Consider the following 273,680-nt stretch of genomic DNA (forward strand, 5'->3'; position numbering starts at 1 on the left):
AATAAATATGTACACACTATATACATATATACAGGTGCTGTGGGGAAGGGGACTTGAAAGGTAAATCTTAGTTATTAATTATTTTTATTTCTTAGGCTAATAAAGACTTTTTATACATTATAAGAATATTGGCATTAGATCCGCAGAAGTACCCCACTTCCTTCTGCGTCACCCCGACTTGCTCCCTTTGTTCTTCCCCACTCCCAGCCCCATAGCACTTAGGTACATATCAGTAATTTATTTATTTGTATTGATTCATTCATTCATTCATTCAATCGTATTTATTGAGTGCTTTGAGTGCTTACTGTGTGCAGAGCACTGTACTAAGCGCTTGGGAAGTACAAGCCTGCAACATATAGAGACGGTCCCTACCCAACAGCAGGCTCAAAGTCTAAAAGAGCAGGCTCATAGTCTAGAAGATGTCTGTCTCTCCCCCCAATATCCAAAGTGGAAGAGGCTATGTAGAGGTTTTTTCTGTCACACTGGCATCCACAAATAACAATCATCAACAATAACATCATCTTTGATCACAAGCCCTGCTATATATTAATAATAATAATAATGATGGCATTTATTAAGCGCTTACTATGTCCAAAGCACTGTTCTAAGCGCTGGGGAGGTTACAAGGTGATCAGGTTGTCCCACGGGGGGCTCACAGTCTTAATCCCCATTTTACAGATGAAGTAACTGAGGCCCAGAGAAGTTAAGTGACTTGCCCAAAGTCACACAGCTGACAATTGCCGGAGCTGGGATTTGAACCCATGACCTCTGACTCCAAAGCCCGGGCTCTTTCCATTGAGCCACGCTGCTTCTATATTGTGTTGATGAAGTAAAATGGATCTGACATTTTCAGAATCTCACATTCTGTGAGTGCCTTGTGCGACAGGGAGTGTACCTGATCTCATTATCTGGTGTGTACCACAGCCCTTAGCACAGCACTTGATGCCTAGTAAACAGTTAAGAAACAGTAGTACTTGTTGTAGTAGTAGTAATGATAAGTTCTATCTTCTGACATGAGAAGAGAGCGTGTTTGGTTAATGCTTACAAAATCACCCCACCCCCTCAAAATAGTCATTGATTAGACATTATTTTAAGTTACTCTCCAAATTTGCTTCCAAAGTTCCCTCCATGTGGGAGGCAGGGGACAGAGGTGGAAGGGGTAGCAATCGGGAGAAGCAGCTGCTTTATCCATCCAACTTTTGCTAGGGGCAGGCATTGAAGCGGGAGTAGCGGCTCATGGTGCTGGAAGCCCCATTTGGGAGTATTTAAGGGACCCCTCTTTACCCCAGGCCTCCAGTCCCTTGAAGCGACTAGTACTTCCCAAGCGCTTAGTACAGTGCTCTGCACACAGTAAGCGCTCAATAAATACGATTGATGATGATGAAGCCTTGCGTTAATCCAGTCCTCTGGGCTCCGGACTGTGGCTCACCTATCAGACTCCATCGTAATCACTTACCTTCTCTCTATATATTCTTGGAAACGGTAATATTAATAAGCTCTGCTGTTTTGAACAAGGTTGTTGGTGGAATATCTGACTGGTTGGCCAGAATTTGTTGATCTATAATCACAACTTCGTTCCCCAGATAGAAACTGTTTTTTAACACATTAAATATACTGGTAACCTCTTCCCCACCTTCAAATTAAGTGTGAACTGTTGCTCCAAATGTCGATGAAAGGAAGTATAGTTGTATATTTTATCCCTATTAAATATTTTTCTGAGTTAGAAACTGCAGGTTTTTTCCCATTCTTTTTCCCTTCTTTCCTTTTTTTTTTAAATCAGCCTAGTATTCCTGGAATCTACATAGTTTCTACTATGCAAGTAAATAAATAAAATTAATATACTACCGGTCATTTGGACAGCACAATGTTCAACGGTGCCCTAATTCACAAACTAGACAGCAGAAACAAAAAGGTTAGCATGTCCTTTGGGAGTTGACATCAAACTCTGGACGAAACTGAAAATCTCCAGAGGAGACAAGATGGTAGCCAACTTTGGATTGTGAGTCCCGGGCCCGCCACGCAGACTGTATCCAGTTTCTTGAGAAATTTCATCAACTTCTCTCATGAGACAAACTTAGAATCAAATACCAGGAGAAGATCTCCAATAATGAGCTCCTGAAACATGACCAGTTGAACAAATTTGGAGTGATACTTGTCCCAACACGACTCTCCTGAGTGGAGCATGTCTGAAGAATGAATCAGAGCAGAAAATCCAGGCTAGGATGAACTGAAGTAGAGCTACTATAAATAGGAAGAAATGTTCTGAAGGCCCCGTGAAGCTAAGGCTGAGATCATGAAGCCTAGATGTGAATAGCTGCCAAACAACAGCAAGGAACCAAAGTTGTTTTAAGGGGGTAGTGGTGCTGTTGATACCACCAAGATCTATCAGAGTGCAGGAGGAGGGATGTAGACATCCTGCTGCTGCAAGATGAATGTACTTGTGCAGTGTAAACAGGAGTAAAAGATTTAACCATCGTCATCAGCACTATTGTGCTGATCAAATCAGCACTATTTTATTTAGTTAGTATGTTTGGTTTTGTTCTCTGTCTCCCCCTTTTAGACTGTGAGCCCACTGTTGGGTAGGGACTGTCTCTATATGTTGCCACCTTGTACTTCCCAAGTGCTTAGTACAGTGCTCTGCACACAGTAAGTGCTCAATAAATACGATTAATGATGATGATGAATAAATACGATTGATGATGATGATGATATTGTGTTCATTGCTTGGCTAGGAGTGGCCGGGATTGGGGTAATAACTGTGGTATTTGTTGAGCATTTTTCTACGTGCCAAAACCTGGGATAGGTACAATATAATTACATCAGATTTAGTCCTTGTCCCTCATGGGGTTTAACAGACTTTGTAGGAAGGTGAACAGGTACTTAATCCCCATTTTACAGATGAGGAAACTGAGGCCCAGAACAGTTAAGTGGCTCGCCTAAGGTTGCAAAGCAGGCAGACTGTCTCTGAGCTCTTAAGCCTTTGCTCTTTCCACTAGATCACAGTGCTTCTGACCTGGAAGTTCAGCTCATTAGTGGATGACCTCAAGGGCAGTGGGAGCTAGAAGGGCTCTGTTCCAGTTAGCCATATAGCGGGGAAGAAAAGCAGTGAATGCAGAGGGAGTTTTTGGAGGGGGATTGAGGGATGGATGCCACAATGGCTAGATTAACCAGGAGGGTGAATCATCAAGAATCGGTGGGTTTTTTTGAACAAAGACTTTGAGCAGTTGGAGGGCATTTAAGACGCTATGTTCCCAAAAAGCCCCAGTGCTGGGAACAGTAGCTTAGCTATAGCTCAGGAGCGAACCCAAGGACAATCAATCAATCAATTGTATCTATTGAGCGCTTACTGTGTGCAGAGCACTGTACTAAGTGCTTGGGAAGTACAAGTAGGCAACATATAGAGACAGTCCCTACCCAACAGTGGGCTCACAGTCTAAAAGGGGGAGACAGACAACAAAAGCAAACATACTAACAAAATAAAATAAATAGAATAGATAAGTACAAGTAAAATAAATAGAGTAATAAATATGTACAAACATATATACATATATACAGGTGCTGTAGGGAAGGGAAGGAGGTAAGATGAGGGGGATGGAGAGGGGGATGAGGGGGGGAGGAAGGAAGGGGCTCAGTCTGGGAAGGCCTCCGGGAGGAGGTGAGCTCTCAGTAGGGCCTTGAAGGGAGGAAGAGAGCTAGCTTGGCGGATGGGCAGGGGGAGGGCATTCCAGGACAAGCTTTTCAGGGCTGAAGTTTGGAAGAGGCAATCTTTCAACTTGACCCCTGAATCCAGATATTTATCAGGGTCACTTGCATCATCTTGAAATACAGAGGATAACCCTCCCCCCCACCCCACAACACACACACACTTACATATACCCTGGGCCCAGGCTGATGGATTACACGAAAGGCTGGGTTAAGAGGCTTACTAAAGTTTACTCAAGTCTTCTGGCCTGAAGCCCAGAATTCCATTTCATTAGATTGTTTTCCCTGTGGGGCAACTCGGAGGAATAGAAAAAGGGCCACAGAAGCAGTCACATTCAGGATAGAAGAGCAGTAGATCATTTCTCAAAGAGGACAGAGTGACAATTTTCTCTAGCATAAGTAGGCAACATCAGTACATGCATATCCTACTTTCCACTTACAGCCAAGATGCCCTACCCGTGAGAGTGGAAGACGAGGAAGTGTACACTAGAGAAAGTCAATCAATCAATGGTATTTATTGAGCGCTGTTTGCCAAACACAGGTCTCCATCCCCAGCAACCCCCAAACTCCAATCAATCAATAATATTTACCAAGTATTTATTGTGTGCAGAGCTCTCTACTAAGCACTCTCTTGCATGATTTCAACTTTTGGCAACATTGGCAGTTAAAATTTATTGACTACTAGGGCTCAGTTAAACAACAGCTTTAACAGTTATAGGCCATGTTTCACTTCCATCCTTTTCCTCCTGCCTTATCTTTTGACCAGAATGGGTGCCTTTTGGTTTTTAGTTAGTGAGGGGGATGAAAAGACTTCTCTTTCATGAAGAAGCATGGCCTAGTAGAAAGAGGATGGGCCCAGGAGTCAGAGTACCTGGGTTCTAATCCTGGCTCTGCCTCTTGTCTGCTGTGTGACCTTGGGCAAAACACTTAACTTCTCTGTGCCTCAGTTACCTCATCTGTAAAGTGCAGACTAAGACTGAGTCCTTCATGGAATATGGACTATGTCCAACCCGATTAGCCTGTGTTTAGGCTGTAAGCTAAGCTGTGGCCAGGGAACGGGTCTACAAACTTTGTTATGTAGTACTCTCCCAAGCACTTAGTGCAGTGCTCTACACATTGATTGATCTATTCCAGCACTTAGTTCAAAGAATGGCACCAAGTTACACGCTTAACAAATAACATTTAAAAAAAGGCACTGTCCCTAACTAGTTGTCATGGCAGCAGATTGGTTTATTTTCCAATTGAGAACACAAAGGTTAATGGGGGGATGAGGAGGGTGGGGAAGGGAAAGAAGAGATGGGAGGAGAGGAAGGATGCTTGTGAAATTCAAGCGGGGAAAATGTGTGGGTGTTAGCCTCTGATGTTCCTTGTCTCCAAAATATGTGGGTGTCAACAATCGGTGCTCCTTGCCTGCAACCTCCAAAGTGTGTGGGGATGAGCCATTGGTGCTTCCCTCCCCCAAAATTTGTGGGTGTCAATCACTGGTGCTGCCTGCCTCAAAATGTCTCCCAAGGCAGGGACCTCTTAGGGACCCACAGCTGTTGAATCTTGGAGCAGATCAATGGCAGTGATGCCCACAAGGGAGTTGCTTGTAAGAAAAACTGTTGGAGCTGTGTAACATCTTGCGGTTCATGTCTGGAAAGGTTTTCACTGACTAAAGCTTAGCTTTTCCATCTTGACATTATCCAGTCAGGTGGTGGGAAAAGCCGGTCTAGGAAAACTGTGGCTTGGAATCAACACTGACTTTGAAAAAGCCTGGGATCCAAGTTGCCTGAAATTGATCAGGCCCCTTCTTCCTCTGGGGCTCTGTGAAATGAGGAGGAGGAAGAGGTCATGAAGGAAGAGTGAAAACTTGCCTGGGGAAAGACGGCCACTCAGCTTCCCGCAAGGATGTCCTTGTGACTCTCCTCATTGTGTAAGACCTCTGATTTCATCCTGTCTTCAGGCCAGGAGCTCCGCTTTTTCAGTGAGTTCTGGAATATTTTCCTGGGGACTCTTATTTAATAAAAATGGTATTTATTAAGCGCTTACTATGTGCAAAGCGCTGTTCTAAGCGCAGGGGAGGTTACAAGGTGATCAGGTTGTCCCACGGGGGGCTCACAGTCTTAATCTCCATTTTACAGATGAGGTAACTGAGGCCCAGAGAAGTTAAGTCACACAGCTGACAATTGGTGGAGCCGGCATTTGAACCCATGACCTCTGACTCCGAAGCCCATGCTCTTCCCACTGAGCCATGCTGCTTATTTGTGGGGAGGGGTGGAGGTTAAAGGGAGGGCAGGGGCCCTGAAAAATCAAGTGATCACCAGTATGGAGAATGGAGAGGGGAGGCAATAATAGGTAAGGCGGGGAGTTGGAAAGAGTTTTTCTGCCTATAGGAGTGGGTGATTGAAATAGATCTCAAAAAGGATCAAAGGAGCACAGGGAGGGGGCAGAGGGGGCAGCCTAGGCTCTGGCTGTCGGGTGACATATTGCACCCAATGGGGGAATCCCTGTGTCTCTCTGTTTGGATTTACAAACATGCCAACAGACAATGACACCCAGCTGGAACGAAAATGGTCACTGGCTTTGGTCTTCATTGTTTTTCATTCCTCCTACCCAATCCCAGCAGTTGCTTCATCCTGAAAGCACAAGCCTAAGTTTGGGGCTGGCAACTGCACATTATCTAAATGCATTCTGGTTTGTTAAAAATCCGGATTTGATCTTGGGAAAACTGCAGAGTCCGTAAAAATTCCTGCGCCTCAGTGCCGGACGCCTCGGGCCCTCCTGTTTTTACCACGGCACTTCTGTGCCTCATCTCTGCCCCAACGGCTGACACCACGGCCAGACCCACCGGCTCCTTGGCCCTGCCATCTACAACCTCAGTGAGCGTGGCAGAGGTGGGGCAGAACTATGCTGGGTTGTTGAATTTTGCAGGGTATTTGGAGATTTGACCCCTCCTTTCAAACAGTGTATAATCTGAAGCAGAGGAGCCTTCAATCTCCCAATCCACCAGAAAGTGGAGTAGTGTCACCAGAAACACACACTGCCCTCCCCTCACCTACAGAGTCATCCCAGGACCTTGATTCCAGCCAGCCTGGCTCCATCTTGGCAGGAGGCCCAGGATGTAGACAGAGAGGAAGCCACCGCTGAGGTGATTACCGTGGCTGTGGTGTTGAATATTATTCTGAGCCATGAGGAGCCTGAAACTCTGCTCTGTTAGCCCCAGTATCTCATGGCTTTGATTTTATTTTGTATTCACGGTCCTTGTCTGATGTTAATTCTGTGTTTTTCCTTTTTTCCCTTTATGTGCCTATTGCTAGTCCCCTTTATTTTGAGATTGTCAACCCCCCTAGGGCCAGGACCATGTCTAATTCTCACCCATGTATTCTTTCCCAATGCACCGTATGTACTTAATAAATACTATTACTCCTTCTTCTACTATGACCACCACCCCTAAAAGCAACGAAAGGCTCCCTAGGAAGCCCTGCACTTGGGCCCCTAAACCCTCCCTACCCACCCCGCCCAGATGGGCCAAGGTTTCCCAAAGATGAGTGAGACTGGGAGCAGCAATGTGGCCCACTAGCCTGCATGCCCAAATGCTGGGCCTCTTTTGGGGCTCCCTAGCCTCCCTTTGGGGTGAAGGCTGACCTGGGGGGACCTGGTCCCTCCAGAACCCTCTCTAAGCACTTAGAACAGACATTGTCACCCAAGGCTTGGTCTTGTCCTGCCCTCCATTGCTCACCCCAGGGTGAGAGTTCATCCACCTTGGGGACCCCTCTGAAGCTCTGGGGAGTGAAGGGTCAGCTCCAGATTTCAGGATGCCCAATCCACCTCACGCTGGCTCATGCTTCAGGGAAACAGTAAATTCAGTGCCTCAGGGGACAGCAAAATGCCATTCCCCATCCAAGATGAAACAGCACAGTACTGAGAAGAACTTTGAGGAGGAATTTCCAAGAGAAAGGGCTGCAGGTTTGGTAATGCGAATAGAAGAATGCTTTGCCAGCAAAGGCTACAACTTTGGCAGCTGTGTTTTAACTCTGGGTCCAAACTGTGTCCAATCTGAATTTCCTGAATCTGCATCAACTCTTAGCCCAGGACTTGACATGTAATAAACATCTTAAATAACAGCAGGACAACAGGCGTAGAAGTCCAAATGTGCTTGGAGTCATTACACGGCAGGCTACCCAGACAACTGTCTTACAGTGAGCTGAAATGGGGCAACCATAAACCGGGGAAGGAGAATAAAAGCACAATGAGGCAAAATTGCAGTGGACCCTGGGGAGCAGGAACAGAAGCAGAGCCACAATGGACTTATTGTCTTTGTGCAGAAATTCTGAAAAGACCATCACATCAAGAGGGAGAAATGAAAACAGTGCCTGGCCCTGCGGAAAATAGTGTCTCAAGGAGCAAGCTTTACATGTACCCAGGGGGGAAGAGATGACCAATCATACCATGTATGGGATGAAAAACCCCAACATCAAATGCATCAACTTGGAACCTAAAAAGACAGGTCTTCAGTCTAGGACGTAGACAGAATACAGTGGGAGTTGGTGGGGATTATAAGCGTTCAGAGAATTGACAAAGATGAATGGGCATAGGAGTGAGAAGATAGGTACAGAGATGAAACACCTGACTGAGGGAGGATCTATTTTCATTCATTCAGTAGTATTTAATGAGAAGCCGTGTTGCCTAGTGGAAAGAGCCCAGACCTGTCACTTGCCTGCTGCGTAGTTTCAAGTCTCTTAACTATTCTGTGCCTCAGTTTCCTTATCTGTAAAAATGGGGATAGGATGCCCAATATATATAATATGTGTGTTTGTGTGTGTTACTTCTCTGCCCTGGCCTTTGGATAATGCAGGGCTATTTATCTGGCCCTTGGAGAGACTCCCCAAAGTGCATATGTAGCACCTTTGCCCAGGGAGTAGAAGAACTACATTTTGCTCTGCTGTTTTTCTCCATAGATCTGTGTCACTGACCTGGCCATACAGATTCTCTAGAATAGCAGCTGGAACACTAAATTAAACACCTGTTACTCTGCTATAAGGCCCCCAAGTCCAGTTAATTGAGTTTTCCAGATATGGAGTTTTAATGTGCACTGAATTAGGAACCATAGATGTTTCTTGAGTGTTCTGGGTCCAGCCATGAAATTGTTGGGAAAGACTTTTTCAAAAAGATGTTTTTGGGAGTGGAGAGACTTGCTCCTCTGAAATAGCTCTTGACTTTCCAGCCATTCTTGCATGATTGAAGTGACTTCACTGCCAAAAACAGCATTCCCCACCTGAGACTCGACATCTCTTAAAACTCACTTCATTTTTTGCTTTCTGGAAGGACATGTAATTGCTGAGTGGAGTCTGGGTCCATCGGTACAAAACATTTCACAACATTCTCTTAAAGAGCCCATAGCAAAGGAGAGGAAACCCTGTTCTTCCATGGAAGAGCCACCAGAAAGCACTAAAGACTATAAAGGCAATTTGATTTTCAACGATTCTGCATCATCTAGATTGTAAACTTGCTAGGGGCAGGGAATGTGACTGCTAATTTTCATGTATTAATACTCATAGTAAGCACTCAGTAAATACCTGTGATTGATCATCAGTTTATCACCCTCCTTGGTGCTCCTGCAACATGGGCCAAGATCTACATCTCCCCACTTTGAAAGTGATGATATTTATTTAGCACTGTGCTAAATCCTAGCACTGTGCTATGTACTGGGCTGTATACAGGATCATCCAATCAGACACAGACCCTGTCCCACATAGGGTTCCCATTCTAAGAGGGAGGGACAATAGACATTTTATCCTCATTTTACAGATGAGAAAACTGAGGTACAAGGAAGTTAAATTATTTGCCTCAGCCTCACAGCAGGCAAATGGCAGAGCCAGGACTAGAGCCCAGGTCCTCTGACTGCCAGTCACATTCATTCAGTCATTCAATCGTATTTACTGAGCGCTTACTGTGTGCAGAGCACTGTACTAAGCACTTGGGAAGTACAAGTTGGCAACATGTAGTGACGGTCCCTACCCAACAGTGGGCTCACAGTCTAGAAGTCACATGCTTTCCCCACTAGGCCACATTACCTTCCTTTTAAGATATTGAAACTAAGGTACTGGGGCAAAAAGTGTCTTGCCTAAGAAGGGAAACTGAAATCTCCTGGGCCTGAAATATATCAGATTCCTCGCCATCCCTATTCACCAGATGACAGGTTGCTGCAAAGCATCAAAGAACTTATGTACATACCTATAAATTATATACTACAAATTATTTCTATTAATGTCTGTTTCCCCTTCTAGACTGTAAATTCATTGCAAACAGGGAATAGGGTCTACCAACTCCGTTGTATTGTACTCTCCCAGGCAATTAGTAGTGCTCTGCACACAGTAAGCACTCAAATGCCAGTGATTGATTGAAAACCTCAGGGCTGGAGTCTCAGAAGTCTGAGCAGATGGGCACTGTGATGTCTTGTAGAGAGAAAAGACAGAGATTAACAGGTTAAGAATCCAATCAGTCACGAGGGAGGAAGGGGACATTTCTCAAGCATCTAATCCTCGAGTAGGTAAAGGGCTCATTCCACCTTGGGACCGTCCAAGTCCAATGTAGGGACAGGAGACAGGGGAAAGGCCAGGATCTCTTAGACGCTGGGTCCAGAAAGTAGGCTGCAGTTCTGTGCAGCTTGGAATAGCCAATGTCCCTCAGATCCTCCTCTTCCAAGGAAGACCCCTTCTTGGGGCTAAAAAGCAGGGATTTTGGAGTGCTCCTGACACCCCACAGCCCCTTCTAGTCCTGGAAAAATGCCCTTGACACAGTCTCGACCACACGCAGGGTTGGGAAATGACAGAACGGCCTGTTGGCCCAGGGGCCTGAACAGTTCTTGTTCTTGCTGTTTGGGGAGATTATATCCTCCCAGAGCCCCTGGGTACTAGCTGAGTCAGATTGGGTGTAGCTCTGCCTGACTCAGTCTGGAGTCGGATATCCTGGGACCCGGTGGTTCCCTCTCTTATGGAGGCCAGCAGGGACCTCCAACAAGGCCAATCTTTTTTTATTAAGAGTGACTCGGTGGACCAAGAGGGTGGTGGGGGTTGCAGAGCCCTCGTTACACAGGGATATTTAATTTAAACAGGCCCCAGCTAATGTAACACAGCTTGAAAAAAAAACCCCACACAGACCCTTTCTGTAAGTTATTTACTTTGTCCTGCTTTCTAAATCTAGTCATTCTGCCTCAGGACAGGGTGAGGGGCATGACACAGGTCAGAGGAGGTGAGCTGGATCGGGGGCAGAATGTGTGCGATGAGGAAGGGTGAGGAAGCTTTTAAGGTGGACCTTAAGGTAGAGCTTTGACACCCCCAATTTGGAGGGGGAGGACTAACTTGACCTGGCACAGATTTGGGACCAGCCTGCTAGAACCCTGAAATTAAAAATATTTTCCTGAGGTAAACTGGAGTAAACTGGAGTAACATCTTTAAATGTTATTCCGGGCTTTTGCCTGCCTCAACCACCCAGGTGGGAGGACCTAAGAAATAATGTGCAGTTAACCCATTTACCCCCTCTCCCTATCCTTAGGAGACAGGCAGAAGTGGAGGAAAAAGCAGAGGAGGGTTGTGTCGGGCGGGGGCGAAACGACTGTCCTAGCCTGGCCTGAATCTACTGAGGCAGATGGAGTGTCTGCCCGTCCAACGTGGCTCCTAGGTTTGAGTCACTGGGATCTGCAGCCAGGGCCACACTCACCTCTGACTTTGCCCCAGAAAGAACTTGGGAGGGAGGGAGAGTGTGAGGCCTGGGGACATTCCCTGGCCCCTAGAGGGGCTCTCTCCTGAAAGCGGGACAAGTCACGGCCTCACCTTCGGCTTCCTCCTCAATAACACGAAGCTGAGGATCTCTGCTCCTCCCCTCCACCAGAGAGGGTGCACGGGAATAAGATCTTTTAAATGTTTCACACTTTGAGATACTGGGAAGAAAAGGGCTTGGTTAGTTGAGCTGAGGTTATCCTCTGCCTTCTAGTTTAGGAAATAGAAAAGATGGAGGAATAGGTGCACTGTAGGTCTCTCTGTGGGCAGGGTTGTTGGTGCCTAGTAAACCCGGTTTCATGGAACCACGATAGTGGAGAAGTAGACAGACTAACTTCAGAATCTCAACCTTCACCCTAACCAGGTTCCCTTCCCTTAACCTAAGCCTCATCCAGTCCCAAACTCAAACCTAACCTCTAACCCTAATCCAAAGCTACCTGTTACCCTCACTCTTACCATAAATTTTCCTTCCCATGACTCTTGTGGCTGGCATTCCTCAACGCTTGAACCAAGGCCCCTGAGTGAACTTGTCATATGGGCAGCCAGAATCAGAGACATGGAGACAGATATGAGCACGGAGGGAGAGATGGAAGAATCAATAAGGAGAGTCAGAGAGAGGAACAGAGAAGATACAGAGAAGACCAGAAGGTGGAAGCTGGAACCAGTGAAGGAGTTGAAGACTATATAGTCCAGGGTAGGGAGATATGGAGATACAGACAGACATGGAGGCCCAGCAGGTGTGAGGGAGAGGTGGGGGACAGTGAAGTGAGACCGGGATGAAAGTAGAGACAAAGTCAAGGCAGAGAAAAGTCCTGCCTTTGGACGGCTGGCCTCGACAATGTACGATCACATTTGAAGATCAATCTGATCCTTTGAAGTATTGATCCTTGACCATTTGCCTTTCCCCCTACTTTGTACCGCACTGCTGAAATATCATCCACTTGGATTTGGAGTTTGCTCTCAAATTTGAAGATCACTTAATGATGAATAATAACAATAAGGTACTTGTTAAATACTTAGATTGTACTATATCTGCGCTTAGTTGAGATCATCAGTTTGGACACGAGGGACATGGAGTCAAAGAGAGACAACGGATATTTCATCCCCATTTTACAGATAAAGAAACCGAGGCACAGAGAAGTGGAGTAACTTGCCCAAGGTCGAACAGCAGGCAAGTGACAGAGTTGGAGTGAGAACCCAGGTCTTCTGACTCCCAGCCCTATGCTCTTTCCACTAGGCCATGCTGCTTTCTCCCATCGGATCAGGTAGGAGGATTCTGCCAGGCTTATGATTTATTGAAAAACATTTTCTTCCTGTTTCAGGTTCCAAGAATAGAGAATAGAGATGTTTATTTGGTTTGGCAGACCCTGCGCTTTGCTCCATCCGTCACCTTCCAAATAATCTCAGGGAGAACAATTTGCTCTCTCCTCCCCTCTCACAGTGGAAAAAAAGAAAGGAAGAAAAACCAGCTAATAAGCCCCAGAGGGAAGCTTGGATGGAGCACGAGAAGGAGGAACAAGGGACATGTCCAATTTACCTCCAGCAAACACATTGCCATGAGCCCCTTTGCCTCAGACCCGGCCCTGCCAGAGGTGGCTGTTCTGCTCCATTCTCACACGTGGAATGCTTCCCACAGAGTTTGGCCTTGGCCATGGTGCGTGTGGGTCTGTGGCCACTCAGATGTTGGAAGTGTACCATGCCAGCTCTTTGCTAAGTGGTTTTGGCCGGGTCTGCACTAGCATTTAATCATAGGGAGAAGGTCCCAAGGATCCTATTAGCTGTTCACAGAATTACACAGGAATTAGGCTAGGTTGGATGAAGCCCAGAGCAGCTGGGCTTCTCTGCAAGTGTGAAAGGATTGCCCAGAGACAGCACCACACGAGGTATTCAGGTGCAGTCGCTGCCGGGCTGGGCTTCTCCGTCTCTTCCTGCTAGGGGTTTGGCAGCAGGGTTCACCTGTGGCTGGGAGGAGGTGGAGAGCTGGGGGAAGGGGAAGCGGCCTGTCCCTCTCCCTCCAATCCTGGCTGACCACCTTGGAGTGCTTACTACGATTTTCTGCTCATAGTAAGCACTCAATAAATAGTATTGATTGATTGAAAAGAACCCCTATGCCCAGCTGGTCGGCAGTCTCCTCAGGGGCGAGGAGGGGGTACTGAATTGGGAATAGTAGCCTTCTCACCTCAAGGCCCCCCTCCCCTCCCCTTCCTCCTCCTGCCTACTTGCTCCACAGAGGTGGGGGTGGAGGGGCCCTTTTCTCTCCCCCCTTCAGAAACATGGCACCTGGGCAAGTGCCACCATTCCTATACACTTGGGCAGACCTGCCCAGTGACACATCATTATGAGAGAAAGCCATCTCAAGGAACTTGCTGTTGAAGGACACAATTGTCCTTTTCTATTTATCACTTTGATGGAACATTAATTGGGCAAAAACATTCTCTTGGTTTCTGGATTTGCACACAATCCAACTATCTGGGCCCATAAAGGGCCAAACCAATTTGGGCTTGAGAAAACACTCCAGGTAGCACAAAAATTTGATGCCTCTGTGCCATCCCAAGACAGGGAGGATTCCCAATGGCAGTATTTTCTGTATCTGGGACAAATTGGTGGAAATCTGGAATAGCTCTTGTTTTGTGAACTTGTATCCTTGAGCGTGGGGGCCCTCCCCCTGTAGTCCAGGGGGCCAGTTCAGCCCTGCTTCCGATTTGTTAATCAGCATGGCATAGTGGCTAGAGCCCGGGCGTCAGAAGGTCATGGGTTTTAATTCCGGCTCTGCCGTTTATTTTCTGTGTGACCTTGGGCAAGTCACTTAACTTCTCTGTTCCTCAGTTACCCCATCTGTAAAATGGAGATCAAGACTCTGAGCCGCAGATGGGACAGGGACTGTGTCCAATGCAATTTGCTTGTATTCTCCCCAGCGCTTAGTACAGTGCCTGGCACACAGTAAGCACTTAATACCATAATTATTATTATTCTGATTGGCTCAGGAGTCTGACTGAGAGGAGATGGCTAAGTGTGCTGGCCCACCCCATAGAGTGCCGTGAATTCATTCAGTCATATTTATTGAGCACTTACTGAGTGAAAAGCACTGTACTAAGCACTTGAATAGGGTAGTCAAAGTCTACATTCAGTGTAAGATGGAGTTTTTTGAATCATAAATAATAATAATAATGGCATTTATTAAACGCTTACTATGTGCTAAGCACTGTTCTAAGCGCTGGGGAGGTTTCAAGGTGATCAGGTTGTCCCATGGGGCGCTGACAGTCTTAATCCCCATTTTACAGATGAGGTAACTGAGGCACAGAGAAGTTAAGTGACTTGCCCAAAGTCACACAGCAGACATATGGAGGAGCCGGGACTTGAACCCATGACCTCTGACTCCAAAGCCCAGGCTTTTTCCACTGAGCCACGCTGCTTCTCCCCAGTAAATGTGGATGAGTGTGTCATTTGTGCTTTCCTTTGCTAAGAATTTGTAATTTAAGGATTTTAGAAGTCTTGGAACAGAATATGAGGTCAAGTGTAAAAACTTTAAGTGCTGCCTGTCATATGGGCCCAGTACTAGCCCCAGGATTCCAAAATTTAACCCATCTGCCTGACAGTGGAAAGGGCTTCCAAAATGTTATCTTCACCTGCCCCGGCACCCTCTCTACAAACTGATTTGTCCCATACAGAGATTAGTAACAGTTGTTATTGTTGGCAGAAAAAAACAAATCCACTTACAATACAGTCAATCTGTCCGGGAAAATTAACCTTCCCAAAACAATCTCATTATTTAGATAAAGTTGAGCAACATTGTTAAAACAAACTGATCCCAACTGTAGCTTGCCATTTGTACTGGCGCTGAGATGAAGCAATTCAGCTCACACTTCTGGATGACTTGGCTACATTCTGTTGGCCATCATTAACTGAACTGATTTATTTCTTTATGCAATGAGGCATTTATTAGACCTCATAGAACTTTTCCTCCTAGGATCTCCAGTCTAGAAATGCCATTTTTCTTTTTCCAAATAAGTTTGTTTTTGTTTTTTTTTTAAACCATAAACTGCATGGCTCAGTGGAAAAAGCATGGGCTTTGGAGTCAGAGGTCATGGGTTGAAACCCCAGCTCTGCCAATTGTCAGCTGTGTGACTTTGGGCAGGTCACATAACTTCTCTGTGCCTCAGTTCCCTCATCTGTAAAATGGGGATTAATACTGTGAGCCCCCTTTGGGACAACCTGATCACCTTGTAACCTCCCCAGTGCTTAAAACGGTGCTTTGCACATAGTAAGCACTTAATAAATGCCATTATTATTATTATTAAATGCATGGCTTTGGAAATTGAGGGACTGGAGAAGGTGGAGGAGAATAGGTATGGAAAAGAACTACACTGGCAGACCATCATAATCCTGGTCTGAAGAGAAACATCAGACCATGTGGATTCACTTTGAGTTGTGTGGGGACTGGAATGCCCTCCCTCTGCCCATCCGCCAAGCTAGCTCTCTTCCTCCCTTCAAGGCCCTGCTGAGAGCTCACCTCCTCCAGGAGGCCTTCCCAGACTGAGCCCCTTCCTTCCTCTCCCTCCCCCCATCTTACCTCCTTCCCTTCCCCACAGCACCTGTATATATGTATATATGGTTGTACATATTTATTACTCTATTTATTTATTTTACTTGTACATTTCTATCCTATTTATTTTATTTTGTTGGTATGTTTGGTTCTGTTCTCTGTCTCCCCCTTTTAGACTGTGAGCCCACTGTTGGGTAGGGACTATCTCTATATGTTGCCAATTTGTACTTCCCAAGCGCTTAGTACAGTGCTCTGCACATAGTAAGCGCTCAATAAATACGATTGATTGATTGACTTGGGGAAACCAAGGCAAAAACTGGAGATTATCAGGACCCTGGAGGTGCCAAGGTACTATGGCAACATCATAATACAGAGTGCAAGAACACCTGGCAAGGATGGATGTCATACTGATGATATCATGACCCCCAGGTGGGCTAGCAGGGCTACTAGTCTGCATGCCTCCAACAACTGGTAGAGCCCAGCAGATAGACCATCCACTGTGCACTGTTGCTTGCTCATGGAGTGTGAGCAGGCAAAGTGACTTAAAATTCATTTTTTAGGTTTTATTTCCATGAATGTTTGCATACCAGAAACAAACAGATGATGGGAACGAGATAATCAGCTGAGTGTAGTTAGCGCTTCAAAAAAACAATCTGTAACCTGGTTTCAGCAGGTTATAAAGTGCTCCCTGACACCCCCAACATGCCCCTGGATAACTGCTTAAACATTCAGGGTGCTGTAATAGTCTCATGTCATGCAAACACACAGTTTTACTTATTGTTTAGACTGAACTCCTTATGGACAGGGAACATGTTTACCAACTCTACTGTACTCTCCCAAATGCTGTGCACACAAGTGCTTAGTAAATACCATTGATAGGTAGTATCCAGAATTCCACTGGGTAGACTTCCCTCCATACCACCTACTTCATCAACAACCACAGCAGCAGGGAGGAAAAGGTAATCCCAAAGTGACTTAAAATTCATTTTTTAGGTTTTATTTCCATGAATATTTGCATAACAAAAACAAACATGACGGGAATGAGATAACCAGCCGATTGTAGTTAGAGATTCAAAGAAACAATCAGTCCAGCCTAAATGGTATCTGGAAGAGTTACATTCTGGAACAGGAAAAAAAAAAACCACTACTCTGTCCCTTTATTTGCCATGTTTTGCATTCTTTGTGGAGAAGTCTCCTTTTGACATTCTTTTCAGTTTACATTTATTCTACCTCAAATATCAAACAGCTTCCCCACTATTCCAGACAATTCAAGTGCAAGTAAAGGTTTAAATGCTAAGGAATAGAGATGGGTATGTGGAGGTAAGGGGGCAGACCAGGCTGGAGAGGTGAATTAAAGGGCAAGTCAAGAATAAAAATGCAAGTAGACCTATGATGAAAGGGCACTAAAATATTTGTTTCATAAGAAGGTTGTGGAAGAAGCTCAGAGGCAGCATATGACCAAGCAAACTTTAACTGCTGTAATATATTCCAGAGGCATAGATTCGATAATGGAATTCTCCTTAAGTGAAATTCCCATTGATAATAAAAGGCCTGTATAATTTGGCTTTCTCTTGGGATTAAATTACTTTGTCACAAACAGATTGACCAACACTGATTTTTCTTAGGGCTTAAATCACCTAGTGCTGCTGTTAGGTCTTTTCATACCTCGAGGCAGTTCAGATATATTTTCCTCCTTTACAAACTGCTTAGGTTTCAACATTTCATTCACTCATTAAAATCCTTCAAATCCACAACATCTTCCCAGCTCTTCTTACACTTACCAATGCACCACCGGCAAGAAAGGCCCATAACCTGAGAAATAGTACAGCACCTCTGCTCTAGGTCAGATTTTCAAGGAACAAAGATTGATACTGAGAGCTTAATTACTTTTAAGATTAGCTAAATTTCTTTCAGGCCCTAGACTGGTGGGCCCATTCTAATATGCAAGATTGCTTTAAGGTGTGGAAAAAGAGGACTTTTTGGGAGGATGTTCAGATGCTTTTGATTTGCATTTGATTTCCCTTAAAGTAGCACCTAAAGGCAATTTGGGGCTTTCTTTGGGGACTTGCTCTGAGACCTTCCCGAAGAGGACGCTTGTAATTGCTAAATGGCTACCTCTCCCAGAGGAGTCATTTGTTATATAGTCTGAGCAGTACTATTAAATGGGTAGTATTCATTCATTCAATCATAGTATGAATTGTGCCCATACCTATCTTTCTTACACACACACACAAACACACACTTACTTTGCCTGAATCAGCAGAATTTGTGAATTCATGAGTGCTATGAAGTCGACTCTTTGTTCCTCCAAGTGGACTTGCACATTGGGAATTGTTACTGTCCTTGGGCCAGGTCTACCTAATCTGCCTGGTAACAAGCTGAGGTTGGCTAGGATTGCCTTATACCTGAACACTACAGTTTTTGGAGTCATTCAGCCTGGCCATTTGATTAAAAGATAACATTACAGTGTATCCTCAGACCTGACCCCTCTGCCACTCTGAGGAGCCTCAGAGTAGTCCCCAGTGTACAGATTGGATGGTGGAGGTTCAGGGAGAGGAGAACCTGGGCTGTCAGAACCTAAGACAGCTGCTGTCAATCAAGAAGCCCACAGAGGAGGGCAATCAAGAGCCTAGTCTTACATACAAAAAAATCCCATTTTCACTACTCAGCCCAGTATTTTTTAGTCCTTCTATACTAAATTGTTCCAAAATACATAACTAATCATTGTTAAAGAGCTGATTTCACTAGTCATCAAGCGACATTTGGAGTCTACCAATATTTCCAAACCAATGTTAAGTTTGCCTGGTGCCAAGCTCCATCCCAAGATGCCCTGTTTGCTTTACTTTTTGCTGCACATTTGCTTTCTGTTCCAAGACAGCTAGTCAGGCTTGTTGTGAGATCCAGGGTCTCATCTTGCTTCCTCCTTCACCAAACCTCCTTCCTTCATTTCTGTGAAGCCACATCATGCTTTGCATTCTGATCCCCAGTGTCATTTTCACCCTTATTTGCGGTAACACAAATATAGGGGAATGAGCAGGAGAAGATGAGGGGTGATGGTGGAGGCAGCGTGGGAAACACATTAGAGAAAGTTGCCCAGGACCATTAAAGGGAACCATTCTGGGAAGTCAGGGGAATTTGCCAACAAGCAATTGCCCTTGAGAGCAGCAAGAGCCAGAGTCAAATGGTCAGAGGGACCGTGAGCTAACAGTTATGCCCAAGTGAAGAGGCCACCCAAGGAGTCATGAGAAGATACGGGTGGACCAGAGTGGACAAGCCGCACAGTTCCGGGCCAGCAGATCACTGGGTCCTATTTCCAAGGTTTGGGGTTTGCAGAGCATGGACTGGTCCACTCATTAGATAAACTTGAGGTCTGCTTCAGAAAAAAAAACCCAGGACACGTAAACAGGGCTTCTAGAGTTACTGGTGGGGGCTTTGAGGGTGCTGCCTCTCTCCTTATTCCACCACCTGTTCCCACTTTCCTACCAGCTTCTTTCCACTGCGTCACTGACCAGCGGAAGGACACATCCAGCACCATAATTAAGTAGAGCTATGCTCTTCCCTTATAAAAAACATCTTGCTTTTGTCAGAGACAGATACCTGCATTTAGCCTAGGAAGGAAAACCCAGATGAGATGTTGAGACAGATGAACTTTTAATCAAGTGCATCTGTTTGGTTTTCATTAACTAGTGGAATGCACATTCCCCAGCTAACAGCTTCCCCCAGTGACCTGCTTCTCACCCTATCTCCAGTGATGTCACTGCATCTTCAACTTTTCATCTGTTTTCCTAGATTGGTCATTTACATTTCCACTGTAACTTTGTGTTAGAATGTTCTTGCCCTGGGCCTGAGGACTTCATTAGTCACTAAAATGAAGACTCATGCTCCCTGAAAAGCATCTCCAAATGGTCTCTGGTTCTGCCGGAAATGCTCCGGCTGTTGTTGAAACCACTGAGTTGCTTAAGTCTCTGAGCCATTTGGTGGCAGACACAGGGCAGGGCAAGATGGATCCTGGGAAGTGAAACCCAGTTTGTCATTCCTGAGAGGGCCAGATGAGCGAGGCTCCCTTGCTGTGGCTGAACAAGCCTGGCCCAAGGGTCCTTGTAGAAATATCCAAATCCCTGCCAACTGGAGTTAAGCCAACTGAGCATGTGCGTGTCCACGGAGGTACTGCTCTGCTCAGTTTGCCGGCGTCTTTGAGTCAGGCCTCTGCAAACCGCTCCCATGCCCGGTGGAAATTGGCCCAAAAAACCCCAGATCCATGGCAAATCCAAACCCATCTGGAACAAATCCTTATGAGGGAGACCTTTCCTCGGAGAGTGGCTAAGTCAATCCAGATGTTTTGAGAAGCAAGCAGGTAGGATTCAAACCCTCACAGGGACTGCTTCAGAATCTCAACTGTAAATCCAGTCTAGAAATCCCAGTTCTGTCTGGACACATCCATATTTCTACCCGGTGTTTTCATGTTGATCACATGGAGAAGCAGCCTGGCTCAGAGGAAAGAGCCCGGGCTTGGGAGTCAGAGGTCACGGGATCTAATCCTGGCTCTGCCACTTGTCAGCTGTGTGACTTTGGGCAAGTCACTTAACTTCTCTGTGCCTCAGTTCCCTCATCTGGAAAATAAGGATTAAGACTGTGAGCCCCACGTGGGACAACCTGATTACCTTGTATCCTCCCCAGCACCTAGAACAATGCTTGGCACATAGTAAGCACTTAATAAATGCCATCATTATTATTATTATTATTAAGTAGCAAACAAGGTGGCTCTTTCCATCCCTAACTGTTCCTAGTATCTTATTAGTTTATCATCTTATTTCTCCACTGACTATGCCAATCCTTGCAGCATTCACTTGACACAGTAGGAGTGTTCAAAAAGCTTCTTTAATTTTTTTCTCTCTCTCCCCTAACCTTTCCCTGGAATTTTCTGTCTCCCTCCCCCATTTGGGTGAAATCTGCAATAGGTTCCCTTACATCAACCAGAGTAAGTGTCTGAGGTTGAAGAGTTAAAGCATGCCTGAGAGGGAAAGACTCTGCCTTGGGTTCTTCTCCACTGCCTGTATCACTGCTGATGCTGCTTGTATCACTGTTGCTACTGCTTGTATCACTGCAACAGCTGCTGCTTCTGGAAAAGGTGGCACTAATGAGGAGCCACTGCTCCCTCCCTTCGTCTCATCGCCCAAGCACGTGTGTATCCTCTTACTTACCCTCTCCCTCTTGCTCACCCCATCATCCTGCTTCTTTCACCTCCAGCAGCGTTCATTGTGGTCACTGTTTCATAAAGGGTTAGGGCCAGGGCCAACATCTGGACTGCAAACAGATGCCGCAGCCTCCAAGGGAGCAAGGAGCTGGGCTGACAGTGCTGTCTTTGGGCGCGCTGGTCACCACAACACTCGATTTCTGCTGGCTGCTTCTCCCTGCAATCTAGGGAGCTCAAGATTCCCTAGCTCTCCAATCCCTCTGGCTGCCTGCTGGCCAACTGGAGAGCCATTCCCCTGGGCAAAAGGAGTCCTGTCCTGGCCAAAATCTACTAGCCAGATGTCCCGGGAAGAGTCAAAAAAAGCCATAGAAGGCCATAGTTTACCTGTGCCTATCTCTGTCCCACCTGAGGGCTTTGGTGAAGTGAGAGCGGGAAATGAACTGAAAGTGGAAAGGATTGCTGAGCATTTTGACCTGAAATCGATAATACAAAAATGATGGGAAAACACTAATCAAACAGCTTCAGTTGTATTAACTCCAACAGCTTAGGCATTTTTGTGACATTACAGCAGCTCTGAACCTCAGAATTCCCTTAGTCCCTTCCCCTTCCTCCAGGCAGACTGAGGCTCACCAGTCACCCGATTCACATTCAGACACTCAGCCCAGCAAGGAGGTGGGAACCATCTGCCCAATTCCCTACTGACAAAAGGCCCTAGCCTCACTTAAGACCCAGGCCCTATCAAGGAATCTCAGGAAGAATGAGCCTCTTATTCAGACGATCACACCTGGGGCCAGCTCTAACCAGTGTGTCTCTAACTAAGAGCCCCAGTTGTCTTGCCTGGATGCTTTCCTTACGTTCCTGGGCCTGCTGGGAATAGCTGGAACATTTTATCTGCCCAGCAAGATATCTGAGAAAGTAGCTTGGAGCTAGCTTGTTTGCTGAACTCCACAAGGCAGGACGGGCTGAGGACCAGAGGGCATGGTCTCACACTCAGAGGGGTGCAGCCTTGGCTTCTGGAGTGAGCTGCATGGGTTCATTGGTTACTGCTTGAGGCTGGGCCATGCTTATTCTCTCCAAAGCAGAAAACAACGTGCAGGGCCCAGCAGTGGTATTTTGGACAAGACAGGATTGCAGTAATCTCTCAGCTACTGGGGAGCTACTAATGAGTTGTGAAAATTCCTCAGGGCCATTGCTTTCCTCCCTTCCTCCTGCAGGCCACCTCTGGGCCATTTTATTCCTCATGAGCATCTCCACCAGTGTCCAAGAGCCAAGAAGAGATGAAATTTAAACCAATCAACTTAACCACTTACTATATTATTAGCTCTGCATATGGTATATGAGTCTGGGGGGGCACACAGAAGTGAGAGTTGAAGCTATTGGCATAAAATGAGTTTTTGGGTTACCTGTGGATTTCAATTGTCCGTGCTACTTCGGTTTCCCCCATTGATGCTAAGTTTCAGGAGTTGGTTATAAAATTTCATATCATCAGCCTCTGGAATCAGAAATTGGAGGGGGTGGGGGTGAAGAGAGAGAGGGAATGAGAGAGAGAGAGAGAGAGATGAGAGACAGAAAAAGAGGGGGAAAACAAGATATGTATTCTAGCACTGGTTAAAAGTACCTAGTTAGGAAGGTGAGACCAATGATTCAGGGCCCTCTGCATCAACGGGGAACACGGAAGGCAGGAGGTTTTCAGTAGATCCTAGAGACCCAGTCTCAAGCGGATGCCTAGCGGGAAAGTGATGGCCCATTGGCAGCGTGAGGGGTTGGGAGGACAGTGCAGGGACTGGTGACACTCAGCAAGCTTGGTCAGTATCTCACCAGGCTCAGGGCCTGAACCCCACAACACCAGCAACAAAAACCAGGGGAGGAGGCTATACTGCTTTGTTGGGCATCTTGTGTTCATGTCAGCAGGCCCTGACCCCAGCTCAGTGCCTGTTACACGTCACCCCGGCGTCCTCTGCGTGCCCGCAGTTCGTCTTGCCCCAGCTGGAGAAACTGCACTGGAGGATGGTATCTTCCGTTCCCTTGCAGGCGACATCATCCATCCAAATCCTCCCAGTGCCTGGGGAAACACATCAACGAGGCCCTTAGTAGCGCTTGGCTGGTGAGCTGGCAATGGGAAGGGGGGCTGAGGGAGAGGAAGTTGTTGGGGAGCCTCTGCCTCCCCAGGATATTAGAGGCTTGCCTTGCCCCATCTCCAGCCTTGTCCTCCTCTTGCCTCCCGACCCTCGTGCCTCAAGACCACTCTTGTAAATAGTTGTGTGTTTGTCTCAATCAATCAATCAATCAATCAATCGTATTTATTGAGCGCTTACTGTGTGCAGAGCACTGTACTAAGTGCTTGGGAAGTACAAGTTGGCAACATATAGAGACAGTCCCTACCCAACAGTGGGCTCACAGTCTAAAAGGGGGGAGACAGAGAACAAAACCAAACATACTAACAAAATAAAATAAATAGAATAGATATGTACAAGTAAAATAAATAAATAGAGTAATAAATATTGACAAACATATATACAGGTGCTGTGGGGAAGGGAAGGAGGTAAGATGGGGGGATGGAAAGGGGGACAAGGGGGAGAGGAAGGAAGGGGCTCAGTCTGGGAAGGCCTCCTGGAGGAGGTGAGCTCTCAGTCCCTGAGAGCCCTACTGTTAGCGGACAGTGGGTCACTTTTGTAATCTGTATTTCCCAAGCACTTAGCACCGTGCATTGCTCCAAGTGAATGCTCAATAACTACTACTACTACTATTAGGGTTAAACTGTATTAAAGGAAGCAAAGTGGCCTAGTGGATAAAGCCCGAGCCTGGGAGTCCGAAGGACCTAGGTTCTAGTCTCTGCTGTGCCACTTGTCTGCTGTGTGACCTTGGGTAAGTCATTTAACTCCTCTGTTCCTCAGTTATCTCATCTGTACAATGGGGATTCAAACTGTGAGACCCATGTGGGACAGGGACTGTGCACAACTCATTTATCTTGTATCTTGTACCCTAGTGCTTAGTACAGTGCCTGGCACATAGTAAGCACTTAACAAATACCATTAATAAGTGGGATCCTGGGTGGGTCCCAGGTTCCTCTATGGTCTAGACCTGCCCTGGGGGCCCTGGATGTGGACTTTCCCAATGGGGAGAACCTCTGCAAGGCCAATTTGGGGGTCACCTCAGGGCTCAGGATTTGGGGGGCACTGGTTGTCCCAGAATTTGTGGGTCTAGAAAGAGACCCCAAAAGGCCTATGCACTCAAGAAGGCTGCATGCTTGCATGCTTAAGGGCAGAGTAGTCCATCCGACTTGGACAAAGCAGACTGTGAGCCCACTGTTGGGTAGGGACTGTCTCTATATGTTGCCAATTTGTACTTCCCAAGCGCTTAGTACAGTGCTCTGTACACAGTAAGCGCACAATAAATACGATTGATGATGATGATCCCCTAAATGCATCTACCAGCCGGGGCCCAGGGTCCTCCCTTTGTGGGCAGCACTTCTCAGGCTAAGCAGCGCGAGAAGCAGCATAGCCTGCTGGATAGAGCATGGGCTTGGGAATCAGAAGGACCTGGGTTCTAATCCTGGCTCTGCCACTTGTCTGCTGTGTGACCTTGGACAGGTCATTTAACTTCTCCGGGCCTCAGTTAAATCATCTGTAAAATGGAGATTAAGACTGTAAATCCATATGGGACTATGTCCAATCTGATTAGTTTGTATCCACCCCAGTGCTTAGTACAGTGCATGGAACATAGTAAGTGCTTAAAAATACCATTAAAAAAGGCTAAGGAAGCCTTAGACTTGAAGGGTAGCCACACCCTGACTATAGAAGAGATAGCTTTTCGAGCTTGAGATAGAGTCAGAGAAAGATGGAAAGCCTCGTTTTGAGCTGTGGTTATTCTCGTTCTCCAACTCTAAGCCAGGATCTCCTGAAAGAAGGATGGAGGCCAGGCTGCGGAGGGGTTGGAGTTGGGAGAGGGGGAGGGTGGGGACACTACTCCTAAGCTCTGGTTTAATAGAGTTAGGGGACCAGTAACATCCAGCAAGATGGCCAGCAGGCCTGGGCTCCCTAGCTCTGTGCCACCACCCCTGTCCCGCACTCATCAGCCTTGTCTTCAGCATCTGGTGGGTGTCATGGGCTTTGCGGACAAGCTGGGGGGAAGATGGAAGGACCCGTAAAGCAGTCAAAGTATTGGAGAGCCACATCTGTGCACATGGGATGTAGGAGAGTGTGCAGCTGACCTCTCATCTTCTTGCTTGGTGGAAGCGGGGTGAGGACGGTTAGGGGATTCATTCATTCAATCGTATTTATTGAGTGCTTAGCGTGTGCAGAGCACTGTACTAAGCACTTGGGAAGTACAAGTCAGCAACATATAGAGATGGTCCCTACCCAACAACAGGCGATGCTTCTCCCTGTTTGCCTAGGTACACATTTTCTACCTAGCTTTATCTTCCACTCCAGAGAGACACAGCTAAATCCCAGGCAGGCATTCCTCTAATAGGAAGTTAGCCCATTTCCCTGGAACAAAGAGGACTCCGCCCCAGGTCTCCTGATCCAGCCCCATTGTCTGTGGGAGGGAAGGTGCCAGACCAGTGGCTGCCTGTGCTCTTCAAGAAGCTCTTCCCTGCCTCCCTTGGCAACCTGTTTCAGCTTTTAAACTGAGGCTCATCGCTAGTGGCATGGCCCTAATCATGCAGCCTTGGCAGTTCTTTCTGGGCTTTGTGCCCCTGAAGAAGTGTCAAAAACCAGGGGAGAGTAAGGATTATTATGATCAGAGCCTGGATGGTCCACAGGCCAGTTTGAGCTTTGTCTATTCACTTGTGCACGCGTGCGCGCACACACACACACACACGGAATGAGTTGAGGAGGATGAGGGGCAAGTTGGACAAGCTGTGTTGCTTGGTGAACAGTAGTAATGTTAATATGTTTTGTTTTGTTGTCTGTCTCCCCCTTCTAGACTGTGAGACCATTGTTGGGTAGGGACCGTCTCTATATGCTGCCAACTTGTACTTCCCAAGTGCTTAGTACAGTGCTCTGCACACAGTAAGCGCTCAATAAATACGATTGAATGGATGAATGAATAAATAATAATAATAACTATGGTATTTGTTAAGCTCTTACTATGTGCCAAAAACTGCTTTTAGCAATGCGGTAGATATAAATTAATCAGGTTGGACACAGTCCCTGTCCCACATGGGGCTCACACTCTTAATCCCCATTTTACAGATGAGGACTGAGGTCCAGAGAAGATAAGTGATTTGCCCAAGATCCCACAGCAGACATGTGGCAGAGCTGGGATTAGGACCCAGGTCCTACTGACTCCTAAGCCCGTGCTCTGTCCACTAAGACACGCTGCTTCTCAGACATACTGAACACTTCTTATAGGGGCTGGACCCTGAGTAAAGAGGACAGACATGTGGAGTGGTGAACTGGAGTAGGGAGGCTGGGCAAAGATTCAAAGCTAGAAGTGGATGGTGGTTTAGAGAAGCAGCGTGGCTCAGTGGAAAGAGCCCGGGCTTTGGAGTTGGAGGTCATGGGTTCAAATCCCAGCTCCGCCAATTGTCAGCTGTGTGACTTGGGGCAAGTCACTTAACTTCTCTGGGCCTCAGTTCCCTCATCTGTAAAATGGGGATTGAGACTGTGAGCCCCCTGTGGGACAACCTGATCACCTTGTAACCTCCCCAACGCTTAGAACGGTGCTTTGCACATAAGTGCTTAATAAATGCCATTATTATTATTATTATTATTATTATTATGAGCTTGGCTGCAGTGGGGGAAGAGGAAGGAGCAGGCAGAGAGCTTGAATACTGCAGTTAGAAATTTGGGTTTGACTGTAAGGCAATGAAGAGATCCTGGAGGGCTAGGGGTAGTGGAGTAGTAGGGTTGATGTGTGGTGGGTGCGGAGATTGGAAAGGCTGGGAAATTGTAAGATGATTTGGAATAGGAAGAGGTGGGAAGCTGGAAGGCCAACAGGGAAGAGGAATTTGGTGGTGGGGAATTGCTTTTTTAATGGGTGCATTCCTCTTGGTTAAAACGAAGCCCTTGTGGTGAATGAAATCAGAGCAGTGAAAACTGACAGTGTGTGGGCTTGACTGTCTTTGGGAAAGGCCATCCCACAGCCTTCTGGGGACTCTGCCTAGATGCTGCCAGCCTCTTCCAGCTCATCTCACCAAACTGTCATCTCTAATGAATGTCAGAGAGAGCCAAGGGGAAGGGCCACAGCACAGACTGTGCGGCAGCGGCCGGCAAGGGAGAGGGAAGGTCAGCCTGTGGTCCTAGCCCTACAATCCGCTCCCTGACCCTCTCCTGCCAGCGGATCTTAGCCTTTCCCAGGCTTCTCTTTAGCCTGGAGGAGGAGGCCCTAGGCTGGTGGCTGCACGGGAAGGGGAGAGTACGACTGGACACACCGCTGGTCTCAAAGTCTAATGGGGAGGGAATCAGGTATTGAATCCCTGTTTTACAGAGGAGGAAACTGAGGCAAAGAAAAGTGACTTGCCGAGTGTCACACAGCCAGGATTAGGATCCAGGCCTTCTGACTCCCCATCCTGGGGTCTTCCCACTAGGCCACGGTTCTGTGGTCTCACTAGGAGGGTGGGAACAGGGTCTCAGGCTTTAGGTTGTCTGACCACCGACTCCTGGAAGAGTCTGGCAAAGGAAATCTCGAGGGTGACCTTTGGCTGGCCGGTAGCCGAGACAGACAGGGCTGGGGAGGGGGAGGAGGGGGTTTTCTTGTACCGGATGCCAGCCCTTAGTCCTATCCTAACCCCCATCACCTTGGCCCCGTGCCACCTTACCTTGTCCGAACTTGGCGGTCCTGTACACCTCCTCCACCCCGCGGTAGCCCAGCATCCGGCAGACCACATCCCCGTCCTTCTTGTCCCAGCCGTCATCACACACCGTCCCCCAGCGCCGATCATGCAGAACCTCCACGCGCCCTTCGTGGGGCCCGGAGCCGTTCACCAGTCGGACCTCCACTTCCGCCATCCCAGCTGCTAGGAAGAGACAACACAGCCGTGAGTCTTTGAGCGTAGCTAGCCCAGCCCAGCCCACAACCTCCATGGCCTGGGAGGATGGCATGTCCCAATCCCACCGTCAGAGGCCAGGGACTCCATCTCAGCCTCCAGGGTCTGTGCGAATTCAGCCCAAGCGGACAGTGAACCAGCCAGGCAATGGACGGGAAATAGTGACTAAAATCTCTTCTGGATCATGGGGAGACCAGCTAGCCTCGAGTTGGATTACCTGAGCCTGTACTCCCTTTCTTCATGCCCACCTACACTGGGCCCATCTCTGCTCCTCTCCATGCCCCTCCTGGAGAGGACCCCTAAAGGGGAGAGGGTTCACTGATCCTGGGACTTGACAGTAGAGGCAACTAGGAGATGGAACTGAAACCAGTGGCAAAGGGAAGCTTGGTGCTTTCTGTTGAATGGAGAGCTGTCTGAATCTCTCTCCCCTGCAGGGTCAGGAATATGTCTGTTGTTATATTGTACTCTCCCAAGCGCTCAGTACAGTGGTTTGCACACAGTAAGCGCTCAATAAATATAACTGAATGAATGAAGTAAGACTGCTCCGTTCCTGGGATGCTGGTGGGGTGGCCTTCCCTCCTTCAAGCGTATTTATTGAGCGCTTACTGTGTGCAGGGCACTGTACTAAGTGCTTGGAAAGTACAGTTCAGCAACATAGAGAGACAGTCCTTACCCAACCATGGGCTCACAGTCTAAGCAGCATGGCTGAGAATCAGCGTGGCTCAGTGGAAAGAGCCCGGGCTTTGGAGTAGGAGGTCATGGGTTCAAATCCCGGCTCTGCCAATTGTCAGCTGTGTGACTTTGGGCAAGTCACTTGACTTCTCTGTGCCTCAGTTACTTCATCTGTAAAATGGGGATTAAGATTGTGAGCCCCCCACCCCGTGGGACAACTTGATCACCTTGTAACCTCCCCAGCACTTAGAACAGTGCTTTGCACATAGTAAGCACTTAATAAATGCCATTACTATTATTATTATTATTATTGTTAGAAGGGGGAGACAGACTGAATGAACGAGGTCACAGGGCCCTGGTTTTTGTTTCGGTTTTGGGGGAGCCTGCCTTGAAGAGCTGCAGCCTCTGCTCAGACCCCAGCAGTGACCTGACCTCCCTGCTTCCTACAACTTCACCTACAAGGACCACAGCTGTAAGCATCCTCGCCTTGAAGCTGTCTGCCTCACCCTCTCCCAGAGCCGGGCCTAGCTCATTCCCCCAATGGCTGCCTCCCTCATCCCACTGTGAAGCCACTCCTGTGGTTTGCTGAAGGAGAATGGAGAACCGCAGGCAGCCCGGGGAATCGTGAAGGAAATCCCCAGCCCTACTACAGGCCAGATCGTGAGAGGCAGAAGGGGAAGAAAGCACCAAGATGGAAGGTAAGGCCCCACCCTGGGGGAGCCCAGCTTAGGATGGGTCAGTCTTAGTTGGACTCCAAGAGAGAGCTAGCCCAGGGGAGGAGGGCAAGAGCCCATTTTGCTAGCCCCTGCATTAGAACACCACCCCCACCCCATCTTCTAAAAACACATCCCCTCCTCCCAACAGGCTCTGGGGCATTTTTAACTCCAGCTGGGGAGGTGGAGGAAGTGGGGCCGGTCTGGTCTGGACTCCAATCTGACAGGGCCATGTGGCTGTGTGATCTTGGGTAAGTCACTTCATTTCTCTGTGCCTCAGTTCCTTCACCTGTAAAATGGGGATTAAGGCTGTGAGCTCCATGTGGGACATGGACTGTGTTCAACCTGATGAGCTTGTATCTAGCCCCAGCACTTAGTACAGTGCCTGGCACATAGTAAGTGCCTAACAAACACTATTCAAAAACAAAACACAAAACAAACGCAAAAACAGCTGGGGAAATACACATGGGCTCAAACAGGATTCTCTCTATGGTCTGGGAAGACCTCAGGTTTCTTTGGGTAGAAGGTTTACGTCGGGTTTTTCCTAGCAGTTCCTATTCCAAAGCCTAGTTTTACCAGGGCACAGACAGAATCCTGTTTGAGCTCTGTCTCCCTAGACCCCCTCGAGTTCCAGAGCATCTCTTCCAGGGACCACCCTCATGGCAGGAGGTGGAGTGGGTTGGTCACAGAAACACCTCCACCCTGGAAATGTTAGACCTGACCATCGAGTGGGCTTCAGGCCCCTTAAGGACCCGAATACAGCCCTGGATTTGAGCTATTTTGCTCATGCCCATGATGAATGTTTGCAAAGAACCTGGGTCTCAAATCCACCCTGGCTCCTGCGCAACCATTGCCCCATGCAGCCTTACAACAGGGGCTGGTTTGGATGAGCCTATAGTTAGTGAGGGCATAGAGAAATGTCTCATTTAAATTCCTCCTTGCACATGAGAAGCAGTGGGGTCTGAAACAGGCAATAGCATGTTCCTCTGTTGTCATGTGGCCTGGGGGCAGGGTGAGTGTGCGGAGTGGGTACTGGGATGAGGGAGAGCAGGCTGCAGAGGCCCAGGCTCCAAAAATCTCCAATGCTTCACCCCGGCTCAAGATACTCTGGCAGATAGTGTCACCTGGGGAGGGGACCGTCTCTAGCTGCCGCCGAATTGGACTTATCCAAGCGCCTAGTACAGTGCTCTGCGCATGGTGGGCGCTCAATAAATACGATGGATTGAATGAATGAATGAATGAGTGAAGAGATGGGGCCTGGAGGCAGGCACGGAACCGTCAGCCCCTGGGTGGGCAGGGACCCAACCTAAGGGGCTTGCTTTTTCTTCAACCTCCTTGACCTCAGAAATCTTCCGGTCTTTGGTCTCACATTTCCCATCAGTGAATGGGCAGAAATATGGTGAACACTGCTCTTTTAACCCTGCTCTAGCCTCCATCCATAAGAGGTACTTTACTGTTATTTTCCAATTCTCACGATCGGGGGTGGGAAGAAGGTCAACCTTTCATTGTGGGTGCCAGGGTGCAGAGGAGACAGGGATTTTAGAGAGGGGCCAGGCTTTACCAAGCTAATAGGCCAGAGACCCACCATTTGGGGATTTTTCAGCCTGGATAGGAAACTCTCAGGTCCGGTCAGAGTCCTAGCAAGTCTGGACATCTGGCTCACCCATCTGGGGGGTGGTGGCGTGGCCCCTTGTGGAGTGGGCATCAGTGCTCACGACACATCACGATCCAGGGAAACCGCTGGAGGAAATCCAGCTAGGATTGGACCAGATCCATCGTTCCTAGGCTGCAGAGGCCACTGCTCACCTTTCCGCTCCCACTCTGCTCACATCTGTCTGTGTCTGCCCTGGCTTCATGCTGGGGGACCCATTGATGGCCTGGGGCAGCAGTGCTGGACTTCAGAGCAGGTGCAGGGATGTCAGCCCCAGAATCACCCCAGAAACGTGGCCACTGGTTTGGCAGGCTCCCCCTCACCCCCCTCACCACTCACTCCGCTCATTCACCCTGCCCCCAGGCCACATGACAACAGAGGAACATGCTGTTGTCCGCTTCAGACCCCACTGCCTCTCATGTGCAAGGAGGAATTTAAATAAGGCATTTCCATATGTTCTCACTATAGGCTCATCCGTACCAGCCCCATGGGGCAATGGTTGCACAGGAGCCAGGGAGACGTCGAGACCCAGGTTCTAGGCCCAGGTCTGTCACTGGCCTGTTGTGACCTTGGACAAGTCTCTTTACCTCTCTGGGCCTGTTTCCTCATCTGTACAGTGGGGATAAAATAGTTGTGAGCTTTATATGGGCCAGGGATGGTGTCTGGTCTATTAACCTTAGATCTACCCCATTACTTAGAACACAGTAAGTGCTTAATACATGCCATTATTAGTTATAATAATAATAATAATAATGGCATGTATTAAGCACTTACTATGTGCAAAGCACTGTTCTAAGCACTGGGGAGGTTACAAGGTGATCAGATTGTCCCACAGAGGGCTCACAGTCAATCCCCATTTTACAGATGAGGTAACTGAGGTGCAGAGAATTTAAGTGACTTGCCCAAAGTCACACAGCTTGACTATTGGTGGAGTGGGATTTGAACCCATGACCATTGACTCCAAAGCCCGGGCTCTTTCCACTGACTCACGCTGCTTCTCTTCTCTATTATTATAAAGCATTTGGTTTTTCTTTGCTGGGGTAGAAGTACTCAGCAGAAGCTTTCATACTGTTGGCTTTCATACCTTGGCTTTCATACTGTTCTGGGTGGCAACTGGGTCCTGGACTCCCCAAGACAGACAGACACACATACATACACCCCTCCCTCTACCTCATTTGCCCCTGACCCACTCCCTTCAACTGGCCCATATCAATAGCCTAGTGAGAACCAAAGGCCACAGTAAGGAGGAACTGGCTTTGGGGTCTCTGTGTATCTGTTTATCTTGGAAACCCTCACCCATCCATTTCCTCTGTCCAGAGAGCTTTGCTTCAAGACCAAAAGGAACACCAACCACTCCTTGCCTACAGCTGATTTCTTCGTGTTTACTCTTCCTGCCTCAAACCCCCCACAAACTAAACCAAACCAAACCAAAACAAGAGGAGGAGATGGGGAGGTGCAGAACAGAAATAAACACACGTGGTGGGAAAACAAGGGAATGATTTTCTGCAGCTGCAGTCAGTACAGACAGCCCGGGGACTGGGGTGGGGAGGAATCTGGCCCATCTGCCCATTAAGGAAGTTGACCTTTTCTCCTCTCATGAAGGACTCCCTCCAGCCTTGGACTGTCGACAGTGGAAAGGTTTCTGTGGCAGGATGGCCCAGGACTGCTGGGAGCCTTGTCTGACTTGCAGCCACGTTGCTTCTCTTTCCCTGGCTACCCAGTAACGATAATAATCATGATGATGGATGACAATAATGATAATTGGGGTATGTGTTAAGCTGTGCTAAATGCTGGGGTAGATACAGTACAATTAGATTACAGCCCCTGCCATACATGGGGCTCACAGTTTAAGGGGGAGGGAGAACAGGTGTTTAATACTCATTTTACAGTGAGGGATAGAGAAGTTAAATGATTGGCCCAAGGTCACACATAGCAGGCAAATTGCAGAATTGGGATAAGAACCCAGGTCCCTTGCCTCTCAGGCCTATGCTCTTTCGATCATGTCAACTCAGAGAAGCCAGGCGTTATGTGGGCTGGGCCAAAGGGAGAGAGGAGTTTCAAGGCAATGAATGAACTAGCCATTTTCTGGTCTCTGCTCAGGGTCTTTGAAGAGCCACTGGCCTAGCTCTGGCCTGTGGAGGACAGGTCCCAGCTAATCCCTCTGGGGTCCTGGAGTCTGGCCGGAGGTCGGAAATGCTCCAGAGAAAGTCAAAGATATGCAGAGAGAATCAGTGGTGACAGCAAGTCGGAACTCCCGGTCTTCACGTTTACTGCTGCTGACATCAGTTAATCAATTGATGGTATTTACAGAGCACTTACTGTGAGCAGAGCACTGTACTAAGCATTTGGGAAAGTCCAATACAGCAATAGAGTTGATAGATTTGATCCCGACAGCTGAACATGCCAGACTCCTCCTCTCCCTGACTTAGCCTCCTTCTCCCTCCCCACATTCTCCACCCCATGGAATTGAAAGAAAAGACTCCCAATCCCCATTTCTTTCCTGACCTGCATGAGGTTTTCCTCCTTGTATTCTGCCCAGACATGCCAGCTGCCCACCCTGCCCACGCCTGATGGGATATAAATCTCCAGGGAGAAGTCCCCACCTTTGCCATGGCACTGGGCTCCTTTATATACCCTTGCCCTCCCTGCTCATGGGAGAAGTGTGCCCACAGATCTTTCCACAGGAAAACAGCTCTGTTGCTCCCTTTAGGACCCAGGCACACCTTAAGTTCTTGGGAGGTTGTCTGGGCTGCAGCACTTCTGGCAGTCTCTCTCTTCCAGGACCTCAGAGCCCTCCGTGAAGCACCACTCTCATCCTCACACCTTTGCAATCAGGAGGGGAGGGATAGGGATTCTTATACCCACGTAGATAGGGGAAACTGAGGCACAGAGCAGATACATGGCTTGTTCCAGTTCTCCCAGTGAGTTGGGGGCAGAGCCACAAAAAAGATACAAGTCTGCTAACTCCAGACCTCCATGCCAGTCTCACCAGGCCTCCCCTCCCCACCCCTAACCCCTGGGGGGCACAGTCTATTCTCCCCAACTTTCATCTACTCTTTCTTTGATCTGTATTCTAGGCAGCCACTCAAAGAGGGCAGATACCAAGCTCTGGACAAAGACCCAGTCCAGTAAATAAGGGTTTAGCCACATCCCACCACAGCCTGAAACCCAGCACCACTGTTCATCCGTGCCTCTGTGGCAAACTGGGGCAAGTCTTCCTATGCCAGTCAGGCTGGCGGCAGCACCTGTGGACACCCTGGAGGTTGGGAGTCTAGGAAACATAATTACTGTGCCCTAAACCCTCTCTCTTCTTTCTCACTGTCAGCCTCTTGCTTACACCCTTCCTGCTACCTTCAACTCCCTCCCGCTTCCTCTCCAACAGACCAGACCATTGTTTTCCCCATCTCCAAAGTCCTTCTGAAATCACATCTCCTTTTTTTATGGTATTTGTTAAGCAGTTACTATTTGCCAGGTACTGTTCTAAGTGCTGGGGTAGATAGAAGATAATCAGATTGGCCACAATCCATGTCCTACATGGGGCTCAGTCTTAATCAATCAATCAATCAATCATATTTATTGAGCGCTTACTATGTGCAGAGCACTGTACTAAGCACTTGGGAAATACAAATTGGCAACATGTGGAGACAGTCCCTACCCAACATTGGGCTCACAGTCTAAAAGGGGGAGACAGAGAAAAAACAAACAAACATACTAACAAAATAAAATAAATAGAATAGATATGTACAAGTAAAATAAATAAATAAATAAATAGAGTAATAAATATGTACAAACATATATACATATATACAGGTGCTGTGGGGAAGGGAAGGAGGTAAGATGGGGGGGGATGGAGAGGGGGACGAGGGGGAGAGGAAGGAAGGGGCTCAGTCTGGGAAGGCCTCCTGGAGGAGGTGAGCTCTCAGCAGGGCCTTGAAGGGAGGAAGAGAGCTAGCTTGGCGGATGGGCAGAGGGAGGGCATTCCAGGCCCGGGGGAATCTTAATCCCCAATAATTGATCTCTTCAATCAATAATTGATTGTTAGCCCCATGCATGATCTGATTACCTCATATCTTCTAGACTGTGTTGGGTAGGGACCGTCTTTATACGTTGCCAACTAGTACTTCCCAAGCGCTTAGTACAGTGCTCTGCACACAGTAAGTGCTCAATAAATACGACTGATTAATTGATTGATCTACATTATCTCCCATCTACCCCAGTGCTTAGTGCAGTGTTTGGCACACAGTAAGCACTTAACAAATACCACAATTGTTATTAATGCTATTATAAAGAAAAACTGCTCTCCTGTTGCCTTGCCTTTTTGGCTGCCTTTCAGTCGGTTAACCAGAAGGGGCTGCTAAAGAACAGGACACGGCCTTTTCCCTTCCCGCTTCCCTCTGGATGTGTGTATGTGGGGGAAATCTTCCTCCTTTCTGGAATAATTCTTCATCCTTGCGTTTTCTTACACAACATCTGTTTCCTTATTCACACCAACTACCTTTCAAATGCCAGGTTCCTTTCCCTGGCTTTTCTACTGCTCGTATATGAGGCCCAGAAGGTTAGGCCGCACCAACCTCCTCTTCCTTCCCGATGCCTAATACACGTGAAAGGCAAATTCCAGAGTTTTGACTCCTTCTTTTCTCCAAATCTGAGCAAGGGTTGCATCCTAAAAGAGGGAGGAGGGAGATATGAAGGAGCAACTCTGTACAGATGAGAAAAAACAGGAAGAGGAGAAAAGGGAGAAGGAAGTCCCCAGACATCTACTAGGGTATACATCCACCAGACACACAGATATCACCCCATAGGGATCTCTGAGGCCCAATGACTCCCTCCTCCTAGGCCAGATCATTAGTGCAACCTCTATCTTGAGGTGCCTCTCTCCTCCAAGAATCAGTATCTCAGGGTTTACTCTCCACTTTGGAAACCCCAGTTTGGTCCAGGGCTTCCATCTCTTGGGATCTCACATGATTCCAGTGGTGACCTGCCTCTTAGAGAATCTGTTGATCTGACCACAATTCCCTGAAGCCTCCATGTGTTGGGCAGCCTGCTGACACCCACAAGTTTCCCACTGCACATGTTGGTCCTGAGACTCTGAGAGTCTTTCCCCCTCCCCAGGTCAGGTTGGGTCCAGTGGGTCAAAAGCAAAATGAGGGCAAGATCTGGGCCCTGCTTTCATCAAGCTTGGAATTTTAGGTTAGTGCCACTGTCCACCCTGGCCAGTGTTGGCCCTGGCATTCTCCTCAACCAAGTGTAACAATCACTTCAGATCACTGGGAAAACTCAAACCCAACACGTCAGAAGAGCTGAAGCCACTCACTCCTAGGACTGCCTCCTTCCACTCCTGTTGTGGAGTGGAAAAGCACGGAGCCACTGAGAAGCTTGGAGAAGCAGCACGGCTCAGTGGAAAGATCACGGGCTTTGGAGTCAGAGGTCCTGGTTTCAAATCCCGGCTCCGCTCTCAGTTGTGTGACTTTGGGCAAGTCACTTCACTTCTCTGTGCCTCAGTTACCTCATCTGTAAAATGGGATTAAAACTGTTACCCCCCCGGGGGACAACCTGATCACCTTCTAACCTCCCCAGTGTTTAGAACAATGCTTCGCACATAGTAAGCGCTTAACAAATACCATCATTATTATTATTGTGTTTGGGGCAGTGCTTTGCACACAGCCAGCATTTAATAAATACTATTACTCCTGCTCCTACTATCTAATGCAAGTCAGGGTCAGCAGATAAAGGGCTGTCTGGTAGCTTTGATACTCTTGAGGACTCCCGCCCTACTCTCCCACCTTCTGCCCTAATGAAAGCCAGAGCTGGACTGTGCTCTGCAGCAGGGCTGGCTGGCTGAGAGAGTGGAGCTACAGTGCTTTGCACACAGTAAGTGCTCAATAAATATGACTGAATGAACAAATAAATGGAGTGGGAGGAACTGCTAGTCCCAGCCAAGGGAAGACTGGGGTGGGTGAAAAGTTGGAAGTGTACCGTTTGGAGGGACAAGAAAAACATAAACATCTTAAACGATGAGGGGAATCACTGGACTCCTTTGGATAGAAATTCTAAACTGAAACAAAAATACTGTATAGGACTGTCCTATAAACCACTAGTTAGGATGAGGAAAGTTAGCAGGAAATATGAAATGATAATCGGGAAGCTGTAAAAGCAGGATAGAGAATAATAGCGGGAGTCTTCAATCACCTTCAGACATGTTGGCTGAATACCTCTGGAGGAAGAGAAGTGGAGGCTAGGTTTCTGAATGGGATGAATTGGTTCTTTGGGAACAGCTAGACCTAGAACCCACAAGAAAAATAGTAGGCTGGATTTAATTGTCAGTAATGGACAGGACCTGGTGCGGGAGGTACATGTGGGAGATCCACTGCGTAACAGTGACCACAACTTGATAAATCTAAAATTTCTGGGAGAGGGATTGGAGAGGAGGTTGAAAAAAGAAGGCAGGAGGAAAAGACGGCCAAAATAATCCCAACACATGAGTATTTAATTTTAGAAAAGGAAACTGGAAAAATGCAGTCCTTATGAAAAATTTGAGAACAAAAAAAAGTGACCTACTCTTAGTTTGGAGTTTGCTAAAATAATAACCGTGGTATTTGTTAAGCAATTACTGTACTAAGCACTGGGGTGGATACAAGCAAATCGGGTTGGACAAAGTCCCTGTACCACATGGGGCTCACATTCTTAATCCCCATTTTACAGACGGGGGAAGTAAGGCATAAAGAAGTGAAGTGACTTGCCTAAGATCTCCCAAAAGACAAGTGGCAGAGCCAGGATTAGAACCCAGGTCGCTCTGATTCCCCCTAGTGCTCTGATCCCTAGGCAACACTGCTTCTCTCTGGAGACCTCAGAATAAAATGTGTGCCTAAAAATCAAAGTATTGGGCAACTAGACAGAAACCCTGCAGGGTTAACTTGCAGAATCAAAGAGGTTATCAGAGGGAACCAGTCATCTTTGAAATAATGAAAAGCTCAGCCTGGTAGGGAGAACGAGAAGGCCCCTAAAGCAGATGCAAAATATGAAAGCCTGGACTTTTAATGAAAGTCGTGGAGCTCCAGGCCAGAAGTGGATCTAATCCTTGTGGTCTGCAGGTATTAGGAAGTCTTCAGCCACTGAGACTCCTGCCCCAGACCTTCTCTTGGTCTTTCCTTCCCCTCCCCCAGGCTGCCCTACTCACTGCTTTTAGCCCATTCATCTCTCTCTCATCTCCAAGCACCTTACACCTGGGATTTACTTCTTCCAACCTGTTGGGCTTTCTACCTGAGAAGTAAGGTCTCAGTTCTCTCCTGGCCTCTTTGCCTTGACCACCTCAGCTGAGTGTCTGAAAATCCAACTCCCCACCACGTAGAATGCACTTGTCACAATACCTAAACTCAGTGTGAGCATTTAATCCATTCAATTCAGTCTTGATGTCCAGTCATCGGACAGAAAATTGTAGGGAGCATATGTGTGTGCGTGTGTGTGTGCGTGTGTGTGTGTCTCTTTGTCTGGTTTCAGATTGGGTTAACTCTATTCCCAAATCATCCTGCTCTTGGTTTTGTCAGGATTCCTCCTGGAGCAGGAGAGGGGAGGTCTCGATAATCCTGGAAGACTAGGAAGACGGTCAGTTTTGGCCTTGTTTTTCTTGAAAGTTTGGTTCTGATCATGGATCTGAAGGGCCAGCTCAGTTTGAGACCCCTTGGACCCTCCCATAGTCAGAGCTCACAGAACAGCCAGCTGCCTGCTCCCAGAGCAGCCCAAGGGGGCTGGAGGAAGAGCCAGGGATTGACACGTCTTCAGATCTGGGGATGATCTGGGACTGGTTAAGATGCACAAAAGAACTGTCTTGCTGCCTGCAGTAGCTGACAGGAAATGACAGGCATTACAGCAGGACCACATGATCGGTGCTGCATCTCTGGAGCTGGGGATTGGGAAATGAGCTGTGGAGGGGCCTTCGGGCTGAGTGTACTGCTCTAACACCTCCCCAGCTGGCCCCTTCAGCAAACTTCTCAGCTCCTACTGCACACGACCAGCCTCGTCCTTGGCTCTCATCCATCAGCCCCATGTGAGCCACACATGTCCCCTGTGGTGTCACTAACAACCAGGCCGTTAGGCCCACCAGCCTTTCCTGGAGAAAAGGGGGTGGGCCCCAAAGGAGGCAGGGTTCCACCTCTGGGCTGCGGTCCACCAACCCATCTGGGTGGAAAGCTCACTTGTCCCAGTCCCCACGACCTCATCTGCCCAGCTGGCATTCTGGGAAGAAGGGTTCTCTTCCCGAGAACCCACCAATCCTCTCGGATGAGCAGGGCCTAGAGAAAAGAGCTTGGCCCTGGGGGCCAGAGGACCTGGCTTCTAATCTCAGCTCTGCCCCTTGCCTGCTGTGTGAACTTGGGCAAGTAAGTCGTTTAACATCTCTGGGTCTCAGTTTCCTCACCTGTAAAATGGGGCATCAATATCTATTCTCCCTCCCACTAAGACAGTAAGTCCCATGTGGGACAGGGACTGTGACCTGATTATCTTGTGCCTGCTCCAGCATACAGTAAGCACTTAACACATAACATTATTAACCTGCCTGGCCTGGAGACCACCCTCTGGCAGAGGGGCATCGCTTGTGAGCCCTTGGGTTCGACTCACTTCAGTGGGCCAGTCCCCCGGGGGAGGCTTCAGGAAACTGACCACACCCCTGATATGCCCAAGCTTTCCAAATGGAAAAGGGCAACTTTGATTCCTACAGACTCGAGGTGCCCCAGCTCTACAGGCCAAATTCCACAGGAGAACTGGCATTGGCAGGTCTCCACACATGTTTTCCATTTGGAGCTGCCATGACTACACACTCCGGCAGAGCCCACTGCTCATGGCGGCTGAGCCTCAAAGAGCCCCTAGAAGACTCAGCTTCACCTGGGAAGTCACAGACGTCTCCTTTTCCTCAGAGACCACCCAGCCAAAGAGGGAAGACCACTCTGCTGACATTTCTTCCGCATCCTGTATCTCAGAGGGTGCTTGTGTATTGAACAATCGCACAACCCAGAGACTCAACCAACCAGCGTCAGTCACGCCTGGGTCCAAGCAGGCACTTGGGTGAGTGCTGCAGTCGTGAAGCAGACTCCCGCACCTCCTCTCAGAGGCTGGTCAGAGCCTGAGGTTCAGAGGGAGCACGCTCAACCCATCAAGGACAGCACTACATCTCCGGAACACCATGTCCGCTTTTGATTGCATCCATCTTTATCTGCCAGCAAAGAGATTGCACAGCCAAGGCAATTGTGACTCAGTCTTCCCTTAGTCCTGCAACCCCACCTAGCCATAATGGAGTCCCTTCCGTGTAGCCCCAGGCTCCCATTTCAGCTCTGATTCGCCGCCCAGTTTGCTACACCAGAAATGGCCCTGCCACTCAGGGTGGGGGACTGCAATGCTGAGGGCCCTTTATCCCCTTCCTGCCACACTGGGCCTCGGCCTGGTGTGCCCAGGTTCCGTTGGCAGGGCTGGATGACCCGACCCCATAACACATTGGTTAGAACCCTTCCCCCTCAACCGTCGCCAACTCGCCCTGCCCCCAGCCTCGCCCAGATACTTTTATCCCCCAATCTGACAGCACAGTGTCTGGTAAACATTTTCTGTCCTTTTCTGACATGTGACTCCCTTTCCTGGGCTCTCCTTCAAAACTCATCTTTCAGATTTCCCCTCTCCTCCTGCCCCCTCAGACAATGGTTTATTTCCTTCCCAGACCTATAAACTGTCCCTCACTGAGTTCAGCCAGCTTGGCGGCTTGTTTCTCCATCACTAGACACCCCTCACCCACCCTATTCTGAGGAGCATCTGAGAATGGAGAAAGGAATGACTTTCCTTCTCACTCATTTAGCCCCAGGCCCCAGCCCCCATCCCACATGTGGGAGATTAAGACTGTGAGCCCCATGTGGGACAGGGACTGCATCCAACCCAATTTACTTGTATCTACCCCACCCACTCAGTACAGTGCCTGGCACATAGTAAGTGCTTAACAAATGCCATCATCGTCAAATACCACAATTATAATTATATTATCCCAGTGAGGGTCCACCTCCCTATCGGTGTCCAGGGCCTATATCCTTGCATTACCCTGCAATTCTCTAGGGATGGTGGAAAACTGATTTTCAGGGGTCCAGTCTCTCCCTGGAGCAATGGATACCCTGGTGCCTAGAAGAGTTTAGTTTAGTGTTCTCTGGAGAAATTATCCGAAGATAATGAGAAGTTACTCAACGCTCCCTAACTACCTTTCCCACAAAATGGCTAACATCCACAGGGGTTGGTTCAGTCGTGCTCTTACCTGTGTCAGCAGCTTTCTCACCCTTCTCTCCTTTCTCTCCTTTCAACCCCCGGTCACCTGAGAAAAGGAGGAACATTGACCTTAATGTGATTAAATACCTTTACCGAGACACTGAAGTAACAGACCCTAAGCAAACATCTTGGGCAAAAATCAACCAGAAAATGGCAGATAGCTAGGTGACCTAGACTAGTGACTGTTTCTCAAACCAGGGACAGAGGACCACAAGGGATGTCGTTACCATGTGCCTGGAGCCCGGCATAGACTTGCCAACAATGGCTCAACCCACGGTGGAATTACAGGAACTTCCCCTCTGGGCAGCTCAGAACACCATGGTACCACCCCTGAGGCTGCTCACAGGTCTGTTCACCATTCTAATCCCGCCTCTGCCACTTGTCTGCTGTGTGACCTTGGGCAAGTCACTTAACTTCTCTGTGCCTCAGTTACCTCATCTGTAACATGGGGATTAAAAGTGTGAGCCCCACATGGGACAACCTGATTACCTTGTATCTATCCCAATGCTTAGAACAGTGCTTAGCACATAGTAAGCGCTTAACAAATACCATAATTATTTTTTTTTTTTCAAAGCGCTCATCCACTCTGTCTTTGGAGCAGAGCTCATCATACCTCTCCAGGTCTAACCAAGGATCCCCAGGTTTCAAAGCCTGCTCCTCCCAACTCAATACAGCTTTTACCATTTTGCTCAACTCAACCTGCTCTGGGCCAGGCTGGCTTTCAGTTCAGAGACCCCGATGACAGTACCAATGGGCTTGGGGGGTTCCCAGAGGCAACCGGGCCTGCCTGAATGAGCCCAGAACTCGTCTGCACCTGAGTGATGTGATCAATCCCAGGTGACTGCATGCTGGAACAGATCTCCTAGGGCTCCTGGTCCAATCTCAGCCACAGAGACGGTGTTGTCTACGGCCACTCTGGGGTATGGCCCCGGCTCATCCAGTGACCACATTTCACCCACTGGGTCACCCGCTGGATATTGGCTAATCAAAGACAAACCAATGGTGACCCTCCAGAAGAACCCACTCTTGACAAGGCAATCAAAGCCCTTGCTTCGACTGGGGTAGGTGAAAGGAAAGGGAGTAAGTGAGAATTTCATGTTTAGGCTGCTAATGATCACTGATCAGCTACAGGGGAAAGAATTACACAAGGGATCTGACATTTATTTGGATCTTGGCATCCTGAGTCAGGTTTCAAGTCTCCAAAAGTTTGTGTTGGCTAGTTGATATGATTTCCCAATCTTTGTTATTATACAATTAGGAGATGAAAAAGAAATCAGCTCACTTCACTGCTGTCTGCATCAAATTAGTGGAAATCAAATTCTACCCACAAAAGCTCTAGCCACAGGATTGAAACTCCAGCCCTAGAGACCTGGGTCCCAGAAAATTCAAAGAAAAAGGGCCAATTTCTGGTCCTTCCTGTAGCACCATTTGGTGTTTCTAATTCAATTCTTTTAATTTTTATTATTAGCAGTATAATTCTTAATAATAATAGATTTATATAGCCCCTTCATTTCTAGAGTGCTTTTCCATTGATGATCTCATCTGACCTCACAAATTCCCCCCGAGTCAAGCATTATTATTCTCACTGTAGAGATGAGAACCTGTAGAAATGGGTTAAAAGATCAAGATTTCCCACCAATCTCTCGACTTGGCCCTTTGGCTGAGTGAACTGACCCCTTGACTAGTCGATCAGAGGGAGGAGAGAGCGGGCAGGTTGGGTAGAATGTCACACAGCATGATGGAGGCAGTAGGCTCCAGGCTACAGCAGAAACTTATGGGAATTTCCATTCCAGGAAGGGGCTTTCCCTGTCCTGGAGGGAGCAGAGTTGCCGGGATGGGTTTGCTGACGAAGAGCAGACAGCAGTGAAGGAGAGCAGCGCAGGTCCGCCGTTACCTATTCTGCTTGGAGGTTGTGGTGGATCAAACCTCCAAAGACAAGGGGATTGTATCCATCCACCAATCAAATGTATATTTTGAGTGCTTATTGTGTGGAGAGAACTGTACTAAGTGCTTGGAAGAGTACCATATATCAGAATTGGCATCAGGAATCCGATCTGATCTTTGAGAGTAGAAGACTCTAGTCTTTGTTGGGCGGAGGGGTTGGGCATTTTGTTTATCTCCACCATGGCCAGAAAAGAGAGGTTGCTGGGAGAACTCAGGAAGTCTGAGATTATGGGAAACTGAGAGACCTCAAAAGAAGACAGAGCAGAGAGGCTTACATGAGCATCTAAGTTTTGTGTGGATAAGTAACCATTCTATTTGGAGCTCGGGGTGAGGCAAGACGTTAACTCAGTAACTCGTTTCTTTTTGGCACTGCGCCAGCCATTCAATTCACATCTTCAGACCCATGAAGCCGAGTCTTCATCTGAATAACTGGGAATGTCCTGCACATGGGACAGTCCCATCTATGAAATGAGGAGGATAGGGTAACTTGTTTCCAGGGTTTGGGGAGTTGAGAATGGAATGCTCTGAGGCAGGAGAACGATGAAGGAAATGCCAATTGTTAGTGCACTGTTAGTGTTTGAAGTGTGTTCAGGCTTCTCTAGTGGTTTTTTCTTTTAAATAGTTCAAGGGATTTCCAGTCCAAGACCTGAATTCTGTGTTGGGTTGGGGGAGCATCCTGCTGGTCCTTTGAATCACTCTGTTTACAGCTCTGACTCTTGTTTACAGTCTTCTGTGCCCTGGCTAGCCCCTTAATCAGTGTTGACAATCTAATGGTGGGGGGAAATGTCCATTTTCATGTTAACAATTTTTTTCTCTGTCTCTCTGCTGGCAGCCAGGCCAAAGAATGACTAAGAGAGGGTGTATATAGGAGACTGATAGGGTCCATATAGGTTGAAGGATACCAGGATAGATCATCCAATTAGGCAAAATAGGGGTTAGAAGCACTTCATGTAGAGTCATAGTCTCACTAATCAGCAATATTAACCTCTGATAACAAGGCATAGAAAGTATCACCTCTTCCCTAGAGTCCGGATGAGGGTGTGATGGTGTTACACACATGTGCCTAACCTGGAGGCATGGGGAGGGGGGCCTATGTACCATGGTGGTGCTTGGCCTTCATCGGTATTCTCCTCCCTGGTACCTATTGGACCTTTTTTGGTGACCCCAGGATGGATAGGTGGGCTGAGGCATGGGGTAGTATGGGAGCAGAGGTGCAGGGGCCAAGTTGTGGGCATTTGTTTGGAGAAAGGAGGGAGCTGCCCATAAAAGGGAGGAGTGACTGCCGAGTCAGTTGGGAGCCCAAGACTTATAGCTCTCTATTCTCTCCTCCTGACTCCTTTCACTCTTTCACACCATTCCCCTCATCTGGTCATCCTAAGCCTAGGGTCTAGTGGGGAAAGATGCCAAGGAAGTAGTGAGGGGTTAATTAATGGAGTTGACACCTACCCACCACTATTCCTCAACCTCCTTCCCGGCACCTGGCACTTAGTACAGTACCTGGAACATAGTAAGTGCTTAATAAATACCATTACAAAAAAAAAAAGAAAAAGAAAGATCCTGGCAGCAGCACAATTAAGAGTAACGACCATCCAACTTAACAGCACTGAGCCTCAGAAAGATAGAGATGGGCATCAAAGGGGCTCCCAAAGACAGAAGGTTACAGTGCTAAAATCCTGCAGGAAACCAGACCAGCTACTAAAATGGGGTCTGCAATGAGGAATATCGGGGAGGGAGGATCTTCCCTTAAGAACCTGGATGGGGGAAAACAAACACTCACTTGAGAAGCCTTCCTCTTTTTAAAATATCAGAGACGAGAGATTGACATTCTAGCTGGAAAGTGTAGACTACTGACCATCTCTTGGTGAGGGCGGAAGGTAAGAGAGTTAATATCCTGCTCCATAAGGAAGAGAGTAAAAAAGCCCCATTGCACTCAACAGAAGACTGGTTCTTGCTCCACACAGAAGGGTGATAGAGTGGGGAAAAGCCAAAAGTCTAAAGAGGCATCATGAAAAAGATCGGCCTTTAAAAACAAGCCAGGGCCAAAAAGTTATTTGATAAAAATAGAGAGGGTAAGTCAGTTTGAAAAAAAAAACTACTGACAAAAATATGGAAAGAAAGGAAAGGGAATCGAGTTTCTCAGATCAAATGATGTTGACACTAGTAATTCACTTTGAAACGTCAAGAAAGTTCAGGGAGGAAAGCTCAGGAAAAGTAATTTTTGTTTGGAGCACGAAGAAGCTGAAGGAGTGATAAAACAAAAATTAAGGAGCATGAAGTTCTGACTACTCCCCTTTAGGATGCTCAGAAATGGTGGAAGGTGCAGTAAAAATGCACAAAGGCAGTAATAAAGATATGTGTGTGTATGCGTGTGTGTGTGTGTGTGTGTGTGTGTGTGTGTGTGTGTGTGTGAAGGCTTCATATTTCCTGAGTGTGCCATGTGTGGGGTGTAATTTATAAGGAATGTCTCAACCACTCCAAATCCTGAGAATACCAAGACTCTATATCTATCCCTGACTGCAAAAACCTACCTCACATCATATATAACTATAATCTATATATACAAACTCATATGCTACATAAATAGATAAAATCTAAATATATGTATATATACACACACTCATATTATGTGTATATAGATGGGGGAGAGAGAGAGGTGGGTGGAGGGAAAGAGGACTTGCAAAGAAATGGAAAATAATTTAAGGATACAATCAGAAAGCATCATTTTGAAACTAGAAGACATCTTCAGGAAAATACTGATAGAAGTATTGGGAAGAAAGGGAAATTACACAGAAAAGAGGAGTTAAAGAACAAATGAGAGAAGTATGTATAAGAAAGATAGGGCACTATTAGCAGAAAAGGGAAGGTATGCAAGGAATAACACTTTCCATGAATGTAACCCTGAACGCTGCAGGAACCGAGGAAAGAAAAGGTTGCCATGGAGGGAAGGACAAACACAGGCAAGTTAGGACAAGATCATAGAGAAGGAAAAAACAATGGAAGATTTTTTGTTCCGTTTTGTTTTTCTTTTTATGGTATTTGTTGAACACTTACTTTATGCCAGGCATTGTACTAAGGGCTGGGGTAGGTACAAGCCAATCAAGTTGAACCCAGTCCATGTCCTCTGTGGGGTTCACAGTCTTATTCCCATTTTACCAACGAGGTAACTGAGGCACAAAAAAATAAGTGACTTGCCCCAGGTCACAGAGCAGACAAGTGGCAGAGTGAGGATTAGAATTTAAATCCTTCTGACTCCTAGGTCTGTGATCTATCCACTAGGCGATGCTGCATTTTTTTCCCTTCAGATTTATTCAGAGAAAAAGAAGGAGGGCAAAAGAAGGGACCTGTTCTCCCTCCTATTTTGACTGGAGCCTCATGTGCAACAGGGACTGTGTCTGACCCAATTACCTTGAATCTATCCCAGTGCTTAGTACCACGTTTGGCACATATTCAGCACTTAACAAACACCAAAATTACTATTGTTATTATCATTAGTAGTATGGAAGTACAAAAGGGGAAAGACGAGTAGAGTCAGCTCCCATATGATGTGGTAGGTGCGTTCTTGAAGGAGAGAAAAATAGATGCAATAGAAAATTATGGGAAAATTGCATTATAGAAATCATGCTTGGACCACTCCTATTGTCCTATCCAAAGTGTATAATGAAACAGACATTATGGAAGAACTGACTTGATTGAGTAATTATGATGACCCTCTCTTGAAAATAATTTACTGACTGCGGAGTACACTCTAACAGGACTTTTCAGAGCACTTTTGGAAAAGAGGAAGAAGCGGATTTATGTCACTGGAGCTCCCCCAGTACTACTAAATTCTTTTTCAGATTATGAAGTATTTGTAGTAATTCTCTTGCCAGGATTTCTCATGCACTGGTTCAACACCATGTACTCTCAGGAGAAGAGAGAGGTTTGGAGCCTGTTTGGTCCTGCCCATTTCAGAGAGCCAAGGAATGGATTGCTGCTAAGGCACTGGTACCTTTGAAACCACGTATGCCCATGATCCCTGGGGCTCCGAGCTCCCCTTCATCCCCCTTCAGACCAGGTGGTCCTGGAGTTCCTCTCTCACCGGGCAAACCTGCAGGAAGGAGAAAGAGATTAAGTGTTACTGCCGCTGCTTTTTGATCACTCCAGGTGTATTTATTGCTAGGTGGCAAAAGCCAAGTGAAAACAGCAGTTTGCACCACTGCACGGGTCCAAGTGCTAAAGGTCTCAGTGACTTAAAAAAAAGAATTGTTACATGCTTCCTATGTGCCAAGCACTGTAATGAGCATTGGGGTAGATACAAGATAATCAGGTTGAATGAATGCTGTCCATGTCTTATGTGGAGCTCAAAGTCTTAATCCCCATTTTACAGATATTGTAACTGAGGCACAGAGAAGTTATTTGCCCAAAGTCACAGAGCAGACAAGTAGCGGGGTAAGGTTTAGAACCCAGGTGCTCTATCTTCTAGATCTGTGCTGTTTCCACTAGAACATGCTACTTCTTGTACTCACATCGGCCACAATGCACTTTCCCCCAAAATGAGCTTTCTAGGAACCCTTTGGAGGCCTGATGGTGGCAAGAGGGGCATCAACCTTGAAGGGTGGCTTGGGAAACTCCCTCGTCTGGAAGGAGGTAAAGATCCACTCATGGGGGAGAAGACAGACTGAAGGGGCTCAGGAGATGGGGAGCCATGGTCCCTGAGAATGACCTGCGGGGAGGGTTTTCCTTTAGCAGATCTGAGGAAGACAAGGGGGTGCTAAATTGTTAGCAGTGAATTCATTCATTCATTCAATCATATTTATTGAGCGCTTACTGTGTGCAGAGCACTGTACTAAGTTCTTGGGAAGTACAAGTTGGCAACATATAGAGAAGGTCCCTACCCAACAGTGGGCTCACAGTCTAGAAGGGGGAGACAGACAACAAAACAAAACATATTAACAAAATAAAATAAAACAGTAAATGTGTACAAGTAAAATAAATAGAGTAATAAATCTGTACAAATATATATACAGGTGCTGTGGGGAGGGGAAGGAGGCAGGGCAGGGGGATGGAGAGGGGGAGAGGAAGGATTGTGATGAGGTAGAGGGAAAATGGAAAACGTCTTCCCTTTTCCATATGGGAAACAACCTAGAGGCAGGGGGTCTAAGTAGAAAGAGCCCTGGATGGGGAGTCAGAAGATCCAGGTTCTAATTTCAGCTCTGCCACTTACTTACTTTGTGGCTTTGGCCAAGTCACACAGCCTCTCTGGGCGTCATTTTCCTCATCTGTAAAATTGGGAAATTGATACCTCTTCTTCCTCCCTCTTAGGCTGTGAGCCCTGTGAAGGACAGGGACTGTGTCCAATCTGTGTATTGACCCCAGGACTTAGCAAAGAGTAAGCACTTAATAAATACATTATTTTACTCCCAGCTAATTAATTTGTCTCTTCATCCTCTCTGGCCCTGGTTTACCTCTCCAGGAGTCTAGGGGGCAAGATGTGGTTGCTACTACTCTCTTACCTTGAACATCTTCAAAGCCCTACTGAAATCACATCCAAGAAGCCCTCCCTGACTAACCTCTCATCTCCCCACCCTATTTTCCCTCTCTATTAGGTCACCTATGCACTTGAGTCTGTGCCCACCAACAGTACCTGTGTCCATATTTTAACGTCTGTCTCCCCAGCTAGATGGCAAGCTCCTCAAGGGGAAGGATCACGTCTGCTTACTCTATCATACTCGCCCAGGTGCTCAGTACTGTGTTTTACATACAGTAAGTACTCAGTAAATGCCACTGATGATAATCATTGCTGAGGCTGCCGTTCACTCCTTCGCCAGAAGTTCTTCCCTGCCCGCCCCACCCAGCTCCACTGTCTCCCATCCCATCAACAGCATCCAAGATCAATTAGCTGACAACAGGGGCCAAGCTGGGAGCTGGATGACCAGCACCGTGCCCCACTCCGGGCCCTGTTCCCCTTCACACCCACTCATTGGCACAGAATCATCCCCTTCTATGTGGTTTGATCCTTAGAAACTGGCAAGATGCACATTCCCAGAGAGCTATTCCTGTAAGTGGGGCCTGCAAGGCAGAGGGCCAGGAATGAACTGAACTGAGATTAAAGTTTGGAATAATAATAAACCTACCAATATATGAACTTCTGAGCAAACAAGGGAGAGGAATGCAGCCTCCACTGAGGATCCCAGACTTAACTATTAAACACACTGACTAAGCAGGAGTTAGCAAATTAACTTGATTAAATGAATTTACCTGCATAAAGGTTTTTCACCTCCTCCATCCCCACCCCCAAAATGGCTGAGTTCTTCAGAAGGCCACAAGTGGCCAGTTTTCTAAACTCAATCAGTGAGTCAATCAATCATATTTATTGAGCACTTGCTGTGTGCTGAGCACTGTACATCACTTGGGAGAGTACAACATAACAATATAAGAGTTGGTGGACGTGTTCCCTGCCAACAACAAGCTTACAGTCTAGAGTTTCAACATCCCTTGCTAAGCTGTGCTTAAAACCCAATTTTCTGTATCAGTCCCAGTTAATAAACTAATAAGACTTCAAAAATTATTTGACAGGAATGTAAGAAATAAATTCAATGTCACCAGGCCACCCTGGTCCTCACTTCCATTTGCTGAAAAGAAGAGTGCCTTAGTGGTTAGATCCTGGGCCTGAGAGTCAGAAGGACTTGGGTTCTAATCCCTGCACTGCCACTTGTCTGCTGTGGGACCGTGGGCAAGTCACTTCACTTTTCTGTGCCTCAGTTACTTCACCTGTAAAGTGGGGATTAAGACTGTGAGCCCTACATGGGACAAGGACTGTGTCCCAACCCAATTTGCTGGTATCCACCCCAGCGCTTTATACAGTGCCTGGCACATAGTAAGTGCTTAACAAATACCACAGTTATATTATTGGCAGGGCATCTCCCCAGAAGGAAGCAGACTCTCCTGGGTCCCTCCACCTTTTATCCTGCTATATCAGACTCCAAAAGAGTCTCAAACTTGAAGCCACAGTTTGACTGAGCAATCCATCCATCATTCAATCAGTGGCATTTATTGAGCACTTACTGTGTGCCAAGCACTATACTAAGTGCTTCGGAGAGTACACTACAACAGAGTTAGTAAAACACATTCCCAGCCCACAGTGAGCTTACGGTTTGAAGAGCCAGTCTTTGGCAATAATGGTTTTATTACAAACAGGTTTATAGCAGCAGTGGGAAAAGAGGAGCAGAATTCAGGCCATGGGGTAGGTTTATTTATAGGGTGCTTACTGTGCTCAAAGCACTGTACTAAGCACTTGGGAGAGTACAATACAACAACAGATACAGTCCCTGCCCATAAGGAGCTCATGCATATAGACTCATTTTATAAAATTACTATTAGTGAAATTAATCCTTTTAATCATTGTATATACTCAAATTGTTAAATGAGAGTGTTTTTTATGCTGTGGAACAAAGGTGAGACCTGTGGAAGTGGGAAAACATCACTTAAGAAATCTCTTTGTTCACTTTCAAGTAATTGATGTGGGTCTGGGTATCCCTCTGGGACCGGGGAGTGGGGAAGATGTTGCTAGTGTTGAATTAGGAGTAAAAGACAATACCATCTCAGTGCCTTTTGATGGAAAAGAGATTTTGGTTCAGAAAGGATCCACTGCCTTTCTCCTCACTGCTTTGGGAGGCTCTGAGGCCTCTAGAATATCATCCACTATAAACACTCTCTGTTTGCTACTGATCCTATCCTGATGGGTAATGAAGGCGGGAGCCATCGGCTAGGAGCTGCTGCCGCTGTGAGAGGGGATTTTTCATTCTCCTGGTGGTCTTTGGAGGAAGATAGGAATAACTTTGAAGAAGGAATTTTTATTGCTTCCAGAGCCCTGGCTCCCAGGGAGCTGGAGGAACATCATTTATTAAAATGGCAAAGCCTAGAATTGAAGTGAAGCCAAAGGTCTCTCTCATCATCTCAATGCAAAGGCTTGAATAGATCCGGTTACAGTATAATAAGCTTACGCCATTAGTAGTAGTTGCATTAGTAATGCTAAGAGTAGCAATGGTAATAGCAGTAGTAGAAGTAGTAATAGCAGTATTAATAGTAATAATAATAATAATGGCATTTATCAAGTGCTTACTATGTGCAAAGCACTGTTCTAAGCACTGGGGAGGTTACAAGGTGATCAGGTTGTCCCACGGGGGGCTCACAGTCTTCATCCCCATTTTACAAATGAGGTAACTGAGGCATAGAGAAGTTCAGTGACTTGCCCAAAGTCACACAGCTGACAATTGGCGGAGCCGGGATTTGAACCCATGACCTCTGACTCCAAAGCCCATAATAGTAGTAGTAGTAGTAGTAGTAGTAGTAGTAAAGTGATTGTTGAGCACCCTTTGGATGCAATGCACTGTACTAAGAGCTCAGAAAGTACTCAACAAAGAAGTGACCCATTCCCTGCCTGGGAAGCAGAGTGAAGTATGGTCTGGAGAAGGGAGAGAGAGGAGATAGGGAGGTCAGCAAGGAAGCTGATGCAATAGTCAAGGAGGAACCAATTAAATTTTAGCCCCTCTCTTTCCTCCCACCACCGCTTAAAATCTCCCTGGTGCCCAACCATCACCTGTTAGGCCAGGCAACCCAGGGACACCAGGCTCGCCTTCCATCCCCTCATGCCCCTGATCGCCTTTCGGTCCGGGGGGTCCTGAAATAAAAACACAGAGCACACGAGTTAGACAATGGCTTCCTCAAGCAGGATCTAACCAATCCTATCTGAAAGCCAAAGAGAAGCCCCCGCAGCTGGCTCTCAAGGGGCAGGGTCACCCCCTCCTCCCTCCACCCCCCAGGCACACTCAGACCTGCCTTCGACAGCAACAAGACAGCTACCCGCTAATCAATCAATCGTATTTATTGAGCACTTACTGTGTGTAGAGCACTGTACTAAGTGCTTGGGAAGTACAAGTTGGCAACATATAGAGACGGTCCCTACCCAACAGTGGGCTCACAGTCTAGAAGAGGGGAGTACCTGGAAGCAGTAAGCAGAATGTAAGGATAACTTCTCTTATGAAAGTTTGGTCTCTTGGGGTGCTGGGGGGTTTCCCTCTGCTTGATTCTGGCCTACACTCTCTCACATTGGAGGAATTCCAGGGAAGTTCATCAGATTGGGTGGTCCCTGAGAAGTGGCATGGCATAGTGAATACAGCACAGGCCTGAGAGTCAGAAGGTCATGGGTTCTAGTCCTGGCTCTGCCACTTTTCTGCTGTGTGACCTTGGGCAAGTGACTTCGCTTTTTTGTGTCTCAGTTACCTCATCTGTAAAATGGGGATTGAGACTGTGAGCCCCACCAGGGATAGGGACCCAATTTACTTGTATCCACCCCGATGCTTAGTACAGTGCCTGGCACATATAACAAATAGCACAATTATTATTATTATTATCTTTTCTGAACCCTACTTAGTGATCACGTGCCCTGACGCGAAAGGACAGTGAGATTTTCTGCTGTCCTACAAGCTGGCTGGCTTCCCAGGAGGCACAGTATGGCTCTGCCCAGGCAAAGACTGTAGTTATTAGTAATAATAATAGTAATATTCGTTAAGTACTTACTATATGCCAAGCACTGTACTAAACACTGGGGTAGATACAAGATAAGCAGATCGGACACAGTCCCTTACCCATACAGGGCTGAGGTTAAGGGAGAGTATTTTATCGCCATTATTACAGATGAGGAACTGAGGCAAAGAAACGTTAAGTGATTTGCCTAGGGTCACACAGCAGGCCAGTGGTAGAGCCAGGATTAAGGCCCAGGTCTCCTGACACCCAGGCCACATCTTTTCCACTTCTCGGCACCTGCTCTACTGGACTGGATCAGACTGGGGAACCACTGTCCCCTCCTTTCTCCTTATCTTTGGTAAGTGGAATCCACACCCTTCTCTGAATCAGAAATGCCAAACTGCTAACAGCTTCCCCAGGGTTTTGCTTCCTGCAGTGACTCCTTCAATGATTTCATCCCAGTTCAGGCATTTAAAAGTATCATGATTTACGCCGATAAGCATTAGACTTGTAAGCATTTGTCCATCAAGCTATGCTTCAGCCTGGTTTTGATATTCTTTAATGAAGAAAGGCTTCTCTTGGGGAAGAAAACAATAGAAAAAGTAGTTTAAGTCATATGAACACTGTCTTTAGCACTGCTATAAAGTTTATCATACTTTAACATTGGACGGTTACAAGTATATTACACATAGATTTATGTTTGTGGTTATTTAGTATGGCACAGGCCTCCAGCCTTTGCTGTTCCTTTGTTCATTCTGTCCCTTTCCTTAGCAAAATCTCTGAGCCAGCCTTAGAGGTCCCGAATTTCCACTTTGATTCCCACCAACCTTTGCCGGTTTATTAGGTCCCAAAAGTTTCTCAGAGCTAATCAGGCATAGTAGAATTTATGGGACTAAATTTTCTGTGCTCAGGACAGGCAAAAGCTGCACCCAGATGGAAATGTGTTTGAAACCACTTTCAAGAGTTAGACATTGTTAGATATTGATTCGGGATTTTTCATTCATGTCACAAATTGGTCGCTTATATTTTCCCCATTCAAATCTTTCTCAAACTGCATATATTCTTCACATGAGGTTCACTCCTAAGACACTAATGTCCTTGGCAATAAATGTTTCCTGTCCAGAAAATACACAGGCCCTCTCAAAATTTTTCTAAAATGCCTTTAACGCTCATTGAAATATTTCAATTATTTCTGATGTCATTCTCAGGGTCTGTAATATCTCCCTTGCAACTTGTCTGCAGACACTTTGAATGTGGTATAAATTGATCTGAGATTATAGAATCTGAGGCATAGTATAGTCCAATTTGCAGAGTGACTGTTTAGTGTCCAAATCTTACATCTCAAATCTAATCCAGAATTCTCTTTGCAGAAACACATTATGCTCAAAGTTTCAATGCTTTCCGCAGATGTAGACTTAGATGATTGATTCTGTGAAACACCCAAGTTGTTGTCTCGAAGCCAACTCTTTAAGCTATCACTCTGTTCCCCATGGAGAGTACGTCTGCGTTTTTCACACCAATATTTCATTCTGGTATTTGACTCTCTTCAAAATTGTGGCCCAAGAATTTATAAGCCCGTAGAGTGAATTCATCTCTTCTGACGTTCCATTACGTCTTCTGGAATCAGATTTGAAACGTATTTCTCGGGTTTTTTGAAAGAGAAAAAGAGATGTTCCCAATATGGCAGTGTCCTAGGTAAGAAATCTTCTTGTTAACAATGTAGACATTTTTTAATGTTTTCAAAAAGAAAGGTAGACCTAATAAAGAGATTACGCCCTCTGGCTTGAGATTTAAGGATTTATTCTAATTTCCAATTCTTCCTGCCTCTACTTGCCTATCTGCCCGCCCCGCAGGCCTAGCCTGCCTGAACATGGTAGCTCCTGCTTACTCTCCCTCCTCTCTCTCGCCAAGCTCTGGCAGGGCTTCACCTTGCCCTGACCTCACCCCTAGACCTGACCCTGTGCTGACAACCCTCCCGTGCTTGAGGCCTCCTCCACCACCCTCCTCAGCCTCTACGATTCCCATATCTTCTCATATCCTCTCCTCACCAGGGTCACACTTCCAAAATTGGGCTCCTAAGATTCTGCCTACCAACCCTGGACACTTCAGCTCCATACTCCTTCCCAACAACCATGGGACCCACCAGCCCCCATTAAGATCCAGTTCTCTAGGACATGGTTGGCTCACTCCCCTCACCTGCTCTTTGAACCGCCTTCTTGATCACCTATTAAACGTCAATGGGTGACCTTGGATAAGTCGTTCACTTTTCTGTGCCTCAGTTACCTCATCCATAAGAGGGGGATTAAGACTGTGAGCCCCTTGTGGGACTGCGTCCAGCCTGATTAGCTTGTATCTACACTAGTGCTTAGAATACTCCTGGCACATGATAAGTGCTTAACAAATACCATAAAAATGGGTATATTCTTATAAGCAATAATAATAATAGTGGAATTTGTTAAGCTCTTAGTATGTGCCAAGGGTTGGGGTAGATCTATCCAACAAGATCAGGCACAGTCCCTGTTCCCCCTGGGGCTCACAGTCTGAGGGAGAGGGAAAACAAGTATCTAATCCCTGTTTTTTCTACAGTTGAGGAAACGGGCACAGAGAAATTAAACAACTTGTCTCAGGCTACACAGCAGGCAAGTGGAAGAGCCAGGATTAGAACCCAGGTCACCTGACTTGCAAATCCACACTCTTCCACTGTCTCTCCATGAATCAGTTAATAGTATTTATTGAGATCTGTTTACCACTGTACTAAGGCTAGTATGTACATATATTACTGTTAATATGTGTTCATTCATCTTGTCTCCTGCTCCATTGTAAACTCCTTTACGGAGGGACCTGACTTGTCCATACTTTGTATAATTCTGGTAGCCTCTAGTTCAGTGCTGTATACTCTGAGGAGGTTCCAGATATGCTAGTTGCTGTTCATTCATTCATTCATTCATTCAGTCGCATTTATTGAGCACTTACTGTGTGCACAGCACTGTACTAAGCGCTTGGGAAGTCCAAGTTAGCAACATATAGAGATGGTCCCTACCCAACAGTGGGCTCACAGTCTAGAAGGGGGAGACAGACAACAAAACAAAACACATAAACCAAATAAAATAAATAGAATAAATATGAACAAGTAAAATAGAGTAATGAATATATACAAACATATATACATATATACAGGTGCTGTGGGGAGGGGAAGGAGGTAAGGCAGGGGGATGGGGAGGAGGGGGGAGGAGGGGGCTCAGTCTGGGAGTCTCTATGCTCAGTCTCTATGCTCTGATGTGCACAGAGCTATAATTCTATTTATTCTGACGGCTTTGACACCTGTCTACATGTTCTGTTTCATTGGCTGTCTCCCCCTTCTAGACTGTGAGCCTGTTGTTGGGTAGGGACCATCTCTAGATGTTGCCGACTTGGACTTCCTGAGCGCTTAGTCCAGTGCTCTGCACACAGAAAGCGCTCAATAAATATGATTGCATGAATGAATGAATGGAGAGAAGAAAGAAGTGGGGGTGTGACCAGCTCCATTTCTCTCAGAGAGGATAGCTATCCAAGTAATAATAATAATGGTGACATTTGTCAAGCGCTTACTATGTGCCAAGCACTGTTGCTGCCAGGAGCAGTAGTCACTGATTAATTCATTCAGAAAGCCAACACGGGCCTTGATCTCTGGTAGACCTGACTGATGTCCAATCATTTCATTGGCCCCCATGTAGGAGAAAGAAGGATAATAAATGAAATGAATCTTCTTTACAGAGCCCAAGCAGTTTTCTGTGTTTTTTTGGGAGAGGGGTTGGTATTTGTTAAAGTGACTACTGTTCTTATCACTGGGGTAGATACAATGATACAGTTAATCAGGTTGGATACAGCCCCTGTCCCTCGTGGGACTCACAGTCTAAGTAGGAGGGAGAACAGGCACTGAATCCCCATTTTACAGTTGAGGATACCTAGGCACAGAGAAGTTAAGCGACTTGCCCAAGGTCACACGGCAAGCAATTGACAGATCTGGAATTAGAACCCAGGTCCTCTGACTCCTAGGCCTGGCTCTTTCTACCAGGCCACACTGCTTCCCATTACAAGTATTATCCAATTTACCTTGAAAGCATTCTGGCTAGTAAAAGAGGAGTGAGAGTTAGAGAACGCATAGATCTGGAAGGGATCTTGAGGTCCCGTCCTCTGCTTCTAAACAGCGGGAAATAATTAAGCCACCAAGGACAAATATGTCTATTCTTAAATTAGTTTTGTGGGAAGCAGAGTGGCTAAGTGGAAAAAGCACTGGACTGGAGTAAGGAGACCTGAGTTTAAATCCCATCTCAGCTACTTGTCTGATGTGTAAATTTGGGCAAGTCACTTAAGCTCTTTAGGCCTCAGTTTCCTCATCTATAAAAAGGGGATAAGATACTTGCTCTGCCTTCCTCCAAGACTGTGAACACCGAAAAGGATGTGCACTTCTTTTCTCCCCCTCTAGACTGAGCTCGTTGTGGGCAGGGAATGTGTCTCTTCGTTGTTGTAGTGTACTCTCCCAAGTGCTTAGTAAAGTGCTTTGCACACAGTAAGCGCTCAATAAATATAATGAAGGAATGAATGACTATGCCTGAGCTGATTATCTTAGATCTACCCCAGGATTTAGCATTGTGCTATAGTAAGTGCTTAATAATTAGCATCATTATTACTATCTCCAGGGTTGGAGATTATCTGGGAACTGTGGCTCCTTAGTATCCCCAGTTAACTGGCAGAGACCCTGCAGCTCAGCATGTTCTGAATGCCTTGCCCAGGGTCACAGACAAGACAGAGGCAGAGCTGAGAAAGAGCCCAAATCTCCTAACTTCAGGCCCCAGGGGATCTATCCAACGGATTGAGTTGCATCTCCACAGTGGGAAACTCACAGAGTTTCCTGTGCCCCACCAGTCAGGACAATTCTTCCAAGCCACCAACCCACCAGTGATCCTCCCTGAGCTGAAAAGCTCACTGGAATCGGGGCCAGCAAGAAAATTTGGGCAGAACAAAAGTTGCTTTTGGAAGTGCTGGTCGGAGCTTTGAAATTCCTAGGCCATGAAGACTCTGTCACCCCTCCTGTGTCTTTCCCATGGCCTGAGAAAGCCTGAGCCCCGTCCAGCTTCACCTCCTTCCACCGCCCCAGCCCAGCCTCAGTTTCAAACGTTCTCTCTGTTTCTGAGAAACTGCAGCTGGAAGCATCTTCTGAGGAGAACTGTGATCACATGACTGAGGGCTTGGTAGGGGCACTGCCTTGGCCTCGCACGGGACAACAGGGTGAGAAAGAAAGAACATCATTCATCAGCGGACTGTGAATGAGAGCAAGAGGGGCTAACAGGGAGGATAAGACCGAGCTGGGATCAGAAGAGGGGAGTGCCAAAAACATGTGATCAATGCAGCCAATGGGCCAGGGAGTGGGCTGAACCCAGGACCGAGGATTCACCATGAATAAAACAACCCCTTCCAGAATGCACATGAGTCTCCAGCTGCTGAGTGATGGAGAGTGCTCTCCATTGGTGAACTCAGGCACAGCTAACTGAGGGACCCTGCTTTCACTTCAGAGTTGAGTGGAGGAGGAAGGGATCCAGCAGGGTTGAACTCCTCCTCTGAGCATTCAGGTGAATACTGAGAGGCCTGGGAAGAGAGAGAGAGAACCTCCACAACTTCCAGGCTGTGCTGCTACCCACATTACCTTACTGACTGAGCCTAGAGCTGAGCCTCCTGGGTCAACCAGGGTCACCCAGGAGCACTGACTAGGCAACCCTCATTTTTTATGGTATTTGTTAAGCCCTTACTATATGTCAAACACTGTTCTAAGCTCTGGGGTAGGTACACATTAATTAGGTTGGATGCCCACATGGGGCTTACCGTCTAAGTAGTAGGGAGGACAGATATTTAATCCCCATTTTACAGTTAAGGAAATGAGGACCAGAGAAATGAAATGATTTGTCCAAGGTCACGCAGCAAACAACTGGCAGAGCAATTGGCAGAGCTGGGATTAAAACCTATGTCTTCTTATTCCCAGGCCTGTGCTCTTTGCATTGGGCTATGCTGTTTCCTGGCTTTGTAGGGTTCTAAGAGCTTCTAGTCAATCAATCGGTGGTATTTACTCAAAGTTTACTATGTGCAGAGCATTGTTCTAAGCGCTTGGGAGAGTACAATACGGCCCAGAGATCCCAGGCAGTACTGCAACATGCCCACACTCTCCTGAGATAGTTGGCTTCCCTGGTTAGGTGGGGAGGAGAGACAAAGATGCACAGGTCTTGGGAACTTCTTGGAGTCAGAGGTCCAGACCAAACCTCCTTCCCTGTGTAGCCAGCGCAGGGAGGCAGGGAGACAGGCTGGCAGATCTCCAACTTGAATAATAATGATGGTATTTGTTAAGGGCGTACTATGTGCCAAACACTGTTCTAAGTGCTGGAGTAGATACAAGGCAATCAGGTTGTCCCACTTGGGGCTCACAGTCTTAATCCCCACTTTACAGATGAGGTAACTGAGGTACAGAGTGGTTAAGTGGTTTGCCCAAGGTCACAAAGCAGACAAGTGGCGGAGCCGGTATTAGAACCCGTGTCCTCTGACTCCCAAGCCCGGGTTCTTTCCACTAAGCCACGCTGCTTCAGCACTAGACTTGAACCACTAGAACCTGGGTACTGCCCCCAACTCTTTGCTCAAGTGAGTGCTTTGAAAGTTTCTATGAGCTGAGAGTGGCCAAACCCAGCTGCAGGTGAGAGCTGTACAGGGACTGGGGCCAGACAGTGGCAGGAGAAGACAAGATGTGCATAGGCGGGGCTGGGAAAGTCCATGGTGGGGCTGGAGGGAGCTAAGAAAATGGGCTTCAGAGGGGGTCTGGAGCAGGGGAAGGAGCCTAGAGGCCAAAGAAAGAGAAGGCTCTGGAGTCCAGGAGGCAGGGCAATCTGGAAAACTCTTGGAACACGGTGGGTGGGGGCGGGTGCAGGGTGTGTGGATGAGGGGCTTCCACTACTGCTTACTGCTCCCCACCTCCCCTGCCCCCCGAGCAATGAGGCATGGTTCCGTCACACCACCACTATCTCCAGAGTCTGGTGCGGCTTGGGTCTGGGGATAAAACGGGGCCGTATCCCACCTGGAATGATCAGTTATCATCACCAAAGTATTGCTGAAGCACCCAAAGACCACGGGGCCGTACAAATCACTGGAAATCACACTCTTCTAGACTGTGAGCCCACTGTTGGGTAGGGACTGTCTCTCTATGTTACCAACTTGTACTTCCCAAGCACTTAGTACAGTGCTCTGCACACAGTAAGTGCTCAATAAATATGATTGATTGATTGGAAACGGACAAGGCCCCAGCCTTCTGGCAGATTACAATCTCTTCCAGGTAACATTGATATGGACATACACAAGGAAGTACAAATTCCATAAAGAAGCCTACCACATCCAAAAAAGAGGGAAAATACATGGAGCCAAGCCTGAGAATAAAATAAGCAGATAGTTATATTATCTAGAAGCACGAGTTGATGGATCATGTGCTGGGGAGGGTGAATCAGAAAAGTGGTGGGGTGAAAATCCTCATTTCAATTCCACTTAGGAAAGGTTTTTGAGGAAGAAATGGATTTTAATTGTTTCAAGGTCTGGGGTGGGGTGAGGTGGAGTGCAGTGAGGGAATAGGGTGGGTGGAGCTGATGGGAAAAGGCTGTAGCCTCTGTTTTTTTGGAAAGAGAGAGAGAGAGAGAGAGAGAAAGAGAGAGAGAGAGAGAGAAAAGCAGACAGATGGAGGGCCAGGTATCTGTTTTAGGTAAGCCCGTGGCCCCAGGGACAGAGATGGGGAGGCAGGATGGGCAGGGGTTAGTGGGCAGCCAAGCCGTACCTCTCATGAGAGTAATGTTCCTCAGGGCTACGGAGTGCTCCCAGTCTTTGAGCCGCAGCTCCTCCGTCACATTATTGAGCACGGCCAGCTCGAACTTCAGCTGCTGCTCCATGCTAATGTGCACCAGCCGCATGCGCCGGGCATCCTCACTGGCATTACTGACTAACATCTGCAGGTCCTGGAGGCGAGTGCGGTGGATGCCCACGTCATAGGACAGGGTCCGGTTCAGGCCCACAAGGGCCCCATTCACATTAGCCAGCTGGTCTCCCAGAGCACCCACCCGGCTGGACAGCCCAGCCAACAGCCCCACATGGTGCCGCAGCAGCAGCTGGCTGCCATTGCTCTCCACCTGCAGCCGGTAGAGCTCCAGCTGGGTGGCATCGTTCAGCTGGCTGGTGCTATCGCGCAGGAGGGAGACGGCCTGCTCGGTCTGGCCTGCCTGAGTCTGCAGGCTCCACAGCGCGTTCTCCAGACGCTGCAGGGAGCCGGTCAGCAGCAGCAGGGAGTCCGAGTGGTTCTGCAGCAGATCCTGCAGCTTCCAGATGTGCTCCATCGTGTCCCCATGGAACGGAAGCTGCAGCATCTTCAGCTGCAGGTCCCGGAAGCTCTCGTTCAATCCATTTACATTCCAGGTCAGTGTCTTCAGGTCATCCGGGGAGCTCTGAGGCCTGGAGACTGCAACAGAGATGAAGAATAGGTGGCAGTTAAAGCTCCATAAAGACAAATGGGGAAGGGAGAAACCCTCCTCTCCCCATCCTCTCTGGGGAGAGTGTGAAAGGGAGCAAGAAAAGAGCCAAGGGGGTTTTAAAATCTCACAGCTAAAAATAGCTTTCTCCCACAGTAGAGCCTGAGAGAGGAAAAGGAAATGACGCTGGACAACCTGCGTAAAAAAAGACCCATTCTCTGGAAAATGGGAGAAGATGATCCTTATTGAGAAATCAAAACCTGTGGGAGAGGAGAGCCGTGGAACGAAGCCAGTTGGAATAATCAGAATAATTTGTCTTCTGAGGAGCAAAAAGAATTTGGTTAGCCAGGGAGAGGGAGATGGAAGGGAAGAGGGACTGGGATGAGGTAAGAATGGGAAAGACGATCAGCCCTGAACGTACACAGGGGAGGGAAAGTTAATATCTTTTGATGAGCACATAGGAAAACAGAGTACTAATGATTTGGGTGGAGCAGAAAGAGAGGGAGAAGGTGGTTTGGCAAAGGAGCACCCCTCTATTACCATTTAAGAGAGTTGGAGAGTTCTTCGAAAACACATGTGGGACAGCACCAGCCAACGTAACAGCTGGGTCTTTAGGGAGCAAAGGTATATTTGAGAAGACTTTGTCAAGTGAAATTTTCATTTTTGGTCTAAATCTATGTAAGCCAAATCTAACATTGTGGTTTACGCCAACACTTGTGGGATTAAGACTGCTGAATAGGCAAGGGAAATGTTTATAGAGCCACATCCCATCTCTAGAATCCAACCTCCCATTCCCAGGAACCTTGGCATCAGCATGTCTGCCTAATTGGCAGACAGCACTTCTGGCCACATCTTGGCCAGAAGGGTCCAAGACCTGGCTTACTGGATCTCCACCTTCAGCTGAAGAGCTAGCAAGGAGGTGGCTACCTTCTCCTTTAACTTCTCTGCCAACCAGACTTGGTCGGTTCTACTCAGAGATCCCTGGATAGTTATTCACTCCACACCGCTGCTCAGCCTGGGGAGGGGGAGGAGAATAATGCCAGGGGACTGGATGCACTGCAAGATGAGATTGGAAGTCATCAGGGTTTAGGTATATCTCCCTGACAGTGGTAGAATCAGTCCAGAAAGTGTTAGAGGAAGTCCTGGGGATTCTGGTGGGGGGAGAGATCTCTCTCTCTCTCTCTCTCTCTCTCTCTCTCTATCTCTCTCTCCTCCACCCCCCACCACTGCCCAAGGATAACATTTTCCACATTACATGATATCACTCACCATGTAGGGGCCTTGCAAATTTAATTATACCCAGGCCCCAGTGGGGGTTGACCTGGCCCTAGCTATCAGATATATAAAATCGTGCACACACGCTACTGTGTGACTTCATACATTTATACACACATCAGTTTGTCCAATTTGCCAAGGACTGTGCCTGACTATAGATCTGAGCTGCACCAGATGGGTACAAGATGCTGCACCCAGAATGTGAGGCTCTGGTTCGGTAAGACACATCTGTAATGGAAAGAGAGCCTTATAGGGGGCTAGATGTCTTGCTCATTCTGAGATTCTCCCTGGAAGTAGGGTCCAGTGGATTTCTAGAGTCATAAAAATTATTGAAATCCAAGCTCAGTTTCAGCAACCTGAATCTCTTACAGCTGGATGGTGGAACATACAAGATTTCTATCCCTTCCCATCCAGAATTCTGGGACAACACTAAATTCACTAGAGTACACAAAATGGACACAGATCTTGAAAGTACGGGTAAAAGCCAGGACTTAATCTAAAATCTAGAACCAGTAAAGGAGGGCAGAAGACTCCAGGTGCCTTTGAAGGACTTGCTGCCCGGATTATCTTTGTCCAGAAACGCTCTGGACATATCACTCCCCTCCTCAAAAACCTCCAATGGCCACCGATCAATCTGCGCATCAGGCAGAAACTCCTCACCCTGGGCTTCAAGGCTCTCCATCACCTCGCCCCCTCCTACCTCACCTCCCTTCTCTCCTTCTACTGCCCAGCCCGCACCCTCCGCTCCTCCACCACTAATCTCCTCACTGTACCTCGCTCTCGCCTGTCCCGCCATCGACCCCTGGCCCACGTCATCCCCCGGGCCTGGAATGCCCTCCCTCTGACCATCCGCCAAGCTAGCTCTCTTCCTCCCTTCAAGGCCCTGCTGAGAGCTCACCTCCTCCAGGAGGCCTTCCCAGACTGAGCCCCTTCTTTCCTCTCCCCCCGTCCCCCTCTCCATCCCCGTCTTACCTCCTTCCCTTCCCCACAGCACCTGTATATATGTATATATGGTTGTACATATTTATTACTCTGTTTATTTATTTATTTATTTATTTTACTTGTACATTTCTATCCTACTTATTTTATTTTGTTGGTATGTTTGGTTCTGTTCTCTGTCTCCCCCTTTTAGACTGTGAGCCCACTATCGGGTAGGGACTGTCTCTATGTGATGCCAATTTGTACTTCCCAAGCGCTTAGTACAGTGCTCTGCACATAGTAAGCGCTCAATAAATACGATTGATTGATTGATTGATTGATTTAAAAACAGGATCCTCAGGACAAATGCTTACAGTGAAGACGTGCAGTCCACCTAAACTGGAGGTGGGAGAAAAGACTAGCAGAAAGAAGGAGGAATTCTTTCTTTTTTTAAAATGGTATTTGCTAAGCACTTACTATGCGCCAGGCAAATCAAATCAAGTCAATCAGATTTATTGAGCACTTACTGTGCAGTGCACTGTACTAAGCGATCGGGAGAGTACAATATAACACCCCCTGACCACAATGAGCTTACAGTCTAGAGGGAGAGAGAGAGAGACATTAATATGATATAGTCCATGTCCCACATGGAACTCACACTCTTAATCCCCATTTTACAGATGAGATGCCTGAGGCACAGAGAAGTGGCTTTTCCAAGGTCACAGAGCAGACAAATGTCAGAGCTGGGATTAGAACGAAAGTCCTCTGACTCCTAGGCCTGTGGTCTTTCCACTAGGCCAAGCCACCAGTTAGAGTCTTCTCTCCTCCCTTCCTGACTCCTTCTGTGAGTACATGGAGGGTGCCTGGTGGGGGAATAGGGAGAAAGTCTCTCATCTCATCTCTCTGACAAGACCTGAGTCTCTGAACAGCCTTTAACGGAAATTGTCCCACAAAGCTCAGTTCTGGACTCTCATCTCGCTTTACATTCGCTCTCTTAGGGAGTTCATCCAAACACATGGTTTCAACCACCACCTCTTAAATGCAGATGATTCTTAAATCTACTTAACCAGGCCTGAGCTTCCATCTGCTCAGCAACCTTGTCTTTCCGATTGTCTTCAGGATAGCTCCGTCTGCATAGTCATCAGCACTTTAAACTTCATCTCCCCTTCATCATTTTCTTATCATGGTCCACACACCTGATTTTTTTAATGGTATTTGTTAAGTGCTTACTATATACCAGGCACTGCACTAAAAGTGCAGGGGTAGATAAAAGATAATGAGATTGGACACAGTCCCTGTCCCTCATGGGGGCTCATAGTCTAAGTAGGATGAAGGATGGGTATTTAATCCCCATTTTACAGATAAGGAAACATAACTTACTGTTTCCTTATCTGTAAAGTAAGTTATGTGACTTGCCCAAGGTCACACAAGCAGGCGGGTGGCAGAGTCAGTTTTAGAAACAGATGCTCTGATTTCCAGGTTTGTGCTCTTTCCACTAGGCACATTGCTTCTACTTACTCCTCCCATACAAAACTCCTAACTGTCCCTCACTCTTGGTTCTCTTTCCACAGTGCCTTCCCTCCTCATCTCTGCAGAATCATGCCCCTCCCCTCTTGCAAAGCTCTCTAAAAAGTGAACACCTCCAGGAGGCATTCTCTGAATAATCTCCCTAACTTCCTGGTCATGCCACCCCATCTCCTCAGCATTCATTGTCCTCCTCTTCAATGTTTACTGAGTACTTTCTGTTCACAGAGCACTGTTCTAGGCCCTGGGAGCATATGATAATAGTAAAAGACATGGTGCCTGCCCTCCAGGAGCTTTCAATCAAGTTATTCATGTTATTATCTGATTATTTATTTAATCACTTGGGTCTGTTTATATTTATTTCCTCATTCTGTAGTATGGCATGTTTATCAATTAATGTCTACTATCTCTTACTTTCTCCCCCATTAAAGAATCACTTCAGGGGCCAGGATAGCATTTCCCCCAAGCAGCAAGTACAGTGTTCTACCCAGAATAGATGCTCAACAAATACCACCAAAATGAAAAGTCACTAAATTTGGCCGAGTGATTATTGAAGCTTGATTAGAGGGAGGAATAATGGAGTCGTTTCCTTGGGCCGATGAGAACGGTATGTGTGCAAAATATGTCATTGCAAAAAGTGTAACCATACCTAGGGCAAGCCAACTGTGGCTTCTTCCTCCCTCCTCTGAGTTCCTGAAATGTCAGGAGCAAACCAAGCCAACCAAATTATGGTCCAGAGTGATGCTGGGGTCTGTTTTCCTGAGCTCAATGAGACAGGGCCTCCGTCAGTTCTGGTCTAGTATTTCTTCAGTCTGGGAGCTGGGGCCATACAGGAAAGTTTGCCTTTTAGGTTAAATATGGTGTTTGCATGCACTCTGGGCAGTTTTTGAAAACAAGCTGAGAGCAAATTATTTTCAATGATCCTAATAAAGTGGTAAGCCTTTCTGAATTTATTTACACCCTTCTTTGTACTCATGTATATATGTCTGATCAAATAGTTTATTTTGACCTTGTAAATGTTTTTTGTTTCTCTCCGCTGTTAGAGGGAATGCTGCTGTTACTACTACTACTACTGCTGTTGCTAATAGTGCTACAAGAAGGGGTGGAGGGAGGGAATGTGCTTGATTCCATGTATTATGACTCATTCTTGTGAGTTGTTAACACAATTAACACTTCTTTAAAGAGCAAAATGGGAGTTTTGTACTTAAATGAGAAACACATATAAAAACCTTACTGTAAGGAAATACAGCTTCCTATGAACAATTATGATTTACTATATTTAAATGAAAATTGTGCATATAATAATAATTATGGTATTTGCTAAGCACTTACTATGTGCCAGGCTTTGTTCTAAATGCGGGGGTATATACAAAATAGTCAGGTCGGACACAGTCCCTGTCCCATGGATGAGAAGCAGCATGGTCTAGTGGATAGAGCACAGGTCCGGGAGACAGAAGGACCTGGGTTCTAATCCCGGCTCTGCTACATGTCCTGTTGCGTGATCTTGGAGAAGTCACCTCACTTATGCCTCATTTATCTCATCTGTAAATTGGGGATTAAGACTATGGGTCCCATGTGGGACAGGGACCGTGTCCCACCCGATTTGCTTGTATTCACTCAATCGCTTAGTACAGTACCTGGCATATAGTAAGCGCTTAACAAAGACCACAATTATTATTACATTTCTTATAAGGAAACTGAGGCCCAGAGAAATGAGGTGACTTGTCCAAGGTCACACAGCAGGCAAGTCGCAGAGCCAGGGTTAGAATCCAGGTCCCCTGACTCTCAGGCTAATTTATTTTAATGTCTGCTCCCTGCCCACCCCACTAGATTGTAAACTTCTTGAGGTCAGGGACCATAGTACCGTGGGAAGCAGGGATAATCAGGAAATCCGGGGGCTGTCCTGGGAGATGGGAGAGATCTGAGAACAAGGGAAAGGGTGGAGCTGGTCTGCTGGCAAATGGTTGTCTGGGAAATGGAAAGACCCAAATGTCATTCCTGAGAGATGGGTAAAGCCAGAGTGGGGATTCTGGCTTTTGGAATTCATTTGGGTCAGGGAGGGGGAGGGAATATTTTTTCCCTATGAAACCGCTGCCCTGCCAGCCCTCCTCCCTACTGTTAATGATGTGCATCTAGTTTTAATTCTGTTTATTCTGATGACACCTGTCCACATGTTTTGTCTTGTTGTCTGTCTCCCCCTTCTAGACTGTGAGCCCATTGTTGGGTAGGGACCGTCTCTATTATGTTGCCAACTTGTACTTCCCAAGCGCTTAGTACAGTGCTCTGCCGACAGTAAGCGCTCAATAAATACGATTGAATGAATGAATGTTACCACCTGGCTAGTTTCCAAGGCTCTCTCCCCAAACAAACCTTGGAGGGCTATGATCCCTGCCAGGGGCCCTCTGTCTCTTGAAGAGACAGCCTAGCATGGGGTTATCCAAATTCTTCATATCCACACCCAATTCTCCAGGAAATACAATGAGCCTCCCTCGCTCCAATTGGCCTTCATTTTATATGGTAGATTCAGCTACTTCCGTGCCTCACTCTTCAAAGGCTGCTTTCCTTTGTCGCCTCCCAACTCCAGCCAAGTCCTTTCCCGTGGCCCAGCAATGGGGACACTTGGACCCGCTTTTCTTCTGAGAAGGTAGCCTGATGCAACACCACCGCTTTGGGTCTGGCAGAGCACAGCATGAAGTCATGAGCCTGAAATGAAGCTGAGAGGCTGAGCATTTTTTCCCTGTTATTGTCTTTTTGGACAATTTGTTCCATAACACTTGCTTTCAAAATCCTAGCATTGCTCCCCAAGGATTTCCACACTGCGCTTTCTTCTGCCCAGTTCTCCCCGTTGTTTGTCTGATTGCCTTGGGCCCATCTTTCCTCTCTCAGAAACAATCTATCAAGAGGTATCTGGAGGGGAATGCAAGGCCACAGATGCTTTGAGGAATCTGGGTGCATTATTTGGGGTTTTATCTTGGTATGTGAAGCTTGGGACCTAAAGCCTCAGCGTCTTCTGGTCTCCTCCCAACCCTGTTCTACTGAAACGTAGTCAGTCTCCGAGCACCGAAGCTAAGTTCAAGTTAACACGGCTACCCTGAGTGGGAGACAATAGGAGATGAGCAGAATTCCCACACACCTGCTCTATGGAGAGCTGGAATTGAGAAAGTGAAAGCAAAGAGGACAAAGGAAACATTTTAAGACATAGTAAAACAATGCCTTAGATACCACTGCATCACAGCTGAACACTGGGGATCAATTGCTGAGAAGCAGCATGGCCTTGTGGATAGATTACTGAACTCACCTTTTCCTCTCAAATCCTCTCCGCCACCTATCTTTCCCAAAACAGTTAACACTACCACCTGACCATCTCTAAAATCAGCAGCAACCTCTCAATTGCCTTTGACTTCTCGCTCTGTTTCAACCCTTATGTTAAGTCTGTTGCTCAGTCCTGTCGGGCTCTTCTCCACAATATTTCCAGGATCTTCCCTTACCTCTACATACAAATGGATACCATACTTGTCCAGCCTCCTGTCATACCCCAACTTAATTACTGCATTAACCTCTTCACTGATCTCTCTTCCCATCTCTAATCAATCAATGGTATTTAAACCCTTATTTTGTGCAGAGCACTGTCGCACTTGAGACCGTACAATGCAATACAGTACAGTACAATACAATAGAGAATACAATCCCTGTCCTCAAGGACTTTACAATCTAGCTGGGGAAATGGAAATTAAAATAAATTCAGCAAGGAAAGTGAATATAAGGATACACTTCAGTCTGCTGCTTGGATTATTTTTCTAAATTGTTGTTAATAGTAATAATAATGGCATTTATTAAGCACTTACTATGTGCAAAGCACTGTTCTAAGCACTGGGGGGTTACAAGGTGATCAGGTTGTCCCACGGGGTCTCACAGTCTTAATCCCCATTTTACAGATGAGGTAACTGAGGCACAGAGAAGTTAAGTGACTTGTCCAAAGTCACACAGCTGACAATTGGTGGAGCTGGAATTTGAACCCACGACCCCTGACTCCAAAGCCCATGTTCTTTCCACTGAGCCAAGCTGCTTCTCTGTTGTCCTGCACACATCTCCGCAGTACCAAAAATTTACATAGTTTACCCATTCAGTCCTATTTATTGAACACTTACTGTTTGCAGAGCACTTGGGAGAGTACAATATAACAATAAACACACATTCCCTGCCACGAGGGGCTTACAGTCTAGAAGAGGAGACAGACATTAATATACATAAATAAATTACAGATATGTACGTAAGTGCTGTGGGGCTGGGAGGGAGGAATGAATGAAGGGAGGAAATCAGGGTGACGCAGAAGGGAGAGGGAGAAGGGGAAAAGAGGGCTTAGTCAGGGAAAGCCTCTTGGAGATGTGCCTTCAATAAGGCTATGAAGGGGGAGAGAATAAGAGGGAAAAGGACTTCAGACCTGCTCCTGCACTCTCTTCCTCTGCCTGCCCTCCCTCCTGCATCCCACCCAGTTCCAGCCTGGCTTTGTAATCCAGGTCAGTGAACCACCTTCACTCTGGAGCCACCCCCTCCCATCCACTCTATAGCATCCACTCTGCCCATCTTCCTACCAGTACGGGTCCAAGCTACCAAACCCGGGTATGGAACCAAGTGCAGCTCCAGTGAGAAAAGGACCAACCGAGGCAAGCACCTGCTTGTGCAGCTGCAGTTCTGCAGGCTCATCCTGACACATTCAGCCACAAAACTGGGGGCGGACCCAGAGCAACTCCCTTTCCAGGGCCTCTCGTTGGATAAGACCAACCATTTTGGTCTTCACATTATGTTAAAGATTCACAGTTGGAGAATAAAGTGTAGGTACAGTGGCATAAAACTAGCAAATCAGATAAATTGCCATGGTCTCTTTCCCTCTGGCTGTGTCTCCTGCTGTGTCTTCCTTCTGCTCTAGGGGCTTTTGCTTCCTGTTCGACTTTTAGTTCCCAAAATCATGGTCACCTTAATTCAGAGCCAAAACAGAGATTTTTCCAGAAAAGGAAAAAGAAAACAAACTTTTTTTTAAAAAAAAAGAACACGTCCCATGGTGATGTGAATTTCAGACCCTGATCTTCCCAGCTCAAGAGACACACATGGGAGCTGAGATTCTGGTAAAATCACAAATAAAGATCACCATCCAGTGTATCGCCTGACGTTCTATTTTTTAATAGTATTTGCTATGCCCTTACTATGTGCCGGGCATTGTACTAATTACTGGGATAGATATAAGCTTATCAGGTTGGACACAGTCCCTGTGCCACATAGGGCTCTCTCACCCTTTCAGTTTGGGTGACCTCCCACAAGGGAAGGAACCCACAAGAATATGTCTGCCATCATAGGCTCTTTGGTCGCTTAAAGAAATGAAACTCCAATGTGGGGTTAAGGTGGCTAGGCTGGTGCAAAGGAGGATTTCAAAGTGGCAAGTGTATCTGAAGCCCTTCGTGATGGAAGAGTGCTTAGTACAGTGCTCTGCACATAGTAAGCGCTCAATACAATTGATTGATTGAAGAGGGAGTAGTAGTATTTATTAAGCATTCATTTGGTGCAGAGTTTGGTAAAGAATAACCAAGTGATACTTCCCTGATCACTAGGAGCTTTCATACTAATGGGAGAGATAAACATAAAAAATGCTACTAGAGAAGTCAAATTAAATAATAGGGCACACACATATACATAAATACTAAGGAGCATGTAAATGAGTTCTGAAGTGCTAGGGAGCCCAGGGAGAGGGTCTTGCTCAATGTAGGCGAGGTTTCCAAGCATCCTTCAGAATCTTGATCAGATTTCCAAGGGAAGAGGAGGTGAAAGAAGAGGTGGGAGTGGAGAAAGGAGAGAAATAAGAGGAGGACAAAAAGTAGGCTGAAAAGGAGCTCTGCCCAAGCCCAGGAGATATATTGACAGCTGAGGATTCAAACACCCAGCCTGAGACCTGGGGGCTCAGATTTCACTCTTGGCATTTCAGACCTGAACTGGGGCCTAGGGATTAAAAACTTTTTTTTTCCAAATGAATAATTGTAAAAAGCTTTTCTCTTTCTCCCTCCCTTCCTTCCTTCCCCCCACCTTTTTCTTCCCACCCCTCATCACACAAGCCCCGGGCCTCCACCTGCCTCTGGGGAGGTATGAATGGGAGCCATGTGACAGCCTGTAGAGGTGGGGGCTCTGAGGTCACCTTCTTACAGTGGGGATCCTCCTGTAACGTTCCCAAGCCTCCCTCAGGAAAGAAAACAAACAGCTGAGAAAGAGGCAGCTCTGCCTGCGGGCAGCTTTCCAAGATTGTCAGTAAAAAAATTCACCCCCGCCCTATAAACCCAGTTACAGCCAGAATCGAGGAAGGCGGGAGGGGAGTTGGGACCTCTCCTGAGCTCCCCTAGTTTTGCTCAAGGATATTTGGAATATCTGACAGCTGGTGTATTTTGTTTTACATTCCCCAACATGTTAACAAAGACCCCATGTCCACCTGCACAGATGACATATACTGAAAACTTGAGACATCTTGAAAATAAAATTCTCATCCTAGGGATGCACTGGGAGTGGACTGGTTACTGGCCATCCTGGGTGTGCTGGATGGTTCCTGATCCTTGGGGAAATCATTGTTCCTCTGGGTACCTCAGTTTCTCCAGAGGCAGATCTCCAAGCACTCAGATCTGGCTCCTCCCAACTAGAGTGGGGTGAGAGATCCCTGGGACTCCCTGAGAGGTCTCCGGTTAGGATGCTTTGCCCTGCACTGCTGGGGGGGCAGGCATGACCTTCGAAGTTCAAATGTGTATAGAGAGAAAGATTATGGGCCATTGAGATAGTGCCACTGAAAGAAGTTAAACCTGGAGGTCCAAAGAAACTCCTGAGCATGAGAGTTGGCACAATCAATCAGTGTATCTATTGAGTGCTAACTATGTGCAGAGTACTGCACTAAGTGCTTGGGAGGGTACAATACAACTGAGTTTGCACACATACTCCCTGCCCATGATAAGTTTACCAGTCTAGAGGGGGAGAAGTACAGTTACCCTGGCAGACCTCAAGTCTTACTGGCCTATTAGAAGCAACTGGTGGCTTTTCTGTACAGTTGTTTTGGTGCAGTGTGGAGCCTGTCTGAAGTATGACAATCCTGGGCTTGTCTGGAGACCCATGAAGACCCAGAATCAGGTGTCCAGGCGACTAAGACACTCACCAACATTTTCGGGAGGAGCTTGGATGGACAGGAATCCCGGTACCAAGGCTGAACAAGGTTTACTGATAGCTTTGTCAGCCATCTTAGCAAAGAGAGCCAACTTTCCCCCCTTCCCTGGGAGGAGTGTTCACTGGCCAGCTGGATGTAATCAGATAAGGGAGGAGAACACCCAAGGGAGAGCAGTTGTACGGGAAGGGAATAAGGGGGTCAGTCCAAGTGTCCCTCTTTCTGCATTCAAATGAGCACCACTGCCCAGGGCTCCAGACTGTCAGGTCCCACCCGCCCCAGGGGGCCATAGGCAGAGGGAGGAGTAGGGTTGCCTGCTAGCCCTGCCTGACCTCAGAAGCTCTATTCTCTAGCCATCAGCTGGGAGAGCTGTTTGTTCCTGGCCTGTTTCCTGGCATGGCGAGGCAGGGATAATCTGCCAGGGGAACTGAGTCAGCTGGGGCTGCCTGGAGGTTGATAGGGAAGTGACAATATGATTGAAGGCTTCGGTTTGAAGTGCCCGCTCTCTGGGCTTGTCAATGAGTGACTGAAACTAATCAATCAGTTAATCGTATTTATTGAGCGCTTACTGTGTGCAGAGCACTGTACTAAGCACTTGGGAGAGTATAATATAAATGAGTTGGTAGATACGTTCCCTGCCCACAACAAGCATACATTCTAGAGGGCATCCATCCCAAATTCTTCAACGATAGCTCTGATGAAGGGAAAGTAAAGGAAGTTATGGAAAGGTCAGGCCCAGGTCCCCCATCCACATGCCAAACCCAAACAGGTAAATATATACATCATCATCAATCGTATTTATTGAGCGCTTACTGTGTGCAGAGCACTGTACTAAGCGCTTGGGAAGTACAAATTGGCAACATATAGAGACAGTCCCTACCCAACAGTGGGCTCACAGTCTACAGGAACATGTCGGCTAATTCTGTTGTACTGTAGTCTCCCAAGTGCTTAGTACAGCACTCTGCACATAGTAAACGTGCAGTAAATACCACTGATTGACTGATGGATTGAACAAAGGATCCTTAAATGAGTCTTGTTTGTTTGTTATGGTATTTGTTAAGCACTTACTCTGTGTCAACCCAGTGGGCCAGAAACCATTTCTGAACTAGCATCCTTCCACCTTTCCCCTGATCTCAACACAGCGCTCGATAAATATTGGCTTTCAGTAAATATTGATAATAGGAGCTCAATAAATATTAGCCTTTGGTAAATAACGATAATAGGCACTCAAATATTGATGAATGAATAAATGATCAGGCCTCTCATATTTTCAATCAACCATGAAAGAAGTCACAGTGCATCTGAAGTGATGCTTCCTGATGGACATCCTCTTTCTTATTCCTGGTGATTCTCACGTTTTTTCTCCACTATTGAGGCCTATTACTCTTCTAATTCTAATTTGAACAGTTTTTTTATGTTTGTCTTGCACTTGGATTGTGAGGGAAAGAGACTCGAAGTCAGAAACTGAACTGGGACTTACATGTTTCTTGAAGGTGCTCAGTGCTTTCTGCTCAGTTGTTTAGCGTGGGAGCTTAAGCAACATTGTGATAGATGATGGTGGTGAAAAAGGTGGACAAACACATCTTTTCCCCCATTACTTCACCTCTTTGACATGCCCACTGAACATCGGCATACCGTGAACAGGTCTCCAGAAAGGGGAATTAGTTCTGCAGTGTAGCTTCCATGTTGTCTTGAGTAACTTTCAAATGTTTTGGCGATTTGTTTTGGATATGGCAGCCAAGCCTATAAAAAGCAGAACCTCTGTTTGGAACTGGGCAGTTCTATGACTTGTTTAAATCATCCTCCACCCAGCGTGGCTTGACTCCACATCTATATCCCTGGACACCATCCCTTGGAATGAGGGATTGAGTCATGAGGCTGGGCCTCTATTAACATTGGACCCACACCAGGTTGATGGGTGGTGGCATAAACACAACATCATGGAGCACGAAGTGTTTTACGATGTGTATGCGTGTGCGTGTGTGTGTGTGTAACCTCAGCGGTGGCACAGCATCCAGGTGAGGAGATCCTACTTCCTTCCTGCTGTCTGTCTCCCCGTCTAGACTGTAAGCTCACTGTGGGAAGGGAATGTGTCTACCAACTCTGTTGTATTGTACTCTCCCCAGCACTAAGTAGGCAATGAATAAATACCATTGACTGATTGATTACCACCCCCAGCACTTGGGCAGGAAATGTGTCGTGCCATTTTTCTGTACTTGCCAAGTGCCTAATACAGTACACTGCACAAAGTGGACACAATAAATACTACTACTTAGGGACAGGAAGGACTAGACCTAATGAATTTTATGAATCTTATTCACCATTTCAGGCACAATCTGCTCTGTCTCTTTTTTTTGCCTGCCTGCCCTCCTGCCTACTTGTTGCAAATGCCATAGTAGTAGTAACATAGTAGTAATTATTGAGCACAACACACTGAACTTGGGAAAATACAATATATGCAAAAGATTCATGCCCTGCCCAGAAGGCACCTTACAAATGGTGAAGACACAGTCAAAACATTTAAAGTAGTGAAAAAAATAGGAAGAAGAATCAGATAAGGAGTGCCATGACTATACCAGGCATATTCACTTCCTCTCACAATGGAACTTGCTTTTTCTCCACACTAGAGATAACCAGTCCCCCAGGAAAGAGAACTGAGAGAACTGACAGACTGGAAAATAGGTCATTGGGCCAAGCACATCAAGACCAATTCCCTTCCACAGGTTCTGACCTCAGAACATGCGATTTGGACCAACGTATCTCAAGACCCACAAAGAGACACATTTATGTATTTGAGAAACATTCTGATTGCTGTCTGGGGCTCTGGATCATGTGACAGTCCACCCAGTGGTCCTGAGAATAACAGTGATGGTATTAAGATAACACTTACTATGTGCCAAGCAAGGGGGCAGATACAAGATAATTAGTCTGGACATAGTCCTTATCCCACGTGGGACTCACAGAACTAAGAAGGAGGGAGAACTTGTGTTTTATCCCATTTTACAGATGAGGAAACTGAGGCCCAGAGAGTGAAATGACTTGTCCAAAGTCATTCGGCACCTAATTGGTGGAACCTGGATTGAAACCCTCCTTCCTGACACCCAACTCTGGGCTCTTTCCATGGAGGAAGGATATGGAGAGAAGCATCCTCCTCTGGGCTGGGTCACCGTGGGAGGAGTACCTGGGCCCTCCAGTCAAGGGACAAAGAGTTCTGTCCTTCTGTCCTTGTTTTTGACAGGGGCGGACATTTAAGAGGAGGAAGACTGAGTTTCCCTTATTGGAGGATCAGCTCCTGGTAGGATAGATTCCCTCGCCTTGGAACCAAAAGAGTTACTGGGGAGATGTTCCAATCAGGAAGACAAAGGAATACCTTCTTTGGTGATACTCCTGGCTGGTGATGAACATTATCAGGTGCTAGCTGCTTCCCCACCCAGTCACCCCTCCAAAGGATTCTCAGAAACCTCAATCAGAATGGCTTGTTCTCCCCTTCTTACCGGCCAAGATGAAAACACCCACGAGAATCAGGAAGACAAGCAAGTACAGCCCAACCACAGCAAACTTCAGAGCTGCTAGGGAACCCATCTGGCCACAACGCCCCCCTGGCCGCCTCCGGTGTCCAGGACCTGGGGCAAGAGAAAGGATCGGGAGGAAAAAAAAGATTAGAAAGGGAGCGATTCTTTTCCTCCTATTTTTTTAAAAACAATGATATTTGTTAAGGACTCATTATGTGCCAGGAACTGCATTAAATGCTGGGGTAGATACAAGATAATCAGGTCCCACATGGAGCTCACAGTTTAAATAGGAGGGAGAACAGGTATGAAATCCCTATTTTGTGGATGAGGGAACTGAGGCACTGAGCAGTTAAGTGACTTGCCCAAAGTCACACAACAGGTATGTGGCAGAGCCGGGATTAGAACCCAGACCCATGTCCACTCGGTCATACTGCTTCACAATTCTTTTGTAGCGCTGGAGTTGAAATCAGTAGTCGCTTTTTTCCCCACAAGCATCTGGGCCAAGAGAGGCCAAGGCTCCAGGCATGCTGCAGGGGTCGGGGGTCAATGACACTGTGTCACTCATGAAAGCTAGAACCTGGAGGGAGGTTGGGGGACACTGATAGCTCTATGACAGGAGCTTGGATATTGGAGAGGGGTTAATCCTGCTCTCCCATTGGGAGTTTCCCTCTCCTTCACGAAGTGTTCTGGTTTTATGGGGGGGTGGGTGGAGAAACGTGAGGAAAGAGCCAAGAGGATGAAAACAAATCATAATTTGCACGCCGGCAAGCAACAAAGCCATTTCCCAATCTTCCATGGAAAGTGTGTTTTTTCTGGTCCCCTGGCACCCGCCAGAGACCTAGTCTCTGGCTAGCACATCGAGGCCTCACTCTTAGTGACTCCAGCCTGTTTGTGCAAACACTGGGGCCACTGGCAACTGTGAGCGAGGAGGCGGGTGCGTTGTGCTAGAGGCCTCCCACCCCTGCAGCCGCAACACGTACAAAAACGATCCTGGAAGTCTTCCCCTCAACGAACAGAGATGTGTCAAACAGACGAGCAGTTTAGAGAAAGAGGTGAGGAGCAGGGTGGAGCTGCAAGGGAAGGTGGGAGTTATCCAGCTTTTATGAATTTAGTAAATAGAGAATTGCCAGGAGAGGGGAAAACCAGCCCCAAGAAAGGTCAAGTTCCCCTTGGGGTGTTGGCCCAGGAACTAGCCCAGGATAGGGCGGTCTCCCAGTATGGTAATTACTGTTTATTAACCCTGCGGTGCGGTAGGTCCTAGCTTTAGCTGTCTCATCCCAAACTGGAGGGCCTAATCTTGTTCTCTGACACCCCACTACACCACTACTGCCTAGGCACACCATTCACCCGTTTGGTTGTTGCCTTCACTCCCTTTTGCCTTGCTGAAAGATGGGGCTAGAAAATCCCTCCCACCAGATGCAGCATGACACATCCCTCTCCCCACAGATCTCTCCTCTTCAGGAGACTGCTGAAGATTTGGTTTTGGAAAGTAAAAAATTGCCAAAGCAAGACTAGTGAAATGTTCATCTGGGATGATGACCTTAATTTTTATCTTGTCTCCAGTAAAAGCAAGTTGTATAAACTTTAAGAGCTGTCCAGGACTTAGAGATAACAGTACTGTACTGAAAGTTAGTGTTTTCTGTTTGCGTAAATGTGGCTGATGAAGTCAGTTCACTGCCAATAACTGTGTGCTTTGCGCACAATACGGACTTAATAAATATCATCGATTGAATTGACTGAATAGACAAACCCTGGCCATACTGTTGCATCAGTCACGTCCTATCTCTCCCCATTCCAGGCTGTATTTCATTCTGCTGCCCGGACTATTTTTCTACAAAACTGTTTGGTACACGGTCCTTTCGATGACCTGAGTGGCTTTTCATGCTTCTTCTCCCTCCCCCTGCTTTGCCCTGTGGTTTATTCTCCAAAATAATGATAATAATTATTATGGTATTCGTTAGAAACTCCTCACCCTGGGCTTCAAGGCTCTCCATCACCTCGCCCCCTCCTACCTCACCTCCCTTCTCTCCTTCTACTGCCCAGCCCGCACCCTCCGCTCCTCCACCACTAATCTCCTCACTGTACCTCGCTCTCGCCTGTCCCGCCATCGACCCCCGGCCCACGTCATCCCCCGGGCCTGGAATGCCCTCCCTCTGCCCATCCGCCAAGCTAGCTCTCTTCCTCCCTTCAAGGCCCTCCTGAGAGCTCACCTCCTCCAGGAGGCCTTCCCAGATTGAGCCCCTTCTTTCCTCTCCCCCTCGTCCCCCTCTCCATCCCCCCGCCTTACCGCCTTCCCCTCCCCACAGCACCTGTATATATGTATATATGGTTGTACATATTTATTACTCTGTTTATTTATTTATTTATTTATTTTACTTGTACATTTCTATCCTACTTATTTTATTTTGTTGGTATGTTTGGTTCTGTTCTCTGTCTCCCCCTTTTAGACTGTGAGCCCACTATCGGGTAGGGACTGTCTCTATGTGATGCCAATTTGTACTTCCCAAGCGCTTAGTACAGTGCTCTGCACATAGTAAGCGCTCAATAAATACGATTGATTGATTGATTGATTATAGCGCTTACTATATGTGAGGCACTGTACTAAGTGCTGGAGTGGATATAAGCAGATAGGATTGGTCCCACATGGGACTCAAAGTTCTCACTCCCCATTTTGCGGATGAGGCCCAGGGAAGTAACTGAGGCCTAGTAGAAACAGCACGGGCTTGGGAGTCAGAAGAACCTGGGTTCTAATCTCGCCTCTGTCATTTGTCTGCTATGTGATTTTGGGCAAATCACTTCACTTCTCTGGGCCTCAGTTACCTCATCTGTAAATGGAGATTAAGACGGTGAGACCCATGTGGGATAGGGACTGTGTCCAACCTGATTAGCTTATATCTACCCCAGCACTTGACATACATTAAGCACTTAAAGACCATCATTATCATTATTATTATTACTGAAAAGGGTGGCAGGCAGTCCCCTGTCCCCAAGTGAGAGTGACGCCCTGATGATTGGACGTGCTGTGTATTCTCTCCCAGCATTTAGTACAGTGCTCAACACATGGCAAATGCTTAAACATTATCGCTACTACTACAAACATTGCTCAACAAATACGATTGAATGAATGAATTGCCCCCTCTAAAACCGCGTAAACGGCGAACACCCCTTTGTGCTCACTATCAGCTCCATGGCCTCTCCCAATGGTGGAATACACAAGATTGCGCCCGGGGACAGAGAGCTAAGGGCCCCGCGGTGAGAAACACCGGTGATTAGTACTTATCTGTGTTAATCACTAAGTCCCTCAGGGGGACTAGGTGAAGCGAATGGTTTTTTGAAGATGCTCTTCCCTTATGATGTTCCGTCCCCTTCTATTTAAAAAGCAACGTCCCCTTTTTAAAATGCAGGCCTGCCGCCACGGGTTGCTATGATTTAGCCACGTTAAGAACTCCCATTTTCGCAATGCCCCAATTAGCGGCAATCTTATTTTTCATTTTGGGTGGGCGAAGAAATCTGCGGAACCCCTGCGAAATGTCCAGTCCTGCCATTCACACACATAATAATAATAATGGCATTTGTTAAACGCTTACTATGTGCCAAGCACTGTTCTAAGCGCTGGGGTAGATACAAGGTAATCAGGTTGCCCCACAGGGGGCTCACAATCTTAATCCCCATTTCACAGATGAGGTAACTGAGGCACAGAGAAGTTAAGTGATTTACCCAAAGTCACATAGCTGATAAATTGCGGAGCCCATAACCTCTGGCTCCAAAACCCGTGCTCTTACCACTAAGCCACGCTGAAGATTACTCAACCCTGAGATATTTACCCGAAGAACCGTCCTCAATGTAACCTCGGCCAAAGGTATATCAAGAAAATAATAATAATGGTGTATCGAGCTCTTACTGTGGGCCAGGCACTGTACTAAGCGCTGGGATAGATACAAGATAATCAGGTTGGATACAGTCCAAGTTCCACGTGGGGCTCAATCTTAATCTCCATTTTTAGATGAGGTAACAGAAACGGAGAAATTAGGTGGCTTGCCCAAGGTCATACAGCAGACAAGTGGCAGAATCGGGATTAGAACCCAGACTAATGCTCTAGCTGCAAGGCCACGTTGCTTCTCAACTGTCCCTAAATTTTGTTCCCGCAGGCCATGACTACTAGCAGGGAAACAGCGTGGTTTAGTGGAAAGAGCTCGGGTTTGGGAGTCAGAAATCGTGGGTTCTAATCCCGACTCCGCCACATCAGCTGTGTGACTTCGGGCAAGTCATTTAACTTTCTGTGCCTCGGTTCCCTCATCTGTAAAATGGAAATTAATAATAATAATTATTATTGTATTTGTTACACTGTTCTAAGCGCTGGATTATAATGATGGTATTTGTTAAACGCATACTATGGGCCAAGCACTGTTCTAATTACTGGGGTAGATGCACGGTAATAAGGTTGTCCCACGTGGGGCTCACAGTCTTAATACCCCTTCTACAGGTGAGGTAACTGAGGTACGGAGAAGTTAAATGACGTGCCCAAAGTCACACAGCTGCCGAGTGGCAGAGTGGGGTTTAGAAGCCCGTGCTTTTTCCAGTAAGCCACACTGCTCCTCCGTGAACCCCACGTGGGACAACCTGATAACTTTGTATCTACCCCAGCGCTTAGAACAGTGATGGGCGCATAGTAAGTACTTAAATACCATTAATAAATAATAATAATGATGACATTTATTAAGCGCTTACTATGTGCAAAGCACTGTTCTAAGCGCTGGGGAAGTTACAAGGTTGTCCCACGGGGGGCTCACAGTCTTAATCCCCATTGTACTTCCCAAGCGCTTAGTACAGTGATCTGCACACAGTAAACGCTCAATAAATACGATTGAATGAATGAATGAATTTTACAGATGAGGTAACAGGCACAGAGAAGTTAAGTGACTTGCCCAAAGTCACACAGCTGACAATTGGCGGAACTGGGATTTGAACCCATGACCTCTGACTCCAAAGCCCGTGCTCTTTCCTCTGAGCCACAATGCTCCTCTATATATTATTATATATTGTTATTATATAATATTATTATATATTGTTATTATATAACATTATTATATATTGTTATCATATAACATTATTATATATTGTTATCATATAACATTATTATATATTGTTATCATATAATATTATTATATATTGTTATCATATAATATTATTATATATTGTTATTATATAATATTATTGTATATTGTTATTATATAATATTATTGTATATTGTTATTATATAATATTATTATATATTGTTATTATATAATATTATTATATATTGTTATTATATAATATTATTATATATTGTTATTATATAATATTATTATATATTGTTATTATATAATATTATTATATAATGTTATTATATATTGTTATTATATAATATTATATATTGTTATATATAATCTCATTATTAGAAGCGCTTCGTACAGTGCTCTGCACACAGTAAGCGCTCAATAAAGACGATTGAATGAATGAATTCCTAACCCACTTCCTATAACAGGTGCAGGTGGAACAATTAAAGTGTTAGGGGCCCAGTATAAGGAGAGGGGCAGGAGAATATTGTTATCCCCGACACTTTGGCTCTACCTTGACCCGCCCCGGCTGAAAAAATCCCTGTCCTAGGGACTATTGGAATCTGGGCCGGGATTTGTGCCCAGTCGGCAGGAATTACTTGGTGGGGGCCCCACCTGCTGACGCCTGATTCACGTTTTCCACGTGCAGGAGCTGCTTCGGTTTCCTTATCTTTGTGCTGAAGAAGACGTGAGAGGTGGTGAGTATTTCCGTGTTATATTAATAATAACAGTGGTATTTGTGAAACGCTTGCTATGTGCCAAACACTGTTCGAAGCGCTGGGGTAGATACAGGGTAATCAAGTTGTCCCACGTGGGGCTCACACTTTTAATCGCCATTTTACAGATGAGGTAACTGAGGCATAGAAAAGTAAAGTGACTTGTCCAAGGTTATACAGCAGAGAAGTGGCGGAGCGGAATTAGAACCCAGGTCCTCTGACTCCCAAACCCATGCTCTTTCCACTGCTTCTCTGTTGTTAGTAGTCAACTAATGTATGTTTGTGTGCTCCCCGGTTCGTCGCCCCATCCCCCCCGCGTTACTTCCTTCCCCTCCCCACAGCACCTGTATATATGTTTGTACATATTTATTACTCTATTTGTACATATTTATTCTATTTATTTTATTTTGTTAATATGTTTTGTTGTCTGTCCCCCCCTTCTAGACTGTGAGCCCGCTGTTGGGTAGGGACCGTCTCTATATGTTGCCAACTTGTTCTTCCCAAGCGCTTAGTACAGTGCTCTGCACACAGTAAGCGCTCAATAAATACTATTGAATGAATGAATGTGGGAGGGAGGGCAAGCCTTGGTATTTCTGATAGATTAGGTGTAAAGGCCAAGCCACGGAGGTGACTCCTATAACAAAAACTTCAAAGTTCGAATAGGGAAAGGTTTCTCCTCGCTTTGTGAATGCTAGAGGGTAATTAGAGAAGCAGCTTGGCTCAGTGGAAAGATCACGGGCTTTGGAGTCGGAGGTCATGGGTTCAAATCCCGGCTCTGCCAATTGTCAGCTGTGTGACTTTGGGCAAGTCACTTAACTGCTCTGTGCCTCAGTTACCTCATCTGTAAAATGGGGATGAAGACTGTGAGCCCCCCGTGGGACAACCTGATCACCTTGTAACCTCCCCAGCGCTTAGAACAGTGCTTTGCACATAGTAATCACTTAATAAATGTCATCATTATTATTGGCCTGGAATGCCCTCAGGTCTGCCAAACTAGCACACTTTCCCCCTTCAAAGCCCTATTGAAGGCTCACCTCCTCCAGGAGGCCTTCCCAGACTAAGCCCCCCTTTTCCTCTGCTCCCTTTGCTCTACCCCCTCCCACCCCACAGCACTTGTGTATAGATGTACATATTTATAATTCTATTTATTTTTATTAATGTGTATCTATAATTCTGTTTATAATGATGCTACTGATACCTGTTTCGTTATTTTGATGCCTGTTTCCCCCCTTAGACTGTGAGCGTGCTGTGAGCAGGGATTGTCTCTGTTGCTGAACTGTACTTCCCAAGTGCTTAGTACAATGCTGTGCACACAGTAAGCGCTCAATAAATACGATGAATGAATGATTAGATAAACTAAATTCGTGGTGGGCAGGGATTATACTCTCCCAAGTGCTCAGTATAGTACTCTGCACGCAGTAAGCGCCCAGTAAATACAATTGACTAATTGAGAAACCCCTCCCTGTTGGATTAAAGGCACTCAGTCAGTTTTCTCCCCTTTAATTACTCTTGCTTCTCTTCCATTCCAGCCCAGACACTTTGCTCTACTAATTCCAACCTATTTTCACCATTCCTCACTCATCCCACCCTTTGTCGGCCCCCCCCCCCCTCCCCAGCCCCCGTGCCGGAATTCCCTCCCTCTTCATATCTGCATTATCCCCATCATATCTCCTTCAGGAAGCCTTCCTTCATTCATTCATTCAATCGTATTTATTAAGTGCTTACCGTGTGCAGAGCACTGTATTAAACGTTTGGGAAAGTACACTACAATAATAAACAGTGACATTCCCTGCCCCCAGTGAGCTCACAGTGTAGCAGGTATGGGGAAACAGACATCAGTACAAATAAATAAAATTACAAAAGTGCTGTGGGGCTGGATTGCGGGGGGAGAGCAAAGGGAGCAATTCAGGGCAACGCAGAAGGGAGTGGAAGATGAGGAAAAATTGGGCTTCGTCTGGGAAGGCCTCTTGGGGGAGATGTGCCTTCCTAATTAATCAATCCCCCCCAACCCTATTTTCCCTCTCACTCATGCACTTAGTCCTATCCCTTATATTGTTATATTATACTCTCCCAAGCACTTAGTGCAGTGCTTTGCATACAGTAAGCGCTTAATAGATATGATTGAATGAATTCCTTAAGTACTCAACCCACTTATGTATATATCCGTATACTGGATTGCTTCCTTTCCCTGTAATTTATTGTAATGTTTGTCTTTCCCACTAGTATGTAAATTCCTTGACAGTAGGGATCATGTCTGTCAGCTGTACTGTACTCTTCCAAGCGCTCAGTACAGTGCTGTGAGCTCACTGTGGGCAAGAAAGCTGTCTACCGACTCTGTTTTATTGTACTCTCCCAAGAGCTGTACACTCATTATGGGCAGAGGACGCTAATTCTGTTGCACTGTACTTTACCAAGAGCTTAGTACATGCTGCTTTCCATTTCAGGAAGCTGCATGGCCTAGTGACAAGAGCACAGGCCTGAGACACCTTGCTAGACTTCCTTGTGCATCTGGCCTCAAGTTAGGTCCCTAATAATAATAATAATGGCATTTGTTAAGTGCTTACTATATGTTCTAAGCACTGGGGTAGACACAAGGTAATCAGGTTGTCCTATGTGGGGCTCACAGTCTTAATCCCCATTTTAAAGATAAGGTAAGTGAGGCACAGAGAAGTTAAGTGACTTGCCCAAAGTCGCACAGCTAATAAATAGCAGAGCCGGGATTAGAATCTATGAGCTTTGAATCCCAAGCCCGTGGTCTTTCCACTGAGCCACGTGGCTTCTTCAAAGAAATCCACTTGGTCAGCTGCATGGCACAAGAAGGGGAAAAGCAGCCATTAAACTGTTTACCGGATTTCTTTCTGGGCTCACTAAACCAGCGGGATGTAGGTGAATGCACCCTTAGGGGGTCAGAGCTATATGGTCACTGAGAGTAGAGGTCAGCGGTCAGAGCCCTGGATGGATTTGGGATTAATCAATCAATCAGTCGTATTTATTGAGTGCTTACTGTGTGCAGAGCACTGTACTAAGCGCTTGGGAAGTACAAGTTGGCAACATATAGAGACAGTCCCTACCCAACAGTGGGCTTACCAAGCTACTGCCAGGTCATCATCAATCATCAATCGTATTTATTGAGCGCTTACTATGTGCAGAGCACTGTAGGTCCCGGCTCCTCCCCTACTTCCTGCAGTGAGCTGTGGACCTGAAAGGGTTAAAGCCGAGCCCACTCTTCCTGCTCATGGAGATTCCTGGCATTTTGTGTGTCCCCAGGCAGTCAACCCCAGAGAACAGACAGTTTCAGCCTCCTGTGGGCCCACGAGCAGCAATCCTGCTGGTTTGGTGGATTGGATGGATGATGAAGGAGCCCAGCCCCAACCAGGTGAGTCTTTCTAGAATCAGTGCTTTCTCTGACGAGAAAATTGTTTGGTACAGGGAGTGCAGCCCCCAAATTTGGGACCCCGTCTCCTCCCAGTCGGCCGGCCGGGGGTGTCTGCGTTCATGTGCAAGTCATTACAGCCACAAGGTTCCCATTTGCAGTCCTGAGCAGTGTGATGTCACGAGCTCAGGGGCTTGGGCTGGGGCTAGGGCAGTGGAGTCAGCACTACTGCAATATTTTTCTGACACCAACACTTCTCTCTGGCCCTTGAAGAGCATGGGGACAGGGAGTGGGGCTGGCCAGAGCGCCACCCACACCCGAGTCTGGTCCTTCTCCTGGCGCCAGACGGGAAGGGCTTGCAGCTGTGCAAGCAGGAAAACAACGGGGAGGGGGAGCCGTGGAGAAGAGGAGGGGAAGAGAGTGAGGAGGGGAAGAGAGTGAGGACCAGAGAGTCAGTCCTGTTGATGCCTTGGGTTGTTTTCAGTAGCAGCTTAAGGTGAGATGCTGATACCTCTCTGCAAAATGTGGAGGTTAGCACCTGTGGGGGCTCTGGGACCCTGTTGCTTAGAGGGGCTGAAATAAAAATAATAATAATTGGGGTATTTGTTATGCACTTATTGTGTGCCAAGTGCCGTACTAAGTGCTAGAGTAGATACAAGATCATCAGGGCCCAGGTGGAGCTCACAGGTCTAAGAAGGAAGAAGAACAGGCATTGAGTTCCCATTTTGCAGATGAGGGAACTGAGGCATAGAGAAGTTGCCCAGGGCCACCCACCCAATTGGCAGAGCAATGATTTGAACCCAGCTTCTCTGACTCCTAGGCCCTTGCTCTTTCGACCAGGCCACATTGCTTCTAATGATATCACTGGGGTCCATTACCATCACTAATTCCTTACTGCTTAGTCCGTTCACCCAGTCTCTCTGATTTCCCTCTCCAGAGACTATTCTCCCTGTATCAGTTGATGTAAAACTCCAGCCCCTGCTTTTCTTTCTGCAGGTCTCATATTCCTGCTTGGACAGAAACTTCCCAGGTGTTCCTACCATCCCCTGGGCCCTGGTTCCTGAAACCCATTGATGGCCCCAGGAATTGAGCTTCGCTGGAGCCCAACCAAGAGTTTCCCCAAGCACCTTGCTCAATTTGGCCTCCGTCCTCTCCGTGCCTCCTCATCCGCGAGCCATCTCCTTCCCCAGATTCTGCAACGCAAAAGGTAGGAATGGGAAGGGGGTTCTTCCCAGGAAAAGCTGGGTTGATTTAGTAGCCTCTCAAGGGTGGCTGAATGCTGGACTGGAAATGAGGAAGCTGAGGTTGTACTAGCTAAGCCCTGCAATGATGATGGTAATGATGGAGCCTCCCTTTGGAAATGACAGAGGAGCCTCGGTCCTGAGACTTCAGGTCCGAGAACCTGCAAGAAGGAATCGTTGATAGTAGTTGTCTTTTGCAGTGCGCCATTTGCCCTCTTTTCTCTGCCAGACGTGTTCCCCCCCACCCCGGCCCCTGGGGCCTTGAGTGCACATGCAAGTAGGGAAACAGAGATGAGGCATATTACCAACTACTTCCCAAGGTTTTTTATGAGCGGGATCCATTTTTCAACCACAGTGACCACAGCATAGTGCCAAAGCCGTGCAAGAGCCTTATACCCCAGTGCATGGTTGTCCTGGAAGCCACGGCGGGTTTTGCCCATATTCGGCAGCTGTTTATCAGGATTCCTGCTGGCCCTGTCCACCTTGAGGTGGCTCTTCAGTCAAAAACCTTGGCCACCTTAACCCAGGTCTCCTGATTTTTGCAGTGCTTTCTCTCTAGGGCCAACAGCACGGCTTTCTAGGATAGGCGTCTTAAGTTTCCCTTACACAAAAGATCTTTGGAGAATGATAAAAGGTGGCCTAACTCACCCAAGTAGACAATTTTTCTGTAAGGGTGACAATATGCTCATTTCAGACAAATCTCATAGTGATTAGTGTTCAGAGTGTTTAAATTGATTTAGCAAAGGAAGGGGTAATTCCTGCATGTACTTTAAAAATAACACTTTCATATAAATAGTAATGCACTAATGAGAAGACAGTGTATCAGCAATATACTGGAACAGACATTCCAAACTGTTGGGATTCTAGATGTCATATTAAATGAGGCTCTAATTTGAACATTCAACATGAGAAGCAGCATAGCCTAGTGGATAGAGCACCAGCCTGGGAGTCAGAAGGTCATGGGTTCTAATTACGGCTTCGCCATTTGTCTACTGTGTGACCTGCGGCAAGTCACTTAAGTTTTCTGGGCCTCAGTTCCCTCATCTGTAAAAATGCAGATTAAGACTGTGAGCCCTACGTGGGACAGGGACTTTGTCCAACCCGATCATCTTGTATCTATTCCAGCATTTAGAACAGTGCCCGGCACATAGTAAGCACTTAACAAATACCATAATTATTATTATCTGAGTTTTGGACAAAACCATTTCCGCATTTTTTACCATGAAAACTCTATGGATACACTACCAGAACGATTGCAGATGGAGGTGGAATTATTCTGGGAGAGATGTGTCCATGGTGTCGCTATGGGTCGGATATAACTCGACAGCATAAGACCAGACAAGACATGGCTAGGTGGTTTTTCTGTCCTATTTTTGCCAGCCACTGTAGAGTTAAAGATCCTTGGCAGTTTTATTCTTCCTGAACAAGGAGAGTTTCCCTAATTTGGACCCCAGGATCCCTTCTTGCTTCCCCATTTTACAGTCTAGTGCTTTGACTTCTCTGTCCTTCATCTCTTTTACGCCATAAGGTCATGGCCATCAATCAGAAAACTCCCTGGGAAAAAGGTGTGAGGTCATTTCCTAAGGTTTTACTGAACCACATTCCCAGTGCTTTTGCAACTGAGGTCCAGATCTGACTCTAGCTTGGGGCAGTAATATTCGTCAAATAACTCGGACACCCCCGGGGTGGTGGCCAGGATAGGGTGATTCTTTAAATCTCTTCTATTTGCTTCTCTTTTCCTGGCCTCAAGGTTTGCCTTCCTGCTGTTTGTTGTTATTTTTTATAATAATAATAATGATATTATTTTAGTGCCATACTAAGCAGGGGGGTAGATGCAACCAGATAACCTGATCCATATGAGGCTCACAGCCTAAAAGGGAGGGTGAACAGATATTTAATCCCCATTTTATAGATGAGGAAATAGAGGCCCAAGGTCACAAAACAGGCCAGTGGTGGTGCTGGGATTAGAACCCTGGTCCCCTGACTGGGCTTTTTCCACTTAAGCACACTGCTTCTGTAGACATTTTTTGAGCACCTGCTAAAAGTCCACGACCTTCTTGTTAACAAAAGCACCTGAAATTAGTTCCCCCATAAAATAACCCTTCCCTTTGAGAAATGCCATTCCTGGATCAGACCAATGGTTCATCCAGCCCATTCTGTGACAGTGGCAACAGAACGCTTGTATAACAAGTGACGGTGGCCCCCTTTGGCATCGATCCTATCAAATGAATGTAAGTACTCCTACTGTATGCAAGCTGGAGTCATCCAAATTCTTCCTGCTGGCAGAGTCTGCCCCCGGGTTGTGGGGGGCGATGTCAGGAGGCTGAGTGGAAGGAGTACATTTTCCTGAGGGACTTTCAGAAGGCGAAGTGACTCCCCAGTGGAGGAACCACTGGAAGGAAAGAGTGAGTGGGGAAGGACTCTCCCATGTGGTTTCAAGCCCAACTCCCTCATCTTGGAAAAGGAAACTGAAGCTCAGAGCGGGGATTGTAATCCTCCCTAGGGCCTTGCAGCTTTTCAGTGGCAGAGCCAGAATTAGGGTTCACAGCTCTGGAGCTCCCAGATCACGGCTGAACTCTCAGCTGCCACAGAGCTCCCAGCGTGGCTTCGTGAGATGCAGTGTGGCTTATAGAGCATGGGTCTGGAAGCCAGAAGGTCATGGGTTCTAATTCTGGCTCCACCACATGTCTGCTGTGTGACCTTGGACAAGTTACTTCTCTGGTCTCAGCAACCTCTTCTATAAAAAGGGGATTGAGTGTGAGCCCCATGTGGGACAGGGACTCTGTCCAACCTGATTAACTTGTATCTACCCCAGCACTTAGAACAGTGCTTGGCACACAGTGAGTGTTTAACTAGTACCATAATTAGAATAATATTTCCTGGCCCCACGGATCACCAGAAGCAGCGTGGCTCAGTGGAAAGACACCGGGCTTGGGAGTCAGAGGTCATGGGTTGGAATCCCGGCTCCACCACTTGTCAGCTGTGTGACTTTGGGCAAGTCACTTAACTTCTCTGTGCCTGTTACCTCATCTGTAAAATGGGGATTAAGACTGTGAGCCCCACGTGGGACAACCTGATCACCTTGTATCCCCCCAGCACTTAGAACAGTGCTTTGCAAATAACGCTTAAAAAATGCCATCATCATTATTACTATTATCACCCAAGTCTGAGACAAGGAACTCACCGTCCTCACAGAGGTTCAGCTTGGACAGGTTTCTTCCCTCAAAAGGCTCCTCGAAGATGGAGCCGTTCTCCCGGTCGCCGAATGTGTGCAGGTACATGGCTTTGTTCTCCATTGGCCCCGCTGTGGGACGAGGGAGCGGGAAGGAGTCTCTGTGAAAATACAAGTGGTAGGTGAGGAGACCTTGGAAAAGGAAACTGAGGCTCAGAGCGGGGGATTGTAACCCTCCCTAGGGCCTTGCGGCGATTGTGACGGAGCCAGAATTAGGGCTCACGGATTAATTCTGATCTCTCTGTGGGAGATGGGCTGGGGGGCTCATTGCATCCAGGGTTCAGGATCTGCTGGAAACTCGGGGCAGAACTCTTTTTGCCGGGGACTTCAGGGAGGACTTTATTGCTGAACTGTACTTTCCAAGCGCTTAATACAGTGCTCTGCACACAGTAAACGCTCTATAAATATGATGGAATGAATGAATGAATGACTGGCAAGGTTTGGGAACAGACACAGTGCAGGGTGGTGGTTTCAGGCCCAGGGCAGAGGTGACCGAAGGGAGTAAATATCTACCTCTCTACCAGGATCCTATTGCAGAAAGCTTGCCTTCTGTGCTGTGTCAGGAGATTAGTTCCCGCAAGAAGAGGGAAGAATCTTAATTGTCATCACTTCCCATCCAATGGCGATCCAACCCAGGGGAGCCCTTGTGGCTTGTTTAAAAAGCAATTAAAATCCAGAGAGGGATCTGGCATCTTCTGACTGGCTGAGTCAACATTTAATATCAGTTACTCTTCCTTGGAATGGTCTAATATCAAGCATTAAGTAGCGCTCTGGGAACAGAGCGCTCTCCAGCCTGGGATCCACATGGAATGTATTGTCTGTTCCTACAGCTTCAACTTCTCCTCCAATTTTTTACTTGACCTCTTCCAGTCTGGCTCCTGGCCAGGGCCGGGTTCTTCTACGTTTACTCTCAACCAGCCCTTCTGCTGTCACGGTTTCCTCCATCACCTGTTCATAAATGATTCCCAGATCTCTCCACGCCTGGCCATTTCCACATATCCAGGCCTGGGTTTCTCCCTGTATTTGGGACTGCTCTAATTGTCTTAGACTTCTGTAATTAAAGTCCTCTAGACTGTAAGCTTGTTGTGGTCAGGGAACCGGTCTAACAACTGTTATATTGTACTCTCTCAAGTGCTTAGTACAGTGCTGTGCACACAGTAAGCACTCAAATACAATTGATTGATTAGATACTTTGTGACCCTCTCAAACTTGGTCCTGTACAGAGTAAACTGTTTTCCCCCATGAGCTTTTTGCTGCCTAACCTCTCTGGCCCTGAAGGTCACACAACCTACCCTTTAAATACCAACCTCAGAGTAATCTTCGGTACTTCTGTCTTTTGCTCTCTACAGCTTGTCAGTCACTGTGTCCAGCCATCTCCTCCTCTGGTGTTTCGTTTGGTTCTTCCTATTCCTCTCAGTCCCCTCCCCTGAATCCCTCATCCAGTTTCTGGTTGCCTAATAATAATTATTATTATATTGCTTGCTTTCTTACAATGTACCATGCACTGTATTAAGCACCGGGGTGGATATAAGCAAATCGGGTTGGGCACAGTCCCTGTCCCACACGGGGCTCACAGTCTCAATCCCCATTTTACAGATGAGGTAGCTGAGGCACAGAGAAGTGAAGTGACTTGCCCAAGGTCACACAGCAGACACGTGGCAGATGCGGGATTAGAACCCATGACCTTCTGACTCCCGGGCCCATGCTGTCTTCACTACACCCTGCTGCTTCCCCTTTGCTGGTCTATTAGATTGTTCTATCCTACTCTCTCAAACACTTAGTATAGTGCTGTGCACACAGTAAGTGCTCAGTAAATACAGTTGACTGGTTGACTGGTCTCAAAGCCTCCAACTTCCCCCACTGCCAGCTTCCACACACAACTCTTCGAGCGGATCAGACTCTAGGCTTTAAACTCACTGTGGACAGGGAATGTGTCTACCAACTCTGTTGTGTTCTGCTCTCCCAAGTGCTCAGAACAGTGCTCTGCACACAGTAAGCGCTCAATAAATACCATCGATTGATTGCTACTCAATCCTCCAGTGACTTCCTATTCCTTCCGGATCCAATCAGAGCTCCTGATGGGCCTTTCCAACTCTCCACCTGTTAGGTCACAGCCTAAATGTTCCACCCTAGCTCACCCCTCACAAAATAGCCTCAGTCTCCAGCCTCTGAGCCTTCTCCTAAGCTGTCCCTTATACATCAATCAATGGTATTTATCGAGCGCTTTCGGCAGGCAGAACACTGCACTAGATGCTTGGGAGAGTACAATACAAGATCTTGTAGGCATGTTGCCTGCCCACGAGCTGCAGGGAACAATTTCCACGCTTCTGCTTACCGTACCACCTCCCTTCCCTTTCTTTTTTTAAATTGCAGCTCATGGCCAGAAAGCTTCCCCTTCAGCCTCCTTCAGCACCCCACTTTCAGAGCCCCCGGCTTGTCCGAATCACAAGCCCTGTGGTTTGGTGCTTGCAAGTGGTCATTTTCTTGACTTCCATCCTTCCAAATCTTCAGTGGGGTGGGTCTCTCTGGGTCCTATGTATCTGCAAGATTTTCCAGCTGGAAGAGGTCTCCTCCCTCACTTCCTCAGCACACTAGCACCCCTCCCTCCTGGCCCCGCAACACACTTAAGGCCCAAAGCGGGAAGCGTGTTTCTCTAATGCAACTCTGGCCACCCTCCCTGCCAAGAACAACAGCCTGCGACACATGGAGCCCAGGCAGAGCCGCGGAGCGGGGGCATATCCCTGCTGCTCCTCCACAGACGTCCATCCCTTGGCTTGCCTAGCTGGTGCTGGGTTTGGTTATTTTTTCATTCTGAAAATGTACAGACCCTCCTGTGCCATCTCTTCCCCGCCTCCCCATTTCCCTTTTTCTCCCCGTCACTGCTTGTGCTGAAGCTGGAATGTGAATGTGTGCCTTGTTATCTGGCATCTGTCTCTGAGGCCTCCCCGGGCCCGGGGCCACCGCTGCTGCTGTGGGGCAAGAGACCATCTGAGCCCCCCGAACCCGGCAGCCCAAGGGGGCCCCCGGGCCGTGCGGAGCAGAGGGCCAGATGTGAGCGAGATGAGTTTGGCGGGCTCAGCCAATTCCACTCACCCGGTGGTGGGTTGTAACTTGAAAGTCAGATGTAAGAATGTTCGGTCTGACACAGGTCTTTAACTCTTAGGTAGCTGGCTTTTTCCACCTGCCCATCCAAAAGTTGGCTCTGGGGGATGGGTGTATCAGCCAGGGCTGGGGGGCCGGGGGAGAGGCCAGTCCCATCCTCTCTGCTGTGGAAGCTGCAGGCTCGCCCGCATTATGAAGCAGCTTGGCTCAGTGGAAAGAGCCCGGGCTTGGGAGTCAGAGGTCGTGGGTTCTAATCCCGGCTCTGCCACTTGTCTGCTGTGTGACCTTGGGCTAGTCACTTCACTTCTCTGTGCCTCAGTTCCCTCATTGGGAAAATGGGGATTAAGACTGAGAGCCCCATGGGGGACAACCTGATTACCTTGTATCTACCTCAGCGCTTAGTAAGCACTTAACAAATGCCACCATTATCATCATGTCCTTCCTTTATTACTCTCCTCTAGACAGTAAGCTTGTTATGGGCAGGGAACGTGAACACTAATTCTGTTGTATAGTGCTCTCCCAAGAGCTTAGTACAATGCTCTGCACATAATAAGCACTCACTAAATACAATTGATTGCTTGATCCTCTGTGCTGGGTGGCTCAGACAGGGCCCTCGGTGAACTCTGAATCATGCCTGGTGGTTTCGGGATCATTTGCCTATCACTTTGGATGGGAACCTGGAGTGCTGGGACAAGTGGCAGGGTGGGATTTGGGGATTCCTTACTACCCTGGTGTCTCTTCCTGCAGAATCCATCTCCTCTCTGGGATTGGGAGCATCCCCTGGGATTACCCCCTGCACACACTGAGGTGATCTGATCCCTGCTGGCATGCTCACGACTACCTCTGGGACTCCACCCTAGTGGAGCCCAGACAAGCACTTTCCCCATGGTGGGTGGGTCCACTGTGAGAGGCTGAAAGGAGCTGGATTTCAGAGCATTAGATGGCAATCCTTCTAAACATGTTTATCCAGTGCTTACCTCTAATACCGTTGGTATTTATCAAATGCTTACTATGTGCCAAGTATTGTGCTAAACCTTGAGGTACATTAGGGAAACGAAGCATGGGATTTGCAGAGGTGTATTGGGGCTGGATGAATTTAAGTTGATTTAAGTTGTAGATGGTCACTACAGTGTGTGCTAAGGGCTTGCTGTAGAAAGAGCACTATATGAGTGCTTGGGGAATATGCAAAAGACATAAAAGTCTCAATCTCTGACCTCAAGGAATTTACAGTGTAGAATAACATGCACATCCGCACACATGTAGCATTTTTACAACAAGGGGGCTGGAAATTGGACTGCCGCCCTGGTTTGTGGAGCCAGCCCCTGTTCTAGCATTAGTTTTACTTCACACCCAGAAATTTTTGCCAAGGAAAGAGAACAGGGAGAGTGGATGCTCCCAGATTTAGAAAATCTCTTTTTGAGTCTCGCCTCGGCCTGCGCCTCAACCACCCAACCCATTCTCCTTCCCCCATTTGGTAAGGAGGATGTCCAAGGCACGTGTTATCACCCCATTATAGAGGGGAAACTGAGGGCGGCATTTCCTGCACTCCATCAGTGGCAGCTGAGACCAGCACCCCTTCAAATTTACTCCTCCTTAGACGACAAGCGAGAGAAACCTGAGGCTAACTGAAGGCCAGAAACATTGCCATTTCCCAACAGATTTCCCTGCTACAGACCTCTCAGGTGAGCTCTTGCCTGACTCCCCCCCAACCACCTTTAAACTCTTCCAAACCAAGAAGAATCTTGTAAAGGAGTCCTTTTTTTCCGACCTCCGTCAGTAAAAGGCATTGTGGAAGTATCCCGATATTCCCTTTCCCCAAAGAAACAGACTCACTGAACCTCAAGGCTTGCCTTACATCTTCACTGAACAGGTCTTGAAATCCAGACCAAAGGTGGGAGAGTTTCCTTTGCATTGAAAGATGCTTGTTGAATTCCCTTGTCGGGATGATGCCCCTTCTTGCTCCAGCCCCTATCGCAAACCAGCAGCGGACCCTCCCCCCAACCTGGCGTGCGTGTACACATACATACACCCACCCCTTCCTCTATTAGGCAACTGTTCCCCTGGAGAGCTGTCACCTGTGCCTTAAGAAGGGATGAGGGAAAACCTCTTTACTTTTTTAGCTTACCTCTTTAGGTGGATTCAGTGGTCAGCATCAATAGCTAGGCTTTCAGCTGCTCCCGACGCCTGAAATAGAATAGATTTCTTCTCTCAGTAGTGCTTGGGACATAGTGCATGCTTAACAAATGCCATATTTATTATTCAGTGGTATTTATTGAGCACCTACTGTCTGCAGAACACTGTACTAAGGAAACGGGAGAGGACAGCACAACAGAGTTGGTAGCCACCCTCCCTAACGTCACCCCCCTCCCTCCCCATCCCATCCCAGGCTCACCTGCATGCCCCAGGCTGCAGCCCGGAGACCTCTGCTTAGTTCCTAGGGGGACATGATGGAGACAGCGCTTGCGACTTCAGCGGTTTGGGGGAGGACCAGAGACCGGGAGCGCTACTTAGGGTCAGTTTCCATTTTCGGCAGAGTGAGACTGGAGCCACATAAAGTTCCCCTTGGGCCGCAGGACCCTGACAAGCGGTTACCAGGACCTTCTGGCTTTCTCTGGGCCTTCCCTGGGCCCAGCAAAGCCGAGTCACCGAGGAGCTCCTTCCACCCTCTGCGAGCTCCGACGAGGCCGGGGGCAAGCTCGGGTCCTGCAGCGGCTTCGGGGAAGCCAGGAGCCCCACTGCAAGGATGCTTTGTGGAGTCTCCAGGCAGCTCCAGCTGGAGCTGTGAACTGCAGCTCCTCTGGCTGGGAGCTTTAGTGAAAAGGTGGGTTGATGCTCCACAGCTCGGGCTCAGCCCGCCCCCTGGTGGCCGAACTGGCCCAGCGCAGCCGCCCTCTGGCGGCGGCTTCCTCCCTCCTCCTCCTCCCTCCTCCTCCTCCCTCCTCCTCCTCCTCCCTCCTCCTCCTCCCTCCCCCCTCCTCCTCCTCCCTCCCCCTCCCCCTCCTCCCTCCCTCCCTCCCTCCCCCTACCTCCCTCCCTCCCTTCTTCCCCCTACCTCCCTCCCTCCCTTCTTCCCCCTACCTCCCTCCCTCCCTTCCTCCTCCTCCCTCCCTCCCTTCCTCCTCCTCCCTCCCTCCCTTCCTCCCTTCCTCCTCCTCCCTCCCTCCCTTCCTCCCTTCCTTCTCCTCCCTCCCTTCCTCCTCCCTCCCTCCCTCCCTCCTCCCCCTCCCTCCCTCCCCCCTCCCTCCCTTCCCCCTCCCCCCCCTTCCCCCTCCCCCCTCCCTCCCTCCTCCCCCTCCCTCCCTCCCTCCCTCCCTTCCTCCTCTTCCTCCCTCCCTTCCTCCTCCTCCCTCCCTTCCTCCTCCTCCCTCCCTTCCTCCTCCTCCCTCCCTTCCTCCCTCCCTCCCTCTTCCTCCCTCCCTCCCTCTTCCTCCCTCCCTTCCTCCCTCCCTCTTCCTCCCTCCCTTCCTCCTCCTTCCTCTTCTTCCTCCCTCCCTATCTCTTCCTCCCTCCCTCCTCCTTCCTCTTCCTCCTCCTCCTCTCCGTTGTGCCTTCGCCCACTCCACCCGGGTTGGCCCCATCGTTTCCTAATCATTCCCCAGTGACGTTCAGCATCTCCACTTTACAAAGGGGAAAATGCTGCCCTGTGGCAGCTTCCCCCCAGATTGTAAACTCCGTGAAGGCAGGGTTCATGTCCACTAGCTCTATCTGTACTCTATCCGGGGCTTGGGATAGTGCATTGCACGGTCAGCACCCAAATAATGATAATAATGATGGCATTTATTAAGCGCTTACTATGTGCAAGGCACTGTTCTAAGCGCTGGGTAGGTGACAAGGTGATCAGGTTGTCCCACGGGGGGGCTAACAGTCTTAATCCCCATTTTACAGATGAGGTAACTGAGGCACAGTGAAGTGACTTGCCCAAAGTCACACAGCTGACAATTGGCGGAGCTGGGATTTGAACCCATGACCCCTGACTCCAAAGCCTGTGCTCTTTCCACTGAGCCACGCTGCTTCCCCTTGGAAGAAAACACCATTGATTGTGGCAGAGTGTGGGAGGGTTTTGAGTGAGTGTGCATTTGTCCCTTACTAATGATAATAATAATTATGGCATCTGTTAAGCGCTTACTATGTACCAGGCACTGTTCTAAGCACTGGGGTAGATACAAGATAATTGGGTTGGACATAATCCCTATCCCACATAGGGCTCACAGGCTTAATCCCCATTTTGCAGATGAGGGAACAGGTTCAGAGAAGTTAAGCGACTTGCCCCAGGTCACACAGCAAACAAGTAGCAGAAACAGGATTAGAACCCATGACTGTCTGACTCCCAGGCTCGTGCTCTAACCACTAGGCAATGCTGCTTCTCATTGTATTGAGAAGCAGTCTGACAGTGAAAAGAATACGGAGCTGGGAGCCAGAGGATTTGGGTTCTAATTCCAGTCGCATCACTCGTCTGCTGTGCGACCTTGGCCGAGGCACTTACCTTATCATGTGCCTTAGTTTCCTCATCTACAAAGTGGAGGTTCGGTGCCTTTTCTCCCTCCTACTTAGACTGTGAGCTCCAAGGGGGACAGGGACAGTATTTGATCTGATTGCACTGAATCTAACCCAGAACTTAGTACAGAGCTTGGCAAATAATAAGCGACTAATACATACCACAATGATTATTATATGCATCTTTGTCCTGTATGTGCATCTGTTTCTCTTGGTCGTGTGTGTGTGTGTGTGTTTTTCCCCGAACCAGGATTATGATCAAATTCCTTCCCCCGATTCTGCCTCTTAGAAGGGGGAGCAGGTGCCCAATATGGAAAATGCTTTTTCCCCAGATGCAGAGCATCTCACGCCTGACAGCAAACTGACCCATGACCCTGGTTAAACATGTGGCCGGTAGTGCACATAGCGAGGGGTCTTCTCTGTTGTATGGACTGTGTTCCTTTTTGCTCACAGTTTCTTCACGCTTACACGTCACCCTTCACATTTTATGAAGGGGGCTTCTGAATGCAAAGTATTCCTAAAAAAGCCCCTTCTTCCTTTTCTGTAACCCACGGTGAGGATTTTTTTTTTTTTACTTACTGGTTATGATTTCAAAATTGATTCTCTTTAGAAAAATCCCACGTGTTTTCTTCTGCTATTTCTACAGAATGTGTTATGAAAACAGTTTCATTATGCTACATTAATGATTAACAGAGCTGGAAAGTATAAACTGAGATTATTTGACATGGAGTGCAGGAGGCTTGAAATTAATAATGGGCTTTGAGTTTATGAAGGATTCTTCTCCATCTTCTGAACAAGAATGAATATGGGTTTGAATCCCAGTTCCCCCATATACCTGTTGTGTGAGCTTGGGCTAGTCAAATAACCTCTCTGTACATCAGGTTCTTCATCTATAAAATGGGAAAGTTACCTGTTCTCTCTCCCACTTAGACTGTGAGTCCCATGTGGGATAAGAACCATCTGATCTGATTGTATTGTATCTATCGCAGCGTGCAGTAGTGCCTGGCGCTATTGCCTAACCAATACCGTCGTTAATATTGCCTGAAGAAAAGTATTAGCAATAATTGGGATAATCTCAGCTGTTGGGGATGATTTAAGGGGGAACTGCCTGAAGGTAGGGGGATTCTAATCTTAAATGTGTTGAGCTACTAGTGGTAGTAGTGTTTAGGGCTAATTTCCTATTCCAATCCAGATCACTCATTTCACTCCTCTATCGCCAACCTACTCACTGTACTTCGATCTTGTCTATCTCATTACTGACCCCTCAACCAGGCCCTGCCGCTGGCTTGGAACTCCCTCTCCCTTCATATTTGAAAGACCATCACTCTTTCCACCTTCAAAGCCTTGTTAAGGTTGAGTTGTTATTATTTTTCTGGTATCCTGTTTCCTTTGCCTTATTTCCCACCCCCCACCGTAGCAGACAGACACTGTGAGTACCCTTCCAGTCTTCCCCTGGAGTTGCATTGCCAGGAATTTGATTCCCTCCATTTCCACTTTCCCTCAGAATCCCAGCCTTCCCTGCTGTGAATTCCAGACTTTGCCCAAAGCAAGGGCTACCCTACTGATTAGACTGGGTACACCGTGGGTACTGGTTACAATTTGCAGAAAATGAACTTGGGCACCCCTATCTGATCTAGTTAAAGGGGTTGACTGATGAGTCACTAATAAGCCTTATCCCCTCTGATTGACATCTGCCAGTCCTATGATGCAGCCTGGCATGGACAATGTCTCTCCATGCTGACCCAGTGCCCACTCCTGGAGCAGAATGCGGCTTCCAGGTGGGGACTGCCTGCGGGCACCACCCAGGGCCATGGTATTTTCCTTTGCTCTGCTCAAAAAGAATTTCAGGGGTGAGGGGGATTGTGTATGTGTGCGCACACACAATGTATTCAGGGAAGAATGTGGAGAAAAAAAAGAAGGGGCAAAAGGATGGAACCACAGGGGACTCCAGTGGAGAGAGGAGAGGTGGAAAAGAAAGACTGAAAGAATAAGGGGATCCCAGAGGAGTTAACAGTTGGACGGATACCAAATTCTGTCATGAAATGATCAGGCTAGATTCTCCATTGCAAGACTGAGAAAGTTCACTGCAGCTTGAAATTATGATGCAAAAACAAAAATTCTTGTGGCTCACTGTTGGAGTGTGGCATCTTGATCTTTTTTTCCATCCATAAAAAAGTTAACTTGGGTAAATTCAGAAAATCCTCTCTTCTAATTGATCTGGAAGTGGAACCTCTCTTCCCCATCCCCCAACACACACCATCCCCCATACACATCTTGAAGTTCTCTCAAACTCTTGAGTGGCCCCAAGCCTGACACTCCCAATCTGGGAATGTTGGGGACTTCCTTCCAAAATAAAGACCTCACCACAGAGCCTTCTAGTATTCCCACTGTCCATCTATTTTCACAGCAATGCCATAGAAAGGACAGACCATGCACAAAACTTGCCCAGTCTTCTCCACCAATTCTCTTAGCCTGGGCCCTGGGGGGAAAAGAAATATTCCGGGTTAAAGAACTAAGACTGGGACGCTCAGCGCTTCATCATCCATGCACAGTGCATGTACCTGAGGGCTGAGGAGGAGGAGAAGCAGGGCAGATCGGTAGGGCCAGGCTGAGAAGAAGTATCAAGGAACAGCACAGGTTCTTCACAAACCAGGAGTGGGAAGAAAAGTGCCAAGGAAAGGTGGCAGAGTCTGAAATCAAGCTGGTAGGTTGCTGGAGTCACAGGGCCTGACGTGGAATTTGCTTAGTAGACTGAGAATTGAGGCACACAGTTTCTTAGCCTATAGGAAAAAGCCTTGGTGTCCTCCTCACACTTGGCAGAGTGTTTTGCGAGATTTTCCTTCAGGAAGAGGAAAGACTGTAAGAAATAGAGAGGCTCAGGAGGAGGTATGCTGGTTTGGTCCTCGTCAGCCTCTGGCATCTGCTATCACTCCTCTTCCCGGTGCCCCACTGCCCCCGGGCAGTGGGGGCTGAGAAGGGGACAGGCGCAAGGCAGAGGGGGAAATCGGGGCTTGGAGAGCAGATTGCCACTTGCTAGTGCACCCTCCTAACCCTGCATCAGCCGGGCTGAGACCCCGCTGAGGAGTGAGCTAACAAGAGGCGTGTTGGGGGTGAACAATCATATTTATTGAGTGCTTACTGTATGCAGTATAGTGTCCTGCAGGACACTGTCCTCAGTGCTTGGGAGAGTACACTGCAACAGTATAACAGACACATTCCCTGCCCACAACAAGCTTACAGTTTGGAATTGGGGTAACATCCAGCAGCTCCAAACTTCCAGGTCTCACTCCATCGGAATGCCACTTCAAGAGTCTTTTTTGGAATTCAAACAAATGATTGCATCCATGATCCAAATGCCCCAACTGGGTGCCTTTCTAGAGGTAAGGGAGCCCAGGGGTGGTTCTGCTGGGACTTTCCTGCTGGGGTTTTCCGGGGCATGTTAGGATTTTGCGGGGCCAACTTTGCTGGGTGACATTCTGATGAGAAAATCCTGCAACCCCTTCCTCAGCACCGCATTCTCCGCAATCTCTCTTAGGCTCTTGTATAACTTTTCCATTTCTTTGTATTCGGTCTTGACATCTGCAGATGGACAAAGATGCATTTGAGGTTAACAGCTTTTTTGGGAAGGGAGGATGCAAAGGAGTGTGTCAGCGGGAAGAATCACCATTCCTAAATCTCTGCCGAGTGTGAGGGGAATCTTGGCCGACCAGGAGTTACCCAGCGGCCGGTGTACTTACTGCGTGTCTGTGGCGGGACCACTGTGGGTAAAACCCTAGGCCTGGGCAGTTGGTTCTCTTCGGTCACAGGACTTTGGGGTCTGGACCAGGTCTGAAGATCCCATGGGGGTCTTTCTCTCTCCTCCCAACAAGAGCTGGAGGGTCACTCTGTGGTGGGCCAGCTCAGGCTGTGAGCCCTCTACTTTGGGATGGTATGAATTCTTGGGGGTGCCCCAAACTGACTTGAGCAGTCCAGGGTGGCCTGAGAGCCATCTGGACCCTAACCCAAAGGGTTCACCAGGAACTATACTGGTCTTGGGCATGTGTCAGGGTTAGGGATGAAGAAAGCTTGTGCAGAGCAGAGCTGCACTGCAGGTAATGAGAGAATGCTGGGGTTAGAGGCCCTACTCTATTCTCCCCTGCTCCTACAGGAAGGGAAGCCAGCTGGGAACAGGAGGGCCACTGGACGAGGGGTAGCTACTAGGCCTCAGAACTGATAAGAGTCTGCCAAGCTCACACCAACCCAAGGGAAGAATTGCCTGACACCCCTCCTTTCCAGGGGAATGAACGCAGGAAGGGAAGCCAGCTGGGAACCGGAGGGCCACTGGACGAGGGGTAGCTACTAGGCCTCAGAACTTATAAGAGTCTGCCAAGCTCACACCAACCCAAGGGAAGAATTGCCTGACACCCCTCTTTTCCAGGGGAATGAACTTGATTTATGGGAAGAATTGAAGATCTGTCATATGTATATATGGTTGTACATATTTATTACTCTATTTATTTATTTATTTTACTTGTACATTTCTATCCTATTTATTTTATTTTGTTGGTATGTTTGGTTCTGTTCTCTGTCTCCCCCTTTTAGACTGTGAGCCCACTGTTGGGTAGGGACTGTCTCTATGTGTTGCCAATTTGTACTTCCCAAGCGCTTAGTACAGTGCTCTGCACATAGTAAGCGCTCAATAAATACGATTGGTTGATTGATTGATTGATTGTCAGAGTAGATCAGTTTCTAGGTGGGTATGGGTTTCTCAGTGTTTATGGGGGAGCTTTCTCAAACTAAAGACATAAGGTGGCCAAGTTTAAGTTTAAGTTTGAGAAGCAGCGTGGCTCACTGGAAAGAGCCTGGGCTTTGGAGTCAGAGTTCATGGGTTCAAATCCCGGCTCTGCCAATTGTCAGCTGTGTGACTTTGGGCAAGTCACTTCACTTCTCTGGGCCTCAGTTCCCTCATCTGTAAAATGGGGATTAAGACTGTGAGCCCCCCATGGGACAACCTGATCACCTTGTAAACTCCCCAGCGCTTAGAACAGTGCTTTGCACATAGTAAGCGCTTAATAAATGCCATTATTATTATTATTAAGAAGTCCCCAGTGTAATATGATGACGAGTAGCAGTGTGGCCTGGTGGAAAGAGCATGAGCCTGGGAGTCATAGCACCTGGGTTCTAATCCCAGTTCTACCACTTGTCTGCTGTATGACCCTGGGCAAGTCATTTAACTCTCTGTGCCCCACTTTCCTCATCTGTAAAATGGGGATTCAATACTTATTATGTGAACCTTGGCTGGGGCAGGGACTGTGTCTGAACTGAATTTTTTTAATGGTACTTGCTAATTGCTTACTATGTGCCAGGCACTGTTCTAAGCGCTGGGATAGATATGAGGAAATTGGGTAGGACACAGTCCATGTCCCACATAGTGCTCACGGTCTTAATTTCCACTTTACAGGTGAGGTTATTGAGGCAGATAGAAGCTGAGTGACTTGCCCAAGGTCACATAGCAGACAAGTGGCAGAACCTTATATTTACCCCTGTGTTTACTACAGTGCTCGGCACATAGTAAATGCTTAACAAATATAATTACTATTAGATTCTTCTGAAGCCCTTCCTGTAGACTGAGTTCTTAGAGGTAGGTTTGACCGAGAAACAGGATACTACCAGGGTAAAGGGGAAAGGAAGCAAATTTTGTCCTTGAACATTCATAAAGGTGAGGTGTTGTGGGGTGGGGATAAATGCAGCATCACAATAGTAGAAAGGACTATGCTATTGGATGAAAACATTTTAGATTCTACAGCAGGATGGATAGAAACAATTCATGTGTTAAAAGTAGTTGGATGGGGCTAGAGTCATAGAACATCAGAGATCCAGGTAACCTGTGTGCTCTAACCCCACTCTCCTCCCTCTGAGTACAACCTGTGCCCACAGATTTCTTGCCTTTACCTGGAAGTTCGATGTAGAGCCCTTCTGTCTTGGATGAGGCAAGGGCCAGCATGGTGGAGACCCGCATCTTCATCTTCTCCATAATTCCGCTCTAGAGCGCAGGGAGCATTCTGTTAGATATCTTATCAGGCCAGTGTGCTGGGGCTTTGGGGTTGCTCTCTGGGCAAGTGGGGGTGGCAGCGAAAGATGTGTGGGCCCATCCTGGAATGGGCTTCTCTCCGCCCAACTCCACCAACACTTTGTGCCTCCCCTAGGCTTCCAGTCACAGTGGAGGAGGAGTATGGAGTTGGTGGATGAGTCAGCAAGCTAACAAGTCCATGGCCTATCGCTGACCTCCCTATCTGCCAGCAAGGCAGATTCGCTGTCTTGACCCACAGGCAAAGCAGAGTTTGAGGTTTCTGGAATGGCCGTGGGATTTGGGCCCCTTGAGCTGGTTTTGGGGGGTCCGAATCCAAACCCGGTGGAGACTGGGATGGTTTCTAGTTCAGGGAATCCCAAGGGGATTGGGCTGTTCTAAGTCCCTCTAAGGTTCCCAGTGAGACCCAGGCCGTGAAGCCCATTGTAGCCCCAAAACAACATCAGATCCCACCCTCCAGAGGTCCCAGGACAGCCCAGGTTACTTCCCCAGTTTCAGGTGGGTCCTGAAATGGACCCTCGAGGCTGCTGTGAGGTGGAAGAAGAAGAAAAGAGGTCTGTAAACCACCCCAAGATGGTTGGGGTGCCCCAGGGCTGCCTCAAAGTATCACTGCCCAGCTGCTTAGTTGTACTGCCATTAAGAACCAAAGCAATCAGGCTACAGGGTAGTCATTTTGGGTGCAGCCTTCCTTTTCTTTTTAAAATCTTAAAGGTCCTTCCTGTTTCTGAATTTTTAAAAGGAAAGAAGGAAGGACAAAGGATAGACTGCAGGGGAAACGACATCTAAAACTTTTGTTTAGAAAAGGAGACCATTCAGCCCAGCGAGCAGGCATCCAGTGATAGCTGCAGGATTCCAAGTGATGTGGAAAGACCTCATTAGCCCTCCCTACTGGGGTGGAGTCTTAGGAGTAGCCGGGAGAGAACTGCCGACAGGGAAGGGCATTGAGGGTGGTGGAAAAAGCTAGAATGGCACAGGAGTACAAACTTAGTTGAAAGAGCCCAAGCCCAGGAATCAGAAGGATCTGGGTTCTAATTCTGGCTCCACTACTTGTCTGCTGCGTGACTGTGGGCAAGTCACCTCACTTCTCTGTGCCTGTTACCTCATCTGGTAAAATGAGCCCCATCTGGGACAGGGACTGTGTTCAACCTGATTAGCTTGCATCCACCCCAGCGCTTAGAACAGTGTCTGGCACATACCATAAAAAACTAGGCAGTACCGGTAAACGAATAAATGCCGCAATGAATTATTTGGAACCAAATGCTTTTCTCTACTGTTTTTTTTATCTTTGGGGTTGAGCCTCCCTCTTCAGCTGAGAGGTGCCCCAGACTTCACCCTGACCCTGACTTGAGAGGGGAATGCTTTAGCCCTGAGGCAAGTGGAGATTCAGGGGTCGCCTCTCTCCCTCCACCCCACTCAAAAAATATCCTAGGATCATGAGAAATCTGCATTCTTCTGGAAAATGGCACATGACATCCTGTTACGTGCGTGCCTGGTATGATGTGTGTGACATCCCATGCGTGATCTTGCCCACCGTCAGTGATGCCCATCAGAGGCCACCCTAGGGCTTGAGCATTCTGGGAAAACTAAAAACCTCCCTTCAGCATTGACTGAGCCATGAAGCAGGTGGACAAGAACCAGGAAAGGAAAAACCTGTCTGTCATTACACCATTTTCTCCCTCCCCATTAAAATGTTCCATCAAGTAAGGCCACCACAACTGAGCCAGTGACCCCCCAAGGCCCACCCAGGCACACAGGGCAGGATATTCAGCACAGTGGTGGGGAAGGAGGAGATGCATTGAAACCAAGGTTCTTTTTTTAAAAAAAAAAAAGTTATTTCTGATAAGGTTTCAGGCATCAACAGATGGTCTACAGACCTCCTTTCTTCATCTCCCTCTTCTTCCTATTCCCCCAATCTGATTGATTAAACAGTTTCCCTCTGCGGACATGGGAGGGGGATAAGGGAAGGCAGTGAGGTGGGTGGGGTGTGGGGGAGTTTCGTAAGCCCCTTTGAATTTCACAAGTAAGGATCTAATAATTGATGCTCTGTAATTGTATCAGGGAGTAAAAGACACAATGAAACTACAACAAAACCCACAGTCTGCCAGAAGTGAGTTGTTTCTCTTCTCTTAAAATGCATAAAGCAAGCCAAAACCTTGGATTTTTGTGCTGCCTTCATGATTTTCCCTAAGCCAGCTTTCCCTTTTCCCCAGCCCTGGATTTTCTTCCTGAGTTTTTCTTTGGACTGGACCTCTGCTGGTTTTCCAGGTTCCTCAGCTGAGCCCGCATTGTGTCCAATACAAGAATGGGTCCGGAGCTGTCCTTTGCTGTACAGTGGGATTGTCTTAATTGATGATGATGGGGCTTGCTTGTGTTACCACATTAAAGTTGAACTCTGCTATTCAAATCAGGGAAGCAGCGTGGACTAGTGGATAGAGCACGGGTCTGGGAAGGATCTGGGTTCTATTCCCAGCTCTGCCACTTGTCTGCTGTGTGACCTTGGGCAAGTCATTTCACGTCTCTGTGCCTCAGTTACCTCATCTGAAAAATGGGGACTGAGACCATGAGTCCCATGTGGGACAGAGGCTCTGTCCAATCTGATAAGCTTGTATCTACTCCAGCGCTTAGTACAGTGCCTGACACATAGAAAGTGCTTAACAAATACCATTTAAAAAAACCAATCATCATCAATCATATTTATTGAGCACTTACTATGTGCAGAGCACTGTCAACTGACAACCAATGTCAACTGACTCCTTCCAGCACAGTCCCTGTTTGCCAGTACACCTGCCCCTGTGGGATTCCAGTTCCAGATCTGGTGTGGGAGAGCCAGCTCACTTTAACTTTTGTGTTTCTGTGGTTATTTGTCAATAGAGGGAGAGGAAAAACAGGGCTGTTTGTTCAGCTGGGAGGAGAATCTCTTAGGTCTCTAAAGGCTTTGGTTTGGGGATTTTAAGTGGGAGGTATGTAGACATTTGGTTCTTTTTTTCTGTTTCCAAAGACAAGCCTATTTTGGGAACTGAAAACCTTTGTGGAATGTTGCTTAGGAAATATACTATCCTTGAGAATCTCTTAAGTGTAGCCTTTAGGATGCTTATGTTTTTTTGTGGAGGGAAAGGCTGCTACTTTGTCTTGGACCTCAGAGTCCCCTGTCCCACTGCAGAACACTTTCCTTTTGGAGTCTGAAATTCCTGAATGCTAAGTTGTGGTGAGGTGAGGAAGTCTTTATAAAAAGGTTACAGAGTTGAGGCAATAATAGGAGGTGCTGCAGACGTTCCAGCCGTGCTCTCTGCTTGCTGAAGGCTTCTGCTCCTGTGACCAAGGGACCAGCAGTTAAGCCCTTCTCGATGCCCTTACCACTGAACAGCCACTTGGGTAGAAGCCAATCACAGGCAACCGTCAAAAGGGGAAACGAGACTTTTCCAGCCCCAAATGCAGACCCATAGAGGGTGGTCGCTGTTGGTTTGTAGATCCCGGACATGGTTTCAGTGACCCAAGAATAAAAATGTGCATTACACAGGTTCTGTAACCTGAGGACTGCACGTCATACAGGTGACGTACAGACACTACATGAAACCCTCTGTGTAAATTTGCCGAGTGCAGAGTGGATCCCCAGAGGAGGCTACTGACCCACAACTCCTTTGTTTCAGAATTGTTGTGATCCCTTCCCAGGTCCTTGTAAACAGGGGCTACACTTCTGAGCAGTGAGAAAGCCAGGAGGAGCTGAGTCAGAGGGAGGCTGGATGTTTAAATTTAAAATCCCAGGTAAAAAGGCATCTGGGGCCACATTGGTAGCAGGCAGGGGATAGAGCAGCTGAAAGCTGGACAGCCCAGTATAAAATTGGATCAGTGGACTCACTTGACCTCCACCTCTCCAAATCCCCACCATGTATTATCAGTTTTAATGTTCTGTTATTCCAGGTCCTATTTGTTTCCCAGTGCACAATGGAAATGTCTCGTCACCACTGCAGCCTTTTACCATCTCTTCCCTTCCTCTACCTTATCCTCAGTTCCTTTTCTGTGAAACTGTTAAAGTGGGATGTGTGTGTGTGTGTGTGTGTGTGTGTGTGTGTGAGAGAGAGAGACAGAGACAGAGACAGAGAGAGACAGAGACAACCAAGCTTTCAGTCTGTTGGTGGGGGTGGACAAGATGATGGGGGCCAGAAACCTGCAGTTTATCAACAGGTCAGTTGTGGCAGTGGTCAGTGTTGGAAAATTTGCCCCTGGAAGCTGATTAAACTTTTTCATACCTATAAAAGCTAAAGGTCTTGGGCTGACAGAACTTGGGGCTGAATGTATAAGAGGATCAGAAGAGGCAAGAAAGCCTTTTCGGGCTTCACCCTCCTGCTCAGGGAAGACACACTTGTATCTGCAAAACTGGAAGGGCAAGATGGCACAGAAATCACTGCTGTTTGGGCTTTTGTCCTGGTTTTGGAAATCAAGAGAAGGCTGTGACATACCTTCAGTTCCTGGAATTGCTCCTGCATCCTGCTTTGAGCCCTTTCAAACATGCCTTCGGCCACCTGTCTCTCCACACCTCTCTTGATGATGTCTTTCATTCGCTCACATGCTTTCTTGCCTGTTACCTGTGCTGCCTCTGGTGAAAAGAATAACCACAATCAAGGATGTCCCTGAGTGGGTAAGGGGTAGAGTTTCCTCTGATGATGAAGGAAAAAAATGTAGCTTTTGTACCCAGGATTATTTTCCAAGCCACTCCTGCTGCCCTTGGGTCCTCTTGCCCCACCATGTGGTACCTCTTCTGTCATTCTAGACTGTAAGCCCGCTGTCTTCTAATCAATCAATCAATCGTATTTATTGAGCGCTTACTATGTGCAGAGCACTGTACTAAGCGCTTGGGAAGTACAAATTGGCAACACATAGAGACAGTCCCTACCCAACAGTGGGCTCACAGTCTAAAAGGGGGAGACAGAGAACAGAACCAAACATACCAACAAAATAAAATAAATAGGATAGAAATGTACAAGTAAAATAAATAAATAAATGAATAGAGTAATAAATATGTACAACCATATATACATATATACAGGTGCTGTGGGGAAGGGAAGGAGGTAAGATGGGGGGATGGAGAGGGGGACGAGGGGGAGAGGAAGGAAGGGGCTTCTAGACTGTAAGCCCGCTGTTGGGTAGGGACCGTCTCTATAGGTTGCCAACTTGTACTTCCCAAGCAGTTAGTACAGTGCTCTGCACACAGTAAGCGCTCAATAAATACGACAATGAATGAATGAATCTTCAGTGGAAAAAGGCCATTAGCTCTCCTGCAACTCCTTTTCCCCTGCTCCAAACCAAGATCACTTCCTGGCTTGGGTGGGTTAAAGCAGGCATCAGAAAACAGATCCGAGAATTTATGCTGTGCTAAGTGGGTGCTCAGAGAGGTAGGATTCTCTGAAAATGCTCTAGAGAGTCTGGCCTCAACTTCTTATCTCCCCAACTTCCACTTAAATACATTCAAACCCGCTAAAACATTTGACTACTCTCAACCCCCTCGAACATTTGTATACCTATCTTATATACACTACTATTACCTCTTCTCTCTAGTTTACTACCTTCCCTGCTATATTTTGTGGACAAGAATCATGTCAACCCCTCTCTTCTACCTGAAAATCGGGAGAACAAACACTGGCAGTTCAGAGCAGAATAGCTTGTGCCTCTGGTGTACAGGGTAGAGAAGATAAGGGGAAGTCAGATAGCTAAGGAGCAGATAAAGCAAAGAGTGAGTCCACAGACCTCACCTTCATAACAGTACTTGAGCTCATTCTGAACAGAGATGTAGACAGACTCATAGATACACCTCTTCTTCCTCAGGACGTGCCCTTCCAGGGCTCCCAGCATCACATTGACCTAGGAGAATTCACCAAAGCAAGAAATGGAGGCCCAGAGAAGTTAAGAGACTTGCCCAAGATCACACAGTAGACAAGTGGCAGAGCCAGGATCAGAACATAGTTTGTCTGACTGCTAGGCCCACACTCTTTCAACTAGGCCATGCTGTTCTCATTTACTACCAGTAATTTTCAGGTAGGAAAAGGGATCTTGAAATCAAGTTTGAGTTTCTTAGACATCCTCTATTTCAGATGTAGCTCTGGAATTGTCTTCTACCTCTACCCAACACAGTACTTCTTGTTTTATACCAACTGCTCTGAAGCCTTTCCTGACTCTGGACAGCTCAGAGAATCAGGGAAACAGATAATGTGATCAACATCCATCTCCTGCCCATGAGCTAGGATTCTGGACTCCTCACCTCTTGGGACAGCAGCCTTTGTTTGTAGCTGTCAGACTTCCAGTCACTTCTTAGTCCAGCATTTCTGATCCTCTCATGGAGGGAGAGCTTGAAAGCATCTAGGTGAGGGAGCAGTCCAGCATGGTTATCTTTTCCAGTCCTATGGGAGAATGTCAAGTCAAATACAGGAGAAAGAGGGCTCTCACAGAGTGGAGCACCCACGTGGCAAGGGCAGCATCCTTGGCAACCGTCTACACAGCACCGCTTGGTGGGTTTATTCCAAGTCTACCAACGGAGATGCTGCAACTCCACTTTGATACCACAAAAGCAGAGTGGCCTAGTGGAAAGAGCACGTTGCTGAGAGTCGAACACCTGGGTTCTTATCCTGACTTTGCCAAATGCCTGCTGTGTGACCTTGGGCAAGTCACTTAACTTCTCTATGTCTCAGTTCTCTCAACTGTAAAATGGGGATTCATTCATTCAATCATGGTTATTAAGCGCTTAGAGCTTGGGAAAGTACAATATAACAATTAACAGTGACATTCCCTGCCTGCAGTTCTCCCTCCTGTTTAGACTGTGAGCCTCATATGGGTCCTGGTTATCTTGTATCTACCCCAGCACTTAGTACAGTGAGTGACAGATAGTAACCATTCAACAAATACCACAATTGTTATTACAACTTAATCTGCCATGCACCTCAGCTGGACTGGCATTTTAAAAGGATAACAGGGCTTCCAAATACTTGAACATCTAGTCACTGATCACAGTTCATTCAAAATTGGAGGTTTCCTCTGTACAAGAGTCATTTTAAGTCTCCTCTGGGCAAGAGCTGCAGTCATGGCTCTTGGCCCCTCAGTCATGTGGAAATCATAACATCAGGCTGATGTTTTACGCATAACAGAGGGGCCAAATTTAGGATTACCCTTACCCAGAGAAGACTTAGAGTGACTGTATATAGAGAGAGTCTATACTCTATTTAGAGCGACTCAGTATGCTGCCCGTGAGTCTGTAGATGCCCTCACTTGTGGGTTCTGCCAACAAAAGCCCCCCAATATAGTGTATTGGAAAGGGAAATTGACTAAAAGTATATGAGAATGGGTTCTAGTTGATGGCAGGCAGCTAAAAATAGTAAGGGGAAACTGAAAAGGGGAGATTTTCCTACTAGCCCCCAACTATCAAATGACCCCAACTGTCTGCAGCCTCAAAAATGGAATAGTTTGAAATTGTGATTCTAATCTGTCGACTCCAGGAACTGCAGACAAAACAAAGCTCCTCAGCTGTAAGACTTTGTTTGGGTTATCTTTAGGGTCAGAGAGCCACCTGGACTCTGGACTCTGTGGCCCATACATTCTCCAGATACCTCCAGGTCAGCCAAGGTCTGTTCCCCAACTTTGAGGGTCACTCCGGAAGACATCACTATCCCCGCAGCCGTGTTACTGGGATCTGCAGCTCTTGTCATATGTTTTGGGACCCTTGGGGGAAATGACCATTCCCAGAGATTTGACGTCCTTGGCTTCCTACAGCTGAATTACTAGATTTACCAGCACAATTTAGAGAGCCTGAATCTCCAATACAGATCCCCAGGGACTGCTCACCCCTCAAAGTTACTCTTCTTTTAAAATGCTTTCTCTTCCCTCCTGCTCATGGTTGTTCGCTTCAATAGCCGACATCCATCCTCCTTATTGCTGTATTGCACAAGTCATCACTTGAATGCAGGTAGAGTGGATTTATTCCAGAACCTCACTGTGGTGCTAAGCACTTAGTACAGTGCTCTGCACACAGTAAGTGCTCAATAAGTATGATTGAATGAATGAATGAATGAATGGTGATCCTGTCGGGCCATCACACATTGTCATATGGCCTGTAGATGATGCTGAAGGAACTGCACCAGAGAGCTTCAGTTTAGTCTGGAGCTAAAGGCAAAGTTGTCACAGTCTGTCAGTCTTCCAGAGGATATGCCGGCCCTCTTGAATCAATTTACTTTGCCCCAGGAACTGTTGGACGATACGATCCTCTGAAGAAATCAGTGGCAGCTTTCAGCTCTGCATTGCCAATGGAAAAATCTATGACTGGTGCAGACTGGCACAGAATCTCTGTGGTCAGACTTGCTTTTGTCACTGCCAGATATCAAGTTTACTGATGGTATGAAGTGTCCTTGAAGGTGCTGGATATAGACCAGAGGTCTTTATGGTAGTACATGTACTTCAGAGGGTATATGGCTCCAGTTAATGGTTGTGTAACCTGTTCGGACCTGGGAAGTGGCTTCAAAGCTCTCCATCACCTTGCCCCTTCTTACCTCAGCTCCATTCTCTCCTTCTACATCCCAGTCTGCACACTCCACTCCTCTGGTGCTAACCTTCTCACTGTGCCTCATTCTCATGTGTCCCGCCATCGACACCTGGCCCATATCCTACTTTTGGTCTGGAATGCCCTCCCTCTTCAAATCTGCCAAATTCATTCATTCATTCAATCATATTTACTGAGCGCTTACTGTGTGCAGAGGACTGTACTAAGCGCTTGGGAAATACAAGTTGGCAATGTATAGAGACAGTCCCTACCCAACAGTGGGCTCAGACAACAAAACAAAACATAATAAATAGAATAGTAAATATGTGCAAGTAAAATAAATAGAGTAATAAATCTGTACAAACATATATACAGGTGCTATGGGGAGGGGAAGGAGGTAGGGCGGGGGGGGAGAGGAAGGAGAGGGCTCAGTCTGGGGAAGCCTTCAGAAGGAGGTGAGCTCTCAGTAGGGCTTTGAAGGGAGGAAGAGAACTAGCTTGGCAGATGTGCAGAGGGAGGGCATTCCAGACCAGGGGGAGGATGTGGGCTGGGGGTCGACGGTGGGACAGGCGAGAACGAGGCACGGTGAGGAGATTGGCAGCAGAGGAGTGGAGGTTGCGGGCTGGGCTGTAGAAGGAGAGAAGGAAGGTGAGGTAGGAGGGGGCGAGGTGATGGAGAGCCTTGAAGCCGAGAGTGAGGAGTTTTTGCCTGATGCATAGGTTGATTGGTAGCCACTGGAGATGTTTGAGGAGGGGAGTAACATGCCCAGAGCATTTCTGCACAAAGGTGATCCGGGCAGCAGTGTGAAGTATAGACTGAAGTGGGGAGAGACAGAAGGATGGGAGATCAGAGAGGAGGCTGATGCAGTAATCCAGTCGGGATAGGATGAGAGACTGAACCAGCAGGGTAGCGGTTTGGATGGAGAGGAAAGGGCAGATCTTAGCGATGTTGCGGAGGTGAGACCGGCAGTTTTTGGTGACGGAGTGGATGTGAGGGGTGAACGAGAGAACAGAGTCGAGAATGACACCAAGGTTGCGGGCTTGTGAGACGGGAAGGATGGTAGTGTCGTCAACAGTGATGGGAAAGTCAGGGAGAGGGCAGGGTTTGGGAGGGAAGATAAGGAGTTCAGTCTTGGACATATTGAGTTTTAGATGGCGGGCAGACATCCAGATGGAGATGTGTTGAAGGCAGGAGGAGACATGAGCCTGAAGGGAGGGAGAGAGAGCAGGGGCAGAGGCGTAGATTTGGGTGTCATCAGCGTAGAGATGATAGTTGAAGCTGTGGGAGCGAATGAGTTCACCAAGGGAGTGAGTGTAGATAGAGAACAGAAACTTCCCCCTTTCAAAGCCCTACTGAAGGCTCACCTCCTCCAGGAGGGCTTCCCAGACTAAGCCCCCTTTTCCTCAGCTCCCCTTCCCCTCCACATCACCCTGACTTGCTCCCTTTGCTCTACCCCCTCTCCCCGCCCCACAGCACTTGTGTATATATGTACATATCTATAATTATATTTATTTATATTGATGCCTGTTTGTTTTGATGTCTGTCGCCCCACTTCTAGATTGTAAGCCTGTTGTCGGCAGGGATTGTCTCTATTGCTGAATTGTACTTTCTAAGTGCTTAGTACAGTGCTGTGCACACAGTACGCACTCAATAAATATGATTGATTGAATGAATGAATGAATGAACGAAAGTGAACTTCCCCTTGCCTTAGGGTAAGATTGGTTGAAGAGGTGTAATATCTGACTGTTGGTCTCTCTTAGGCCTTTGTGTCTCTCTTGCTCTCTTCCCCCCAGCTTCCAGCCCTGGATCATTTCCACAGTGCACTTCCTCTGCACCTGTGTTCATGTCTCTGGCTATCACTCCCCACCATCACCACCCCCGACACTATGTAAAGCCCTGACCGATACTTCAAAATAAGGGAAAATTTAAACTGTGAGTTTCTTACCTGAAGATACTTCCAAAAATGGGGTCAATTTTGTCATAAATAGGCTGAGTGATGTCCTCATTCAGATCTATCCTTGCCAGGGTCCTGGAGGCGAAGATGCCGTTTTTCAAGCAGACAGCTTTTAGAGTCTGGTGAAAACCTTGGTTTCCTTTACTCCTCTACATAATTGGAAACAAAATTGGAAGAGGGAACAATGACTCAAATAAATTAGCTATAAATGTCCATTTTTCTCCCAATAAGAGCAAATAAGAAGTAGTTTTATAGTAATTTCCAAGGCATCCTCCTGGGGAATTCCTTTTTGTACCAAAAGGAAGGACCTCTGACATCGATTTTCAAGTTTCTTGGAGGAAATAACTGAGAGTAAGATTCCTCACTAATGTTGGTCCCGGAGACCAGATCTGGGGAGGGGTTTAAGGGGGAGTGTCAGAATAGTTATTTGGAATTGTCCAGAGCAGGGCAACTCTTGGAAAAATATCTTCCCTCTACTTATCTTTACCAGCCCAGAAAGTTTGCTGTCAAGCCCTCAATGTTTCACCAGCCTGCCATCCTTCCAGGCAATGCTGCAGTAGTAAGGTTCATGTGGTCAGAATGCTTAACCCCTCACCAGAGAGATAATTTCTCACACTAGGTGAGTGGCTATTTGCAAGGCTGTATCGTTATATTTTAGGAGAGTGTAAGACTTTCGCAGGACTTTGCTGGCCCTCTCACCGAGTCCCTAACTATCCCAAAGACACCATTCTTTTCACTGAGTGGGGAAGTAGACCGTGTTGCTCACCGTGAGACGCCCGCTGAGGATTTTCCGGTAGGACGACTTTGCACTTGTCACCCCCTCCTGAAGGGGCTGCTCCATTTGGGCAAAGCATTGGTCCACATCTTCCTCCAGCACTGTTACTCGCTCTTCCACAAACCTCTTCAGGCCACTTGGGTGGAAGTAGTCTTCCTGGATGGCACAGAGTAAAGGGGAGATCATGACAGCTCTAGGGAATGAATAGCAGAACCCTTCCCCCAAACCAGCCCTCACTCTTCTTTTTCCCCACCAAAGTCCACCCCATCCCAAAAGGTGATGAAACGGACAAAAGTGAGGAGATATGCTCCCAGTGGAGGGATTTTTGGCCAGAGAAGCACTTAGCTGTCTCATGGTGTGACAGGCTGAGCAGGAATCCAGGGAACAGCTGGGGCAAAGGCCACAGCAGCATCAGTGCGGCTAAGCGGGCGACAGCCTGCTGGTCAGTGGTGCTAGGGCACAACCTTGGCACTCTGCTTTGGCCCCTTTGGCTGTAAATGGACACTGCAGGTAAAATGCTTACAAACACTTCATCAGTTGCATTTATCGAGTGCTTATTGTGTACAGAGCACTGCACTAAGCACTTCTCTATGTTGCCCCCTTGCCCATCTGCTTGTTCATTTTACCCACTTCCTCCAGCGGACACATAATTGACAGTGAAGAGAGAGTATCAGTAGCACAGTACCTTTGAACCCTTTGTCTAAGCTGACCACTCTGCATAATCAGCTTAATCATATTGGTAGTGATTAAATGGTTTCTCTGAGATAAATTCAAGGGAATTGGATGAGATCTAGTCCCTGTCCTTCACAGGGCTCTGGATCTAACAGAGTGGGGATCTTATCCCCATTTTAAAGAGTAGGAATCTGAGGCCCAGAAAGATTCGCATCATGCCAGTGGCAGAATTGGGACTAGACCCAGATATCCTGATTCCCACACCCGTGCTCTTTCCACTAGGTCAAGCAGCTTTTTTTTTTAAACTAAGAAAACTTTTTGTAAACTTCCTGCCCGTACCTCACTTACCGATCACCTCCTTCAGGAACGTTTCTCCTCCAACTCATCAGTGATGAACTCCACCTCCTCAACCTTTCTTTATATTAGTATAATTAGTGTGTATGTGTGTGTGTTTATGTGTATGCATGTTTGTAAGTACACAGCCATATTTATACTGCTTGTTTATATGTGTCTCTTGCTCCACAAATGAATCGTAAGCTAAAGAGCTTTGAGGCCAGGGACTGTTGATGTTTTAAAGGGCCATTTGTATGTTTTACAGTGCAGTGCAGCCTGTGCGCTGCCCAGTAAATACTTGCCAGTGATGATAAGGTGAATGATACTTGAAGCACGCCTTCACTATTGGGCTGCAAAGTGTTTTTGCAACCCAGGAGAAGCAGCGTGGACTAGTGGATAGAGCACAGGTCTTGGAGTCAGAAGGACCTGGATTCTAAACCCTCTCCACGATCTGTCGTCTATGTGACCATGGGCAAGTCACTTCACTTCTCTGTGCCTCAGTTACCTCATCTGTAAAATGGGGATTTAGACTGTGAGCCCCATGTGGGACAGGGACTGTGTCCACTCTGATTTGCTTGTATTCACATAGTAAGTGCTGAACAAATTCCACAATTATTTTGTTCCTCCATTTTGTTCCACGCTGTTTTCTTTTGCCAGTTCTAGAAAAAAAAATCAGCCTACTGGCCGAGTTCTGACTTGTGGAATTTCACCAAGGGACAGTTTCCCAAAAAGGTCAAGGCCCTTTTAATGCTAGATCAAACCCTCCCACAGAGTCGCAGGAAGAGCCTTCTGTTTCCCAAGAGCAATCTTTCCCTCACAAGCCTTCTTCAGATGAAGGCAAGAAGAATTGGATTAGAAAGATGATGAAGGCATTTTTACTCTTGTGAGCCGCAGAGACGCTGTCATTTAAGTACTAGATACTCCTTATCCGACTCCTGGCTCTGCAATCTTTGTAGCAAGTTGTCTCAATGCCAGATTCCCAGCAGTTTTCGAGGCCCCTCAGGGTATTCGAGTGTAGTGACAGCTGCAGTTGACTGTAGCCCTGTGCTGTGCTGCTGCTGCATCTCTGACCCATGGAGCCACTCCAGGACTGTTGGAACTGTCTGGAGCTTAGGGAGTTCATGTGGTCCTGGGTCTTGCCTCCACCTTAGACAACCCACATGGGGAAAAGTAAATGCCCACTCTGGATGGGATGCTGCTGAAGGGCAGCAGTCTGGGGGAATGGGGCCCCCTAAATCCATGGTAGATTGTGAATCCCCTCAGGGCCAGAAACCAAGTCTTATTTATCTTTTATAGAGTGCCTTGTGCACAGTTCAATAAATACCGTATGAATGAATGCATACAGGGGTCTGTACAAAGGATAGCTCTCAGGATTTACTTAGTCGATGAGCACCCCCTTCACTGAGTCTCCACCGTCTGAGAAATGGAGATGGTTTTACTAACACTGTTTAGAAGCAGCATGACCTTGTGGATAGAGCACCAGCCTGGGAGTCAGAAGGTCCTAGGTTCTAATCCCAGCTCCACCACTTGTCTGCTGTGTGACCTTGGGCAAGTCATTTAACTTCTCTGTGCCTCAGTTCCCTCAGCTGTAAGATGGGGATTAAGACTGCAAGCCCCATGTGGGCTATGGATTGTGTCCAACAGGTTTAGCTTGTATCCATCCCAGTGTCTAATACAGTGCCTGGCACACAGTAATCACTTGACAAGTACATATGGGTAATTTGACAGTGGGCTGGCTGAGGCGGGGAACGTTGCCATCAGGACCTCTCTAAAATCCACCAGTTTGGGAACGGGTTGGTGGAAGATAAGGCTGGAAGGGCTCTAAGGGTTTTTTTTTTATGCCATCTCTTCCCTTCACACATAACTCTATTTCAGATATCCTACACAGATTGAGCATCTATTCTAATCCTAAATTTGAATCCTAAATATTTCCAGGCAGGGAGGAAGCCCAGACTCCCGCAATAGCTCCAGCTGTAATCTAAAGCCATTTGCTCTTGGTCTTTAAATAACAATAATGGTACTTGTTAAGCGCTTACTACATGCCAAGCATTGTTCTAAACATTGGGGTAGATACAAGTTAATCAGGTTGGACACAATCCCTGTCCCACATGGGCTCACATTCTTAACCCCCATTTTACAAATGAGGTAATCCAGGCCCAGAGAAGTTAGGTGATTTTCCCCATCACATTGTAGACCTGAGGCAGAGCTGGGATTAGAATCCAGGTCCTTCCAACTTCCAGGCCCATACTCTCTCCACTAGGCCATTTTCTCCAGGGAGATGGAGACTCTATCCTTTGCCCATCTCCCAGATTTTGCTTCAGCCCAAATGAGCTCATAACCATCAGCTTTGAGCTCGTTGTTTAGGACCCACCCTCAGTTCTCCCCCTCTGAAATGACAAGAAACTATCAAGATGCAGTGGGACAGGGAGGAAAGTGACTTTCAGGGTCCCGGCTGGGTTCGGAGCAGTACCATGAAGTTTTCCTTGGAGTTGAAATTGTCCATGAGCAGCAGAATGCCGAAGGCTTCAGCAACATACTCAGTCACCGTCTTCCTCTTCTCTCTCAGGAACCGCTTCCTTATGTACTCCCGTAACTTGGGGATTTCTGGCATTCAGAGAAAACACACAGAAACTGTGGGGGTAACTGTTCGCCTTGGCAGCTTCATACTTGAACAGCAGAATTCCTGGCATTTGCAGGCTGAGTGAGGCTGAAAGCTGTCCCAGCCCCCTATGGGGCTAGGGTCACCTTAGCACCTTGCTCAGCTGTTAAATCATTTTGCTCTTTGGGTAGAGTAGAAGCAGCAAAGCTGTTCAAATGCATTCATGCAGCTAGGTGGGGAATCAGAAGAAGCAGGCCTGGGAGTCAAAGGACCTGGGTTCTAATCCTGGTTCTGCCACTTGTCTGCTGTGTGATTTGGGGCAAGTAACTTAACTTCTCTGAGCCTCAGCTACCTCATCTGTAAAATGGAGATTGGGACTGTGAGTCCTTTGTTGGACAGGAACTGCATCCAACATGATTATCTTGTATCTACCCCAGGGCTTAGTACAGTTCCTGGCACAAAGTAAGTACATAACAAATACCATTGAAAAGAAAAAAAAAAATGGACAGCTGTTCACCCAGATGTTTTACAGCCCTAACCCCACTAATAGATAAGATCTTGGTGGCAGTGATGTCACCTTGGAATTACACACTCCCATCTATGGGAATGAGACCAACCACACAGGGTCAGACCTGGAGCCGTGTTTCCTCTAATGTGCAGACTTGTACTTTGAACGACCCATTGTCGACCTCTTGGGCATGAATTTAGCTAAACTCTCCTTGCTAGTTTCTGCCATCTCAGTGGTGCCTGCACAATTCTGTATGCCTACTGTTCACTGTGGGGAAAAAGTTCCTTTGGGAGCTCTCTAGTTCTGGAATTAATTGGACAATTTGACCCTCATTTATTCATTCAATTGTATTATTGAACGCTTACTGTGAGCACAGCACTGTACTAAGTGCTTGGGAGAGTACAATACCACAGTAAACAGACACATTCCCTGCATCCTGCCCAAATCCATCTAAGCAGGCTGCCTAGCTTGGGCAGAGTATAGGCTGGTACCTTTCCATGGGCTGATACATGTCCATCTAAGGACACCTAAGTCTTGAGCAGGGTCTCAGTTCTACATATTTTCCCCTCAGCCTTTGTACAAAGGTGGTGGGCTATCATCCTCTCTCAGCTTTTACCTCTTACCTCTGGCCAGCCCCCAGACTCAGGGTCTCTTCTCCCTGTCCCATCTGATTAAGTCGAGCAGATATGCATGTTTTAATAATGGTAAATGCCCAATCAGATTACATCGTATGCTTGTCAAATGATCCAAATGAATCAGATAACTCCCCCACCCAATAAGAGGATGTGGCTCATTTCAGCTGGGTGGAAGAAGATCAGAGAGGGGTCCCAGGCACAATCATAATCCAATCAAGTGCCCGTTTTGCAAACAGCACCCTGTTGTGTGCCCGGCAGAGGCTGCAGCAATCACAAACCCGAAGCACTGAGGGCCAAGTTTAACATTGGGAGATTCAGAGTTTGAGGGAAAAACAGAAGTTACCTGTCTCTTCCTCACTGAGTAGTTCTTGCTGCCAATACTCTTGAGCGCTGACCGTGTATACCAACTCTGGAGCATCCAGAATCATCGAGCTGCTAGGCAATTTCCTCTAAAACAGAACAGTCCCACAGTGAATGCAGTGACCCAATCTAGGGAATGGAACCTCTTCCCAACTCCTACACTCTTGCCCCCAATTTGGGATGCCAGAAGAGGGAGCAGCTGGCCCCTACTGACTCGGCTACGTGCTCTCCCCAACTTACTTGTCTCTGGGGTCAGAACACCCGCTCTGTAATCCAGGCCAGGGTCTGTGGATAACCCAATCCCACTAGAGATGGGCCTCAGTCAATGTCACCCCAGAATGACTTCTTTACTTCCTCCCTCCTTTACCAAAGTTCTCTAAGGATTGGATTCTCCTGGCTTGACCACCTGACCTGGCCCCAGTGCTCGCCATGTCCTTCCAATCTGAGCCTAACTCCAGGACCATGGCATCTGGGACTACAGCACAACAGGTTAGGGCTAACAGAGCCCAGGCCCCACTTCTGGACAGCATCGCTGCACGTGGGTGGTGACACCATTCTTGCCCGTTGGCAAGATGCCTGCTCCAGAAGTCCACAGACCCCATGTGAGGCAACTCCACAACTGCCTGCATGGGTACCCCCCAACCTGGAGCTGCCAGGAGGGAAAAATGAACCTGCGTGAACCCCAACAGATTTTGGAGGGGGCCATCCACACCTAACCTTGTACTCATTGGACAGGGAGCTGGGCCATCTGTGGGGTGAACCTGTGCCAGGAAAAGAAACTAGCTGCTCTCCGGGCCCTGTAGGAGCAAATCTACAGGTTTCCACTAATCCTGGAACCCTTCTCCTGGAGCAGCATTTGGGAGGTTTTGGTCTGAATTAGGCAGGGCACAAGGCAGTAGTGAAGCAGCAGAGAGGACCATAAAAATGAGTGTCATGTGCCCAGGATATAGCCTGGTCTGTTTATGGAGTGAGGGTTTCCTGGATAGCAACTTCAGCCTGCCTTGGGGAGCCACAGATAATAGAGGGTCTTCTCCAATTTATCAAAGTGCTTGAGGTTTCTTGTGTGGGACCAGCCAAAGGCTTGGTTAGGCCTTCATGTTATCACATACTGATTTTTTACCTTCAGCTTTTCCTTCAGAATCCTACTCCTTTGCAGCTTCACCGCCCCGTTTCTCTCTAAAATCGCCTCTCGCTGAGTTCCAATAGCTTGCTAGACGCAAAAAAAGGAAGACAGAGTTGGAGTGAATGCCAAGACACTTTGCTTCAACCATAAAACTGTCATTTCAGTTTGAAAATAGCGCTGCTGATGGGTGCGAGTGAGTGTGAGTGGCTTCTAAAGAGAATCTCTGGCCCACTGGGCCCGTAGAATCAGTCAATCAGAATTGAGCGCTTACTGTATGCAGAGCACTGAACTAAAAAGCACTTGGGAGAGTACTGTGTGACAGAATTTGTAGACACATTCCTTGCCCACAAGAAGCTTGCGGTCTACAAGGGGAGACAAACATTAAAATAAATTATAGATATGCACATAATAGTCACGAAGCTTACAGTCTACAGGGAGAGAAAAACATTAAAATAAATTATAGACATAAATGCTGTTGGGCTGAGGGTGGAATGACTATCAAGTGCTTAAAAGCTGTCAAAGTAATAATAATGTTTGTATTTGTTAAGTGCTTACTATGTGCTAAGCACTGTTCCAAGCCCTGGGTTAGATACAAGGCAATTAGGTTGTCCCACATGGCGCTTATAGTCCTGATCCCCATTTTACAGATGAGATAACTGAGGCACAGAGAAGTTAAGTGACTTGCCCAAAGCCACACAGCTGACAAGTGGTAGAGCCGGGATTAGAACCCACAGCCTCTGACTCCCAAGCCCGGGCTCTTTCCACTAAGCCACGGTGCTTCTGTGTGAGTAAACTGTGAGTACCATGTGGGACAGGGACGGTGCCCAATCTGATCAACTTGTATCTACCTCAGTGCCTAAAACAGTGCTTGGCATGTAGTAAGCACTTAACAGATACTATAAATATTAATAATTATTACAGATCCAAGTGCATAGATGGCACGGAAGGGAGAGGAAGTAAGGGAAATGAGGGCTTAATTGGGAAGGGACTCTTGGAGGAGATGTGATTTTAATAAGGCTTTGAAGGTGGGAGGGTGGAGGCCTGTTGTATATGATGGGGTAGGGAGTTTTTTTATGGTATTTGTTAAGCACTTAATATGTGTCAAACACTGTTGTAAGTGCTGGAATAGGTACAATTTAACTAGATTGCACACCATCCCTTGTTCCACATGGGGCTCACAGTCTAGTAGGAGGAAGAACAAGTATCCTCATTTTACAGTTGAGGAGACTGAGGCACAGAGAAGTTAAGTAACTTGCCCAAGGTCACACAGCAAGTAATTGGCAGAGCTAAATTAGAACCCAGGTCCTTAGGAATCCCAGGCCCTTGCTCTCTCCACTAGGCCACAAAGCTTCTCACTGGGCCAAACTGCTTTCCCAGTTCCAGGCCAGAGGGAGGACATGGGCAAGAGGATCGGCAGTGAGATACATGAGATCAAGACACAGTGAGTAGTTTGGTGTCAGAGGATTGAAGTGTGTAGGCTGGGTTGTAGCTGGGCCTCGGGTCATTTGGGGTGAAGCTTGTAACTCTGTTTAGAGTGGGTTGGGCAAAGGAGGATTGTGTAGCGCCTGTCTCTACGGGCTGTCTATCGTTACAGAGTCTAGTTTTGCTTAGTGCTGTGAGAGCAACCCCATATCTGACCCAAGTGCTTTTCTTTCTGAGTGATGACTGTTATCATCAAGCTGCATCTTGATGCTCCATTACGTGTCAGTTATTTTCTTCATTTCCTATCTTGTTTCAAGGGTGCAGCTCAGCAGTCCTGGTCTGACGGTGAGCCCTGTTGGTTTGGATGAATCGGGCAATGTTTTAGGGACATATTTTTTTCCATCTCCAGCCACCAGGCAACCAATTGGTCTGGACTACTTACTTCCATAACCCACCTGTTTAGTTTAGGGGACACCCCACATCAGTAGGGCATATGCATGAGTCATTTTTACCCCTGTAGGGGCAATGAACTGTGCTTAAATCAATCAATGGTATATATACATGTGTATATATATATATATATATTCATATATACCATGTATATATCGAGCACTTACTCTGTGCAGAGCACTTTTCTAAGCTCTGGACAAGATTTTTGTTTGTGCATTCGCCATCTCTTATGCTGATAAAATCTTCCATCAGTAGCTTTATCTTCAGATTCCAAAAGCTGTAACTATCAAGCTGTAACTAGGGGAAGTAGCGTGGTTCAGTGGAAAGAGCAACGGGCTTTGGAGTCAGAGTTCATGGGTTCAGATCCTGGCTCTGCCAAGTGTCAGCTGTGTGGCTTTGGGCAAGTCACTTAACTTCTCTGTGCCTCAGTTACCTCATCTGTAAAATGGGGATTAAGACTGTGAGCCCCCGCGGGACAACCTGAGCACCTTGTAACCTCCCCAGCGCTTAGAACAGTGCTTTGTGCATAGTAAGTGCTTAATAAATGTCATTATTATTATTATTATTATTATTATTATCAAGGTATGGAAGCTGATCTAGACCCAGGTCTAGGCAGCAAGCAATGTAAGCTTATGTTCAAGAGGTCTTTGGCCTCTATATAGTAAAGACTACAGGTCTTTTCTTTCCCTCTCCTTCACTCCTGGAAAATGTTACTTCCACATGGATCCTGTTCTGGTCTCAAATACTTGATGCATCCCAAAAGTCCAAACCACATTTCACTGCAGTGGGGAGGGAGTGGCATGGGGAGACAAAGCAGGGGTGTTCCTGCTGGGACAGCACCACCAGTGACAAAGATTTCTGACCACAGAACGCCCTAAGGCATCTCCCATGGTAGACAGCCATATCAGGAATCCCGAAAACAGCTGGCTAACATGGGCAGGTAGGGAAGACTGTAGCGGCTGTCGAGGGGACTACCCTGGCAACCTCCTGCTGGCACAGATTTAGTACCATGCTACAGTTACTTTGGATGTAAATGGGTTTTGTGCACAAAATTCAAACGTGCACCTCACAATGTGCCACACCCTTTCCACCTACTCACTCACTGCACTTTGTGCCCCAGCAGGCAGAGAAGCTAGTGCAAGGGGCACTGCAAAAACCAGTAGCGCTGCAGCCACTCTAACCTTTGTGCAGACTCTTGATCCCTAAGTCTTTGTGACTGGGCCAAGGCTCATCAGCCATTACAATGGGAGGCACCATCATCAAGTAGGAGATTTGTGTGTTCCACTCAACAGTGACATATAAAAAGGAGGGCACAGCCGCATCTGTTGTAAGGGGGTGTGCCCAGAGATATCCCACGCTAATGGCCCAAACCCCACTTGGTTTCAGAGTAAACCAATGTCTTGAACAGCAGAAATCCCTGTCACCCTCAGCAAGGGCATCTAAACCAAGTTGAGGGCAGATGCCTTTGTTATTCACAGTGCTTGGGGAGGGTTTTGTTCCTTCTCCCTTTTTGGGCATGATGGTGCTCTAAAATCACCCTAATTGCCATTATCGGGGGGCCAAGCTGATCTACCGGCTGCTCCCAACTGCCTGGGCCCGTGTCCCATCGATTGAGTTTTTGCTGCATTGCTCATTTGCTCATTTTCCACAGTCCCTCTACCTGAGCTCATCAGTCATTTTTCTTCCATATTTCTAAAGAAAGTTTCAGTTTGAGTGAGAAGCTTTCCAGCACATTGGGAAACATTTTCCTTTATGGGCTTAGGAGAGTCTTTGTGTATCCTCCACAAAGCTGGGTAAAATAGATAAAATAAAGCCAGAGCTTTCCCACCATTGCTTCATTTCATTAATAATGGGGAATTGCTCTTACATAGAGTCAAAAAACCTAACCCCAACTGGCCATACCATTGTGGCATAGCCTTAATATCTTGGTGAACTCCAAATACCCACAACTATCTAGCTTGCCTCCAGAGAGTAGGTCTGTGGATGGTATCAAATGCTATAAGGGTCCTTTTCCTGTACAGCAAAGAACATATCGTTGTGCTCTGTGGTGGCTTAAAGCCACACTGGGATTCCAAAATCAGTTGTGTAGCATCCAGGTCCAAAGTGCCCTCCCCTGGATTTTGCTAGCAAGGAAGAATAGGGAGCTGCCTCAACAGTCACCTTCCTTCTTGATGGTGGTGATAATGAAATCTCTAGTCTTTGAAATCTCTAGTTTATCTGGTGCTGCGTTTAGGGAGGGGAAGCAGAAGGAGCCCGGTTTGTCCTTGTTAGGTGGCAGGTTTCCCTTGGTTGCAGGGACTTCATGGTTTTCCACAACGCCATGCTCAGAGAACACCACCATCAACGTGAAGGAAGGATTCCTCCAAGTCCTGTTCCCCCAGAAACCAAGCAATGAGAGAGCAGAAAGGATTGCAGCATGTACCCAGTACCATTTAGGCCTGCTGCCAGACTTTCGTTTAAGTGTTCTGATTTCTTCTGAGGGCATGCGGTAATGTTCAAGGCTAGCAAAATAGCAAAACAGTCCAACACAAACACTGCTGAAACTGAAACACAGTGCCTTGTTCATGCTTTCACAGTCTTGGGCTTCAAGGCCATGATCCTTCTCTTCCAAATAGATGCCTGAGATTAAATGTGGGAACATCTATGGCAACCATGGAGGCCGAACTGCGGTTTCTGTCCTTTGCCAAAACAGCTCTCCAAGGTCTTGGGTGGGTTTGGGGAGCCTTGGACTTGCAGTGAACATATCTGATTCCTCCATCAGGCAGTTTCCTGTAGAGCTGTGTGTAGGTTTTTCACAGCTCAGAGCCAGAGTAGCTAGCTGGGCTCCATTGCCCCACTTTGCTTCCTCTTATCAGGGGTCCTCTGGGGCCATCACCGATCATTCGCTCACTGCCTGGAAGCAGCCTGGTCATCCTCATGTGGCTGCAGCTGCCAATGTCGGCAGGATGGGGATGAGGGGGCACTGGTTGATTGTTTTAAATATAAACTTCCTTATTGAGGAGCTGCAGCTTTGGGAGGACATCCCCAAAAAGAGAAGGGTAAAAGATGGAAGAAATAGCTCTTTAAATTTAGGAAAAAAGTCTCCCCATCTGCTTCTCTGAGTTCTCCACCCGAGAGAAGGACAGCAGGTTTGCTCTGTCATGGTAATGATTCACCCATCAGAGTTCTCTCCTTCTTGCTTACTGTCACTAGGATACTTGGAGCTGGATGGCAACATCTTGGCCCTTCCACTGTCCACTGTGTATGAAGCCAGGTCGTTGTGGGCCCAGCCCAATGGCCTGAAGACTCTCTGACTGGCCCTTGGGCTGGCATCGAGCCACCCTTCACTGTGTCATGGGAGTTTGTGCTCCCCAATCCCTGTGCATTCAGGATCCCATGAGGTTAAGGGAGTTGTGCGAGTGCCTGGGCAAGGGGTCCCATCAGGAGGTGAAGGAAGACAGTGTCAGGGCTTGAGGAGGTGGAGTACAGTTTCCAGGTCACCTCAGACTCAGGGCCTCCTTAAGTGTGGGGCCCTGGTGGCTGCCCTCTGGCATAAAGATCGGCCTGCAGCCTTCTTAGCCTTCCCACTCCCCGTGGGGCTGAGCAGGGAGGCAGGACAAACCTGTCATTTTTGAACAGTTTACAGAGAACTGTAGCTGTTACTTCAGCTCAATCATTAAGTAGTTGGCTCCCTCCCCATCGGATATCAGTGGGGAGGGCAGTAAACAAGAAGGGTAAAAGAAATGTTTTAAAGTTTTAGGGATGCATGAGTTCAAATATCGTGACGCAACTACTGACCACAGGGAGACAACATTGGCAGACTGGCCTAATGTATGGTAATTGGGGACAGAGAGACTCTTGGAGCAGTGACTTTCTTTTGTTGCCAAGCAGCAGAATTGAAAACACCACCAGGGGTTTCAGAAATCCACAGCAAACTGCCCAACCCATCATATATCCTCACCCTGTGGTGCAGATGACTTTTAAGCCATACCCTGACACTGAGGTGGAAGTCATCATCAGTAATACTACTCTAGATCTCTACTGTGTTCAGAAAATGGATCTGGCAGGTCAGGGGTGGCCATCCGTCTACTTTAGCCTTCTTACATTGTATAGTGAAGCATCTCACTTGTGTGAGTCTAATTTTATGTGCGGGATATATAACTGCCTGTAGATAAAGAAGACAGCACTGACAGTGAAGTTCACTGGGAGGGCATGTGTGGCTGAAGAGTGAGGGTATTGAATGTGATATTGAAGTGCTTGGGAAGATGGCCAGAAACTCGAGTCCTGTTCCCTGCACAAAATGAGTTTATGTTCCACCGGAGAGGACAGGCAGAACCCAGAAATACTCTCAAGCAATGGAATCAAAATAAATAAAATCGGGTATAAACAAACACATATGTTTAAGAGGTGAGTGCCGATGACTAGTCAGGGAAGGCTCGCTGGAGGAGTTGGCATTTTAGGAGGGCTTTGAAGGTGGGGAGGATTGAGGTCTAGCAGATTTGGGAGGGGAGGGGGCTACGGATCCTGGGAACAATGGAAGTGAGAGGTCAGAGGTGGGCAAGATGAAAGAGAGGTCTAGCCATGGAGGGGCAAAGAGGAGAGCCAAAGAGTGTGGGCCTTGAAACTAATGAGATGGATTCATGGCTTGATACAGGGCGAAATGGCCAGCCACCTTTTGGAGTCCCGAGCTAGACCCATAAGCCAGCTTTGACTTCCTCTCATGGCATCAGAGACCAAAGCTGAGTAGTTCAGTCACCCTCCTCACATCACCTCCCCGTGAAAGATCACACTCCAGGGCCCTGCAGGAGTGGTTGGAAGGCAGCCCTGCTGCCCCAGTCACTATCACAGAAGGAAGAGGCTTCTTCCTTTGTCAAGTAACAAACTCTTTTTGGAGTTTTCAACTCCTTGAACTAAAATCAACAGGCCCCTGTGACTCCTCCCCTTTCCTCTAGAAAAGGGTGGGGCTGCTGGAATTTTATGGGGACAACATAGAAACAGAATCCAAGTGCTCCCAGCAAAGGGATTTCTCTAGGTTGGCTATCAATTCCATTACTTTAAAAGGAAATGGTCGGTACTCACCTTTCCGTTCTTTCTTTCCCTGGAAAACAAAATAAAGAGATGACAACCCCTTTGCCTTAGTTCAGTATGTACGATTATCTATGATATTAAAATGCAAGCAGATAAATTCCCCGAACCAAGCCCAGGAGATACTTGTGGGGATGATCCCAAGTTTAACAAAAACAATTCATTCAGCCTCTGGTTAAAGGATTGGGATGAGGGCCTTTCCCATGATGACTGAAAAAATTTAGAGAAGACTTTGAAAAGGGCTGTGTCAGCGTTGCATCAGCCCCATTAGCTGGAAGTTCGGACTATCTGGGATCAGGGGAGGGGATTGGATACTCTCTTTTGCGGAGTGTGGAGATGCATTTCCCAGTGTGCCCAATGTGATACCTTAGGTATTCCGGCAGGTAGAGTTTGTCAGCCTTCGTGACCACCAGGGAGATATCTGTGCAGACGCCCCGCTGGCAGGCTTTAAGGCTTTCTCTCAGGAGGACTTCATGGGCTTTTCCCCCTGAGACTCGTTCAATGTCGCTGATCACCCAGATCACGGAGCATTTATTAATGGTCTGTAAGACAGCGGGTAGGCACCTGCTCACTAATGCACGTAACAAAATCCCATACAGTAAATCCCCAGCAATTTGGCAGACCGGACCTGGATGGGGACATGCAAAACCTGGCTTCTGAATAGAAATCCCTCCTCGTAACTGGCTGTCTCTGGAGCCCTGGGCATGCCATTTACCTTTCTGTGCCAACAGCAAAGCTCACAGGGACAGAACAATGTCCCTGAAGGAGAGTGATCTATTTGCCATTGCACAATTTAGCTTCGTTTTCCATAGAGAGATAATTCTCTCTCCCAAGACAAAATGTGAATTCATCACATGGGGCTCACAGACTAAGAGATAAACTAGAAGGAGGACAGGCATTTAATCCCCATTTTATAGATGAAGTAACTGAGGCCCAAGCACGTGCCAGAACCAGGATTAGAATTCAGTTCCTTGGACTTTCAGGCCAATGCTCTTTTCACTAGGCCTCGCCGCATCTCAACACCTGTTGTGCTTCTGGCCTCTCTGAAGCATGCTAGACCTTCTGCAGCGACTACTTTACTTGGCTAGAGTTTCCCAGCAATCTCATCCCCAACAAGATTCCCTTCTTCGTGTTTGCTGATTGCTGCCACTTCTAAACAGTAGTGACTCCTCCACCCATAGTCCTCAGCATCCCTTGGGGCAGAGACAGTAGCTTCCCTCGGGATCTCTGAAAGTTCAATAACACCCAGCAGAGTTGGTGAGTAGAAGCTGAACTCTTTAGTTCCATTTTTGGAGCCCCTAGCACACTGTGAGGGCTTGGGGTTCAGTCTTTAGGACAAGTAGTCTTTCCCCAAGTTCACCAGTCAAACCACAGAGCATTTCTGGGGCTCTCGAAAAGATGCCCCCTGAGAGGGAAATTACCTTTTTCCATATGTCGTCTCTCTCGCTGTTGAAGTCTCCTGTCCCCGGGATGTCCACCAGCACAACCCCTTCAGGAATCACCTCTGAGTAGGGGAGTGTCACCTCCACATACTTGATGAGGGGCTGGATTTGGGGTTTGGACAGTTGTCCATCAGCATCTCCCGTCTGAATGCGGATGTATGAGTCCAGCTGAGCAGAGAGCTCACTTGCCTGGGCGGAAGAGACAAGGGCACGTTTCCTCCCTTCTCTCCTTCCACTTTGCCTCAGGATTCATCCCTTGATTCGAACCTTTAAAGGGAGATTGTGCTCTTCCCCGGACAGGCCTATGTGTATAGCTGGAACTGCTCCTAAGAGTCAGAGTTCTGAGGCTTGGTGGTGGAGAGATCATTGGAACCGGGCCGCTGCCATGTTGGCTCGGTTGTGTTCCCAGCCCTGAACCGATGTGGTAAATGTGGCCCACACCCCTTTTTTTCTCTCTACCTCTGCCCCAATTTGGCCAGCCCCCTCCAGTGGACCACTTGCCCACTAGTCTGTTCACAGCTTCTCAGGGGAGGGAGGGTGAAGGGGAGAGCTGCAGCAGCAGTGGTGGAGGTGGTGATGGTAATCTCTGTGGAGGCTGGCATGGCCAAGTCTGATCTCAGAGAGGAAGCTGGTGAATAAATAAATACCACTGATTGATTGATAGATTAGGCTGAAGGGGAGCCAGGGAGGTGCCAGTCTGAGTGTTCATCTTCCACCCCCAACAGGGATCAGCAGCTCCAATCAGGGGGCGGGGGGTCAGAGGAGAAGAGGTGGGTGGGTACACCTGTCTCCTCAGGAGCCCCCCGACCAGATCAGGTGCCCGCAGGCAGTTGGTGGGGATTCAGCATTTCCCTCCTGTTTGGACCAGTTTCAGGACCAGAGGCGTAGAGAGAGATGGGCCCAGGGCTCCACACCAGCTCCGAACGGCCATTTCTTGTCCACAGTGTGGGACTTAGATCCACTGCCTGGCAGGTTTGGGGTCGGTTCAGGAGTCCTGCCAACCCCGACCAGGACCCCAAGGTCATGTGGGCGGTGGATGGCTTTTTGGGTCCTGCTCCGTTCTGGCCCCGCCCCCCTGCTTTAGGCCTGCAGTAGAAGAGCTCCCAGAGACGAGAAGTGGCAGGCGTCAGTGTGTGCTCTGCGGCTGCCATTCACCTGTGTCTTCCCCTCCTGCCGAGCCTGGCGGGGTGCACCGCTGGCACTGAGAACTTTGGGTCAAACCGGCAATAGGGCCACCTATCAATCAATCAGTGCTATTTATTGAACACCTATTGTGTGCAGAGCACTGTACTAAATGCTTGGGAGAGTACACTATAACAGAGTTGGTAGGCAAGTTCCCTGCCCACAATGAGTGTACAATCTGGAGGGACACTTGGGAAGGATCTGGAATGCCCAGGAATGAAGAAACCCAGGAGTACCTCTTCACCCTTGAGGGTGATGATCTTGGAGGTGGGGATCTTTTCCCTCAGCTTCGTCCTCAGTAACTCCTCGTAGCTTTTGTTTTCCGCTCCGCGGCCATAAAGCATCTGCAGCTTCTGAACAGCTTCCTCCGCGATGTCGCTGTCATCGCCCCAGTCATTCTCTTCGCTCTCTTGGCCCTCCTCTCTCTTGTCCAGGAGTTCAGTCAGGTTCCTCAGCTCCTCCTTCCACTCCTGCAAAGGCAAGCCGGGGCACGGCCCGCAGGGCACGGTCTCGGGGATCGGCCGCTGGGGGCCAAGGTCATCTCATCCCCGAGGAAGTCCGTTCTGCCTCCCACCTCCTCAGCAAGCCCGTGGTCCACTTGAGGGCTTCGGAGGGAGAAGGGAGTGACCCTGTGGGCTGGGCTTCTTCGAAGAAGCAGAACCTTGGGCTTTGGGGAAAGTTGGACAGCAAAGCCCCACCCGCATTGGACCTTATGATGCATTTATTCCCAGTGGGAAGAGAGGAGCACTTGCCTGGTCAGAGAGGAGGTGGATTTTGGCCTCATATTTGTCGCTGACACCGGAACTCACTTGCACCAGGCACGAGGTGCAGGTGCTCTCGCCCGACACCGGCAGAAACATTTTCTCATTGATGATGGCATTGAGCAGGGAGCTCTTCCCAGCCCCCGTGCTTCCAAACAGCCCTATGTAGACTGGCTCCAGGGATGGCTTTTCTATCAGGGCAAGGAGCCGGTTTCTGGAAGGATAGGATTCATTGTTTGTATTTTGAGGGGTGGGGGAGGTGGATTTTATTTGGAAATAAAAACATCTTCCCCACTTGCAAACTTCATTAAAAGTAGGAGTGGAAGGACTTGGGGTCCCGATGGGGCTGACGCCTCTGCTACGGTTGGGGTCACCTCTGTCCAGGGTCATCTTCGGCAGGTGCTCCTCGGAGCCCTCCTGAAAGGGGCCGTTAAGAGGGGAAGTCTGTGTTGGCCAGTGGTGATGCTTAGGCAGCGGGAAGGGGGAGGAGGGGTAGGGCGGCTCTGGTTCAGCAACCACAGGGGAAGGGGAAGGCTCTGCAGGGAAGAAGAGGAGAAGGAAATGGCAGTGATGGCAGTGGAGGCCAACCCCCAGGAGGCCAGCAGGGACAAGGTCGGGGCCTGCAGCTCCTGGGGAGGGAAAGGTTCAATGAAGCAGTGGGCCGATCACTGAATCTTAGGCCAACTGAACCTCTCTCTCTTTCTCTCTCTCCCCCCTTGACCCGGCATTCAGGAGCACAATTTCCTCCACCTCTGTAGGGGGGTGAGGGTGAGGGGATGGCCCCAGCTCACCACTGAATCTGAGCAACCTTCTGGACCCTCGAGGTGGGTCAGGGGTGAGCCTGCAGAAAGGTGGGGTGTGCTTACCCATATGTAGGCATGTATGTGAGCATGTGTGTACACGCACACACATCTCTGTTGAAAACTGTACTCCAGATTTTAGACACAGTAGAGTGAAACAGAAGAAAGGCAAGTGGGGGAAAGGCAGTGAAGATGCAAAAAGGGGAAAGAAAATAGAGCCTTAGAGAGAGGAAGAGAGGAGGAGGAGGAGAACACTAGTTACATAACCCAGGCACAGCTCTGGTGTTAGTCTTCGTTAGTGAGTTCCGTGCCCACAGAATGCAGAGCTAAAACAGAGAGAACAGTTATCCCGTTGATTGGGCAAAAAGCAGGGGTCGAAGTGGCAACTGGTGCTGATCAAAATTAAAAGAAAACTTTTTTTTTAATGGTATTTATTGTTCAGCACTTCTAATGTGCCAGGCACCGTAGTACAAGCTAATCACAACGGACCCAGTCCAAGTTCCACATGAGGCCCACAGCCATAGTCCCCATTTTACACATGAGGTAACGGAGGCACAGAGAAGTTAAGTGACTTGCCCAAGGTCACCCAGCAGACAAGTGTCAGAGTCAGGAATAGAACCTAGGTCCTCTGACTCCCAGTCCTGTGCTCTTTCAGCTTCCTTCTGCTAATCTCTGTTTCTTGTTTTCAAATTACCACAGGCTTACTGCAGAGCGGGTTAAGTTTCTATTTCTCCTCATTGGAGCCCCTAGTTGGCAGAGAGCTGAGAACAGACAAGTGAGGCAAATGGAACTTAACTCTCTGCCAACTTGTAAACTCCCTGAGGGCGGAGACCATGTCTCCTAACTTGGGGACTCTCCCAAGCCCTTAGTACAGTGCTCTGCAATCAATCAATCAATCAATCATATTTACTGAGTGCTTACTGTGTGCAGAGCACTGTACTAAGCGCTTGGGAAGTACAAGTTGGCAACATATAGAGACAGTCCCTACCCAACAGTGGGCTCACAGTCTAAAAGGGGGAGACAGAGAACAAAACCAAACATACTAACAAAATAAAATATATAGAATAGATATGTCATCCAGAAGGGTGTGGTGCTTTGAGCCAAAGCTTCATATATGCTCTGCACATAGTAATAATTACGGTACTTGCTGAGCGCTTACTATGTGCCAAGCACTGTTCTAAGCACTGGGGTAGATACAAGCTAATCAGGAGTCCCTGTCCCACATAGGGCTCAGTCTTAAAATGAGGTAACTGAGGCACAGAGAAGTGAAGTGACTTGCCCAAGGCCACACAGCAGACAAGCAGCAGAGTCAGAATTAGAACCCAGGTCTGGCTGCCAGGTCTGTGCTTGCTCTAATCCAAATCTAAACCGCTCAATAAATAGCACTGGGATAATATGGAGAAGCAGAAGCCAAAGAAGACTAACAGTGCCAGGCCCTGCAACCAGATAATAATAATAATAATAATAATAATGGTATTTGTTAAGCGCTTACTATGTGCAAAGCACTGTTCTAAGTGCTGAGGAGGTTACAAGGTGATCAGGTTGTCCGGGGGGTGGGGGGGGGGGTCACACAGGAGCTCTCAATAAATACCATTGACTTGATTGATTGATTGATCAGAAGGGTCATCAACTCTACTCACATGAGATACTTGACCCCACTGGGGATGCCATCCTCAAAGAAGACAGACTGGATGATTTTTTGGTATGTAGTACTCAGGACTCTCCTGGTCCTTGATTCCAACTTTTCATCTGGAACAAGCAGGGAGAGTTTACTGTCTGTGGGGAGCCAGGTTCCCATCCTGGCTGCATTCTTGACTCCAGCAGAGAGTCAACATCGGCCATAGTTGGGCTCTGCAGCTCGGAGAGCCAGTGAGATTTTCCATAGACAGAAGCCAGACTATAAGCCCTAGCCCTGAGTTCTTTGGTTTTGATTGTGAATACCCCAAAACACAAAGGGCTTTTGTCATGAAGGAGGGTCATTGTACTCCTTGGGAAAACCAAACCAAAAGTATGCTTTGGCTTCCTTCTACTCTTCCCTTGGAATGAGGTGCAACTATGCAAGCAATCTCAAGCAAGACTGTGGGAAGTCTCCTGCATGGGATCTTCCTCCCAGGGCATAATCTCACAGTGCCCCAAACCTCATTGTCAATTGAATGGAATGGTGAAGGGTAACTGGGGTGATTGGTTGCAATTGAATCAAGTTCACCTAGACAAGTGCTGGTTTGAGTGTCTGGTGGCAGTGTGGGTGGCCCAGTGTGGATGGCAATGTGGGTGATGTGGGCATAGCTTCTTCAGGGATGTGTCTTGATTGGCCCCTGCTGCCCCTGTTGATGTCCAGGGTTCTAGTGGCCTTGCCCACCCACCCTCACATCCTGCCCCCTCCTGCCTGGGCTCTGGGAGCTGCCTCTGAGTCACTCAGGCCAGAGCAGCAGCGGGTGGCAGAGCCCAAGCCTCACCCTCTCTATCGGACAAGAATGTGTCTGTTGTTATGTTGTAGTCTCCCAAGCACTTAATACAGTGCTTTGCACTGGATGAATGAAAATCCAGTGATTTGGGTCATGAATGACACCTGTCTACATGTTTTGTTCTGTTGTCTGACTCCCCCTTCTAGACTGAGAGCCCGTTGTTGGGTAGGGACCGTCTCTGTATGTTGCCAACTTGTACTTCCCAAGCGCTTAGTACAGTGCTCTGCACACAGTAAGCACTCAATAAATACGATTGAATGAATGAATATCCAGGGATTTTGGTCCTGTCCCCTCTTCTGCATTAAAGAAGAAATCTAGGCTGAGCCTAATTCTGTTTCCAGACCTTTTTCCTGCACAAATGCAGCCTGTCTTCTACCTCCGAATTCTGTTTTGGTGTGCTGGCTTGTGTCCAGTTGATTCTGTTTCTTGAATGAAATGTATTGCTTGGTGGTTTGGCTTTTGAGTTGCTTAATCCTAGCTCCATTTCAGCGGGGCAGGCAGGGAAAGATCCCTTGGGTTAGGGATTCCATTTCATATACCAGCTTTCCTGGACATACATTGTACTCACATTCCTTCAGGGCACTTTGCTCTGCAGAGGGAAAGGCGCGGAACTTCAGGTGGCTGCCTGATCTCCTTCTTTTCTTCCCTGGCTCTTCCTTTGCTGGAGAACAGAAGAGATATCATGTCAAGAGGTCAAGGATCATTAGTAAATAAGCAACTGAAGTACTCTGGAGGCTAGGGAAACTCAGTTAATCAGTGGTGGTTTTTGAGTCTCTTCTATGTGCAGAACACTTTACTAAGTAAGCTCTTGGGAAAATAAAATAGAAGATATGACCCCTGCCCAGAAGGATCTTACAGTTGAACTGGGGAGACAGGCATGAAATAAGTTCCAGTGAGAAGGAAGAAGTGCTCAAAGAGTGTGGTATGTAGAATGGTGTGAACAAAAGTGGAACAAGAGGTTTTGGGTGTAAAACTACTGAGATGGTAGGATGGATGTGACCTAAGGAGAAGAAAAATTAATCAGGGAGAGCTTCCTGGAGGAGGTGGGATTTCATAAGGATTTTGATGTCAGGGAGAGCTGAAACTCTAGATGATTTGGAGGGAGAGAGGATTCCAGGCGTAATTCTGGGCAAAAGGAAGGGGATGAACTAGGAGTCGGAGAAGCTGAGCTTGGGAGGAATGGAGAGTGTGAGCTGAGCTACAGTAGGACAATAGAGTGGATAGCAAAGAGGGAGAGTGCTGATAGTGCCATAAAACAAATGGGCAAGAATATCTGAGATGAAGATGATTGAATAACCATTGGAGGTTTACATTGTGAGATCCAGGTGGGGGCAGTGGCCATGTCTGACTTGATAAACTTGAATCTACCCTCAACACTTAGAACAGTGCTTGACACATAGTGAGTGCTTAAAAATACCATAATTGCCATAATTACAGGTGACTCCAGCAACAGAGTGAAGAACAGATTGGAGAAGGGAGTGGCTAGGGGCCGGGAGACCAGTGAGGAAGCTGATGCAGTCAGTGGTCAAGCCAGGATCTGATGGGAGGCCCTATCAGGTGGTAGCCATTTGGAAGGAGATTAAAGGCCTGATTCAGGAAATGCTGCAGGGGGAAACTTACAAGATTTAGCAACAGAATGGAGTGATAGTTGAATGAGAGTGGGGAAATGTCAAGGTTATAGACTTCAGAAATGGGAAGGTGTCAATTGTGATGGGAAAGTTAGGTGGAGGAGGGGATTTAGGTGGGAAGATGAGAGAGTAGGTTTGGGGATCTTTGGGGAGCTCATTCAATTTGGCCAACAAAGTTTGGGAGAATGGGGCACTCAAGGCTGCAGGAGCGGGTTAAAGGTCTGGAAGGTTGACAGGAGGCAGTGGGCATGGGAGTTCATTTGGGAGGAGAAGTAATGTTGCTGAGAGGAAGAGGGGGCAGAGTTAAAGCAAGAAAAGATGAATTTGAAGTGGCTGAAGTCATTCTGGTGCCTGTATTCGTCTAACTCTGGGGGTAGAGCTCCTTGGGAATCCTGGTGGGATATCTTTGGGACAGCAGGGAGGTCATGCGGGGACAGGGAATGGTCCCCGGAGCACCTGATGGAGACATGATCAGTTACTGCTCCTGTATTCTCACCCAGCACAGGGGACTTGGGGAGAGTATGGATCCCCCCACCACTATTGGAGGTCTGCTTTTGGCCCCTTTAGAGCCAACCCCTCTACTCAAGGGGCTTTCGCTGGGGCTTCTTGCTGTGAAGTGACGAGAAGCTGCCAAGGCAATAGAGGGCTGCTCCCATTCATTTTCTTTCCCTGCCACAGTTCCCCGGGCCTCCAAATTGGGGTTTAAAGTGAAGGAAAAAGACTGTTAGGATCCCTTTAGACATTAGAGGGTCCCGAGCAGTAGCGGACTGACAAGGCCCCAAATGCCATATCTCCTACTTGGGTGTTATTACACAGCCCAAAGAGGAGGTGAATCAGGCCAGGATTCCATGTGAACCTTAAGTGGACAAAGCTCTAATACGGTCTGTCCTTTTTTAATGAAAAACCACCTGGGACATACCAGGTGAATGGGCTGCTAGGCAGAAAAGTTTCCCCCTTTCATCTGTTATTTTCATTGGTTGTCCAGATAATCACAAAAAGCCAACCAGGAAAAGTTGCCATTCCATCAGTGGGAAAACAGAAAGGGTCAGGAAAGCTGAGTTGAAGATAAACCAACTTCAGTCCACTCTTTTTGAGAATAAAGCCCGAGTAAGGCCCTAATTACTCCTGGTTGCCATAACAAATTTCAGAGATAGGTGGTAGTACCTGAGGGTGACACCTGGTCCACAAAGACTTCAGCATCTGCCATTGGGTATTCCATGATCTCTCACCCCTTCCGCTGATTAGAACAGGCCCGACCAGGGCTGAAATAGAAGGATAGCACAAAATCTGAGCAGGCTGAAGAAATCAATCAGCTCAGCTGGTCCACTGGTGAATTTCCAGGCATTTGAAATTTCATGAGTGAAAACTAGAGTACAAATGGTGAACAATCATCATAATTCCTCCTTGAACTGTAGAGCACTTAGTAAGCGCTTAATAAATGCTATTATTATTTTAGCTTTCCAAAGCAAATATTCTCATTTTCTCTTCTCAGCATCCTCTCCACTTTATAGGTTAGAAAACGGAGGCCCAAAGAGGTTAATTGACATATGTGAGGTCACTCAGCAGGCAAGTGGGACCTGGAATGAGGTCAAACCTTCAGCAACAAGAGCCCACAGAAACACAGGAAGATAGTAATCCTTTTCGTCAAGCTAGGCTGGACTTGCTCCAGATCGAAGGAGGGGGTGATTCTTGAGGAGGACTGTGCTCGTACTAGGAGCCAAGCAGGTCCCCTGAGGTCAAGCTCCAGTGTCAGCTTCAACTTTGCATTCTGGCTGCCCTAGCTGACCTCTTCCAACATCAGCATACAACTGAGAGGGCACTGCTTTCCTCTCAGAGCACCCCATCAGAAGTCTAGTCTTAGCTGCCCAAATGGATTCACTACAGTTCCGACTCTGCCTTTCCCCAACCGTGCAAAAGGTAGAGAGGGGAAGAAAAAAAAAAGTTAAACCCAAGCAGTCACCAATCACCCTAACCAGTGGGGACCGGCGATAGTTCCTGTCTTTGGGTTTAACTGTCTAGATGTGCACAGCTGAACAACTGGCTAGCTAAACTTTTTTTTGCCTCAATTCTCCAAACTAACCTTAGATCAATTGTCAGCTGTGTGACTTTGGGTAAGTCACTTAACTTCTCTGTGCCACAGTTACCTCATCTGGAAAATAGGGATTAAGACTGTGAGCCCCCTGTGGGACAACTTGATCACCTTGTATCCTCCCCAGCGCTTAGAACAGTGTTTTGCACATTGTAAATGCTTAATAAATGCCATTATTATTATTATTATTATTATTATTATTATTATTATTATTAACCAGGTGTTCAGGTCATTGGCTTCCCAGTGAACCTAGCTTCCTATAAATATCAGAACACTTTCTGTACTCACTTTAGTAGTCAGCATCACTTCCTGCTCTGAGACACCGGTCAGATTCCAGTTACTTTACACCCCAAGGTGTTGCAGCTTGGTGAGTTACCCAAACTTTTCAAAATTTGCACCTCTGCTCCCCCACCCAGTAGCTCAGCCTCCTTTTTAAAAACATCAAAGGCCAGCTATGTAGACTCTCAACCACAGTCAGGCTGTGCACTGCTCCATGTGGTTTTCAATTGGCTGGCAACTCATTTTCCTACTTTAGCTCACTCTTTTTCTAAAATAACCTGTGGTGCATCTCCATCCCGGATCATAATCTTTTCAAACTCAGTTGACTCTCTTTCTGGTAAAACTAGTTTGGCCCAAGCTACGTGGGGCTGCAGGGGAGGAGGCATCTTCTACCCTGGGTGGGTGCTCTGCTCTTATTATTGCTTAAGTTCCTACTATGTGCCAGGCATTGTACTAAGCACTGGGTTAGATACAAAATCCCACATGGGACTCACAGTCTAAGTAGAAGGGAGAAAAGGTATTGGATCCTCGTTTTACAGATGAGGATACTGAAGCACAGAGAAGTGAAGTGACTTTCCCAAGGTCACACAACAGGCAAGTGGCAGATCTGGGATTAGAACCCAGGTCCTCTGACTCCCAGCCCTGTGCTCTTTCCACCAGCCTGGGCTTAGGAGTAACAATCTTTAGGTCCTTCCTTGTCTCTAATGTGCTGTGCAGTTGCCCCACGCTCATCCTTCTAATTCTCTTTCCTCCAGTGTCAGCAAGGTGGCCCACCTTGGCCATCCCAGCCTCACCCTCCCACCCTTCTTTCCTCCACTGTCACAGCCACTGCTGAGCTAAAAATAGTCTCGGCAGGGTGAGGGAGGGGAGCCTTCCCTGGAGACAGTGGGTACATACACTCTTCAAGGAGGGTGGGAAGGGAAGAACTTGGCCCAGAGTTACCCATTTGAAACCTATTTTGGACTGATAAGCCTGGTGAACCAAGTGGTTTAAAAAAAGAGAGAGAGAGACTGAGACTCTGTGTGAGTAGCAGCAGTATCTTCTCTCCCTAATGAGAATTTTTCCTTTCGTGAGGTTTCAATACAATTGCAGTAGGTCTCACTGTCTATTTTACTATATTTATTATTATTTATTATTATTATTTACTTAGAATTTGGATTCTTGAACCCAGGGGGCAATGTCATGCAAATAAGAAGCAAATTAGTGGTTCAAGTCATGAGCCCTGGCGCTACCCTGCTTAGGTTTCCATAGATGAAAGGCAGCTTGGAAGCATCGACTCTTTGTCCCCCTTCGTTGCCCTCCTGATTCTGAAATACTCATCAGCTCGGCCTCCTGCTAACCCAGGCTGTGTGGGTTATCAGTGAACCACAGATTCAGGGTCCTCATGGCTCAAGTCCAGCTCCTCTTACTAGAGGGAAAGCCCCAGGGCCAAATGGTCATGCTTTCTACTACCAGACCAACTGGCTACCACTTCTCCCCAGATGGAGGAAAGCCGGGGTGAAAAAGGCTGTGAAAATAAGGCGGGGAGGGGACCACAAAAGGAGGGGTGGAAAAATAATTGCTTGTTATTTCTGGCTGCGGATGCTGAGGCACGAGTGAGTCTCTACGTGTGCCTGTGGTGAACTTCACAGTCTTGAATTTTAGCTTGGTGGTTAGCCCCGCTGGTGACTCAGGTTTGGGAGATGTTATTACTGCTGTATTTACTGACTCGTTTTAGGTATTGCCTGGGCCTAAAATGACCTCTTTAGAACATCAGAGCCCAGAGAAGCAGCGTGGCTCAGTGGAAAGAGCACGGGCTTGGGAGTCAGAGGTCACGGGTTCTAATCCCGGCTCCGCCACTTGTCAGCTGTGTGACTTTGGGCAAGTCGCTTAACTTCTCTGTGCCTCAGTTACCTCATCTGAAAAATGGGAATTTAGACTGTGAGCCCCATGTGGGACAACCTGATTACCTTGTATCCCCCCCAGCACTTAGAATAGTGCTTGGTACATAGTAAGCGCTTAACAAATGCCATCATCTTCATCATCATCATGTTGTAGTTTGGAGGGGAACACACTCTGCTTGTTACATAATTGTGAGTGAGTAATGGGTTTTTTGAGTGCTTACTGTGTGCAGAGCACTGTACTAAGCGCTTGGGAAGTACAAGTTGGCAACACATCCCTACCCAACAGTGGGCTCACAGTCTAGAAGGGGGTGACAGAGAACAAAACAAAACATATTAACAAAATAAAATAAATAGAATAGATATGCACAAGTAAAATAAATAGAGTAATAAATACGTACAAACATATATACATATATACAGGTGCTGTGGGGAAGGGAAGGAGGTAAGGCGGGAGGGATGGAGTCGGGGAAGGGGAGAGGAAGGAGGAGGCTCAGTGTGGGAAGGCCTCCTGGAGGAGGTGAGCTCTCAGTAGGGCCTTGAAGGGAGGAAGAGAGCTAGCTTGGCGGATGTTGGGGGGGTGGGGGGGGGCATTCCAGGCCAGGGGGTGTATGTCGGATGTGTAGCGGATCAAAAGCGAGTAAAATTGAGGAGCTGGATGTTCCCCAATACTGCAGGTGCGAGATCCAATTTTTCTTCATCAAACCGAGTAACTAAGCAGAAGCCATCATGAGGCCAAAATGAAAGGGTTCTGCTGAAGCGGTAGCAAGCCGAGACTAGATGGCTCCATCTTCACGCCTCCTAAAGATGATTTCTTACTTTGTCATCGGCAGGCATTGACTTCAAACGTTTGTCTGTGGGGTGTGATGAAACTGATCCAATAATCTGTTTTTAACGCCCAACTCCTCCTCTAAACTCCTTGTGGGCAGGGGTCACATCTACCAACCCTGTTGTAGCGTACCCTCCCAAGCGTTTTGTACGGGGCTCTCCACAAAGCAAGCGAGCGCTCAGTACATACCAGAGATCAATCGATAACTATCGACAGATAAGCAGTATGGCATAGGGATAGGGTACGGGCCTGGGAGGCACAAGGTTTGCTGCTATTTGTCTGCTGCATGGGGACAGGGCACGGGCCTGGGAGTCACAAGGTTTGCTGCCATTTATCTGCTGCATAGGGATGGGGCACGGGCCTGGGAGTCAGGAGGTTTGCTGCCATTTGTCTGCTGCATGGGGATAGGGCACGGGCCTGGGAGTCACAAGGTTTGCTGCCATTTGTCTGCTGCATGTGGAGAGGGCACGGGCCTGGGAGTCACAAGGTTTGCTGCCATTTGTCTGCTGCATGGGGATGGGGCACGGGCCTGGGAGTCACAAGGTTTGCTGCCATTTGTCTGCTGCATGGGGATAGGGCACGGGCCTGTAAGTCACAAGGTTTGCTGCCATTTGTCTGCTGCATGGGGACAGGGCACGGGCCTGGGAGTCAGAAGGTTTGCTACCATTTGTCTGCTGCACAGGGATAGAGCAAGGGCCTGGGAGTCAGAAGGTTTGCTGCCATTTATCTGCTGCATGGGGATAGGGCACGGGCCTGGGAGTCACAAGGTTTGCTGCCATTTGTCTGCTGCATGGGGATAGGGCACGGGCCTGTAAGTCACAAGGTTTGCTGCCATTTGTCTGCTGCATGGGGACAGGGCACGGGCCTGGGAGTCAGAAGGTTTGCTACCATTTGTCTGCTGCACAGGGATAGAGCAAGGGCCTGGGAGTCAGAAGGTTTGCTGCCATTTATCTGCTGCGTGGGGATAGGGCACGGGCCTGGGAGTCACAAGGTTTGCTGCCATTTGTCTGCTGCATGGGGATAGGGCACGGTCCTGGGAGTCACCAGGTTTGCTGCCATTTGTCTGCTGCATGGGGAGAGGGCACGGGCCTGCGAGTCAGAAGGTTTGCTGCCATTTGTCTGCTGCATGGGGATAGAGCACGGGCCTGGGAGTCACCAGGTTTGCTGCCATTTGTCTGCTGCATGGGGATAGGACACGGGCTGGGGAGTCACAAGGTTTGCTGACATTTGTCTGCTGCGTGGGGATGGGGCACGGGCCTGGGAGTCAGAAGGTTTGCTGCCACTTGTCTGCTGCATGGGGTTAGGGCACGGGCCTGGGAGTCACAAGGTTTGCTGCCATTTGTCTGCTGCATGGGGATAGGGCACGAGCCTGGGAGTCAGGAGGTTTACTGTCATTTGTCTGCTGCATGGGGATAGGGCACGGGCCTGGGAGTCTGTAGGTTTGCTGCCATTTGTCTGCTGCATAGGGATAGGGCACGGGCCTGGGAGTCAGGAGGTTTGCTGCCATTTGTCTGCTGCATGGGGGTAGGGCACGGGCCTGGGAGTCAGGAGATTTGCTGCCATTTGTCTGCTGCGTGGGGAGAGGGCACGGGCCAGGGAGTCAGAAGGTTTGCTGCCATTTGTCTGCTGCATGGGGATAGGGCATGGGCCTGGGAGTCAGGAGGTTTGCTGCCATTTGTCTGCTGCATGGGGGTAGGGCACGGGCCTGGGAGTCAGGAGATTCGCTGCCATTTGCCTGCTGCATGGGGAGAGGGCACGGGCCTGGGAGTCACAAGGTTTGCTGCATTTGTCTGCTGCATGGGGATAGGGCACGGGCCTTGGAGTCACAAGGTTTGCTGCCATTTGTCTGCTGCATGGGGAGAGGGCACGGGCCTGGGAGTCAGAAGGTTTGCTGCCATTTGTCTGCTGCGTGGGGATAGGGCACGGGCCTGGGAGTCAGGAGGTTTGCTGCCATTTGTCTGCTGCATGGGGAGAGGGCACGGGCCGGAGAGTCACAACGTTTGCTGCCATTTGTCTGCTGCTTGGGGATAGGGCACGGGCCTGGGAGTCACAAGGTTTGCTGCCATTTGTCTCCTGCATGGGGATAGGGCACGGGCCTGGGAGTCACAAGGTTTGCTGCCATTTGTCTGCTGCATGGGGATAGGGCACGGGCCTGGGAATCAGGAGGTTTACTGCCATTTGTCTGCTGCATGGGTATAGGGCACGGCCCTGGGAGTCAGGAGGTTTGCTGCCATTTGTCCTGCTGCATAGGGGTAGGGGCACAGGCCTGGGAGTCAGGAGGTTTGCTGCCATTTGTCTGCTGAATGGGGAGAGGGCACGGGCCTGGGAGTCATGAGGTTTACTGCCATTTGTCTGCTGCATGGGGGTAGGGCACGGGCCTGGGAGTCAGGAGGTTTGCTGCCATTTGTCTGCTGAATGGGGAGAGGGCACGGGCCTGGGAGTCAGGAGACTTACTGCCATTTGTCTGCTGCAATGGGACAGGGCACAGGCCTGGGAGTCTGAAGGTTTGCTGCCATTTGTCTGCTGCATAGGGATAGGGAACGGGCCTGGGAGTCACAAGGTTTGCTGCCATTTGTCTGCTGCATGGGGATAGGGCACGGGCCTGGGTGTCACAAGGTTTGCTGCCATTTGTCTGCTGCGTGGGGATAGGGCATGGGCCTGGGAGTCAAAAGGTTTGCTGCCATTTGTCAGCTGCATGGGTTTAGGGCATGGGCCTGGGAGTCACAAGGTTTGCTGCCATTTGTCTGCTGCATGGGGAGAGGGCACGGGCCTGGGAATCACAAGGTTTACTGCAATTTTTCTGCTTCATGGGGATAGGGCACGGGCCTGGGAGTCGGAAGGTTTGCTGCCATTTGTCTGCTGCATGGGGTTAGGGCACGGGCCTGGGAGTCGGAAGGTTTGCTGCCATTTGTCGGCTGCATAGGGATAGGGCACGGGCCTGGGAGTCAGGAGGTTTGCTGCCATTTGTCTGCTGCATAGGGGTGGGGCACGGGTCTGGGAGTCACAAGGTTTGCTGCCATTTGTCTGCTGCATAGGGATAGGGCACGGGCCTGGGAGTCACAAGGTTTGCTGCCATTTGTCTGCTGTATGGGGTTAGGGCACGGGCCTGGGAGTCGGAAGGTTTGCTGCCATTTGTCTGCTGCATAGGGATAGGGCACAGGCCTGGGAGTCGCAAGGTTTGCTGCCATTTGTCTGCTGCATGGGGATAGGGCACGGGCCTGGGAGTTAGAAGGTTTGCTGCCATTTGTCTACTGTATGGGGAGAGGGCACGGGACTGGGAGTCACAAGGTTTGCTGCATTTGTCTGCTGCATGGGGATAGAGCATGGGCCTGGGAGTAAGGAGGTTTGCTGCCATTTGTCTGCCGCATGGGGATAGAGCACGGGCCTGGGAGTCACAAGGTTTGCTGCCATTTGTCTGCTGCATAGGGATGGGGCACGGGCCTGGGAGTCAGGAGGTTTGCTGCCATTTGTCTGCTGCATGGGGATAGGGCATGGGCCTGGGAGTCACAAGGTTTGCTGCCATTTGTCTGCTGCATGGGGATAGGGCACGGGCCTGGGAGTAAGAAGGTTTGCTGCCATTTTTCTACTGCATGGGGATAGAGCACGGGACTGGGAGTCACAAGGTTTGCTGCCATTTGTCTACTGCATGGGGATAGAGCACGGGACTGGGAGTCACAAGGTTTGCTGCCATTTGTCTGCTGCATGGGGATAGAGCATGGGCCTGGGAGTAAGGAGGTTTGCTGCCATTTGTCTGCTGCATGGGGATAGGGCACGGGCCTGCGAGTCAGAAGGTTTGCTGCCATTTGTCTGCTGCATAGGGATAGGGCACGGGCCTGGGAGTCAGGAGGTTTGCTGCAATTTGTCTGCTGCATGGGGATAGGGCACGGGCCTGGGAGTCAGAAGGTTTGCTGCCGTTTGTCTACTGCATGGGGAGAGGGCACGAGACTGGGAGTCACAAGGTTTGCTGCATTTGTCTGCTGCATGGGGATAGAGCATGGGCCTGGGAGTAAGGAGGTTTGCTGCCATTTGCTGCATGGGAATAGGGCACGGGCCTGGGAGTCACAAGGTTTGCTGCCATTTGTCTCCTGCATGGGTATAGGGCACGGGCCTGGGAGTCACAAGGTTCGCTGCCATTTGTCTGCTGCATGGGGAGAGAGCACGGGCCTGGGTGTCACAAGGTTTGCTGCCATTTGTCTGCTGCATGGGGATAGGGCACGGGCCTGGGAGTCACCAGGTTCGCTGCCATTTGTCTGCTGCATGGGGAGAGAGCACGGGCCTGGGTGTCACAAGGTTTGCTGCCATTTGTCTGCTGCATGGGGATAGGGCATGGGCCTGGGAGTCACAAGGTTTGCTGCCATTTGTCTGCTGCATGGGGAGAGGGCACAGGCCTGGGAGTCGGAAGGTTTGCTGCCATTTGTCTTCTGCATGGGGATAGGGCACGGGCCTGGGAGTAAGGAGGTTTGCTGCCATTTGTCTGCTGCATAGGGATAGGGCACGGGCCTGGGAGTCACAAGGTTTGCTGCCATTTGTCTGCTGCATGGGGAGAGCGCACGGGCCTGGAAGTCACAAGGTTTGCTGCCATTTGGCTGCTGCATGGGGAGAGGGCACGGGCCTGGGAGTCACAAGGTTTGCTGCTATTTGTCTGCTGCATGGGGATAGGGCACGGGCCTGGGAGTAAGGAGGTTTGCTGCCATTTGTCTGCTGCATGGGGATAGAGCACGGGCCTGGGAGTCATAAGTTTTGCTGCCATTTGTCTGCTGCATGGGGATAAGGCATGGGCCTGGGAGTCACAAGGTTTGCTGCCATTTGTCTGCTGCATGGCGATAGGGCATGGGCCTTGGAGTCGGAAGGTTTGCTGCCATTTGTCTGCTGCATGGGGAGAGGGCACGGGCCTGGGAGTCAGAAGGTTTGCTGCCATTTGTCTGCTGCGTGGGGATAGGGCACGGGCTTGGGAGTCAGGAGTTTTGCTGCCATTTGTCTGCTGCATGGGGATAGGGCACGGGCCTGGGAGTCACAAGGTTTGCTGCCATTTGTCTGCTGCATGGGGGTAGGGCATGGGCCTGTGAGTCACAAGGTTTGCTGCCAGTTGTCGGCTGCATGGGGAGAGGGCACGGGCCTGGGAGTCGGAAGGTTTGCTGCCATTTGTCTGCTGCATGGGGATAGGGCACGGGCCTGGGAGTAAGGAGGTTTGCTGCCATTTGTCTGCTGCAAATGGTTAGGGCACGGGCCTGGGAGTCACGAGGTTTGCTGCCATTTGTCTGCTGCGTGGGGATAGAGCATGGGCCTGGGAGTAAGGAGGTTTGCTGCCATTTGTCTGCTGCATGGGGATAGAGCATGGGCCTGGGAGCCAGGAGGTTTACTGCCATTTGTCTGCTGCATAGGGACAGGGCACGGGCCTGGGAGTCTGAAGGTTTGCTGCCATTTGTCTGCTGCATGGGGGTAGGGCACGGGCCTGGGAGTCAGGAGATTTGCTGCCATTTGTCTGCTGCGTGGGGAGAGGGCACGGGCCTGGGAGTCAGAAGGTTTGCTGCCATTTGTCTGCTGCATGGGGATAGGGCATGGGCCTGGGAGTCAGGAGGTTTGCTGCCATTTGTCTGCTGCATGGGGGTAGGGCACGGGCCTGGGAGTCAGGAGATTTGCTGCCATTTGTCTGCTGCATGGGGAGAGGGCACGGGCCTGGGAGTCACAAGGTTTGCTGCATTTGTCTGCTGCATGGGGATAGGGCACGGGCCTTGGAGTCACAAGGTTTGCTGCCATTTGTCTGCTGCATGGGGAGAGGGCACGGGCCTGGGAGTCAGAAGGTTTGCTGCCATTTGTCTGCTGCGTGGGGATAGGGCACGGGCCTGGGAGTCAGGAGGTTTGCTGCCATTTCTCTGCTGCATGGGGAGAGGGCACGGGCCGGAGAGTCACAACGTTTGCTGCCATTTGTCTGCTGCTTGGGGATAGGGCACGGGCCTGGGAGTCACAAGGTTTGCTGCCATTTGTCTCCTGCATGGGGATAGGGCACGGGCCTGGGAGTCACAAGGTTTGCTGCCATTTGTCTGCTGCATGGGGATAGGGCACGGGCCTGGGAATCAGGAGGTTTACTGCCATTTGTCTGCTGCATGGGTATAGGGCACGGCCCTGGGAGTCAGGAGGTTTGCTGCCATTTGTCTGCTGCATAGGGGTAGGGCACAGGCCTGGGAGTCAGGAGGTTTGCTGCCATTTGTCTGCTGATTGGGGAGAGGGCACGGGCCTGGGAGTCATGAGGTTTACTGCCATTTGTCTGCTGCATGGGGGTAGGGCACGGGCCTGGGAGTCAGGAGGTTTGCTGCCATTTGTCTGCTGAATGGGGAGAGGGCACGGGCCTGGGAGTCAGGGGGTTTGCTGCCATTTGTCTGCTGCATAGGGATAGGGCACGGGCCTGGGAGTCAGGAGGTTTGCTGCCATTTGTCTGCTGCATGGGGACAGGGCACGGGCCTGGGAGTCAGGAGGTTTGCTGCCATTTGTCGGCTGAATGGGGATGGGGCACAGGCCTGGAAGTCAGAAGTTTTGCTGCCATTTGTCTGCTGCAGGGGAGAGGGCACGGGCCTGGGAGTGAGAAAGTTTGCTGCCATTTGTCTGCTGCATGGGGATAGGGCACGGGCCTGGGAGTCACAAGGTTTGCTGACATTTGTCTGCTGCATGGGGATAGGGCATGGGCCTGGGAGTCACAAGGTTTGCTGCCATTTGTCTGCTGCATGGGGAGAGGGCACGGGCCAGGGAGTCACAAGGTTTGCTGCCATTTGTCTGCTACGTGGGGATAGGGCACGGGCCTGTAAGTCAGAAGGTTTGCTGCCATTTGTCTGCTGCATGGGGATAGGGCACAGGCCTGGGAGTCAGGAGGTTTGCTGCCATTTGTCTGCTGCATGGGGATAGGGCACGGGCCTGGGAGTCACAAGGTTTGCTGACATTTGTCTGCTGCATGGGGATAGGGCACGGGCCTGGGAGTCACAAGGTTTGCTGCCATTTGTCTGCTGCATAGGGTTAGGGCACGGGCCTGGGAGTCACGAGGTTTGCTGCCATTTGTCTGCTACATGGGGAGAGGGTACGGGCCTGGGAGTCGGAAGGTTTGCTGCCATTTGTCTGCTGCATAGGGAGAGGGCACGGGCCTGGGAGTCACAAGGTTCGCTGCCATTTGTCTGCAGCATAGGGAGAGGGCACGGGCCTGGGAGTCACAAGGTTTGCTGCTATTTGTCTGCTGCATGGGGATAGGACACGGGCCTGGGAGTCACAAGGTTTGTTGCCATTTATCTGCTGCTTGAGGAGAGGGCACGGGCCTTGGAGTCAGAAGGTTTGCTGCCATTTGTCTGCAGCATGGGGATGGGGCACGGGCCTGGGAGTCAGGAGGTTTGCTGCCATTTGTCTGCTGCATGGGGATAGGGCACGGGCCTGGGAGTCACAAGGTTTGCTGCCACTTGTCTGCTGCATAGGGAGAGGGCACGGGCCTGGGAGTCGGAAGGTTTGCTGCCATTTGTCTGCTGCATGGGGATAGGGGACGGGCCTGGGAGTAAGGAGGTTTGCTGCCATTTGTCTGCTGCATAGGGACAGGGCACGGGCCTGGGAGTCACCAGGTTTGCTGCCATTTGTCTGCTGCATGGGGAGAGGGCACGGGCCGTAGAGTCACAAGGTTTCCTGCCATTTGTCTGCTGCATGGGGATAGGGCACGGGCCTGGGAGTCGGAAGGTTTGCTGCCATTTGTCTGCTGCATGGGGAGAGGGCATGGGCCAGGGAGTCAGGAGGTTTGCTGCCATTTGTCTGCTGCATGGGGATAGGGCACGGGCCTGGGAGTCACCAGGTTCGCTGCCATTTGTCTGCTGCGTGGGGATAGGGCACGGGCCTGCGAGTCACAAGGTTTGCTGCCATTTGTCTGCTGCAAACGATTGGGGCACGGGCCTGGGAGTCAGAAGGTTTGCTGCCATTTGTCTGCTGCATAGGGACAGGGCACGGCCCTGGGAGTCACAGGGTTTGCTGCCATTTGTCTGCTGCATGACCTTGGGCGAGTCACTTAACTCCTCTGTGCCTCAGTTCCCTCATCTGTAAAATGGGGATGGAGACTGTGAGCCCCACGTGGGAAAGGGAGAGGGTCCACCCCAATGTGCTCGTTTCCACTCCTCAGCTCTTAGAATGGTGCCGGGCACGTGGTAAGTGCCTAGCAAATAAATTAATAATAATAATAATAATGATAATGATAGCATTTATTAAGCGCTTACTATGTGCAAAGCACTGTTCTAAGCTCTGGGGAGGTTACAAGGTGATCAGGATGTCCCACAGGGGGCTCACAGTTTTCATCCCCATCCTACAGGTGAGGGAACTGAGGCACAGAGGAGCCAAGTGACTCGCCCAAAGTCGCGCTTAGTAAATGCCATCATTATTATTACAGTGCTCAGCACACAGTAAGCGCTCAATACGATTGAGTGAATGAATGAATGTTGCTCAGCATGGCTCAGTGGAAAGAGCCTGGGCATTGGAGTCAGAGGTCAGGGGTTCAAATCCCGGCTCCACCACTTGTCAGCTGGGTGACCTTGGGCAAGTCACTTAACTTCTCTGGGCCTCAGTTACCTCATCTGTAAAATGGGGATGAAGACTGTGAGCCCCCTGTGGGACAACCTGATCACCTTGTAACCTCCCCAGCGCTTAGAACAGTGCTTTGCACGTAGTAAGCGCTTAATAAATGCCATCATTATTATTATTATTATTATTATTATTATTTTGTCTTCTCCCCAGCTTACTTCTCTCATGCCATTTAGTTTGTCTCTATTTTCTGTCCATTTTCTCCACAGGCCTGATATTGGAGAAGGCACAGATGGGTGGGTGGCTGGCTAGCACTCCCCTCTGGAAAGCAGTGCTGCAGCTTTGGGAATTAGTTTGAGATTGGGCTAGAAGTGAGATATTGTGATACATCATTATCTGGATCTTTGTTGCCTTTCATTCTAAGTTTCAAGGTACCAAGGGGTCGTTTGTTTTCCCTAATGAAGCCTGCAGAGCACTCCGCTCACCAGGACTGATTTCATTTAGCATCTGCCAAGGACACCAAGGCAGTACGGAGCAATAAATGAGTTAGCTGGGGTGGGAGCCTGCTAGCCGTGACCAATTCCTTGTGCTTGGATTCCGAGGCCCAGGTCATGCAGCCTTTTCTTTCCTTGGATTGATGGGAAACTGGTTTTAGTGAAATACAGCTTTAGGCTGTAAAGAGTCAATATACAGATTCACAGTCTATCAATCAATCGTATTTATTGAGCGCTTGCTGTGTGCAGAGCACTGTGCTAAGCACTTGGCAGAATACAATGTAACAGAAACATTCCCTGCCCATTTGGATCCTGGATGTCAGAGGAGTGGCTGGCCAGGACCCTAGAATGAGTCGAACAACCTGCAGGATTCCTCAAATAACCTCACCTGAGTATTTGAAGGGGTGGGGCACTGAGAGAAGGAGGAGGAGGATGTTACTCCCCTCCTCAAAAATCTCCAGTGGCTACCAGTCAACCTACGCATCAGGCAAAAACTGCTCACTCTCAGCTTCAAGGCTCTCCATCACCTTGCCCCCTCATACCTCACCTCCCTTCTCTCTTTCTCCAGCCCAGCCCACACCCTCTGCTCCTCTGCCGCTACCCTCCTCGCTGTGCCTCGTTCTCGCCTGTCCCGCCATCGACCCCCAGCCCACATCCTCCCCCTGGCCTGGAATTCCCTCCTTCCGTACATCTGCCACGCTGGCTCTCTTCCTCCCTTCAAAGCCCTACTGAAAGCTCACCTCCTCTAGGAGGCCTTCCCAGACTGAGCCCCCTCCTTCCTCTCCCCCTCCCCATCCCCCCACCCTACCTCCTTCCCCTCCCCACAGCACCTGTATATGTTTGTACAGATTTATTACTCTATTTTACTTGTACATATTTATTATATTTATTTTATTTTGTTAATATGTTCTGTTGCCTGTCTCCCCCTTCTAGACTGTGAGCCCATTGTTGGGTAGGGACCGTCTCTATAGGTTGCCAACTTGTACTTTCCAAGCGCTTAGTACAGTGCTCTGCACACAGTAAGTGCTCAGTAAATACGATTGAATGAATGAATTTGGCAGATTTGAAGAGGGAGTGTGTTCCAGGCCAGAGGTAGGACGTGGGCCAGGGGTCGATTGAATGAATGAATGGGGAGGAAGAAGAGGCTGTGAGGAACCTGTAGGTAACATCTGTGAGGAGATGCCAGGAAGGATTTCACCAGCTCCTTGATGGGAGAAGAGTTCCAAGAGCAGCATTGCCCAGGCCTAGCTGAGAGAATGAGGAGACCAGGATGGGTGAGCCTGGGCCCTTTAGTTGTCTGGAGGTGGGAAAGGGACGGGGAGCTTTGGTGAGCATCTCCAGACCCCACTCTGCAGGATGGACAATAGGAGATGATAGAGAGGCTGGGAAGGCCAAAGAGCCTAAGGTCAGACCCCTCCCTTTCTGCACATAGCATCTGCAAAAATCTACATGCATGCACATGCACACATAATCCCCCCCCCCCCACCCACACACACACGTCCCCAACACACACAGTCAGAAACTTCCATGTTTTCAGTATCACAGTAGACCAGTCAACACTTACTAGGTGCCTGGTACATAGTAAGCACTTACAAATACCATTTTTAAAAGCAAAGAAAAAAGTCCAAGAAGAACAAGGTGTCTTTGGAGAGTCAGAGGAGGCCAGGTGCAATGTCTCACCTTGGCGAGGGCCAAGGGGATGTGGGAAGCCATGGTTGGAGAAGGGGAGAGGAGGTTGGGGAGAGTAGAGGGAAACTGGGAATAGGAAGGGATGAGAAATTTCAGAGGAAAGAGAGGAGGAGGGAGGAGAAGATGAAGGGGGAAGAGGAAATACAGAGAAAGAGAAAAATGAAGAGAAATAGGGGATTCAGAGGGCCTGGGTGAGGTGAGAGGATAAAGCACATATATTCATGGCTGTAGTCCATTTTACTTTCCCTGGTTCCAGCCAATCTTTTGACAGTCTGAAAAGTATTGAGGTGATCAGATGCTCCCGTTAGAGCTGATTCTCCTCTCCCAAAACAAATTCAAATCACTCCTACCAAATTTGTCAGTGCTTCCCCTGAGAAGCAGCCAATTCACTGAAAACAACACTCATTCTCCCCCGGCCAACCATCAGGAACTACATCCAGTCCAGAGCCTAATTTGGGCCATGGCTCAACCTTGGCCCCCACGCCCTCCCCCCCCAACACCCCCAGCTCCCCTTGCAGAGCCCCACTTTCAGGAGGCAAAGCTCAACTCCAAATGCCATCACTACGACTTATATAGTCTCAAGGCCGAAGAGTAGTCCCTCAGTACTGAAACTCTTGCTCTTCGGCTCCAAACCCATGCTTCCCGATTCTCCCTGATTCGAAACCTGCTCTCCCTGGCTCCAAACCTGTGCTCCCCTTCTTATCCCACCCCATCCTGTCCCCCCTGTGGTAGCAATAAGGAGGGAAAGTTAGAAGTGGGGAGAGCCTTCTTCTGGGACCAATTAAGCACTGACAAGTCCTCTGCAACATTTTCCCATTGGAAGTAGATGATAATTTACCTTTTTTACTCTCCTACCCACTCCTTCCCAACCAGCATTAGAGAGAAGAAATTCTATAAGCAAAAATAAGTCACAAACCAAGAATCAACGGAGAAGTCGGTCCACTGTTCACCATTCAGCCCAGGAAGGGGAAAAGTGGGTCCCCATCTCTTGGTTTGGAAGCTTCCTCCTCTGGTCTCTGGGGCTACGTTACCTTCACCGACCGCAAGGCCAGAACAGTCAGAGGCTCTGTTGAATTGAAAGAAAAGGAAGTGAAACTAGATTTCTCTCTGAGATGTAAAGAGTTAAATGTGAACCAAACTCCTCCCTGGCCCTCTCTGCCTGCTGCTGTTTATTCTTTCTTAAGCCCTATTTAAATTGATTTTTTGCGGGGTGAGCGAACTCGTGAAAAAGCCCAAGTGAAGAGGGTGGCGATCACCAAGCTCCGTCCCCAAAGAGGGTGGTCTTGATAAGAAGGACCTGATGGGTTTTTTTGTCCTCCCTCGCAGGAGGGCCATCACCTTGGTGTAGCCGATGGGAAAGGAGGGAAGCTACTCATCTGGCTGAGTTCTCAGCCGGTCATATTTGTTGAGTGCTTTCTGTGTGCAGAGCACTGTACTAAGCGGTTGGGAGGGTACAATATAAGAATATAACAGACACATTCTTTGCCCACAGCGAGCTTACAGAACTGTGCTTGTGCCGTCCTCTCCCCAGCCCCAGGACTCTCACAGGCTGGAAAGAGGCTAAGCTGGAGGGGCTGAGGAAGGTCGCTGTTGGGCTGAGAAGCAGTTGGCTGTGCCCGGCCAGGTCCAGAGGGCCGGAGAGAGCAAATCAGGAGCATGAAGAGTCCCTTGGGCTTGTGCTGGTCTTGTGCACAGGTGTTCATTTGCGTGAAATTGGCATATGTGTTTGTATGTTTGGGTGGCTGAATTGTCAGTTATGCATTTCCTTAATGTACACCAGTGTGGTGGGGGAATTTGCATTGGGCTTTTGTGGTGAGAGAAGTGTAAGTGTTGAGAGTATTTATGGCTGAGCAGTAACAATCTGCTCAGTGTTGTGCAGATTTTTTGTTTAGTCAGAAAATGGCAACAACATACCAGATCAGTAGGCAGAAGGAGAGTGCTAAAGAGGAAGGGCTACCCCACTGTCAGCAGGGGCCAGGTGAGCGGGCCGGAGACAGCACTGGTCAGGAGGGGGTGAGGGGACGTATCCAAGTGTCCAGTCACTCGCCCTCAGCTCCTCACCACACAGCAAAGCAGCTAAAACTCCCAGGAGACGGATGAGTAAGTTGGAATTCCCTGCCACCTTTGCTCCAAACTCTGAAAGACGGGACCCCCTTGCCCAGTAGGGCAAGCGCAGGGCAGGCGGATTCTCTATGTACACACCCGACTGTCATAGGGAGAGGGGGTGAGCAGGTAACCTTTCCCTTGGCGGCTGCTGACACACCTGTTTTCCGGGAGATGAGCCTTTCCTCCAGGTATTTGCCTGTGGCCTTCCCTCTCTCTATCTCTGAGAGAGATGACAGGTTGGATTTGAAGCTTCAGGCCTAGGCAGCACAATGTGGGTTACCAGTCCAAGCACACTTCCAAATATCTGCGCACAAGTGGTCCACGTTGTGAATATTTAGCTACCAGGCACTTAGCCCACAAAAGTTTGTTTTTAGTCTACCAACTCACCAGCCAATTTCTCTCTGTGTCTTAACGTTCCCTGTGTTGTGTTTCCTGGGATGCCGTCTCCGTTATCATTTATCTACCTCCCCCCATTCCCAGCCATCTCTACAACTCTCAGCTCCTCCATCTTCTCTCTGACTCAGTATTTTGAGGTCTCTTGGTCTCTACTTTTTCTAAGCATTTCTGTCACATTCTCTTTCAGTGTCTCGGGATCTTTGTCATTGTCTGTTTCAGCCTCTGCCTCACTCTTTCTCTCTCTCTCTCTCAAGCTCCGCTGACTCCTGAGCACAAGCGTGAGCTCTCCGGAGTAATCCCTTAAATCAGTTTAAGAGCAAGAGTGGGAAAGGTAAGGAGAGGGATGACCAACAAAGTGACTCACTGGGAAAACCAACAGAAATATGGTGAAAGATGAATGGAAGGACATCATTTTTCCAGTCTGAAACAGCAGCTTTTTAATAGCTCACCTTAAATTCAGGATCTTCATGGCTTAGGACTGATGTGATAGTTTAACCATCTCTTCTCGCTTTTCCTCCATTGATGCAGAGAGTTGAGACTATACTGTAATTTCCTGGCAGTGAACTCTGGGAGGCAGGAGTGCCGTAGTGGACAGAGCACGGGACTGAGGATTAGGAGACCTGGGTTCTAGTACTAGCTCTACCACTTACCTACTGTGTGGCCATAGATAAGTCACTTAATTTCTCTGGGCCTCAGTTTCCTCATCTGTAAAATGGATATTAACTGTTTTCCCTTCCCCTTAGACTGTGAGTTCCATTTGGGACGGGACTGTACCCAAGCTGATTATTTTGTACCTACCCCAGTACTTAGTGCAGTGCTTGGTACATAGTAAGCACTTAATACATACCATCCATTATTGTTCTTTTTTATTAGGGCCAGTAAGAATCATCACTGCAGAAGATCCAATGAGGAGTCAAGAGCTTCAATCCCAAGAACTGAATATTGAAAGTCCTCGGCTTCCTGACTGGAGTGATGGGTGTCGGTGAGTAGCAGCAGAGGGGGAGAAGAGCTCCAGAGCCCCTTGAAGGGGGACCGCGGAAATGTTGAGGTGAACTTCTCACATCTGAAAGACAAGGAATTCGCTAAAGCACCAGTTAAAGGGAGTTTGCCAAGCTTGCTGGTCACTGGAATTCTCTATTCCCCCCATCTGTAATTTATTTTAATGTCCATCTCCCCCTGGATTCATGCAGTCGTATTTATTGAGCACTTTCTGCGTGCTAAGCACTGTACTATGCACTTGGGAGAGTATAATATAAAAGGATCATAAGCTCCTTTTCCCCTCCCAGGATCACCCCTGGAGCGTTTCCAGTACTCTATCAGTCTCGACTGCAGGAGGGACAGTCAAGTAGAGGTATACCCATTCTATTCCTAGCTTGGGCAGTGGCTAGCGAGTGGAAGGCAATCTGCTAAAAGTCAAAACTCACCCGTGCTGGGGCGGCAGTGGCATGGGAGAGAGTCAGGGGCGGAGACTAGCGTTTACTGCGTGGAAGGAGGCAATGGTAAACCACTTCCAGATTTTTACCAAGAAAACTCTGTGGATACACTACCAGAATGATTGCAGATGGAGGTGAGGTATTCTGGGAGAGATGTGTCCATGGCGTTGCTATGGGCCAGAAATGACTCAACAGCATAAGACAATAAGCCTTTTGGGCAGAGATCACGTCTACCAACCATATTATATTGTACTTTCTCAAGTGCTTAGTATGGTGCTCGGCACTAAGTGTTCATTAGCATAATTGATTGAGTTAGATCCCACCTGTTGAGTAATAGTTTCTTTGTGAGCTGTATGTTTCCTTCATGGAAGAGGACTTCCTTTGGAAATAAAAACAGAAAGTCATTTGTTCGTTGATCATTCCATCCCTATTGTGAAAAGGGAGTTAAGACTGGGTTCCATTTCAAAACAGGTCTCCTGCAGCTCTAACTTTCTCTCTCATGTTTGTTTTGTTTCACCAACAGATTTCTGTCTGTGCCTTGACACCCGCTGTGCTTTGGCCCCTGGATCGTGACATCACCATTATCATCAAAGTATAAGTAATATTCATAACTATGTTTATTTTCCCAGTGCATCCAAGGGACTTAGGGTAGGCAATGGCTGATCGTCACCATCTTTTTCCTGCCACAGGTTTTTTTCCCCCCCTTCAGCAGTGTATGCATGCACGCGTGCAAACACAGTTTCTCTCTCTCTCTCTTTCTCTCTCTCTCTCTCTCTCTCTCTCTCTCTCCCCCTCCCCCCCCCTTGGGGCCTACTATGGCACTTATAAGGAAGAGGCCTAATATTGGGGGGCTGGGGAGGGAGAGACTTGAGAGGGAACTACAGCTGCTCTCCACCCTGCCCAGCCCTCCCCGGTCCTTGCGGCTCCGGCGAAATGGGAAGTGGATGCTGAAAACTGGGAAAGAGCCAGCTTTGGCAAGGAAGCAAGAGGAAAACATTTCAAAAGCCAGGCTGGGCTGGTTGGACAGGCGGGAGGTGGGATTTGAAGGAGCGATGGGAAGGTGGAACAGTGGGGCAGGAAGGGAGTGGGTGGAGGGTGATGAGGAGAGGCTTTCTTGGTCACCGCTCAGGTCTTCAATCAATCAATGGTATGTGCTTCAATTGGTTAATTGATTGGTTGTATCAATCAGTGTGCTTACGGGGTGCAAAGTACTGTTCTGAGTGCTTGGGAAACTACACAGAGTAGACATATTCCCTGCCCACAAGAAGCTGACAGTCTAGAAGGGGGAGAGAGATGTTAATAAATAAATTACATCCTGTCTTTGTGCAGAAGGAAGTGGCCACACCACCATAGAAGCTGGGGGCAGAACACCGTGAGGCTCTCCTTGTTTCTTTGGCGCACTGGGGTTTGTGACCTTCTAACACTGTTGGCAGGATGTTATGTGTCGCTGCTGCAAAACAGCGGGTAAGTGTGGTTCCTGCTCCAGCACCCCCTCACTGCCCCCACCCCTAAGCAGCCCAGAGCAGCCAGATTCACCCTTTGGAGAGTGGCTGACTCTGAAAATGGCCCAGAGACCCTGGGCTCCCTGATGGGCCCAGGTCGGAGGCTGGGGAGGGCAGGGGAAAAGCTCCAAATGGTCTGCGCTTCCCCCAAGGGGCTCTGTCTGAGTTCTTCCTTTCTCTCTCTCTGCTCCCTGGGCTCCGGACCCCATGGGACGCAGACTCCTCTGCCTGCTGTCACAGTACCAGAACGTGAGGATCTTTGTTGTGTCTGCTGTCTGATTCCCTCCCTTCCCCTAGTCTGACCCAGAGCATCTCTAAAGTTCCAGCCTGCATCCTCAAGAGAGGGCAGGAAGAATGTTCAGAGCAAAGCTTCATTGGAGAGGTTTGGACCGCCACACGATCCTGAGCAACTACTGCCAATGCCAGTAGTTTATCTAATTATGCCAGTAACTTTATCTCTTCCCCTCCTCCTGCCCCACTTTCTCCATTTACCTGTTTCTCTACTTTTGTCCTTCTCTGGCCCTTGGTTCCCCTTTAGACTTCTCTGTTTTTGTTTTTTTTTTACACTGTGTGTTTTTTTCCTCTGCCTACACAATTTCCTAGGAATTCTTTGTCTCTCTTGGTTTCTGCTGTTTTCGGTCCTTCTCCACTGTGGTGCCTGTCTGTTGTTTTCTTCCCTTCTGCCTTTCTCCCCCATTTCCTTTTTCAAGGACTCCAGTAACTTCCCTTTTACTCTCTCTTCCTCTCCATTTCTCCTTACCCTCTCTTCCTGCCTCACCCCCTTCCCCACCTCCCCCGACCCCTCTCTTCTCGTCACTTTTAGATTTTCTTTGACTTTTTCCAGCCTTAGCCTAATGCTCTCATCTGTATCCCTCAGAAATCTCCCTGTCCTCACCCCAGGGTTGAACCAGGAAGGGGAGGGGAAGGGAGGGAGAACTTTCCCAGCCACATACCTTATTAGTCAAGGTGAAATTCCTGCTGCTCCTCCAGGTTCCCGTCCACGGGGGCTTTGGCTTTGGGATTGTCGGGTCTCTTGTGTTTCTCCCTCCTTTGCTCGGGGGCCACCCTACACCTTCCCAGCAGAAGGGCAAAGGTGTGCCCATCTGCTTCGTACCTGGAGGTGGCCCTGCTGGGAGACTCCATCTCCCGGCGTACTGGTGTGTGTCACCTCCTGCATAAAGTTCTGCTCCTTGAAACCCCCTCCTGCACCCCCCCCACCCCCAGAACAAGCCAGGAACAGTGCCCTCTTCACAGGTCATTGGTCCCAGGGCTGGCGTGGCCCACACTGGCACCAGCAGCCTGGCTTGCTGGCAGATTCCGTGACAGGCAAAGCAAGTGGTAAGTGCTTTCAGCATGGTAACTGACAAATTTTAAAAGTCGACCCAGCCCTAACCCCACCCCTCTTGTCCTTTACCTCTTGAAAATAGGGCTTGAAGGTTCTCTGCCTTTCAGCTTCCAAGTGGGTGATTTCTCCAGATGCTGGGACTTGGTTGGCTGGGCTGAAGCTTTAATAGCTTGTCTATTTGTGGCAGCAAAGTCTTCAGCCCAGATAAGACAAATCTCTTGGAGCCTTAGGTCGCCCTTGGTCCCCAGAGTGTCAACTCTCCCCTCCTCCATTCCTCACTTTTCCCGACCCCCTAACCCCCCAACAATCTGTTTCTCCTTAGGCTGAGAAATTCACAACCAGAGACATCTTTGACTGGGCAGAGACTTGGCGTTTTGATGATTGACTGAAGTGTAGGTTAACATGCCGGCATGGAAGCAGAGCTGGAGAGCACAGCGGAGCCCTTCATAGGCCAGCAGATGAAGGTGACCAGCCCTATGGACCCTGGCTCAGTGAGTGGAGGATGGGCCCCTGGGGCCTGCAAGCTTTTTTTATATATGTAAAATACTAAGCCCTGGCATAGATACAAACTAATTAATTTGGATACAGTTCATGTCCCACATGGGGAATCTCAGTTTTCATCCCCATTTTACAGATGAGGAAGCTGAGGCACAGAGAAGTAAAGTGACTTGCCCAAGGTCACCCAGCAGATCGACAGTGGCTAGAGCACAGGCTTGGAAGTCAGAGGATGTGGGTTCTAACCCTGGCTCTGCCACTCATCTGCTGTGTGACCTTGGACAAGCCACTTAACTTCTCTGTGCCTCAGTTACCTCATCTGTAAAATGGGGATTAAGACTGTGAGCCCCTTGTGGGACAACCTGATCACCTGGTACCTACCCCAGTGCTTAGAGCAGTGCTAGGCACATTGTAAGCTCTTAAATACCATTATTATTATTATTATTGTTATTGTTGACAGGGCTGGCATTAGAACCTCCGTCCTTCTGACTCCCGGGCCTATGCTCAATCAGTTAGGCCATACTGCTTCTCCAGCTTTTCTGACCAGGGCCTCCTTCCTAGCCTGTTCCCCCGTTTCTTGGGGGCAAGAGAGAGCATGTAGGAGAGGTTTCTAAACTAATGCACAACTAAGAACCAGGCAGAAGGGAAAATGGAAAACCATTTGCTATTGGTAATTAGACCTTTGGTCCCCAACTTAGTTCTCTTTTTTTTAAATGGTATTTGTTAAGTGCTTACTGCATGTCAAACACTGTTGTAAGTGCTGGTTCAAATACAAGTTAATTAGGTCAGACACAGTCCCTGTTCCACATGGGAGACTCGGTCTAAGAGGGGAAGCAGTGCTTCTACTCTGCCCCCGTCTTCCTCTCCAGGATCTGGACTAAGGTAATGGGGTGATGGGAAGTAAGGGGAAAGAAAAAACCCCCACAGATCTCAGTATAAAATGTCTTTATTTAGATAGATACATAAATGCAACTAACTCAGGGCAAGTTGAGGGGCTGGAAAGTGGGATGGACACAGCTCAGTCCTTATGTATGTACTGATTTATATTTTCTATTATATACCCTTATCTTTCCACACTCTTTCCCATGCATTCCCCTATAAAGACTCATTAATTATGGCAGGTGTTTGTTGAGCCATCCCTGCCTCTTCCCCTCCACCGCCCCCCCCCCCACCCCCGCAAAGCTAGCTAGCTGCCACCTTAGTATTTTTCCCACACCCAATCCGAGCAGGCACCTTCCTGAAAAGTGGTCCGGCCAAAGCTTGAATTTTCCTGTTAAAGCTATTCTTGATCAGAAAAGCAAACTTGCAAATAGAAGTATATAAACATGGTGACCCAAGATCGCAGAAGGCTGTTTTTAAGGAGTGTTTTTCAGCTGGTGGTACATGGCTTTAATATAGTTGTATTCCTTCCTGAGGTCTGTAAGACAAAAAAATTACCTTTATTAAAAAAAAAACCCTCTTCCTTTATATTATGTCGAATTGTAACTAACTCCCTCTGCACATGCTTAGGAGAGAGTCTCTGTGAAAGGACAGGGGGCTAGGGTGGACCGCAGAGCTAGCCAGGATACCTGCAGGTGTTCTACCCACGCCTCTATCAGCCAGGATGCCAAGACCCTGGTGCTTGGCCCCTAACTCGTGCACTTAAACCTGGCCCTGGGCCGCTGAGGCCAGGAAGATGCAGACACTTACCGGGCAGTGAACAAGGTAGAGCTTCTCTCTGAGACAAGGCCAGTTCCAGCATCTTTACAATGTTGTCTTTTAGTCCGACCAAGATGTCCTTCTGCAGGGTCCGTGCCCCATGTTAGAGAAAAGTGGATCAGAGAGGAGGAGTGAGTGAAGAGCACAGACAATCCCCGGCCTTCCCACTTCACGGCCCCCGCAGGAATAACTACCCTTACCCGTGTAATGCCAACCCCAAGCCTCAAGGAGACATTTTACAGAGGGATTTGCAAATTCACTTGTTAGTGAGTGTCCACCCACAGGCCCTCCAGAGGCTCAGTCCTAAACCCCGAAGGTTAAAAAACAGTAATAATAATAATAATTATGGTACTTGTTAAGCACTTGCTATGTGCCAAGGACTAGTCTAAGCACCGGGGAAGATACAAGTTACTCAGGTTGGATACAGTCCCTATCCCACATTGGGCTCACGCTCTTAATCTCCATTTTTTATAGATGAGAGAACTGAGGTCCAGAGAAGTTAAGTGACTTGCCCAAGGTCACACAAGGTTTTGGGATGCTGACTGCCATGCTGGAGCAGAGAAGAGTTTCTCTGATAATAATAATGATGGCATTTATTAAGCGCTTACTATGTGCAAAGCACTGTACTAAGCGCTGGGGAATTTACAAGGTGATCAGGTTGTCCCACGTGGGGCTCACGGTCTTAATCCCCATTTTACAGAGGAGGTAACTGAGGCCCAGAGAAGTGAAGTGACTTGCCCAAGGTCACACAGGTGACAAGCGGTGGAGCGGGATTCAAACCCCTGACGTCTGACTCGAAAGCCCGGGCTCTTGCCACTGAACCACGCTGCTTCACTCTTGATAAAGAGCTGCACAGATCTCAAAGTGGTTTTGGTTTTTGTTATTTCACCTTTCTTCCTTAGATTGTGAGCCTGAGGTCCAGAGAACATTTCTAACCTTTATCTGGGTACTTTTTCCCATGGCTTTGCACATTATCAATATTTAATATACTACTACAACACACAAGGGATGATGGCCTTGCCCACCAAAGGCCGCACATCCATTTCAAACAACTCCTATTTTGGGATCAGTTCGCATCCATGAGAATGCAAACGGATGTGGCTTAGTACAGTGCTCTGCACACAGTAAGCGCTCAATAAATACGATTGATGATGATGTGGCAGTGGCTGAGGTCCCCAGGAGAGCTTCGAGAGCTTCCTGGTCACAGAATAAAGACTGGAGCAAGCCTCGTGGCCCTGCTGCATGTTGAGTCTCCCACTCTCTTGCAGTTAACTCCAGTCAAGTAAGGAAAGGAGTTTTGTTCTTCTATAGCCAGCGCTTAGAACAGTGCTTTGCACATAATAAGCACTTAACAAACACCATTATTATTATAGGGACTTGTGTCTCATGGAACATTCCACTGCTTAGCCAAGGTGTGATAGATATCAAATAGGACGAATTTGAAATGGATGTGTGGCTTCTCACCTTTCCTGTGTGTGATGTAGTCATATATATATATTAAGTATTGACTGTGTGCAAAGTATTGGGGAAAAGTAATAATAATAATGGTATTTGTGGAGCACTTACTATGTGCTAAGCACTGTTCTAAGCACTGGGGGGAATACAAGGTAAGCAGGCTGTCCCCTGTGGGGCTCACAGTCTTAATTAATCCCCATTTTACAGAGGAGGTAACTGAGGCACAGAGGAGGTAACTGAGGCACAGAGAAGTGACTTGCCCAAAGTCACATAGTTGACAAGTGGCGGAGCAGGGATTAGAACCCACGACCTCTGACTCCCAAGCCCGGGCTTTTGCCACTAAGCCTCGTACCTATATGAAGTTTAGAAATTTGTCTGTGGAGGACTGTCCACACACACTTTCTCCCCTCCCTAGATGTCTCATCACACCCACATGAGGAAGAGAGAGAGGTTAACTGCAATCACTGAACTGGATAAAGCTGGCCCAGGGCCTCTGCAGAAGAGCCACTAGAACCACCACCCTGGCCAGAGCAAGTGAGAAGCAGCATAGCCTAGTGGATAGAGCACAGGCCTGGGAATCATAAGGACCTGGGTTCTAATTCTGGCTCCGCCCCTTGTCTGCTGTATGGCTTTGGGCAAGTCACTTAACTTCTCGGTGCCTCAGTCACTTCGTCTGTAAAATAAGGATTAAGACTGTGAGCCTCATTTGGGACTGTGTCTAACCGATTAGCTTGTATCCACCCAGCACATAAACACTGTGCCTTTCACATAGTAAGCGCTTAGCAAATACCATTAAAAAAAAAGTGAGCCGCAGCCACTAGGGCAGGTTTCAGTCCAGGGAGGAAGGGAGATCTTGTAGCCACAGAGGCTCTAAGACCAAATCAGGAAGGCTTGGGACATGGTGGGCCTGGAAACAGGGAGGGGAGGACACTCGGTGAAGCTTGAAGGTGGCAAGTTCTGAACAAGCTTCTTCACCCACTGAGGGCAGCACACGTTAGCCCAGCGAAAAATAGTGAGTGTCCAAGAGGGTTGGAGCTCCCGGTGGGAACAATCCCCACCTCCCCTCTCCCCCAGCTTACTGAGTTCAAGACTTCCCTCCAACAAAGTCACTCACCTTCAGTTTATTCATTTCCTGGAGCATTTGGTCTTTGGCCCTTTCAAACATTCCTCCTATCACTTCCTTTTCAAAACCTTCCCTTAAGATGTTTTTCATCTTCTCACAAGAGTTCTTGCCTTTGATCTTGGCTGCCTCTGTTGAAAAGAGCAACGCAGGTCACAAGAAGCAAGCAGCCCCAGGAGAGCGGGAGGCCTAGCAGTGGGATGGGGATAGACGCAGGGTCACTTCTGCAGGAGGGAGGGCCAGGGAAATACAGCGGGGGGAAAAATGCAGTCACTGCCAACCAGCTCACTGCTGCAGTGACAGCCGTTGCTGCCTCTGTTAGCCGCTGTCTCCTAAAGACTGTATTGGGACCGTCCAGGGTGGCTGCAACCGTGAGGAAGTGTGACGATCCTGGCCCGCCCCTGTTCCGCCTGGGGCTCACAGTCTTACTCCCTATTTTACAAATGAGGTAACTGAGGCACAGAGAAGTTAAGTGACTTGTCCAAGGCCACACAGCAGACAAGTGGCTGATCTGGGATTAGCACACCATGCTGCATCCCCATCCCCAGTTGTAAAAAAATGGGGATTAAAATTAAGATTGTGAGCCCTATGTGGGACAGAGACTGTGTCCAACTTGCTTATCTTGTATCTACCCCAGCGCTTAGTATAATGCCCAGCAAGTAATAAGCATTTAACAAATGCCATTAAAAAAAAAAGTGTGCAGGGGTGTCCCAGGTAAATTTTGCAGTAGCCATGGTTCAACCCTTTCCCTGTTCCAGAAGCTGTAGACTCCGCTCACCCCTGCCACTCTAGGCAGCAGCAGCAGCATTTACTGAACAGGCCATATCTGTCATCTGAACCCCAAGACAGAAGTATAATAATAATAATAATAATGGCATTTGTTAAGCACTTACTATGTGCGAAGCACTGTTCTAAGCGCTGGGGGGGATACAAGGTGATCAGGTTGTGCCACATGGGCCTCACAGTCTTAATCCCCATTTTACAGATGAGGTAGCTGAGGCTCAGAGTAGTTAAATGACTTGCCCAAGGTCACACAGCAGATGTGGTGGAGCTGGGATTAGAACCCATGACCTCTGACTCCCAACCCGTGCTCTTTCCACTGAGCCACGCTGCTTCTCCCAAACAGGGTTTGGGGGCGGAGGGAGTCTGTTCAGTCCACGTGAGGGAAGGAAAGGGACCCCAGGGACCAAGTCCTACCTTCATAAACCGGCTTCAGGTCATTCTGTACGGACACTGGGAAGGACTCAAAGATCACCACCTTCCTTTTTAAAATGGTCCTTTTCAGGTTGCTGAAAATAACCTGTGTCTGTAGAAAGGGTTAATATTCAGTTAGATTTACATAAATGGAGAAGTTTATTTTTAAAAATGATTGAAACACTTAGGAGAACCTGGGCTCAGAGACGCAGCATGGCGTAGTGGAAAGAGTACGGGCGGGCCGGGAGTCAGAGGACACTCTGTCTGTTCTGTCACTACTCTGCTGGGTGACCGAGGGCAAGTCACAACTGCTTTGGGCCTCAGTTTCCTCACGTGCAAAGTAGGGATTCAATACCTATATTCCCTCCTACTTAGACTGTGAGTCCCATGTGGAACCTGATTATCTTGTGTCTACCCCAGTGCTTAACAAATACCAGAAATATTCTCATTATTATTATTATTGGGATTTGCTCAACCAGGGTAGAGATGAAGACAGTGGTGCTTTTAAGCAGAGGAAAAAAATGACCCAAAAGACATCTCAGATAGTCACAAATGTGTACCCGTCATTGGTGCCGAACACAGTCTACTTACTAAAATACTCAATGACTCTGAGCAGCTCAGCTGTGGGTCAGCCTCTGTGGATATGACAGTAGGTATCCTCAACCACAGTTCTCCAGCCCTTGGGGACCACCTCCCCTTTGAATGGAGAGGGTCTCCATCCAGTTAGAGGCTGTGTGACCTTGGGCAAGTCACTTCACTTCTCTGAGCCTCAGTTACCTCATCTGTAAAATGGGGATTGACTGTGAGCCCCACGTGGGGCAACCTGATCATGTGATATCCAGCGCTTAGAACAGTGCTTTGCACCTAGTAAGCGCTTAATAAATGCCATTATTATTATTATTATTATTATTATTATTATTATTATCATTGTCAGTGTGAGGGAGTGGGTGATCAGTAAACTGAAGATGGCTTCTGATTCTGTGGACTGGGCAGGATGACGACCTTGTGTAATTAGGCTGTCGGTAACCAAAGAGCTTCCTCAAGGGTTGGAGTTAATTCGTAGTAATAGTGGCATTTGTTAAGTGTTAACTATATGCCAAGCACTGGGATAGATACAATAATCAGATTAGACCCAATCCCTGTCCCACTTGGAGCTCACAGTCTCAGCAGGAGGACGAACACCAATTGAATCCCCATTTTACAGATGAGGAAACTGAGGTACAGAGAAGTGAAATGTTTTGCCCATGGGCACATATAGCAGGCTGGTGGCAGAGCTGGAATTAGAACCCAGATCCTCAGACTCCAGTCTTGTGTTATTTTCCCTAGGCCACACAGCTTCTCGGTATATTACTGGCTTGGTGTTATTTCCAAGCTGCAGATGGGATAAACCTAGCCAATCTCACCAGTGTGTGGATCCCAGTCTTTTGTTTCCTAGTGAAAGACTCACACCCACCTTATTGTGGGGCCCCATCTGCTCTCATTCCAGTCTCCTGGACCAGGTACATGTTATTTGTGTGGGGCCTACTATTAACTTAACACACCAACCCCTTGGCCATTAGAGAGATCCACAGAAGATTCCCTTACCTCTGTACTCAGAAACTGGTATTTGCCATTTTGTTTGTCTGCTTCCAGTTTTTTTGCAACTTTCAAAATTTCAGCTTTAAAAGCAGTCTCTATTTCATCCAAATAAGTCATCAGGGAAGACCGTGTATCTTTTCCAGTCCTTTAAAAGAAGCATAATTCATACCTGATATTAAAGATGAAATAAGTGACCGACAATTTGCTCAGTGCACACCTCTTCATTCATTCACTTGTATTTATTGAGCACATACTATGTGCAGAGCACTGTACTAAGCGCTTGAGGGAGTACAAGACAACAATAAATAGATACTTATTATACTTAATAAATAGAGCACTTCTGCCTGGCCCATGACACAAAGGGTCATTTTGCTGTTCACAACTGCAAAGAAGATGAGGGTCAACAATGGAGACAACCATGGTAAAGCTTCCTTTTCGAAATGATGGACAAGCCTCAGTCCTGAGATTTCAGGACCGAGAATCTGTGCAAAGTGAGGAAGACATTAGTGGCTACAAAAGGATCCCACATTTCCTTTTTTAAAAAATGGCATTCGTTAAGCACTTACTATGGCCCAGGCACTGTTCTAAGTGCTGGGGTGGACACAAGATAATCAGGTTGGACACAGTCCCGGTCCCACATGGGGCTCCTAGTCTTAATCCCCATTTTACAAATGAGGTAACTGAGGCACTGAGAAGTGAAGTGACTTGCTAAGGTCACACAGCTGACAAGTGGCAGAGCCGCATTAGAACCCAGTGCCTTCTGGCTCCCGGGGCCATGTTCTATCCACTGGACCACACTTTTTGACATCGAATACTCACACAATCCACACTACCCAGACCCTTTAAGTAATAATATGGCACTTATTTATTAAGCACATTTTCAGGTGCTAAGCCCTGTACTAAAGGCCTCAATAAATGCAAGACAATCAGACTCAGACCCTGTACCACTTCAGCCTCACAATCTAAGAGTTAGGGAAAGTAGGTATCTCTTCTCTGTTTTATAGATGGAGAAACTGAGTCCCAGAGAGATTAAGTGACTTGCCCAGTTAGAAAGCAGGCTAGTGGCAGAGGTGGGATTAGAACCTGAGGCTAGATCACTCGGCCTTCACCACTACCTACCAGCGCTTAGTACCGTGCTCTGAACACAGAAGTACAGACTAAAGAATTGAGAAGCAGCGTGGCTTCGTGGAAAGAACACGGGCTTGGGAGTCAGAGACCATGGGTTTTAATCCCCGCTCCGCCACTTGTCTGCTGTGTGACCTGTGTGCCTCAGTTACCTCATCTGTAAAATGGGGCTTAAACGTGTGAGCCCCACGTGGGACAACCTCATTACCCTGTATCTACCCCAGCACTTAGACCAGTGCTTGGCACATAGTAAGCGCTTAACAGATACCACTTGTCTGCTGTGTGACCCTTGGGCAAGTAACATAACTTCTCTGTGCTTTGATTACCTCATCTGTAAAATGGGGATGAAGACTGTGAGCCCCATGGGAGACAGGGACTGTATCCAACCTGATTACCATGTATCTATCCAAGTGCTTTGAACAGTGCCTGGCACATAGTAAGCGCTTAACAGATACCACTAAAAAAAAAAAAGACAAAAAACCCCATTGATTGAAAAGGCAAACGGCACCATTTGAATTGGCTTGGAGGCAGGAAAGATCACTGACTTCATGAAGTCCGATGCAGGCAACTTGTATATGGAGACCAAAGGTGCTAACTTAGTATTTTTGTGATCACCAACAGGGAGAGCGAGAGATCCTGGCTCTGATTCTGATTCATGTAAAGGATGCCAATGACAACAGCTTTGCAGTTGCAAAAAGTAACCAGCCTAGGATTGTTCTGTCCCACGGAAAGTCTATCAGTCTGACAATAATAATAATAATAATTACAGTATCTTTTAAGCACTTAATTTATGCCAGACACTGTACTAAGCACTGGGGTAGATACAAGCAAATCGGGTTGGACATACTCCCTGTCCCATATGGGGCTCTCAGTCTCAATCACCATTTTACAGATGAAGTAACTGAGGTGCAGACAAGTGGTGGAGTCAGGATTAGAACCCATAACCTTCTGACTCCTAGGCCTTTGCTCTGTACCCTACGCCATGCTGCTTCTCTCTCCAAGTTCTGTTGAAAAGAAGGACCAGCAGTAGGGAGCCAAACAAAGCAGTGAAATTACTGAAAACCTGAACTCCCAGGAAAATGTTTGTTACATAGACATAAAACGCATTTCCCCTTTCAATCAAATGAGGGAAGACAATACTCAGAAGATGAATGTTAGCTCCTTGAAGGCAGGGAGCGCATGACTCTGGCAGGATTGTCTATTAGTTCTAGGCCTCCAAAGCATAGCTGCTACATCACAAACCCTAGCCTCACTAGGGCATTGCAAAACGCAATGGATGGCTGGGCCTCCAACTCTTTAAATGTTAAGTAAAACACTGAAGAAGTCCCCAGTTGTCATTCATATACCCTTCCACTGAAGGACCTCATCTTGGGCAAATAGAAACATTTTTATAAGTAATTGTTAGAACTTCTCAAAGAGTAGAAAATGCCCCTACCTCTTACCTTAATATTCTCTGGAAAACACTGCCAATTTTATCGTAGACAGGCTGTGAAATAGCTTCATTCAGATCTATTCTTAGATAAACCCTGGAGGCAAAGACACCATTTTTCAAGCAGATGGCCTTCAGAGTTCTGTGAAATCCTTGATTTACTTTTTTTTTCTGGGAAAAAAAGCAGAATTAGCATAGAGTTGGCCTGGGATAGAGCAAGACAGTTCAATTCTCCTACCGGAGAGACAGGAGAGGAAAACCAAAACTATCTTAATACTTATTAAACATACCTAATTTTACACTAAAAGGTATAAGCAATCCTGTTTCTTACACAACGATTCCACTTAATAATTAGAGCCATTTTGGACTCTGTGTAAATGGTTCTTCTGATCAGCCAGCAGAGTGATATTGTTATAAAACCTGTCTAATATCTGCCAAGTGGTAATTGTCTCCAGTTGACAGATTCAGTAGGGTCTACTCAGCACAGGTGTGGGTGTGCGTGCGTGCACAGAAAACTGGTCACAGAGTTGGGGAAAGGTTCACGGTCTATACGGCAGACAGGGTCCCTACCTCCCAGTCTAAGAACGAGGAGGTGAGAGGGCAGGTGAGGGACACACGCGGAAAGGTGGACATGATAAAAACAGCCAAATCCCATAAGGAGGAGCAAGGACAGCAGCAGCAAGGACAAAGGAACAGGTGGTTACAGCTCCATGGGGCTGTCCAGAGTTCCTGTTGCCCCTTTCTGAGCTTTCCAAATATTTGCCAAGCTTGGTGAGTTACTTCTTGCTAACCTCTGACACCTACAAATTTAATCATTTTGTAGCCTCTTACCGCTCTTTTCTGCTAATGATCCTCGACGCCCTCCCCCTTCACATCAATCAGTTGTATCTACTGAGTACTTACAATGTGCACAGCACTGTACTAAGCACTTGGGAGAGTAAACTACAAAGGGATGGTAGACATTCCCTGCCCACAATCAATCAATCAATCAATCAATCGTATTTATTGAGCGCTTACTATGTGCAGAGCACTGTACTAAGCGCTTGGGAAGTACAAATTGGCATCACATAGAGACAGTCCCTACCCAACAGTGGGCTCACAGTCTAAAAGGGGGAGACAGAGAACTGAACCAAACATACCAACAAAATAAAATAAGTAGGATAGAAATGTACAAGTAAAATAAATAAATAAATAAATAAATGGAGTAATAAATATGTACAACCATATATACATATATACAGGTGCTGTGGGGAAGGGAAGGAGGTAAGACGGGGGGATGGAGAGGGGGACGAGGGGGAGAGGAAAGAAGGGGCTCAGTCTGGGAAGGCCTCCTGGAGGAGGTGAGCTCTCAGCAGGGCCTTGAAGGGAGGAAGAGAGCTAGCTTGGCGGATGGGCAGAGGGAGGGCATTCCAGGCCCGGGGGATGACGTGGGCCGGGGGTCGATGGCGGGACAGGCGAGAGCGAGGTACAGTGAGGAGATTAGTGGTGGAGGAGCGGAGGGTGCGGGCTGGGCAGTAGAAGGAGAGAAGGGAGGTGAGGTAGGAGGGGGCGAGGTGATGGAGAGCCTTGAAGCCCAGGGTGAGGAGTTTCTGCTTGATGCGCAGATTGATCGGTAGCCATTGGAGGTTTTTGAGGAGGGGAGTAATATGTCCAGAGCGTTTCTGGACAAAGATAATCCGGGCAGCAGCATGAAGTATGGATTGAAGTGGAGAGAGACACGAGGATGGGAGATCAGAGAGAAGGCTAGTGCAGTAGTCCAGACGGGATAGGATGAGAGCTTGAATTAGCAGGGTAGCGGTTTGGATGGAGAGGAAAGGGCGGATCTTGGCAATGTTGCGGAGCTGAGACCGGCAGGTTTTGGTGACGGCTTGGATGTGAGGGGTGAATGAGAGAGCGGAGTCGAGGATGACACCAAGGTTGCGGGCTTGTGAGACGGGAAGGATGGTAGTGCCGTCAACAGAGATGGGAAAGTCAGGGAGAGGACAAGGTTTGGGAGGGAAGACAAGGAGCTCAGTCTTCGACATGTTGAGCTTTAGGTGGCGGGCGGACATCCAGATGGAGATGTCCTGAAGGCAGGAGGAGATGCGAGCCTGGAGGGAGGGGGAGAGAGCAGGGGCAGAGATGTAGATCTGGGTGTCATCAGCGTAGAGATGATAGTTGAAGCCGTGGGAGCGAATGAGGTCACCAAGGGAGTGAGTGTAGATTGAGAACAGAAGGGGACCAAGCACTGAACCTCGGGGAACCCCCACAGTAAGAGGATGGGAGGGGGAGGAGGAGCCTGCAAAAGAGACTGAGAAAGAACGACCGGAGAGATAAGAGGAGAACCAGGAGAGGACGGAGTCTGTAAAGCCAAGGTCAGATAACGTGTGGAGGAGAAGGGGGTGGTCCACAGTGTCAAAGGCAGCTGAGAGGTCGAGGAGGATTAGGACAGAGTAGGAGCCGTTGGATTTGGCAAGCAGGAGGTCATTGGTGACCTTTGAGAGGGCAGTTTCCGTGGAATGAAGGGGACGGAAGCCAGACTGGAGGGGGTCGAGGAGAGAGTTGTTGTTGAGGAATTCTAGGCAGCGCGTGTAGACAACTCGTTCAAGGAGTTTGGAAAGGAATGGTAGGAGGGATATGGGACGATAACTAGAAGGTGAGGTGGGGTCAAGAGAGGGTTTTTTTAGGATGGGAGAGACATGGGCATGTTTGAAGGCAGAGGGGAAGGAACCAGTGGAGAGTGAGCGGTTGAAGATGGAAGTTAAGGAGGGGAGAAGGGATGGAGCGAGAGATTTCATAAGATGAGAGGGAATGGGGTCAGAAGCACAGGTGGCCGGAGTAGCACTTGAGAGGAGGGAGGAGAGTTCCTCTGAGGATACCGCTGGGAAGGATGGGAGAGTAGCAGAGAGTGTTGAGAGCCGGGAGGTTGGAGAAAGGGGGGAAGAGACTTTGGGGAGGTCGGACCTGATGGATTTAATTTTGTTAATGAAGTAGGAGGCCAGATCGTTGAGGGTGAGGGAAGGAGGAGGGGGAGGAACCGGGGGCCTGAGAAGGGAGTTGAATGTACGGAAGAGCTGGCGGGGGTGATGGGCATGGGTGTCAATAAGGGAGGAGAAATAGTTTTGTCTGGCAGAAGAGAGGGCTGAGTTAAGGCAGGAAAGGATAAACTTGAAGTGAACGAGGTTGGCATGGTGTTTAGACTTTCGCCAGCAGCGTTCAGCAGCTCGAGCATAAGAGCGAAGGAGGCGGACAGTGGCAGTGATCCAGGGCTGTGGGTTAGTGGTGCGAGAGCGGCGAAGGGAAAGGGGAGCGAGCGAGTCTAGCTGAGTAGAAAGGGTAGAGTTGAGAGCAGTAATCTGATCATCAAGACTGGGTAGAGAGGAGAGGGCGGCGAGGTGGGGTGTGAGGCGCTCCGAAAGATGGGTGGGGTCCAGAGAGCGGAAGCAGCTTACAGTCTAGAGAAGCAGTGTGGCTGAGTGGAAAGAGCATGGGCTTGGGCGTCAGAGATCATGGGTTCTAATTCCGGCTCCGCCACTTGTCAGCTGTGTGACTTTGGGCAAGTCACTTAACTTCTCTGTGCCTCAGTTACCTCCTCTGTAAAATGGGGATTGAGAATGTGAGCCCTACATGGGACAACCTGATTACCTAGTATCTAACTCAGCATTTAGAACAGTGCTTGGCACATAGTAAGCGCTTAACAAATATCATCATTAGAGGGGGATACAGACAATATAAATGAATAACGGATATGTACATAAGAGCTGTAGGGCTGAGGAGGGGTGAATTAGGAGTGCAAATCCAAAGAAGAGGAAATGAGGGCTTAGTCGGAGAAGGCTTCTTGGAGAAGATGAGATTTTTAATAAGGCTTCGAAGGTGGGGAAAGTGATCGTCTATCGAATATAAAGAGGGAAGACATTCCGGGTCAGAGGCAGGAAGTGGGCGAGAGGTTGGCGGCTAGAAAGAGGAGATGGAGGTACGGTGAGTAGGTTGGCAATTGGAGGAGCAAAGTGTGCAGGCTCGGTTGGGTGGGAGGGGGAAGGGGTTTAAGTGCTTTAAAGCCAATGGTAAAGAGTTTCTGCTTGATGCGGAGGAGGATGGACAATGCCTGGAGGTTCTTGAGGAGTGGAGAAATATGGAATAAATCGTTTTGTAGAAAAATGATCCGGGCAGCAGAGTGAAGTATGGATTGGAGTCTGGGGAGATAGGAGGCAGGCAAGTCAGCGAGGAGGCTGATGCAGTACTATAAATTAGCAATAAATTAAATTGCTAAAATAGCAGCAACTTGGGTACAGAGGGAAGGGAGGATTTTAGTGATATTGTGGAGACTGAACCGACAGGACCTGGCAACAGATTGAACTCGGGGTTGAATGAGAGAGATGAGTCAAGGATAATATCTGACAGATATCTGTCATATCTGACAGATTGCCACTCTCCCACATTTTAAAAGCCCAACATCACATCTTTTCCAAGAGGCCTTTCCTATGTCCTCACTTCCCCTCTTCACCCTCCCTTCTGTGTCGCCTATGCTTTTGGGTCTGTTCCCATCTTCTAGGCTATAACCTTGTTGTGGGCAGGAAGCGTGTCTGCTATTCTGTTGTATTGTGCTCTTCCAAGCACTTAGTTCAGTGCTCTGCACATTCTAAGTGCTCAATAAACATGATGCTTAAGCACTTGATAAATGCTGTAATAATAATAATAATAATCTGTTCATTCATTCAGTCATATTTATTGAGCACTTACTGTGTGCAAAGCACTGTAGTAAGCGCTTGGGAGAGTACCATATAACAATATAAGGGATAGGACTAAATGCATGAGTGAGAGAGAGTAGGAGGAAAAATAGGGTGTGGGGAGATTAATCAGGAAGCACATCTCCTCCAAACGGCCTTTCCAGATTAAGCCCAATTTTTCCTCATCTTTCATTCCCTTCTACATCGCCCCGAATTGTGTGGTACTCTCTCAAGCACTTAGTACAGTGCTGTGCACAAAGTAAGCACTCCATTAGCACTGACTGGACTGGCCACTTCCCTTCCCCGCATGCAATGGTGAATCTGGATAATCACACCTGGCCTCCTCACCAGGCAAGTGTGTCCGAGGGAGCACACTCTAGACTGAAATGTTTGGGGAAGACTGTGTCTGACTTCCGATCATTTCCAGTCTGGAGGGCCACAGGGAGAGGACCCACTACAGAGATCATCCAGAGTCACGGACAACCCACCCCACGCTTGTGTTGACTCTGGAACTGACTTTGGATCCAATGGGGCTTCATGCCCAGGGCTGACTTAGTGCCAGACCATTCTAGGCTGGGACAGGCTCACATTCCTGAGACCAGGCCAGCCCCAACCCAATTCCCAGCAACCCCAAGTCATATCAACCCATCAGCCATCTCCAACACTTATTTACTTTTACTCATCCTCAGCACCTCAGCATATACACGTATTCAATTGTTAATCCAGTTATTTAAATTACTGCTTGTAAATACTCTTAGGCCTGTCTCTCCTATTAGAGTATCAATTCCTGGTGGGCAGGGAATGTGTCACTGATTGTTTTGTACTTCCCAGGGCTTAGCACAGTGCATTACACCCAATTGGCAGTCAATAACTATTATTTGATTACTTGCCCTAATCCGTTCACCTTCTTATGGCTCTTCCATCTTCTTCTGTCTCAGTGCCTTCACTAGGAAAGTCAGAAAACCAGCAGCATATTTCCCAGAGTCCAGGTCTTAGAGAATGAGTTTTACCTGTTAAGTCAATACCTAGTAATCTTTCTCCTCCTCCTCTTCTCCCTCTCCTGGTTAAAGAGTAGTGGTTTTATTAAATAAAAGCACAAGGGGCATTACTCACAAAGAGGAGGTCATCAAGAATTCTTTTGTAAGATGACTTTGCATTCTTGACTCCCTCGGTGAGGGGCCCCTTTATTTGGTTAAAGCACTTGTCAGCATCCTTCTCCAAACACTGGATTTTCACCTCCAAATAGCTCTTCAGAGTGTCATGGCAAAAGTCCTTAATCTGGAATAAGAACCGAGAGGACACATTAAGAACACATGAAATGCCAATATGGGGGCCAGCCCAGGATTCTCTCTCTAACCCGCAGTAATAAAGGAAATCTTGAAAGGATGAGCACAGCACAGAAATGAAATTGTTAGTGCCAATTGTGGAGCACAGATTGTGGAGCACAAGCACCGGGGGTCACCCACTGAAGCTTCGGTATGTTTCTTTCAAGGCAGCCTCCCCAGGACAGATTGCTCCAATTTCAAATACTAACAATGTCATGTTCTACTTGGAACTCGAAGTGCTCTGCAAGCGAGACGATGCCAAAAGCCTGTGTGATGTAATCGGATACCATCTTCTTCTTCTCTTTCAGGTATATGCTTCTGATCTTCTGTCTTAATTTAGGAATTTCTAGAATCAATAAGCACAGATCATTCAAAATGTGGGTTTGGTTGACTGGCCAGTAAAGTGCTTGTGAGGGGCAGGCCTTTGTCCGATGAACTAATACACCAGGAAATGTTTTCTGTGTTGGAAGTATTTCAAAGAGATACGGAGATGGGATTCTTCCGCTCTCTGTTGCTGGGAACTCCCTTCAAAGTCCAGGCCGGAGTCACCTTACTCCCAAGTAAGGAGAAGGAACTGACTATTCATTCAATTCAGTCGTATTGAGCGCTTACTGTGTGCAGAGCACTGTACTAAGTGCTTCGGAAGTACAAAGCGGACTAAGGCTTGGGCAACAAGCAGTTTCGCTCAGCGGAAAGAGCACGGGCCTTGGAGTCAGAGGTTGTGGGTTCACATCCCGGCTCTGCCACTTGTCAGCTGTGTGACTTTGGGTAAGTCACAACTTCTCTGTGCCTCAGTTACCTCATCTGTAAAATGGGGGTTAAGGCTGTGAGCCCCACGTGGGACAACCTGATCACCTTGTATCCCCCCCCAGTGCTTAGAACAGTGCTTTGCACATAGTAAGCACTTAATAGATGCCATTATTATTATTATTATTACATATCGGACTAAGGCTTGGGCAACAAGCCAGGAGCTCTGGAGCTGCATGAAAACAGAGGCAGCTGCAAGTAGCAGAGCTTCTACTCCTCAAAGCTCCCTCTCTTCCTCTCTTTCCTTCCTCCACCTCCACCCACCTCAGGCATCCTGAAAGCAAAGCGAGGTCCCGGATCATCCGTTTTTAGTGCCAACACAGTGTCAAATATGAATAAGCCCTGCTGCCAGAGGGCAGAGTGGGATCCCAGACACACATCTGCCAAGAGGTTGCTGCTGCAGCTTGGGCAGGCCCCACAGTGGTGGACCCTTACTTTTCTTTCTTCCTCTGCCCCCGACTCCACCTCTCAGTCCCCCTCCTCTCTCTCTGCTCACTCTAATCCACATAGGAGGACTGGAATTCTGTTCTCCAAACACCCCAGCACCCTACTCCTCTGCCTTCTCCTTAACCTTGCCTTGTTCTACCCATCCCCAGTCCAGGCTTTCTGGCCAGTCATCAGCTGGCAGTGGTCTCTGAACCAATCAGAGCTTTTGGAGACAGTGGCCTAGATGGAACAACTTTGACTATATGTTTTTTTGTGTGTGTGTGTGTTATATATGTATTTATATACAACATATGTAACATACATAGTTAATAAATATATATATATATTTACAGGTATGATATATGTTGAAATTGAATTGTGAATTTACCTGTTTCTTCCTCAGTAAGATGCTCTTTTTTCCAGTATTCTTCAGCACTCACAGTGTAAACTAGCTCAGAACTGTCTAACACTTCAGCATCAGATGGTAAATTTTTCTGAAACAAAAAAGCCAACAAAGCTGAAATTCAGCCTCATTGTGGGCAGGGAATGGGTCTGTTCATTGTTATATTGTACTCTCCCAAGCACTTAGTACAGTGCTCTGTACACAGTATGCACTCAAGAAATACAACTGAATTAATGAATGAATCTATAATTAGTTTGTATCCAGTTCTTAGTACAGTGCCTGGCACACAGTAAGTGCTTAACAAATACCATAAAAAAGTGTCTTCCACCTCTTTTAAGTTAGAAACAGCCCAGCTAGAGCAAAAGAAAAAATCTTCATTTCAGCTGTGCCACCCTCTCCTTATAAACACATTAACGTACCAAAAGATTGGTCTCAATGGACCTAGGGCTGCAAGTGTTTAGGTTAAAATGATTAAACTGCAGACAAATAAGTATAGTAATTAAAAACAGGAAACCAATTCTCCATTACCCATGGCAGAGAGAATGGGCAAGGGAACCACAGAAAAATACTCTTCTCTAAATGACTAAAGTGAGGTTTGAAGGTTAGTGTTTCAAGCTCCTTTCCAATTAAAACTCTTAAGAAGAAATATACATCATTTTTGAGTCTCTTTTCTCCTTGCTTTCTTTGCTTAGATAACATGTAAAGAAAGGGCCTAAAGGTGGGCAGGAAAAGGGGAAACTTGAACTGGGTAATCCAAAAATCGTTCAATTGGGCCCGGAATAATCAAGACTTGATTTTTCATTGATAAGCTGTGGCAGTGTCTTTCAGACATCAGCAACTGTGATGCCACGGGGAGTCAAGGACACGATGGAATACGTCCACCAAATCTATTATATTATACTCTCCCAAGTGCTTAGTACAGTGCTCTGCACACAGCAAACGCTCAATAAATACAACTGATAGATTGATAACTAGAGACAGTTTCGCATGTTTTTTAAATTTCAGCAAGGACACTCAGCCCCCCCTGCTGGTTGACACACCTTTCACTCAAAATGTAAAGAGCACGGGCTTTGGAGTCAGAGGTCATGGGTTCAAATTCCGGCTCTGCCAACTGTCAGCTGTGTGACTTTGGGCAAGTCACAACTTCTCCATGCCTCAGTTACCTCATCTGTAAAATGGGGATTAAAACTGTGAGCCCACCGTGGGACAACCTGATCACCTTGTAACCTCCCCAGCGCTTAGAACATTGCTCTGCACATAGTAAGCGCTTAACAAATACGATTATTACCATTATTATTATTAAAACCAAGTTTGCAGCACGGTAGCACTGCTAGGTTTTCTTTTCCCTAAATGCCCTCCGAAACCTATAGAATTGATCTCCCTTAGGGAAGATTCTTGTTCCCTTTTCAAAGCATTTGAAATGAAGAAAAAAGTATTAGTAGTCCTGAGATTGGGAGCTCAATACTTTTGGCAGCAAGAGCAAACAATATTACTGAAAGTTACCTTGAGCCTTTCCCTCAAACTTCTTTCCTTGCTTTGCTTCAGAGTCTTATTCCTCTCTAGAATGGCCTGGTACATGTCCTTGGGGGCTTCCACATTTGGTTGCTGCTGCAGAGACATTTCAATTGTAATACAGATTACTCCCACTCCAACCCTTACGACGCTCTCTGAAGAGGAATAAACACTGATAAGAAATGCCCGTCGTTACCCGATTTGCGGAATGTATAGTTCTGTACAGTGGATGAGGACTAAGCTGCGCTCTCACAAAGACGATGGTTCTCAAGTTAGGAGGTGCTCCCCGGCCCAGGAGCCTGAGGACGGGGCTGTATCCACATCGCTCCCGATCTCAGCCTCATGCCCGTATTTTCTTTCATGTCTACCTTCCCCTTTAGACTGTACGCTCCTTGCGGGCAGGGATCATGTCTGCTAACTCTATTTCATTGTACTCTACCAAGCAATACAGTGCTCTGCACACAGTCTGTGCTCAATAAATGATTGACTGACTGATTGAATGGTAGCCCTTGATCTGTTGGATTTGAGGGGGGCAGGAATCCTTTGGCAGGCTGGATCTCAGGAGAGCGGTCTGCCACACCACAGCACTTAGAACGGTGCTTGGCACATAGTAAGCGCCTTAACAAATACCATCATTATTATTACTATCACCACAGAGCTGTGCCTGCTGTTGGAGGCAATCCTACGACTAGACTGTGAGCCCGCTGTTGGGTAGGGACTGTCTCTATGTGTTGCTGACTTGTACTTCCCAAGCGCTTAGTACAGTGTTCTGCACACAGTAAGCGCTCAATAAATACGATTGATTGATTGATTGACTCCCCCTTGTGGGCAAGTGGGGGAATGCCTTGATTTCTTGCTTCCCTTCCATCAAAGGAGGCAGGGTCAGGGGCACAGGGGCCGGTGGAGGCTTCGGGAATCAATCAACCGTATTTATGGAGCGCTTACTATGTGCAGTGCGCTGTACTAAGCGATTGGGAAGTACAAGTTGGCAACATCTAGAGACGGTCCCTACCCAACAGTGGGCTCACAGTCTAGAAGGGGGAGACAGACAACAAAACGTAGACAGGTGTCAAAACCGTCAGAATAAATAGAATTATAGCTATATGCACATTATATATTCCTCAGCCAGGAGAGGAGCCTAGCACTGACCTTCATCTTCTGAGTTGCCTCCAGGGGGAAATGGTGATTTTGCAGCTTCTCCAGCCACCCCTCCACAAAACTCCAACTTCTTTTCTCCCACCTAACTACAAACATTCCTGTCCCTACACGGAGCAGGCAGTCAAACTTCCCCAGGACCTGGGGAACTGAGAAAGGTGGGGGCTGGGGGACGGGAACCCCAAAGCACCGAGATATGCTGCTGGAGAAAGCTGGAAGGTAGCAGAGTCCATCAGATGACCTGGCTGACCCTATATAGCTGTTCGACTCCTGGCGCAAAAGGCAGGGTCGGATGAGCTGGGTCTCCTCTCCATCACAAAGCGCCCCGTCCTCACCTCCTTCCCTCCCTTCTGCCCACTGTCAATAAGCGCTCCACCTGGGCTCCGGTAGACCTGAATCCAAAGGTGCCATTCACAGTACCAGCCACAGAAGTTTGAAGCAGCATGGCATAGTGGACACACCATGGGCCTTGGAGTCAGGTCATGGGTTCTAATCCCAGCTCCACCACTTGTCTGCGGTGTGACCTTGGGCAAGTCACTTCCCTGCCGTGTGCCTCAGTTACCTCATCTGTAAAATGGGGATTGAGTCTGAGCACCTCACGGGGGACACAGACTGTATCCAACCTGATTTGCTTTTATCCACTGCTGCACTTAGTACAGTTCCCGGCACATAGTGCTTAATAATAATAACAACAATGGCATTTATTAAGCACTTACTAGGTGCAAAGCACTGTTCTAAGTGCTGGGGAGGTTATAAGGTGATCAGGTTGTCCCACGTGGGGCTCACAGTCTTCATCCCCATTTTACAGATGAGGTAACAGGCACAGAAACGTTAAGTGACTTGCCCAAAGTCACACAGCTGACTGTTGGCAGAGCCGAAATTTGAACCCATGACCTCTGACTCCAAAGCCCGGGCTCTTTATACTGAGCCATGCTGCTTCTCAACAAATACCACTACACACATATATTCTTCTTTTGATGCTATTTGTATAAGCATTTCTGTAGCTCCCCACATGTTGGCTGCCTCTTGGATCTGAGACTCCATTTTTTCCTTACTTCACTGCACTTTCTCCAGGAGGAAGATAGTGGAAATTGAATGATATCAGCAATGACTTTGGGCAAATCACTTCACCTACATGTGTCTACTCTGTGTCTCAGTCTCCACCTCCTTGGAGTGGAGAGATAACAGTGGCGAGCTACTTGTCGGGGTTGTTGAAAATAGTAAAACTAGGAAAAGGCCTTAAATGTTTCATTATTATAAAATAGGACATAGATTAGGTTAAAGACTTACTATACATATAGTTTGGTACCCAAAGACTTGACAAATGTAAAAATAATAAACAAACAAACAGGACCCCAAACATTACCTCCACCATAGCAAGGAGAAAGAAAATCAAGAGCAAGGAGCCTCTGCCAGTTCCTCCTTCCCCAGAATGGAGCTTGGCCGCCAGGGAAAAATACTATCCTCCCTCCACCACTCCGCTCCGTACCATGTAGCCTCTCACCTCATGGAATACTGGGCCAGTTGGGGCCCAAACCGTTGGTGGTGTTGGACTCCGAGCCACGGATCTGAAACTCTACCCTTCTAGCCTCAGGGTCCTATTGTTTGTGGGGAGTTTACTGTAGTCCTTGTTTTTGTGTAAGAGCAGTCATTGTGGCTAGTGGCAAGAGCACGCGCTTGGGAGTAAGAGGACGTGGGTTCTAAACTCGGCTCCAACACTTGTATGCTGTGTGAACTTGGGAAAGTCACTTAACTTCTCTGTGCCTCGGTTTACAGATGTCATCTGTAAAATGGGGATTAAGACTGTGAGCCCCATGTGAGACAACCTGATTACCTTGTATCTACCCTGGTGCTTAGAACAGTGCTCGGCACATAGTAAGCGCTCAACCAATACCATAATTAAATAATTGCCAGAACCCTATCCCCCATTTTCTACTTAGTTTGTGAGCCCCCAAGGGGTTGGGGAATCATGTCACCTTCTCAAACTTGGAATTTTTTTGCCCCAGAAATTGGCAAAGTGCTTTCCAATGAGCAGGTGCCCTAAAGGTGCAATTACTACTAATACTACCGCAGGCAGGGTCAAGATCATCACCTTAACACTCACCCCAAGGAAGAGGGGGTGCTCTACAGTTGCAAGATGTTAGCAATGGTAGTGGAAGTGTCAGATTTGCGACAAAAAGTATTTGAAGAGCCTGCTCTCCTGTGGGTCAAGTAAAAGCTCTCGACTGATTCTAGGACTATAGGGGAGCAGCATGGCGTAGTGAAAAAAGCCGGACCTAGGAGTCAGGGGACCTGGATTCTACTCCCAGCTCTGCCATGTACCTGCTGTGTGACCTCAGGCATGTCACTTAACTTCTCTGCCTCAGTTCCCTCATCTGCAAAATGGGGACTCGCTACCTGTTCTCCCACCTATTTAAACTGGGACCATGTGGGACCTAATTATCTTGTATCTATCCCACCGCTTACTAGAGTGCTTGGCACCATCAGTAGCAATAACAACAATAATAACAAGTTGCATCCTCAGTAGCGCTGGCCGCCTGTGTGGGCCTTATGTCTGTTTTACTGCCTGCCATCCAGTAGCCAAACAGACAACAGCCACGTTCGGCCCACCCGCCAACCTGTCTGTCCACTTCTGAACCAGGTGGTCAAGTTGTACGGTCTGATTTGGTTTGGGGCAGAACTGTGACCCTTGAGCCAGGTCGAGGTTCAGACAAATATCCTCTGAAGCGGGCAAAGGCTCCCAATATGCAGATGTGCCCCTAACGGAGTTAGAACCTCGACTGAGTATTGCTAACTACCCGTACATTCATGTATCAAAGCCACAAAGGCTGTAAATTCACAGACATCCATAAATAATGAGCTAAAATCAGTTGGGTCCATAAAGCCCAGAAACTGAGTTTGACGTAGGTAAATACTGAGGCCATGGAGGAGGGTGTCGGTGTGCCCCAGCCCTGATGGAGGCAGGCACACTGCGTGTACTTAGAGGTGGTGGAGCAACCCTGCTATAATTCTTCTAACAGCTAAGTGGTGCTTACAGTCCGTACTTTCAAATTCCTAATTTTCTAGGTGGTTTATAAAATAAGTTTGAAGGAATAATAATAGTAATAATATTTGTTACACAGCTGTGTGCCAAGCATTGTACCATGTGCTGGGGAGATACGAGATAAACAGCTCGTGAGACACGGTTCCTTGTCCCAAATGGGGCTCGAAGTCTAAGGAGGAAGAACAGATATTGAATCCCATTTTGCAGAGGAGGAGACTGAAGCACAGAGAAGTGACTCGCCCAAGCAGGAAGGGGGAAGAGCCAGAATTAAAACCCAGTTCCACTGTCTCGTTGGCTCGTGCTCTTTCCACTAGGCCACACTGCACTTCCACTGCAGTAAGGACCAAACCTGCTTGCATGTGTTTGTTCAGCTGCCTGGAGAGCGGCAGCATGGCCTGTGTCAGGATAGCGGCCCCGGGGGATTGGTGGAGGAGCCCGGACACAAATCTTACCCTCCCACGAACAAGGAGAACCTTAGCAGACTCCCCTGTGCATGTGAGAGGGAAGGGAGTTAAACTGAAGAAGGTAGAAATAAAAATTGTAAATACTTACTTTTTTCTGGGATCTTTCCCTAAAGAAACAAAACCAATCAAAAATAGATTGAGCATGAGAAAAACACACTGGAGTTAATTGTCTGTGCTGGCCCAAGTTTAAGAATAGCTATTCCTGCCTCTTTTCCTCAGGAAAGTGTCTTCAGTGCATCACCTCCTTCCCCTCCCACTCCAAAGGGGAATCCAATCTTTTAGCCTTCTAAATCCAAACAGCTCAGCCATCTTTTCCTCCAGCTCCACTCCCTCCAGACTCACTGCCCCTCTCTCCCAGCCTGAGCCTCAGTCCTTGCCACTTCCAATTCCGTCTCCAATGAGAGCTCTAGCCTTGGCCCTACGAATGCACATAAGGGCGTGTTTGCGTGCACATGCATATGTGTAGGAGAGACACAGACAGAAATGGCGTATTGGGAAGGGGAAGGATGGAGGGAGGAAGATGGGAGATAGAAAGGATGGGAGAACAACAGGAGGGAATGTACCAAGCCAGGAAGATTTATGGAAGACATAATAAAGTCACCACCCGTGAGCAGCCACCCTTGCAACACTGGCCTTGGGCAGTGAGGGTCCCTCACTAATCGAAAAAGTGATATCCATCTTAGACATAAGCACACCTCTGTCTACCCTCCTTGCCCCCAGTATCCCCTGCTCCACAAATTTAAGAACGAAGGCAAAGGAAGATGCAGTACCGCAGATATACTTCCAGATTCATATTCTCTGACTTGGTAATCACCAGAGCTATTTCAGAGCAGGTCCCTTTCTGAAGGGCTTTTATTCCTTCCCGCAGAAGAACTTCATTATCTTTTCCTCCTTTAATTCTTTGAACATCACCGATTATCCAAATTGCAGAACATTTATTAATACTCTTGAAAGAAAAAAACAAATTTGGAGAGTAAGATAAGTAAGACGAATAGGACATGGTCATGTGCTGTTGACAGTCTGAAAGTTGCATTATATTGGCTAACTCACTGTCTGGCCACCCGGAACGTGCTAACTTTGATTCCCATCGCCAGCGCTGTCAACCCTACCCCCAGCCCCAACGTCTAGCTGCTGGCAGAGAGCTGCTCAGAGCTTTGAAAGCTCTTGGCCTAATTATCTTAGGGTTGGGAGAATTCCTGCCTGTCGCTCCACATTTGCTGTTAAAAACAATGAGCTGAAAGTGTGGCTAATAAGCAATGGATTAAACTTCATAAATAGACAAAATGCTCACAACTTATACTTAAACCTCACTGACAGGAGCACTATTAAATTTTAAGCCAGAATTTCCTTCCCAGAAGGTCAATTACCTGCATCCCCCAGAGGGACTGGGGCAGAAACCTTAAAACGGTCAAGAGGTGAGGCTCTTCTCCCACTTATGTACACTTGAGGCTGTCTATCTCTGATGGGAAAGACCTTTTCCAAGTGATGTGAATATACTCTCTTGTGAACTTTGCTAATATAAAAAAAAATCCATATAAACTTGTTTGTACGATGTTAGGGTTTGAGTATTCTGATATTTGGGTGCATATTTTGGATTTTCTTGTAGCTTCCTTCCCCTCTACCTTCCTGGTTTTATCTTTCTCCACTTTGGAATTAAACTCTCTGCTGCTTCAGTTCAGATTACGTTTGAGAATGTAAAATGGGGTGGGGGGGAGAGAAGGGTGTGTTGGGGGTTGGGAAGATGAATCTCAAGTGTTGACCCCAATCCTATATAGTAGATCAGATCAGCTAATCACAAAGATTTCCTGGACTCCTTCTTGTGTGAGTCTGTAAATCCTGACCACACCAGAAGACATTTTTTAAATTTTGCCCACTTAAGATGCGCTAAATTTTCCAACAAAATGGTGCAACTTTTTCAGAAAGCAAAAGAAAGTCTGAAAGTTACCTCCTTCCACATCAGATCCCTTATGCTATTAAAGTCTCCGGTCCCTGGAATATCCATTAGCACCACCCCTCTTGGGAGAAGTTCTGATACGGCGAGAGTCACTTCCACGTGGTTGACTAGGGGCCATAATTCTCTTTCATTGTTCTCGCTGAGTTCTGACTGGTTCCGAATGTACAGGTCCATTTGTTCAGACAGGTCATTTGCCTGAAGTGAAAAAGAGAGGCAACATTCGTCCATTAACTCCCTTATTGCCTCCAACATTATATCAACATACATTTCCTTTCAGGCTATGCTCTTCACGTCTCTGTATCCCTTAAGCAGTGCCAAGGACAAAATGAATCATTTCATCGCCATCATCAACAGAGTTCAGGTTTGTAGCAGGGATTAATCAATTGCATTTATTCAATGTTTACTATGGGCAGAGCACTGTAATAATCATAATAATAATAATAATAATAATAATAATAATAATAATAATAATGATTGTGGCATTTGTTAAGCACTTACGTGCCAGGCACTAAACTGAGTGCTGGGGTGAATACGAGCAAATCAGATTGGACATAGTCTCTTGTCCCACATGGGGTTCACAGTCTTAAACTCCATTTTACAGATGAGGTAACAGGCACAGAGAAGTGAAGTGACTTGCCCAAGGTCACACAGCAGATAAGTGGCAGTACCGGGATTAGAACCCAAGTCCTTCTGACTCCCAGGCTGCTGGTCCTGTATATATGTATATATGTTTGTACATATTTATTACTCTATTTATTTAATTATTTTACTTGTACATATCTATTCTATTTATTTTATTTTGTTAGTATGTTTGGTTTTGTTCTCTGTCTCCCCCTTTTAGACTGTGAGCCCACTGTTGGGTAGGGACTGTCTCTATATGTTGCCAACTTGTACTTCCCAAGCACTTAGTACAGTGCTTTGCACAGAGTAAGCGCTCAATAAATATGATTGATGATGATGACGGTCCTGTAACTAAGCCCTATTAAGGGCTTGGGAAAGAAACTGTGTTCTACCAAATTAGCTTGCATTTACCCCAGCTCTTAAGTGCACTAAGATATCTGAGTGGCTGATCAAGGGATGCTGCCCACCTGGTAGAATCACCATAAGGTCATGTCCACAGCACTGTGTTCTCTCCACCCACCACTCCCCGCCCAGCGATCTGCCAAACCATGTGATGTCTTGACGTAGAGCTGCATTCTTCCCCACCCACAGTGTCTCCAAGCAAACATGGATGCTCCCTAGCCGTGGTGCACGTGCGCGCGCGCGGACACACGCAGGAGCAGGATTAAGCTTGCCGTTACTCTGCTGATCCAAGTACTTATCATATCCTGTCTCGACTACTGCATTAGCCCCCTCGCTGACGTCTCTGCCTCAATCAGTGGTATTTATTGAGCGCTTACCGTGTGCGGAGAACTGTACCAAGTGCTTGGGATAGTACGTATAGAGTATGTAGACATGTTCCCTGCCCCCCAGGATCTTAGTCTAGAGTCCCAAAGACTTCAGTCTAGCCTCCTACCACTTCCCACTCCAGTCCTTACTTCACTCTGCTGCCTAGATCATTTTTCTAAAAAATATTCAGTTCTTATTTCCCTAACTCCCCAGAAACCTCCAGCGATTGCACATCCACCTCTGAATCAAACAGAAACGTCTTACCATTAGCCTTAAAGCACTCAATCAGCTCACCCCACCCCCTCCTATTTTGCCTTGCTTATTTCCTACTACAACCCAGCCCACATGTTTCGTTCCTCTAACGTCAACCTTCTCACTGTACCTCGATCTTATCTATCTCATCACCGACCCTTTGCCCACATCTTCCCTCTGGCCTGGAACTCTCCTCCCTCTTTGCGACAGACCACCACTCTCCCCACTGAAATTAATGAAATCATATCCCCTCCAAGAGACCTATCCAACTAAGCCTTCATTTCCACTTACTCCCTCTCCCTTGTGTCCCCTATGCACTTGGATCTTTACCCTTCAAACAACTCTTGTCATATTGTACTCTCCCAAGCACTTAGTTCAGTGCTCTGCCCACTTAGTAAGCACTTGATAAGTACTATTGGTTAACTGACTCCTCCTTCTGGACTGCAGAGATCTAAGTAGATTAACGCAGATTAATGGAAAGTACTTACAGAACTTCCTTTTAAAACAATAGTCTTGTCATTAAAGATCTTGATGCTCAAAAGCTCGTCGACACTTTTGTTTTCAGCTTCGAGACCATAGAGAGCATTGAGCTTCAGTATAGCCTCTTGTACGATTCCATACTCATCAACCTCTTCTTCCCCAGACCTGGTTTCATTCTTAACTATGAGTTCCTTCAAATTTCTCAGTTCTTCTTCCCATTCCTGCAGATAATTAAAAGATTTACAGGGCTCAAATAAACTGGCGTGGGCCTGGCCAGTTTAGGACTGTCCACAGAGAGATGACAGAACTCCTCCCCTCATTCCCTCCCGGCTGGCCCCAGAGGATGGCAGAGGGGCAAAGAGTTCTGGGACCAACCTGCCACTCCAGCCCCCTCTGCCCCTTTCTTTTATCAGTTGGACTTGAGATTAGTAAGGCAGAGGCATGTATTGATTGTTCCCTCCTCAGGGCAGCATGGAGAATCAGGTCACTAAGTATAAGAGATTGCACCTAATGACACGATTGCCCCCTCTGCCCTTGTGACTTTTACAGGGCTAGAAAGAACCTGGTGAGGTCACCTGGTCATTCCCCCTCACAAATGTTACTCTGCCAAAATCATTCATCTATTTACTCAGAGATCCTTTATGATAGAAACATTCGTTAAGTCTTACATCTCAGTATTAATGCCTCTGAATTAGAACCAAGTGAGAACGATTCTACAGAAGAATCACCCTTTCTCAGTTTACTATGGTCAGTTAGTTTCTAGTGATTCTCTGTGACTTCTATTCTGCTTCTCTGCCTCTTTCCTCCATCTCCTCAAGTATCCAACCATGAGGGAGAAGATGCATGGCTCATCCCTACCCCTCGAGGACTGCTGTAGGGTGGGAAGGAGTCCACTCTTCTGAGCAAAATAATAGGGACCACTCTTCACCCAGGGGCCAGTAAGTTGTTGAATTAGCCAATGCCATTTTTTCAACAGTTTTTCAGCCTTTCAGGAAGCCTGAAGCATGGGAGATGCTGAATTTATAAAGCATTATTTTTATGAAGACTCCAAAAGAAAGTGAACCAACCCAAGGGGGTAGAGAGGAGCACTTGCCTCGTCAGAGAGGAGATGGATTTTGGCCTCACAGATGTCGCTGACACCAGAACTCACTTGCACCAGGCATGAGGTGCAGGTACTTTCGCCCGACACTGGCAAAAACATTTTCTCATTGATGATGGCATTGAGCAGGGAGCTCTTCCCAGCCCCCGTGCTTCCAAACAGCCCTATGTAGACCGGCTCCAGGGATGGCTTTTTTGTCAGGTCTTGGAGTCGAGTTCTGGAAGGATATGAAGCGAATGTTATAGGTGTAAAGAAGACATCAGGTAAAATCCATTTCAGCTTCTTGAGAGTTCCACTTCTGTGGGGGCTGACAGCCGAGAAAAATGATAGCAGTGTTTGGGTGGGGGAAAACACGGAGGCAGGGAGAGGTACCTGATAGCTCAGAATGAAAAACTAAAATGTAGAATCAGACCTTGGACAAAAAGCAATCCCTTTTCTTTGGGGACACATTAGTTCCTGAAGATCTTCACAGGGAGATGCTGGATTAGGTTGGGGTGAGGGGAGGGGGGGCAGTGCATACCCTTCTCCCTTTCTGTTTATTTCTCTTCGAGGCTAGACTGTAAGCTCACTATAGGCAGGGGACATGGCTACCAACTATTATATTGTACTCTCCCAGGCACTTAGCATAGTGCTTTGCACCCAGTAAGTGCTCAATAAATACAATTGATTGATTTCATTTTGCCTTTCACATTCTTGATCCTAGGACAGGAGGGCAGCGCTCCTGGAGAAGTGGGGGTTCCTTTGCCCCATGCCTCCTGGCTAGCACGAAGTAGAATGTGAGGTTCCACATGTCAAATTCATTTTCACTTGCTCACTCTTTCACTGTCGGCACCAAATCCCTTCTGACTGCCAAAAGCTCGTACGCTGAAAGTGAGAGTGGCGCTAAACAACAGTGTACAAACTGAATTTAGGAAACAGGAAGGTGGTCAGCAAGGGAAAGCCATTTCTCTCTCTTTTAAACACCTCTCTCCAATGACCTGACCTAGAAAAGGGACATGTGCTAAAGTGGCAGAGCGTGGATTGGGAAGGCAGATCACTTGGGTTTGAGACTGGGCACCCCCCTCAGCCTGCTTTATGACTATGGATAAGTCACCTAACCTCTCTGTACCTCACTTCCTTCACCTGCAAAATGGGGACAATAATTCCTGCCTTTCTTCCTATTTCGCAGGTTAGGGCAAAAATTAGATACAGTGATGTGAGAGTACTTTGGGAGTAAAAGTGCTACACAGACCAAGGTTTTATTACAAGTGCTTAGTGCAGTACTCGGCACACAGTAATCACTGAAACAACACTGATTGTGGGTTAACTCATTATTAAGTGTCACTTCCATGTTTCATCCCTTCTGACTGGGACATCAAGGGGCAAAGGGAAATTATCATCCAGCCGGGCCATTTGTAGCCCATGGACCGGCTGGGTGTGGAGAGGACCTCGCAGTGCTGGATGAGAGGGCACAGCCTGCAGAATGATGGCCAGTGGGAATGGGATCTAGATGCACCTGGCTTCAGGGCAGTCAGACAATCCCATTATCAGCCCAGAGATAGTAGAAGTCTGGTGGTGCTGGGTGGCTCCTAAAAGCACCACCCTCACCTGCCTTCCTTGACTCTTAATTCTCCTGCTGTTTGCCAGCTACAGTCTGCAGAGTTTCCATGCTGCTGTTCTGGGCTTTGTTTTCCCTTGTCTTTTTTGTAAAAAAAAGTAGAAAGGTCTCGGTCTCCTCCCTCCTCACCCCCAAACCCAAACACACATACACACTTCCCCGCCCTTACAAAGCCACTCTATCATATTCAATAAGGTCCCTTCATATGAGTGAGGGTACAGTGCTTTTAAGGTTCCAGGGATACTCTGTTCTGTGACCACCGACTGCACCGGCTCTCCCCTCACAGCCATCTCACAGCGTTTGCTGGTGGGGAAGGGAAGGCTAGTGGCCCCATACAAACCATCACCGATATTGCAAACAAACAGCACAACCACATGTCCCGCTCCTGGCACAACACGCTTTCCCCCGGCTTAACCGTTGGTGCCTGTGCAATGCATAGTTGAATACTGCTAAAAGGCCAGAAAACCCTACTGCCTTCTCATGGACAAAGTGCATAAAATAATAACGATAATGATGATGGTATTTGTTAAGTGCTTACTAGGTGCCAAGCACTGTTCTAAGCGCTGGGGTAGATACAAGGTAATCAAGTGTCCCACGCGGGGCTCACAGTCTTAATCTCCATTTTACAGATGAGGTAACTGAGGCCCAGAGGAGTTAAGTGACTTGCCCAAGGTCACACAGCAGACAAGTGGCAGAGCTGGGATTAGAACCCATGACCTCTGACTCCAAAGCCCGGGCTCTTTCCACTGAGCCACGCTGCCTCCCGGGAGCGTCCTCGCTCCACTACACCATGCTGCCTCTCTCAAGGCAAGCCAGGATCACAAACAACAACGTCTTGGGCCAAAGTCAGCTTCCCTGCTTGGAACCTATATTTGTCTCGGCTCTGCTTCACTGGAAGGGGAATGTTTGGCAGGAGGGAAGGCAAACAGCTGTGGTGGAGTGAGCTGAAGCGAACTGTTGGAAAGCAAGCGGGCAGAAAACATTTCAAGGAATCAGTGTAACACAGTCTGATGTAAGGCACCATGACAGCTGAGTGGCAGGAGATCCCCATGGCACACAGAGAAGCCTCCTGGTGGGCTGCAGTCAAGAAAGGGGAGCCCCTTTTTGGAACCGAAGCTTTGAGGAAAGATTGAAAGTACCGTCAGGGGCTGCAAACAGCAAAGCTAGTGGCACAACTCTCTTCCCCTGAATGGCAGAGATACATTTGTTCGTCTCCACTTGTGTGGGTATAGCTGGCCCTCAAGTTTGTTCTTAGCATCCCATTTGTTCAAGCCTTGTTTGTCCTTAGGTTGGCCGATGATGTTGTTGACTGTGAGCTGCACTCACAGCGTGGCTTAGTGGAAAGAGCCCGGGTTTGAGAGTCAGAGGTCATGGGTTCTAATCCCATCCCCACTCCGCCACTTGTCAGCTGTGTGACTTTGGGCAAGTCACTTAACTTCTCTGAGCCTCAGTTATCTCATCTGGAAAATGGGGAAGAAGACTGTGAGCCCCATGTAGGACAGCCTGATCACCTTGTAACCTCCCCAGTGCTTAGAACAGTGCTTTGCACATAGTAAGCGCTTAATAAATGCCATTATTATTATTATTATTATTATTATTATTATTATTATTATTAGGACAGTCCTGAGTCAGAAGTTCATGGGTTCTAATCCCAGCTCTGTCACTCGTCTGCTGTGTAGCCTTGGGCAAGTACCTTCATTTCTCTGCGCCACAGTTCCCTCATCTTTAAAATGGAAATTAAGACTGTGCCCTATGTGGGACAGGGACTGTGTCCAACCTAATTAGCTTGTATCTACCCCAGCATTTAGAACAAGGTCTGGCACATAGTAAGCGCTTAAATACCACAATTATTATCATTAGCATGTGATGTTGATCAAGTCCTATAATTAACAATCAATCACACTTCCCCCCTTCAGAGCCCTACTGAAGGCTCACCTCCTCCAAGAGGCCTTCCCAGACTAAGCACCCCCTTTCCTCAGCTCGCCCTCCCCATTGCCCTAACTCGCTCCTTTTGCTCCACTCCCCATCCCACAGTACTTTAATATTTGTATATATCTATAATTCTATTTATATTAATTCCTGTTTACTTGTTTTCATGTGTATATATCTATAATTCTACTTATTTTTATTGATGCTATTGATGCCTTTTTACTTGTTTCGATGTCTGTCTCCCCCGTTCTAGACTGTAAGCCCCTTATGGGCAGGGATTGTCTCTATTGCTGAATTGTACTTTCCAAGCACTTAGTACAGTGCTCTGCACACAGTAAGTGCTCAATAAATATGACAATGAATGAATGGACCAACTTGTACTTCCCAAGCGCTTAGTACAGTGCTCTGCACACAGTAAGCACTCAATAAATACGATTGAATGAATGAATGAATGAATGAAAGTGTTGATGACGACGACAATGACAGAACTGCTCAAGGAATTGGATGCGGCACTCGTATTGGAATCAAGTCTCTCAACCTTGTCAGACGGTTAAACAGCACCATGGCAATGCAGGTCACCAAGAGGAGATTTGGGATGGGGGAGAGAGAGATGAGGGAACTATCAACTTTCTCAGGGACAGTTTGCTGTGGGGAATATGTCTAAGTGACATTGGGTTCCAGTGGCCTGCACCTTGGGTGGAGGGGGCACTGAGGGGGTTAGCAGGTTAACAAGACACAAACATATCAAAGAAAGATGCTAAGGTGAGTCACAAATACCTGAGATAAGAAATTCCACTTGAGTTGTTTGGAATTACTGTAAGTTTTTCGGAAATGTCCATCAGAGCTTTTCTTGTGCTTGACTCCATCTTTTCATCTGGAAAATAAAGGAAGAAAGGAGATACTTAGTTCCTAAAATGCAACCCAAAATTGGATTTTAAAAAAATTTACAAAACTGGCTCACAGGAGCCACAGAATATATCTTTTCCCTACAAAAAACAAGTATTTCACATCCTGCATTTTCCCTTTTTGAAGAACCGAACATGGGTAGAGACAACAGTGGCAGACAATTCCATAAACTGGGCATCCTGGAGGTCAGGGCAGCCCCTCACAACTCCCCTGCCTCCAGCCCCAGTGCTCCTGGAATCCTGGAGGTCAGAGCAGGGTGGCCACAAAATGAGAAGGCGCATCACCTAAGTGGAAAGATTTTTTTTTTGGTCATGGGTTCTAATCCCAGCTCCGCCACATGTCAGCGGTGTGACTTTGGGCAAGTCATTTAACTTCTCTGCCTCAGTTACCTCACCTGTAGAATGGGGATTTTACACCTGTAAAAAGTGGACAGCCTGATCACCTTGTATCCCCCACCAGCGCTTAGAACAGTGCTTCACACATAGAAAGCATTTAACAAATACCATCATTAGTAGTAGTAGTAGTAAGAGTAGGCGTAGTAAAGAGCACGGGCCTAAGAGTCAGAGGATGTGAGTGCTAATCTCGGCTCTGCCACGTGCTGCTGTGGGGCCTTGGGCAAATCACTTCACTTCTCTGCGCCTCTCAATTACTTTATCTGTAAAATGGGGATTAAGACTATGAGTCCCATGTGGGACAGGGACTGTGTCCAACCTGATTACCTTGTTTCTACACCAGTGCTCACAACAGTGCTTGGCAAATAATAAGCACTTAAATACCACAATTATTATTTAAAGTGTTGGGTGACTGGGAGGTCCAGGAAGGGACAGGGAATTGATGGAGAAGAAGGGGAGGGAGTCAAGGGCCCTCCCAAGGCCAGGCTCAGGAGCCAAAGCCATTCTGACAAGGAAAGTTGTTTCATGCTGGCCCTGGCCATGTTCACTTCCATGTCACTCCTCTGGGCAATCAGCTGAAGGAAGCTGGAAGCCTAACAAGCAGTGAGCTGTAAATGAATCAATCTATCGATCATATTTGAGTGCTTACTGTGTGCAGAACACTGTACTAAGTGCTTGGGAAAGTACCACACAACAATATAACAAACACATTCCCTGCCCTCAATGAGCTTACATTCTAGAGGGATCTGAGGAGCTCAGATCAGTTCCCAGTATCAGGATTTGGGGGCAGCAGGATGAAATCCTCAAATTTGTGACTATTCTAGCTACCACACCTGGCTAGATGTTTTGTTGGCACATTTCAGAGTTCTCTCCCCTTGTACCCACTCCCATGCTGATAATAGTGGAGGGTGGGGGAAGAAGTGAGGGGGGAGGAAGGGGGGGAAGAATGGGGGGAGGAATGGGGGGGGAGGAGAGCGGGATGGTGGGGGGAGGTGCCCTGTTTCAGGTTTGCCCCTGGAAAGCCTTGCTGAGATGGGCAATCCAGGCAATGGCTCCTCATCCAGGCGATGGCTCCTCACTGGCCTCTGCAAGGGCAGACTCGGCCTAGTGCCAGCTGCCATATGGCAGGGTGGCACTGAACCAAAAGAACCCCGTTCTGAACTGGAATTGTTGCTTATGGGGTTGGGGGCAGAGACAAGGTGGGACGGGGGGAGGTGAAACTGTGGGCACCTTTCCCTCTTGCAGCCATCCTCACCCAAGTGAAAACAATCAATGCTATTTACTGAGCACTCACTCCATGCACAGCAACGTACTAGGCACTTGGGAGACTACAACACGACAATAAAACATACACATTTTCTGCTCACAACGAGTCTTGAAGGGGTGACAGTAAATACGATATTTGGGCAAGTTACTTAACTTCTCAGTGCCTCAGTTACCTCATCTGTAGAATGGGGATTATGACTGAGCCCCACGTGGGCCAATCTGATCATCTTGTATTCTCCCCCCCCCCCCCCCCAGGGCTTGGTGCTTCGCACAAAGTAAGCGCTTAACATGCTATTATTATTATTATTACATAAGTGATTCGGGGTTGGGGGGAGGGGGCGGTATATAAAGGGCCTTGATGGTACAGCCTAGATTGGGCCGGTTTGGTCACAAACACCACCACTTTTGCCTGTAGGGGTGGCCACGCAGGATGGCTACTCGGGCTGAACTGGTCTGCCTTTGGGTTGGCTGGACAGGAATCGCCTCCAGACTGCAGGCTTCTGGTCACAGGCCGGCCCTAGGAGTCGCAGGGCCAGGCAGAAACTTATTTACCTAATTCGCTCCGGGCCCTTTTACCAAAAAGGTTTGGGGAGCGGGGGGGGGGGGGGGGGGGGGGGCCGGCAAGGTGAGGGGGCAGGCCCTTGCGGGACTTTTAACCTCAGGGCCACGAAGCGCCTTGCTGCCCTCGGGCTCCAGGCTGATACTCACATTGCTGGAGAATCCCTCTCTGGTCAGATGGAAAACCCAAGTACCTCGTCCTTCTCCTCTTCCTTGAAGGTCCTCCTATACAACTGTCGTCCCCCTCGGCGCCTTTCAAATTCAAACAGAATCCCAATGAGCCCGACACACACTCAAAGAGCAGTGGATTTCCCGGGGGGCGCGGGGCGAGGCGGCCGCTCCCAATCCCCCGTGCTCCTGGAATCGCGGGGCGGGGCGGGGCTGCCGCTCCCAATCCCCCGTGCTCCTGGAATCGCGGGGCGGGGCGGCCGCTCCAACGCCTCGTGCTCTTGGAAAGCTGGGATCGAGGAAGGCCGCTCCCAACCCTCTCCCCGTGCTCCTGGAATCCCCGGAGTGGGGGCCGCCGTCCTCCTCCATCTCTCCTTAAAGCTCCCGCTTCCCCAGCCTCATCTCCTACAAGGCGGAGAGCGGGGCCGCCATCCACAGAACCAGATTCTAAAGCAAATTCGCACACAATGAATAAAATGCACCCGCGCAGGATTTCGTCCATGTCCCTGCTCTCTCATTCGGTCCTTCCCTCTCCTTCATACTCCTTGGGAGTCAGGGATTCCGGCTCTGCCACTTGTCAGCTATGTGACTTTGGACAAGGCACTTCACTTCTCTGGGCTTCAGTTACCTCATCTGTAAAATGGGGACTAAGACTGTGAGCCCCACATGGGACCTGGTATCCACCCCAGCACTTAGAACAGTGCTTGGCACAGAGTAAGTGCTTAACAAATACCATTATGATTATTACTATTATAATGCTCCCTCCTCCTCCTCCTCCTCTCACTTCACTCTCCCCACCACTTTCCCTGCTTTGGCAAACCTGAGGTGGCCCTTATGACCCCCCTCCCTTCAAATAATCAAGGGGAATTATTGTCCACTTGAGTATACAGGACTGGACCTAAGCCCTTTGAAAAGTACAATGGAAACAAAGCTTGTTCCCTGACCTCAAGGAGCTGACAACCTGATGGGGAGACAGACAAAAATTTACCAATAGTGGGAGCAGAAGAACAAGGATAAACTAGAAAGTGGTTTCATAAGGTAGGGTGAGATAGCAGAATAAATAATGCATAAAGAACCCAGAAGTGCTGAAGGGTGGGTATAAAGACCTAAGTGTTATGGGGGGTGGTTGAGGTGATGTGACTTGGGGTGGTGGGCACTTAAATGGGGAAGTCTTCATGGAGAAGCTAGGCTTTCAGGAGGGCTTTGAAGACAGGGAGGGCTGCACTCTGGCAGATTTGTGGGAGGAGGAGATTCCAGGCCAAGGGAACTGTCTGAGCAAGGAATCGGTGGGGGACCCTAGAATGGGATACTATTAAGATGGTGAGCTTGGTAGGAGCCCACCGGGGTGAACAGGGGAGTTGTGGGTGAGGAGAGTTGCACAAACTTGGGTCATAGGACTAAAGGAGCAGCAGGTAAGCCTCCTATGGCTTGCTAGCCAGAGCAGGTGCAGGAGTGGGAGGTGAGGGGGCTGTGCTGTGCAGGTGTCTGGTTGGGTGTAGCCAAACGAGGACTGGTCACCACCTGTCTGGGCCGCACTGGTCGGCAAGGAGGCATGGGCAGCTGGAGCCCTGCCTCGTCTCTGATAAAGCAGGTCAGGTGACATGTGCCAGGTTGATTAAATGAATGAAAGCATTAGGACTCAACTTGTACTTCCCAAGCGCTTAGTACAGTGCTCTGCACACAGTAAGTGCTCAATAAATACGATTGAATGAATGAATGAATGACCACTGCTACTGCCCAAGTTGGGATGCCCAAGGAAAGTAAGGGCAGGGCCTGTTCCGTGGCCTGTCATGAGAGAGCTTCCTAACCTCTCCCCCCAGCCTCAGCTCCTGATCAGGACCACCTCTGAGGAGACAATAGGATGGGCAGGTCAGATAAGGCAACCGCTTGCGTGCCCTTCTACTGGCACAGCTCCACCATAGGGATAAATAATAATAATGATGGCATTTGTTAAGCACTTACTTTGTGCAAAGCACTGTTCTAATCACTGGGGAGGATACATGGTAATCAGGTTGTCCCACATGGGGCTCACAGTCTTAATCCCCATTTTACAGATGAGGGAACCGAGGCCTAGAGAAGTTAAGTGACTTGCCCAAAGTCACACAGCTGACAAGTGGCAGAACCGGGATTAGAACCCATGACCTCTGACTCCCAAGCCCGTGCTCTTTCCACTGAGACACGCTGCTCAACTGTATGGAACATCCATAATAGCAACGCTGCACCCTCAGCCCACCCACCAGATACTCCCAATACTTCCCCCAACACAAAAGCCTCCTTATCGGTTCTCGTCCAAGGGGAGGTATTGGCAGCAAGTTGTGGATGGGTCAGGTGGAAGAAAGCGACCTGTTCGGTGGGTGTGGAGCTCGTAGGAATGGTTGAGCTGTAAGGGGGCAGGTTTGTTGGGACACTAAATATTTTGCTCATCCATTGGTTACCTTGCTTCTGAAGGCTTTCAGAGTTGTGATTCCCTGTTGTTCTCTATACCCAAGCAAAATAAGAGGGGCAACAACCCTAGTGAGTGGGATGGCTGAATGCGGGGGTGTGGGTGCACCCATTTAACTGAAAGCCTAAGGCCAAAGGTGAGAGTGGTAAGTCCAAAACCTTTTCCCAATGATTTTCAAGATCGAGACTCTGCTTGGTGGCTTCCTTGCTCACCAGCCAGTCCCACCAGGAACTCACTCGCTCACTCAGGAACGGTACTCTGGTCACCTTACCTGGGGATGCTGATCCGCTGCATTCCATTCTCCACACAGAGACAGGCAGTTAGGCAGCTGGCTGGAAACTGAAGTTTTCTCCTGTGGAAAAAAAATGTAGAAAAAATGGGCAGGGACACTGGCAGTACTACACACATTCTAAAGTGTGAGGAGAGCAAGGGACTAGTGGGGCCGGGGCTGGCGCTCATCAGGAGGGCAGGGGAGCCCTAAGGCTTGTGAGTACAGTCAAAAACACAAGCAGCAGCAGATGCTGAGGGGATAGACAACATACCCATTGCCTTAGACTCTCCTCTGGTCCACTCCTGGGCCTCTTAAGGTTCCAAGCCCAGGTCTTCGCTGAATAGGTAAAGGATTCCCCATTTCTCTCAACCCAGGTTACCAAAAACGGTGTTTCTATGTGTCTGTCTGTCTCATCATGGATATTGGTTGCCTCCATGAGGTTGGGGGAGGTCAGGCCTGGTCTTTTCTGTGGAAATGTTTTCCCAGACAATCACTGGCAAGTCCCATTATGGTCACATCTGTCCAAAGTACACTGGGAGACTCATCCACCCTAAGGCCTTCTCCACAGGCTTTCCAATTTTTTCTAACAACCAAATCTTCTAATAAAACGTCTACCAGATCACCTAAAAGGCCCCGGGCCATCATTCTACCAGCAGCGATTTTCAACAGTGATTAGCAGCAGGGGTGCAGGGAACCTGTCTGGGAACCTGCGGGCCCCACCCCTCCATCCTAAAGCACACCAGCACAAACTCTCAGTGAGTTGGTTTTGGAAGATCAGTCAACCAATCAGTGGTATTTGAGTGCTCATTGTTTTGAGCATTTCTGCCTTCAAGCTCCAACACAGGCAGAGGGGTCCACCCCCGCCCCAGTACATTTATGCAAAGGAGGTAGGAGGGGGAAGTTTCTGCTCAACTTGAGGGAGGGAAGGAAGCCAGTCAGGATCTGCACCAACCCCGGGGCCACAGCTACACTTTGAGGGGACCACTACAGAAGCAGCTGAATCACATCAAAGAATACTACTGAAACTCCTCACCCTGGGCTTCAAGGCTCTCCATCACCTCGCCCCCTCCTACCTCACCTCCCTTCTCTCCTTCTACTGCCCAGCCCGCACCCTCCGCTCCTCCACCACTAATCTCCTCACTGTACCTCGCTCTCGCCTGTCCCGCCATCGACCCCCGGCCCACGTCATCCCCCGGGCCTGGAATGCCCTCCCTCTGCCCATCCGCCAAGCTAGCTCTCTTCCTCCCTTCAAGGCCCTGCTGAGAGCTCACCTCCTCCAGGAGGCCTTCCCAGATTGAGCCCCTTCTTTCCTCTCCCCCTCGTCCCCCTCTCCATCCCCCCGCCTTACCGCCTTCCCCTCCCCACAGCACCTGTATATATGTATATATGGTTGTACATATTTATTACTCTGTTTATTTATTTATTTATTTATTTTACTTGTACATTTCTATCCTACTTATTTTATTTTGTTGGTATGTTTGGTTCTGTTCTCTGTCTCCCCCTTTTAGACTGTGAGCCCACTATCGGGTAGGGACTGTCTCTATGTGATGCCAATTTGTACTTCCCAAGCGCTTAGTACAGTGCTCTGCACATAGTAAGCGCTCAATAAATACGATTGATTGATTGATTGATTGCTTGGAGTCGAAAAGAAGCCTGAACCACAAAGGCAAATTTCAACAAACTGTGTGCCTTTCTCTTGTTCCTCTCTGCCTCGGATGAACACGTTTCAGGGTCCTCTGGGTGCCACTGCCCCAGTTCTGGGTCCCTTCAGGATGCAGCACAGCTCAAGCACAGCTTCATTACACTTCACTGACTTCCTGGTGAGACCAAGCTGGTTGGCGAGGCCCCCACGCCCACCAATCCCCCTACCACCAAATTTCCTTAGTTCCACCTCACTCTCTCAGCTACTATCTGCTCCCGCTGGCCCTGGAGAGAGAAAGGGCAGCTCAGAGTTCCTGTCCTCTCCCCCACCACTTATACCTTACTCTCATTCATTCATTCATTCAATCGTATTTATTGAGCATTTACTGTGTGCAAAGCACTGTACGAAGCACTTGGGAAGTACAAGTCGGCAACATATAGAGACGGTCCCTACCCAACAACGGGCTCACAGTCTAGAAGGGGGAGACGGACAACAAAACATGTAGATAGGTGTCAAAACCGTCAGAATAAATAGAATTATAGCTATATGCACATAATATATTCCTCAGCCAGGAGAGAAGTCTAGCACTGACCTTCATCTTCTGAGTTGCCTCCAGGGGGAAATGGTGATTTTGCAGCTTCTCCAGCCACCCCTCCACAAAACTCCAACTTCTTTTCTCCCACCTAACTACAAACATTCCTGCCCCTACAAGGAGCAGGCAGTCTCTCACACTTCCCCAGGACCTGGGGAACTGAGAAAGGTGGGGGGTGGGGGACGGGAACCCCAAAGCACCTAGATGTGCTGCTGGAGAAAGCTGGAAGGTAGCAGAGTCCATCAGATGACCTGGCTGACCCCATATAACTTCCCAGCCCATGGTGTGAATCAACACCTTTTTATGGCTAAAAAGAACAGAGCAGTGTGTTCTCCAAAAGGGAAGGAAGCCAGAAATGTTTAGGTTCTAAAATGGTGCGTTTTAATGTGAATAAAGATTTTAATATTAACCATATTGCTCTGAAACTAAGGCAACCCTGGATTTTAATTTCCACCTACCAAATCTGATCTTGGCGCACCAGGGGAAAAAATCCACCTTACATGAAAAAAACAGACTCCAACTTTTCATACTGCTTAAAGTGGTAGGATTTATTTAGTGCTGACTGTGTGCTAACCAGTATGGTCATCATTAAAACCTGTCTTCAGTTTGAATTATCATTTTTACTAATGCTAACACAAATTTATATTTTATTTTGCTTTACCCAGCATTTTCAGGTAGCTTCATCATTAATACTGAAATCTACAGTACTCTACACACAGCTCTCATCATCATCATCATCATCAATCGTATTTATTGAGCACTTACTGTGTGCAGAGCACTGTACTAAACGCTTGGGAAGTACAAGTTGGCAACATATAGAGACAGTCCCTACCCAACAGTGGGCTCACAGTCTAAAAATCATCATCTCCACCACTGTTCCTTGCCCACCCACAAACAATTTCACCCCTACAGACACACAACCAGTCAATCAATCAATCAATCAATTAATGTCATTTACTGAGTTTTGCTATGTTCAGGGAGCTGTATTAGCAGACACCTTCCCTTTCCATTATGAGCTTACAGTCCAGAGGGGAAGATAGATATTAATATGAATAAATAATGTATAATATAAAGATCTGTACATAAGTGCTGTTGGGTTGGGGGTGGGGAGAATATCAAGTGTCCAAAGGTCACAGGTTGAAGTGAACAGATGATGCACAAAGGAGACCGAGCCAAAGGAGGGACAGTGACCCAGATCATCTGACAGCCACACAAAATGCCCAAACGTAGTCACACATCCAAACTTACCTCTTATGAATTAAGCCCCCAGAGCTTACCTTACACTAAACTGGATCCGTTTGTGACTGGATTCAGTTCAGCTTCTGAGGATAATCCATGCTACTTTTTGCACCTTGCCTAGTCATTCTAAAAGTGTACAAGACAACAGTCCTGGCACTGACGAACAGTTTACCTTTTAAAGAGAGGTGAGTGGCCCTGGGTTTCCATTTCCCACACAATACTCTCCATCCTTAGTCAATCAATCAATCAATCGTATTTATTGAGCACTTACTGTGTGCAGAGCACTGTACTAAGCACTTGGGAAGTACAAGTCGGCAACATATAGAGACGGTCCCTACCCAAAAGTGGGCTAGTCTCCATAAGACTGCGAGCCCCAGCGCTTAGAACAGTGCTTTGCACATAGTAAGTGCTTAATAAATGCCATCATTATTATTATTATATGGGCAACGTTAACAAATAACTTTACTGTCCCGGCCGTGACTCCTCTAAACCTACCTCTAAACCCCTGTGCTAACTACCCTTGGCAGAGGCAATGTTCGGTGTGGAAGATTTGGGTCATGTTTGGAGTTTTTCCCCAGCAGCTGATATAGGACCACAAAAAAATTATTTTTTAAAGTAAACTTGGAGTAGCATAACTACTCTTGAGCTTTCTATTTATTTGGATGGACTTTCAATAAAATGTATAAAAGAGGAACTAATTTTGACTCCAACCCCATACATTAATCAGTCTTGAAGCCAAGTCAATCAATAGCGTCTGTGCAGTGTCCTGTACAATCTTCCAACAGTGCCAAGTTTCGTTTCCTCTGAGAGAAACTTCTTATGGGAGTTACAAGTTTTGTTTCTTCTTGTATTCACTGGGAGAATACAAGAAGGTTAGCAGACAAGATCCCCGACCTCAAGAAACAACATTCCTGGCAAATCTCCCTTTCTCACTCGCAGTTCACACCCATGGTGCTCCAGGAAAGAGAGGTCAAACAAGAAAATAAATGGTATTATGATTAGAAACAACTTCTCATTAATCCCCTTCCCAGATGCAAAAATAGAAATGCAGATTTGCAGTTACGTTACTGTAAGTCAAAATCTCTATAATATTCCTTGCTCTTTCTTTCACTGTGCAATAAAGCATGTTACATGTACTGTTTCAGTACTTTTCAAATAAATTTTAAACAGAAAGTCACCCGGAAATCACCCTGAAACTCACCAGTCCTCGAGACCGCTGCTGTTTGCTTCGGTAGAAAAGAAGAAATGAAACTTAACACTGTTAGAAAATCACGTGCAGCACTGTAAGTTGCTTAACCGGAATTCGGCAAACCCCAGTACTCAAGCAAGACTCAGCCAATCCCTGGGCCCTAGCTTGCTTATGATGATGATGATGATGGCATTTATTAAGCGCTTACTATGTGCCAAGCACTGTTCTAAGCGCTGGGGAGATTACAAGGTGATCAGGTTGTCCCACAGGGGGCTCACATTAATCCACCTTTTACAGATGAGGGAACTGAGGCCCAGAGAAGTGAAGTGACTTGCCCAAAGTCACACAGCTGACAGTTGGTGGAGCCGGGATACGAACCCATGACCTCTGACTCCAAAGCCCGTGATCTTTCCACTGAGCCACGCTGCTTCTCTACTTCTACTTCTCTAAGCAGCCACGCTGCTTATCTTCCCAGCTCATGCGTAGAACAAGTGATTTTGAACGAAACGCGAACTTTGCCGTGAGGGAGCATCAATAATAAGATGCAAATGAGAAATTCCACCTTCCTTTAGGATAATGAGAACCTCAGGGTGGGACTTCCTGAAGTCTCCACTGGCTCCACGGCCACCCACCAATCACTAACCTCAGCGAATGATCTAGCTTCACCCCACAGTTGTAATCCAGAGAAGCATATGTATATATATATATATATATATATATGCTGTATATATGTATATGTCACCTGTATATATGTATATGTTTGTATGAATTTATAACTATTTTATTTGTGCATATTTATTCTATTTATTTTATTTTGTTAATATGTTTTGTTTTGTTCTCTGTCTCCCCCTTCTAGACTGCGAGCCCACTGTTGGGTAGAGACTGTCTCTATATGTTGCCTACTTGCGCTTAGTACAGTGCTGTGCACACAGTAAGCGCCCAATAAATACGATTGAATGAATGAATGAAAAAAAAGAGTGAATGAATAAGCAGAGTGGCTTGGGAGTCAGCAGCAGGCTTGGGAGTCAGAGGTCATGGGTTCTAATCCCTGCTCCGCCACATGTCTGCTGTGTGACCTTGGGCAAGTCACTTAACGTCTCTGAGCCTCAGTTAACTCATCTGTAAAATGGGAATTAAGACTGTGAGCCCCACGTGGCACAACCTGATCACCTTGTATCCCCCCCAGTGCTTAGAACAGTGCTTTGCACATAGTAAGTGCTAAACAAATGCCATTATTATTATTAACCCTTAAAAAATCCAGTGCTAACAAGAAAGAGCGCCTTTCTCCTGGAGAGCCCTTTTAGGATGAACCTGTCAAGCAAAAACTCCTCACTCTCGGCTTCAAGGCTCTCCATCACCTTGCCCCCTCCTACCTCACCTCCCTTCTCTTCTTCTACAGCTCAGCCCACACCCTCTGCTCCTCTGCCGCTAACCTCTTCACTGTGCTTCATTCTTGCCTGTCCCATTGTCGACCTCTGGCCTGGAATGCCCTCCCTCCACACATCCGCCAAACTAGCTCTCTTCCTCCCTTCAAAGCCCGAGAGCTCACCTCCTCCAGGAGGCCTTCCCAGACTGAGCCCCCTCGTTCCTCTCCCCCTCCTCCCCCTCCCTATCCCCCCCTTACCTCTTTCCCCTCCCCGCAGCACCTGTATATATATATGTTTGTACATATTTATTACTCTATTTTATTTAAGTGCTTACTTAGAACAGTGCTTTGCACAAAGTAAGCACTTAAATGCCATCATTATTATTATTATTATTATACAGTCAGGGTCTCTGGCTCCTTGGGGCTTGGTCCAAAAGTCACATAAGTCCAGGGTTAAGTGGCTTGGAACACCCTCCCTCCTCAAATCCACTAGACAATTACTCTCCCCCACTTTCACAGCACACTCCTCCATCTCTCCAAAAGGTTTCCAGACTAAGCCCCACTTTTCCTCATTCCCACTCCCTTCTGTGTTGCCCTGACTTGCTCCCTTTGCTCTCTCCCCTCCCACCACTCCACAGCACTTATGTATAGATCAGTAATTTTATTTATTTATAGTGTTGTCTGTCTCCACCCCCTCTAGACTGAGAGCTCATTGTGGGCAGGGATTGTCACTCTTCATAGCAGTATTTACTTTCCCAAGTGCTTTAGTACAGTGCTCTGCATTCATTCATTCATTCAATCGTATTTATTGAGCGCTTACTGTGTGCAGAGCACTGTACTAAGCACTTGGGAAGTACAAGTTGGCAACATATAGAGACGGTCCCTAACCAACAACAGGCTCACAGTCTAGACGGGGGAGACAGACAAGAAAACAAAACATGTGGACAGGTGTCAAGTCATCAGAACAGTAAGTGCTTAATAAATACAACTGAATGAATGAATGAACCATTGTCAGACAGGTTAGTGCCACCCCATAGTAATCCTGCTTGATACAGGAAGAACCACAGATTCAGCCATTTGATGTGGGTGTTTGTCTAAAGAACTAATGGGGAGAAATTACCATCTGTGGAGTCGTGCTTGATTGCAACTAAGTCAAAATCACCAACCTCCATACCCCAAGTGTAAGGATAACAAGATCCTTAATTAAGTTACTAGAGGGAAGGGTCCCTTGAAAAGTATCAAGGGAAGAGTTGGAACAGATGGAGCGAAGAGAATATCCAATGGATGGCTCGGTTTGTAGTGCTAAATCAAATGACTCTATGGTGCGATGTTCAGGGTTAGGCAAAGGAAGAGAGTGCAGAATTACTAATGTTGCTTACCCAGTGCTTTGAGGTCAGTGGTAGCGATAATGTCGTGGGCCCAGTCCACGGCAAACATGTGACAGATCCCAGATCCCCAGGTGCAGCAGAGAAAGAAAGCAGGAGGTAGGGTCTTCTTGTCCTTTTAAACATCTCCAGAGGCAGAACCCCAAAAAGCATCCGTGAAGCCAGTGTAGCTTATATCCATCCTGAACCCCTCGCTGGTACAGAAGGAGAAAGGGATGAGGGCCACTTCTACTAGTGAAGGATACTTCTTTCACCTCCAGTTTCCAGGACCTCCTCTCAACCTTCCTCCCCCAGCCGCCCAGAGGGAGAATACAACTGAGGACTGGCCTCTAACGTTCCGAAACGGGAACTTCCATCTGTTCCCTCTTCTCTCTTCTGGGTCTCCTCCTTCCCCCTCCCTCTGTTCTGTATTCTCACTCTCCCTCCCAATTTTCCCTCCCTGTCAAGTCACTCTTGCTCCAGAGTTTAAAAGTATTGACCCTCAAGAGCTTTTCAATGGCCAATAGGGTTGTCACCTTTGAGGTAATTTTACCCCAAATACCCGAGAGGCAGAGCCCTCTATCTCTAGGAAAACAAATGCTGAAGAGATGGTCCCAATCGGGAGTGCACTAGCAACAACACTACTGCCTAGAGAAGGATGGTGGTTATGGAAATTGGAGAGGAAGGAGTGTTCCTTGTCTGTTCGTATTTCTCTGAACCCACTGGTTAAGTCATAAAGACCACTCAGCTGGGCAGTTCTCCCTGTTTTGTTGCAGATGGAGACTCTTGATACTCCTACTACAGAGGTTTTAAAGATTATGGTGTGTATGTGTGTGTGTGTGTGTGTGAGTGAGAAAGAGAGAGAGAGAGGGAGAGAGAAAGAAATAAAGAAGGAAAGAAAGAAGGAAAGAAGGAAAAAGAAAGAGAGAAAGAGAGAGAAAGAGAGGGAGAAAGAAAGGAAGAAGAAGAAAAAGAAGAAGAAGAAGAAGAGGAAGGAAGGAAGGAAGGAAGGAAGGAAGGAAGGAAGGAAGGAAGGAAGGAAGAAAGAAAGAAAGAAAGAAAGAAAGAAAGAAAGAAAGAAAGAAAGAAAGAAAGAAAGAAAGAAGGAAAGAAAGAAAGGAAGAAAGAAAGAAAGAAAAGAGATCTAAATGGAAAGAACAGAGGTGGAGCGGGAGGGCTGTGCCCAGGGAGCATCCTCAGCCAGTGCTGTGCAGTCTGAGCCCGATCACCAGATCAGATGCTTCCTCCCAGACTGTCAGGCAGACCAACTCTGATATCCACTCCCCACCTCCACTGGTCTGAACTGGTAGCCAGAAAGGCAGCCTACAGGTAGCTAGCTCTGCTTTTGTCTTTGTCCTGGAAGCTCCTTGGATCTATCAGGAACAGAGTCCCTGGATCTTGGGGCTCCGCCCTTAGTGTGCAACTGGGGCCCTTCCCACTTGGATTGCATTCCAACCCCAGAGGGAGAGGACACTCCAGGAAAACAACTGGGAGTGAAGGAATGTGAATGTGGCAGGGAGGGGGAGTAGTCAGCAAAGGTTCTTAGGGACAGCTTTTATGTTGACAGGAGGAGCCCTGCATAAGCAGCAGCACAAGAGACAGGAAACAACATCTGACAGGTCCCAGGAAACAGAGAGCTGCAGACAAGAAAAAAATTGTCATGAAATCTGAATCCAGAAGAAACATCTTCAGAATCAGTCCCCAAAGACTGGCTGGGAAAAGTTTTTGGCAATGCATGTGCTGTTCTGACCACCATTTCTTCCTCTCTCTAAGGTTTTCCAATATGGGCTTTGCATCTGATGCTTTTCCTATCTGACCACTTCAAGTCCAGGATTTGTCTGAGGGGGGCTCCTCCAATGGCCAGCCCCACCCCCAGCATTTGTTGAGTTCTCCCAAACCACAGTCTTCTTACATTTCATGGCCTCAGCAGAAGTCAGGCTGCCAAGGTGCCCTCTCACAAAGATCAAAGCAGATCCTCCTACAGCAGGGTGGGTGGCCAAGTTATTCCCTAAGCTCCCTGAGGCTCCTTGGGATTGTGTGGACTATCTCTGGTGTACTCTCCCAAGCGCTTACTATGAGGCTCTGCCCTCAGTGGATTGATACACTGGACACAACTGTGGCCCTGTCGGCCCAGATACAGAGGCAGTGAGAGAAGACGTACCCTTTGTGTTCTCACGGCCGAGGGGCAGTCCCAAACCAGCACCAGAAACACTAGCCAGGCAAAGGTGGAACTGACCTCTCTCCAAAATCTGGGAGGTTGCCAAGGACAGAGGACACTCCAGGAGGGTCTCAGTTCAATTAGTCCTGGAGCAACCTTCACAGTTCATTAAAAAATAGGCTAAGGAACTTCCTTGGATCTCTTTACAACCTGCTTTCTCCAACTTCTTCCACAAACCTCTGTCTCCTTCTCCCAAGTTCCCTAGCCCAGCTGATGGAGAATGAGCAAAGCCCTGGCAGATGGTAGTGGCCGGGACAACAGCCTTCCTACATAGCCATGGGCCTGAAAGTGGGCACAATGGAGGCTCTGGATAATCCTCTCATTTTGCTCCTAAATCAACATGGGAAGGAAGCCGTCAAACATCGCCATTAACTCATAACTGGTAAACACATCTGGATCCAGTCTCAAGACTAGCTGGAGGGTAGCTGGAGGACCCTTTCCTCCATGGAGCTGCCACCCCTCTCTCTGGGGCTTCTGGATGGGGAAGGGGAGGAAGGGGATCGCTCTTGCTCCATGTTACTGAAGCCGTCACTCTGTTATAGCTCCCTGGGAAAGCTGCCAGCTGTGATTGGCTCCTTTAGCCTCACTGTAGGCAGGGAATGTGTCTACCAACTTCTTACATTGTTCTCTCCCAAGCACTTAGTATACAGCTCTCTACACAGGAAGTGCTCAATAAATACAGAGTACAGTGTACAGTTTCTGTACAAAGAAACTGCTCAACAAACATCAATGATTGATTGATTGATACTGCGAAGAAGAAGATGCATAAAGCAGGCCAGCCAGGGCCCGCCCTTGTGACCAGAGCCCCAGAAAAGCCCCCACTGCTCAGGGTGCAGGAACTGAATTGGACATCTGGGCTTTCCATTCATTCATTCAATCATATTTATTGAGTGCTTATGGTGTGCACAGCACTGTACGAAGTGCTTGGGAGACTACACTATAACAATAAACAGTCATATTCCCTGCCCACAACGAGCTCACACCACCCTGCATGTCCCACACAGGACCGTGAGACAAACATCTGACGTGAGTCCCTTTGGGGCACTGAGAGAAGCAGAAGTGGCGATACATCCAGATATAACTTTGACTCTGTGCGGTGATGGCAATGACACAAAGCAGGAATCAACACAGACATCAGCAACCAATGGCAGACAGGGAGAGAACAATTACTTAGTTATCAACCAAACGCACCTATGGCCACTTCCTGAAACTCAAGGCCTGTTTGAGCTCAGCCCTGGCTCTGATTTCCTCACCACAAAGGCAAAGGGGGGCCTCGACCCAGGCCTGACTTTGTACTTCAATTCAGAGGGAGCTGCGGGGTCCTTTTTTTCCTTCCCCTCTGTCAACAGCCTCCCCCTCCCACCTGGTGCTCACTCATTTCTTCAATGGAGGATTGAAGACTGCTTGCCCCTCCCATAAGGTATAGCTGAGTTAAGGGTCCATCAAGGGGCCACAGAGATAGGTCTGCCATGTGCAGAGGACTACACTAAAAGAGGAAATAGGGAACCACTTCATTCATTCATTCATTCAATTGTATTTCTTGAGCACTTACTGTGTGCAGAGCACTGTACTTGGGAAGTACAAATCGGCAACATATAGAGACGGTCCCTACCCAACAACGGGCTCCCAGTCTAGAAGGGGGAGACAGACAACAAAACAAAACATGTAGACAGGTGTCAAAATCGTCAGAATAAATAGAATTATAGCCATATGCACATCATTAACAAAATAAATAGAATAGTAGATATGTACAAGTAAAATAAATGGAGTAATAAATCTGTACAAATATATGCAAGTGCTGTGGGGAGGGGAAGGGGGTAGGGCGGGTGGGGATGGGGAGAAGGAGAAGAAAAAGGGGGCTCAGTCTGGGAAGGCTTCCTGGAGGAGGTGAGCTCTCAGTAGGGCTTTGAAGGGAGGAAGAGAGTTAGTTTGGTAGATGTTCGGAGGGAGGGCATTCCAGGATAGGGGAAGGACATGGGCCGGGGGTCGACGGTGGGACAGGCGAGAATGAGGCACAGTGAGGAGGTTAGTGGCAGAGGGGCAGAGGGTGCGGGCTGGGCTGGAGGAAGAGAGAAGGGAGGTGAGGTAGAAGGGGGCGAGGGGATGGACAGCCTTGAAGCCGAGAGTGAGGAGTTTTTGCTCGATTCGTAGGTTGACAGGCAACCACTGGAGATTTTTGAGGAGGGGAGTGGCATGCATCCAGAAGAGTATCTGCCTAGAATTTGACCATTCATGCCTGACTTCTTCAACTTCCTGACTGGCCACACCCTTGATCTCTTCTCACCACAAGACTGAGAATTTTACTGACCCTCCCACCCCATCCTTCCCCTTCAGAAGTTAAGTGACTTGCCCAGGTCACCCAGCAGGTAAGCGACAGAGATGGGTTTAGAATCCAGGTCTTCTGACTCCCACGCCCATGCTCTTCCCACTAAGCCATGCTGATTCCTGCCCCATCCAAACTCCTCCAAAAGACTGCCTACATATGCTGCCTCCACTTCCTTTCCTCCATATCCCTTCTTGACCCACTACGATCCCCTGAGGTCTCTCTCCAAGGTCACCTCCTACTTGCCAAATCTAATAGTTTCTACTCCATCCTATTCCTCCTCAACTTCTCAGCTGCTTTAGACACCGTGGCCCACTCCCTTCTCCTAGAAACACTATTTAACCTTGGTTTCTCAGACACGGTTCTCTCCTGGCTCTCCTCTTACCTCTCTGACCAATCCTTCTCAGTCTTTTTCCCAGCTCTTCCTCTGTCTTCAACTCCTCAAGGATGTCCTTCAAAGCCCTTTTCCTTTCTCAATTTATATAGATTCCTTTGGGGAGCTCATTCGCTCCCACAGTTTTAACAACCAGCTCCATGACTCACAAATCTACCTGGCTAGTCCTGACCTTTCTCATTCTTGGAAATCTCACATATCCTCCTGCCTCCTGGATACCTCTACCTGGGTTTCCTGCCAGCCCCTCAAGCTCAATATGAAAAACCTAAACTTCTCATCTTCTCTCCCAAAATCCTCTCCACCATCTAACCTTCCCATCCCAGGTGACACCGTCACTCTCCCTGTCTCTCCAGATCATAACTTTGATGACATCTTAGACTTCTCTTTCTCAACCCCACCCAAATCTATTTAGTGCTTCCTCTACATGTCCAGAATCCACCCCTTCCTCTCCATCCAGAATGGCCACCACGCTGGTCTGAGTACTTGTCATATCCTGGCTGGACTACTGCATCGGCCTCCTCACTGGTCTCCTTGCCTCCGATTTCTCCCCGGACTTGTTTGAAGGTCTCTTCAGGGGGCTCTTGGGTAAGTCACTTAATTTCTCTGCCCCCCCACTAGCTCATCTATAAAAGGGGAATAAAGACTGTGAGCCCATGTGGAACAGGGACTTTGTCCAACCTAATGATCTAGTATCTATCCCAGTGCTTAGTACAATGCCTGGCACATAATAATTGTGGTATTTGTTATGCATTTACTATGGGCCAGGCTCTGTTCTAAGTGCTGGGGAAGTTACAGCCTACTCAGTTTGGACAAGGTCCATCTCCCACATGGGGCTCACAGTCTTAATCACGATTTTACAGATGAGGTAACAGGTTCAGAGCAGTTAAATAACTTGCCCAAGGTCACAAAGCACACAGGTGGAGGAGCTGGGACTAAAACCCAGAACCTTCTGTCTCCCAGGCCCTTGGTCTATTCACTAGGCACACTGCTGCAATACTAAGTGCTTAACAAATATTCTTAGGTTTTTGTTTTTTTTTTAAAGTGCAGGGTAGGAGAGCTTCACTCGCCGCTGCTTTCTTTTCCGGTAGGCTCTCGAGGGTGAGACTTCTGGTTTTGCCCCAACAACTTCCTCTTTCCCTCCCACCAACACCCCAGCAACACACACATACACAAAAAAACACTCCCAACTTCCCTGGCCCTTCCCCACCAAAATGGCTGGTCCTAGATAACTCTCCTCCCAGGGAAGGACAGAAACGACCACAAAAAGTGGCAAACCAAGATCATCAACTGCTCCTCCACCATGGGTCTGGCTCTTTCTGTTCGGAGTTAGTGCCAACCACAGGGACGCTGCCATGGGTGGCAGGCAGCCAGGGCATTGAGTACTCCAAACACTGAGGTTTCGAGTAGCAGACTGGGTAATCAGGTGTGCAGCAGTCAGAGAAAGGGAAACTGTCACTTGGCAAGGGGGCTGAATAGGACCGGAGTCTAAGAGGCATAACTCTGCCATGAAAGGACAATACACCTGAGTGTAGGGTGGAAATTGGGGGCAAATTGGTCTTTTCAGCTAAAGCATCTAACAAGGACAGTAACTTCCCCCAGCAGCATCACTTGAAAGTCAACACTGAGAAGCAGAAGGGCCTAGTGCATATAGCACGGGCCTGGGAATCAGAAGGACCTGAGGTCTAATCCCAGCTCTGCCACTTGTCTGCTGTGTGACCTTGGGCAAGTTACTTCACTTCTCTGGGCCTCAGTTACCTCATCTGTAAAATGGGGATTAAGACTGTGAACTCTTTGTGGGACAGGGACTGTGTCCAATCTGATTACTTTGTATCTACCCCAGTGCTTGGCACATAGTAAGCACTTAAATACAATTATTATTGTCATTAACAACCCCTATATACTTCCTCTGCTCATCACATTCAGTTGTTTTCCACAGGTTTGGAAATGTCTCTCTTCCTTGTTTCCTTTGTTACCCAAAAATCAAATACGGAGGCATTTGGCCTATGAAAATAGCAAGGTAGCCCCTTCAGTCAAGGGCCTCATATCTCAAGTCACTGCCCTGGGGGTAAAGAAGAAACCTTCAATTGGTTGGGGCGTAGAGACAGCTGAGACCGGTGCCAATGCAATTCAAGAAATTCTGATCTTCTGAAACTCACCTTGGTTACCCAGCAGGTTACGAAGGGAAAGGCCCTGTTCACCGCTGTCCTAGTCTGAGCTAGGAATCTCCACTTGCCACCTCCAACAGAAACAGTGTCCAGCCAAACCTTAGACTCTTGAGTCAAGCCAGAAATCACCTCTCCTTCCGCCCCACCCATCCGAGGAGGGAGCTGGGGCTCACAGGGTCCATCAGCCCCATTGTCAGTTGCCTGGGGAGTCTCCACATAGCACACGGGGCCAGGCTCATGCTGAAGATTCTCTGACTTTCTTAAGTGATGGCCTAGTCACTACTAATCCCCTACGATCTGACTGACCCTTGGGAAGAGCTGGGCTTGGCCTGGGCAGTAGGATGGGGCTGGATTCAGGGGTCCCAGCTCAGCTTCTCCTGGCTTGCCTCAGGAACTGCAGCAGATTTTCTTTTTCATGCAGATTCCAATCACCTTCGACTCAGGGCACTTGTGAAACTCAACTGGGTACAGAATTGGTTGATTGAGGACAGATGGAGAAGACAGGAAGTGAGAGGCCCCTTCCCTGCCTGCTTTGAACCCATAGGGAGGCCACACAGAGTGCAGGGGTGGGGTAGCAGGGAGGGGGGGACAGAGAGAGTGTGAAAGAGAGAGAGAGAAAGAGAGAAGGGGAGGGAGGGAGGGACAGAAGAGGGAAAGAGGGAGAGAAAGGAGACAGGGTCGGTGCCCAGGACTAATTACAGGCTGATTACACCCTGTCTAGCTGCCTTGGGTCTCTCTGGGTGCAGAGCAGCTCCTGACCACCCCAGGCAAGCCCACCCTGGAGGGCCCCTTTGGAGGCCCCAGGAGGACCCTGAGCAGGTCAGAAAAAGCTGGGGAAACTGAGCCAGGACATGGTGTTAAGGATCCCCCCCAATCCCAGCCCAGAAGAGGCTGGGCCAGTCAGTCAATGGGTCTGGAGATCAGGGAAGGGATCAGTTTAGACCTGATACCTCAGGCTGACCACAGTCTGCCCGAAGGCTGCCCAGGCAGGACCCTGAGGCAACTTTCCACTGCAACTGAGTTCAAGGTTCAAGTTCAAGTTCCTGCCCGTGAGGATGCAGCAGGCAGGGTCCCTTCCACCTCTGCTTTCCTCCCTCTCCCAACAGAAACTGGCTGGGACTGTAAGATGGTCTAGGACAGGTTAGGGGAAGAGAGGAGATCAGCGGGCAGAGATAACACAGATTCTCACGTTCTGATATCATGAGGGTGGGTGGAGGAGCGCAGGAGTCCTCATCCCATGGGGTCCGGAGCCCAGCATTCAGAGGAAGAGAAAGAAAGAAATCAGTTAGAGCCTCTTGGAAGCAACACAGACCATTCCAGGCAAAAGCTCTTCCCGTGTCTGCCCTAGCCACCAGCTTGGGCCCTCCAGGGGACCCCCACCCAGGGGCAAACTCGAGGGCAAACCCCCGGAGTTTTATTTCTCAGTCAGGACTCTGCCGCTCCAGGGGACCGAGGACTTCTGGATCACTAAGGGAGAAAGCATGGCTTCATGGAACAAATACGGGTCTGGGAATTAGGAAACCCTGGTTTTAGCCTTGGCTCTGCCACTTGTCTGCTAGGTGACATTGGGCAAGTCATAACCTCTCTGTGCTTCAGTTTCCTTATTTGTAAAATGGGGATAAATGTTTTCCCTCCGCCTGAGACTGAGAACCCCTTGAGGGACAGGAACTGAGTCTGATCTACCTATCTTGTACCTGCCCCCATGCTTAGCACAGTGCTGGGCACGTAGTAAACATGTATTAAATAATGATCACATTCTCAGTAAGTACTGAAAAATTCACAGTCAGCCAAGCCTCAAAGGGGCAAACTGCCCAGCTGGCTGCCCCCCACCTCCTCTGGGCTGGTCAGGTCAGGTCAGGTCAGGACAGGACTAGGTGAAACCCAAGCAGGGCGAGTGGGAAAGACCCCATCACTTACGCTCTGTTTCCCCAGCGTTGAGACAAGACAGCACCAGGATCAGCGTCGGAGGGTCACAAACCCCAGTGTGCCAGGGAGAGAAATGGTGAGCGTCTCATAGTATCCAGCCCCCAAAGCAACGAGGTCAAGTAACTTTAACGTAGGCTGGGTTGGAGGTGCAGGGACAGTATCCAACCCGATTTGCTTTATCCACCCCAGTGTTTAGTACAGTGTCTGGCATGTAGTAAGCACTTAACAAATACCATAATAATAATTATTATATGCTAAACAGGGGGCCTAGTGGAAAGAATCCCCATATTACCCAGGACTCAGGGTAACGGTGAAACCAGTGTCTGGCCCAGTTTCAAAAGTCTAAGGAACTATCATTATTGTACACAGGGCTGTAGGAGAAGGGCTGTGTCTTCCAGGGCAACTGCCTCCACAAGCAGTTATGAGGGAAGGGATCTGTGGCATGAACCTGGCTCTCTCCACCTCCTCCCTCCTGAAAACAGGTGCCATGTCATTTTCTTTCCCAAGTAGCCTGTGTTGTTGGATGGGTAGCAGGAGCAATGGGGAAATGGATGGAAAGGAGGCCTCAAGGGAAGAGAAGATTACTGTATCAGCCCCCTGGCTGCCCTCCCTGCCTCCTGTCTCTCCCCACTCAAGTACATACTTCACTCTACTGCCTGCATTATTTTTCTTCAAAAACATTCAGGCCGTGTTTTCCTACTCCTCTAGAACCTGCAGTGGTTGCCCATCCACCACCACATCAAACAGAAACTCCTCACCATTGGCTTTAAACCAATCATCTTGCCCCCTCCTACTCACTGCTCTCCTACTATGACACAGCCTGCACACTTTGCTCCTCTAATGCCAACCTATCTACTGTACCTCAATCTTGCCGCTGACCTCTTGCCCACATCCTGTCTGCAGTCTGGAGCACCCTCCATATAGGAAGTGGCAGGACATGGTGGAGAGTGCACGGGCTTGGAAGTCAAGGGCTCCAATCCCGGCTCCTCCATTAATCTGTTATGTGACCCTTGGCAAGTCAATTCACTTCTCTGTGCCTCAGTTCCCTTATCTGTAAAATGGGGATTGAGACTGTGAGCCCCACGTGGGACAGGGACTGCGTCCAACCCGATTTGCTTGGATCCACCCCACAGCTGGGTACAGAGCCTGGCACATAGTCAGCGCTTAACAAATACCATAATAATTATTATTATAAATGACAGACAATTGCTCTCCCTGTCTTCAAAAGCTTATTGAAGGCACATCTCCATCGAGAGGCCTTCCCTGACAAAGCCCTCATTTCCTCTTTTCCTACTCCCTTCTGATTGGCTCCCTTTATTCTCCACCCCTGCCACAGCACTTACGTACATATCCGTAATTTATTTATTTATATTAATGTCTGTCTTGCCCTCATGACAGTAAGCTCATTGTGGGCAGGGAATGTGTACATTATATTGCTGTACGTATTCTACCACGTGCTTAGTGCTGTTCCCTGCACACATTAAGCATTCAAGAAATACAAATGATTGATTGGGATCTTCTTAAAGTATCAGGGAGCAAGGAAAGAAGAGGTGGTGGAGGAGAAGCCAGTGGCAGAAGTCACATGTGACCTAGAGAAGGGGCTCAAAAGGCCGCTGGCTGGTTCTGCGCTTGGCAGAGTAGAGTGGGAGCACAAAATGTCCCCAGGGAATGTTGGAGCCCAATGGGCAAAGAGATGATGGGGAGGAGGGTGGAGAAAAAAAGAGGATACTTACACTCTGCAACTGGACCATCCTGGATCGCTTTCAGGCCCCACAACTGCCCACACCTACCCATAAGGCTGGGGATAAAGCTATTGGTTTGCCTCATCCCCAGTGTGCTAAACCTCGAGCAGGAATCATGCCCCTTACTTACCCTTGGGGATTTAGTAGCCACACTGGAAAGGGACGAGGTCAAAGGCAAAAACCAAAAGTAGAGGAGGAGAGGAAAAATGAACCTAGAAAATGTTACATTCAGAGTTGTCAAACATGTGTGGGAAAGCAAGGTGGTCACAGGATGTTTGAGATGAAAGTTTGGCTTGCCTGAGCACTCAGTGTTCAAAGAACTCAAAGAATTCTCAACTCAAAGCACTCAAAGAATAAAATGCACCACTGCACCATTGAACTGTGGAAACCAGATCGCATTTGGGAGAGGGCCTTGAGAATGAGCACAGGCTAGGTGAAGGATTAAATAATCAAAGAGAAGCAGTGTGGCCTAGTGAAAAGATAAATTGGCTGGGAGTCAGAGGAAATAGGTTCTAATACCAGCTCTGCCATTTGTCTGCTGCGGTTAAGTCACTTCATTTCTCTGTGTCTCAGTTACTTCATCCGTAAAATGGGGATTAAGACTGTGAGCACTTTGTGGGACAGGAACTGTGTCCAATCAGAATATCTTGTACATATCCCAGTGCTTAGTAGAGTGCCTGGCACATACTAAGCACTTAACAAATAACTTTAAAAAAAGGAATTAATAAAATGGTGCAGGGCTTAATTAAAAATTAAAAACCAGCCAGATATCACGGAAAGGTGAAGCTAGAAGGTTTGAAGAAAGAATCTACGGTGCTTTAGGAAAAAGATATAAGCTATCTAAAGTAACAGACAGGGGCAACTGGGAAGAAGAAAACAACCTCAAGAGGGAGACATGTGAGGGGAAAAGTAAAATGATTAAGAGCTGAATGGGAAGGCTGGGGAACAAAAAACGTTTGCCACTAGATACTTGAGAGTATGACTGATGGAAGAAGCTGGTAACTAGTGCATGAAATTCAGGGTTCTTCGGGAAGGGGTGGGGATTGGACAAAGTGATGGGAAAACATAAAATAAAGTTAATAGCTTTACAGTGCTTGGCATCTACTAAGTGCTAAATAAATACCATTATTACCAGAAGAACAGAGGAAGGACTTGATGCCTCTTCCTTCTCCTCAGCCACAGCAGCAGCAACCACCAGTGCTGCTGACCTCTCCCCACCCCTGACCGGGGTCAGCACAGAAACTGAAGGGGCCTCATCCTGGAAGTTTCTGGTGCTGCCACTATGACATGTTTCTAGCCCTGGGAACACTGGGAGGCAGCCTGGCTGATGCCTAGTTCTCACTCACAGATGCTGCACCCGCTGCTAACCATCACAGCAGAGGAGCAGCAGAAGTACCCTCCGGGTGGTCAGGAAGTGGTGTGGGGACTTGCTGTTGAGGCCTGTAAGCTGTGGAGCAGTGGCAGACGGTGGAGGAAGGAAGCAGCTAGGTGAGGACTCTCTGCATAACTATGTGGTCATAAACACAACTCTCATCTCCATCTGTCTCACCACTCTCTGCTTTCCTTCCTCCTTCCTTTCTTCCCTGCCTCTTTGGCTCTGCCTCATAACAGCCCCGGTCCCAACATTTGGCCAGTTTATGTTAAACGGAATTAGAGGAAATTGTGGCTCTTACCTTCAGCTGTGAGACAGAAGAGGGAATCATAGCACAGGGGCCAGGACAAACAGAGAGAGCGGAGACAGAGAAAGAACACTCAGGTAACATCCCATTTGCAAAGCCCTACTCAGAAAATTACTGAAGTGGCAGGAGTGAGGGAGTTCCTCCTTTTATCACACTGCCCCACAACCTGAGAAGTCAGATTCTGCTGGAAGAGTAGAGCAAAGAAAATCAGAGGCAGCAAGAGAAAAAAAAAATCATTGGAGTTAGATTCAAGTGAAACAAGGTGAGGCTAGGAAGAGGAATGCGGGGAGTGGGAAAGGGGAAAAAGGAGGGAGAGAGGAACCTTTGCTGGAAAGGAGCATAGATAAAAAAAGCAGTTCTCCCAAGGGCTTTGAAAAAAGCGATAACAGAACGGGAAGATAGATTATGGCAGACAAAGCAAGCTACTACAGACCTGGTTTTTGCCCCCGCATAGTGTAAGAGAGTGACAGGAGACAGGGACCAGCATTGAGATGAGCTTCTGTCTGTCTGATCTGTCTTTGGGATTGGGCAGAAATACAGGCAGAGATTCGGGGTGGTTACGGAGCCAGCTTCCTAAGCCTGTAATTCCCCTGCCTTCCTGCCTCAGAAAAGCTCTAGTACCAACGTACTGTGTCCAGAGTGCTGTACTAAACATTTGGGCTGACTGCAACAGAGTTGGTAGATATGTTCCTTGACCACAATCAATCATATTTATTGAGCACTTACTGTGCGCAGAGCACTTTACTAAATGCTTGGGAAGTATAAGTTGGCAACATATAGAGATGGTCCCTACCCAACAGTGGGCTCACAGTCTAGAAGGGGGAGACAGAGAACAAAACAAAACATATTAACAAAATAAAATAAATAGAATAGATATGTACAAGTAAAATAAATAAGTAAATAGAGTAATAAATACGTACAAACATATATACATATATACAGGTGCTGTGGGGAAGGGAAGGAGGTAAGGCGGGGGGGATGGAGAGGGGGTGTAGGGGGAGAGGAAGGAGGGGGCTCAGTCTGGGAAGGCCTCCTGGAGGAGGTGAGCTCTCAGTAGGGCCTTGAAGGGAGGAAGAGAGCTAGCTTGGCAGATGTGGGGAGGGAGGGCATTCCAGGCCAGGGGGATGACGTGGGCCAGGGGTTATAGTCACGATCTTCATCCCCTCCTCTCAGTGGTCTGTAGGCCCCACAGCTCCTATGACACCACTGGTCACATCAGTGCCATGGAGGTCTCCAAGGGACAGTAGGAGGCTGGGTAACCCTGTTTACAGTTCTGTGCCTCAGCTCCTCCCTGACAGAAACTCAGAAAGGAAAAGGAAAATGTAAGGAGAGAATGCAGAGTCATGCCAAGTCTTACCTATTCCTTTAGCTATCAAAGGTGACGGCCGCTCCCAGGACGCAGTCCAGGACACCAGACTTAACAGGCCCCAGGTCAACCAGTGAAGGGGGAGGGAGAGAGAGAGAAAGTGGGAGTTAGGGTCTCACATCCCTTTTATGCATCACTAGAGGCAGAATCTCAAGGAGCTCCTCATCTCTACCTCAGCGCCTCACTGTCGAGCAGGTGGAAATGTGGGTTCACTGCAATTCTCAGGAGTCTCAGTCTACCCCACCAACTTGTAGGCCCTTCTCTCTGCACCTTTGCTGTCCAAAGCCCCAGGAGGTACTGAAGCCTCCCCTCTGCCTTTCCAGACCTCACACTTCCTTCCTCCACCCTGCATTTTCCTTCACTCAGTAAATCCTGATACACTTCTACTCCCTCCCTATCTCCCTCATTTTCCTGGATTCACTCCTCCAGCCTGAAAATCCACAGGTCCCCGCTGCCTTGGGGTCCTAGGATGAGCTGGCATTTTTGGTTGTCACCCAAGAATGGGAGCTCTCTCTCCTCCTCCAGTATGAGAGGACCTTTATCTTAAATTCTGTCTTCCACCCCAATCTGTTCACCAAGTAGTCCAGGAACCCATGGAATGAGGCAATTGCTCTGACAGTGGCTCTCCCACCCCAAAAACCCCAACTGTGGATGGGACCATTAATGTCAGCCTCCCCCCATCCCCACCCCGCCACACACACACCACCATACACCCCTTTCTCCACCCTGGCCAGATCAGTGTCCACACAGCTTCCCTCAGAGCAAGGTGATTTTCTCCACCCACTCTGGCCCCTGGCCCATAGTTGCTTCCACAGTACTCCCCTGCTGCCTGGCTTTTACCAGATACTACAGTGGGAGTATTGCTGGTAGCAACAGCCGCAGCAAGGCCAGGTGGATGGCTCTGAGAATATGGCTCCTCTGAATGACCTGTCAACATCAGAGAATTCCCCCAGGCAGTTTTACAGCCGAGAAACCAGTAGGAGTTGGCACCGTTATTCAGATGAGGTTACAATTCTCCACTCAGCTCACACCCACCAACTGGGTGGTGGCCTCACAAGGCAGGAGCTGAATAGGCTGGTTGGAAGATGCCACTAAAGCATCCTGGGGAATTCCCTCAGTCAGAGCTGTGCAGCTCAAGTCCAGGACTCTTCTCTGAGCTGCCTCGCGGGCCGCTGCCTCTCCCCGTCTCAGAAGTCTGGAGTGAGGTGGTGATGCACAAGGAATGGGAGCAAAAAGCCCACGGGAGTGGGGAGAAATAGGGAAGGAGCCTGAGCCGGACACACCCAGGTCCCATTGCAAGACAGGACCCAAGGAAGCAGAGAAGACATGGCACGTGACAGGAGCAAGGCCCAGGCTGTGAATGAAGATGCTTGCCCTCTGCCCATTCCTGGATGCCTCCTTTCCCCCACTGAGGCACCCCAGGAGGGGCTTGTGTTTTCCACATCAGACTGGGGAGCCAGAGGACAGTGGACTTCATTATTCCAAATCCTACCTCATTCAAACCATGATAAATGATAGACCGAGGGACTTGCAGCACCGAAAGTAGGAGGGAATGATGAACCCCACTTAGGTCTGGGTGCCAGCTACCGAGAGGGCAGTGGAGTCCTTCTCATAGCCCCACTGCCAGCTCAGCACGAGGACACAGGTCTCTGGGTGAGTTGGGGAGAAGGGGCATGGCTGCAAGTGCAATTGGATGTATTTGCTACCCACTCTTCTACCTACCTGCCTGCTGGAGACCACAGTGTGATTCTGTTCAGAACTCTAGGAAGGGTGTAGATTGTAAAAGGCCAGGGCTTTCTCTTAGCTTTCAGTTTTATAAATCACGAAGTCATCATGAACACGGCAAATGTCCCTTTCTGGCATTCATTCATTTGATTGTATTTATTGAGCGCTTACAGGGTGCAGAGCACTGTACTAAGCGCTTGGGAAGTACACGTGCACAGGACGCCAAGGGCTAAATGAATGCGGAAGATCACCACTATCTATTGCCAAATATGGCAATGGTGAGGAACTCTTGCTTAATTTGAGTTCTGAGTCAATCCGAAACTTCATAAAATTCAAACTTTCATTTTGAGGAGCATTCTCTGGTGAAGTGAGAAAAATGATGAACCACGTGAAAGATAAGGAAAAAAACACCCAGATTCCAGGTACCCCAGGATACTCCTTTATAGGGTGGGGAAAAAAGAAATCCATCCCAGAAAAAAAGTTCATGTCATTTAAAAGTGACCATGTCTTCTTTAAATCACTTTCTGAAATATAAACTGATTCTATCAATGACAGTGTTGCATCAGTGATAGGAGCTTCATCACACACATAGGCTAAACAGACTTTGCTTAATTGGGGCAGGATTGGAAAGCATTCCTCAATTGGTTTCTGTCAGTTTTGACACAGATAGTGTTAGGGAAAATAGCAAAAATTGAAAAAAAATGAATTTGGGATATTTTGGGGGGCGCTGGTTGAAATTCGGTCAATCGGGTAAAATTCTAAAAATGTATTTCCTAGCAACAGTTCAGCTGGGATTCCCTAACAACGTGATGGAGCCAGATGGATGTGAGTGTAATGAGAGATGACATATATACCTGCTGTTCTTGTGGCAGGGGAATAGCCCGGCACCAGAAACACCAGTCAGCATACCAGAGATCCCAAAACAGAGAAGAAGGGAAGCCAAATTAGTGGTTGTTTCAGCTTTTTACATCCCCCAAAGTCTTCTACCATGCTTCTCTGATAATAATATTAATAATAATGATGGTATTTGTTTAGCGCTTACTTTGTGTCAAGCACTGTTCTAAGCGATGGACTAATGTAGAGGATGCAGGGTTGGGGGAAGTTGGCAGGTGTTTCTTGCTTCTTTCCTGCCTAGATTTTAAATAAATGGTTCTAGCTGGACACTACTATTCCATGGCTTTGATATAGTGTTTGTGCTTTTATGTCAAGGACCAGAGGGACAGACTCCCGGTACAGAATGCTCCTGCCTTTTGTATTCCATACTGTAATTTTCACTTATGTACTTGGCATCTTCAGTTCACTGAGAAGAGTGAATCAATCAATGGTATTTACGGCACATTTCCTGTGGGAGGACCACTGTACTAAGCACTTGGGAAAGTGTAAGTCAAAAGAGTTAGACACATTCCATGCCCACAAGGAACTTACAGTCTGGAGGGGGAGACAAACAAAATAAGTTACAGATATGTAAATAAGTGCTGAGGGTGGGGAGAAAATCAAGTGCTTGAAGGATACAGATTCATGTGCATAGGCAATGAGGAAGGAGAAATAAGGGCTTTGGGAAAGACTCTTGGAGGAGATGTGATTTTACTAAGGCTCTGAAGGTGGGGAAAGTGGTGGTCTGTCATAAACGAAGGGGAAGGAAGTTTCAAGCCAGAGGGAGAACATGGGTGAGGAGTTGGCGGCAAGAAAGATGAGACTGAGTGAGTGAGTACGTTGGAGCAAAGTGTGTGGGCTGGGTTGTAGCAGGAAATTAAGAGACAGAGGAACAGAGGCACAGGTGAAGGAATGACTTCAAATCTCTTCCAAAAGATACCCTTTCCCTTTGGTCTCTTTCCCATTGCTGTGCCCTGGGTGTGTCCCCTTGGGATAAACCATTCCCCATGCCTTGTCCCCTCCTTGGCAGAGAGCTGTACAGAATGGGGATGGTGTGCCAGGGATAGAAGACTCTGGGTGGAGTTTCATGTGTGAGGAGGAGCTGTTGGTAGTAAATGGCAAATCTTACCGTAGCCTTTCAGGTCAGTAAATGGTCCCCACAGAAGAGAACACAGCCGAAGTGTCACCGATCCCTACATGGAACAGGGAGAAAAATCAGTCAGAGGCTCGAGTGTAAAGACAAGGTAACAAGCATGGAACTGCCTCCTGGTGAGGGGGAGGAGCCACCGACCCATCTAGAGAGCCCAGAGTCAACTGGCTACCCTAGACCTTGGCATTTTTGCGCTGGGGTGGGCTGTGGCACCAGTCAGGTGCAGGCTGATGTGGATCTGGAGCAGCTGCCCTGGCTAGGCATGCTGGGGCAGGATCTCCCAGAACCCTCTGCTCCTTCACTTGCTGACTAAAGCACCTGGAAAAATAACTAATCCCAGGTTTTTCCCTCCAACGATGGCACAGACAGAGACTGGTGGAAAAGGGCACAGGGAGACGGGAACCCGGGACCAACTGCTCTCCGGATCCTGGAGATTCCATTAATCTAATGCTCTAAACAGGCTAATAACATGAAACCAAAGTCCTGTGTTTGCAGTGTAATAGCCTTGGTGAATCACACTATTCTCCAGTATCACGTGTGCTCTATTTCCTGTCTCTCCATCTCTTTCCCCATAATACCTGCCAATACTCTGCATTTGAATCTATCTGTCCCTTTAGGAGTCTTCCCCGGGCAAGAGAGAAGGAGCTGCTAATTGTGGTCTTGGAAAAGAGGTGGGGATTATTGAGATAGACTACTGCTAAACTTTGAACTCCTATGATTCAGCAGGGGCTGCGAGAACAATGCTGACTGCCAAAGAGCAAGGGGTACTGCTGTCAGTGGTGCAGTGAAATGAAATCGGGAGGAAGGAGAGAGACAGAATGGTAATCAAATGGCAGAGAAGGAAGGTGAGAGAAGGGAAAGGGAAGGGTGAAAAAGTCTTGGCCAGGCCAGTGGGCTGACTGTCATCGCCAATGGGGACTGCTGATCCATGCTGTTCCCGGGTTGGATACTTAGGGATAGCACACCCCTGTCTGCAGTTCCGGAAGGCATACTGTTGCCAGAAGAGGAGACACCAAGGTGAATAACGGTGATTGGCTGGCACAGAGAGAATGTAGAGGATGGTCAAGCATGTGACGGACCCAGAAACAGAGCAAGAGCAAGGAGAGTGGAGATCTCCAAGGAGGAGCTGAAGGGTTGAAGGGCAGAGCCAAGATTGCAAAGCAGCGGAAGAGGTAACAAGCTTCCACGAAGCAGCCCAAAATATCCCCACAAAATGAAAGAGTCCACATCCCTCCCTATGCTTAGAGGAGGAAGGGACAGCTGGATTCATTTGTTCATCTCGTCAGACATTTTTCTCTGTCTTGGAAGGGGCTTGGGCCTTACTTCCTCCCTGGGGGGCAGTTCCGGGCTCAGGGAGGGGAGATAATCAGACTTAGTTCTTACCTTGTTCTGTGTTGGTCAAAGGGCAGGGAACGGGAGCACTAGAGAGTCAAAGACCCTATGTCAGAGCAAAGAGAAAGCACAGAAGAGCAATCAGTTAGGCCCAGGGTTGAACATGATCCTAATTGGAGTGTCACTGGAACAGAGCTGAAAAACCTTCTCTAAAAACCTCCTCTCCATGCAGTCCCCCAGAGTTGCATTTACACACCATTCACAACAGCCTAGTTGGAATCACGTTGTCGTGATGATTTCTGGAAATGAAGATAGGATTAAACTTCATTTCCAAACTTTCCAAAAGGCATCATGTTGTTCAAAATGGGACGCTCATGTGGTTCGAGAAGGGAACCTTCTCATTTCAAACTATTTCTGATCCGGAGCAAGACCAAAACCCTAAACTTTCTCAGACCCAAAACCACATTTGGTTTTTCAGATCTTACCTGTTGCTGTTGCAGCATCATGGCTGTCAAGTCACAAAGCCAAAAAGAGAGAAAGGAAAGCAAAGAGTTAGAGTATTGGATATACCCATGGAACAGTCCAATCACAGGCCATCTGCTTGATGTTTTGGGTGGGGTGGGACAGATATTAAAAGCAATATGCATCCAAATAGAGAACCCCTCCCAGTGATCATTTTTAGTGCCAGTTGCCTCTATCAGCAGCGGAACCTCTAGCAGGGCCGGGAAGATGATGCAAAGGGAGGTAACTCAATCAATCAATAGTGTTTACTGAGTACTTACTGTGCACAGGTATGAAACCCTTGGGAGACAGTACAATACAGTTGGTAGAAGTGGTCAAGGAGCTCACAATTTGGCAGGAACCTATGTCCTCCCTACCATCTCTCCCCCACCCAACCTGGGTACTTCCCAAGAGGGAGGGGAGTACGTTCCCTATTGGATGGAAATTATGGATTTTGCCACATTTGCCACGCACTCAGCCCAGCTCTCTGAAGAAACCAAGGCATTTCCTGCCAGACTCTGTCCTTCTGTCCACTCTTATATCCGAGTCAGGGCTGGTGTACCCAAGGGTTACTCTGAGGAGGGGCATCCACTGGGAGTGGCACGTTCTCCCCGCTCTTCAACCACTTTGGGTCCTGTTCTGTTTCTGATGATGAATATGTCCTCACTGAAGAATTATACCCCAGCATCTCTAGGGACTGCAGCTGAGAACTGCTTTAGCGGGTATGCTGGAGGTGGTAGGGGAGCTCCAGACTGGGTCTTCCCCGAGGTCCTCACATTTTGTGTTTCTAGGACACAACAGTTATATGAGTCATTGTGTGAGGGCCACGGAAATCATCACCTTTGTCATTAACTCATGACCATGCCCATTTTCAGTACAGGAATGCCTGGTGTGAAACTCATCATCTGTCATCCTAGACTCCAGTTTCAAAAGAGAATGTGTCAGGCCTTTGTGCTATGAGACCCTGTGCGACCCTGATAAAATGGAAATGAGTGATAAATCCAAATTTGATTCTTTCACTACGATGATATTGGAGATGCCAGAGATTAAGAATCAACATAGGAGTTGGCAATCAAAAGCAGAAAGATAGGAATACAGAGCAAGCAAGAGAGAAAGAAAGGTTCATTAATTGGTGAACTAAGCTCCCCTGCAGGCTAGTGGAAACTCAGCTCTGAGGGACTCACCATAATGACTGTGAGCCCACTGTTGGGTAGGGACTGTCTCTATACGTTGCCAACTTGGACTTCCCAAGCGCTTAGTACAGTGCTCTGCACACAGTAAGCGCTCAATAAATACGATTGATTGATTGATTTCCTCAGGCAAACCAAATGGAAACACCTTGGGTGCCTTCAGGCCAAAATAATGCCATGTCATCATGTATCATGGGGAGGCAGTCAGGTCTAAGAGCCAAGAATCCTGTGGCATTCTGGTTCTGGCTCTACCACTGGCTTGCAGCATGCACAAGACAATCTCTGCCCTGCCTCTGGTTGGTGAGAATAACTGAGATAAAACCACAGAACGCTTTGGGCTCCTTGGAAGGTTGACAATCACAAGTACACCATGTCCTTCCTCTGAGACTCACTGTCCCTTCAGATCAGCTTCATCTCCACCTCTGCTTTGGGGAAGGGCACACCATGGGCTCAGAGGGCAGAAAAACCTCTCCATTCTCTTTAGATTCTCCTCTCCCCCTCGGTCCGAGGCAGATGAACCTCCCCAGAAAGCTGCTGTTGGAGTCCCTCAGTGCCTGATGGCTTTGGGTTTGGGGGACAGGGAATGGTGAATGAGGGCTGGGATGGGGTTCTCCGTGGAATTCGGGGTGTGGGTAAGCATTCTGGACACAAAAACAATCCCTGAAAGGAATCATGGCTGGGGCAGGCTAGGCGTGGGAGGCCAGAAAGACAGGACAACTCAGACTCAGGGAAAGAAGTAGAGCAGGAGCCCCACCCAGGCCCACAGGTCGGTGAGGAATGGCCAAAAGGCAAATAGAAACTCCTCAAGGGAGTGGGTGCCAGGAAACTAAGAACTAGGGACCCCAGTGGGAACTCCAGCTAAAAATTAGGGCGCCCAATAGAAACTCTAGTCCTGACTAGAGTCAGGTGGATGAGAATCCAAGAGAGCATATGTGGTCACTAACAATACTTACTTGCTGGAATGGTGAAGGGAAGAAGTCCATAACAGTCAGTAGATCACAAATCCAAGGTGAATCCGAAAGAGACAGAAAGAGAACAGAGAAAACTCATCAGCATCCCATGTGAAGAGTCAGATATTGCCTTCCCACAATCCCCAGAGAGATAGCTGGTCTGCTTGGAGAGCAGCCCTGTAGAGGGGAGGCAACTGCCAGAGCAGCAATGCCCATTCACTGAGCCGCGCCTCTGGTGCCACACCTAACCCTGCTATTGCTGATGCTTTTCATACCAGATGCATGACCCAGAGGAGTCTGCAAGTAACTCTCTCCTAAACAGAATCCAGGGGAGCAGGAGAGCAAAGGGGTTTTCTCCCCTCCTGGACTATGAGGGAATTTGGTTAGCATCCTGCTGATGTGAGGGGAAGAATCCAGTTGGAGGATAGATTTCCCAAAGCAGCTACCTTTTGCTTGGCTATTTCATTCTAACTTTGCAGGGATAATTCATATTATGCAACTGACCCATTCAAGGCAGGGGAAAGGTGAGGCCCTTGGAGAGGAGGGCCAGCTTCCCCTTGGGGCAGTGCTGGGACTCTGCCTCTGTTTGGCCACTCCTACTGCCAAGAACATGGCCCTCCTGGGAGGATGAAAATGCTGCCTGAGTCACTGATGGCCACCCATGTGGCAGAGGAAGCCAGACCCAGGACTCCCAGGGCACCTCAGGTTTAGTGGAACAGTGGTTATAGCAGCAAGGAGGGGACAAAGGTGCCACCAGCAGATAACCTGTCTTTTGGATGGACTTCAAGTCCCCCGAACCAGCTCCGCTCTGCTCACCAGCCCCACCCAGGCTCCTGTCACCCTACCACAACCGACTTCCCTCGGAGTGGAAAAGTCCTTTCTCCCCAGCCCAGTTCCTGAGACTCCAAACCTTCTCATTCTTTGGCCCCGGCCCCATCCGACAAACCCCATCCGAGCCCCGTTGTATCCGTGATCGTGTGATGGTGTCCCACGTGGGGCTCACAGTCTTAATCCCCATTTCACAGATGAGGGAAACGGAGGCACAGAGAAGTGAAGTGACTTGCCCAAAGTCACACAGCTGACAATTGGCGGAGTCGGGATTTGAACCCATGCCTCCGACTCCAAAGCCCGGGCTCTTTCCACTGAACCATGCTGCTTCTCTACTTCACGCTGCTTCATCAGGGATGCGCTGGGGATGGAAAAGGTCCCAGGCTACTCTGTCCCCGTGGATTACTCCAGCTCAAGCTAAGGCCTTCTCTTTGGTTGCCTCAGGATAGTGCCGCCTCAGGCGGATACCTTAGAGTGGGTTAACGGCGCTGTGAGATTGGCTCAACCCGAAGTGGCCTGAAATGTACTATCAAGGGGCACTGCAGCCCAGGCTCATAGCACAGAGCATTGCCACCATACAGTAATGTCCAGCTACTCCCTGCTTGGCCTGACTCACTTCCAAGAGAGCTGCTGCAGGGTCTGTCTTTGCATTGGCCTGACCGGGCCCCAGGGTTGTGGGTTCCAAGGGATCCGCCAGGCTGGGCTGAGCCTGCGCAGAGTTCTACTCAGGTAGCTCTAATGTTCTCATAACACCAGGGCCCCAACTCTAAACGGAAAAACCCACCTCCAGTAGGAAAAGAGGAGCAGGGACAACAGCTGTCCATTCAGATGAGACTAAGAAAGGCCATTGGACTGTGGACTCCACAGTCCAGGCAGAGGAGGACACCAGCCAAAAGATTCTGCAAAGAGGCGGGAGGAATTGGCCTTCCAGCCCTGCCAAGCATTTATAAAGACCACAATACTAGGTTCTTGGCAGTTAAAAGAACAGGACAGCCTCCCTGCCCTCAAGGAACTTACAATCTAGAGGAAGAGGGAAACAGGCAGGAAATAATAGGCACAACGGGTAATTGTGTAGACTAAAGAAAAATGAGGAAATGAATATGAAGAGTTATGTCTGAAAATCAATCCCTCAAATCAGCCGAGTCCCCTGACTTAGCAAAGAGGAGCTTTTCGGTTGAAGGTGGCCCGATCTAAAGTTAGCTTTGGTGCCTGTGTTATCCTGATGCAGTGTTTATATACGCTTAGAAGAGACAGGGGTGGAAATGAATTGGGGAATGCCTCCTGAAGGAGTGTGTTTTCAGGATGGATCAGAAGATGGGCAGTGTGGTGGCCCAGGGAACTCAAACCATGAAAAAGTTCCAGGGAGGAAGAAAGTTTGAGGAAAGGGTCAGAGATGAATGAGCAAGCTCATTTATGGCATTTGTTGAGCAGTTACTATGTGCTATGTGGGGCAGTCCACGTCCCGCATGGGGCTCACGGTCTTGATCCCCATTTTACAGATGGGGTAACAGGCACAGAGAAGTGAAATGATGTGCCCGAGGTCACACAGCAGGCAAGTGGAGGACCCGGGATTAGAACCCAGGTCCTTCTGACTCCTGGGCCCGTGCTGTAATCACTGTTTTTAATAATACAATAATGAGGTTAGATTGTAAATGAGACGTGTGACTCAGAGAATACCGAGAAGCTGTGTGGCCTAATGGAAAGAGCATGTGCCTGGGAGTCAAAGGACCTGGATTCTAATACCAGTTCTGCCAATTGCCTGCTGTGTGACTTTCGGCAAGTCACTAAACTTCTCTGTGCCTCCGTTACCTCATCTATACAATGGAGATTAATTCTCCTCCCTCCAATTTAGATTGTGAGCACCCTGGGGGACAGGGACTGTGTCCAACCTGATAAACTTGTATCTACTCCAGCACATAAAACAGCGCTTGACACATAAGCAGCGCTTAACATACACCATAAAAAAATTCATGGGCGCAGAGAGTAGATAATACAGGAGAAAGCTGGAGAAGCCTTGAAGCCAACGGAGATGGGTTTCTGTTTGAGACAAAGGGAGATGGAAATGGAGTGATATGCTCAGCAAGAAGATGATCCAGGCAGCAGAGTGTAGTGTAGCCTGAAATGAGGAGAGGTGGAAGGCAGGGAGACCAGGGAGGAAGATTCTGAGGCAATAGCCTAGTGAGCAGATGACAAGTGCTTGAACTAGGATGGCGGTGTTACAGATGGGCAGAAAGGTAGTTTGGGAAACGTAGTGGAGAAAATAAAACACCCCAGAGCAGCCCCGATAAGCGTGACGCTGGCACTTGGGGAGGACCCCAGAACATTCAAGATCGCAGTCTGAATTCTCATGAGCCATTTTAAGCCAGGGGCCCCAACCTTCTCATTAAAGGCACTGCCCTCTGCCTTACAGCCAATTTCCCCAAATGAACCCTATACACGGAACACTCTTCTTTCCACCTTAATAGCCCTCCTTTCTGTATTGCCTATGATGTGGGTTTCTAACCCTTAATCACGTTGATACGCACCCCACCCCCAACGCCACAGCACTTACATTCCAATCCTTATACTTAATGTCTGTTTCCCCTGACTAGACTGTAAGCTCCTTTAAGGGCAGAGACCGTGTCTACCAACTCTATCATATTATACTTTTCCAAACGCTTAGTACAATGCCCTGCACATAATAAACGCTCAATAAATACACTTTTTTTTATGGTTTTTGTTAGCAAGGTTCCACAGAAGGGAGAAGGAGGAGGGTTCCATGTAAATAGGAAAATGTGGGGTAAGGCTTGCTTGCAAGTCTCTTCTACCCAGCTGCCCCTGCCCCTATCAAATTCCTCATCACAGAACACCCAAGGCCAGCCCGGATATGATTCTCTGACTTTTATTAAGCAATGGACTAATCACTGGGGGTCGCTGACAGTCACATTGACCCTCTTAAAGAACCACACTACCAGTACTCTGTCCTTAAAACGTTTTCATTCTCTTCCGTCATTGAGGTTCTCCTACGGCAGCAGATTTTCCGTTTCGTACAGATGCCAGACAGCCTTGACTCAGGGCACCGGGATATACATACAGATTTAGCCTGGGTGCAGAGATGGTCAACTGAGAACAAAGAAGAACACAGTTAGATAGGGAGGCCTCCTCCCCACCTGTACTGACCCCGCGGGGACCCAGGTCAGAGCTCTGGGTGGAGTTGGCTGCCAGGGGTGGGGCGGTTACCAAGGAAGGAATGCTAAGGTTGGTTCATTCTGCAGTATAGCCAAAGAGCAGAGAACAGACAAAGATTCTCACGTTCTGATATCGTGACGGTGGGTGGAGGAACGCAAGAGTCCGCATCCCAGGGAGTCCGGAGCCCAGCGTGCAGAGGGAATGAAAGGAAGAAATCAGTCAGAGCCTCTTGGGGGAAGCCCAGGCTATTCCAGGTGGAAGCTCTTCCCCCGTCTGCCCCAGCTGACCCTCCAGAGGACCTCCACCAACCAGTCATGGGGAAATTCCCAGGGCTTCGATTCCCAGTCAGGACTGTCACTCCAGGGGACCCAGGATCTCTGGGCCATTCTCAGAGTCAGCCAAACTCCAAACGGGGAAGCTGGCTGACCGCTGGCTGCCCCGGGCCTCTGGGCTGCTCGGGGGTGGGGGGCAGGGGGCAGAGCAGGAACCACACTTGCCCGCTGTTTCCCAGCATCGACACACAACATCCCACCAAGAGTTAGATGGTCACAATTCCCAGCATGCCAAGGAAACAAGGACATCCTCAAAGTGTCCAGCCCCCAGAGCAAGACGGTGCATTGAAAGAAGTGAAATTCAGTTAGGAAAGTCTCCAGGAGCAGAGTTAGGGGTCAAAATGGGCTTCAGAGCTTCCAAGCAAATGAAGTTTGACAGAGCACTTGAAGGTCTGTAAGGGGCACTCTCCAACCAAAATCAAATTGAAACCAAAACGAAATCCAAAAATGTGGCAATACCACTCTATAATGAATCTCTGATTTTATTACAATGAGCTTTCACTATACTTACTCTGAGTTGGGGTGGACCTTGTGGTCTACTCTCACGAGTCTAACACTATCTTGTTTTCCCGTTTGACATCATAGCCACACTTTGGAAATAAGAACATGCAGGGTTCAGATGGCTTATGCATGTGGAGAAATTGGGTTTTTATGCCAGAGAGGGAGGGCTGGTTTGGGGTGGGGCTGGGGGTGGGAAGAGCTTGGCACCAAAAGGACACCAGCAGCAACCATCATTAGCTTCATAGCCACAATGGCGATGATGACTTTTGCTGCGGCTGTTTGATTTAGAATACTCTTAATGAGAACTCCCGGGAAAACTCCAGGGTAGGTAGTTCGCTGAGGAAATGAAGTCACATGACAAAGTATGGTTAATATTTGTGCACATCTATTCCCATTCTTTGATTTTATGATGCTACTGCCAGCGAGAGGGTATCCATGTTTCAGCCTTTCTTGGGGCCCTAGTCTCTCCAGTGGGCCAGGTCGGAGAGACCCTCATGCTGTGATGGTTCCCTAGCATTGCCTGCTGGCCTGCTACTGTTTCCAAACATGCCTCTGCCCAAGGAGAGTCATTCCTGTCCCTCATGAGGCAATCAACTGTATTGGTCCAAGGCAGAAAATTGGAGAAGACCATGGTTCTTACCATCAGCTGAGACAGAAGGTGAAACAGCAGCGAACAAAACCACAGAAACAAAACAGATACAGAAGGAGTCGTCAGTCACCATCCCAGGTTGCACAGCCTTCCCATCCACTCACGGGGAGGGGCTGGTCTTTCCTCCACAGGGTGAGTCAGTCAGTCAATCATACTTACTGAGCACTTACTGTACTTACATGCCCTGTACTATGCACTTGGGAGAGTACAAAATGACAGAGTTGGTAGACACATCCCCTGCCCACAGTGAGCTTACAAATGGCTCCTGTTATGCCATACTCTCCCAAACACTTAGTAAAGTGCTCTACACACAGTAAACGCTCAATAGACACCTGATTGATTGATTGATTGACCGGCCAGGTAAATTAGTAAATGCAACTGGCATCCTCACCCAAGCTGGTGAAGGGGTGAGGGGGAGAGGGAGGCCGGTCTGGCCACCTCCAGCCCAAGACTGGGGACATCAGATTGGTTACGAAGACTGCCCTCCCTCCCCTCTCCGCACTCCCTGTCTTGAGGGTGGGGTTCCGGGGCCCAGAAAAGTTGCTGCATGAACATAGAGCGGTAACCCAAAGCCGTGGATGGAACCAAAAATTGACCCATCTCCCCAAGGTGTTCAGGACCCGCAGTCTTCTGGGGCTGTGCAGTGGCCCCATAGGACTGGAGGAGAGCAGACAGAGCAGGGCTGCCCTCAGGATTACACTGGGGGGAAGGCAAGCCGGAGGTCACCAGTTCATGGTTTCGGACCCCGAAAGACAGGCAGCGGAGAAGTGAGCAAAGCCAGGGTCATGCTTACTTGTTCCTTGGTGGCCCACGATCAGGCAGCACGTACAGCCCATCCCAGGTTGGCATGCACAAAGGCATCCAGGTCCCCAAGGTGGGGGCGGAGAGAGAAAGGAAGAATAAGGGTCTCATTTCCTAGTGCACCAGTTTCAGTAACTGCTCACTGCCTTGGGCCCTTTGTTATAGGGAAAGTGGGGAGAGGGTTCTCCTTATTTACCCCCCCCAAAATGGCAGTCCTGGAGATTCTGTCCTGGAAGAGGTCCCTGAGAACTGGCCTTTTTGATTTTGGCACAGGCACTTATCGCTTCCCTCCTAATTTTCTTTTTGCTCAGAGTTCCCTCTCACTGCCCATGTCTCTCTACCTCAAGGCACTCTGCTTTCGAGTCTTAAGATCCACAGGCCTCAGTGTGGCAAAGGCATCGATAGCCACCAAGCAGAGATCAGTTTTTCAGGGAATGGTGTGTCAGCTAAATGCTGTCATGCCCTGAGCTCCATTAACTGAACCAGGTTGGGATGGTGGCTTCCATGGTCTGTCAGAGGGAGGCTCTTGGCCTGGTCAGAGTAACAAACCCAGCCCCTTTTCAGGGACAGTGGCTGGAAGCCTACTCCAAAACACTATCTGGAAACCTCTGGGGATGACAGAATACTTTATTTTTATTCTTCTTAATGTATTTATATTGAATTATTCTTAAAGAAAATCACCCCCACCTCTCTCCCTCTGATTTTCTTTTACCAAAGGCGAAAGAGCGAGAAATGATTCTTACCTCCTATTCTCAGGAAAATGGACAAACACACCCGAGGAAGTTGTGGTCAGCCATTTGCAGAATCCATTGGGACGCAGAAGGAGAGAGGGGAGGGAGAGGACAAAAGGTGATGTCTAGCACAAATGCATCCCCCAGGGGGAAGAACCAAATTGCTGGGGGTGAGTGAGGCCTCTTATCCCATTGTTAAGAGGGAAGGAGACCACTTTGCTAAGAGGAAGAGTAGTCCCTAAACCCAAAATGTGATTGGGGTCAGAAAGGCTGAGTCTCTGACCTTCCTCCAACCTCCCTCATAACTCACTGTAACTATGAGACACAAACTGGGGTTCCTCTACCCAGACGTACCCCTATCCAGATCCTGTCTTATTTGATTCACCGGGTGAGTCTCCCAATTCTACCCCTAACCCATTTGCTGGCCCCGTTCCCACTGCCACCCCTACCCTGGCCTGAGGCATGGAATGGGTCAAGTTGTGCTTCTGCTTCTTTTCTAGTCCTGTTCCACAAAAGCTTCTCATTCTGATCAGTCTCCAAAAAGGTGCTCAGCACTCAGCTGTCACACCAACTACCCACCCAAACAGCCCTGCATCACCAGCTGCACTGTATGTCAGGGCTGACCCCTCCAGCAGCCCAGTGTGCAAACATCAGAGAAGCTGACAACCTGTGAGATCTGGACCCTCCACCATGCCCAGGCTAAAGGCCTCCTGCTTTGGCTTCTTGCTTGAGCCCAGCCTCGGATTATGCTGTTAGGGGCAGAGACAGGATAGAGGGACCCAGAGTAAATGAAAAAGGCTTCTTACTATCTGTTGTCCATGTAAATCGAGGAAACATCCATGGTGCAGTGTCCAGAGGGCATTGAAAGGATGAGAGAGAGAGAGAGAGAGAGAGAGAGAGAGAAAAGAGATAGTGATCTATTTTATGAGAAATATAGAACCACTCCATGCCCGTGAGATGAAGACCCCAGAGGGGATGGACTCCTCCTTGCCTGTCAGCTACCAACTGGTCCATTGGACTGCCACATACCATAGGTATGAATGGGCTAGCTCTTCCTGGCCTGCACACAAGAAATCTTCATTTTTGCTGTCACCCATTGTCCAGCTAAGCCATTCCATTTTGAAATTTTACTTTTACTTCCCAAACTGGTCGTTTCTCTCCACCCTCCTTGCTCAGAGGTTCCCCTGCCAGCTTGAGGCATAATATGATGCCAGAGGATTCCCAAAGGAGAAACAATTAGGCTTGATACCAAAAAAATTTCCAGCTCTGGGTCAGGAAGTTAAGTTTTCCCTGAGCAGGTATGGAACCAAGGCAGAGCTGAGCCAGGGGCAGCTATGTCAGCTGAGCAGAAAACAGACCAACAGGTGATCTGGAGATGGGGCTGAGGGATAGAGACCTAAAGAAAGCTCAGGAGACATGTTCTCTCTCAGGAACAGAAATGCTCAGAGGGGAAATGCAGCTCGGGAGATGGGGGGGAGGAGAATGGGCCTCTCCAGTAATATACCCCTATGCTTACTTAATTCTGTCTTTCCATACTTCCTTTCAAGAGCTTAATACAGTGCTCTGTAAACAGTAAGCACTCAACAAATATCACTAATTAATTGATTGACTGATTCTTTCTCCACTTTGTCTTCTCCACATGCCTAAAGAGGTTGTCCTGACATCCCCAGGCATGTCAGGGTGGGAGACAGAATTAGAATCTGCGTTTCCTGACTCACAACTCAGTACTGGATAGTGAAGTGGGAGCAAATGCCAGAACAGGACTCAGTGCGTGTCAACCTAACACAGTGATCCAGAATGACCTTGAGAGTCTCAGGGCCATTCAGTCAAGGGAGAATCATAATCATAATTGTAACACGAATGATGTTTATCAAGCACTCACTATGTGCCAAGCACTGCTCCGACCCCCCAGCAGCTCTGCTGACCCCACAATCAGTGCCACTAGAAACTCTAACAGTCAAGGCCACGTGGATCAGGTAGCATTAGGGTCACAGGGAATATAGGAAGAAATGGCACTCACTCTCTGAGATTCAGCGATGAGCAGCACGTAATGAGTTGCACAGCACAGAGAAGAGGAGAACAGAAAGAAAACAGCATCTCATTGTCGGGAAACCATCTGGACCATTAATCCCACCCCAAGATGAAAGGCATGCTGTAGGTCCCCACCCTGCTTCCAGATGGCTACTCTTCTCCGTCCAAAAACATCCCCATTCCCTGTTGCCCCAGGCTCACAAAAAGACTCCAGACCCTACTGGAGAAAGACCACTTGGAAATTCAGTGTGGCAGCGACACTGATGGCTGGCAAGCAGAGATCAGTTTCTCAGGGAATGGTGAGTCGGCTAAATGCTGTCCTGCCCTGAGCTCCGCTATCTGAACTAGGCTGGGATGGTGGCTTCCATGTTCTGTCAGAGGGAGGCTCCTGGCCTAGTCAGAGAAACAAACCCAGCCTCTTTTTAGGGACTGTGGCTGGAAGCCTACTCCAAAACACTGTCTGGAAACCTCTGGGGATGACAGAATACTTTATTTTAATTATTCTTAATTTATTTATATTGAATTATTCTTAAAGAAAACCACCCCCACCTCTCTCCCTCTGATTTTCTTTTACCAAAGGCGAAGGAGCAAGAAATGATTCTTATCTCCTATTCTCAGGAAAATGGACAAACACACCAGAGGTAGTTGTGGTCAGCCATTTGCAGAACCCATTGGGACGCAGAAGGAGGAGAGAGGGGAGGGAGAGGACAAAAGGTGATGTCTAGCACAAATGCATCCCCCAGTGGGAAGAACCAAATTGCTGGGGGTGAGTGAGGCCTCTTATCCCATTGTTAAGAGGGAAGGAGACCACTTTGTTAAGAGGAAGAGTAGTCCCTAAACCCAAAATGTGATTGGGGTCAGAAAGTCCGAGTCTCTGACCTTCCTCCAACCTCCCTCATAACTCACTGTAACTCAGACACATATTGCACACAGTAAGCGCTCAATAAATGATTGAATGAATGAATGAAATTGGGGTTCCTCTACCCAGTTGTAACCAAATCCAGATCCTGTCTTATTTGATTCACCGGGTGAGGCTCCCAATTCTACCCGAACCCATTTGCTGGCCCCGTTCCCACTGCCACCCCTACCCTGGCCTGAGGCATGGAATGGGTCAAGCTGGGCTTCTGCTTCTTTCCCAGTCCTGTTCCACACATGCTTCTCATTCTGATCAGTCTCCAACAAGGTGCCCAGCACCCAGCTGTCATGCCAACTACCCACCCAGACAGCCCTGCATCACCAGTTGCACTGTATGTCAGGGCTGACCCCTCAAGGGGCCCAGTGTTCAGTCAAACATCAGAGAAGCTGACTTATTCTGTGTGGTCTGGACCTTCCACCATGCCCAGCTAAAGGGCTCCTGCCTTGGATTCTTGCAGGAGCCCTGCCTCGGATTACTCTGACAGGGGCAGAGACGGGGTAGAGGGACCTCCTGAGCAGTGACTCGGCCATTCCCGCTTTTAGCCTCGGTATATCTGTTTTCTCCTCTTTCTCCCTGGCGTCAAGAAGAGAAAGGTGGAAGGGGACGGAGGTGAGGAGGTGGGTCAAATAGGAGGCCATAGTCATGCTAAGCTGTAGGACTCCCTCCGGTGCCGTTGGGAGCAGTCGGCTTGGATAGTCCAGGCTTCGGGGTTTGGGGCTCCAACACATGGGTTGGGAGAGGCCTGGCCTGCTGGGATCTAACAGTCCGACCCATTTGATGACACATGAGCTCCCATCATGTTCCCACAGGCTCTCTTAGGTCTTCCTGGAGGAGAGTACTGGGATCTTGGGCCTCCACCCTTGGTGAGCGCCCAAGACCCCTCCCACCTGGGGACAGGACTCCATTCCATCCCCAGAGGGGGCTGGGAGGGACAAGCAGCCTGAACACTCCAGGAGAAAAATCGAGAGAAGTGGCAGGGAGGGAAGGGGTAAGACGGGGGGGAACATGATGAGGATGTGGAGTGAAGATTCTTACTCATATCTTTTATGTCCATCAGGGAAACCACAGCATCGGCAGCAACCCAGGATTTGACAGGTCCCAGAGAAGAGCAATGAGCAGAGAAAGCAAATGTCAAGAGTTTGACTTCCCCCAAAAATCATTCTCATCCTATCCCGGCTGGATTACTGCATCAGCTTCCTCTCCGATCTCCCATCCCCCTGTCTCTCCCCACTTCAATCCATACTTCACGCCGCTGCCCGGATCGTCTTTGTGCAGAAATGCTCTGGGCATGTTACTCCCCTCCTCAAAAATCTCCAGTGGCTACCAATCAACCTATGCATCAGGCAAAAACTCCTCACCCTTGGCTTCAAGGCTCTCCATCACCTTGCCCCCTCCCACCTCACCTCCCTTCTCTCCTTCTACAGCCCAGCCCGCACCCTCCACTCCTCTGCCGCTAATCTCCTCACTGTGCCTCGTTCTCGCCTGTCCTGCCGTCGACCCCCGGCCCACGTCCTCCCGCTGGCCTGGAATGCCCTCCCTCCGCACATCCGCCAAGCTAGCTCTCTTCCTCCCTTCAAAGCCCTAGTGAGAGCTCACCTCCTCTAGGAGGCCTTCCCAGACTGAGCCCCCTCCTTCCTCTCCCCCCTTCCCCTCCCCATCGCCCCGCCTCACCTCCTTCCCCTCCCCACCGCACCTGTATATATGTATATATGTTTGTACATATTTATTACTCTATTTTACTTGTACATATTTATTCTATTTATTTCATTTTGTTAATATGTTTTGTTTTGTTGTCTGTCTCCCCCTTCTAGACTGTGAGCCTGCTGTTGGGTAGGGACCGTCTCTATACGTTGTCAACTTGTACTTCCCAAGCGCTTAGTACAGTGCTCTGCACACAGTAAGCGCTCAATAAATATGATTGAATGAATGAATCTCCATCTCTGGAATTCTACAAAGATTGGCTCACTGAGAAATGTCTAATTTGTGTCACAGCTTGCCAAGATTCAGGCCTCGAACCTCTGGAATTAGCAGCCACAGCCCCAGCACTTTTGAGCTTGGCACTTCATAGCCCAAGCACCTACTGACTTACCATTTCAGATACAAAAGTAAAGTTAAAATCTCTAGTCTAGATTTACTAGGCTGCTCTTTTGATAAATTTGCAATGACTGAGTGGCAGCAACACCACCATAAGGACAAAACACCCCTGCACATTTACAACCATTACAATTTTACAATCTCTGTTTCTATGACTGTTTAAGCCCCTGAACATCTGTCAGTTTCAATTACGTACTACTGCCTACAAAGCATTTGCAGTATTGAACCTTTCTGTTTTGACTAACATCCCAACTCTCACTCTGGGTTCTTGAGCCTCTGGTTCCTCCTGAAGCTCCCAAGGTCTGTTTTCTGGCTTTTTAACAAATTCTACCATCTGTACTACTGCGCTGGGATCAGAAGTACGACACTCCAGACAAAACCGATCAGTTTTCCAGGTGTGACGGGTTAAGTACCGGAGCCCTTTTCGCTATTTGCCGATACCAATACCACGCTTCATTTCACTGCAAGTTCACCTCATTTACGTCGTAACTCCCAAGTTGAATGGTTTTTTTGAAGTTATTTTTCAGAATCTGTTACACTGTGCCACTAGGTTCACTGTAATATTGGCAACATGCCTGGAATACTGGAACATTATACTACCCAAAGGTCAGGGAGCCTAGGCTGGCAAGTCATGGAAACAGGACATTTCAGGGTTGAGAAATCCAATTCAAATGTTTGGGTCACATGACCCTAAAGGGTTTGATGCCCTTTTAATTTACATTGAGTTCATCTCTCAAGTTCAAGATCATCATATTTATCAGTCAATACACCACAACTTCACGATGCACATTTGTTTGGAAAGGCAAAAATTCTTCCTTTCACAACTACAGGGTACCTTATGACATCTTTTTTTAGTATTCCAAAGATTGGAGTGGTTTCTTCTATTGAGGTCTGTGCTGCCTCCTTTTCCTTACCTCTTAACACCTCCATTCTCCTAGGCAGCCATCTAAGAGGTTGACACCATGGAGAGGTTGTATGGGTTAAAAGGAGGGAAATTGAGAACAACTTCCTTCCTGGAAAGGATCATGTTTCTTCCTACCAAGCAATACTCGTGCTCCCGGAACCCTTTACCCCTATCCCAGGTTATCATGAAATCACGTTGGGTCAACCAATTATCCAATGGTCAATAAGGAGATACGGAAGATGGCACCAAAACAACTGAAAAGTGTCTGGCTTCTGTCATGCAAAATGATGGGAAACATAATCTTGAACAATCTAACACTTTCTTTGATGCTTCTCTACTTCATCTGTAGCCCTCAAGACCAAACCCAACCCAGAAAACTTCTGGAACAGTCAACACTTAAAAAAGATAAGAAATGTGGCACGGGGTGAGAGATCAACGGTCACGTCATCTGTAATGACCTGATGGGGTTAGTTTCCCATGCTTTAACGCTCTGCTCTCCTGCCCCTCTCTTTTGTTTGCTTTAAATTGTGACTTGTCAGAAAGATGACATGGCAGATCAGGAGAAACTTCCAGCCATTTAGAGAGCCATTCTCCATGAATAGCTGTGGCTCCGCTCCCCTGCCAGTCTACTGTTACTGCTGCGGCCCCTTCTCCACCCAGATGCCTGGCCCTGAGGGGACACATTTCCCACCACTGGACCCCTCATCGCCGCTTTGACCAGAACGAGTGATAGGCTGGGACCGAATGTCTCTACTGTGTTATCCAAGCAAACATGTGAGCGGGGAAAAACGATACTTACATTCTGTGCTCAATGCGATGGATTGGTTCAGAACCGGAACCAGCCAGACCCACCATTTAGTGTGGCAAGGAACCCAAAACAGAGGGGAAAGGAAGCCAAGTTAGTGCTTGTTTCAGTCTTTGCCTTCTGTGCAGATTCTCTTTCAGGTTCTCTCCTGCCAAATCAGAGGGGGAACAGGAGCATTGTGCTCTCTGACACAAGTGCCCCTTGCTTGTAGCATGACTCTGGGAGGCAGAATGCCTACAGCCCCTCTGAAGTGAGTAGAATTATTTCCTCTAACACGACGTACGGGGTCCCTGGTAAGGACTGGCAGATGAGTCTCGGACCCGGGGCTTCAGGACTGAGAACCTGCACAGAGGAATTGATTCTAGTGCTGTGACTTGTGCGGGGCCACTCGTACTCTCTGGTCACCGCCCGTCATGACTCCACTGGGGCACAGAGGGCCACGGGGGACTAGGCGGGCAGGGGTGTGGCCTTGGGTGAAGTGCTTGGGAGGTCTTTGCCCATGTTTGGCAGCTACAGGCAGAACCTGGACTAGAATCCAGGTCTCCTGATCGCCAGATCAGTGCTCTTTCGGCTACACCAAAAGCAGGGTTAACAAGAGGTAGCCTAGATGGCATCTGTCCAAATAATAATTATGGTATGAGTTATGTGCTTACTATGTGCCAGGCCAGGTACTAAGCACTGGGGCAGATACATGCAAATCGGGTTGGACTCAGTCCCCGTCCCACATGGTCTTAATCCCCATTTCTCAGCCGAGGTAACTGAGGCCCAAAGAAACTAAACGACTTGCCATGGGTCACACATCAGATTAGTGGCAGAGCCAGGATTAGAACCCAGGTTCTTCTGACTCTCAGGCTCTTAGCCCTATCCACTAGGCCATGTTGTTTCTCTGCTCCCTTTTTCCTCTACTCGGCTTGACCTGCTGCGATAAGCAGCTCCCCCCTCCCTCTGCAGAGAACGTTTGGAGTGGGATAACAGCGGGGGAGCTTGGGGGCAAATCAGAGACATGTGCTGCAGAGAAGGACCAAGGCAGGCAGGACAAAGGAAATGGAGAACTTACTGAAGACTTTTGGGTCAGTGCAGAAGAGAGCGTAGCCGAGTTGTCACCGATCCCCATGTGGAGAAGAGAGAAAAAACAATCAGAGGCTCGGGTGTAAAAACGAGGTTAGAAACACGGATCCACCTCTAGTAGGGGACCGGCCTTCGGGCCCACCCCGAGAGCAGGATCACTGACTGACTGACTCCTCCACTCAATCCCAAGGCAACGGGACAGACAGAGCAGAGTGGGTCCTTGGGATCCGGCACCATTAGGGAGAGCCCTCAACCAGCTCATAATAATCCACAGCCCCCACCGTGCTAAGTGGAGGAAGGAAGCGGCAGTGGGGAACGTGGGTCTACAGACTGGCTCGTGTCTCTCCTTCTAGTGGGGAGAAAAGGGAGCGGCAGCACCCCCTCCCAAGGCTCTAGCACAGGGAAGAGAGGCTTTGGGGATGGGCCCGGGGACAGAGAGGGGAGACGGTTGGACTCAGTTCTTACCAGTCTCTGCGTTGGCCCAAAGGGCAGCCAGCAGAAGGAACAGGAACGGTGGAGTGTCACAGACCCCGGTCGGAGCAAGAGAAAGCACAGCAGAGCAACCAGTGAGGTCCAGGGTAGAACGTGATCCTAACTGGGGTGTCAGCTCAGAGTCCTTAAAAATCACTCAGATACCAGCAAAGGGAAGTTAATTCAACATTTGCAACTTTACGGCACATGGGGGGACATTTTAAAATAACAGGAAAATAGTAGTAAGTTAAACACTAGGTTATTAATAAAGATGTTCAGAAGTTTTCAAAAAAATTCAACTAGCATTTCAAAGGAGGGCAGGGATGGGGTTTGGCAGTGCAGAGAGGTGTAAATCCAGGTTGGGGAATAAGGCGAGCAACCCTATTGGCAAGCCCCAGCCCATGCCCAGGCACTGTGAGCTCTGTGCCCTGCTCATGAGTCATCTAACCTTCTTCGCCTTTCTATAGGGTCTTGAACAGTGATGTATCTAGGCAGTTCTCGGGCCTCACTTTCACCCTGGACTTCTTGTGCTCTGAACCACTACGCTCCACAGAGAGCAAATCCGAGTAGTTCTCTGCCCCCCAAATTACACTGGGTTTCCATGACCTTACCAACATCTGTAATAACGTCGCAGGCGTTCCAGCACCCGAGTCAGCACCCAGCGGGTCACAGATGTGCAAAAAGAGGAGAGAGAGCACATCGTTAGAGTCCAGGTTGGGGAAGGTCATGTCCTGGCCTCACCTGTGAGGGAGGGGCCAGGAGCGCTGTGGCAATCGGGAAGAGCTGCGGCGAGGCTTGCGACAGACATTCTAGGGGCTGGGGAGCTCTGGGAAGGGGCAGAGGAAGAGCAGTTGAAAGCCAGCAGCCACCCTGACAGCTAAGTGCCTGCTGTGACCGCTCACTGCCTGCAGCGGACAGAGCTTCCCCAGATACTCAGACGTGGGTCAACAAGATCCTGGGATAGAGGTGCTCTCCTCTGCTCCACTCCCTGTCCTCACTCCTCCACCTGCCCACAGATTGCCTGCTCCCTGAATCACCTCGCTCCCTGCCAGCCCCCACTCATCCCACACACCTCTTTTCCCCTCCCTCTCCAGTTTTGGTCTTTCATCCCCGATCCAGCAGTGACCCCCGCCCAAACGCCCGCTCGCCCACTCCACCGTTTCAAATGAACTCACTCCCAAGTTCTCCTTATGGCACAGCAGTAGTGGAACTTCTTGAGTGCCTGCTGGGTACAATGCACGGCACTAAGCACTTGGGAAAGTGCCGGACAGGTCGTGTGGACCAGACCGCATACTGAATGTTTGTGGCAAGGGTCCCCTTAAGATATTGATGGAACGGGAGAAGATGGAGGAAGGAGAGGGGGGCTGATAAGTCCACAAATGACTCTTACTCCTTGCTGTGATGGTGGTGACACAGAAGTCAGCAGAGATGTCGGGAACCGATGGCAAACGACGGGGAGAGAGAATGCAGTTGATTAGCTGGAAACCCCAGTCACCTGCAACCATTTCCTGACACCCAAGGGCTGGAGGAGGCCTGTTTGAGACCAGCCTCAGCCCCTACCCCCTCACCATAATGGCAAAGGGCAGGACAAGACCAAGGCCTGACTTTATACTTTAATTCCCAAGGACCTGCAATGTCCTCTTCCCCCTCTCCTCTGTCAAAACCACCTCTGTTGCCCATTCACTTCTTTAGGGGAGATTGGATAAATGCTTGCCACTCCCAAAGGGCATAACAATCAAACAAGACATGGATCAGCTAATGATAATAATAATATTTGAGAAGCAGCATGGTCAATTGAAAAGAATACGGGCCTAGGAGTCAGAGAACCTGGGCTCTAGTCCCACTTTAGCCATCTTGCCTCCTCTGTGACTTTAGGCAAGTCATTCAACTTCTCTGTGCCTCAGTTTCTACATCTATAAAATGGCAACAAAATACCTGTCCTCCTTCCCATTTAGGAGCAGTGTCCTAACTGATTATTATCTTGAATCTGGACTGTGAGTTCATTATGGGCAGGGATTGTTTCTCTTCATTGCTGTATTGTACTTTCACAAGCACTTAGTACAGTGCTGTGCACACAGTAAGCACTCAATAAATACGAATGAACGAATCTACCCCAGCATTTAGTTCAGGGCTTGGCACATAGTGTGAGCTTAACGAATACCACCATTATTAATATTATTGCTGTTGTCAGTATTTGTTAAGTACATACTATGTGCCAGGTACTATATTAGTGCTGGGGAAGTAGACCTTGTCCAGCAAGGGGCTCAGTCTAGGTGGAAGAGAGAACAGGCAATGAATTTCTATTTTACAGATTAGGAAACTGAAAAAAAGAGGAGTTAAGTGCCTTGCTCAAAGTCACAGAGAAAGCATGGGACGGAGCCAGGATCTCTGACTCTCAGGCCTGAATTCTTTTTCAATCGTATTTATTGAGTGCTTACTGTGTGCAGAGCACTGTAGTAAGCACTTGGGAAGTACAAATTGGCAACATATAGAGACGGTCCCTACGTAACAGCGGGTGGCCAGGCTGCTTCCCTTCACATCCAGATCCCACTACATAACCAGCCCTGTTTGGGCTACGCTAGGAAACAAGTCACCCACCAGGAAGGGCCGAGGCCTTATTCAACACCGATGCTTTCCTTGCCCCTCTAACTTTGCTTTTCCCATCCATGTTAAATTAGGGTGTCACTAGATCCAAACAGGATCTAGCCCTGTATAACCAACATACACCGCCGAAGTATCATGGCTAAGCCTGAAGAGATGATCATGTGTTGTCATCAACCGCCTCCAGCCCCCAAGGCACCACCCTGAGCTGGAGAAACACAGCAGCAGAAATGGGCAAATGCTCAAGGGAGCTTTGACCCAAACCACATCCCACAGTTCAGTACCCTCCCCCTCCTCCCAGCTAGCAGCGAGGGCAGAGAGGATCCACGGCCCTGACACGTCATCACTAGCCAAGGAAGCCGTCGTCCTGGGAATTCCCCACAATGGTGAGCCCTGGCATCACTGTGAAATGGCCTAGGACTCAGCCCCAAAGTCGTCCTTCTCCTCCTGAGAAGAGACTTCCATACGGAAACATGAGAAGGGACAAGGACCAGCTTCCCCCTCCTGGCACCTTCCCTAAGGCCACACAAAGCTAAAACCATGTGCCACCTGCAGGGAATGCCCCCCGATTATTTGCCATTCTTACCAACTTCTCGTGGCAACGGGAAACCACAGGAGGACCCAGCATCCATCCATCCATCCCCGAATGGAACAGAGAAAGAAAACATGGTGAGTGTTTCTTGAAGGCCAGGCAGTTCCCAGTAACAACGAGCCCTGTTTTTGCACTGGAGGGAGATTGTAAAATCCACAGAGGCTTCTCTCCAGAGGCTCAATCAATCAAAGGAATTTACTGAGAGCTTAGTCTATGCAGGGCGCTGAACTAAGTGCTTGGGAGAGTTTGTAGACATACTCCCCACACATGAGTAGTTTACAGTCTAGAGTGGGAGCCAGACATTAAAATAACTGTGCATAAGGGTCGTGGAGCTGAGAATAGGATGAAAATCTAGTCTTTGTAGGGTAGATCAAGGGCACAGATGATGCAGAACAGAAAGGGAGTCAGGAAAATGAGGGCTTAATTGGGGAAGGCCTCTTGGAGGAGACGTGGTTTTAATAAGGCTTTAATAAGGCAGGATATAGGCAAAGGGTCAGTGGTGAGATAGATGAGATCAAGGTACAGCGAATGGGTTGGCGTTAGAGGATCGAAATGCGCAGCCTGGGTTGGAGTAGAAAAATCGGCAAGTTTAGATAGGAAGGGATGAGCTGATTAAGTGCTTCAGAGCCGCTGAGAAGGAGTTTCTCTTTGATGTTGAGATGGATGGGCAACACTGGAGGTTCTTGAGAAGTGGGGAAATGTGGGCTGAACTTTTTTTTTTAATTTTTAGAAAAATGATCTGGACAGCAGATTGAAGTAAAGGCTTAGAGTGGAGAGAAGCAAGAGGCAGGGAGGTCAGTGAGCAAGCTGATGTGGTAGTCAAGGAGGGATATGATAAGTGCTTGAATTAATGTGGAAGTGGCCCAGGAATGGAAGCAAGGAAGATAATGAGGGCTCAGCCAGAGAGGGGAGACAGTAGACTCTGAGTAGCTGACAGGTTTGGGGAAACTATGGGAACTCCTTTCAGCGAGGGCAAATTGGTGGGGCTGAGGACTGTGATTAGGGTCAGGTGGGCGAAAGTGTGTAGGGCCATTAACATCCCTTACCATCTGCGAAGATTGCAGGGCGATGTCCACAAAAGCAGGTAGGACGAGCCAAAAAAGATGTAAGGAGAGTGTGGTTAATGTTTAAGAAGAGCGAAGCCAGGGGCCTGAAGTGGCAACACTCCCCCCATCCTCCCCAGGAGCTAGCCAAATGGGCAGGATGGAAAGTGGCTGATCTGGGGCCAAACCTCCTATCCGGTTTGTCTCGGAACATTGGATCATTTACTTCTCTAGCTGGACCTTCAAAATATCACACCAAAGAACTGGCGTAGAGCTCAACACCCGAAGAGGCAGAGCCCAGGGCCGGGCCCTCATTAGGAACCCAAAACCAGTCTTGGGCCTCTCTGATGTTCTCCCACTAATCTGAGACTGAGAGTGGAAGCTAGAGCGGAAGGCTCATGGACCCCATGAAATCGAAAACACAACAATGCTTACAGTCGGCTGTCGTGGGCACAAGGAGAGTCCAGCCCGGACACAGCATTCAAGGTATCACAAATCCCACCAAGGAGCAGAGAAAGAGGAAACAGTCAAGGTTAGCAAACTGCCCAGGGAACAGACAGTCAGAGTCTCTGCTACAAGGGGAGTCAAGGACGGGAGGGCAAAGAGCCAGGAGTGTGGATGCTCCACTGGGGCTGTCCAGCTCCACGGGCTGGGAAATCCACCTTATGGGCTGATTGCAGAGTCAAGGCTGCATGGTGCGTCTCTCCTCTGCCTCAGCTTAGCTGAGAGGAGGCGGGGGCGATGACACAAATGGCATCTAATAGCCTGCCTGCCACTCCCCTCTCCCTTCTCTGCACTCCAGGGAGTCTACGGGACCCTCTCCCCCACTGTCTAGCTGAATGGTGGCATTTTCAGGGATGGAGGAAGGGGTGGTGGGTTGTATCTTGTCCCATTTAAAACCCCTCCTCTGCCCTGCAGCAGTGGGGAAGGGGCCCTGCAGCTTTGCGGGATCTTCTGGGCACCTAAATGCTCAGACCTGCCATTGGGTGGGCTCGGGATACAGGTGGGGGTAGCAGTGAGCAGAGGATGGGTTGGGGGAGCATTTCCTCTTGCTTGGGGGGCGTCATTTGAGTTTGGCTACTCTGATAGGGCGCGGGGAGCCGGCTGCACGTCTCTCCATAACTTACTATTCCTGGGCAGCCCCGTTGATGGGCAACTGCCCGAGTGAGACATGCATAGGAGATGGGAGTCTCTTCCTCACCCTGAGAGCCCGGCAGCCCCATCAGCAGGGAGCAGCTGCTCTGCCATCCCCGGTAGCCTGAAAGCCAGTGGGGAGTAGGGCAGAGCTGCTCCCTCCTGGTCCCGACACGGGCTGACCAGAATGGGGAGGTGGCTGGCAGAGGCTCCAGGAAGGAGCTAGAGAAACGGTCTTGGGCCACTTGTCACAGAGCTCACTGGGGCAGTGGGACCGTGGCCTGCTCTGCATTCCCTGAATAGGTGCTGAGGAGAACCATGGCCGAGTTGATAGAGCACAGACCTGGGCGTCAGAAGGACCTGGGTTCTAATCCAAGCTCCATCACCTGTCTGCTGTGACACCTTGGGCAAGTCATTTAACTTCACGGGGCCTCAGTTACCTCATCTGTAAAATGGGGATTGAGACTGTGAGCTCCATGTAGGCTAGGGACTGCGTCCAACCTGATTACCTTATGTCTACCCCAGAGCTTAGTACAGTGCCTGGGTCACAGAATATCATCCAAAAAAATAAAAATAAAAATCAGGATTTCTTGAACTCTGATGACACAACACCTTCTCCCCCTTCTTTCCCCTCCACGGACACGGATTTGGAGTGATGGTGGGCTAACAAAAACCAAACCAAAACAAAACAAAAACCAAAGGATGTGTAATCAGAAATCATTTTACCTGACACTATCTCAACGATAGGAAAATGCAGCCGAGGAAACCAGGCAAGGAGTCCCAGATCCCACGTGGAGTAGAAAAAGAAAACTCATTTTAGTTGCTCATTCTTGGACCCTCAGCTAGGAAACAATTCCCCTCTGACTCTCCCTCCTTCCCCTGCCTCCCTCCTTAATGGCAAAACCCCCTCATCAGCTGCCTGGACCCTAGTCGCAGGGTGAAAGGACCCTAGCTGGACATAACACCAAAAACGCCAACTAGGCAGTGGCTCAAGCAGGGCAAAAAAGGCTGGACCTTGGCCCAGAATCACCCTGGAGAGAAGAAACGGCAACAGGCATGCAGCAGCCCCCGTGAATTTCACTACAACTGGGAAATATTCTCCCAGAATAACCCCAGGTCACCCCCTCTCTGGAGAGAGGTAGAAGTGGAGGCTGTTTCTCTTCTCCTTCCCTGCAAGATTCTTTTTTGGGTCAGTTTCCATCCCTCCTCCATTCCACCCAAGAACCCTGCAGGCACAGTAGGCCAGGCAAAGCTGGGGTGAGACCACGGAGACTCACAGTCTGTTTCAATGCAGCAGGGCCGACCCAGCACGGGAGAGAGGATTCCATTGGTCCCGGCGCAGGAAGGGAGGAGGGAGAGGGAGAAAGACAGAGAGGACACCCAGTCAGGGTCTAAGGTGGAACACACAAAGGACATTAACCTTCCTGTGGGAAAATTCAAGTGGTAAGGAAGGTCACAGTTAAACAGCAGCAATTTGTTGGTGGATCAGTTAGGGGTTGGTATAACTGTGCCAAAGATGGCAGGGGACAGACTCTACCAAGTGGGCAGCACTAGACTATTCAGGCAAAATTAATAAGAACAGGCACCCCCAGGCCTGGGGTGGAAGGACATGAGCTGATCGCTGAGCCCAACTTGTAACTTGTAAAGGGAAACATTGACCCTGCCTTCCCTCCCTCCCATCCACTGAGCAATAATACATGGGGCCAGCCACCCTCTTACCCAGTACCAGTGCCCCTGGTGTCATGAGGGTTGAGGAGGTTGGTGGAATGATTGCAGTTTGCAAATAATTATTGCAAATAAATAAGAGAACCATTGAGGGCAGTAGAGAGGGTGTTTCTGTATGGAGTCTTTTACTCAACATGGATTTTCACTTGGTACTTTTTAGGATTATGGGATAAATATTACATTTGAAGTTTTTGTTGTAAAGGCGTTGCCTGGGAAGAGGCTTCACTGTAGTTAAAACCCGGTAGGGGATGAGAGGGAACAGAAGGTGGGGATTTTACAGGCAGTCAGTGATGAGTCTTACATTCATCTTGGATGACGATGGTCCAGCCCAAAGTGGTCCAGGAGCGTCCAATCCCCCAGGGCCCAGGAAAAGGAAAGAACACATTAGTTAGCGGTTTTACTACCTCAAAAGGAAAATTATTTTAAGAATCAATCCCACATGAAGGCAAGCAGGGCAGAGATTGGGGAATGTCAGTCTTCTGCAGGGGATGTGTGAGAACAGCAATAAACCCCAAGCTGAGATGGGCCCTGGAGCTGCTAGACTGGACCCAAACCCGGGATCAGCCTGGACTCATTCCAGCCTCCCAGGGATGAACCCAGCAGCACGCTAGCTCCCTTTCGGACTGCTCCACCCCAGGTACCACCCCGTTTCCGCCCTCATTCTCGGCTAGACTGGAACTGGGGCTGTATCCAGGGGAGAGAGGGAGGGGACTGTTTCTCCCTGCCCTCCACACACATCCCCCCCCACAACCCGCCCTGGCTAAGCTTCCTCTCCCTCCACTCCCTGCTCAGTTGGAAGGAGCGGGCAGAGACACGGCTGGGCAGAGGCTCACCGTAGGCTTCAGTGGAGATGGGGAGTCATCCAGTAGCACAGCCCACAAAGGCACAGCGTCCCCAGGGCCACAGATCCAAAACGGAGTCAAAGGGAAGAAAGAACGAGGGACAATTAGTGCCTGACCCGGGGGGCGGGGGGTTGACCACTGCACCCTGAGACTTGGACATGAGGCATTTGATTTCGCTGGGTGCAGGACAATCTACCTCCATTCCCCTGGCCTGCTCTGGGGAATGAGCCCCGGGCTGGGGGGCAGAGGTGAGAGACAGGTGAAAGTTAAATAGAAGGACTTAGGGGTGGGTACAGGAGGTGGAGACTGACCCTTGAATCTTCCCCTGTGACTGCCCCAGGGTCCCACCTACCTTAGAGATCTCAGCACTGACAGGCCCCTGAGGCCTCAGATGGCTGTGTATGTGTGTGTTGGGGGGGGGCGGGGCGGAGGGGACATGCAAGTGCACAAAGAACTAACGGCTCTTACTTATCAGTCCTGCGATGGCACGAAACCGCCAGTACCGGAACCATTGTTTCCAGAGTTAAGGATCCCGACGTGGGAAAGAGAAGGGATTCTTGTTAGCACTTGGGTGGAAACCAGAGCTGCTCCAATACCCCAGGCAGCGTCTCTGGACCTCTCCCCCTACAGCTTTCCGGGGGTCAGATAGCCAGGGGAGAGGCAGGACCCAAACATGCCTTGGCTCTTTGACCCTGTCCTGTCCTCTCCTCCCTTCCTCCCTCACTCTATTAGTTACCAAGAACTGAGCACTTTGTGCCCCATCGGATTACCCCTCACCTACACCAGCAAATGCCTCAGCCACCGGCCACACACCACCCACGTCTACTGTCTGCGTGCCTCTGGGTAAAGAGGGAGTGGCGGGCTCCTCTGCACACACAGTGGGCCACCCAGGGCAGGAAGGGAAATAGGGGTGGCTCCAGAGCCACCTTGCGATACATAGTGACCTCTGGCATGGATTAGGATCAGAGAAGCAGTATGGCTTAGTGGAAAGAGCAGGGGCTTGGAAGTCAGAGGTCGTGGGTCCTAATTTCAGCTCTGCCACTTGTCAGCTGTGTGACTTTGAGCAAGTCACTTCACTTCTCTGGGCCTCAGTTATCTCATCTGTAAAATGGGGATTAAGACTGTGAGCCCCACGTGGGACAGCCTGATAACCTTGTATCTGTCCCAGCACTTAAAACAGTGCTTGGCACATAGTAAGCACTTAACAAATACCATCATTATTACTATTGCGCTTGGAGGAAGGGAATAATGAAGAATGGCTGCAGGGGGTTGGGGGGAGCCCCCGTCCTACTCCTTCAGCTCATTACGAGGGGCCCAGGGCCCTGATCCGGCTCTGTGTAGTGTGAGGTGGGGGTAGGTGGTATTGCAGGTGACTGGATAAAGGGTGAGAGGACATGGGGGTGGGGAGAGGCGTGGACAAGGCAAGGAGAGAAAGACAGAAAGCATTACTTTCCAAGAGCACCCAGTGTGGTGCAGAGGCCAGGACCAGCAGAAGCAAGGCAGCCTTCATCCCGGGACTGGAAGATTGGAGGAGCAGAGTAGTAGAGGATCACAGGGCAGGAGGGCTCCGGAGGCAGTGCTGCTCCAGGCTGACTGGGCTGGGCCGCTTCTCCCTTTTAGAGCCAAGCGGCTCCCCTGGACCCGCCCCCGGTCCAGGGAAAACGCCCTCAACACCTGTTCCCAGCCTGGCCTGACATGTGGCGGGGTCATGTGGCATTTCCTTCTAAGGTTAGGCCCGAGGTTCTACCTGCAGCCGCTCCAAGAATCCATCAGGACTGATAGCGCTGGGACAACTATGGCTCAAGGCTCAGATCTTGGTCCCCTCCTATTCTCCATCTACACTCACTCCCTCAGAGAACTCATTTGCTCCCAAGGCTTCAACTAACCATCTCTACACTGATGATTCCCAAATCTACACCTGCAGCCCTGACTTCTCTCCTTCCCTGCAGACTCTCATTTCCTCCTGCCTTCAGGACATCTCTACTTGGATGTCCTGCTGACACCTCAAAGCAGAACTCCTTATCTTCCCACCATCTTCCGTGCCATTCTTTCCCGTCACTGTAGGCAACACATAAAAATAATAATAATAATAATAATGGTGCTTGTTAAGCGCCTACTGTGTGTCAGGAATTATTCTAAGCGATGGGGTAGATATAAGTTAGTCAGGTTGGACACAGTCCCTGTTCCACGTAGGGCTAACAGTTTTAATCCCCATTTTACCAACGAGGTGACCTTGACACCCAGGCCCGTGCTCTATTCACTAAGCCGTGCTGCTTCTCCTATACCTCTATCCTCCCTGTCTCACAGGCCCATAACTGTGGCATTATTCTCCACTCATCTCTTTCATTCAACCCACATATTCAGTGTCATGAAATCCTGTCACTTTCACATTGCTCATCCACCTTTTCTTCTCCGTGCCACCATGCTGGTCCAAGTACTCCTCATTTCCCACCTTTACTACTGCATCAGCCTCCTCATTGACCTCCCTGCCTTCTGTCATTCCCCTCCCTACTTCAGTCCTACTGCCCAGATCGTTTTTCTGGAAAACTATTCGTTCCATATCTTTCCATTCCTTAAAACCCCCAAGGGTTGCTCATCCACCTCAGCAAAGAGAAATTCCTTACCATAGGCTATAAAGCACTCAATCAGCTCTCTCCTCTTAACTTCACTGATCTCCCACTACAATTCAACCGACTCCTCTAACACCAACCTACTCTCTGTAACTCAATCTCTCATCTATCCCACTAATGATATCCCACCTCCTTCACATCCGACAATTCACCACTCTCCCCACCTTCAAAACCCTCCTAAAATCACATCTCCTCCGAGAGGCCTTTCCAAACTAAGCCCTTTATTCCCCTATTCACCCTCCCCTCTGCTTCAACTGTGCAGTTTGCTGTGTAATAATAATAGTAATAATTGTGCTATTTGTTAAGTGCTTACTATGTGCCAGGCAGTGTACTAAGCACTCAATAAATATGATTGAAGTCCCACATGGGGCTTACAGTCTCAATCCCCGTTTTACAGATGAGGGAACTGAGGCCTAGAGAAGTGAAATGACTTGCCCAAGATCACGCAGCAGACAAGTGATAGAGCCAGGATTAGAACCCAAGGCCTTCTGACTTCCACACCTGTCAGTGCTCTATCCACTATGACATCTCACTATACTCACCCCAGCCACACAATACTTATGTAAATATTCTTGTAATCTACTATTTCCTCTCACCTTAATCTATTTTAATGTCTGTCTCCCCCTTCAGACTGTTAAGTTCCTTGTGGGGAGGGACCATGCCCACCAACACTGTTACACTGTACTTTCCCAAGTGCTTTAGTACAGTGTTCTGCACCCAATAAGTGCTCAACAAATACCACTGACAGATTAATTGATAGGGCTGATAGAGCAGGCAGGATGAGAAAAGCAGAATCAGTGGCAAGACCCAGATCTGACCAGGGGTCAATCTACGACACACCTGAACCTCATCCGGGGTCAGTTCCGGGTCCCGTGTTCACCCAGAAGTATCCAGCTAGAGAACTGAACAGTCCTTATGACCAGAGACAAGCTGTCCCTCCACTACACGTGTGCATATACACACACACACACACCTGGGGAGATGGCAACAGAAAAGTAGGTCACAGTTTGGAAGGCATCAGAGAGGGAGAGAATAAGGAAAACCCATTATGTCTCCAGTGAAATGTGGTCCCTGTCACAGCTCTAAGGAATCCTAAGTGATAGAATAGAGTCCCCCTTCAAATCCCTCCCACCTGACCCTAATCAGAGCAGCCCTCTTACCCAATACGTCCTCAGCCAAGCAGGAATAGACTCAAAGGAAGGAAATTTAGAGGGAGAGAAGAGAGAGACATTGGGAAATTGTGAGGGTCATCAGTGGCCCTCTTAGGGGAGAGCACAAGCAGCTGTGAGTACTAGAACCAGGTAGTGGGGCTGGGCTTGGGGGGAAGAATTATTGATTAAAACTCTAAATGGAATTTGCTCAATTTCAAAGAGCAAAAACCACCAATCTGGGCTGGCATCCTGACCAAGTGACTTTTTTTCCACTCGCTGTCCAATGTGGGGTTTGGGAAAGTGGATTCGGTAGGCTGGCATTTCTCCAGTGTAGCATGATATCCAAAAATCACTCCAATAGTCCATTTCCCCAACCCCTCCCCACCCCACACCCAGCAGAAGTTTTTGGCTGTTCACCTAGTTGTTCCTCAGCCCTCTTTTCCGCTTCCACCACCCAGCCCTTTCAGAATTTGGTGTAGAAACTGTTTCGGCCTTTAATGGCCACACAAATGGATGATGGGGGACATAAGAGTCTGGGGCTGTAGCTCTGAACCTTTCTCTTCACACACCACTAAAGGGCTGCCCAAAAAGCATTCCAAGTTGGTGCAAAAATGGCATATTTCTGCAAAGTGGCACATGGGATGTAATCGCAATTCACTGTGCACCTGACAGAACATGTCATGTCAGGTCCATACATCTAGCAATTATTGGCGTGAGCAGCCAGTGGCCACCTTATCTTCCTCCTCCTCTTGCTCCTCACTGACACCTTCTACTCCTTGTAGGGATGTGGCAGCAAAGCAGTAGCAGCAGGGAAAGTCTGTCCCAGTTTCATCATCTGTAAAATGGGGATTAAGCATCTGTTCTCCCTCCTACTTAGACTGTGAACCCCATGTGGGGCAGGGATTGTGTTCAACCTGATTAACTTTTATCTACCCTGTGCTTAGAACAGTGCTTGCCACATAGTAAGGGCTTAAAAAATACTCCTGCCTCCCCCCAACCCTCCCAAAAAAAGACACATGAGAAGGACGAAGTTCCACTGGTGATAGGTGGCAATAAAGTACTGACTTAGTCTGTAAACTCCTTGAGAGCAGGGATTCTGACTACTGACTCTATTGTAATGTACTTAAATGCTTAGTATAGTGCTCAAGCACACAGTAAGTGCTCAAATACCACTGAGTGAGCTCTGTCCCTCTTCTTGTGCTAGGTACAACTTACAGGCTGAACAAGCAGATGCTGCCACTGGCTCCCTGAAGAGAAGAGGGCACTATTGGCGCCCAGCTCTGAATGGGGTATTGAAGGAACTCACGAGGACCTTTCCCTCAGCCCAGTTTGGGAAGGCTACTGATTACTAAAGGTTACTGAAGGTTACAGATGAGGTTACTGAGGCACAGAAAAGTGAAGTGACTTGCCCGAGGTCACAAGTGGCAGAGCCGGGATTAGAACCCAGGTCCTTCTGACAAGGCTGGCCAGGGTGCCTGGACTGATTGTGAGAGGCAGCGTGGCTCAGCGGAAAGAGCCCAGGCTTTGGAGTCAGAGGTCATGGGTTCAAACCCCAGCTCTGCCAATTAGTTGTGTGACTTTGGGCAAGTCACTTCACTTCCCTGTGCCTCAGTTACCTCATCTGTAAAATGAGGATTAAGATTGTGAGCCCCACTTGGCATAACCTGATCGCCTTGTATAACCCCGGCGCTTAGAACAGTGCTTTGCACATAGTAAGCCTTTAACAAATACCATCATTATTATTATTATTATTATTGTGACTGATTGCCCCATAGCCAATGGAGTATGGCTCGCCCCCTCCTACCTCACCTCCCTTCTCTCCTTCTCCAGCCCAGCCCACACCCTCCGCTCCTCTGCTGCTAATCTCCTCACCGTACCTCGTTCTCGCCTGTCCCGCCATCGACCCCCGGCCCACGTCCTCCCCCAGGCCTGGAATGCCCCCAATCCCTCTGCCCATCCGCCAAGCTAGCTCTCTTCCTCCCTTCAAGGCCCTACTGAGAGCTCACCTCCTCCAGGAGGCCTTCCCAGACTGAGCCCCTTCCTTCCTCTCCCCCTTGTCCCCCTCTCCATCCCCCCCATATTACCTCCTTCCCTTCCCCACAGCACCTGTATATATGTATATATGTTTGTACATATTTATTACTCTATTTATTTATTTTACTTGTACATATCTATTCTATTTATTTTATTTTGTTAGTATGTTTGGTCTTGTCTCCCCCTTTTAGACTGTGAGCCCACTGTTGGGTAGGGACTGTCTCTATATGTTGCCAATTTGTACTTCCCAAGCGCTTAGTACAGTGCTCTGCACACAGTAAGCGCTCAATAAATACGATTGATGATGATGATGATGATGATGATGAGTAAAGCAGGGATGTGTATTGGGCCTGATCCTGTTCACCATAGTCTATGCAGCCATGTGGGAAGATGCACCAAGCATCTTGGAAGTGCTACTGGGAAACTCAACTTAATCGACTTCAAACACCACCCACAGCCCTCGAGACAGTCATTCCAGAAGTGTTGTCTACAGATGTCTGCTCCCTACGGAGACACGCGAATCACCTGTGTCACTGGATCAGCCACGCATGATGGGCTGACGATAAGGCTACCGAAACTGAGCTGGTGGACAGGCTTGCACTGGGGAAACCGCACATTCAGTCAATCAATCAGTGGTATTTACTGAGCACTTTTTCGCAGAGCTCCGGGTTAAATGTGATACGTCCCTACGAGGAGAGGACCTGGGTTCTACTCCAGACTCCACCAATTCCCTGTTGTATGACCTTGAGCAAGTCATTTAACTTCTCTGTGCCTCAGTAACCTCATCTGTTAAGTAAGGAATAAATCTTCCTCCTCTACCCCCTTAGACTGTGAGCCCCATGGAGGGCAGGGACTGTGTCCAATCTTGTACCTCGCATCTGCCTCAGAGTTTCGTTTAAAGCCTGGCACACAGGCTTAACAAGGATCATGATAAAAAAAAAAAAGCTTAGTCTACCAAAAATTCATATTGGCCACACAGAGCTAAATGCTGTCACAGCACTCTGTTACCTCGACAGAACAGTGCAACACTAACCAGGAAGTAGAAAACCCAATCAAGAAGGTCAGCACATGCTTTGGGAGACTGTCAAACTAAAGGCCTACCGAGTCATTGTGCTTCCGAGCCAAGCACTGTTCTAAGCACTGGGGTAGATACAAGTTCATGGGATTGGACACAGTCCTCAACCCACATGGGGCTCACACTCTAAATTCCCATTTTACAGATGAGGGTACTGAGGGACAGTCAGTCACACAAGGTCGCACAGCAGGCATGTGGCGGAGCCGGCATTAGAACCCAAGCCCTTCTGACTTCCAGGACCGTGCTCTAGCCACCAAGCCTCGCTGCTTCTCTGGGAAGTCTCTAGGATGGCAACAATCGGTGTCATTCACGGGCTAGACTCAACATCAAATGGCAAACCGAGAGGACAGACAAAAAAATCCAATTACATGGCCTACTATTACCGAAGCTATGCTCACTTCAACACAGTTCCACGTGGGATGGTGCACGTGAGGAGACTGAGTGACCCAACAGCTGCTTTCTGGTGAGCTGAAATTCGGGAAAAAGCCTGGAAGCGAGTAGGGTGAACATTTCAAGATGGCAGTAAAACTGAGCCTCAGACAACACTGGACCCCGCCAAAAAGGGAAAACTGGGAATCAGGACAGACCAGCATGGTGCGATGCAATGAAGAATGGAGCAGAGATTTTTGAGCATAAGCTTTTTATGGATCGAGACCAGTAAGCACAGGTGCAAACAGTTCTGGGCACTGCAAACATCAACCATGGCAAAATAACAAGCGAACAGACAGCCTCTGCGTGTACAAGTAGGCCAGGACAACAGGTCCCGTGCTGGCCTTTGTAGTCACATTTGCATCCAGAGGTGAATTTCACTGTCAGTGGCATCTTCCTTGAATACAAAGGCCAACTATTTAGATGGCGTGCACACACACACAAAAACACACAACTCCCCCAACCCTGCTAGACAGTAAGTATATTTTACACCTCCCCCCCAGTCATTTAACTTCCTCACTGCCCAAAAAACAAAAAACAAAAAAACAGGGAAATCTGACGGCAGAGGTGTTTATTTCGGGGACAAGAAGGAGGGGGAAGGGAGGATAACAAAGCAATTACGGTCATTGCCTAGGTGTAACACTGGGGTGGGGAAACACAATCTGCACTTGTCTGGCGGCCTGCCTCGGAGTTTCAAAGCTATGCTCACTTCAACCCAGATTCGGTGGGTGGCACATGTAAGAAGAATGGATGAGAGTGGGGTACCCAAACCACTGCTGGGTGGTGAACTGAAACTGGGAAACTGAAAGCAAGGAGATCAGAGGAAATGTTTAAAGGATAGAATAAAACAGAGCCTTGAGCATAGCTGCACCTTAGCTGAAAACTGGGAAGCAATTGTAGAAAAACAAGGACACAAAAATGACAACATAGCCTGACACTGCAAGCACAAAGCATAAAAGCACAAGAGACAAGCATTGTGTACTATGAGGTAGGGATTAGGTGTCCCACATTGACACAAAGTAGTAATAATTGTGGCACTTGTTAAGTGCTTACTATGTGCCAAACACTGTTCTAAGGGCCAGGGTAGAGGCAAGTTAGGGTGCATATGGTCCCTGTCCCAAGTGAGGTTCACAGTCTAAATAGGATTGAATCCCCATTTTACAAATGAAGTAACTAAGGCAGGAGACGTCTGGGATTCAAGCTTGTTTTTTATGGGTCATGGGTTCTAATCCCAGCTCCACCACTTGTCTGCTGTGTGACCTCGGCCAAGTCACTCGACTTAATAGTAATAATAATAATAATAATAATGTCGGTATTTGTTAAGCGCTTACTATGTGCAAAGCACTATTCTAAGCACTTGGGGGGATACAAGGTGATCAGGCTGTCCCATGTGGGGCTCCCCGTCTTAATCCCCATTTTACAGATGAGGTAACTGAGGCCCAGAGAAGTCACTTGTCCAAGGTCACACAGCAGACAAGTGGCAGAGCCAGGACTAGAACCCATGCCCTCTAACTCCCAAGCCCAGGCTCTTTCCACTGAGCCGCGCTGCTTCTAATCAATCAATCGTATTAATTGAGCGCTTACTGTGTGCAGAGCACTGTACTAAGCATGAGAAGTATGAGAAGCAGCGTGGCTCAGTGAAAAGAGCAGGGGCTTTGGAGTCAGAGGTCATGGGTTCGAATCCCGACTCCACCACATGACAGCTGTGTGATCTTGGGCAAGTCACTTAACTTCTCTGAGCCTCAGTTACCTCATCTGTAAAATGGGGATTGATTGTGAGCCCCACGTGAGGCAACTTGATCACCTTGTATCCCCCCCCCCCGCGCTTAGAACAGTGCTCTGCACATAGTAAGAGCTTAACAAATGACATCATTACTGTTACTAAGCGCTTGGGAAGTACAAGTTGGCAACATATAGAGACGGTCCCTACCCAACGGTGCTTCTAGGCCTTCCCTATGCCTCAGTTACCTCATCTGTAGAACGGGGCTTAAGACTGTGAGCCCTATATGGGACAGAGACTTGGCGTCCCACCCGATTTGCTTGGATCCACCCCAGCGCTTGGTACAGTGCTCGGCACATAGTAAGCACTGTTGGGTAGGGGCTGTCTCTAGATGTTGCCAACTTGTACTTCCCAAGCGCTTAGTACAGTGCTCTGCACACAGTAAGCGCTCAATAAATACGATTGATTGATTGATTGTTATTCCTGAAGGGAGAGGGGTCCCCCTAGTGGTGCCGAGTTTACTGCAGGCAACCCTCCCTCCAACAGAAAACCAGAGAGCGCAATGCCAAACTCCTAACTAGGAGGAGGAAGCACGTGAAGAATAATAATAATGATAATAATGATAATAATAATATTTGTTAAGCGCTTACTAGGCTTCAAGCACTCTTTCATTCAATCGTATTTATTGAGCGCTTACTGTGTGCAGAGCACTGGACAGGGATTTGTTAAGCGCTTACTAGGCGTCAAGCACTCTTTCATTCAATCGTATTTATTGAGCGCTTACTGTGTGCAGAGCACTAGATGAAGCGCTTGGGAAGTACAAGTCGGAAACATATAGTGATGGTCCCTACCCACCAACGGGCTCACATTCTAGAAGCGCTGGGGTAATAATAATAATAATGGTATTTATTAAGCGCTTCCTATCCCCCTCGTCCCCCCTCCATCCCCCCCATCTTACCTCCTTCCCTTCCCCACAGCACCTGTATATATGTTTGTACATATTTATTACTCTATTTTACTTGTACATATCTATTCTATTTATTTTATTTTGTTAGTATGTTTGGTTTTGTTCTCCGTCTCCCCCTTTTAGACTGTGAGCCCACTGTTGGGTAGGGACTGTCTCTATACGTTGCCAACTTGTACTTCCCAGGTGCTTAGTACAGTGCTGTGCACACAGTCAGCGCTCAATAAATACGATATTGATTGACTGCAAAGCACTGTTGTAAGCGCTTGGGGATACAAGGTGATCAGGTTGTCCCACGTGGGGCTCACAGTCAATCCCCATTTTACAGATAACTGAGGCACAGAGAAGTTAAGTGGCTTGCCCAAGGTCACACCGTGGACAAGTGGTGGGGCCGGAATTCAAACCCATGACCTCTGACTCCCAAGCCCATGCTCTTTCCACTGAGCCACTCTGCTTCTCTAATCAATCAATCAATCAATTGTATTTATTGAGCGCTTACTGTATGCAGAGCACTGTACTAAGCGCTTGGGAAGTACAAGCTGACAACATATAGAGACAGTCCCTATCCAACAGTGGGCTCACAGTCTAGAAGGGGGAGACACAGAACAAAACCAAACATACTAACAAAATAAAATAAATAGAACAGATAGGTACAAGTAAAATAAATAGAGTAATAAATATGTACAAACATATATACATATATACAGGTGGTGCTTCTCTAGATACTAGATTGTCGGTCATTCCAGGTGGGGCACCCAGTCTTAATCCCCATTTTACAGATGAAGTAACTGAGGCCCAGGGAAGTGAAGTGACTTGCTCAAAGTCACACAGCTGCCAAGTGGTGGTGCCGGGATTAGAACCCACGACCTCTGACTCCCAAGCCCGAGTTCTTGCCACCGAGCCACAATGCTTCACAAAAACGGGCTAAGCCTTAGGCTGATGAAGTGGATTTGTTTTTTTGGAAATACCGCCTCTGCAGCCGGCAGGGCTTTGGGAATGGGGCGGACAGCGGCCTGCCGCGGCTGAACTGTACTTTCCAAGCGCTTAGTCCAGTGCTCTGCACCCAGGAAGCGCTCAATAAATACAACTGAATGAATGAATGGAGGGGTTCCGCCCTTGGACTAATAATAAATATAATGATGGTATTTGTTAAACACTTACTTTGTGAGAAGCAGCGTGGCTCGGTGGAAAGAGCCCGGGCTTAGGAGTCGGAAGTCATGGGTTCAAATCCAGGATCCGCCACTTGTCAGCTGTGTGACTTTGGGCAAGTCACCTCCCTTCTCTGGGCCTCCGTGACCTCATCCGTAAAATGGGGATGAAGACTGTGGGCCCCACGTGGGACAACCTGGTTACCTTGTAACGCCCCCTCCAGCGCCTACAACAGTGCTTGGCACATTGTAAGCGCCTAACAAACGCTGCCATCATCGTCAGAAACAGCGAAGTAGAGAAGCAGCGTGGCATAGTGAAAAGAGCCCGGGCTTTGGAGTCGGAGGTCATGGGTTCAAATCCCGCCTCTGCCAATTGTCTGCTGTGTGACTTTGGGCAAGTCACTTAACTTCTCTGTGCCTCAGTTACCTCTTCTGTAAAAAGGGGATTAAAAGTGTGAGCCACCCGTGTGATGATGATCACCCTGTAACCTCCCCAGCGCTTAGAACAGTGCTTTGCACATAGTAAGCGCTTAATAAATGCCATTATTATTATTATTATTATTATGGGTTCGAATTCCAACTCTGCCACTTGTCAGCTGGGTGACTTTGGGCAAGTCACTTAACTTCTCTGTGCCTCAATTCCCTCATCTGGAAAACGGGGACTAAGACTGTGAGCCCCACGTGGGACAACCTGATCACCTTGAAAATAGGGATTAAGCCTGTGAGCCCCACGTGGGACAACCTAATCACCTTGTAAACTCCCCAGCGCTTAGAACAGTGCTTTGCACATAGTCAGCGCTTAATAAATGCCATTATTATTATTATTATGGGTTCGAATCCCCACTTTGCCACTTGTCAGCTGGGTGACTTTGGGCAAGTCACTTAACTTCTCTGTGCCTCGGTTCCCTCATCTGTAAAATGGGGACTAAGACTGAGCCCCACGTGGGACAACCTGATCACCCTGTAAACTCCCCAGCGCTTACTATAGTGCTTTGCACATAGTCAGCGCTTAATAAATGCCATTATTATATCCCCTCCAGCGCTTAGAACAGTGTTTTGCATAGTAAGCGCTTAATAAATGTCATTATTATATCTCCCCCAGCGCTTAGAACAGTGCTTTGCACATAGTAAGCGCTTAATAAATGCCATTATTATTGTACCTCCCCCAGCGCTTAGAACAGTGCTTTTTACATAGTAAGCGCTTAATAAATGCCATTATATCTCCTCCAGCGTTTAGAACAGTGCTTTGCACATAGTAAGCGCTTAATAAATGCCATTATTATTATTGTATCTCCCCCAGCGCTTAGAACAGTGCTTTGCACATAGTAAGCGCTTAATAAATGCCATTATTATTACTGTATCTCCCCCAGCGTTTAGAAGTGCTTTGCACATAGTAAGCACTTAATAAATCAATCAATCGTATTTATTGAGCGCTTACTGTGTGCAGAGCACTGTACTAAGCGCTTAGCACTGTACTAAGCGCTTGCACTCTAATAAATGCCAATATTATATCTCCCCCAGCGCTTAGAACAGTGCTTTGCACATAGTAAGTGCCTAATAAATGCCATTATCATTATTGTATCTCCCCCAGCGTTTAGAATAGTGCTTTGCACATAGCGCTTAAGAAATGCCATTATCATTATTGTATCTCCCCCAGCGCTTAGAACAGTGCTTTGCACATAGTAAGTGCTTAATAAATGCCATTATCATTACTGTATCTCCCCCAGCGCTTAGAACAGCGCTTTGCACACAGTAAGCTCTTAACCAATTAGAGAAGCAGCGTGGCTCCGTGGAAAGAGCCCGGGCTTTGGAGTCAGCAGTCGTGGGTTCGAATCCCGGCGCTGTGTGACCTCGGGCAAGTCACTCAACTTCTCGGGGCCTCAGTTCCCCCCATCTGTCAAATGGGGATGAGAACTGAGAGCCCCACAACCTGATCACCTTGTAATACTACTACTAATAATAATGAGGGTATTTGTTAAGCGCTTACTATGTGCAAAGCACTGTTCGCTGCTTCTTCTTGCGGCCCCCCAGCCCTTGGAACAGCGCTTTGCACATAGAGAACCAGCATGGCTCCGTGGAAAGAGCCCGGGCTTTGGAGTCAGAGGTCGTGGGTTCAAATCCCGGCTCCGCCAACTGTCAGCTGTGTGACTTTGGGCAAGTCACTTCACTTCTCTGGGCCTCAGTTCCCTCGTCTGTAAAATGGGGATGAAGACTGTGAGCCCCCCGTGGGACAACCTGATCACCTTGTAACCTCCCCAGGGCTTAGAACAGTGCTTTGCACATAGTAAGCGCTTAATAAATGCTATCATTATTATTATTATTATAGTCAGCGCTTAACAAATGCCATTATAAAAACAAATACCGTTATTAATATTATTATTATCATCACTATGAAGCACTGTTCTAAGGGCTGGAGCACTGGAGGAGGAGAAGGAGACGGACGACGACGACGCCCTGCTGCCCTCCCCTCACGGGAGAAAAATCCTGTCAGGCCCACCCACTTCCGGTCGGCCGCCACGGCGGAAATGACGTCAGGGAGCGGGGGGCTTCCTCACGAAAACTCACGTGCAACGGCTTCTCTCCCCCCCCCCCCCGCAAACTCGAGTGGTACACCCTAAACCCCCCCCCCGCCGCAGGATCACGTGGTACGCCCCACTGCGCATGCGCACTAGAACGACCCCTCTAGGCCCGCTGGAGACTCGGCCGTTTCTAGAGTGGGGCTGGGCCTTGCCATAGGGAGGGCAAGATTGGACGGGGGAAGGCGATAATAATAATAATAATAATAATAATAATAATAATAATAATAATGGAAGGCGATGAAGCTGATAATAATAATAGTAATAATGACAGCATTTAGGGAAGCAGCGTGGCTCAGTGGAAAGAGCCCGGGCTTTGGAGTCAGCCATAGGGAGAGCAAGATTGGACGGGGAAGGCGATAATAATAATAATAATAATAATAATAATAATAATAATAAGGAAGGCGATAATAACAAAAATAATAATAATAATGACAGCATTTAGGGAAGCAGTGTTGTTCAGTGGAAAGAGCCCGGGCTTTGGGGTCAGCTATAGGGAGAGCGAGATTGGATGGGGAAGGCGATAATAATAATAATTAATAATAAGGGAAGGCGATAATAATAATAATAATAACAATAATAATAATGACAGCATTTAGGGAAGCAGCGTGGCTCAGTGGAAAGAGCCCGGGCTTTGGAGTCAGCCATAGGGAGAGCAAGATTGGACGGGGAAGGCGATAATAATAATAATAAATAATAAGGGAAGGCGATAATAATAATAATTATAATGACAGCATGTAGGGAAGCAGTGTGGCTCAGTGGAAAGAGCCTGGGCTTTGGAGTCAGCCATAGGGAGAGCAAGATTGGACGGGGAAGGCGATAATAATATAATAATAATAATAAGGAAGGTGATAATAATAACAATAATAATAACAATAATAGCATTTAGGGAAGCAGCATGGCTCAGTGGAAAGAGCCCGGGCTTTGGAGTCAGCCATAGGGAGAGCAAGATTGGACGGGGAAGGCGATAATAATAATAATAATAATAAATAATAAGGGAAGGCGATAATAATAATAATTATAATGACAGCATGTAGGGAAGCAGTGTGGCTCAGTGGAAAGAGCCTGGGCTTTGGAGTCAGCCATAGGGAGAGCAAGATTGGACGGGGAAGGCGATAATAATATAATAATAATAATAAGGAAGGTGATAATAATAACAATAATAATAACAATAATAGCATTTAGGGAAGCAGCATGGCTCAGTGGAAAGAGCCCGGGCTTTGGAGTCAGCCATAGGGAGAGCAAGATTGGACGGGGAAGGCGATAATAATAATAATAATAAATAATAAGGGAAGGCGATAATAATAACAATAATTATAATTATAATGACAGCATTTAGGGAAGCAGTGTGGCTCAGTGGAAAGAGCCCGGGCTTTGGAGTCAGCCATAGGGAGAGCAAGATTGGACGGGGAAGGCGATAATAATAATAAATAATAATAAGGGAAGGCGATAATAATAACAATAATAATAATAATAATGACAGCATTTAGGGAAGCAGCATGGCTCAGTGGAAAGAGCCCGGGCTTTGGAGTCAGCCATAGGGAGAGCAAGATTGGACGGGGAAGGTGATAATAATAATTAATAATAATAATGACAGCATTTAGGGAAGCAGCGTGGCTCAGTGGCAAGAGCCCGGGCTTTGGAGTCAGCGGTCATTGGTTCAAATCCTGGCTCCGCCAATTGTCAGCCGGAATTCAAACCCCTGACCCTTGACTCCAAAGCCCGTGCTCTTTCCACTGAGCCACACTGGGATTGACTGTGAGCCCCCTGTGGGACAACCTGATCACCTTGTAACCTCCCCAGCGCTTAGAATGGTGCTTTGCACATAGTAAGCACTTAATAAATGCCATCATTATTATTATTATTAAGCACTTAACCCACCTCCAACCCTTTTCTTCCTACTGGAAACTCCCTTCCTAAATCCAACAGACCTCAGCCCTCCCCATATTCAAAGCCCTCCTGAAACCCATCAGTCATCTCTAACACTTTGCACTTGCTAGTGGGCAGGAAACGTGTCATTTGCTTTCTCTGCACTTTCAAAGTGCTCAGTACAGTACACTGCACCCAGTGGGTGCTCAGCGAGTGCTACTGTCACTACCACAAGTCTCCTCTTTGGCAGGAGTAGCAACATTCATTCATTCATTCATTCAATTGTATTTATTGTGTACAGCCAGTAGCTTCACTTCCATGGCTAAGAGGTCTGAGTTCCCCACTAGCTAGGTCACGGGACCCTCACTGACTCCCTCAGACTTCTTCATGGGACCCTCATTGACTCCCTCAAGACTTCTTGGGAGTGCAGGATGCCTCGCCCCTGTTGTCCCTACATACGCGCACTGCTCCTCCAGCTTCTGAGAGAATCAAGTATTAGGATGCAACTAAGACACCTGGTTTTCCATAATGTGTCTTTTCATGCCAGGTTTTGGCTAGTACACGGTAGAAGCAGGGAATGTTCTTCAGACTACGCAAGCCTGCCTGGACGCAGCACAACACAGTAACACAAGAAATGGTCATGGACACACATGCAGCAGGGCATCACACAGAGAGAGTACTTAACACGAGTCTTCCTTAATGTTCCAGGTTAGCTCAGAACCCTCTGGAGACTCCAGAAAGAGATCTCAATATTCAACTTAACTGGATGCATCCCAGAAAGGTGGCAACCTTAAAGCCAGGTAAAATAGTGACCAAAAGGAATTAGCTTCTGCCTCGGACTGGTGTGTGGACCACAACACCTACGGTATGCTCTAACCAAGCAGAGAACATGCTGGCAGTCACTTAAAAGACTTCAAGTCCGATGTTCACCTACAATAAGGAGCAAGGGAAGCTAATTAGCGTTAGTTGATCCTGGAGTAATTTGTTGAAGCTAAGGTGTAAATATTCAAAACAATCTGAATTCTAATTCTCAAGTAACTTCCTAGTTTTGCCTGAGGAAATTTCCAGACTCCTAGGGATTCCGTACACAAGGAAACTAAACTAAGAACCGTAAAGCTGCTTAAACACTGCCTTTTAAATTACAGCTCCCTCTCCAGAAACAAAGAAAAGGCCCCTTTGACCTGATGCCAGAAGACAGTCAGTCTTGTCTTAAATACACCATCTCTGCCAGTTAACCTGGACCCAAAGATAGACGGAGGCTAAGAGGAATTCAGTTACTTGCTCTCCAGTTTACAGTTTACCTTTTTCTGCTGTGTTAAATGTTAAGTGGATCTGTTCACTCATGTCAGAAGAGAAAAAACAAAACAGATTAATTGGTTTTTCACCTTGTTTGCTTCTGATGGTCACATCTCAATTCCCCCCTTGCCCAACTCAGTTTGTTTCGGCTCTGTTTTAAAAAAACATGCCTGCCTCATTATCTTGCAAAAGAATTACTTCTCTCCTATTAGACTATTAGGCTGCCTGAAACTATAGCCAATGTTTTTCAACCCAAGGGTTCAATACCGGTGATGTTGTGTAAATGCTTGGGAGTAAGAGACAAATTCACGCATCTAGGCCTAACTTACAGTGGGCCAGAGGCCCCTTGTTCGGAGAATATGGTGCAAAGCATTCACCAAGTGCAATCCATAATAATACTTATCATGAATTGCCTGTGATTTTTACAGAATTATAGATGTTGCAGCAAATGATCTCCCTGACTTCTTGTTTCTTGGCCGGAGGGTGGTTGGGGGAAAAGAGTGAGGTAGCACGTTTGTGTAGCCCAAGTGGCCGCCCGGCAGCCAGCTGAGCAGTCACAGTCTTGCCTGATTGTCTAGTTCCACTGGATTCTGGTAGTGGCTAGTCTCCAGAGTTTTCCAGGGAGCTGGATTAAGTCCTGCCCAGCTTTCCATACCCTGAGGTCTGGGGAGGAAGTGCCACATTTGACCTGGATACCCCGGGGACAACCCCGGAAAACAACAGTTTGAATCCAAGGAGAGGATTCGGTCAGGGGAGTCGAAAGAGAATGGGACTGGAGCAGACCCTGATTTCCTGGGATTGGTTTTCCGGGCCAGTGCTGACTCAAGACCGGCTCCCCGACTGGACAGGTCCAACCTTAACCAAAGTCAAGCATAATCAGACGTGTCTGAGCATAATAATGTCTCTCCCTCTAGACTGTAAGCTTGTTGTGGGCAGGGAACGTGTCTACCACTCTGTTATATTGTACTCTCCCAAGCGCTTAGTACAGTGTTCTGCACACAGTAAGCACTCCAATACGATTGATCAGCTTTCCCTTTGGGTGTTAAGGAGTCATCAGAAACCAAGAGCAGCTTGGGTTCATTCCTTCCAGCTCCCTGGGGTCAACTGTCCTACATGCCATTTGGCTGCAGAGTGGCAACTGCCTAAATGTGAATGTTCGTTTTGCACCTAGAGCCCCCAAACTAAAGAACACCCACATTCCAGCTCTGCACAACTTCCCCCTGCGCCACCCTCCAATTCCTGCCCTCTGAGCAGCCCCTTACTTCTGTCCGCCCACTTTGACCTGAACCGGCCTCAAAGTGGCAGACAAATGCAGGAAAACGGGGGTTTCAGTGTCCTGGGATGTGTTGAGCATTTGGCCCGTGGAGTACTCCTCCCAGGAGTGTAGCAGGGCAGGAACAACTGTGACAGAGAAAAGGAGGCGCGAGACAAAAGAATATTATTACAGGTGCTTTTTCTTCTTTTTTTTTTCTTTTTGCACAAAACAGTCCATTTATTCAAGTGTTCTCCAGCACAAGTACATTAGAAAGGAGCTTTTTTTTTTTTAATTATATTCTTCTGGGCACCAAAGAAAATGGGATGAAGGCGGAACTGACAGACTTTCTACATCTGCTGCACGCATTGACCTCTTTAATTATTTCATAAACAGCTATGTCACGAGCATCACTTACACAGAGATACAACAGAACACCAGGGGAGTGCAGGGAGGGAGGGGCAGAGGCTGCCCCTTGGCAGGACGACCCCTCCCAGCCGTGCCCTTCCCCTGAGATGTCGCAGAACCATACTGTGAAATGTACATTATTTATTGTCAATAAATAGAGAAGCAATCCTAAAAAAATAGTGGCAGAAGGATGCTGGAACCAGAACAGAAGAGGAAAGAAAAAATGGAAATAGAAAAAAAAAAAGTGCAGGGGGTTAAGGGGTGGGGATGGTCTGGTAAATAAAAATCCTCCATTTAGCTGCATGGAATGTGGAATAAAACCGCTCTGCCGCTGGGGTCAAAGCCAAATCATCTGTAACAGTAAAAGTTATTACCAAATTTTCTACGGAGTTTATTCTTCAGTATGAATACATGATTTCCCACAAATAGGTAAGCACCCGCTACTTCAATGCCTCAGCTAAAACACATGAAATCGCTCATTTAGTTTTCAAGTACAAAGTTAAAATGCCTTTTTTTAATAATAATATATCAGAGTAAAATAATAGTCTCTTTTAAACTCCACTACAAGAAAACAAAACAAACAGTCATTGTCCAGACAGTAGACTTAATTTAACAATATATATTTTTAATAAAATGTTTTAGCACCTTGTTGAGTCACCTACTCCCTCTGCGTATTCTAAGGAATTTAGGCATTTTTGTTTGCTGAAATCTAGGGCTGTGCAACAAAACTGGTTTACGAAATGAGATGTGACTAAGGTAATGTTTCAGACTCATTTCCCTGCTCGTCTCCCCAAGGTTACGTAACTGGAGACTGCCTTCGATTTGGTGTTGGACAAAGCTTGTCCCTCCCAAAGGGAATGGAAAGGGGAAAATTCAAAACCGGCTGGTCTTTGATGAGAAACTTCCAGTTGCTGGAGCTACAGGCCCAGCCCTTCCTACTGGCCTCCAGCCCAGGGAAGAGAGTGGCCCATTGCCCTGCCTCCTGGCCTCCAGTCCGGGAAGAGAGGGGACCACCGTTGCTGGAGGAGGGGCCTCCCTCCATCACCCCAGGAGCAAGCCTTTCCCCTTCTCCTCCCCCCAAGCCTGCCTGAAGGCTCCCTTCTTGGGTCACGGAAGAACAAGCGATCCATCACCAGCTTGCTTAGCGTCTCTGAAGAACGGGTAGGGTGCTCCCTTCTTTTCCATCCCTATCCTCCTTTACCAAAATGTAAAGATTAAAGAGCGGGTGCCAAGACAGTGGAGCTGACCCCATGTGCTACTAACACCCCTTCTCCAGCTGCCGTTCCCTTCCCAGACACTCCAGGTGCCCGCGTCGCCCACCCAAGCTGAGCTGGAACTCACAGTTGTTCAGTGCTGATTAACTCACGACCTCCGCAGGGATTGATAACCGACCCTTCCTTCCTTCCCCTAGCCCGGCCATGCCCTCAGGACACAGGTCTCTCCGCCTCTCCACTGTGCGGTGGGGCAGGGGACATGGGAAAGCCCCTCGCCTGATGGCTACGGCTTGGCAAGGAGAACTCCGGTGCCCTCAAAACGGGCCCAGGCCCCCACCATTACTCGTGGAACTAAATTGTGGCTTGTGGCCATTTGGAGAAGCATCTGGACAGCCGGCGGAAAGCTGCCATGCCTCCGCAAAGCACAGGCCTGGGATGGGGCTGCGACTTGGGGAGTAGGGTTCCCGCCAGGAACCCAGGAGAGTGGGCCTAGCTTGTCAAAGGAGCCACATTCTGCCTGGAGGAGCTTTCTGGCCCACCCTTTTTCAGTTCATACAAGAAGAACATCACCACTCTGAAATGGTGCCCCAGGAACAAATCCCTGACCTCACAGGGCCCCTGTCCCAGACAGGCCCCATCAGGGGGCACCTGTGTTTTGGGAGGCTCCTGGAAATGGCACCTCTGAGAGAAGCTGCCCCAAGCAGGACAGTGAAAGGGAATTCTGAAAATCTGCTTCCAAAATTCATTGTTGTACATACACATATATATATATATATATTTTCATATAGCAACTATTTATCTAAGATAAGAAAATTAATCATTGCCATTTCCCTGCAAGAACTTCCCCCAAATGGCTCATCCAAAATGCTTCCTTCTTTTGCTCTCAGTTGGGGCTTCCACTGTCCCGAGGGCTACTAGGTGGATAAGCCTGTCTCCAGCAGCACACTCGCTGTCCTTTTTAGCAAACTGATGATGGCAAGCGGGTTCCTGTTAAAGATTCTTGAGCCCCTTTAAGGGTTCTTCCCACAATGGGAGGGATATGCGAAAGCAGCCTTCCTCCCAGGATCTGCCACACACCTGCCCCCCAAATCTGGGCCCTCTCCACTAGCCTCCATCACATTTCGGGAGGGATCCCAGACTTTAGTGCTACAGAACAACATGGGTGTGGCCAGCCCGTGGAGGGTTCGGCCCCCATTGGCTGATGGGCAGGGGTGATTAACAAGAGCACCGCCAAGAGTCCTAACCATCTGCTGGGTTCCTCAGCCCATCCCTCTGTCCCCGGTTTGCCCACCTCCCCGGACATCCAGCGTATAGGACCTTCACCTGCCTTCCTGTTTCCTGACTGCTCTGTTGGCTGCTTTGGAGGTGAGGGGCTCAGTGGTCTTCACAGTAGCACCCTAGGCCACACGCCCCTCATGATGGCCACATTGTCTTTGGCAGGGTGGCAGCGGCCTCCTGTCCCACACCAGAGCCCTCATTCCGTAACCGGGCTCTGGTTGTAGGGAGAGCCCGAGGTAGCTACCTCAGGCCTAAGATCTCCTAGGTCTCTCTCCCCGCCTCACTCCTAGACTCCCGTATTCACCTGACCCCAGTCAGCTCCATCTTATGTATAGCCAAGACCTAATAATACCCCCTAACTTTTCACTGCTTCCTTCCTTGGCCTGCGCCCAGCCACTGATCACTGGGCCTGACTGCCTTTGACGGACAGTGCTTTGCACACAGTAAGCGCTCAATAAATACAACTGAACGACAGACACCTCTGCTGCTATAATTCAGGCCTGCAGGACTTGAGGTGGGGATAGTTCCTGCCTAACCTTAGCTATCAGTTGCTCTCACACCCATCCTTCTACAACCAGGCTCTGGACATGGGTTAAGTACGTGACCCAAAGCCTCTGTGTGCTCTCCTACAGTTGGCATATGCCGCAGCCCTCTTACATAGCTCTGCTGCACCTTTTCAGCAGTGGCCTTAAATCTATCCCAACAAAAAATGATCCAGATAGAGATCAAATTTACCCCACTAGCTCTCAAGAGGGCCAGAGTTAATCCTTGGAGGGCTGGTGGTTAGTGCCAAGGCTGGGAGCAGAAAGCAGAAAGAGATTCAACTATTGTTCGTCTCCTTCCCGGCCAAAGCCAAACTCACTGGCCCAACCTGGGCTTCATGAGAGGGAGGGGAGGGAGATTTCATAGCCACCTGCCGCACCCTCTGGTATTCACCTGCCCTGTCTCTGAGGATCCCCAGGAGGCCAGTGTACATTCTGGGGCTTTCATGGGCCTGGAAATAATCTGAGGTCCCAAGCTGGACGAGGGCTGCTGCCCCACATGACAGTGACCCAAATCTCCCAGGGAGTCCTGGAGAGCAGGGTTAGAGGAATAAGTTCAGAGCCCTGACACAGAACACCAGGCCAGATGGCTCCTCACCATACACAAGAGGTCCCAGGTGAAGCACAAGGTGCTCAGGGCTGCTGAGAGCCAAACAGCCATCCAAAAGCCACGTGGCTCCTGGAATCTAGCTGCCTGAGGCATCAGGGACGATGGGCAGAGGAGATATTTCTCACCTGCTCAGATGGTCCCTGGGAAGTCCCCAAGGAAAATCAGGGCCCTGTGGCCCTGCAGAGTGGACAGGATTCGTGAGCTAGAGATCGGGACGGGACTAGCTTTTGGAAACGTCTGGGCGGGATGGAAGGAAACCCCGGGGCTAAGGCATTCTGCCTTGCCACTGGGAACTGGGAAGACCTTGGAAGCAGCATTGACTACCGGGGGAGGGAGCACCATGGACTGTTTTGAGAGCAGCCCACCTCCTCCTCTAGCCACTCCTGGAGTGGTGCTGGTGGTCTCCCCAATCAGGAGGAAAAGGAGGAGGAGGAGAGGGGAGAGACGGCTGCGCTAAATCTGGAAATCCAGAGGCAGCCCCGCGGCCCCTCTCATTGAAAGCTTACATCCAGCAGGCCGCAGCACCCGGGCCAGGCATGCTGCCATGCCCAACTAGTAGGGCCAGGGAAAGGAGAGATAACTGGGGTCACGGAGTTTGGGCCAGGCCAATTAAAACAGGCTGCTTAGGAGCCTGAGGGAGACCCGGAGCTCCCGAACCCTGGCAGGGAGCCGGTCTTCAGGTTAACGGGTGCCAGTCCGGGCCTCCCGATCAGCTTAACGCTCCCTCCTCTGGCAGGCCCCCTCTAGGCTCACACTGACCAACGAAACTAAGGACCAGTTTCCTCATCCCCCAGAAAAGGAAGTCACCTAGGCCAGGCCGATGGGAGGCGGGGGGAGCTGGTTCTGGTCATGGCCTGGTCAGAGCTCTACCTGCTTTGGAGACAAAGTGAGGACCTCAGTCTCCAGGGTTGTCAGTCCAGGACTTTTCACCATCAGAGTCACTAAAAAAAGAGACGGAGAGAATTAAACAGAGGCTACTCTGGGGAGGGTCATCTGTCTGCTGCAATGCCATCTGCCGCATCCTCCTCCCTTCCCTGCCTCCAGCACCTTGCAACCCTCAGCAGCTCCCGGGACACAGCGAGAGTAGAAAGGTGGTGGGTGTCCCGATCAGCTGCGAGGTCGAGGTAAATGGTTCTAAGCGGGGGTCCCACTAAGCACCGGATAGCAAGTTTGGGAGCCCCCTGGTCTTGAGGGGGTGAGTGTATGTGCACGTGTGTGTGTGCACGTGTTCGAGAGAGTATGTGTGTATGTGAGGTGGGGGTGGGAAGGTGTAAGAGTGCCTGGACCTCTGATGGAGGGGCAACTGTTTGCATGTGTGTCTGGGAGTTTGTGTGGGGAGGGGCTATCTATGTGGAAAAGAAGAGAGGGGTCAAGACTTCACACCAAGTCGTAGGCACCTCTCCCACGGCATTATATTTCATATATATACTGTATTTATAGAGCGCCTATCACCATAGGTCCTAGCCTTCTGGGGATGGTAACGCTGGGACCTCTTGGGGCCCCCACTTCTGCTGGTCCCAGGAGGACCCATCCCACTTCCCTTTATAAAATATATATCTCTCTATCTGCCATATATCTACACCCCATGAATCCGGGCAGGCGTCTGCCCTTTGGGCTCCCGCCCCGGAGCAACCGTGTGCTTCACCTTCCCGCCGAGGCCGGGGGCGGTCTGCGGAAGCGGGAAGTGGGACAGGGGTCTGAAGCTGGGGATGTGGAGCTGCTGACCCGAGGTAAAAAGCACAGCCGGAGTCTGACCAAGGACTAGAAGAAACACACAATTCACATCATCCACAAAAGGAGGGAAACCGCCCGTGCCCTCCCCAACCCCCCCGCCCGCCTCAGATGAAGACCAGGAAAACCCAAAGGAGAGAGGGGGGGCTGAGCCCCAGAAGGCAGACCGACAGTGACCGCTGAGCTGCCTGTCTAGCGCTGCACCAGGCGATGTGCCAGGCCTGAGCAAGAGGGGCGGGGAGCCAGGGTCCCCTCGGGAGCAGGGCACCGGAGCCACGGCATAAAAAAAAAAGACACCACTCTCCCCATCCTGCTCCCTGCACCTTGGATTGAACCTAAAGGGAGGGTGTTTTGCTTTTTTTTTTAATCCTAAAACAAACAGATAACCATAATCAGAATCAGAAGAATAATCATAAAAAAAGATGTCATCAGCCTCTCAGTATAAAACTGCAGCCTATGTTTGTGGAG

At 48.3% G+C, this 273,680-nt stretch overlaps 3 protein-coding genes, 3 long non-coding RNA genes and 1 other non-coding gene across 11 annotated transcripts; 3 read left to right on the forward strand and 4 right to left on the reverse strand.

Moving 5' to 3' along the window:
* Positions 1-20,870: 20,870 nt before the first annotated feature.
* On the reverse strand, positions 20,871-95,402 carry SCARA5 (scavenger receptor class A member 5). 3 transcript variants are annotated; one of them, XR_005452294.1, is made up of 11 exons: positions 95,051-95,402; positions 94,784-94,842; positions 89,509-89,657; positions 75,881-76,009; positions 60,802-61,476; positions 52,039-52,119; positions 47,449-47,547; positions 41,506-41,562; positions 27,963-28,160; positions 22,818-23,261; positions 20,871-22,691 (listed from the first exon to the last, which is right to left on the reverse strand). XR_005452294.1 is itself a non-coding variant. In XM_038751377.1 (10 exons), exons 3-10 carry the CDS (start codon positions 89,618-89,620, stop codon positions 23,125-23,127), a joined length of 1,485 nt encoding a protein of 494 aa, XP_038607305.1. In that variant the 5' UTR covers positions 89,621-89,657; positions 94,784-94,842; positions 95,051-95,402; the 3' UTR covers positions 20,871-23,124. The 3 variants fall into 3 exon arrangements, 2 of the variants coding, with proteins under 2 accessions (XP_038607305.1, XP_038607304.1); XM_038751377.1 differs by having other exon boundaries at positions 20,871-23,261; positions 27,963-28,157; XM_038751376.1 differs by having other exon boundaries at positions 20,871-23,261.
* LOC119932282 lies at positions 86,108-156,683 on the forward strand. Of its 2 annotated transcripts, none has more exons than XR_005452298.1 (3): positions 86,108-86,290; positions 155,078-155,186; positions 156,161-156,683. It is a non-coding gene; the product is annotated as an uncharacterized LOC119932282 (long non-coding RNA). The 2 variants fall into 2 exon arrangements; XR_005452297.1 differs by lacking the exon at positions 86,108-86,290 and adding an exon at positions 154,462-154,535.
* NUGGC (nuclear GTPase, germinal center associated) lies at positions 100,414-137,129 on the reverse strand. Its single transcript, XM_038751375.1, has 18 exons — positions 137,075-137,129; positions 134,851-134,943; positions 133,458-133,566; positions 131,009-131,231; positions 130,493-130,726; positions 129,054-129,263; positions 127,999-128,174; positions 127,627-127,645; positions 120,694-120,783; positions 119,557-119,662; positions 117,942-118,075; positions 114,458-114,622; positions 113,683-113,840; positions 109,473-109,611; positions 108,967-109,075; positions 107,677-107,813; positions 103,084-103,174; positions 100,414-100,731 (listed from the first exon to the last, which is right to left on the reverse strand). The coding sequence occupies exons 1-18, from the start codon at positions 137,127-137,129 to the stop codon at positions 100,592-100,594; spliced, it is 2,388 nt and encodes a 795-aa protein (XP_038607303.1). The 3' UTR covers positions 100,414-100,591.
* On the forward strand, positions 155,481-155,618 carry LOC119932719. Its single transcript, XR_005452459.1, has one exon. It is a non-coding gene; the product is annotated as a small nucleolar RNA SNORA7 (small nucleolar RNA).
* A 1,600-nt stretch (positions 156,684-158,283) lies between the features above and the next one.
* On the forward strand, positions 158,284-174,911 carry LOC119932281. Its single transcript, XR_005452296.1, has 3 exons — positions 158,284-158,477; positions 158,807-158,975; positions 174,777-174,911. It is a non-coding gene; the product is annotated as an uncharacterized LOC119932281 (long non-coding RNA).
* On the reverse strand, positions 160,151-204,954 carry LOC119932276 (nuclear GTPase SLIP-GC-like). Of its 2 annotated transcripts, none has more exons than XM_038751373.1 (19): positions 204,531-204,954; positions 197,124-197,204; positions 194,392-194,493; positions 191,897-191,993; positions 187,588-187,810; positions 186,503-186,715; positions 184,365-184,568; positions 183,190-183,365; positions 182,508-182,526; positions 177,749-177,853; positions 176,231-176,336; positions 174,819-174,955; positions 174,398-174,562; positions 168,592-168,749; positions 166,031-166,169; positions 164,450-164,558; positions 163,247-163,383; positions 160,669-160,759; positions 160,151-160,396 (listed from the first exon to the last, which is right to left on the reverse strand). In XM_038751373.1, the coding sequence occupies exons 2-19, from the start codon at positions 197,149-197,151 to the stop codon at positions 160,335-160,337; spliced, it is 2,271 nt and encodes a 756-aa protein (XP_038607301.1). In that variant the 5' UTR covers positions 197,152-197,204; positions 204,531-204,954; the 3' UTR covers positions 160,151-160,334. The 2 variants fall into 2 exon arrangements, with proteins under 2 accessions (XP_038607301.1, XP_038607302.1); XM_038751374.1 differs by lacking the exon at positions 204,531-204,954 and adding an exon at positions 201,798-201,866.
* A 15,638-nt stretch (positions 204,955-220,592) lies between these two features.
* Positions 220,593-227,077, reverse strand: LOC119932280. Its single transcript, XR_005452295.1, has 5 exons — positions 226,053-227,077; positions 223,894-223,916; positions 223,460-223,514; positions 222,056-222,119; positions 220,593-220,910 (listed from the first exon to the last, which is right to left on the reverse strand). It is a non-coding gene; the product is annotated as an uncharacterized LOC119932280 (long non-coding RNA).
* Between the last annotated feature and the right edge of the window lie 46,603 nt (positions 227,078-273,680).

The sequence above is a fragment of the Tachyglossus aculeatus genome, chromosome 9 (assembly GCF_015852505.1).
Source record: "Tachyglossus aculeatus isolate mTacAcu1 chromosome 9, mTacAcu1.pri, whole genome shotgun sequence".
Taxonomy (NCBI): domain Eukaryota; kingdom Metazoa; phylum Chordata; class Mammalia; order Monotremata; family Tachyglossidae; genus Tachyglossus; species Tachyglossus aculeatus.

What these genes read in the sequence shown, in the direction of transcription:
- SCARA5 (XM_038751376.1), bottom strand. Translation starts at nt 89,620, where the DNA reads ATGGAGAACAAAGCCATGTACCTGCACACATTCGGCGACCGGGAGAAC. An exon ending in GGGTGTTTTCATCTTGGCCG is followed by an intron (nt 61,477 to 75,880) that starts GTAAGAAGGGGA and finishes TCTCTGTTGCAG; the next exon opens with TCTCCAGGCCTCAGAGCTCC. An exon ending in GGGCATACGTGGTTTCAAAG is followed by an intron (nt 41,563 to 47,448) that starts GTACCAGTGCCT and finishes TCCTTTTCTCAG; the next exon opens with GTGACCGGGGGTTGAAAGGA.
- NUGGC (XM_038751375.1), bottom strand. Translation starts at nt 137,129, where the DNA reads ATGGAATACCCAATGGCAGATGCTGAAGTCTTTGTGGACCAGGTGTCA. An exon ending in GAGACGACATATGGAAAAAG is followed by an intron (nt 128,175 to 129,053) that starts GTAATTTCCCTC and finishes GCTGTCTTACAG; the next exon opens with ACCATTAATAAATGCTCCGT. An exon ending in ATTTTTGGAAGTATCTTCAG is followed by an intron (nt 109,612 to 113,682) that starts GTAAGAAACTCA and finishes ATTCTCCCATAG; the next exon opens with GACTGGAAAAGATAACCATG.
- LOC119932276 (XM_038751373.1), bottom strand. Translation starts at nt 197,151, where the DNA reads ATGGAATGCAGCGGATCAGCATCCCCAG. An exon ending in GGGATCTGATGTGGAAGGAG is followed by an intron (nt 183,366 to 184,364) that starts GTAACTTTCAGA and finishes TTTTCTTTCAAG; the next exon opens with AGTATTAATAAATGTTCTGC. An exon ending in CCTGAAGCCGGTTTATGAAG is followed by an intron (nt 163,384 to 164,449) that starts GTAGGACTTGGT and finishes TCTTTTCAACAG; the next exon opens with AGGCAGCCAAGATCAAAGGC.